This window comes from Pelodiscus sinensis, chromosome 27, assembly GCF_049634645.1.
Source record: "Pelodiscus sinensis isolate JC-2024 chromosome 27, ASM4963464v1, whole genome shotgun sequence".
NCBI lineage: Eukaryota > Metazoa > Chordata > Testudines > Trionychidae > Pelodiscus > Pelodiscus sinensis.
Genome location: NC_134737.1, coordinates 9,759,682 through 10,000,000, shown reverse-complemented (window position 1 = coordinate 10,000,000; position 240,319 = coordinate 9,759,682). Strand labels below are relative to the sequence as shown.

General features: G+C 50.7%; 4 protein-coding genes and 2 long non-coding RNA genes across 30 annotated transcripts in view; 3 read left to right on the top strand and 3 right to left on the bottom strand.

The window, feature by feature from the left end:
- Positions 1 to 26,590, top strand: part of FOXP4 (forkhead box P4) — a 151,977-nt gene extending 125,387 nt beyond the window's left edge. For all 11 annotated transcript variants that reach the window (XM_075910377.1, XM_075910378.1, XM_075910376.1 and 8 more), the window contains 4 exons: positions 11,741 to 11,862; positions 13,427 to 13,493; positions 14,533 to 14,699; positions 15,310 to 26,590. In XM_075910377.1, coding sequence (XP_075766492.1) covers positions 11,741 to 11,862; positions 13,427 to 13,493; positions 14,533 to 14,699; positions 15,310 to 15,454 — 501 coding nt within the window. In that variant the 3' untranslated portion in view covers positions 15,455 to 26,590. The remainder of the gene's footprint in view (positions 1 to 11,740; positions 11,863 to 13,426; positions 13,494 to 14,532; positions 14,700 to 15,309) is intronic.
- Positions 26,591 to 45,359: 18,769 nt separating this feature from the next.
- On the top strand, positions 45,360 to 95,223 carry MDFI (MyoD family inhibitor). 5 transcript variants are annotated; one of them, XM_075909891.1, is made up of 6 exons: positions 45,360 to 45,718; positions 46,087 to 46,191; positions 77,978 to 78,193; positions 88,726 to 88,995; positions 89,920 to 90,182; positions 93,716 to 95,223. In XM_075909891.1, exons 2-5 carry the CDS (start codon positions 46,098 to 46,100, stop codon positions 90,174 to 90,176), a joined length of 837 nt encoding a protein of 278 aa, XP_075766006.1. In that variant the 5' UTR covers positions 45,360 to 45,718; positions 46,087 to 46,097; the 3' UTR covers positions 90,177 to 90,182; positions 93,716 to 95,223. The 5 variants fall into 5 exon arrangements, with proteins under 5 accessions (XP_075766006.1, XP_075766005.1, XP_075766004.1 ...); XM_075909890.1 differs by having other exon boundaries at positions 45,361 to 45,718; positions 89,920 to 90,928; XM_075909889.1 differs by having other exon boundaries at positions 45,361 to 45,718; positions 89,920 to 91,110.
- Positions 95,224 to 96,745: 1,522 nt separating this feature from the next.
- LOC142820866 (uncharacterized) lies at positions 96,746 to 104,940 on the top strand. The gene is made up of 3 exons (XR_012897811.1): positions 96,746 to 97,116; positions 102,057 to 102,217; positions 104,635 to 104,940. It is a non-coding gene; the product is annotated as an uncharacterized LOC142820866 (long non-coding RNA).
- LOC142820867 (uncharacterized) lies at positions 100,341 to 119,105 on the bottom strand. The gene is made up of 2 exons (XR_012897812.1): positions 112,592 to 119,105; positions 100,341 to 100,674 (listed from the first exon to the last, which is right to left on the bottom strand). It is a non-coding gene; the product is annotated as an uncharacterized LOC142820867 (long non-coding RNA).
- A 5,403-nt stretch (positions 119,106 to 124,508) lies between these two features.
- On the bottom strand, positions 124,509 to 216,354 carry TFEB (transcription factor EB). 11 transcript variants are annotated; one of them, XR_012897896.1, is made up of 12 exons: positions 193,323 to 195,359; positions 173,453 to 173,697; positions 173,095 to 173,349; positions 172,301 to 172,381; positions 170,528 to 170,657; positions 170,281 to 170,337; positions 169,069 to 169,144; positions 168,281 to 168,428; positions 137,838 to 137,940; positions 130,144 to 130,277; positions 126,741 to 126,876; positions 124,509 to 124,948 (listed from the first exon to the last, which is right to left on the bottom strand). XR_012897896.1 is itself a non-coding variant. In XM_075910345.1 (9 exons), the coding sequence occupies exons 2-9, from the start codon at positions 173,645 to 173,647 to the stop codon at positions 165,119 to 165,121; spliced, it is 1,380 nt and encodes a 459-aa protein (XP_075766460.1). In that variant the 5' UTR covers positions 173,648 to 173,697; positions 216,216 to 216,354; the 3' UTR covers positions 159,682 to 165,118. The 11 variants fall into 11 exon arrangements, 10 of the variants coding, with proteins under 10 accessions (XP_075766460.1, XP_075766462.1, XP_075766457.1 ...); XM_075910345.1 differs by lacking the exons at positions 124,509 to 124,948; positions 126,741 to 126,876; positions 130,144 to 130,277; positions 137,838 to 137,940; positions 193,323 to 195,359 and adding exons at positions 159,682 to 165,556; positions 216,216 to 216,354; XM_075910347.1 differs by lacking the exons at positions 124,509 to 124,948; positions 126,741 to 126,876; positions 130,144 to 130,277; positions 137,838 to 137,940; positions 193,323 to 195,359 and adding exons at positions 159,682 to 165,556; positions 216,216 to 216,330 and having other exon boundaries at positions 173,453 to 173,694.
- A 4,156-nt stretch (positions 216,355 to 220,510) lies between these two features.
- LOC102463493 (gastricsin-like) lies at positions 220,511 to 231,077 on the bottom strand. Its single transcript, XM_006130412.4, has 9 exons — positions 230,776 to 231,077; positions 230,161 to 230,311; positions 228,976 to 229,093; positions 228,308 to 228,426; positions 227,035 to 227,234; positions 225,442 to 225,564; positions 224,682 to 224,829; positions 223,947 to 224,045; positions 220,511 to 220,811 (listed from the first exon to the last, which is right to left on the bottom strand). The coding sequence occupies exons 1-9, from the start codon at positions 230,901 to 230,903 to the stop codon at positions 220,659 to 220,661; spliced, it is 1,239 nt and encodes a 412-aa protein (XP_006130474.2). The 5' UTR covers positions 230,904 to 231,077; the 3' UTR covers positions 220,511 to 220,658.
- Between the last annotated feature and the right edge of the window lie 9,242 nt (positions 231,078 to 240,319).

The window sequence follows — 240,319 nt, the reverse complement described above, 5'->3', positions numbered from 1 at the left end:
AAAATCTGCGATAAGAGAGAAAAATAACTATTAGGTGACCTCTACTCCATCCACCTGCCACGCTAGGGTTTATTCCCTGATAGGTATTTATAACAGAACAAAACTGAACTTGCTTTAGTTCAAAACAACATGGATCAAAGCATTGAAAGGGAAAAGAAATGCCTTTATCTGTGATTCAAATAACATATTTTAGAGTTGCATTTATATACTAATGGGGCATTCTTGAAAGGTCTGATAAATGATTGGTAGATGCTTTAATCAATTATTATAGATTTCAGCAGCTCAGTAAGTCACTTGTATCCATGGTTTATGACTAGAGTTTATCACAGTGGGGTCCCCTCCCCCCCCGTGGAAAATTTTGATTTCATCAGATTTTTTTTTTAATTCAGTAAGGCTGCCACAGCCTCTCATGGGATCTGTAAGTCAAATGTCTCCTGTCCCCATTCCTCTCTATAAGCCAGGGTCCCTAGTCGAACGGCTTCTCCCATGATGCACTATTGTCTTCCCTCAAGGGCAAAGAAGGCAGTGCATCATGGGAGAGGTGCACAACTGTGAGGTCATTGCTCAGTCAAAATATTTCCGTTTCTAGGCCGTTTGGATTTTTTATATACCAAACTGAATTTTCTGCAGAAAGCAGACACTATACCAGGGTTCCAAACTCCACAGCCCGCACGCACCTGCAGCCCGAGCAGTTCCACTGTCTGGCCTGCACGTGGCGGCTGACCCCTCTGTGGCTTATCCATACCTTTCCCCCAAGTCCAGCTCCTGCTCCGCCCTCTCTCCCTATTGCCCCCTTCCTCCTGAGAGGCACAGCCTTGGGGATTATGCAGCTGCCCCTTCTCTGCTCCGCCACCGTCTCCTGAGCCACCCTGGTCACTCCGCTTCACCACAGCGACGGGCAGCCGAGTGGCTGGCTGGGGAGACAGCAGCGGAGCGGAGCAGGCTGCTGCGTATCTCTGCTTCCCTGCAGCTCCTGTTGCCGCGGTGAGTGCGGGAGGTGGGGGGTGATCCCTGCTGCCAGACCCAGCTCACCCAGGCCCCATACACTAACCTAAGTACGGAGGACCATCCCGTCCATAGGACAGTGTGGGAAGCCACCACAGGGCCCCCCAGACCATGCGGTCTGGTGCAGCCACACCAAACCACCCCATGGCTCTGCACACATCTCCCCCAGACCACAGAGACATGCCCGCAGTGGCACAGAGCTGCAGCCAGAAGCTGCTCTAGTCCCGCTCCGCTGCCGGGGCCCCGGGGTAGGTTTAAATCACCTAGGGGCAGCAGGCGGGACAGAGAAATTCACAGGAGGAAGGACAGAAAGAGTGCAAGCCGGCAGGAGAAGCGTGGAGGGGTAACACACAGGCTTCCTTCCCTCTGGAACCATGAGGTCCCACTTAGCCCACTAGGAGCATCTGAGGACTGTCACTGGCCTGAAGGTACATTGAGTTTGAGACCCTGGCACTACACTCACTCTTGTCAAAACCCCAATCTTCTGCTAGAAAACAGGCTCCAGAGAAAACTTTCAACCTGTCCTGCTTATAACGCCCACTGCTGACATGCTTCTTTAGCTATTTATCGGTGCACCATGAACCTTCCATCTTTCAGACCGTTCAGACTGACAATATTTGAAAAGCATCTCTTCCTTTTAACTACGTGTTCCATTTTACTTTTCCTGCTCTCGGGTGGGATACTGGCGAATAGTTTCGTTCATTTCACTCCCTGTGTATGTGTTGTTTGGTTTATAATCTGTCAAGGAAATCTCCCAGGCACATGTGCACGTTATACTTTTTTAAAAAGCATGAATTGGGGCCAGTTGAACGAATGTCATGTAAGAGAGATTCCCCTCCAGTTTGCCCCAATCTCGGGGACAAAAAGGACTTACCAACAAATGAATAACAATGATCCTGTTGCATTTTAGCCCAGGTCTACATTAGGGAGTTATTTTGGGATTGGTTCTGCCTTGGGCAGGGGGCTGGACTTGATGACCTCCTGAGGTCTCTTCTAGCTCTATGATTCTAAATAACCATGCTTATTTTGAAATAATAAACAGGGCGTCCACATGTCCTGATTATTTTGAAATCTGTACTCCTGATTTCCTTGAGGAATACGCTTATTTCGGAAGTTATTTCAAATTTAGTTATTTTGAAATAATTCCTTAGTGTAGACATGGCCTTGGAGACTAACCAAAAAAATAAGATGCTATCTATATATTTTGTTAGTTCGTCTCTAAGGCGCTAAAGAACCATTCTCATTTTCTAAGGTGTTTTTTTTTTTTTTTTTAAAGAGGCAACCACTCTGAGACTTTTAGACAAATGACTGATACCCAAGTGATGAAACAGAGTCAAAGCCGATTTATTTGATTTTCTGGTCTTAGTTCATCACCAGATCAGTGACCGAGACCAGGGATGTTTGCAGGCCAGAACCATACTGATTTACATCCGGTGAAAATCTGGATCATAGGCTTCAAAGCCAGAAGTGACCATTGTGATTGTCTAATCTGACCTCCCCCGCCAGCAGAGGGTGCAGAATTTTACTGCCAGGCGGGAGGCCTGGAAGCTTTTCACGGTCAGTTTTGTACATCTCTCTCGCACACGCTCGTTTTTTTATTCAAATGAAATCTAAAAGCCAGGTCCCAAACTAGGGTGAGCTGCTGGAATTTAGCGGCTGTGCCCTGGGTGACTGACGGTGAATAAAGGTGGGAGGGTAGGACAGGCGTAGCGAAAGCCACTCAATGTGGTGCTCCTGCAGGGTGGGCATCTGGCAAAGCAAACTTTCAGGGCCCTTCCCGGGGGCTGCAGAGCATGAGCTAAGCTGCCCAGAAATCTTCTGGCTGCTGTTGACTGTTCTAAGCCATAACGGTGCGTCACAAAGAGCTTGTTTCAACCATTACTCCTCTTGGTTTACTGTCATCCGCCCTTCAAGGGGCACAAGGGCTGGTGCTATCCCTAAACTAGGGATTAGAGATCCAAGTCTCCTTTGCTCCGCCATCCTTCTGTCCATCGGCACACCTTGCTCTCTCTTCTCCTTCCTTGCCTTTGCTATCGCTTGAACGTTTCTCCGTTCTCTGCCCCCTTCACCTCACCCCCTGCTCATCAGGATCTGCCAGCCCAGAGAGGCCAGCCTGGTGTGGCAGTGTGAATTTAGAACCAGCCCTGTTGAGAGAAGGTGCGGGAAAGTTAATTGCCTCTGCTCGGGGAGGCCTTGGCGCATGGACAATCCATCTCCGCCGCTGCGCAAGTGTCCTGGGAACGTAGCTCTAGGAGGCTGGAGAAAGGGGCAGCCTTTCCCGCGGAAGGGAGAAAAAGGCATGTGTTTAGTCACTCCTTTAATTCCCCTCCAACGCACCGAGAGTGAGCGGCAGCATTAACCCGCGCTCTGGATAAGGGGTCGGTGAAACAAGTCGGGGAAGGGCTCCCGTTGTCGGGATGGCTTCGTGAGTTCCTCCACCAATCATCGACTCCCCCTGATGGTTTGCGGGCAGCATTGCATTTGCAGGGGACCGGCTCTTTGCCTGCCAGGCCAGCCCTGTGCCTGAGTGCTTCTGCGAAGGCTGCCCTGCGCAGGTCGCATCTGGGGTCTCACGGGCGCGATCGCACCCCACGCAGCTGGCAGACTATTTCTGTCTGGGGGACATGCCATTTTCACCCTCGTCGCACTCATTAAAACCTGGCGCCGTTCACAGCGGGTAAGTCTTGGCTAGAACAAGGCACTGGGAGTTGGGATTTCTGGAGTCTATTCCTAGCTCTGGAAGAGGAGGGATATTGATGGTTTAAAAGACTGGGAGTCGTAACACCTGGGTTCTCTTCCTAACTCTGGAGGTGGAGTAGGGCTACAGGAGAGGATGAGTGTCAGACTCCGAGTTCTATTTCTGGTTCTGTCACTGTTCTACTGCCCCTGTCTGCCTCAGTTTCCCCATCATTAAAGCCAAAATGTTACTATTCAGCAGAACTGGCCAAAATTTTTCATTCGAAAACATCTGAAGATGGAAAAAATGCCTTCTCTCTCCTCCCTCCCCCCTCCTTCATGAACATTTATACAAAAAAAAACCCCAATTTTTTTTATCCTAAATTTTCCATTTTTTTTTTTTTGTATGGGAAGGGGAAACTAACATATTATTTTGAATGGGGCTTTTTCCCCTTTATTTCCTTTTTCATCCCCTTTATCCATGTCTTATTTTTTCCATTTTGCCCCATGAAAGAAGGGGCAGGAAGTGGCGAGGGGGAAGAGATGGAAAAAGTCTTTAAAAGCAAAAAAGAGGAAAATGTCTCCCTCTTCTTCCATCAAAAAACAACCAATCACTGTTCTCAACCAGATCTCATGTTTTGGCTTCTTCCCAGAGTCCTGGGTGAGTGGCAGGTAGGAGGCACTGGGCAAGCCCAAAGCACACGGAGAAGGAAGGGAGAGGAGAGGAAGAGGTAATGGGGGGGTGTTGGGGTGACTGTGTGTGCGGCAGCAACGGCAGAGAAATCTCGAGCACGATGGGATGGAGGCAAGAGTTGGGAGGGGAAGTCGGGCCAGGGCATAAAGCAAACATCATTAGACAAGACAAAGATGAGAGGCAAACAGAGCAGACAAGCCTGGTACTAAATAAATACTCTGCTGAAATGCAAAAGCCATGTTAAAATTTGGCCGGGAGGCCACCTGAAAGCAAAGGAACTGAGACAAGATGGGAGAGACGCCCCTTGATAAATAGCACCCAAACGACAGGTCGGCGAAGCAGGCTGAAGTGTTAAGACTCCAGGCCTTGCGCTTCCAAGGGGTTGCTGCTTTGTGGCGTGCAGTCCTGCATGTTATAGCCGCCGCTGTGGGTCCATCTGTGTTGCAATTGGGCAGTGTCACTGCAGCACAGGCGGGCGTACCCAAGCCAGGTGTGACTGAGCTATTTTAGCGAGCTAGCAGCAAAGCGGCAGCACCACATGGTAGCTCCCCAAGACCGTAGTGGTTGGGCTCGGACCCTGACAGTGGGCGGTGCAGTGAACAGCAGCTTTCTAGGCAAGGGGAAAGACCTTGTGCAGCGGAAGACAAAAAAATTGCTGTGAGCGGCCTCTCGGTCGACGTGGTGGGCTTTCCGATGAGCAAGGATCTCCCAGTTCAGGGGTGGGTCTCATCCTCTCCACCCAGAGGGGGCGTTGCATTAAAATGTATTTGTATGCAAGTCACAGGAGTTACTTCTCTTGGCCAAGGCTAGTCTAATGAGGGCTCATCCCAGCTCCGCTGCTGACCATCTGTGTTTCTGTGGCTCTTCCCCCTCCAGTCCTTAGTCTGCCTCGTCTGATTAGGCCGTGGGCTCTTTGGGGCAGAGGCTGTCTCTCGCTCTGGGTGCATCTCCGCTTAAAAATACAAACCACCCACGGCAGCGAATCTTCAAGCCCAGATCAGCTGATTGAGGCTTGCGCAACACTGTAGATGTGCAAGCGTGGGCTGAAATCTAGTGAAGGGAGAGGAGTGCATTTTGAGAGCCCAGCCCAAACCCCATCCTCTACATTGAGCCTATAAGTGAGAGCCTCAGGAGGCCAAATGAGTTGAGCCAGGTTCTAAGACTCACTGCAGTGGGGATTTTTGCATACTTCGTGCAGCACCTTGCACAACGGGGGCCTAATCACCGGTTGGCTCCTACACCCCATTCGGCTCTCAGCCAATAACCTTGGCGCTCCATTGACATCCGCAGCTTTACCCCCACTTCCCTGAGAGCAGCACTTCCTTTCTGGAAAAGCCCCTCGTGAAACCAGCAGGGATAACGCCGTGATAAAGCTGCTCTGACGTCCCGTTGCACGGAACGGAGGCACGTGGAAGCGGTCTGTCGAATCCCACGGCGGCTGTTCAATTGCACCGACTGGTTTGACACAGCCGAACGGAATCCTTTTTGTTTTCCTTGAAATTCTTCGGCACACTCCCCGAAGCCTGGCCCGCCCAGCGCTTCTGGTTTGAGAGAGAGATCCACACGCACGCCCGTGACAGCCTGCTCAGTAACGGCGGGCTGCTCCTTACAGTCGGGTTACTGAGTCGTTACTGTACAGTGCCGTGGTATTATTTTTTAATAAGGGTTGTGGCCTTGCTGTGCCTCCCTCCTTTAATCAGGTCTTTGTTTGAAGGAGGAATCCCATATACACACAGGAAGGGAGGAGGCAGGAGCTGTCCAAGAGATTTATTCATTCTACTAATGTGCTCAAGGAGGGACTGTGAGCTGTTTGCTAGCCAGAGGGCACGGGTTGAAGGGCGGTGGGATCCAGGGCAGATCCCATCTGCTAGGTGATGCCGTAAGGCAGGGGTGGGGAGCCTCAGGCCGAGGGGCCGGGTACACACACAATCTACGGGCCCCTCTAGGCCCTGGTGTGTGAGGGGAATGTGGGGAGTGTCTCAGTCAGGGGCCTCGTCAGGGCGGGGTTTTTTTGGAGGGGGGAGTCCTCACTTCTGAGTGGCCCTCAATTGATTTTATTTGTGGGTCAGTGGCCCGCCGACCCAAAAAAGGTTCCCCACCCTGCCCTAAGGGAAACAACCCCCCTCCAAGCCTATGAACACCTGAGGCAAGAAACCCAAACTCCTCTTCATCAAAGCCCCCCTCCCCGGTCAAAGCCTATGCACAGAAGAGCTATAGGTGGGAGGTTCCTAAAGAGCAACATCTTGGGGCTATGCCAGGCCCCTGGGCAACGGGGGGTGGGGTGAGGAGGGGGGAGGAAGAGGAGGCGACAACTCCATGCTCTCAGAAGGGGCGGAGCCTCAGGGAAGAGGGGGCGGGGCCAGGACTAGCCAGACCTCTGTACTGCCTGGAGGACGTGCCACACTGCCTGTGTCATCCTCCCCTTCCCCCCCCACGCACGCCCCCTCCGAGCCCATAGCACTGCCTGGAGCTCCTCAGCAGTAATTTAAAGGGCCCAGGGTTCTGAGCGCTGCTGCGGGCCCTTTAGATCTACGGCCCCCTAGATCATCGGACCCCAGTGCAGCTGCCCCCTTTTGCCCTCCTCCCCCATTGACAGCGTTTCTTAGGGCTCCTGCATCAGTAGGGAGACCGTAGCTTGCTGCGGGAGCACAGAGCTGACCACGTCCCTTGCTGGGTATCCGTGGCACAGGCCTCGAGTCTGGGGGAGGAATCCGAAGGAAGGAACCTCTCTTCCCCCCGCCCCCTCAATTTTCGAATGAAAATGGCAGAGCTTTTCTTTGCCCGTGGCTGCCAGCTTATTGCACATTTCTCCCTATTTGTGGGAGCAGCAGTGGGAACCGCCTCCCCCTCCCTCGCAGGGCATTCTGTGCATTAGAAACGAAATGCAGGGCCTGCTCCTCTGTAGAGATAGGTGGGCTGGGGATCTGAGTTTGATTCTTTGCACTGCCACAGACTCCCTTGGGCTAGTGACTTAGGCACTTCTGGGTATTTTACCCAAAGTGACTTAGGAGCCAAAGCTGCACTTTCAAAAGTCACCAAGAAAACTTGCGTCCCACTCACTTTCTCCTCGGGGCCTGAGTCTGATTTTTTCCAAGGGGAGAGGTGAGCGGGACGTCTGTACCGCGCCTTAAAACCCTCAGCGGCAAGTTTCTAAACCTAGGTCGACAGTGTTAAAAAACCACTTTGTAGACTAGGGTTGTAATAGTGTGGTCGATTAACCAATAAGCTTATCGGTTAATGCTGTATATTACGTGCATCCCCTTCCCCCCCCCCCCTCCCTTTGCCAGTACATTTTTTAGCAGGCTGGCCAGCAGCCCGGCTCAGTCCTGGCTTGTGCAGGGTCCAGGGCCTAGCCTCTCTGTGGCTCTGCATTTAAAGTGTATTAGAAGCCAGGCGGGCTGTCAGCCTGGCTCAGTTTCAGCTCGTGCCGTGTCCGAGAGCTCAGACACCCCGCTGTATCAGAGGCAGCAGCATGGGGCAACAGGCAGCTGGTCCGCGAGGGGAGCTGGTTTTTAAACTGGCTCCTAAACCCTCACGGACCAGCTCCCACCTGGCACCCCATGCTGCTGCCTCTGATACAGAGGCAGCAGCATGGAGTGGAAGGGGGATCCTCGGGACGGGTTCTGGCCCTGCCTCTGAGAACAACAGAATAGTCGAGTAACCGATAAGAATTCAAGAGGTTTCTCGACAATTCAATTAAGCGATATTTAACATCCCTAGTGTAGACAAGGCTGCTCCGGGTCTGAAACTCTGCCCCCTTCCTAAGCTTCAGAGGCCACGCCCCACATGCACAGCTGTCTCTAGCACTGTAGCATGAGCCCTGCGAACCCCAGTCTGTAGTCCCAGGTGCTGAAACGTGCGGTCATGGGTTTTTAAAGACCGTGTAGCCATCCCCATTGCTTTTGAAAAGGTTACCCATCATCCCTCTGTTCCCCATCTGTAAATAACCCTTCCTTTGTCGCAGGCGTTATCTGTTGTAAGGCAGGCGCTGTCTCTGTCTGGCTGTGTGTGCAGTGCCTCGCACAAGGAGGCCCTGATCTAGGCCTGGCCTCTAGGCTTGCCAGGTGCTTTCAGCAAAAATCCTGAACATGGCACATGTCCAGTATTTTCTGGGGTTTTTGTGTGTTTTTTTTTTTAACTGAACGGGGGACCCGAATACCGAACTGTCCGGGCGAAAACCGGACGCCTGGCAACCCTACCAGCCACGCTACCAATAAGACTAATGCAGAGAAGCCGCTGCCCTGGCATCCGCATGGGATGTGTCGGGCAACGGCGTTGCGTTAGCAAGAGCAGCTGTGTTTGTGCGGGGCTCTGGGAGGAGCGGCACTTTTTGTTTGATTTTTGGGGGCTTTTTTTTTTTTAATTGGCGAAAAGGAAGACACGGTCCAATTGGATGAGTTTTCGGGAACTGTAACACTTTCCAGTGTGGGGGTTTTAGTCTCTGTCCCCGTCTCTCCTTTTGCCATGTTGTCTTGGCTGGCTCCTTTGTTTATACGGCCCCCGTTCGACCTTTTAAATTGCTGTTAATGTTTTAGCGTAACGAATTAGTCTCTCATCACGAATCAGGACTCGAAATAAAAAAAAAAACCCTCTGAGGCCAACTTCCTGAAATTGGGGTCATTCTCATTTGCAAGGCAGAGAATCTGAGACCCTTAATGCAAGGAAATTTATTCAAAGGCAGAGCCCCGGCGTGATTAGGCCCTTTGTAATTATAGCTCGGAGAGATTCCACTCCAGCCTCCTGCCTCCCTCATGGATTAGCAAGTGAGTCGGAAAAATACACAGGATTTAATTAGAGGCAAATTAAAATTGGTAATGAAATAGGGGCAGTAGCAAATGGCAGGGAGTTGGAAGGGGAGAGGGGGAGCCGGTGTCTCTCGGGGCTGTGCCGTCTGCCTACGTGTGTGTCTCTTTATTTTACATTTAGAAATGTAAAGATGGGCGGCAGAAAGAATAAAGGGAAGGAACAAACTTTGAAAAAAAAAAAAAAAAGCTGCTTTGCCGAGTGTCTCCAAGCTAGGAGTGGTGACGACTGCTGCTCATGTGCCTTGCTGAGGCAGTTCCCCCCTTCCCCGTCTCCGCCTGCCTCTCCTTTCCCTCCACTTCTTCCAGTGGCTCAGGATTCGGCTGAGCCGAGACTTGCCCCCAGCTGAGCACCCTGGGCGCCGGTTGGTGCAAGCAGGGTGCCTGGTACCCTCTGGAAGGGAAGGGGAATTTCTCAGGAATTGGGTTTCTGGACCCTGGGAGGGGAAAGGATGGGGGAGGGGGTCTGCTCATGGCAAGAGGCTGTTTTCTCCTCAGGTGGGTTGGCTGAGAGGGGAGAAGTCGGGCAGGGGTTCCTCCATCTCACCTCCCCCTCTCCCTGGTCGGGATAAGATGCAGCAAACGCTTTGGTTAAGAGGGCTGGCGGCCATCTGCCCCTATACGGGATGTGACTAGAGGGCTGTGCTGAGAAGGGTGGGGCAGGGGTGACCGCGTTTGCCTGGGACGCAGGAGACTCCGGTTCAGTTTAGGGATGTTACATTTTGTTGAAGCAACTAACCGACTAGTCGATGGATTTTCCATCGATTAGTTGAGAAGCAAGGGGGTCGCAGCGGGGTTACCTCCCAGCCCCAGGAGCCAACCCCACTGTGGCTCTGCCTTTTAAATGTATTAAGAGCCTGCCATCTCTTAATACGTTTAAAAGGCTGGAGCACAGCGGGGATCCGGCGCAAGCTGTCCTGGCTCATGCTGGGTCTCCCCATCTGCCTCCCTCCGCTGTGCACCAGCCTTTTAAATGTATTAAGAATTGACAGGCTCTTAATACATTTTAAAAGCAGAGGCGCAGCGTCTGGGACGGGGTGTGAGCTGGAAATCTGTCAGAGGCAGCAAAGGGGGAGGGAAGTGACTAGTCGGCTCATCACTTACATCCCTAGTGTGTGACTCTGGGCAGGTCCCTCGGTGTGTGGTGCCGCTCCCCAAGCACTGATGGGGGGTGCTTGCCCTGCGGGTCTCGGGTGTGGGGAGAAGCGCATTGAAACCTCTACGCTGCATGGCCACGGAGCTGCCTGTTAAGCCCCAAGCAGGGGTTCAGGGCTGCCGGGGGAGATGCCTCTCCCCAACCTCTGGACCTGCTGTGGTGACAAGGATCGGTCCCGGTACTGAACTTCCGTGGTCAAGGGAGAGGTGCCCCTTCCCTGGCCCCCACCCAGCCAGGTGTGCCAGGGCCATGGAGTGGCATCCAGACCCTGCTGGAGTTGCCACCGCCGTGGAAAGGGGCTGCACCACCGCTAAACCCCCCTCCCCCCAATCTGGAGCACTCACTCCCCACTGACCCCCAAACCCACGTCCCTTCCTGCATCTCTGGAAATACCCAGAGCTTAGACTCCCCCCGCCGCCAGAGTGCTCATCCTCCCACCCCCCAGCCTGCTCCCCACCAGCCAACAGCTTTGTCGGGCCCCGGGGCAGGGCTGCCAGCTCTCAGCACCACCTGGAGCATGGCTTCCCCCCGCCCTCAGAGCTACCCAGGGGGCACGGTGCAGCAGTGCCGCACTGATTTAAAGGGCCCAGGAATTTGGGCACTGCCACCGTTGCAGTAGTGGCCCCTTTTGTATGGCTGGGCTCTGGGGCAACTGTCCTCTTTCTACCCCCCTCTTCTCCCCTCCTCCCCCCAATCATGGAAACTGGTCTGCCCCAGCGTGCAGCCCACCCACCGCAATCCCGTTGGCCCAGAGACTCTGTGTCTCAGATGGCTAGCGAAGCGCATGGCGTTCGGCACTCCACGATGGGCTAGGGTGGGGAGGTCATCGGGGACTAGAATTTACCACCCCCCGAGGGCCCTCGCGCAGGTCTCCGGCCAGATGCAGGTGGGGAGCTGCCCCCACACACTGGCAAGGAGCAATATTCCCAGACACCCCACGTGGCCATGAAGACTAAACCCCTTCCCACCTCTGCTTCCGTGGAGGTGATGTCCCATGGGGTGAAATGCAGCCCGGGGGTAGCCCCCGCTGTTGGCCAAGCGGTGCTTGGGGGGCTTCTGTCAGTGCCAAACTATTCACCTGTCCCGCAGAGCCCCCCAGATCAGCAGGCCGAAATAGCAAATGTCCCAGCATTAAGAACCACAGTGGTAGGACGGTCTAGGTCGGGCAATAGGGGGAAGCCGTCTGCCCTACGAGCTGTTTCCAGAGCTGAGCAATCCTTGCTGTTAACGTGCCCGAGAAGCTGCTGAGCTTGCCTGGTCTCAGCGCAAGAGGTGGCTTTAAGGGGTGTGGGTGAGCAGGGCTGATGGGGAAGAGGAGTGGACCACAGCGGCAGCGGGGGCGTGTTGTGTGGGGCCAGGAGGGCTCTGCAGCGCGTCTTTCACCCGCTTCGGTTCTCCCCTCTGTAGAACGCCGTGCGTCACAACCTGAGCCTGCACAAGTGCTTTGTGCGAGTGGAGAACGTCAAGGGAGCCGTCTGGACGGTAGACGAAGTCGAGTACCAAAAGCGAAGGCCACCAAAGATGACCGGGTGGGTGTTTCTTCTTGACCTCCTGCCCCCTCGGACCCTCCTCCGTGCAGAGCTCTGCCAGGAAGGCAGGATCCTCGCTGGCCGGCAGAGAAACCTGGTGCCGCCCACGAGCTCGACCACGCGCCTCACTTAGGGACCCGCCCAAGATGGGCCAGACCTGTCCTGTCTGGATCAGAAACACCCTTGCACTTTTGGGATCTCCAGACCCGAGCTTTGGCATTGACTCTCCCGGCGCTTGCCTCTTTCCCAGGGGTTTTCAAACTAAGGGGGAGGAATGTCAGGCCCGGGGTTGCCTGGCTGTCGGGGGAGCAGGTAACCCCAGAGGGGTGCTACGCAGGCTTCCTCCCTGTCCTGGCACTGTAGACCTTGCTGTGCCCCAGGAGCGGCCAGCAGCTGGTCCAGCTCCTAGGCGGGCCTGCACGGCCTCTACCCTGGGCAGCCCTGCTGCTGGCCTCTTCCAGGCACAGAGCCATCTGCGGTGCCAGGACGGGCAGGAAGCCTGCATTGGCAGCCCTGCTTCTCTAGGAACTGGTAGAGGAAAACCCAGGCCCAACCCCTGCCCCAGACCGGAGCCTCTCCAAACCCCAAGCCGCCTCCTCCACTCCAGACACCTCATCTCCATCCCACCCCAGAGCCTGCACCCCCAGATGGGGCCTGCACCCACCCTGAAAACCAGCCTCACCTCAGCCCAGAGCATCCTACACACCCTGAACCCCTCCGTCCTGCCCCCCAGCCTGGAAACCCCTATTATACACCAAACCCCTCATCCTGCCCCACCTCAGAGCCTGCACCCCCAGATGGAGCCCTCACACACCAATCCCATCCTGGTCCCACCCCACAGCCCTCACTCTAGTCAAATGATATAATTAAGTTGGGTCGCAGGCATCAGCCGTTTCCTTCAGATGGGTCTCAAGGAAAGACGTTTGCAAACCGCTGCTCCAGCCAGGCGCTGGCCTCCAGCTCCCGAGGCTGAACCCCGCACCGTGTTCACAGGCATGCCCGGGCCTGTACACACAACACTCACACTTGCCCATGTGCGACTGGAGCATTCACCAGCGTGGAAGTGTGCTGAGCCCCATCACCAGCGGAAGCCCGTGGGCGTGCCGGCCTGTGCCGCGTGCAGAGATTCTCCACCCGCAGGAGGGCATTGCTGCCGGCACCACGGGCGCACAGCAGCTTAGGCGTGACTGCTAATCTCCTTCCGCCGCTGTCAGCCGCCTGCAGGGTTGAGGGGAGAAAGATAGAGACTGAAGGGAGGAGGAGACAATAAAGAAACAAGAAGGGGGAATGAGAAGTCAGGCATGGAAAAGAGGGATACTGGTAAAGAAAGGGGTTGGAAAGAGACACCTCGGAGGGAGGGCAGGGGACCAAAATGTAGAAGAAATGCTGTTGGTGGCCTGCAGGACGGTCCTTTAAAATGATGGCCCCTTTCCCCTCTGAATGTTGTGGGAGACGGATTTCCCACCCTGCTGTTCCTTTGCCCTCTGCAGTGGAGCCCTGTCTCAGCCCCGACACTGGCAGCCGCGGGATCCAAGGGGCGTTTCTTTTTGTTTCTCGTTTGCAGGAGTCCGACGTTAGTCAAAAACATGATTTCGGGACTCAGCTATGGAGCACTTAATGCCAGTTACCAGGTACGGTCCCTCCACGACCGGCAGCCCAAAGCGAAGCAGGAGAGAGACGCTCGGCAGGCCCTGCAGCCTTGCGTAGCGAGAGACAGTGATGGCGTGCAGCTATTAAATGCACCCGGATCATCTGGGCTTATTAACACGTTGTCCTATAGGCCAAGCATCTGAATCAATGACCCCAGTGGTCTATAGCCCTTCAGCCCCAGAACTCTAACCCCCTTGCTCACCTCGTTCCTTAATGCTGATGGTTTGAGAGCCCTACCTCCCACGGGAACCCCCTGATTGGTTACTCTCTGGTCCAGGGGCACTAGCCTCTATTCTAGGGGTGGGCAGAAATTCTCATGGGGCGAAGGAGGGGCACTTAATGTATTTTGGTAGGTGGTCACCAACCGGCTCCAACCCTGGAAGAGGCGGGGCATGCGCAGAAGGGGCGGGACTGAGGACTAGCCTCCCACCCTTCCCCCAGAGTGGCCTGGGGCCACAGGCTTTGAATTGCAAACACAACAAAGGGCTCACAGCTCCCAGCCTCGCCACTACCGCCTTGCCTGGCAGCCGCCTGGGGTTGCTGCGGCTGTTTAAAGGGCTCACGGCTCTGGCCCCGGCCCGGGTAGTATTGCGACCGTGAGCCATTTAAATAGGATCCGGCTGCCCGAGCCACCGCCAGGAAATTCAGTGGCAGCAGGCTATAAATAGAAAGTAGCCAGATGCCGTCAAAGGGCTGGTTCCGGCCCCCGGGCTGCATCTTGCCCGGCTCTGCCCTATTCCGTGGCTACCAATAAGCTGGATGTGTCTAACCCACCCAGCATCCTGCCCATCAGAGACACTGACCCTCCGGGTCTTGTGCTCCCCTCTCTAGGCTCTTGGTAAGTTGGGGAGCAGTTGTTAATGGACGGCCACCAAGGTGGGGCATGGCCCAGCCAGTCTCCATGTGGCCCCGCCTAGCTGTCCTCCAAACCGCCCCCCAATACCTGCGTCATTGGCCAAGACTGCACTGCCACTGTCGCCCGGGTGCCTCCGTCGTTTGCCATCGGCCCCTCTCTTACAGGCGGCCCTGGCAGAGAGCAACTTCCCCCTCCTGAACAGCCCCACCATGCTCAACACCAGCTCCACCAGTGGCCTGCTGCACATCGGCCATGACGACGTGAGCAGCACCGTGGAACAGGTCAACAGCAACGGGAGCAACAGCCCCCGGCTCTCCCCGCAGCAGTACAGGTAAGGTGCCCCGCCTCCTGCCGCTGTCAGAGCCGTGAGTGCCGAGACTAGGGGCCAAGGGCGGGGGGAATGAAAAGCTGGAGGAAGGGGAGATCTTGGTAGCTTCTAAGCAACCCTGTAAGCCATGAGGACGGGGTAGAGCAGGGAGCCGATCGATAGGGTCCTTGCCGCTGAACGAGGTGTCGGAAAGGCTGCCTCCGGGAGGGGTCCAAGCGTAGGGCTTTGAATTGGGCCCATACGTGCTGTTAATGACCAGAGCCAGTGTCCTGGCATAGAGTTCTGAGTGCAAGTGGGGCTGGTGAAGGGATTGATAGCTCTGCAGGCTGACGGCCCCTGGGTATCCCCCCAGCTCATTCAGCCCTGCTACCGGGTTTTTGCCCCAGCATGGAGGGACGGGGAGCTCTGGCGAATGACAGCAAGGGAGGCAGCTGGAGGAGGAGGGAGGTCAGGATGCTGCCACCTCATTTCATACAGGCCATGGAATAATAGTTGTAAGGTATCCGCTTTTGGTTGCAGCAGGGACTGCCGGAGGCTACGCAGGCCCGATCCCCAAAGCCCTGTGTTCCCTCAGGGCAGGCTTTAAGCGTCAACTCCCCTTGTCTCCCTTCAGCCATCCCATCCACGTGAAGGAAGAACCCGCTGAGGCGGAGGACGACAGCAGGCCCGTATCGCTCATGGCGACCACCAATCAGAATGTGACGATCCCAGAGGACAGGGACCTGGAGGAGGAGCTGCCGGTGGAAGACTTGTCTTAAGGGCTCTCCCTCCTCGTGTAGGGGGCAAGCACTTCGCCCCTGCCCCCCACCCTCAGTCGGAGACCAAGCGACGGCTCCCAACTCCTCAAGGTGACCTTCGGCATTACCCTGACAAAGCAAAAGGGTTTCTTCAGTGCAACCTGTTGCTGAAGGCACGCCGCTCCTCCCCTGGACCACTCCCCCAGCCCTGTCCCAGTGACTCTTAACGGACTCCCACGAAGGGGGGCGTGCAGAGAAACAAACAACAAAATCCCTCCCTCTTTGGTTAGTGATTGGTGAACGAGGATGGTAGGTTGTTTCTGTCCGAAAATTGCTCCTTACGCCTCACTCTGTTTTACAACTCCGTGGCACACGTTTGTTTTCTCAGTATTTTGGGTGGGTTTGGGGCCCTGCTCTGGGCTTTTCTAGCGGTGACGTGACTACTCCGTTCTTACCAAGCAACGTTCTGCACGGCAGAGTCCACGTCAGAGCTACACGCCTCCGTGAATGTCCCCCCTTCCTGGCCTCCCCGCCTCCTTTTTGGAAAAAATCCTCTGCGATGCCAGGAACCCATCGGTCATTCTCCCCTCAGTGGGCTTTGCACTAGGAGAAACTTTTCGCCTCACAGATACCTCCTCCAGGTATTCCATCAGCAGCTGGAAATGAGACCTCCAGGATGGGCCTTGAAGTTCTACTCATCCCCATCTTGGTTCCTTTCCTGGCTATGGAGGGAAAGAACCGGTTGCGTCCATGGGAGCCTGAGCTTGGCTTAATTTTACCAGCCCCATCACGCTGTTGCCTCCACCAAATGCTAAACCACTTGGAAAACAGAACAGCCAGCCTGTGCTCTTCCTCCTTTCTGACTCCTATGCCCTGCTCTCCAGTGGCTGGCACGCACGCTAGCATCATGGTGACGGGTAGTCCACTTCACTCAGTCAAATGCAAATGTTCAACAGCAGGGGTGGATGCTCTGGCCTGGAGCTTGGTTGCCCTTGAAAAAGGAAAAGGACATCTCTCCCACCCCGTTTTGTGTGGTGGAAATGTCGGAAGGACAGCAGCAGAGCCCAGATAGAAGCCAGCGCCTGGGCACTGGAGATTGAAATGAGGACCGAACACCGGTTTGACTTGAGGAGTCCTCCTCTGCCGAACGTTGTATCCAGTTCCTTCTCCTCCCAGCTCCCCTTCCATCCCCGTTCTGGGTTGATGAAAAGTTCTCATGGGATGAAACACTGAACATGGCTTTGGGAAGCCGCCCTCTTCCCTTCCCAGGTGCTGAGCGTTTAAGGAAAGAGTGGTGAATGGAAGACACGTCCACTGGACCATCCTGGCTTAAGTAGTCACGTGTCCTGGATCCTTTTAGTCAAGCTGAGCAGGATGAGACAGCTGAATCAAACGGAGGGGATGTGGGGGATTGGCTCAACTTGATGACCCAAAACAGGAGCTGACCAGGACCATCCTAAAGCAATACGTACTGTAAGCTTGCTGTGGCCAGCCAGAGCTGAGCTAGACCCAGGCACTCGGCTCCAGCTGACTTGGACAGCGTGCAGCGTGGAGTCCCACCCCCCTCGTCACGCCAGAGACTTGGGCCCCGAGTCACAGCGAGCTGGACGCCAGCTGTTTTTTGTCAAGACAGGAAGATACCAAAAGATTTTTAGGGATAGAAGGTCCATAGTTCAGGTGAACAGATGGTATTAATGCCAAAAAAGAAAAAAAAGAAAAAAAAATCCAAACACCAAACCCCTTCTCTCTCCCCTCTTGATTTTTGTTGATTGGTTGTTTGTGTGCGTTACCTCATGTCATGCAGCCCAAGGGCTTTTCTCTTTGCAGAAAGCAGCAAACTTCCAAAGGTTCCTCTGTCCAGCCTCCAGGATGGGTCATTGATACCCCTCCCACAGCACCCACGAGACTTTGGCAGGCTGGGCTGTCTGGTTATCCGATTGGATCCCATTTTGGGAGTGTGGGGAAACTGAGGCAGATGGGTGTGTGAGGGTTTAGTCTTCTGGTGCCTCTCTAGGACAAACATGCTCCACCTCTCCCAGGGCAGTGGGTTCACCCTTCCAAGGAGCACAAGCCCTGTCTGAGTCTCACCTCGCCTCAGCCTTTCTCCCACCCCCATTTTCTCTCCCCCCACCTCTTCTCTCCCCTCCCCTCCATCCCCTAAAGGCAAACTGCAGAAGCCAAGCTGAATGCAGCATTAAGTCCAGCTCCAGCTGCTGGATGGCTCCTAATGATGCAGGCTGCAAAGGGCCATTGGCGTGGCCACACCCGTTTTCATTTGTTCCTCTCGGTGCTGGTTTTCCCCCCACTCTCCTGTGGCCGACACCATGTGCCACTGAGGGATGTCAGAAAATTCTGGGTGGTCAGGGGGCCCCTGCGGCTCACCGTTTGGATCTGGATCCAAGCATGCACAAAATCTCCCCTCAAGACCAATCCCCTCTCCCTCGCCTGTTTGTCTAGAGCTAAAAGCTCTAGCCCGCTCTAGGGGGTATGAAATGGGGACCAAGTCACAGATGGGCCAGGGATTTCTCTGTTGAACCAATCTGCTCTCCCACCCCCCACTCCGGGGGCTTGTGGCAAACAACTCGGCGCTCCTCGTAACTCGGTTTTCATCTCGCTTTGCCGTCTTTCCCCTATAAGATGGAGCTCCGGAGGGAAGGGGCTTCCTCCTGGGGCAAGCGGGGATCAAGGCTGAGAAGAACATTGGGGGATTGAGAGGGATGAGGTGAAGTCAATGGGTTGGGCATAGCTGCATCTACACCCTCCCCCCCCCCCCCCACTCCTTAATGGCATCGGGTGCTTTTAGAGCCCTCCTCCTGTGCCCACATTTAAGCTTTGAGCTGGGCTCCCTCACGGAAATAGACAGTCCGTAGCCAAGAGTGTGCGATGACCTCTCCTCCAGAGCCTGCTTCCAAACTGCCGCCCCTTCTCTGCTGAGGAGGCGGGTTGCTGCTGGCCCGCGGTCCCTCTGCCCAGCCCAGACTGAATTGTTCTAGAAGAGGCCTCCGGGTTAGGTATGTCAGAGCCTTCAGCTGATCTGTCCTCCGCGTTAAATCCCTTTACAGAGTCTCCTTCCACCTACAGCTGGGCCCCGGAGTTCCCTGCTCCCGTGGCTGCCTGCCCCCACCCTACTAGCGCAACAGCTGATCTTCTGATCAAGCCAAAAAGAGGATGAGTCCCTTCCCAGAACCCGTCAGCGCAATGCCGGGATTGGCCGGAGGGGTCGCTGCGGAGTGAAACTAGCAATTCTCTCGCACTGTATTCCCTGCCCATCCATAAGCAAGGGACCACACTAGAATACAGTACTCAGACCCATCCCTTTGCCCCATGCTATCCTGTTTTGCTGCAGCTGCTCTTGGAGATCCCAAAATGAAAAAGTGCAGTAGAACTGCAGTGTTATCTGCTTCACACCGCTGGCCCAGTGTCTGGTGCTTTTTAAAGGCACTCGTTGAGTGCTAACTGGTATATAACCCAGCTTTTTAGTCTGCTCTGCACTCCTGCTCCCAGGTTCTCAACACCTTGGGTGGCTATTTAAGAGCAGAGAGCAACTGGCTTGCCCCCAGTAACGGATGAACGTCATGCACCTCGCACCAAAATTTCCCTTCTCAGTCTGTTAAATTCTGTGCCCCCGAGATCTATGTTCTGCTTGCTTTACAGTGGACATTTATCCAGTCTAGACAAAGTCTGGTGTGGGCGGGGGGGTGGAAGGGAGGGAGAGAGTGAACAACAGTCTCTTATTTTATTCTTGCGGCTGGAGTTCATGAAAGAAAGGCCACGGTTCCAGATCAGATTTGCTACCAGCATTCCCCAGAGCAAACACTAGATGTCTCCACTGAACATGTGAGTTTTCCCAGTTTCACTGCTTGGCAGTCACGTCTCTCTGAAGTTGCAGAGAGATTGGAAAGTTCTGTCTGGGTGGGTTGGAAGGGGAGAAGCTACCTTGCAGACCACTGAGTCCCTTCAGACCTGTAGGGAAATCAATTATGTGGGACAGTCCCAGAAGGGACGTAGCTGATGGAAGAAGGCAGTAGAATTCCTCATACTACTCAGTCTCCAGTTAAATTGGAGTCGGGCAGAGGGATTGGAATAGCCAGGCAAAGCAAGTGTGATCCCTTGTCCCCACCCCTGTAAAAATACAAAGGTGACCAAGTTTGATAGACAACCTGCTGATGAAGCGTAGAAGGGCAGAGTTAAACCTCAGCTGCCTTCTTGAGCTGCTTTGCGTTCTGTCTGGCACGATTCAATTCCAGAGATAGCTAGAAATTCAGGGCCTTTGCGAATCTAACCAGGTTTCCCTCACATGCACACTTGGCCTATCCTTGAGACACACTAAAATCCCTCCTGAGCTCCTTCTACTGACGCTTTTGCAATTAGCTTAACAGTTGACCAAAGACCTTTTCCTAGGCCAGAAGCATAAACCAAAACTTTTTCCTTTTAAACTACTTTTGTGTGTGTGCACATTCACTTTGCTCTTTCCCCCCTGCCAGCCAAAAAAGACAAGCCCGCAGAGGGTTCCCTCCCCTTCCCTCCCCCCCCCCCCCCCCCCGCCCCCCAAGCATCACTTGCTTTCTTTGGACTTTTAAGTTATTGTTTTAAACCAAAGTTTACAGATGCTGTTTGTACGTTTGTATGAAGGTAGCCCGGAATTGTGCATTACTGCTTTATTACTGTGTGTCCTCAACAAAGGGTATGCTAGAAGTATTAGGGAAGGCTTCTATTCCATCCATCTCTGGGGTGCTAGCTCTCGCTTTTGTCTCTGTGACCCTTGTCTGTCACTGATCTTTTTAACCCCCTCGTTTCAACTTCGAATCCCTCAGCAGCTGCGTCGGCTGTATACATCCAGGTTCTCCTGGGGATTTTGTTAAATTTGGGGGGACTGTAACACTTCTTTTATTTCAAAAACAGTTCCCCCATCCCCTTTATTTTGTATTCCCAAAAGTGTTAGGGATCCTTTTTCTCTCTTCCTTAGCTCTCTAGCTGAGAATCCTGCTCACTTTGGGCAGAGTTTGGCTGAAAGCTTCTCTTGAGGATGCTTCAAGCACCATCAGTATTTCAGATACTTCAGACTCGGGGCACGCTGCTGTTCTGCCAGAGCATGTCCTGCACTGGCCAGTTCCTTGGCAGCAGGTGTGAGAGCTTAAACTTTAGCACTGTTACCTTCCAGAGTCTCTGCCACCACGGTTTTAGTATCCTCTCAAGCTGAAACCTTCTTCCTAGAACAGTTGCCTGTGTCTCTACTCATGCTCGCTTTTTTTTTTTTAATGTTCTACCTGGTACAGCCTCCATTCTGTGCACTGAGCATAGAATCATAGCACACTAGAACTGGAAGGGACCTCGAGAGGGCATCAAGTCCAGTCCCCTCCCACCACAGCAGGACCAAGCACTATGTAGATCAGTGTTTCTTTAAGTTTTAAGACCAAGGAACTCCAAACAATAAAAAAAAAGTTTGTGGAACACCAAGGGTTGAGCAAAAGTAAAAACAAAAAAAAGGACTGGGAAAAGTTTTTGAGGAGGGGGGAAAAAAAGCAGGCATTGCCCTTTTAAGGGTGGCCATTTTGAACTCTGTTCTCCGCAGCATACCTCCGACTGCCTCGTGACACACTGGTGTGCCACGGAACACACTTTAACTCTGATCTAGGTCACCCACAGCTGGTTCTGTGGGCCTGAGGCAGGTGTCCTCTGTCTGTGTTCATGTGGTGGTTCTTGGTACTGTCTGGCAGGATGAGAATTTGACCTGGAGCCGTCCATGCTCGAGGAAGTCAGATCTTTTTAGAAGTAGAATTCTCTGTATAAACCAAAGCCTCCTCTGCTATTCTCTGTCTGTTCACCTAGAGCCAGTTAAACCAAAGGGGAAGAGGAAGCATGCGAGTCCTGGGGTGACCCTGCTAACCTCGCAAGCCAGGCAGGAGAGGTTTGGGCAAGAGAAGGGATGGTTGTAGCACTCACAGCCACACTTTGCCCAGCCAAGTAGAGCCACGTTGGCATCTCCGCTGGAGCCTTAGGACCTGATCCAAAGCCCGTTGCAGTTCACAGGAAAACCCCCATTGATTTAAACAGGCTTTGGATGAGACCCTGCAATGTGACTAAAATGGGAGCAGACGCCAATTACTTTCAATATGCAGAGGGATATATGGAGACCAAGGATCCCAGCATGCATTACTGCGTCTCAGCCCACACTGCCTGGCCCCCTTTATAAAAGCATGAAGAGGGGAGCTCTAGCATCCGGACACATCCCATATCTATTCCTTAGGGATCCTAATCCTGCTTTGACATCCCACTGTCTTTAATTAGAGCAGGATCAGACCCGTAATGGGGTTTGTGTTTGGAAATGTTACCCATGCAGGTGTCCCCAGGAAGACCACTATGCGTTGTGAAGGGCCGCAGAGATGTTTCCTAGGATGATTCTTAGCCTCCCCCCCCCCAGTGCCAGAGAAGTGACTCTTCCTTTTTTTACAGCTGACTGTAGCTTGAAAACAGCACATGAAGGGTTAAAAACTAACACAAACTGCCTCAGAGACAGAAGTTGGAGTTTTTGTGCGGGTGTGAGAGAGAGAGAGTAAAATCCCTGAACTCGGGCTCTCCTGAGAATTCAGCTTGCATGGACAGCACACGGTGGGACACGTTTGCGCAGAGTCTGAAAAAGTGGTTGGGTGAAATGGGGAAAGCCTACCCCGAAAGCAGATGAGTTCTGTGAACGTGAGGCATTTTTTCCCAGCTCCGGCAGAACAACCCTTCCTTTCTTTTTTCGTCTTTGTTTGCTTTTCTTGTAAATAACCACATCTCCCCAATGAGTGGCTATCTTGTCTCGTCTCATGGTACTGTCTGAGTCTCACGGCACTCCTTGTAACATTTGGATGTGTCACCAATGCTGCACTGTCCCTGCAGAGCCAAGATGCCCCAGAACAAGCGGGACTTTTGATGTTCCTCCAAGGAGCGGATTTTGCAACTGGGTCTGTGCAAGCAACCTCTGTGTCACAGGGAAATTAACAACATTTCACATGACCTCATGGGTTTGCCTGGACAGATCAAGTGACAAGATCTAGCTTCCAGACAGAGTCTAGTGTTTGTTAAACTGTAGACAAGAGATTTCCTGTCCCTTAGCTCCCCATAGGTGTGGCCTGCTTCACAATATCAAATTGAAGTTTGGTTTTAAAAGCCATGTCTCTTTCATGGGCTAAAGATGTACTCGCTAAGGGTATGTCTACACTACAGAGTTTTGTCAGAAAAACAGCCATTTTTTTCAGAAAAAACTTGAGGAACAACCACACTGCAGTTGCGTTCTTTCACAAGTAAATCAAAAGAACAGAGGGTTTTTTCCCGGCATTGGTAATCCTCATTCTATGAGGAAGAAGCCTTTTTGCGAAAGAGCTCTTTCGGAAAAAGGAGCGTGTGGACGGGAAAGAGGAAAAGCACAGGTTTCCTGGTGACCATTCTGTCCACAGCAATCACAGCTTGCATGCGAGAGAGCATCCATTCAGTCTGGATGCTGTCTTTTGAAAAAGCAGATCGCTTTTTTGATGCACTTCTGCAGTATGGGTGCTCTCTTTTGGAAGAAGTTTTTTCGGAAGATCTCTTCCAAGAAAAGTTTCTTCTGAAAGAAGCCTGCAGTCTAGATGTAACCTAAGAGTTGTGGCTTTCATGCCACCTGCATCGGGACATGAGCATGATTCTTAAAGGGCTGCTGTTGAGAATGATCCCATGTATGGATTCTAATGAGTCTAATTAGTCTGTCCCTTCTCCTCTCCCCTTTGATTAAATTTTGAAAGGGCGCTTCAAAAGCTGGTATACTTTCCTCACCGTTGGTGCTGTTCCTTTGTGTATTTATTTTTTGGCACTTCATTCAGCTTGGAGGGTGAAACTGACCTGATCCCCTTTTTACTTTCTCTTTAGGATCCATTTCACGTTCGCATGCTCCTAGAACTTAAAAAAACCAACAACTGTATGAAACTAGTTCTGATGTTCTGGTTAGTGAAATTCCAAACCTCCCTTGAGAAAAGCACACCTGAAACTGGCTCGTACCCAAACACATGCCAGTTTCCACTTGATCTTTCAGATCTGATGATTTTCAGAGGCATGCAGCACCATGAAATCTCTGTCTGGAGCCAGTAGGAGCTGCAGGGCCTCTGAGAATCTGATCGGCACTTGAACAAAAAGGGGTTCCCTACCTACAATGGCCAGCTGCCCCCTTGACTTGATGCTTCCACCTTAAGGTTTGTCTGCTGTGAGAAACTGCATCATGAGTTAACTAATCTGACTGAGCACTCGGGCAAAGATGGTTGGGTGCCGGGGCTCAGTGGAGCGATGCGGATATGTACCGTCTGAGGATCTGGCCTAATGTCTTTTTGTCTAGACTGCAGATGCTGAGACTGGTGTAAATCCAGAGTGACTCCACTAAAGGGCATAGTTACACCATCATGAATGACAACTAATGTTCCCTCTAGTTTTTTCCATCCGTGTGAGGAATAAATTGTATTCCACCAAGACGTGGAATACACCAGTAGAAACACATGCTACTAGCTTTGGGCACTGTGCTAATTATCTGGGTGGTACCTGAATCTCTTCTGGGTGAGAGATTTGCCTAAGCGCTCAGCTTAAAGGGGACTCTGGTGACAAACCTGTGGGGTTAATCTCGTGGTAGCACTAATGAAATGTGATTTTCCAGTGTACACATGGCTGTCGCGACAATTACTTTGGGGATGGGCAACACTCCTCCTTGCAGACCCATATCAAGCTAGAGAGATGGGGGCCAAACGTGATCCTGGAGCCTTTGACTAAATGACACCCACCCAAAGATGTGTGCACAGAACAGGGAATGCCCCCTGTTCAATGTATCTCAAAAAAACAGGTACCAAAGCAGTCATTTCCTTTCAGAGATCACCACTGCCTAGCTGTGGGCATTATCCTTGCGTGACAGCCTTGCCAAAGCATTAGCCCGATCCCCCAAGTTGATAGGTCCATGGTACGTTGCCACCTCATTCTAGAAAAGCCAAAAAGTTCAATTTCATTATTACTTTAGTAGTTTGCTGATGTTACTTTAAAAAACCCACCTTGTACGCAAAACACACCTACGCAGTCGTCCGCAGGAGGCCCACAAGTGCTGTTGCGACACCACAACTGGCTTGTGTTACCTTTTTCTGCTTGTCAACCATAGTGTGTGTTTTTGTATGTCGTTGTCGTGCCATGATCTGGCTCAGAAGAGCACTATATAAATTATATATAAATATATATAAATATAAAGGGTTTTTTTTAACTGTGTGCAGGTTTGGAATATCATACAGCTCCAAGCGTTCCTGGTTTTTGTTTGCGCCAACGGTTCAAGCAACGTGAAGTGTTTGTGTCACATTAAATGTGTCCAGTTTGATACTCAGGGGTAATTTTATTTCATTCTCTTACCCCCTCATGGCCTGGCCCAGCCTCTTTCCAGAGCTGTATATAATTAAGGTACAATACTATACCAACCTCTAGCAGTTCACCCAAACGACGTACAGTACTTAAGTGGTGGTGGATTATTTTCACCCGTTGAATTTTGAAAATTCTGTGTCTGTTACCTCAAAACATGTTTCATGCAGGGGTGGGAGAGTTAAAGGACCAAACGCTACATGTGGCAGAATTGTGTATGTCTGTATATATTGAGATATATATATACTGGTTTTAAACCTACTACCATGAGTTTTTTTTTTCCTGTTGTTGGTTCCTTTCTCTCTAATGGCATTATTCTCAGCAAGGAATAGCCCAGAAAGTTTAGAACCCCTTTCTGTAATTTAAAGAGCTCTTCTGGTATCACTCATTGACTTTGCTTGGAGATTATTCCATTTTTCCATGTTCTTGGGGGAGGGGAGTTGTTTGTTTTTTTGTGACTAGCTAGTATTGGTAGAGAGGCGAAGGGGCAGAGAAATCAATGCAAGGAAGGAACTGGGCTCCCAAGTCAAACCATTTCCAGTCAGTGTTTACTGGGAATTAGAGGAGGTGGGAGTGAGGACAGAAGTAGCTATAGTTGAATTCAACCAAAGGTTTTTGTTTACATAAATATCCAGCGTCATCGGTTTGTTTTATTCTCTTTTTCCTTGGACGCTTTAAAAAAACAAACAAACTGGGACACGGCTGTGGGATTTTGTGCCCTGGATTCTGACTGGCCCCAGTGTTCCAGGATATTCAAGTCCAGGGTTCATCTTGTGAACGTAGGCACCGTCTGCAAAATATGGTCCACCTCAGGCGCTGAGATTTGGAACACCCCAACGCATGGTTAGCGGTGCGGGGACTGGTCAGGCCTAGCAGAAATGGGGTTACCCTTTGCCTTTACGAGTGAGGAACTGGGATGTGGGGGAGGGACTGGCAGCTCTGCTGTTCCCCCCTCACCTCCAACCGTTTTAGAATGTCTGCCGACCTTACAACCGAAGAACCAATCAGAGCTGGCCCTCTCTGATCTCTACCCCACCCTGGCGATAGTCTTCCAAACCCCTCACTGAATCTCAGGTGGCGGGAACACCCAAGAACCAATGACTAGTGACTTCTGATCCATGTCAGCTTAGCCATTCAGCACAAGCCAGGCCCTGGCAAGGCTTGTGGGTCGCAGTGGGTGGAAGGAAGCAGGAATGCGGGTCGGCTGAGCTGACCTGATCTGGCCTAAGCTTGCACTTGTAGTACCCCCCCGTGGCCACGGCAGGTCCTTGTTCTAAGCACGCTCAGTTGCAAAGGGATTTCGTTCTCCCTGCGTGGTTGCGGGAGGAGAAACCGACCCCACTTTCCGAGTTTCACCCAAACAATAGATCCTGTTGCCTACTCAGCTACTTCCCTGTCTGCCATTCCGACCGGGAAACTTGCATTCCTTGGGTGGGGAGAATCTAAGACCTGCAGTGAGGGTAACTTTATTTTTTCCTCCTCCTCAGCATTGGTCAGTGTGATATGATCCTTCAGGAGGTGGGAAGTGGGAGGGGACGGGTAGGTGGCGGGAGGATGTGCATAAACCCTGACCCTCCCATGCCAACCCCATCACTGCCATATGCCCGTGCTGTATAAAGGAAATCGCATTGCTGTGTATTTGTACTCTGAACTTCCGTGTGTCTGCTTTGGCAGACGGTAAACCCTTGTACAGTAGATCTAGCTGCATGTAATCTGTATGGACAACGGCATTATAAAATGCAATAAAATAAATTACCTATGCTGCTGGCTGTGCTTTTGTGCTGTGTTCTGCTCCTTTTCACTGGGGGGAGGGAGATAGAGAACAACTTCCTGGGCTTGGCGTTTACAGCGGTTTCTGGCTATTTTGGGCTGGATGCTTGTAGCAGTGCTTTTAAAGCGTTCCTCATTGGGAATTGTCTCTGCTGTTTAACACACCACACAATGTGCACAAGATGGACCCGGGCATTCTGCTAAAAATCCCCATGTCCCTAGTCATGTGATAGAACCTGAGAAGTTAGAGGTGGGAAAAGAGCTATTCGATCATCCAGATAATTATTTGTATTATTGCAAGGCCTGGGACACCCTGTTATGTCCCAGGACCTCACGGTACAAGGTGCTGTACAAACACAGAACAGAGTCCAGTCTAGTTTTTGGGCTCACACCATTCCACTTGAACGATTTCTCCTTGGCCTATTGCATCTCCCTGGTAAAGTTCCTCCTAATATTTGTTGTATTACAGTACCAGGGGCCCGTTGTGCCAGATGGCACACAACCATATCACAGAGTTTGGCCATGCCCCAACGAGCTTCCGTCCCAAGCATGAGATGAGAAACAACAGGTACGTATGACAGACGGATGGGGGAAGAGCACGAAGATACGGTTTAGCACTTGAATAGTACCCCGAGTATAGTTTTCCCCATTTTGCAGGTGGGTAAAGAGACAGCAGAGAGGGGAAAACACGGGTGTGTCACAGACCTGAAAATAGAAATCACATCTCCTGGATCTCCAGTGCTTCTAGCTTCCCTTTCTTAATTTTATCCCATTGCTCCATGTATTACATCAAGTAGTTGCAGGCCAGTCCCTGGGGCTTGCACCCTCTGTAACCACAGAAGACAAGCAAACTTCTCTCTCTCCCAGTTCTGCCCTAGCCAAGTGCTATGCATTTAGCAGGGGGCACCTTACTTTGTGAGCCAAACTCTGGCTCTGGGGTGGAGGAGGGATTGCTCAAAGGGGTTTTTAGCATGCATGGGGCAGGCAGCCTTTCCTCCCCTGTAATTCTACTGACCTAGATTTCCAGGAGGGTCTGTTGGGGCGAGATGCTGGACTTGCCCACGGGGATGTCAGCTGGCGTTTTTGTCCTAAGTGGCAGACCCCAGCTGGTCTCTGTGTTCTCTTCAACCTCCCTATTTCTCTCCTTGCTTTTACGTCCTTCCTCTGGTCAAACCCCACCCAGCATGAAAGACCTTCCAACGCCTACCCTACTCTTGTTCCATGGTTCCCCAACAGGATGCTGTTGGATTTAGCCTCCCTGCCACTGAGGCCTGAGGCGCAAGGATGGAGTAGGAGAAATGAATCCCGCTTGCTTCATTCTATGGATCAAAATCCACGGTCTTTAAAAACGGTCAGGCTGGGGGCCCGAGAGTATCCTATAAGCTACCGACAGCGATGACGGTCGCTGCCAGCACTGAGCAGCCTTGGCTTTACTGAGGAAAGAGGGCCCAAGACCACAGTAACGAACCTGACCCCCTCCCCCAACCAGAACTACACCCCAGAGCCCAAAGATATGGGCACTGCTTAGCGGCCATTGATAGCAGTGTAAGTTGAGAGACAATATACCTTGGAGGATTTGGGTCCAAAGCCCATTACAAATTTCCCCACCTTCCACTGTCAGTGCAAGGTGCGCTTCTTTGACCATGGCTGCTCTATGCAAACATAAGAATGTCCATACTAATCTAGCCCAGTATCCCGTCTACCCCACAGTGGCCAATGCCAAGTGCCACAGAGGGAAAGAACAGAACAGGGAATCATCAAATGATCCTTTGTGAGCTTCTGACAAACAGAGGCTAATAGCCATTAATGGACCTAACGTGCATGAATCAATCTAGTTCTTTTTTGAACCCTGTTAAAATACTGGCCTTCACAACATCCTCTGGCGAGGAGTTCCACAGGTTGATTATGCGTTGCATGAAGAAAAACTTCCTTTTGTTTGCCTTAAACTTGCTACCTATTAATTTCATTTAGTAACCCCTAGTTCTTATGTTATGAGAGCAAGTAAATAACTTTTCCTTATTCACTTTTGTCCACACCCGTCATGATTTTATAACACATTGCACATTGTGTGCAATGTTAATGTGTGTTTAACAGCTGTTTTAGTCACATTAGTCAAGGCCTGTGGTGGGCAAACTGTGGCTTGCAGGTTGCATGTGGCCCACGAGAGATTTTGTTTACTGTTGCCCATGCATAGGGTTGCCAGATTCTGCTGGCTTCTGTCCGTGCAGGTTTTTTCCTACCAGTATTTCTAAAATGACACACACGTAAAGCCAGGGCACATGAAGTGAGGGGCGTGCTAATTGCACAAAATATTGACTGTGAGAGCCGTGCATTTGCTCTGCAGCCAATCCAAGCACAGCTGCGGTTCAACCAGCAACTCCCGTAAATTCTAGGTGCATAACCGCAGTGAGCAAAACTACCCGATGCTGGGAGTCCATTTTACTCTTCTAGGCTACATCTAGACTGCAGGCTTCTTTTGAAAGAAGCTTTTCCAGAAGAAATCTTCCAGAAAAACTTCTTTTGAAAGAGAGCATCCACACTGCCAAAGCGCAACGAAAAAGCGATCTGCTTTTTCGAAAGATAGCATTCACACTGATTAGACGCGCTCTCGCATTTCAGTTGTGATTACTGTGGACAGAGTGGCCACCAGGGCACCTGTGCTTTTTTCTGGAGGCCTCTTCTTTCGAAAAAACTCCCTCTTCCATGGAAAAAGGCTTCTTCCTCGTAGAAAGAAGTTTACCGCTGTTGGAAAAGCCCCTCCATTCTTTCGACTTTCTGTGGAAAGAACACATTAGCAGTGTGGAAGTAAGTATCGTTTTTCTGGAAAAATGGCTGTTTTTCCAGATAAACTCTGCCATGTAGACATACCCTCACTAGCCTAGGTTGCCTGGCACCGTGGGAAGTTACTCATACTAGTCTGATAACCTAGGAGCCTCTAGCAGGGGTGGGGAAACTTTTTAGGTTGGGGGCCACGGACCCACAGAAAAATCAGCTGGGGACGGCACACAAGTGAGAAACAAAAAGAAAAAACAACCAAACCCTCACTGATGTGGCTCCTGACTGAGAAGCAGAAAGACACTCCCCACATTCCCCTTGCACACTAGGGCCTAGGGGGGCGCAGGCTAGTAGATTTTGTGTGCTCCAGCCCCAAAAGGGGGGCTGGAGCACCAGTGTGGTCTCCTTGATGCTGGGAAGGGCACCCTGAGCCTCAGGGGCCACATCCGGCCCCTGGACCTTAAGTTCCCCACTCCTGACCTATAGAGACATAAAACAGAGGGGATGCTTTCATCTTAACTACATCAACTCTTGGCAGAAAAGGAGTTAACATGGTGAACAAGAGGAAGCTAGGGTCTCCCTTCCATGGACAGCAGCAACAATGAATAGCATTGGCTGCTAGTCCCGGGAAATATTGAGAAGGGGCTTTAAGAGAAAGATTGAAAAATATCTCCCGGTATGCTAAAATGTGTTGAAAAAATCATTTTAAGCTTCTGGTTTCAAATCCGCAATGTACGTTGGTTACGGGGAAACCTTGCCTGTCATGCCTGAACACCAGAATAGCCCTGTTCTTAAAGCAGCAGCAGCCAGCTTATGCAGCCAGCACTGGTCCATTAGCAGCCCCTGGAAAGCATAACAATAAAAACAAAGGGACTTTTATCCTCTTAACTCACCCTCCTAACATGCCAGAGAACCATTTAGGGGGAGCTGTTCAAAAGGAATCCTAGCATTTGGGTTCCTATTGACTATTAAGAGCTGGGCACTCAATTACAAACATTTCAGAAGTTTGACTGAAAAATGGCAGACACACCCCCAAAAAACCACAAGTCAGTATATTTTCTGCCTTTTTAAGCAGCTCTGCAATTCAAGCATCTTCATCCATTTGGGGGGGGGGGGGGTCATGTCCGTCCCAGAAGACGGAGCCGGTCATGTCTCTGGTAGGTCATGTCTTGGCTCCTAGTCATCTGTTCAATCGAAGGATGTTAAATTGCGGTTAATTTACTACTCGAGTAGTCAATGGAATTTCCCTCAACTAGTCAATAGGCATTTCCGCATTCCTCCATTTCCGCAGGGGCTCTTATACATTTCAAAGGAGGATTTCAGAACACTGCATACAGTCTGGGGCCAACGGGAAGTCCCACTGACTCCGGGCTACATATGGGCATGCCAGCTTTGAAATGTACAAGAGTCCCCAGTGGGGGCTTTTGTACATTTCAAAGGAGGAATGCAGAAATGCCTATCCACTAGCCGAGGGGGCTCTTCTACATTTCAAATTGGCAGTGCAGCATGGAGCCCGGGGTCAGCGGGGGACTCAGAGTCCCCCGCTGACTCCGGGCTCCATGCTGCGCTGCCAATTTGAAATGCCACATGGAGCCGGGGTCAGCTGGGGACTCCCCAGCTGATCCCGGACTCCCCGCAGCATTTCAGTGGAACCGAGATCTGCTGGGGACTCCCCAGCTGACCGTGGGTTCCACGCAGCATTTCCCCAGAACCCGGGGTCCCCAGCTGACCCTGGGCTCCATGTGCGGACTCAGCTGTGTGGTGCTTCCCTTTGTAGTACCCCTTGTTCTCCCCCTTTTTGCTGCCTCTATCTGATAGAGGCAGCAAGGGCAGGGGAATCAACTAGGCGACTAGTCTTTAACATCCTTAGTTCAATCTAGGGGCTAAATTTCCAGTGTCTCAGCATCTTCAAACAAGGATGGGTTTTCAAAAGAGCTCAGCTCCCATTGAGCCTCTGACGTACGGAACAGACCCCAGCACCTAACAGGCTGAGGTTTTTGAAACCCGGTCTGCACATGGAAAAGTCCGAAGCTGTAGGGCTGCCATCAATTCCCATGGGGAACCCATTCCACAGCTTAACATCTGGCTGATGGGACCTTTTGCCTGACATGGAACTGTTTCCTTCTCTTATAAATAAATGGAGATATACCTGTTTCATAGAACTGGAAGGGACCTTGAGAGGTCATTGAGTCCAGTCCCCTGCCCTCACAGCAGAACCAAGCACCATCCCTGACAGATTTGCCCCAGATCCCTAAATGGCCCCTTCAAGGACTGAGCTCACAACCCTGGGTTTAGCAAGCAATGCTCAAACCACTGAGCTTTCCCTCTGAATTTTAGCCTCTATTTTACACTCTACCTATTGCACTATGTTGTGTTTTCCCATCAGTGCTCAGACCCTTCCATTATTAGGACACTCTTAAGACTCCTTCCCTACTCAGTTGTCCCTTAGCCAAGCTGTGTCTATTCAGCTCTTTCTTCCTTCCTCCTAAATGAACCCTGGCAGCCCAATGGTTGTGTGTAGAACTCTTTGAACTCTCTCCAGTTCGTCAATATCATCCTGCTGGTGCCTGAAACTGAACACACTCTTCTAGGTATTGTGACTAGATCCATTCGCCCTGAATCCCTTGATTCAAACATGTATAGTGGAGAGCTTTTCTAAACAAGTGCCCTATGCGGCCACAGGCCTGGTAAATGATTCACACCCAGCACTGCCTCATGTTGGTTCCACATCAGGGTGTCCCATTCAGCACAGGGCTGTGATAGTGCATGTGGTGGGGGTGGGGGACCCTCTCCGTTCCATACAGACTGTCAGCTATTGTGGGCAATGTGTGGCTTGGATGGATTTAACGTGCGGAGAAAAAAAGTTTTAACTGTTAAATCCATAAACCGTTTCCTTGGACATGAAAGGGCTTTTTGTCTGGCTGCTAAACCAGAATCCAGCTCAGGAAGGAGCCGGCTGAACAGTCTCCCTCTACCACCACCTGGGCCAGAATGAACCCAGGGGCTGGTAAAATGTCCCCCCACTCCCGTCTCTCTCTTCTAGACGCTCTTCCGACTCGCGTGATGCTGTGATCAGAGGAGATCCTGAAGACCAAGGTCCTGCCAACCTGGATATTCAAGTATGTTCTGCCCCTTGAGATGGACATTCAGAAACACGCAGCGTTCCTCCAGTCCTGCTCTCGTTGAGCTCAATGGAAGTTTCAAGCAGTGACTTCCATGGAAGCAGAGCCGCGTACTACTGACTGCCTGTGATCATCCCATACGGTCTGTACAAATACGGGCTTTGCCCTGCACTTGAGCCAAAATCCCCTCCCCCACTCCTCATTTTTATCCTCCCGGTTACTCAGATCCTGCCCTGCACCCCCCACCTCCACCCCCGGCTGGCTCAGTCTCAGCACTTGGGGAGGTAAGGCATCCTAGCGGTGAAAACCGGGTTAGATGATTGCTTTGTGACCCTGTGAAAGAAAAATTAGACTCAGGCTCAGCACACAGAAGGGGGCAGGGTTGGTCCTTATTTTAGCTGCGTCAGCGAATTCACTCTTCTGTTGGCATCACCCCAAACTCAGCCTCCTAATACAGGGGTGGGCAACCTGCAGCCCATCAGGGCTCTATGTGTTTCCCGTGAGACATTTTGTCGGCTGTTGTCCATGCGCAGGGTTGCTAGGTTCCACTGGTTTCTGTCTGTATAGGGTTCCCACCACCACCACCGGTATTGCTAAAGTGACACACACATAAAGCAAGGACATGTGATGTGAGGTGGGTGCTGATTGCACACGACATTGGCTGTGGGAGCCGGGCGCTCCCTCTGCATCCAATCAAAGGGCTGCTACGGTTCTATCCACACCCCCTGCAAATTCTATGTGCATAAGTGCAGCTAACAAAACTACCGTATCCCAAGAGACCATCTTGGTTCCGACAATCTGGTGGCCCACTGAGATGGAGGAGGGCCACTCATGTGGCCCACTCACTAGCCTAGGTTGCCCATGGCTGTCCTAAAACATCGCACTGCCAATTGCTCCTGTAAAAGTGCAAGTTGCCACCCATGTTAGTTCCCGTTTCAGGGAAACTCCCTGCTTCTTGAACTTGCAGCGTTGCTTGCTGTACTTCATTGTTTGCAGTCACAAGGTCATTGATTCTACCTCTCTGCTGCTGTATTGATCACCTCTGGCTTTGATACTGCAGTGGTTGGGCTTAAACACCAAATCTCCAAGAGGCACTGAACAAAGACCTGGGGAGTGTCTGGGCAGGGCTGGATTGGCGCAATGAGTTTAATCTGTCAATGAAAGCCGTACCTTAACCCAAGATTTCATCTAGACATAACTTTTTTAATGATTGTCAAAGGACTGCAATGACCATGTCAGAGCAAGGGCATTTACTTCTGATCTGTAGCTATATCAGGCAATATTGCCTTTAATTTTTCCCTCCATGTGCAGAATAAAGTTTGTTCTGTGCACCCAGGCATGTGTGGATGTGCACCACCAATAGAAACACCTGCTGCCGGCTGGGGGCGCTCTGCTAATCCACTGGGCAGCATTTGAATCTCTCCTGGATGACCTCCCAAACACTCAGCTTACAAAGAACACCAATATCAGGGTGAAGTTGGTTAACTTTACGGTGTCACATAGGGGATAGTTTTGAAGTATTTCCTCTCCCTCGATCTGGCTGGGCTGTTAAGAGGCATGAGGTGGGGGATACACGCTGGCTCATGTAAGGAGCAACACTGAAAGCCATGAGACTGTTATGATGGTAAGCACCAGATGGCGCACAAGGTCTGACCAATTTCTTTTTCTTCACCTGCAAGCAGTGTGCAGTCTTTGAAGATGAGCTGTGTTGTTGCTAGTTTTGTGCTGTCACTTCTTGCTGGGGAGCTGTGGCAAACAGCAGGAGGGTTGGTTCTCAGGCTTAATCTTTCTAATTAGTGTCCACTCTCAGGAGCTAGGGAATCAGCATTGTCTGGGCCAAAATTTCAGAAAGAGGGGATTGCCTGCATGCCCTTTATGACCGCCTCTGTTCAAGGACTAGTGTGTACAGTAAAACATAAAGTAAACTACAATAAGAATATACCCATGTGTCTGATATCTCCTCCATTCCAAAACAGAATTGCCATCTCAATTATTGCTACTGCTTGGCAGAGGGTTGATACAGGCTATGCCAACTTATGCCACCTCTGGGTCTGACCAATATTATTTCTATGGACTGATGGAATTACTTTTGTTGGAGTTGGAGGGGCTTAGCATGCCAATGCTGAGGATTTCACCATCAGCTAACCAAGTGAGATATACTCATACAGTGGGAAGGGTATGTGCTTGCTAGGGATATAAAGTATTAACCGGTTACCCGATAAGCATTCACCTTACCACCATGCTTCCCAGGGTAGCTAGCTAACTGGTGTCCAGCTGGAGCAGCCACCCACCCGAGGTGCAGGGGTTTGGCCCAGCCTGGCCAGAGAAGTCTGCAGCGGTGACCGGTCCAGCTGAGGTGCTCCACCCCAGTTGGGCCTCCCGTGCCGTGCCATGGGTGGGGGGCTGTTCCTGCTGGAAGACGTTGGGTTAGCTGTGCACACACCCAGTCATCTTATATCAGTCCTGGACTCTCTGTTAGCTCCGGTCACAGGCAGGGCCTGGCGCAGATGTGAGTGCCCACCCTATGGCGCAATGTTCTGGACCAGATAACCGGTTAACGTTTTAAATCGCGTTTTACTTCCCTACTGCTGGCTGTGCCTGGCTATTTGCATGCAGTGACAGGCATCCTGTGGACAATGGTCTCTGAACTAAATATTCATATCGCTTTGTGCAACAGAGAGAAATGCTGGATTCTTGCATTCGGACCAAATTCAGCTTCCACCTGCACCTAGGGACTCCATGCCATCCCCGTTCACTTGCAGGACAATCCCTTGGTTTGGAGTTATACCAGTGAAGCGGATGGGTACAATTTGGCCCACAACACCATTTCCTCACCCTGAGTAGACTAGAGGGTTAAAGCTATTGCTTGAAGGGTTGGGAGAGAGACTCAGCTCTCTCATGTAATTAGCTCCTTTTTAAAAATGGAAAAATGAAAGTGTATAAATGCTTTTATTTACTACCCCGCCCCCAAATAACAACCACAAAGCCCTTATAAGAAACCTAGAAAATTAACCAGATTCTCAAAGCCTTCTTCTGATGCATGAAGCCCGGAGCTGGGAGAACCAGGAGGTTTCTCGTCTGTGATGCAAACGCGCAGTACTCAGACTAAATAGGCAAGCTCCACCTCCCAGCCAATCAGCCAGACCAGCAGGTTGATGTGCTCCTGTGCACCAGCTCTGGGTGGTGGCGAGGGAGGAGAATGGGGAGGCAGAGAGTAGTTTGCAGAGGTAGTGGCTGGGGACAGGTGGGGGGGGGTTGGTTCATAAGGCACAGTGTGCCAATGGTTGCTCTAGGAAGGATCTGGATTATCACTGGGTGCGAAGAAAGCACCTGACAGACTGCACACCCCACTCTGTTATGTTCCAAAGCAGGACTAGAACCCTTGGCGCTCTAGCTACTAATTCTCCACAGCTGGTGGAAGCAGGGAATAGAGCAGCCAATAGCGGCCTACCCACCTGCTCCTCTTACATCAGTTTCTGATTCTCTGCAGCACCTCCTGCTGGAAGAGGTTGGGACTGAGTTAGCTGAGCGCTCCCCACACACCCAGTCATCTTATATCAGTTCTGGACTCTAGTAGCTCCGGTCACAGGTGGGGCCTGGCACAGATGTGAGCACCCACTCAAAGCCAACACGCAACTTTTGCTCTTTGAGTAAAAGTAGTTGCAGGGAAAATCTAAAGTGTCACAGACTTGATCACAGCCCTCTCTAGCCAAGGGGTATCTGTTTTCAGCAAAAATGGGCTCAGTCTTTTTTTTTTCAGTCTGAAAACTCAACAAATGTCCACATTTTGAAGCTAAATTGTTGCGGTGTGTGTGCACGCACTTATGTATGTATGAAACCATCTGCAGGAAGGGTAAAACCCATTGGAAATCCAACTGCAGGAGCATACAACCCTATCTCCAGTGGTGATTTTGGCTGGGAGGGAAGCCTCACAGAATTCCCACGCACCCAGCTCCACACAGTGCCTCCTGCTGGTATAGGCAAGAGCTGCAGTAGGAAAGTGTTCCCCTTCCCCCACTTGCAGTTGGCTGCCTGCTCATTTTTCCACAGTAACACCAGTTGGTGGGACATTGGGACGGGCGTACGTGGCAAGGGTGGTGACTATACTAGGGTATGTCTACACTACCCCGCTAGTTCGAACTAGCGGGGTAATGTATGCATACCGCACTTGCTAATGAAGCCCGGGATTTGAATTTCCCGGGCTTCATTAGCATAAGCGGGGAGCCGCCATTTTTAAATCCCCGCTGCTTCGAACCCCGTGTAGCGCGGCTACACGGGGCTCGAACTAGGTAGTTCGGACTAGGGTCCTATTCCGAACTACCGTTACTCCTCGTGAAGTGAGACTCAGACCCAGGCTTGGTAACCACACATGGATTTTTAATGCATTTCCCGCATTAAATGGAACAGGTACAAAGAAGGGCCACTGGGATGATCCGAGGAATGGAAACCCTGTCTTATGAAAGGAGACTCAAGGAGCTTGGCTTGTTTACCTTAACCAAAAAAGAAGGCTGAGGGGGGACATGATTGCTCTCTTTAAACATATTAGAGGGATCAATACCAGGGAAGGAGAGGAATTATTTAAGCTTAATACCAATGTGGACACAAGAACAAATGGATATAAGCTGGCTAGTAGGAAGTTTAGACTTGAGATTAGATGAAGGTTTCTAACCATTAGAGGAGTGAGGTTCTGGAACAGCCTTCCAAGAGAAGTAGTGGGGGCAAAAGATCTATCTGGCTTCAAGATTAAACTTGATGGGTTTATGAAGGGGATGGTTTGATGAGATAACATGAACTTGGTAACTAATTGACCATTCATTATCAGTGGGAAATAGGTCAATGGAGGGATGATAGGAGTTACTATAGAGAACTTTCTGGGTGTCTGGCTGGTGAGTCTTGCCCACATGCTCAGGGTTTAGCTGATCGCCATATTTGGGGTCATGAAGGAATTTTCCTCCAGGGTAGATTGGCAGAGGCCCTGGAGATTTTTTGGCCTTCCTCTGTAGCATGGGGTATGGATCACAGCTGGAGGATTCTCTGCATCTTGGGGTCTTAAAACTATTTGAAGGTTTTAATATCTGAGATATAGGTGAGAGGATTATTCTAGGAGGGGGTGGGTGAGATTCTGTGGCCTGCGTTGTGCCAGGGGTCAGACTAGATGATCATAATGGTCCCTTCTGACCTATGAGTCTGAGTCTATGAGCTTTTTGCAGCAGGTGATACTAAAATTTGGTGTGATTTAATTATTAACCCACCGGGATGTTTTTCTTATGTTGTCAACCAACTGTAGACTATTTGGCCAGCCGTGTTGCTGTGGGAGTAATGAAAAAGAGAGAGCGCATGCCAATGAACCAATGAATTCACACGACTGTAGCTCTTTTGGGTAAGGTTGATCATCAATTTGGCAGCTGAACCACTGAGGACTAACATACCAGTCGGGACCACCTGTGTTCATTCTCAGTTCTGCCCTAGGTTTGCTGGTTGAACTGACAAATCACTTAATTTCTCTGTGCCTCAGTTTCCCACCCGTGCAAGGAAATGCTCTTTCTTTTCCTAGCACATCTCTGACTTGTTTATTTAGCCTGTAAGTTCCTTGGGCCAGGGGGTGTCTTTTACCATGTGTTCCTACAGCACCTACCCCAACAGCGGTGCCAGGTCCTAGTATAATACAAATAATAACACTGGATAATGTTCCCCATGGTGATTCTAGCTTGACTCATGCTGGGAAAAACTGAGAGCCATGAGGTGCTTCCTATGTCCCCAGGACCAGTGCTTTGCTCTCTTTCCATCTGGCTCTGTCCTTCCTCTTGAACGATGAAGACCCCACACAAAGCAAAGTATTTTTTTTTTTTAATTTCCAAAGGAAGATTTTTTTAAAAAATAATTGTCCATTTCCCTTTTAAAAATAATTTACACAAACAGCTCGTGACTCATCAAAATATTTTCACTGAAAATATAAAACAATGGAGCCATTCACTCAGCCCCTTGCAAACCGCATTCCCACTCGTCCACCCTGTCCTGCCTTGCACAGTGTAAAATTTCGTTTAGAGAGTTTGTGTGCACGCAAAGAACGGTAATTATGTAGCCCGAGCAGTTATGGCATTGGCCCTACTCAAACACAACTCAGCCTATTACAACACCTCGCTGTATTGAGACGAAGACCGAAATGTACAGCACCATTCATGGGAGGCGAACCGCTTTGCTGCAGTGTGGTTTTTTTAGAGGGCATGGCTTTCTGTTTTGTTTTCTCTGTCCCTTTTTAAACTGAGAAGAATTTGCCTATGGTTAGATTTAGCACATGTTGCAAAACATCCTGTAAAATTAAGTTGAGTCCCATTGCTAAATCCTTGGGAGAAATGGAAGGGTCAGATTTTTCACTAGTGTAAATCTTGACTCATGCATTGACGTTGATGGAATGGCACTGCTAAGGATGTGGTCTGGAGCAGAATATCTTTCGGGGTGCTAAGTTACAAAACATGACCCTGAAACATCATGAAGGTGAAGGAAGGATGGTCTTGTGACTAAGTCACAGATGGGTGCTGGGACAGCTGTGCTGCCACCGACTTCCTGGATAGACTTAGGCAAGTCACTTATGCCAAAATTTGCAGACAAGTATCCATAAAGTAGGCCCCCTTAATTAGAGGCTTAGTTTTCAGAGGTGATAGCACCTGCAGCTTACACTGGCTTCAGCTGGGTTAATGGAGCATGTTTGTGGGCTCTGCCTTCACTGCAGACTTAACTTAGTTCTGACTCAAGTATGGCCACGAGCTTCTCTTCTAATCCACACGTGCAACCCTCTGACCTGAGTTTAGTGATGCTTTCTACCCCATATAGCCCGGCTGGGACTTATAAACCTGCCAGCCAAAGTGATCGCTCACTCAGGCTGGTAACCTGCCCCCTTGGATGAAAACTGAATCACTCAAGTACTCCAAAGGATGGAGAGTTTCTCCCGCAATTCACCAGGAAAGGCTCTCAGACTGGCTCAGCTTCCTACAGCACCAAGGATCGTGCTGTGTGCCTACCAATACACACAGACAGGGATGGGCTATGTGGCAGTTGAGCCCCTGGCTTAGTTAACCCAGGCACTCAGATCTGGAGGCTGGTCACCCCAAGTAAATTCTGCAGTGAAGACACATCCCTGGATAATCCCACTGTTTATTTAAGCAGCCAGATATGGACATAGAGGCTTTGTGTTTCTTTCACATCTTTGCCCTTTAATTTCCCCACCTATAAAATGGGAATAACACTCATGTGCCTCCCTAATAGGGTGGCCAACAGTCCCTTATTACAAGGAACAGCCCTTATGTCTTCATCTCTGTACAACAAGATCGAGAATTACCGAGTGCTGCTGGGCCGTCACTTTGTGTGTTCTTGCTCTAGTCCCTTCTGTGACACTTTGTAGGAGCAATATCTGCCCTGAGCAACACCTTGGTATCTCAGTTCCATTGAACCGGCATCGCTGGAAGGAAATCAGGAGAGAAATCATTTTGAATCAGCGGGAACAATCATTGGAAGGTCAACGAGGAAATCCTTTCAGCCACAGGAAAGAGGGGGAATCCCTTTGAGATCAGTGGAAAAATCACTGGGGAAACTGTGGAGCGGCTTAGCTGTAATGCAGGGTAGAACTGGCCCGTGGTGTGTTTTAAGCTCTAAGAAAACTAAGTTTAGTTCTTTTTCTCATGGCTGGGCAAGCTGCAAAGAATCCAGGCTATCCGCAGAGGCTAGGTCTCTCCTGGGATCATAGCAGACACTTAACAGAGCAGCTTTCAGGATCATTTTGGTTTCATTTTCTCTCAGAGTTTCTTGTTCGGTTTTTGAAGAAAGCATCTTTCAGGTGACTGGGTTTTTTTTTTACTGCTCAAATGACCCCTTTGTAATATTCTTACATTTGTACAGAGCCTTGCACCTTCCAAAGGGTCCAGAAGCACCTGAGTTGATAACCGGCATTCAAGGAGCATGGGGGAAGTCCTGCCAGGATGATAAAAAAATGTGGGTTTCCATTTCAAAGTGTCTCCTGGTTGTCCTGAGGAGCACAGCGTGAGACCCAGCTTTCTGCTGGGAAGGAAGTGCTGCTGTTAAAGAAATGAATGGTCGGCATGGAAGACGTGGTGTCTGGATTCTTGGCGTGTGTAGTCATAGAATCATAGACTCCTAGGGCTGGAAGAGACCTCAGGAGAATATCGAGTCCAGCCCCCTGCCCAAAGCAGGGCCAACCCCAACTAAATCATCCCAGCCAGGGCTGTGTCAAGTCGGGACTTAAAAACCTCCAGAGGTGGAGATTCCACCACCTGCCTAGCGAACCCATCCCAGCGCTTCCCCACCCTCCTAGGGAAATAGTTTTTCCTAATGTCCAGCCTAGACCTCCCGCACTGTAATTTGAGACCATGGCTGCTCGTTCTGTCATCTGCCACCACTGAGAACAGCCTTTCTCCATCCTCTTTGAACCTCCCTTCAGGGAGTTGAAGGCTGCTCTCAAATCCCCCCTCACTCTTCGCTTCTGCAGACTAACCAAGCCCAAATCCCTCAGCCGCTCCTTGTAGGTCATGCGCTCCAGCCTCCTAATCATTTTGGTCGCCCTCCGCTGGACCCTCTCCAATGTGTCCACATCCTTTCTATAGTGGGGGGCCCAGGACTGGACACAGTACTCCAGATGTGGCCTCACCAGAGCCAAAAAAAGGAGAAGAATCACTTCTCTAGATCTGCTGGCAATGCTCCTCCTAATGCACCCTAATATGCCATTAGCCTTCTTGGCTACAAGGGCGCCCTGTTGACTCATCTCCAGCTTCTCATCCACTGCAGTCCCCAGGTCCTTTTCTGCAGAACTGCTACTTAGCCAGTCGGTCCCCAGCCTGTAACAATGCTTGGGATTCTTCCATCTTGTAGTCTTCTAGTTCCAGCAGGGCCACCAGGAATCCGGACTGTTGGGTTCTTTCCCCAACTTTTGGAAAAAAAATGAGGGGATCACTAGTGAAAGCAGAGGCCAGGGAGCTGGAGGTTGTGTTCCCAATAGAGGGAGGGGGATGCTGTTTGGTGTTTGGAGCAAAAGGGTCAGAGTCAGGTCCCCTGTGTCCAATTCCCAGCCCCGCTACTGATCTGCTGCAAGACCTTGGACAGACGGGATCATCTCTTGGCGCTTCAGTGTAACCATGTGCGAAACTGGGATAATAACATTTATCCCCCTCACGGGAAGGCTGGGTGGCTTAATGAAAAGGGCCGGCTCTCAGCAGAGTATCACCCATATCCCTCGTGGCCTGCAGGAAAGACAGTCAGGGTCAAAGAGGGTGGGTGGAGGGGGGACCCAGTGGAATTGCAGGCTTGTCAGCATGACTCTTTCAGCCAAATGAAAGTGCGGCGCTGAGGTTTCATCATCAAAGCATCTGCCTTCGTTCTCATGGACCTGGGCCACATCCCATCTGGAGCAACCAGGAAGCAGGAAGGCGGAGTGAGGGTAGATCCCCACTGGGAATGGGGGGGGTAAAGAGAGAATTCACACTCTGGTGTTGATTGTGAAGCCCTCCCCCCGCCCGGCCTGGTGTAAGCAGGAGCAAAGCAGAGGTGTTAAGATGGGGGGACACAGGAAAACAAACAGGAATGTGCGGGTGCCAAAGCACAAGGCTGACACGTTCCGCGGGTGATTCAGAGACATGCAGCCTCATCGTCAGGAAATCCAGGGCACGCCCAGTGCAACATGCTCATGCCTCCACCTCTCTGGATGTCATGAGCAAAGCCTGTTTGAAATGCACCTCGTGGGAAGCTGGCTGGGCGTTGAAGGCGACTGGGCAGAGGAATAACACGGCCACTGTCTCAAGCCCCGGGCTTCTGAGCTTGGTTTGGTTACCTGCAACCCCGGGAGCCATTTGGCAGGGAAGTCTGCAGCGGTGCCACGGCCGCCACGTCGGAGTCAACCAGATGAGGGTGTCTTTGCAAGCACCACGGCGTGGCTAAAACCCTCCGCAGTGGTGCTATCTCCTAGTGCAGGGAACGTAACTACGGCAACGCCTCGCTGCGCCTCATGCTTACTTCTGCATGGCACACGCTGCTGCATTGGACCTACTGGGCCAGGTTCTCAGCAAGTGTAAATAGGCGTCGCTCCATTGACCTCAGGTGAGAGCGAAGGTGATAGGAGGCCTGGCATTTATTCCCTGCTGCTCTTTTGGACACAGGGTTTATGCTCCCTGGGTGAAATTTTGATCCTCCTGAAATCAATGGCTAGGAAACTTGTAATGCACAGTCGCAGGATCTGCATGGACAGTGAGGGCATAACACGCTGGTGCATGGTAGCAGTACACCCCAGCTTGCTGTGCATTAAACAGGGATAACCAATCCTCTTCTGCCCAGGGTTTGTCTGTTTAGATCAATGTTTCTTAAACTGTGTTCCGTGGCAGGCAGTTGGAGGTGTGCCACGGAGAACAGAGTTCAAAATGGCCGCCCTTAAAGGATTTTTGCTCAATAACTTTCCCCGACCCTTTTTCCTCCTGACTTTTTTTTGGTTTTTTTTGCTTAATAACTTTCCACTTTTTCCCCCAACCTTTTTTTTTTTCTCAACAAAAAATCCTTGGTGCTCCTGATTAAAAAATATTATTGTTTGGTGTTCCTCAGTCTTAAAATGTTTAAGAAACACTGGTTTAGATTGTAACTCTCCAGGGCACTCTGTCTCACTGTGTTTGTACAGTGCCTATGTAATCGAATCAAACCTGGGACCTCTGGACTTAGTGCATGAACCTCTACCGCCTGAACTAAATGCCAGCCGGTGATTAGCTCAGGGCAGGTCTACACTAGTCCCAGAGGCTTGGCTTAAAGTATGCAATTCCAGCTACATAGAATACATAGAATATGTAGTTGGAGTCAGCTTATCTTAAGCCAAGCTTGGTGTCCTCTCCACAGCAGGAAGACCACGAGAGCAAACGCTCTCATCGGCTTCCCTTACTCTTGGCAAGAGCTGGGGAACTGAATGCCGGCGGGGCCGCCCTCTGAGTTCAATTTAACGACTAGTTAAGACTCACTAAGTTGAACTCAGAAGGTGCCCCTGCTGGTGTCGAGTAACCCTGCTCTAGCTTAACTAGATTCGTTAAATTGAACTCCGGAAGATCGATCGTGGCAGCGTCTATTTCTGTGGAGTGAAGACATGGCCTACGGCTGTCGAACAGACTCATTGTTCTCTCTATAAGAGTGCGTCTACACAGCAGGGCTTAACTCGAAATAAGCTACGCAAATTCAGCTACGTCAATTGCGTACCTTATTTCGAAATAGCTTATTTTGAAATAGGGAGTATCTAGCACAGCCTTTATTTTGAAACAGAGCGCTCTTCCTCTGCCTTCCCTTTTTCCTTGTACAATGAGGGTTACAGGAGTCAGAATAAGAAGTCCAGTATTTTGACACTATTTTGAAATAACGGCCTGCTGTGTAGACGAGGACTAAGTTATTTCGGAATAGTGTTGTTGTGTAGGTATACCCTAAGTTCTCTCAGTGCCTCTAGATGGAACAATACTCAACGCCCAGAAGGTGTGTGTGTTACACCTAACACAAGCAGGGCAACCTATTTTGTGTTTTAGGTATTCCTGCAATCCCAGTGATAAAATGTTTCTCTCCAGTTGGGAAAGATCACAAAGAAGTAATGAACTTTTCATAGTTTTTTTTTTTTAATGAACCACCTTGTAGAATTCTATCCCCACGATGGTCAGTTCAACCCCCCCATTTTCCCAAAGGTCTCATTCTCTAGCAGGCCCTTGTTAGATTTTAGAGTAATTTCATACCCACCATACACAAATGACACTCCTGCCTGTTCACACTTGCTGGCACTGTGTCTATTCTGCTCTCTCTCATGCTGGTTTAAATCCAGAGTAACTCCACTGACATCACTGGGCTTACTCCAGATTTACACCAGTGGGGAATCTGACCTATTTAGCATCCTTGGAAATATTACATTGTCAGGCTCTAATAAAAAGCCAGCAGTGTAAAAAGCAGTCTTGAAAAAGAATCTGTCAGTACATATTTAATCTAAAACCATTACAAAGTCAGTTCCATTAAAGCAAGATATAAAGTAATATCACAAGTGACTGTGGAAAGAGTGAATCTAAATGTAAACTGCTCCCATAATTAAAATATTACACTAGGAAAGGGAATTTGGGACTTGACTTCATTCTGTCACTTTAAACAGTGCTACTGACTTCTGTAATCATATTTTGCCCTCCCTCTGAGTATCTCAAAGCTGCTGAGTTAAACCTCAAAACCCACTATTGTCCTAATTTTGCAAAGGGGGAAACTGAGGCAGAAAAAACGGGAAAGTGTCTCATCCAAAGATGGAAAGTGAGTTACTAGCAGATCCATTATGAATACAATGGCTGTGTGTTCTAGTTCCGTGACAATCCTTCACATAATGGAGTACTACGTGTATTGGGCCGCATTCACATCTGGGGTAAATCAGTAATTGAAAGCGTTACCGCCGGAGGATATAGGCTGCTGTTTCCCTTCATGCAATACACAAGAGGTTTTGATGATTTTTCAAGTTAAGTTTGCCATCCCTTTCTGTTCCCTTGCTGCTGTTTGAAAATTGATCTGTACAGAAAAACAAATGATAATTAATTTGGATTTTAAAATGTGAAGATCAAAGACATGAGCATTAAGCTTGTTCCGCATTTCCCTCTTCCCCCCACCATACTACTTAGTTCCAGTCCCCGCCCCATCCATAAAGAAACCAACTTTTAAAAATTATCTTTTTAAAGGGGCTTTGTGGATTTCTGTATGTGTTTGTTTGTTCTTGCTGCTTTTTTTAAACCGGAGTGCCAACCAGCTTATTATAGGTTGCATGAACTCCAAATATCTCCAGCATGAAGGAAACTGGGTAATCAACCCTGAATGCAATTTCCTGCGTGAGAGACGGGGGGCAGAGCATACAGTCTGGAGATACACTGCACAAACTTGTCCAGTTGTAACCTAACACTGCCCTAAAGAAAGAGCTGCAAAGATAAAGAAGTAAAGTGTCCTCTGTATTTGAATCTGCAGGGCATTCTTGGCTGGGATAAGGCACGGGGCAGGACGCTTTTAAGGAATATGAAAAGACAAAGGAAGGAAGAAAGATAAGTTGAAGAAATCTAGTTGCAGAGGACTGGAGGAGAGGGGTGTGTGGAGCAGGCAGCAGCTGCAAAGACCTGAAGGAGACCGTCACATGGAGAGGAGAATAGGATGACACTTCACTTGTGGGAGCACCATTAAAGTGTAAACCAAAGTGAGTTTCTCCAAAGTGTCTCTGTATTCTTGGGGGGGTGGGAATTGGCTGATCACAGGATTCCTCAATGCAGCGGGGACTTAAATGTGTCCGGAGGGAAGCTTGTCCAGAGCAGGAGTTTGCTGCAGCCGAACAATCAAGCGACCTTTTGTGCATGTGGACGCTGCAGTTTGGGGAGAGGTGAGTTCGACGTCCCGGGTGATTAGAGATCTCTTTGTGGGGCTGTGCCGTTTCCTCCTTGTCTCCCCACCTCAAGCCCTCATGCTGATTCATGCCGGGTGAGAGTGCCTTGTAGCCAGGGCTGTTTAGCAATCTTCAGGGAGCTTCTCTCTCATTCTGTCTTGCTCTGCGTGTGGTGTGTCCGGCAGGTCCCAGTCAGATGTCCCAGGTGAGAAGTAATCTCGCAAGCCTTTCTGACTCACTCCATGGAGACCCCGCGCCCGAGCAGACACCCTTCCTGCCCACAAGCCCAGGTAAGCACAGGGAGCTTTTATGCCTGGTTTTAACTATACAGGGACTTCTCTTTCTCGAGCTGTTCGCAGGGGCCGTAGGCTTCCCAGTTCCTCTTCTCTGTTCAGCATAAGTCTTTGTCCAACTTGCTGGATTAGAAAGACAATTGTAGCTCTTTGTGGCTGAGCATACCCTCCGCTGGTGAAAATCCACGAAGCTCCACTGAGCTTAAAGTAGCTGTCTTGCTTTACCCAAGCAAGGGGGCTAACTGTGTCTGCCCGGTGTGTACACCCCCACAATGGGGATCAGAACCCCAGCTGGTGAACCTCTCTGCCCCCCGTAGATCCAGTGAGGCTAATAGAGACACACTGAATGATTTGGGGGAGGGGGACAGAGGGTATCATTAAGTTGGGGTGAAACTTCCCAGCAAAGTTTCTGTAACTTTCCCGTTTCTAGTGGGACTTCACCGAGAGCCAGGCTCGGTGGGAGCAAGGATGTTGGGGATTAAAGGCGCTGGCTGAGCTGTTTCCCTGGTGGAGGGGAAAGGATGCTGGCTCTGCAGGAGCCGAAAGGGTTAAAGAGCAGGCAGACGAAATGTTGCAGAGACTTATTGGCGAGGGGCTCACCTCTAGGCTTAAAGCCCACCACTTCCTTTCCCATTTTCTCGCACGCCAAAGACACTATTGTGCTCTCGCACGCTGGCTGGGTGGGACGTAGCTGCTCCGGAGGGGGAAAGGAGAGCTTGGGTTTCTCCTGCCTGTGTTGCAGACCGTGCAGGGAGCCCTGACGCAGCTGCACCGGAGCTTTGGCTTCTCACAGGAACTTTTGTCTCCCTTCAGCCGTGTTCTTGGGCCTGGGCCAGCTCCTTGTGAGATGCGGCTCCCACCCCCCACCCCGCGCTGGGCCCTGATCCTATTAACTTGAATAACATCCCCTATCCCCTTGTCTCCTTTATTCCTCCCCCACATCTGGCTTCCAGCCCCACAGTCCGCGGGTGGAGGGTTCTGTGTTGCTTTATGTAGGGGCTCCATCTGATACTCATGGGCTGGCCACCAAACAGAGGGGATTGGTGCTCTGCTGGCAAACCGTTGAGAGACCAGCTGAGCCTAATTCTGCCACCCTTGCTATGGCACGTGGTGCTCAGTCCCTGGGACGCCAATAGGGCGGCTCAGTAAATGCTATTCGAAAGATGCCAGGGCTGCAGAATCAGGCTCTAAATAAGTGGGGTGTCCAGGTTCTCTGAGCAACTCCAGCTCCTCCTGCCATATGGAGCAGATCCAGTAAAATTCCACTACCAGCGAGAGCCCGGATCTGTTTCCATGCACCGTGCTGGGTTAGCTGCGGTGCATTGGCTTGGCGAAAGCCTCCTCTTGGAGTGTAGCTATCATGTGTGGGGAGGGGAATCAATTTGACCAGAAGAGGTTTCCAGGCTACTAAGTGATGAGACTCTGCCAGTTGACTCCGAGTGAGCTGCCGTATATGTAATAAGCACTCTTCTAATTTAATATGACCTTCCATGGAACGCTGTCTCTGCTGCGGGTGACGACATGGAAGCCATCCTGCTCTCGTTAATTATGGCCACACCGTAATGCCTTCATTTGCATTGGCTGTAATGAGAACCATAAGTGGGCTGGAGTCTTTGGCTTTTTCTGGGGGAGTCAGACACAGTTGGAAGACCTCCGTGATCAGCGTGATTGGTATCCCCCGATATTCACGTGCAGACGCTGCACTGAAGGGTTGATTGAGAGGAACGAGGCCAGGCCAGAAATCGACAGCTGCAGGTGAAGTGCGGCCTATGGTGGGTGCTGTCCGACTGAGACACTAACATGGCCAAATTCATTCCTGTTGCAACTCCACAGATGGACTTAGTCTGGAACGTGTCAGAACTCAGATTTCAGAGAACATAGTCCCTGGTTCTCTTCCCCCAACATGTCCAACGTTCCCCACTTCCTGTCCCAAACTCTTGTGCGGTGTGGCTGTTTGCTGTTCAACTACTGACCTGTTCTACCACAGAGGTGGCTTCATTTCAGTGGTGGGTGAATAATCCACAGCAACTTCTGTGGGGTTGGCTGGGTTTGTACTCAGGAGATTAGACTGAGCTGATGCTGCAACATCTATACAGCCATGTTTAGCGCGCTGAATCGTAGAATCCTAGAGCTGGAAGAGACATCAGGAGTTCATCAAGTCCAGCCCCCTGCCCAAGGCAGGACCAATCCCAACTAAATCAGCTCAGCCAGGGCTTTGTCAAGCTGAGACTTAAAAACCCACCACCTCCCTAGGTAACCCATTCCAGTGCTTCACCACCCTCCTAGTGAAATAGTTGGACTTGAATTCACTTGAATAATGACCCACACTAGCACCTTGGCCATCCGTTTTATAGCCTGCTTGTGGGGAAAGGTTGCAGGGGACTTTGGCCTAGCTCTAGGATTGACAGGGAGTGGGTGCTCTCTTGCTCTTTGCTGGGGACTGAATGCTGAAAGCTTAGCTCAGAGGTGAGATGTTTGTTGCCTTTTAGCCACAGCGCGGCTGCTCTTTGTGACCTTTCACTTGGCAGGATTTTCATCCTTGTTTGCGCGACACTCTGACAATGACAAATGGTCAGAGTTCAGTCCACCCCGTTTTATGGGCTGACACTTCAGTGCAGAAGCCTTGTTTCTTAGGAGGTCTCCCTAGAGATTCTGTCTCCCTCGTATGACACCTCTGGTTTAGTCAAGGGGATTTGAAGCCCAGTTAAATTGATGAGATTAAGTTAATAAAATAGATGGGGAAAACTGAGGTGCAGGGAGACTCAGGGCTAGCGAACTGGTGGAGAGCTGGGGACAGAAACTAGGTCTCCCCACTCTTAGACCTGACCAAGGAACTGTGAGGTTTCTACCATGTGAAAAATGACAAGGCCTCGATATTTCTTCTGGGGGGTGAGTACCCTCCCTTCGGAGCCTCTCGGGAGATGGATCCCAGGTTATCACAACCATCTTCTCCCCACCAGCAGGGCTGGATTTAGTTCCCCCTCAGTGCCATCAAAGCAACCCCCTTTGAATTAGCAGAGGGCAGCGCTAGAGAAAGACAAGACTCTTCTGTTTTCATGTCCAGCACTGAACAAATGAATTCATGGCAGGCAGCATGTTGACCCATATGGGCCAGTCTTTCTATGACCCTGAATACCCATCAGGCCTCTCTTTCTCCCTCACTTCCCTAGTGCTGGTAGGAAAATAGCCACTATTTTCTCATGTAGCATTTAGAGGCAAAGAAAAATCTGGGGGGAGTTGGGTTTTTTAGAAAATTAAAGAAAAAATCTATTGTTATGCCCAAATCCCTCCAATTTATGATTTTTGTTTTCATTTCCCTCCCCCTCTTCCAGAGTCAAAATCAAACAAAGAGACCGCTGAAACAAAGTTTGGAAGGGGCTGAAGACAAAAAATGTGGAAAAGACACTAATATTGGAGAGGGGTTTTTTTGGGGGGGGGAAGCCAATTTCCATCAAAAAATTGGATTTGATGTAGAATTTTTTCCAAGTTTTCTACTCCTGTTCTCTCTTTCCTCTCAACTTTGCTCCTGTCGTAGGCATGCCTCGTTGCCAGGAGCTCCCCAACAAAACTCGGAGCAGGCCTTGGCCCGCGGCGCTTCACTTCTTGGCTCCCTGTTGACTTCCACTCCACAGCTTGGCTACGGCAGCCAGCAATTCTGCGGCTTCATCAGTCTGAGCGGGGGAAAGGGGGCGTGTACTTGACATATATATATACACACACAGTGGGGTTTTTTGACCATTCACAATGAGTTTGCCCTGAGGTGTAACACGGGGCTGAAAGCAGTTCTGTCTCGAGGCCCCAGCCCAGCTGCTCTGTACCGCAGGCCCTGACAGGCCCCGACAATGCCCCTTTCATAGAGGTTCAGCAGTAGCCTCCTGTGGAGTTCAGCTCATCTGGAGATGGGAGCTCTGCTGAGCTGGTGTGCTGGGGCAAAAGCCACAGGCTGTCCTCCTGTCTGTTACCCTGCATGTGACGCAATCAAGATCAGTGGAGGAGGCAGTAGGCCAGGAAGGCTTGTCCATATGGGGGCGTTTTTCCAGTATATGTTTTCCCAATAAAGCTGGGTATAACTAGTCCAGAAGAGAGCACTCACACCACTTTCTTTACGCCGGCTGAAGCCACTTCCCCTTGTGAATCGTGTCACCTGTGCTTTGTTAAAATAACTGCATTGCCGGCAGATTTCTCTTCACGCCATATTCCATCATTCTATCCTCCTGCCTTTTGGGATTTTTCTTGTGGTGCACTGGGACACCTGGAACCAGCTGGCTTCCTGGGACTTGGGGACAAACTTATAAGCCTCCGTGATTCCTTTCCTGGGCACTCCAGAACCGGAATCATTTGTGTGTAGCAAGCCAGCACCGTTTTCAAACAGCTGTCGGGTCACATGGGGGAAGCACTGCTGCATGGCTGCTGTCTCCCTTCCCTGGAAAGCTGTGTCCACGACTGGGATACCCCAGCTGCACGGGCGGTTGAGAGCAAGGCCTCAGAAATGTTTGCTGTGTGGGAAGTGCCCAGGAGTGGCATCACTGGCCGATCTGTGGGCGCTCTGCCCGTCCCTCGCTGGAGGGGCAGGATCTTTTGTTGTTTCGGTGGGCTCTGTCCTCCCCCCAAAATGGGCTGACGACTTGTCAACACTGGCAAATTCGTATTCAGGACTCATCTCCCAGCAGAGTTGCACTCTAACGCCAGGCGCGCCCTGAAACTGGTTTAGGTTGTGTCTACACGGCAGCTGCTGGTGTAATTTCCAGCTTGGGTAGATTTACCCACATCCCCTCAGACTGAGCTCGCATGCTAAAAATAGCAGCATCGCGACTGCTAGCCAGGCAGCAGGACAGGTAGTGGTGCCGAGTGCGTGAAAAGTTAGGTTCGTCTTGGCATGGCCAACGGCCGCCAAGGAGAGGGGGAGTTAGGGGACCATGGTGAGATGTGTCTCAGGCAGCAGGAGGAACGGAAGGTTTATTAGCTACAGGGAGACACGGACTTGTCAGCACAGTAACCAGAAGTATTTAATCAGGCTCGACAGTGGCGGGAGAGGTGGGAGGTGAAGTGGGCACTTGCCCCGTGACCTGGATAGTCACAGGAGCTGGGAGCTCCTGGCGGCTGCTGCCCGTGCCCCTACTGAAGCAGCCGCCTGAGCCCTGGGCCCATTTGAATTGTTGCCGGAGCAGCGGAGCGCTGATCCACATGGCTCTGAGGGCTGGAGGGAGGGAGCACACACTGGTCTAGACAGACTGACTGCCCTAGGCCCCCCCCTTCTGGGGCATGGATCCACACGCACCCCCCCTTCCTCTCCACACACACACCTTGTCCTGAGGCTTGCGGTGGCTGTCAGCCCTTCTGCATTCACTGCAATCTGTCTTTGGGAGAGAGCCCCCGGGGTTGGGGCTCTGGCTCCCTTCCTGCCCCCCTAGCCAGCCCACACAGCCCCAGCCTGACACATCCTCCAGCCTTTGTCTTGCTCCCTAGGCAAAAAGTGTTACCTGGTCACACCCTCTTCTGGGCTTAGGTTACAAAGAGCATTGGCTGTAGTCTACCTGTGGGAGGTGATCACACCCCAAATTCCCGTCACCCTCCAGGTTAGGGGTGTGGAACCTAAGACCCAGGGGCCCTAACTTGCCTGAATCTGTCCCGAAAGACTCAGGGGCCCCTCTTAGCATTATGGAGCCCACACTGGTACTCCAGCCTCCCCCCAACACACACACACTTCCCCACTGTGGGGCTGGAGGCCACAAAATCTACTAGGCTGCCCCCACCCCTCAGGGTCTGGTGTGCGAGGGGAATGTGGGAAGTGTCTTTCTTATTCTCAGTCCGGGGGCACATCAGTGAGGGTTTGTGGGGTTTTCTTCTCACTTGTGTGCGGCCTCCAACTGATTTTTCTGTGGGTCAGCAGCCCCTGACCCAACAAAGATTCCCCGCACTGTTCTAGGCATAGCCCAGGGAAACTGAGGCACACCCATACAGGGTTACTGTCAAGACAGTAGAACTCATATGCAACATAACAAAGTGAATAAAATCCCCTCTTTGTCTCACTAACCCATCCCACTGGCCATGCAGCCACACCTACAGCGCTATTTATGGTGTGCAGGCTTACTCAGAGCTAGCACCAGCAGAGCCTCATGGAGTCGAGGGCCAGAAGGGGCAATTATGATCATCTTGTCTACCCTCTTGTATGAGACAGGCCAGAGAACTTCCACAAAATCTATCAGAGCGCGGAGCTTTTGGAAAAAAACAACCCGCCTGGATTTAGCAATTGCCAGTGATGGAGCATCACCTAGGACCCTTGGTCTGAATTTGTCTTGCTTCGACTTCGAGCCTTGGGATCATGTTAGGTCTTTTCCCTGCTAGACTGAGGAGCCTATAATTAAATATCTGTTGCCCATGTAGATACTTAAAGTGTAATCAAGCGACCCCTTGACCTAGTCTTTGTTAAGCCAAATAGACTGAGCTCCTTCAGTATATCAGGCAGGTTTTCTAATCCTTTAATCAATCCTTCTGGCTGTTCTCTGAGCCCTCCCCAATGTATCGACATCCTGCTTGAATGACGGGCACCAGAATTGGACATAATATTCCAGCAGAAGTTGCACCAGTGCCAAACACAGAGAGAAAATAACTTCTCTGATCTTACAGGAGATTCCCACTGATACACTGAGTCCATGGGTCAATCCCGGTTCTAGCTCTGATTAAGCTAGTACGCTATAAATTGCTCTTTTGGCCACAGGATTGCACTGGGAACAATCAGACAGTTGATTATCCACCACCACCACCCAAATCTTCTTCAGAGTCACTCCTTCCCAGGAGAGAGCCCCCTACTGTGTAAGTATGATCTTTGTTTCTAGATGTACGCGTTTACATTTAGCTGGATTCAAATGCATGTTATTGGTCTATGCCCAATTTGCCAACCCACCCAGACTGTTTTGAATCAATGAGCTGACCTCTTCATTTATTCCTCCTCCAATGTTAATTCCATCTGCAGACTTCATCAGCAGTGAGCTGGTGTTTTCTTCCAGGTTCTTGATAAAAATGTTAACTAGCGGAGAACCCACAGGGAAACACACCAGCAAGATGGTGATTTCCCCCTTCACAATTCCATTTTGAGACCAAATTTTATGTCACATGAATTGTACATCACTCCAGTTTTCTTTAATCAAAACATTGAGTGATCGCAAGTCACCTCCCGTTCCAGGATAGACCTACCCTTAATTAAACTGGTGCAAATGTTACCCACATACCTGGTGTGGTTCACTGTCCCATGTAGTGGCACTTAGCTTGCAGCAAGAGATAAGAACAAGAGAATGCTACAGCCTAAGCTGAGAGCCACCTGGCTTTATAGCACAAGCAATAGAGGCTCCTACACTAAGCTCTAGAGAGTCCACATTCAAATCCATCTGGTGGTGTATGGGTGGGTGACAGGATGGACCACCCAATGATTTCCTGTTCTGTTCTTTCCCTTTGGGGCATCTGGAATTGGCTATTGTGGGGAAGACTGGATACTGGGCTAGATGGATCTTTGGTCTGACCCAATATGGCTGCTTTTATGTCGTTTAAATTGCATATTTTAGAGGATTATGTAGGACTATATACAGAGACGTCCCTCGGCTATGGTCAAACAGGGCAACTACTCCAAGCCCCGTGTTTTGGGGGGACTCTGCGGGCTAACACAGTTGATCCCAAAAATGTTGATTCAGTTCCCGAAGTGCTGGATTTGTCACTTCCGCCCCAAGCCCCAACACCCCCTTAGAGTTAATCCTGACTATATACAAGGGGTATGTCTAGACTGGCAAGATTTTGCTCAAAAACTTGCCAGCTGTCTACACTGGCCACTTGAATTTGCACAAGATCACTGACTTTGTAATGTACAAAATCAGTGCTTCTTGTGCAAATACTTTCACACTCCCATTCGGGAAAAAGCCTTCTTGCGCACGAATACTTGCGCAAGAGGGCCAGTGTAGACAGGAAGAATTGTTTTGGGCAAAAAAGCCCCGATGGCTAAAATGGCGATCGGGGCTTTCTTGTGCAAATTCGCGTCTAGACTGGCCACAGATGCTTTTGCGCAAAAGCACTTTTTGCGCAAAAGCATCCTTGCCAATCTAGACACTCTTTTGCGGAAATACTTTTAACGGAAAAACTTTTCCGTTAAAAGTATTTCTGCAAAATCATGTCAGTCTAGACATAGCCAAGGAGTTCAGAGAAAGAGGAGCAGATTTCAGGTGGGCCCTAGTTTTGTGTGACACTCGGAGTTTAGGAACGTAAATCAATGGCCAGGCCTCTCAGGATGTAACCTGGGCCTCTCTGCATGTGCAACAAAGATCTCTTTCTCCAACTCCACCTGTTTGCCACATCACTCATTGAACAGATGAGGAATGGGTTAAAACTAAAGGAAAAGGAACTCTTTTTAATTTAAACTGAATTAAGAGAGCCCACTAAAGAGTTGGCACCCGCTTTAAGTAACTTGATTGAAAAATTTGTGTGTAAACGGCCTCTTAAAAAAATTAGAACCAACCAACCCCCCACTACCCAAAAAAACCCACCAAAAATATTTCTGCACCAAAAACCTGACATCTAGATTTTGCTCCTCCGAGTTTCATTGCTATTAGTGAAATTGCTGCATTTGTTTAAATTAAAAACAACCAACAACAAAAGAAGACACTTTCTGGCCTTTTTAAAGATTCCGGTTTCAAAACAAAGCAATCTCCCAACTGGGATCTGCTGCTTGCCGCTAGAGTGTCACATTCCTCCTCTAGCTTCTAATTGAATTTCCTTTGAAATCGCCTGCGTAGATTCTGTGAGTTGCAAAATCTACAAAAATCTAAAAAACCAAAAAAAAACCCACCCCTTTTGCATTTTCTGGAGAGTTTTGTATTTTCCCAGAAATGTAACAAGATGTGCCTGGCAGTTGTGATCTCTCCATCTGGGAGCCCCAGGGCATGATCCGTCCCTGGGGGATTTTGTGTCAGGGCCTAAGTTCAACATGTGCGCTAAAGCCTGGGACTTCATTCGTTTCTTTTGCCTGCTTTGTGTTTGGACTGTCCTCTCCTTGGCTTCTTGACACCAGGCAGCATGGGAGGACAGTGGAGATTCTGTGACCATAGTTTTCTTATTCAAGTAGGGTTGCCAGGTGTCTGGCTTTTGCCCGGACTGTTCGGTATTTTGGCCTTCTGTCCGATAAAGAAAAACAGAGAATACCAGACATGTAAAATATCTGGTATTTTCTGTTTTCCTTGGATGTTGGATGGAAGGCTGTCATTATCTGCGAGGGCAGGGGAAGCAAGGAGTGAAGTAATTTAAAGGCACAGTGACCTTTTTTCTCTTTTTTTGGTCCTTTTTTTTGCTCAACCAATTTTTCCCTGCCTGTTTGGGATTTTTTGCGAAGGTATCTGGTGACCCAATATTCAAGCACTGCTGAACATTTTCAAAGGCGGCTAGTCTTTTGGGGTGCTTCCATTACTGGAGGAGGTCTTATTTGGAAATATCAGAAAGGGGGCTGATTTCCAGACAGGCTGAGCATCGCCCATCTCTTTAAAGGTGTGTCTAGCTAGAGACCCAAAATCGTTTGTCATTTTTGAAAAGTCTTGGGCCTAATTCAGTGTGTCTGTGTGGGAGCTCCCTGTCTGCCGTTACCATGGCAGCAACAACAGGAGCTCCGTGCCCTTTAAATTGCCATTGAAGCCCCTCATAGCACAATCTGCATGGTACTGAGGGCTGGGTGGGGGAGGCTAGTCTCAGCCTTGCCCCTTCTGTTCAAGGCCCTGCCCGGGTCTGAAGTTGAACTCCATCCCACCTTGCCCATGGCCCAGTGAAGTCTTTCGCCAGCCCTGCTTGTGGGGTTTTGGTGTTTTGTGCAGGGTAGAGGCATCCTATGGATCCCGACAGCACAATGGGGCCTTGGTTTTGATTGAGGCAGGTCCAATCCCAAATGATAATGAGAAGAAAAAGAGAAATATCCCCTCACATCTATCGCAGACCTTTGGCCATTGCAACCAAACCTTTGCTGAGGTTCTAAAGTGTTCTGATATTTGCTGGTATTTGTGGCCTTTAAATGTCACTGCTGAGTGCCAGCGAGGTCCTGAAAAAGGCCTCAACCCAAGCCCTTAACTCAGTGCTGGGTAACTTGAGGCCTGCAGGCCGCATGCGACCCATTTGGTTTACCGTTGCTCACGCATAGGATTGCCAGATTCTGATGCTTTCTGTCTGTGTCGGGTCTTTTGTATTGGTGCTACTAAAGTGAAATGCATTTAAACATAGTTGAACTTTCAAACAAGAGGACACTCCAGAGAGAGAGTGTATCAGTATCAGTATCAATCAACTCACATTGTATTAATGCGTTATACTATATACATCTGACGACATAGGGTTTTGCCCACAAAAGCTTATGCTTCAATAAATCTGTTAGTCTATATGGTGCCACAGGACTTCTCGCTGATTATGCAGATTCAGACTAACATGGCTACCCCTCTGATTCCTATATATAACACATGACTACAATGTGAGTTGGTAGATACTGATACAGATACACTCTCCTCTCAGGAGTGTCCTCTTTTTTGAAAGTTCAACTATGGTAAACCTATGTAAATCAAGGGCACGTGAAGTGAGGTGCATGCTGACTGCACAAAACACTTACTGTCAGACAAAGCGTGGCTACAGTTCAATCAGCACACCCCGCAAATTCTAGGTACACAAGTGCAGTGAGCAAAACTACCCTATCCTGGGAGACCATCTGGGTTACAACAATCTTGTGGCCCACTGAGATGGAGGGCCACTCATGCAGCCCAGTCTCTAGCCTAGCTTACCCATCAGTGCCTAAACTCCAGAGCCCATGGCTAGTCAGATCTGTTGTTTGTGTTGGTTCAGAGAGCTAGGGCCAGATTGTCAGCTGAGTTTCTCCCCTCCCTAGGAGGAACAAAGAGATTCAGGGACTTCTACTTGATCTTTCACCAGCGCATTGTAGGTTTCTTCTCATCCCCCAAACTCTGCATATTGCACCTTTCCACCTACAGCATTTTGGAATTTTTATTACCTTCCCTACCCAGATATACACCCTTGTTTTGCACATTCCAGGGTTGGTAGTAATGTCTCCTGCCCTGGATAAGGAGGTTGAAGATTAAAAGAGAAGGCGGTATCAGTACAGGTCACAGGCTGCAGCATCAGATGCAGGACAAGAGTCACTTGGGCTGAGCTTTGGAATTTTGTACTCAGGGGATGCAAGGCGACCACACCAAATTGACCACTCTTGACTCCTGTTTTTGCTGATGGGCATCTTTGACCAATGTGTTGCAATTGGTGTCAGCAGCAGGATAAATAATCTAGCTGAGAAGAATGCAGAGGCCGAGACTGGGTAGATTAGGGCAGTGTTTCTCAAACTGTGGGTCCCGACCCACCAGGGGGTGGCGAGCAACTTAGAGGGGGATCACAAACAAATTAGAGGGGGGTCGCGAGCAACTGAGAGGCTAGTTGCAGCAATGGGGAGTGCGGTCGCGAGCAACTGAGAGGGGGGTCGCGGTATCACAAGTTCGAGAACCCCTGGATTAGGGAATTAACAACAGGCACAGGAACATCTCACCTGCTTGGCTATGGCAGCAAGATGGTATCAAATGATAACTGTTGGTATGTGTATGGCAAGTCTCAGTAGCTATCCCAAATGGTACCGACTGGCATTGCTGGAGACTAAACTGCTCTCTCCTCGCTATGCGTAGCTGCTCCTGTTCAGGAGTGAGGCATGTTGGCAGGGTGGGGAAATTTGGCCCGGCTGCTTCCCATGCTATACCTGTTTTGTGCATAAACAGATGACTTCAGGCTGCCCCGCCGTCAGAGCAGCCTGTCTCGCAACTGATGTAAATTCTGATGCATGGAACAGGAATGTGTTTGCCCCGTTTGGCAACTTTCGGTTCCAAGGCTAAGAACCCAGTTGATGTGTGCTCAGGAGCAGATGCAAGTTTGCACTGACAGCAAGTCAGGCGATGTAAGTGCTCTCTGAGCAATGCCTTGCGCCACCCAAATGGCATAATCGTTGGACTGCCTTGCAGTCATTAGATCAACAGCTCTGCAATCTGTGACCCATAAAGCTTTGTGCTGCCTTTTTAGACGTTTATTTCCATGTCTCCCCGATCCAGCTAAGGCAAGTGTTATGATGCCAGGCCCAGATTAATCTGTCTAGACTCAGTACAACCCTAGAAATTCAGGATTTTTCTCCCTGTTCTAGAAGGGGTGTGGTAGTAGAGCAGAGGGGGAGCTAGGAATCAGGTCTGCAAATTACTATTCTTAGCTCTTCCACTAGGTTGCCTTAGATCAGGGCTACGCAACTTTGGAAGCCCTGGGGACCACAATGATGCTCACAGCACATGCCGAGAGCCACAACTTGTGTGGTTGCACATACATGCAAATATATGCAAATAGCTTCTTTCACACAGTGCTCCTGGCACCTCCTTCCAGAGGGCTTGAAATGCTGACTCCCTGTACCCGTCTGTTCCAGCCAGCCCATCCGCTTGCATCTTTCAGTGCTCTCCCTGCCTGGGGGAACTCTCGCCATTGTGGAGCGTGTTCCCAGTAGAGGCCATATTCAAAGGTTCCCACTTGCGGGCCGAGTGTTGAGCCCTGCATAAACCCAAAGCACACTGTGGGCTGCAAATAAATGGGCTGTGTGTTGAGTAGCCCAGCCTTAGATGGATGCCCCTCTGGCTTCCCTACCCTTTGATGATAACTTTTTGTTTCACAGGGTTGTTGAGATGAGATTAAATGGATGTAAAGAGCACGGAAAATCCTAGGGTTGGAAGAGAATCATCAAGTCCAAGCCCCTGCTAAAAATCCCATTTAAATCATCCCAGCCAGGGCTTTGTCAAGCTAGGACTTAAAAACTTCTAGGGATGGAGATTCCATCACCTCCCTAGGGAACCCATCCCAGTGCTTCCCCACCCTCCGAAGGAAATAGGTTTTTTTTCTGATATCCAACCTAGACCTCTGCCACTTCAACTTGAGACTGTTGCTCCTTGTTCTGCCATCTGTCACAACTGAGAACAGACTTTCTCCATCCGCTTTAGAACCCCCCTTCAGGAAGTTGAAGGCTGCTATCAAATCCCCCCTCACTCTTCTCTCCTGCAGACTAAATAAGCCCAAATCCCTTAGCTGCTCCTAGTAAATCATGTGCTTCAGCCCCCTAATCTAAATTTGTTGCCCTCTGCTGGACTCTCTCCAATGCATCCACTTTCCTTCTGTAATGAGGGCCCCAGAATTGGACATAATACTCCAGATTTGGCTTCACATTGGGCCCTTGTACAAAACCCTAAGAGGGGTTCACCAGATCTTAGAATGAAAGGTGTGCTATCAGTGCAAATTATTGTTCTTGTGAATAATGATGTGTACCCACTCACACTTATCTATTCTTCAGTTAGCTTTTTGTAGCGATTCTTAGATTAAAAAGGCACCATTTTTCCTGGCAGGGCCCATGTTAGTTTGACCCTATATAGATAAATAATTACTGTACCCAGCATGTCAGACTCACCATCACTTGCCCTCACATTGTGGTGTAGTTCTTTGAATGGTAGTTCCCACAATCTCCTTGGATTGTCTAGGCCAGTGTTTCTCAACCTTTTTTTTTTTTTTTTATAAAGTACCCCTTTAAAAATTATAAGTACCCCCAGTACCTACAGTTTCAGACACACACAAAAATTTTCTACCATTGCAACACATTTGTTTAAACAACTTAATTGTAGCTGGGCGGGTGATGAAATTTTTGGGTGTAAAAAGTACCACTGGTTGAGAAACACTGATCTAGGCACTGCATTATCAGCTTTCCAAGCTTCAAGGATAATTGCTGTTTTTAAGGCTATGTGAAATGCCTCAGGGTCTGATCCTGCAGCCTTCCCTCATACAAAAGTCCCAGTGAAGTCAAGCAAGTGCTTGCCTCTTTGTGGAATAATAGAAGGAGGCCAAAATGGCTACATTGGAAGCTCTTAAATGACCTAAAAATCAAAAGAGAATTCTATAATAAAGGGAAAGGGACATACAAAGAAATAAGTTATTCAGATACTTTAGGACCAAGAGAAAGATGCAGGACAGTGCAGGTCCCCTTCTTAGCAGGAAAGGAGAGCTAATAACGGATGATATAAAGAAGGCCGAGTAGATTAATGTCTGTTTTGCTTCATTATTCACTAAAAAAACATTAATGGTGACCAAATGCTCAACACAACACAGGATTCAAATTCAAAATGACCACGACCACTTGGCGAATTTGTTCTGAAATTCAGAAGATGAAATTCAATAAAAACAAGTGCAAAGAACTTCATTTAGAAAGGAAAAAGCAAGTGCACGGCTACAAAATGCAGTGTGATTCTCTGGGGGTAATATTGCTGAAGAGGCTCTGGTGGGTGACAGAGGATCACAAATTTAGGTTTGTTTAGTCTGCAGAAGAGAAGAGTGAGGGGGGATTTGATAGCAGCCTTCAGCTTCCTAAAAGGAGGTTCCAAAGAGGATGGAGAAAGGCTGTTCTCAGTAGTGACGGATGACAGAACAAGGAGCAATGCTCTCAAGTTACAGTGGGGGAGGCCTAGGTTGGAAATTAGGAAAAACGATTTCACTAGGAGGGTGGGGAAGCACTGGGATGGGTTCCCTAGGGAGGGGGTGGAATCTCCATCCCTAGAGGTGTTTAAGTCTTGGCTTGACAAAGCCCTGGCTGAGATGATTTAGTTGGGATTGGTTCTGCCTTGAGCAGGAGGCTGGACTTGATGACCTCCTGAGGTCTCTTCCAGCTCTAGGATTCTATGATTCTATGACATTGAATGAGAGTCAACAATTTGATGCAGCAGTGGCAAAAAAAGGGGGGGGGGCTAATACCATTTGCGGGTGTCGTAAGAGGAGTGCCAAAAGTACCACATAGAAGGTAATTGTTCTGCTTTACTTGGCATTGTTGAGACCTCAGCTGGAATGCAGGGTCCAGTCCTATGGGTGCCACCACTTTGGGACAGATGTGGATAAACTGGAGAAGGTCCAGAAGAGAGCAATTCAAATGATGAAAGGTTTAGAAACCCTTTGATCTTTCAGGAAAGGTTAAAAATACTAGGTGTGTTAATCTTGAGAAAAGAAGTCTGAGACGCGTTCTAATAACAATCTTCCAACCTGTTAAGGGTTGTTCTATGGAGAGCGGTGATCAATTGTTCTCAATGTCCACTAAAAATAGGACAAAAAGTAATGGACTTGCTCGGCAGCAATGGAAAGTTAGGTTAGATATAAGGACAACTTTCTAACTCTAAGGGAAGCTAAGCTCTTGGAGTAATCTTCCAAAGGAGGTTGTGGAATCCCCATCATTGGAGGTTTTTAAGAACAAGTTCGCAAATTCATATCAGAGATGGTCTAGATTTATTTGGACCGTCCTTAGTGTAGGGGGCTGGACTTGATGACCTCTTGAGGTCCTTTCCAGCCTGACATTTCTGTGAATCTGTGATTTTTGGGTCCCTTAGTTTTATTACAATCCTCAGTCTTGCTTGATCCAGCAAGTCCCTTAGGGACCATTCACACACTGGACATGTGCACAAATATTTTACTGGCTCGGACCCTGACTGCATTTCTGCACCTCAAGATGTTCTGTAACTCCAGCTACGTCTAGTCTACTGGCTTCTTGCACAAGAAGCTTTTATCGGAAGAGATCTTCCACAAAAACTTCTTGCACAAGAGCATGTCCACACTGAAAAAGAGCATTTAAAAAATGATGCACTTTTGTGAAAGACAGCATCCAGACTGAGTGGACGCTCTCTCGAAAGTAAGCTCTGATTGCTATGCACAGAATGGCCACCAGGGCACCTGTGCTTTTTCCTCTTTCCTTTTTTTTGTGCAAAACCCCCCTCTTCCCCATCCACACACACCCTTTTTGTGAAAGAGTTCTTTCGCAAAAAGGCATACTTCCTCATATAATGAAGAATACCTACTCCAGAAAAACCCTGTTCTTTCGATTTTTTTTTTGTGCTTGAGGTGTGGATGCTCTGTGAGATTTTCGGAAAAACTGCTATTTTTCTGAAAAAAAAAAACCTCTGCAATGTAGACATAGCCTCCATGGAGAACTCCTCTCTCTTGCTCTCTTATCTGTTTAGATTTTAAAAGGAATTTTCCAGTAAAAGATTCAGCTAACGTCTCTGCTGTTACATCATCTTCTCTAATTCCTCACCAATCCTTCTCCATTTGGGAGCTTGGATCTCTTGTCATGCATAGGAAAATAATTTTACTTCACATGTACATAGGAAAATAATGATTTTTGTTTTTTTCTGGATCACTGTTCATCATCTGGAGTCTTATTTTCATACCAATGGCTGTCTTGGTTGCAAATGAAGGTGGGTTTTTGTTGCACGTGAAGCTAGGTGAGGGAGATATATTTGATTTCAGCTAATCAAGAAAAAAATACCTGTTCCTTGTTGTCACTAGGATTTTACATCAAGACAGCTCTCTCCATGTAAAGACAACCTTAGTTTTTAATGCGAAGACATAGCCACTTACAATGTTGTAAATCAGGAACAATCACACCAAAGTCAAAGCTTTTGTAGACAGATGAAGAATGAAGGGTCTCAGAAGAGTGTTTTTCTTTCCAGTTTTTAACCTTTCTTGAAACCTGTGGTATTGTGTTGTTCAAACAGCCGGGGTTTTAGCCACGGGCGTCTCCATTTAGCCATGCTGGGTTTACTTTCCGCCTCTTTAATTTGAGGAGGGAGGTCTGCTCTGCAGCACACAAACTTCCTCTCCCTCTAATACAGTGGCCTCTCTGTGCTGAGGCTTCTGCCATGTCCTGAACTGTGAAAACTTTGTAAAAGGATTTCCTGGATCCATGCTGGAAGCGGGACATGGTTTAGGCCAAGTCACCTGAATGGTTAACCTTGATCGTTGTTCGTTTGTATCAGGACTCTATGGCTCTGCCCCAAAGAGCATACATTTTAAAGGAGCAAGGTGGTCAGAGCCTATTTTACATTCAGGAGCTCTTGCAGTGATTCTGAAGCAGTTGGGCAGTGACCATTGTCAGAGACTTGCACAGTGGACCATACGTGTGCAGAATAATTTTACATGCACTAGGGCACATATGAATGTGCACCACTGGAAAAAGCCGTGTGGGTGCTCTGCTAATCAGCTGGCAGCACTGGAATCTCTCTTATCTCCACAAGCACACAGCTTACAGGAAACACTGCTGCGGGTTGGCCAATCTGGAATTTCCTCAGCCTTTAGGTCTCTACTCACCAGAGCCCTTTGAACAACAAATAATAATAACCCTGATGTGGTGCTGGTAAATTATTCATGTTGTTGCTACAGAAGTAACTTTTCATAGAAACAAACCTTTGTGACCAAACACCTCATGGTCCAGCAGTGAAAATCTTTGATTAAACCACCACCCAAACGTGCGGCGAGACCCAAGGACAAACACTGCCGGTGGAACCAGCGAGGTATGGACATCTGTGAAAGCAAAGCTGTGCTTGATGCGTCAGGAGCTTGCTGATTAGTTTGAGCTCGGCTGTGGTTTTCTGGGCATTTCTCTCCCCCTCTTTTCGCTGAATATCTTTGACTCTGAAAGGCGTTAGTGCTTTAATTTCAGACTGAATGTAAATAAGCCATTTGGATTTCTCCCAGTTGAGCAAACTTCCAAAACAGAGTTTTTTTTCTCTCTCTCTCTCTCCCTGCCCCCCCACCCCCACTCTGGTTTATGGGATTGGGGGATTTTTCTCCAACACTGTCTCCGACATATTCTAAATTGTTTAATCAAGTTCTAAAATAGCTGTTGGGGGGCGTGGCGGGGAGTCAACAAATCAGCCAAATGGAGTAGGTAGAATATGAGAGGAAACCAAGAGAGACCACTCATTCATTTTATCTGCAAAAGAGCAGATTAGAAAGTTCCCAGTTGTTGCACACTAGTATGGTGATAATGGTAACTGCCTCCACAGAGTATATCTTTATCTCTCCATCCACTATTATCTTTCCTCTGACTAGCCATTCCTGGGAGATTAAAGGAAAGGGAAAGATGAAGACAAAAATGAGAGGCAAATCCAGGCCTTCATTCTTATGCAAAAGGGACTCTAACCATCATAGAATCATAGAGCTGGAAGAGACCTCAGAAGGCCATCAAGTCCAGCCCCCTGCCCAAGGCAGGACTAATCCCAATTAAATCAATCCAACCAGGGCTTTGTCAAGCCAAGACTTAAACTCCTCTAGGGATGGAGACTTCACTACTTCGCTAGGTAACCCATTCCAGTGCTTCACTACCCTCCTAGGGAAATAGTTTTTCCTAATATCCAACCTAGACCTCTCCCACCACAACTTGAGGCCATTGTTCCTTGTTCTGCCATCCATCACTACTATGAACAGCCTTTCTCCAGCCTCTTTGGAACCTCCCTTCAGGAAGTTGAAGGCTGCTATTAAATCCCCCCTCACTCTTCTCTTCTGCAGACTAAATAGACCCAGCTCCCTCAGCCTCTCCTTGTAGGTCATATGCTCTAGCCCCCTAATCATTTTGGTCACCCTCTGCTGGACCCTCTCCAATGCATTCACATCCTTCCTGTAATTGGGGGTCTAGAACTAGACACAATACTCCAGATATGGCCTCAACAGAGGCCACACGTTAGATAGAGATCCTCTTCAAGTTTGGAAGGGTGTAAGTCTGGATCCAAATGTGGCGATTCGCCCACCCCATCATCTTTGGAATGGGTCAAACCAAGCTTCTACATTCAAATAGCCCAAGTTTTTCAAAAAGAAGAGATTTGCTTCAGATAGTGGCAGGCCAAATGCATCTGTTAATAGCAACCGCTAACCTTTTTATCTGCTCTATATTTTAGAAACATTGTCTGTTTGTCTCCCTGTTTGATCAAGAACTGCTCCTAAACGGAAAGAGCTAGGACCACCAAATTCGGTAGGCAGCATCCTTTTATTATAACTTAAACCAAGGTCGGGGTTGATTGTACCAGGGCACTCGGAAATGCCTGGAATGGGACTGCTTCTCCTAAAACCAAACAGAAAAGAGAATCACCAAAGCAAATACAGCCCTTAAAAATGGACATAACGGAATGAATGTTGAAAGAGACTAAACCAAGATGAGCCAGAAGAACCAGATGGACCTAGAATAGCATTGCTTCTGAAGAAACCTTAAGAAAAGAGATAAAAGGGAGAAATTTGGAGTACTGCTCTGTTTGGGCACTGCCAAGGAAAGCTGTTGGTTTTATATAGGTTCTTGAACCACAGTCCTCAGCAAAGCCTGAGCGCATTCCAGTAATTCATAAACAGATATAACAGTAGCCGCCAACATGTCAGGAAGTTATTCTTGAATTGCCCAGTAGGAGGATTCTCACCCCTTCCTTTGTATCACCACTTGCCATTAAATATGGGACACAGCTCCAAAGAAGCTCTGGTCTAAAATGACCATTCCTATCATAGAATCCTAGAACTGGAAGGGACCTCGAGAAATCATCAAGTCCTTCACGGTAGGACCAAACACCATCTAGATCATCCCTGATAGGTGTCTATCTAACCTTCTCTTAAATATCTCCGGTGATGGAGATTCCACAACCTCCCTAGGCAATTTATTCCAGAGCTTAACCACCCTGACAGTTAGGAAGTTTTTTCCTAGTTTCCAACCTAAACTTCCCCTGCTGCAATTTAAGCCCATTGCTTCTTGTCCTATCATCAGATGTCAAGGAGAACAATTTTCCCTCCTCCTGTACCACCCTTTTTGGTTCTTGAAAACTGCTATCATGTCCCCTCTCAGTCTTCTCTTTTTCAAATGAAACACACCCAATTCTTTCAGTCTTCTCTCACAGCTCATGTTTTCTGGACCTTTAACCATTTTTGCTGGTCTTCTCTGGACCTTCTCCAATTTCTCTGTTTTTGTTTGTTTGTTTTATTTGTTTTTGAAATGCGGTTCCCAGAACTGGAGGCAATACTCTAATTGAGGCCTAATCAGTGCAGAGTAGAGCAAAAGAATTACTTCTCATATCTTGCTCACAAGACTCCTGTTAATGCATCCTAGAATGATGTTTGCTTTTTTCCCAACAGTGTCACACTGTTGGCTCATATTTACCTTGCGGTACACTATGGCCCCTAGATCCCTTTCTGCAGTACTCCTTCCTAGACAGTCACTTCCTATTCTTCTTATGTGAAACTGATTGTTCCTTCCTAAGTGGAGCACTTTGCATTTGTCCTTAATAAACTTCATACTATTTACCTCAGACCGTTTCTCTAGTTTGTTCAGAGCGTTTTGAATTATGACCCTATCCTCCAAAGTACTTGCAACCCCTCCCAGCTTGGTACCATCTGCAAACTTAATAAGTGTATTCTCTTTGCCAGTATCTAAATTGTTGATGAAGATATTGAACAGAACCAGTTCCAAAACAGATCCCTGTGGAACCCCACTTGTTATACCCTTTCAGCATGACTGTGAACCTTTAATTACTACTCTCTGAGACCGGTTATCCAGCCAATTATGCACCCACCTAATAGTAACCCCATCTAGGTTGTATTTCCCTAGTTTATTGATAAGAAGGTCATGCGAGACCGTGTCAAATGCCTTACTAAAGTCTAGTATACCACGTCCACTGCTTCTCCCTTATCCATAAGACATATTATCCTATCAAAGATTGGTTTGTTCTTTACAAATCTATGCTGGCTGTTACCTATCACCTTATTATCTTCCAGTTGTTTGCAGATGAATTCCTTAATTACTTGCTCCATTATTTTCCCTGGCACAGAAGTTAAACTGACTGCTCTGCTTATACATTTCTGCAATTCCTCTGACCCTTATCCAAATCTCTCAGCTCTTTCCATTTGGGATGTTGGCACAAGAGTCTTACTTGGATGCTTCCTCTGGTCTGTGTTCCACAAGAACACAAGAGCAAAAGGAAATGAAGAGGAATGAGTGTGTCAGTCATCCTTGGTATCCTTGAAGTACAGGAAATCAGGGAAAAATAATGAGAAGTCCTGAAGCACTTTAGGGTGCATCTACACTGCACCCAGAGCTCAAAATAAGCTACACAATTTGAGCTACACAAATTGCGTAGCTTATTTTGAGCTTATTTTAAAATGGCTTATTTTGAAAATTGATGCTATCTACACAGCACTTATTTCAAAATAAATCGCTATTCCAAAAAGTCCCTTACTCTTCGTGGAATGAGGTTTACAGGGACGTCAGAATAGCAAGCTGGTTATATTTCGAAATAAGGGGCGTGCTATTTCAGGATACCTCCCAAAATACCACTGCAGTGTAAACATAGCCTTCGAGATTAACAGCTTTATTAGGGCATAAGCTTTCATGGGTAAAACCCACTTCATCAGATGAATTGGAGCAGAAGTTATAGAAATAGAAGTATATATATAGAGGAAGAAATTGCCTGTGTTAATAAAGCTAATCAAGTCATCAACATGGGCAACTTCTTCCTTGAATATACTCCTATTTCTGTAATTCTCCAATTCATCTGGTGAAGTGGGTTTTACCCACGAAAACATATGTCCCAATAAAGCGGTTAGTCTCCAAGGGAATGTCTACACAGCCACCCTAGTTCGAACTAGTGTGGCTAATGTAGTCATTCGAACTCATTGCAGGAGGAGTAACGGTAGTTTGAATTAGGAGCTTTGAATTACGGGCAGGGAGTTCGAACTATGGGGCATTTAAAAATGGCGGCGCCCGGGAACATGCAAATAAAGCCCGGGATATTTAAATCCCGGGCTTCATTTGCAAGTTCGAATGACTACATTAGCCACACTAGTTCGAACTAGACATACCCTAAGGTGCCACAGTACTCCTCGCTGTTTTTGCCAGTACAGACTAACACGGCTATCCTTCCCGGAAATCTGGGGCCATTCTGACATCCATCTGAAGTCAGAGCAAAGATTAGTTGAACTAGTCCTGAGAGCAGCTTGTCCTTTGTTTACACTCACAGCTAAACTGTGTTACATCCAGTTCAGCTAAAGCAACTTCTGACCACCAGTTGCCAATATGGTGCAATTTCTAGTTGTTTGCACAGAAGTTTTAAAACATGTTGATTAGATCTTAACAACTAAAAATAGTGTAACACTCCTTCCAATTTCTCTCTCTCTCTCCTCCCCAATCTCTCTCTTACTCACACACACACACACACACACACACACACACACCTCTCTCTTTTTATCCTACTCAAGGCCGTGCCCAAATATTGGCCCATGCTACATTTCCAGTGGAAATAGAGTACCAGAGAAATAAATTCATCAATGAATGGACATGCCCGTCTAATTGTAACAGGTGTTAGTTTTGCATATTTTGTATTGTACAAAGTTCCCAGTGAAATAGGTGAAGATAAACATTATTCAGTGTCACCAGCTCTGTTTTTCCAGCAAATCTTGCAATATTTGGTATGGTTTTGGTCTTAAAGTCCCAGCTTCTGGATTCTAGTGATAACATGAACATTCCAGCTTTTCTTTTTCCCTTAAGTAAGTTTCTAGTCCTTGTGGTTGAAGAGAAAAAGTCTGAAAGTGTGATTCAAGGGCACCCTGAAGGCTCAGAAACCAGCAGGCAATTGAAAAAAACATTTTTTAAATAATCTTTCACTTTTTAAGCCAATACCATGATTGACTGAGGCCTGACTCATGATTTTTGAATGCTTATTGCATCCTATTGTGTCTGTGCTTATAAAAAAAATGTTTTCCTATGCCCAGTTGACATTCGTTTTTTCTCCTCCAACATATTTTTAAAAATATTATTTAGCAGTTATGTTGTGTGCATCATTAATGGTGGACAGCAAGTACTCCATTTTGTTACCTAATAAGGACTCAGGCATGTACTTGTAAAATGGAAGGGGAAATCTATTAACCTGCATAAAACCAGCATGTTATCCTGGTTCAGCAATGGATTCTCTGATCTTGGTCCTGATTATGAGGTGCAGACTGTATCCGCATTTGTATAAAAGTGTAACTGGGGAAGGTGCAGGAATGACATTTTAGTCCGCTGAGTAATCTTGTGAGTAAAGCAAACCTCAGGATTTCTGGGCCCTACCTCAGTTTCCCCATTTGAGGATAAGAAGTCATTCTGTTGGGTGCTGAGGCTTGAGTGAAAGGTGGTGAGATGTCCCGCATTGTAAGGAAAGGCTGGTGAAATGCAGCAGCTATATGACAAGATTAGGATCGGGCAATACCCAATCCAACACTTCATGCATCAACCTCTACTCACTAGACTATAGTCAGTGTCTGCTCACAGCCATTCATCTGGGGTGAGCGATGGCTTTAGAGACAACTGCCGGGGCTCAGCAGCTCGCCAGGAAGATCACTCATAACCCCAGAAGATTTCAGGTCAGCCTAGTGTCTGCTTCCAGTGCCATGAGCAGCTGCGCCTGCAGCTCTCTCTCTCTGCAGGTCCCTGGAACGCCAGCCTTTGCTCAAGAGGAAAACAGCCCGTTCCTGGCCGGGCGGCATTGGGTGAAGGATCATGAGGCCGAGCAGACTGAGCAGTAGGCTGGGAGTCAGAAGGGCTGACTTCTATTCCTCGCTCTGTCACTGACCTGCTGAGTTAGCTTGGGAGAGCCACTCCCACCTCGCTGTGCCTCAGTTTCCCTTTCCAGCCTTTGCCTGTCAGGTCTGTTAGACTGTCAAAGTGGGATATTTAAGGACATTGAGGCTTCTAAAACACATCAATTTCAGTGGAAGTTCGGTGCCTGAATCCTTTAAAAACATCCAGCCCGAAACTCTGTGGGGTGGGGATGGTCTCTGAGCATGTGTACAAACAGCACCCAGCACATCGAGACCCTGAGGCACTGCCAACAGTACGACTGCAAAGAAGTAAAACTCTGTGGATTTCAGGGGTGGTGGAGGGTTGCTCAAACCCTGGCAGGATCTGTCTCCCGGGGTGAGTTGTGCAAGGGGTTATCGAGGAGATCAGAGTCCCGGGGGCTGAACAAGGAGAGGTAGAAAGAAGCCTCTGGCTCATAAGACACTTGGGGTGGGACTGCAAGTGCTGCTAACGTGCAGTGTCTTCTTAGAGCCCCTGAGTGGGCAGGCCTCCCTTGGGCACCAAACCCACAGCTTTACCAGTCATTTTCCACTGCTGTGTTGGGCAACCTGCGGCCCATTGGGGTTCGTCTGCATCCTGTGCGTTGCCTCTCTGTCCCCCTCTCCCACACCTTTTGGGCTCGGGGGGAGGGGGCACTGGAGCCCTGCACTTACCTACTCCACCCCTTCCCTCCCAGCACTTTTGGAGTGCTGTGAATTGGCTGATTCAGGGGAAATCTACACTGCACGGCTATTTCAAAATAAGCTATTCCGGACTAGTTCGCTTATTTCGAAATAGCACATCTACACTGCAGGGAAGCCTCAACATTGGCCCGAGGCAGGCTTCCCTAATGTGGACGTGCTAGATCGATCAGAGCCCCAGGAGGCAGTGGGGAGGAATAACTTAGAATGGCCCTACTGAGGGGCGATTTCGAAATAGCAGCCGTGGAGCATCTACACAGGCCTTTTTCGAAATAGCTATTTTAGAAGAGGCGTTATTGCTCACGGAATGAGGTTTACAGATTTCAGAATAAGCCGCCCGTTATTTCGAAATTATTTTGAAATGGTGGAATGGCTGTGTAGATGCTCGCGTTGTTATTTCGGAATAATGCTAGTTATCTCGGAATAACGGTGCATCCTCAGTGTTCAAGCTCTGGGAGGGAGAGGGAGGAGGGGGGTTGGAGTGGGAATCGGTGCTGGCAGGGAGGGGGAAGGGTAGGGAGTCACTTGTGTGGCTCAATCCCTAGTCTTGGCTGCCTGTCGCTGCTCTATTGGGGGCCTTGTTATGCCAAGTTTCCGTCTGTGATGCAGTGACACTCTTCAGAGCAGAGGCATCAGAGTCCTATGGAGCGTTACACGGGACATGACTGAAATGATATTGAATGCATGGCTTCCTCCGCCCAGAAGGTGTATAGCTCCCGGCGGGGGGGATCTCCCCAAGGGATGGTTAGGAGGCAGGACTCCTGGGTTCTACTCCCAGCTTTGCTGATGGTTTTCCATGCAAATGCGAGGAGGTTACATCACCTACTCCTCACAAGAGGCTAATAAAACCTCCTGTCTGTTTCACAAGTCTTGTTACTAAAGCACTTTAAAATCCTGAGCTGAAAGCTGCTCCACAAGGGTGCGGTGTTTAGCGGATAGTTGTTTTCCCCTGGGCCGGGTCTGGAAAGCACCCAGCAGGGAAGAAGGTGCAGAAGCCAACATCAAAGAAGGGGTTGATCTGCCTCCTTGCAGGGTCCCTCATGCCTGTTTGAAGTGTGAGCATGTTTGGGCTGTTTCCCGGACTGCCTCCCACCGCGACAAGGAAATCTGAGTTCCTGCCCGCGAAGGTGCCCCCGTTCGTGGGGCGCTGAGCGATTCATGGTGACACTCATGCACTGACACTGCATCAGGTCAATCTCAGAACCACAGAGAGCAGGGAACTCTTCTCGCCTCCCTGCCTCAGTGCCAGGAGAGACTTGATGCTGCGTCAACAGCTCAGGAGACCCGTGGAACACTTGGGTATCGCGGCAGCTCGCCTGTGAGCGTGCCTCTAAAGAGGGAGTCAGTGTGCATGCCATAGGGGAGAGCCCACTTGTCCAAATGTTCCCATGTGGAACATTTCTGCCCGTGGTCTGGCCTGTTTGTTCCCATGGAAATGAATCTAATTGCTAATTTCCTCCCTCCACCTCTCTGTTTGTATAGGAGACCGGGTGTATGGTGTAATTAATCATGTATGAAGAGCACTAGCCAGCTCCCCGTCTCTCCAAATTACTCGTGTTGCATTAGTATCGACAGCCGCCATTGTTCTAGGCACTGCAGACACATCGTGAGAGACTGTTCCTGCCCTCACAAGCTTCTGCTCTAAACAAACAAAAGGGGGGTGACGATCCCCATTTTATATTTGAGGCATAGTGACTGGCCCATGCCATGGGGTCTGTGACAGAGTTGGGAATTGAAACCAGCTCTCCAAAGTCCTTGTTTAAGAGCTTAACCGCAAAGTCGTCCTTTCTCTCATCTTTTACTAGCCCCGGCTACGGCTACACTGTGGGTTTTTTACAGAAGAGGAAATGCAAATGGACGCTCATTTGCATATCGCATGCTCTCATTTGCATATCTTCTTCTGATCCTTTTTGTGGAAGAGGTTTTTGCGATAAAAAGCCCTGTGTAGATGGGGCCATTTGTCAGAAAAAAACCCTTTTGCGCAAGAGCCTGTAAACCTCATTTTTTGAGGAATAAGGGATCTTGCACAAAAAGGGGTTTTTCCGACAAACGGCCCGGTCTACAGAGGCCTTTTTATCGCAAAAATCTCTTCCGCAAAAAGAATTGGAAGAAGATATGCAAATGAGAGCGCAAGATACGCAAATGAGCTCTCCATTTGCATTTCCTCTTCTGCAAAAAAACCCACAGTGTAGACGTAGCCTTCCAGGGGTAACCCCTAGTTAGCTGGAAAGCTAATATTTCAGGTGTTGGTTCCCATCCTCTAGTCACTTGGTTTGGGGTAAGCCAGAAATGACCTTACTTAAGTCAGTGCAGTTACAAGGAGAAACATGCGTATGTGACCATCATTGCAGGCTTTTGTGAGTAGCCAATTGTGTCTTTTTCTAATTGTGTCAGTGTTTTGTCTATTCAGGGCACCCTATAAAAGTGTGAATAATAACTGCTGGGCTAGATCCAGCTGTCCGATAGCACTCGAGTAGGACAGGGAAATTCCACTCATATCAGTTCCAGGTTTACACAAAGGCAGTGGAAAATCTGAAATGCAAACTCGGGATCATGTAGTGTGAAGGACTTGCACCAAAACTCATTCAAGTCAATGGAATTTTTGCCATTGGCTTTCGATCTGGCCGATAAGGGCAAACGCTGCAAGCCAAATTCCTGACAGGAGCATGACAGCCCAGACAAATGACTGCAGGATTTCGCTCTGTGTGGCCACTATTTTCTTTACACCCAGGCATGCACCTCTTTTTCTCCCATGGCTGGAGTTTTCAAGGGGTTCACATAAGGGATATTAGCATGTAGCTGTTTACATTATTAACCGATAAGCCTGGGCTCATCAGTTAATCCCACCGACAACACGCACCTCCACCCTTTCTGCCTCTGATACAGAGGCAGCAAAGGCAGGAGCCAGTGCCCACAGGGAGCCGGCTTTAAAGCCAGCTCTCTGCACATGTTCTCCCTTGCTGCATCCCACAGAGGCAGCAGTGCAGGGTGCGGGGGAGGAGGGGAAGGTAGGAGCTGGTCCCCCTTAAAACAGCTCCCCCCGAGCACTGACTCCCACAGAACTGCCTCGCCCTCCCACCATGCTGCTGCCTCTGATACAGAAGCAGCAGTGTGGAGGGGGGGCAGGTGGGAGATGGGTACACCTGGGAAGCCAGCTTTCAAGCCAGCTCACTGTGTGTACCGGCTCCCATGGAGGCACCTCCCCCCCATCCCCTGCACTGCTGTCTCTGTATCAGTGGGGTAGGGAGGTCAGGCGGGAGCCAGGAGCTTAAAACACTGGTTCCCGCCTGCCCCCCGGAATGTAAACGTGTGACCGCTGAAAAATTCAGCAATTATATGTTTACAAAAACCCACATTTGCTAACATCCCTAGTTCACGCCCTCCTACTCACTCTGAGCACAGGACCCAAATTCTCAACACAAACCTTGGCTGAAGTTGCTGAATTTCTCCTGGTTTGGCATCAAAACAGGCAAAAGCACATGCGTGAGGGAAAGCTCTACAGGAGTGAATAGGGGTCCTGTAAAATCCACAGGGGTCTACAGAAATTACAGTAACAACCTAAACAATTGCCTAGAGAATGAAGGCTGTTTGTTGGGGGGTTTTAACGGCCTGCAGAATTCTGCAGCAAGGGAGAGAATTCTCTGTTCCATGCTACAAGGGTTTTTTAAAAACCTCTAGAAAATTGCATCTTTTATTCTGTCGGGCGGTCCCAGAAGGGACTTTAATCTTGATGTTCGTGTGAAGCCATAAACCAGTCCAGCTTTGCTGGTATGTAAAAAAAATAGCTGTGAGCAAAATCCCCTGTATGTTTACATTCAGGGTCTTAAATCCCTCTGAACTTAGGAGGAGGGCTTAGCACGGCTCACATGCCTCTGTTGAGTGTCTGTCTAGGTGCTTATATTACCCCAATCCATATCCAAGCAGGTCAGCATCCGGAATGAATTTTTTCCTCTCCTTTTCCTCCTCTCCCCCTGAGGTAGGGAAGGAGGGGGAGCTGAGGCACTGGATAGATTAAAAGTTAACTATCCAGGAAATCAGTAGCAGAGCTCAGCATCAAATCGCAAGTCTTTCAAGTGCCGAGCTAATGCTCTGTCCATCCTCCCCCAGCCTTTTGGTGGAGCATGCCCTTCTATACCCCTGCTCTTCTCTCTATTAGCCTCTTGGACCTGTTCCAGAGTCCCTTAGCGTGCATGCGAAGATGCCACTGACCCCAGCAGACTTTGGATCAGGCCCTCCTCCCTTGTGTCATTATGGCCACGCTAATTATATGTGTGAGGTCTGCCTCCTTTCCTCCCCGTCTGCCTCCTTCTCCGTCTGCCTGCATGTAGGATCTCTTGTTATATCAAGTATAATGAGGGGTCCAAGGCCTGCCTCTCTCTCCCCGCCCTCTGCCCCTTCCCGCCTGCATGTAAGATCTCTTGCTACAGTCAGTGTAATTATGGGTGCTCGGTCTAGCTTTATCCTCCTGAGGTATAATTTAGCTTTATATAAAGTGCAGTTCCACCCCAATGCTGCTGCACCTCCAGCCCCTGTGGTATAAACGGTTGCTATTCTGAGTGCCAAAAGGGTATGGGGGAGGGGGAGAGGTTGATAGGCGGTCTGGGAGGCCCGCAGAAGACAGTGAGGGGGGCTCGGTAGAAAGGGGACGTTTCTTCACGTTGGCAGTATCTGAAGTAGCTTTGCCTGCACTAGAGGAATAGCCCGAGTTTGATACACCCTGTGTCCAGACATCAAAGCCGGCTCAGGGGTGTGACAAGCCAGCCTGGCTGCTGTAGGGTTCTTGCCCACCCTCAGGACTAACCATGACAGAGCTTGAATTCATGGGGCTGGAAATCCGTGTTGTGTTGTGACAGCAGAGCCAACTGAAGTTACCTGGAGAGGGGGTGGAAACTCCATCCCTGGAGGTTTTTAAGTCTCAGCTTGACAAAGCCCTGGCTGGGATGATTTAGTTGGGATTGGTCCTGCCTTGGGCAGGGGGCTGGACTTGATGACCTCCTGAGGTCTCTTCCAGCTCTATGGTTCTATGAGCAGAGCCAACTGAAGTCGTCCTCAGGCTGTCCCACGGTAGCTCGCCTCACAAGTGTGCAAGGCCTGGATTTTGGGGAATCCTTCTGTCAGCTCCACTGCATTCCTACCAATACCCCTGCCTGCTCTTGTTCCCCCTCCTGCATTGGGGGCACCCTCCTCCGTGCCCACTGCCACGTGCTGAGGGTGGCACATCTGATTTGCCCGTCTCCTGCGGGCCGAACAAAAGCCACGCCAAGGGAACCTGAAGGGCCTGTCAGCTGGCTGTAGCTGAAGCCTGGGTGTGTGGCAACCAGTGGCTCGGTTTGTGAGGGTGAGAAAGAGCTGTACCTTTCTAGCAGGCTTCGGGAGCACGTGGCCTATGCCGGAAGACTTCCTCCTTCTTCTCACTGGTCTCACGGTGCCGCTTGTCAGCTGGTGATGCAGCTGCAGTACCAGCACCCCCACCTTTCTCTTGCGCTCACTGGCCTCTTCCTCCCATCTGGGGTGTTCCTCAGAGCAATGCCCTTCTAATGCCCAGGATTTCGTGGCAGTGCCCTACGTCCATGCCAGCGAAGATTCCCCCAGCACAGGGCTTTGTATTCACCCTGCTGTGAGAAAGCACAGCAATCCGTGTCCTGGACAGACCCCTTAGCAGCGTGAGCTCCCCTCACTAAGCTGGTAGCGTGGGCTTTCTCCCAGCACTGCCCTACCCATGCCCATGTGGGACTCCCAAAGGGGCCGAACGAAAATGCCAAATATTTTTTCCATGGTGGAAGAGACCTCTGTTCCAATTTCATTTCAAGCCACGGTGGAGACGGCTACACAGATCGCGGCCGGGCGCCTCCCTGCCGAGGTTGTCAGATGGATGCTCGTGCTGCTGTGTAGGCATCGTGTTTCGGGTTGGTGCTCAGGTTCAGAAGCTGGGGGTGGGAAATGGGCTTCAGTATGGCTCAAAAAAGATATTTTGGCCTTGGAAAAGGGTTCAGAAAAGGGCAACTAAAATGATTAGGGGTTTGGAACGGGTCTCATATAAAGAGAGGCTAAAGCGACTGGGACTTTTCAGTTTAGAAAAGAGGAGACTGAGGGGGGATAGGATAGAGGTCTATAAAATCATGAGTGGTGTGGAGAGGGTGAATAAAGAAAAGTTATTTATTAGTTCCCATAATAAAAGAACTAGAGGACACCAAATGAAATTAATGGGTAGCAGGTTTAAAACTAATAAAAGAAAGTTCTTCTTCACACAGTGTGTAGTCAACCTGTGGAACTCCTTGCCAGAGGAGGCGGTGAAGGCTAGGACTATAATAGAGTTTAAAAAGAAGCTAGATAATTTCATGGAGGTTAGGTCCATAAAAGGCTATTAGCCAGGGGACAGAAATGGTGTCCCTGGCCTCTGTTTGTCAGAGGCTGGAGAAGGATGGCACGATACAAATAGCTTGATCATTGTCTTCGGTCCACCCTCTCTGGGGCACCTGGCACTGACCACTGTCAGCAGACAGGATACTGGGCTAGATGGACCTTTGGGCTGACCCAGTACGGCCGTTCGTATGTTCTTATGAGCCATATCTTCCGAGCGCTGTCTACATGGCTGATTTGACATTCTCTCGTGTGGGCGCTGCAAGCCCAGGCTGCGGACCAGGCTAGGAGGCTCCCTGCCAGGAACGGCATAAGGGGCAGGGCAGTTTTGCTTTCCACAGGGTACACAATTGGGCCTAAGACCTGGTGACTGTTTTGAATTGCTGCACCTTCCTGGGAGCACGCTGACGTCATGCCCCAGACATTCGAAAATAACCGGGGCTGGGATTTAAACAAAACCAAACAACACACCAGCCTGTTTCGGTGTAAAAACACCCTGAGACACTGTGTGATTTTTAATTGTGAAAACCTGGTGGTTTCAAAATGATGCAAAAGGAAGGCTTTAAATCATGATTGGAGGACTTCAGTAGCTCAGCAAGGGGGGAGTCTATTTCAGGAAGGTGAGGTTCTGTGACCTGCAACATGCAGGAGCTCAGACTAGATTGGTCTTAAAGTCTGAGACGCTTATTTAATTGTTCCTGGTCACAGACTAGGAGCCCACTGTGTTAGGTGCTGTACAAACACAGAGCATGATAGTTCCTTCCCCCAGAGAATTCACAGGTGCTCAGTGCCGGCCCGACTCTGTTCCAGCAAAGTCCAGGGAACTTTTACCTTTAACTGCACAAGGAGCCGTTGGAGTTGGACCATGCTGAACACTTTTGAAGATGCCACCCCAAAAAGGACCAGATCTTCAAGGGGTGTAAATCAACGCAGCTCCCTTGGCTTCACTGCAGCTGTGTCTGTTTGCACTGGCTAAAGATCTGGCCTGAGGCTTCTTAACTTCCTTGTGAATGGTCTGCCTGCTGCCTTTGCACTGCTTAAGGGTTGTGAAGCTGGAACAGCTGATGGAAGAGGTGTCTCATGATTTCCTAGAACTCCTCCCTCAGTCTGTCTGAACCCATTTGTCATCTCTTGTCTTAATGTAAGCTCCTTGGGACAGGAACTGTCTACTTTCTGTGTTCGTACAGCACCTAACGCCATGGGTTCCTGCTCTGTGGTATACTAACACACACAATAATAACTAGAACCCTATTGTCTTTCTCAGATCAGGAGGAGATCTCGTGCCCTTCCTCCACGCAGAATCCAGCGGTAGCAGTGTCTGCTCTGTGCCACACCCCAGCCTCTCCCCCTCAGGCCCCAGCAACGGAGGAGAAAGAGAAACTGCCAGAAGACAAGTCCCCGAACCTCCTGGCGAATGGAACCACACCTCCCCAAAGCGAGGCCACATCAGAGTTCATGGTCATGCCCGAAGCTGTGACACGTAAGTCTCTGCTTCTTTCCCTTGGGTTCTGCAGGGGCGGGATTGGCATCAGGGCCTTGGTTCCCTGAAATCACTATGGTACCTCTCCATCACTTGAGGGTTCAAAGAAACGCATAAATTATTTAGGGCAGGGACTATCTTTCCATTTTCAATATGTACAGCGCCAAGCACAATGCTTGTAGGAACTACTGTAATACATATAAAATAATTTCAGAGGCTCCTAGCAAGAGGGGGCCTATCCCTGTTCTTCCATTATACTCCCACACCCAGATAAAAGCAGGGAGCTGTATTTGTATCCAGTACCCTAGTAGGCGGCACTAGTCTGGGTGGTGAAAGTAAGAGTTGCATCCAGTGAGGGGATTGTGACTGCTGGTATTAGCGTGCCCTGCCAAAGTTAAACATAGGGACATGTGGGAAGAAAAATGAGGGACACACCTTGTGATATGCACCCAGAGGGAAAGAGCTCCGGCTGAAGAGACAGAATGGGGAAATGAAAGGGGGTTTACTAACATTAGAGACTGTCCCTCCTACCCCAGCCTGTAGGTGAGTTAAGCAACTAGGGGTTGGACCCTCGGGGAAAGGAGAATGAAGAAGTAGTAGGACCAATCCACAGGGATTGTGGGTTTAAGGCAGGAGTGGGGAACCTCAGGCCCAGGGGCCGGATGCAGCCCCCGGTTTACCTGGATCCAGCCTTTGAGGCTCAGGATTCCCCCCCAGTATTGGGCAGGGCTGGAGCACACAAAATTTACTAGCTTGGGCCCCTCTAGGTTGTCACACGCCGGTGATGCTGCTTTGTGGGGTGGTTACACTGGAGTGTGTGACAACCAGGCAGGGCAGAGCTTTGGACAGACACTTCCTATTTACCACAGGGGAATGAAATACAATGAAAACGGTTCTACCAGAAGCTACCAGTAAAAAGTCACCATTTCCCACCAGTCACCCTGCTCTGTTGGAGACATCCCTGGCATCCGAGGACAGGGGTGGGCAAAAGGGCCCCTGCGGGTCAGATCCGGCCTGCTAAGCAAGTGGATCTGACCTGCTGCTACCCACCCCCAGGCCTTAATTGGCCTGGGGGGCGGGGGAGCATAGGAAGACTCCTCCCGCCCTGCTAGAAGCAGTGCCGTGCACTGCTTGCAGGGCGCTGGGAGAGCGGAGGAGACTTCTGGCGCTCCCCACCCCCAGGCCTGGGGGCAGGGCAGCTGTGTGAAGCTTCCTTCACCCTGCCTCGGCACTGCGGGGAGGAGGCTTCCCACGCTCCCTCGCCTGCAGGCTCTGATTGGCCTGGGGGTGGGAGAGCCAGCCAAGCCTCTTCCAGGGCATGGGTGCCTAGTGAGAAGGGGGAGCAGAGGGGCTCCCCCATTCCTGTTTAAGCCCCGCCCCTTCCGGGGTGGCCTGGGGCTATGTCAAAATTTTTTGAAGTGGCTCCCGGGCAAAAATTATTGCCCACCCCTGTCCTAAGAATTAATGGTGGTATCTCAGTAGGATGGTGAATGTTGATGAAGGTGGCGTTTTAATGATGACTCCTGCTAATTGGTTCATTGCATTATAACTCCTTAAATTCTCCTTGAACTTGCAGTTGGATAGAAGATCTTTCTTCCTCTCCTGTACTCACCTGCCATATAACGTTTCACTGTGCTGTTAAACAGCTATTGCGTTCCATCCCAAAGACAACTGCATGTTTGGCGGTAGAATAAAGCCACTCATCTATCTCCCTTGGAATGTGTTGGGATCCTTTGAGTTGAAAACCACCCTGGCACTGTAAGGGAACGTCTATACAGCACCACGTAGCTCAAAATAAGCTACGCAATTCCAGCTGCGCAAATCGTGTAGCTTATTCCAAGATAGTCTATTTCAAAATGTGGTGCTGTCTGCACAGCACCAAATTTCGAAATAGATCACTATTCTAACAAGTCCCTTAATCCTCATGGAAGTTTACCAGGGCGTCGGAATAGCAAGCCTGTGATTTTGAGAATATTTCGAAATAACGGGCTTGTTCCTAAGATGCAGAAAACGTTATTTCGGGATACCAGATGTCTCCTGAAATAGCGCCGCTGTCTAGACGTACCCTAAGATATTATTATTAACTCAGAGGGAAAATTCTGGCCCAACGTCTCTGCTCCTCGGTGCTTGTCTGAACCAGGGCATGATTTTGATTTACAAACAATTTAATTCAAGGAATGCAAGGGAACAGAGCAAGCCAAACCATGTACACCAGGCGCTTTTGTGAACTCTGCCATGTTCAGAAACATTTAGTGACTGAAGGCTGTAGAATATTTGTGGGGAGTGGCTGGGGAGGAGGCATGTTTGAAATTCCTGACTCGTGCTTCTGATTTTCTCTCCCTGGACTGCCCCAGGGGGCCTTTCTTGCAGGAGATTGAGCAGCCTAGCATATTGCAATCATACTGGAACTCACTAGTATGAGACTCTGTCTACACCAAACGAAGGCAGGGGACCTGGTTTGGACAGGGCAATAGAGCTTGTTTCCCCATAACTGGGTGAAAAAGACGAGTACTTAAAGGAGGGAGTGTGTTCTAGAGCAGTTCAAACTATTTTTCTCATGATCCAGGTGAAGAAAATTGTTGGAGCCCGTGATCCAACATAATGTGACTGGAGAGTGGGCTCTGGGATGGGGCTGAGGATGAGAGCTTTGGGCTGTAGGAGGGAACTCCAACTTTGAGGCGAGAGGAGCTTATCTTGAGTAGTTCTCGGTCAGGGGTGCAGGAGCTGAATCTGTTGCCGGCTGCTTCTGGGGCGCAGCACAGTCTGCGGTGCCAGGACAGGCAGGGAGCTGCCTTAGCATCCCCACTGGTTACCTGATCCCCCTTCAGCAATAAGACCCAGGGCCCGACATTCCACAGCCCAGTCCTGGGTTGCAACCCATAGTTTGAAAACCCCATGGCTAGTGGATGTGGTACTTAGTTAGGAACTCAGAAGACATGGTTTCAATTCCCAGTTGTGCCTTTAACCTGCAGCCAATTCACTTCCCTTCTCTGTGTCTCCATCTAGACCAATGTTTCCCAAATGCTGTTTCGTGGAACCCTGAGGTTCCGTGAAGTGAAAATAAGGGTTCTGCAAGAAGATTCCATTACAATAAGATTTTATAATTTAAAAAAATTACTTATATTTAAGCATTTATGAGTTTTATTGAAAATGATTTTCATTTGTGTTTGCCACAATAAGTGTCCATGTGAAATGCCAGCTTAGCCAGAGAGTGGGGATGATGATGTCACTACTCAGCCCTGATGTTCATATATTAGACTTTTATTAGGGGTTCTGCAAAATTCTTTTGAGTTTGAAAGGGTCCCGTGGCCAAATAAAACTGGGAAACACTGATTTAGACTGTAAGCTGTTCAGGGCTGGGACTGTCTCGAAGGGTACATCTACACAGCAGTGTTATTTCGGAGTAACTGACGTTATTCCGAAATAACACAGTCTGCGTCTACATTACAAGCAATTGTTTTGACATAATGTCAAAATAATGTTGAGCTGGAGGACTTCTTACTCCGACTCCTGTAACCCTCGTTGTACGAAGAGTAAGGGAAGTCGGATTCTCCCTCGGACTTCCTGCTGTGTAGACAGTGTCAAAAGCCAAAATAAGTTATTTCGACTTAAGCTACGCAGTTGACGTAGCTCGAGTTGCGTAGCTTACTTTGGCTTTAGCCCTGCTGCGTAGACCTGCCCTTACTATGAGCCCATACGCAGGGGTGGCCTGAGGCGGGCTGCGGCAGCTAGCACCCCAGACGGAATGCACGATCGGTGCCCCCGCCTGCACGGCCGTCAATAGCGTGATGTCTTCATTGGGCGCCCCGTTGAAGACGGCGCTCTAGGCGACGGCCGAGTCGGCCTATATTCACGGGCTGCCCCTGCCCGTACGGCACCCATCACAATGGGGGCCGGATTTGGGTTGGAGACTCTCTCTGTGTTTCCATAATATAGATACTAGTTTAGTCCAGTTGCAAAGACACAAAAAGGCCCTGCTGTATTTTATAACACGGTTCAAAGTTGTAACCAGACCAGGGCAACCAGATGATCATTGATTGTAAATGGATTCCCTGACTCTGAGGTGCAGTGGGCTTTTGGCAGGTGGACTGTTTGAGTTCCACTGAAAATGGGGCCTTTTAGAGGGGCTGGGCCCAGAGAAGAGTAAGGGTCTACACGGGGGTGGGCAACAATTTTCACAAGGGGGCCACTTCATGAATTATGGTAAGGAAGGGGCGGGGCCTGGAGTGGAAGGGGGCGGGGCTGGGGACTAGCCTGGAGAGTTGCCTGGGGATGGAGGCTTTGAATTAAAAACACAGCAAAGGGCTCGCGGTTCCCAGCCCTGCCACTGCTGCATTGACTGGCAGCTGCCCAAGGGTGCTACGGCTATTTAAAGGGCTCGCGACTCCGGCCTCCGCCGGGATAGCACCGCAACTGGGAGCTGGGAGCCATTTAAATAGGATCCTTCTGCCTGGAAATGTGTTGGCACAGGCAGCAGGATATAAATAGAAAGCAGCCAGATGCAGTCCGCGGGCTGGATCAAAGTGTCATCTTGCCCAGCCCTGGTCCAGCAGACTGCACCATCTCTGCCTCTTAAACACTAGCCTCATGACAGGCCTGAAACACCCCCACCCCCGCACTCCTGGTTATTGCATCTTCTAGTCCCTTTTACAGTAGACTAGATCCCATTCTAACAGACCACCTGTGAGCAGTGCGCCCGGGGGAAGAACCGTGGGGTTGGCCTTGGCATGGAGAGCATGTTGGGAGACCTGGGAAAATGGTAATAAACAGCTGAGAGCAAAAAACTTATCAGGGCAGGCAGGCCCCACTGGTAATTTTCTGATTAGAAGGACTCACCACTATGTAATTTCACTCCTGCCACTGCAGTTAAGGTTGTGTGGGAGCCAACCCATGTTCTCGGGGGTACATCTAAACTCGGTTATAACGTTCACTTTGAGCTTACAGACACAGTCCGGTTCAGAGGACAGTTGTGTTTGAAAAGCTTATACGTGTATGTCCGTGTGTAGATATTTTATTACTAGGCTGTGCATTCTGTCCCTGTGCTGAGACAGGGGCCCTATTGTACTAGGTCCTGGATAGACACACAGTATACTGCATAGACTGTGTGCCAGAGAGCTTACGGGCTAAATAGAGAAGGCAGAAAGGAAGTGGTATTATCCCTAGTCCGGCCTTCTACAGACAGGGAGAAAGTTCAAGGCCTTGTTATCAGAAGTGCTGAGAAGCCACAGCTTCCGCAGACATCTTTGAATGACACAAGGAACCTGTGGCAGAAATGGTTTTTGAATTCAGCCGGATGCTTTCACCACACGACCATCCTTCCCCTCGACACCGAGGTGATGATCTGGGCTGCCATGATGATGCGGGATAAGCCACACAAGCTGAGAGCTGGATGCAGTGCGGGCGCTTCGGTTGCGTCTTGTATGGATCAGCAGCGGCTCCCACATTAAAGAAGGAGTGTGCGGACTGAGAAGGCTGGGATGATGAGGCTGGCTTCAAGTGCAGCCCCTGATTTTGAGTGGCTGCTGATGGCAAGCAACTTGAGCAGTGACGCAGTGTTGTTCTGTGTTCGTACAGCCCCTTGCACTGGGGAGGCGTCCTGCGCCGAGGACTGGGACTCAGGGATGCTACAATAATACAGACAATAGGTGATCATCATGGAGGGGTTTGACTGTCTGAAGAGCCAAATGTGTTCAGCTCCCAACAACGTCAAGAGGAAATGAGCGTAACCAAGCCTTCTGGAACCTGGAACCCTAAACCTCTTCAAAGTGCCCCCCTTCCTCCCACTTTGGGGCCTGTTCCTGCTTCCACTGATCTCCAATGGGGACAGGATCAGGCCTTTAGGGTGGCAGTGGGAGAACATCCAAAGGTTCCCTGGTTGGAGAAGCAGCTGCAAGTTCAGATCCTGCTCTGCTCCATTGCTGGGCATGTTGAGGTCATCGAGTCCAGCCCCCGCCCAAAGCAAGACCAATCCAACTAAATCATCCCAGCCAAGGCTTTGTCAAGCCAGGACTTAAAAACCTCTAGGGATGGAGATTCTAACCCTCCCTCCCCCACCTGGGAAGCCATCCCAGCGCTTCCCCACCCTCTTAGGGAAATATTTTTTCCTAATATCCAACCTAGACCTCCCCCACTCCAACTTGAGACCATTGCTCCTTGTTCTGCCATCCCTCACAACTGAGAACAGCCTCTGTCCATCCTCTTTGGAACCCCCCTTCAAGGAGTCGAAGGCTGCTCTCAAATCCCCCCCTCACTCTTCTCTTCTGCAGACTAAATAAGCCCAAATCTCTCAGCCACTCCTCATAAGTGATGTGCTCCAGCCCCCTAGTCATTCTGTGTTGCCCTCCGCTGGACTCTCTCCAGTGCGTCCACATCCTTTCTGTAGTGAGAGGGCCCAGTATTAAGCGCAATATTCCAGATGTGGCCTCACCAGTGCCAAATAAAGGGGAATAATCACTTCTCCAGATCTGCTGGCAACACTCCTACTAATGCACCCTAGTATGCCATTAGCCTTCTTGGCTACAAGGGTACACTGTTGACTCATGTCCAGCTTCTCATCCACTGTAATTTCCAGGTCCTTTTCTGCAGAACTGCTGCTTAGCCAGTCGGTGGCCAGCCTGTAACAGTGCTTGGGTGCTCATGTACTTTCAGGAGCTTCTCCTCCTGGCTCGAAATTGACAGTGAAAATCACAGAAGACCTCACAGAGACAAAGGTCCTTTCTTATCCCCCTCGCACTCCTCCTCTATCTATCCCCTTCCTTCTTCTTCACTTTGCCCCCCTCCCCTTTTCTGGGGAGAGCGGAGAAAGACACAACTTGGCAAAACCTGCTTCTTCCTTGCCAAGCATTTCCCCATCTCAGCTAGCAAGTTCAAGAAGGGAAGGAATCAATGCACCCACTCACAAATCCACTTCCTCCAGCCGGGTCTCCTCTCCCCCACCCGCCTTGTTACACCCCGATGAAGGTCCTTACAAATCACCAGGCAAAGCAGATGTGTCTCTCTCCCCCCATACACCAGAATAGGAGGGATGTCCCAGGGAGTCACTAATGCCTGAGGCATGTCCTAGAACATAAAAGAGGCAAGGGGAAAGCGAAAACAAATGGAACCTAAAGGAAGGTGTTTGTGTGGGAAGTTCCACCGCAGAGCATGCTGGGAAAACATGACTGGAAATGGGGGTGAAAACGACCGGCAAAGTGATGCAGAAATCACCAGGCTGCCCCATGCAGAGCTCGCGGCCCTACTAGGAAAACAAGACACCGTTTTCTTGCCTCTGTCGATTTTGTTTTTGCCTGCAAGCGGCCTGGCACCCCGGCCCGCGCGAGACAGAAGCACCTTGTGTGCGGAGGTCTTGCGCGATGCAGGCCCGGCCCTGGCTCGCTGATTCCCCGAACAGAATGTGGCTACTGTTCCCCGGCTTGGCTCTCGAGGCCTTTGCCCTCGAGCCTTTCTGCTGACTCATCGCTTGTTTACTGACGAAAGAGAGAGAGAGACGTTTTACAGTTTGGCACAGACAACAGCCGGCAGAGATTTATGTACTTGGTTATGTGGCGGGCGGGGGAGATGATTGGTTAACCCTTCCTGATCTGGACGCCAAATCCCGTCTGGGGCACAGATCAGGCTGACTAACCATGCGTGAGGGGAAGGTAGGATTAAAATATTCCCCAAATCCCTTTGCTCGGCCAAGGTAAAGTGTAGATATGCAGCCATTTGGCCCCAGCCTGCCTTGTTTCTGCAGAGGACAACAGGGAGTTTGCAGCTAAAGCAGAGGTCTGTTTGCTTCCCCTTTAACCTTCACCCAGGAGTCGTGGATCCCTTTCATGACGACATTGATGTGTCTGGAGAAATCCCCCTCCTGGTTCCTATAGGGCGTCATCTTCTCAAGCTCTCTTCTGACTTTCAGTCTGCTGGGAGCAGAGAAGGGGAGGTAGATGGGATCCCTCTCCCCACCCCCCCAGGCTTTCCAATTGGAACTCGTAACTCCTGATGCTGGCAGTGTCCGGGAGGAATTGCGGATCCCCAGCTGACCACCGCAGGCTGCGGCAGTGCCAGCCTCGTTTGGGAAATGGCTCTGTGGCTGAGCTGAAGATGTCGCGTGGGGGGTTCAGCCCAGAAGAGGTTATATCCAGGTTGTTATTTAGACCCTTTCTGGCCCACCAAGGTCCAGCCATCTTACTGCCAGAAATGGAGCCGAGGCGGGGTGGACAGCACCTCCCGGAAAGGAGTAACTTCCTTACTTGGTAGCAGCAGTAGGCTTTTATCCTTTCTACGGACCTGGTTCTCAGGTGAGCTCAGCCTCTTTGGTGTCGAGCCTGCCTGTTGGACTCTCTTCTTTCCCTTCCTGTTGACATGAATATCTTCTAGGGCCCCGTCACCATAGTAACTGAATGCATTGCCATTTTGGCTGTGTTTATCCCTGCAACCCCCCTCGCAGACACTGAAGCAGAGACACTAAGTGACTTGCCTGAGGTCACACAGAGCAGACCTCCTTCAGCCCAAGACAACTGTCTAACCACTAGGCCATTCTTCCACCCCAGGACTCCACTCCCTCGTCCCTTTGTTTTCCATTCCATCTCCTCTAGCTATGCCCCTTGCTCTACTACATCGGCATCTTCTGCATTTCTCCCAAACCTTTGTCACTATTTGTTTCCGGGAGGGGGAGTACAAGCCCACCCACATCTAAAAGTCCCTCCCCCAGCTTTGCAGAAGGGACCACTGGACCCAGGACTCAACAGATCATGGGGGACAAATGATGAAAAATGTGGTCGGGGTGAGGGGTTCACCACTGAGGTAGAACCTCATGGTCTAGATATGGCCTTTGCTGACTGCCCTCCATAAAAGGTTATGGAGAATATCCAACATGGTTTTGTCAAGTACAAATCATGCCAAACCCGGCTTTTGAAAGGGCCTAGTGGGCGGGGAGGAAGGAATAGGGTGATGTTCCTTGATTTTAGTAAGGCTTTCCCCACAGTTTCACATGACATTTTCATAAGCAAACAAGGGAAATGGAGTCTAGCCGAAATTACCATAAGGTGGGTACGCAGCTGGTTGAAAGACCATGCTCAGAGAGTAGTTCTCAGTGGTTCACGGTCAGACTGGGAGAGGATATCTAGTGAGGTCTCCCATAGGGCCTGGAAGACCCTATTCAGTATTTTCATCAATGACTTGGATAATGGAGTGAAGCACGCGCTTCTAAAATTTGTGGATGACCCCGGCTGCGAGGGCTTGCAGGCGCTTGGGAGGATGGGGTTAGGATGCAGCAGGCGTTCTGGGGGCGGAGAGTGAGCGGGGCCACGGGAACGGGAGAGTGGGTGGGGCCATGGGAAGGCAATGCCTTCCGCTGCCTCTTACTCCCGCTGCCCCATGCGCCTGCCCTGAAAAGCTTACGGCCTTGTCCTGCTCGGTTTCTCTGGCTATCGCTGTTGACTTATTGGGTATTTTCTCGTGTGCAGCAGCACCACTGCCTTATGGGATTATGGGGGATACAAGACTGTTGAGGGCTGCATGTGCATATTGGAGATTGTGAGCTAAACCTCTCTTTCCTGCAGTCCCCCATCCTTCCCACACTGCTTAGTCCAGGTCAGGACATGAGGAGATCAAGGGCATTTCTACACCAGGAGATTATTCCAAAATAACTAAATTCGAAATAATAACTCCTGAAATAACAATAGTGTGTCCCCACTCCAGGGGGGGCCTCGAAATGAGTCCATGGCAGGCTCCATTATTGGGGACGTGCTGCCTTGACTTAGAGCCCCAGGAAACACGGAGGGGTAACTACTTCGAATTACTCTGGGGAGAAGTTATTTCAAAATGCCAGCAGTGGAGCGTCCACACGACCACTATTTCGAACTATTTCAAAATTAGCGTTATTCCCTGAGGAAAGCAGGAGGACAGATTTCGAAATAACCAGCTCCTTATTTCGAAATAACGGGCTTGGTCGTGTGGATGCACCACTTATTATTTCGAAAAAGGGGGGTTATTCTGAAATAACTCCCTAGTGTAGATCCGGGCCCAGTGTGCTGGCAAGGGAATGGGGTGGGAGCCAGTGAGAACCACAGACTGTCTAGGTCTGTCCACACTGCACACTAAACCCAGGCTCTGCCTCAGGGTTGAGCCCAAGGCCCCATCTGTCTACACACAAATCAGTCTGCTGGATCAGCAAGCTCTCAGGGCCTTAAGATGTCAGGAAGGTGACTCGGGTCTGAGCCCTGCCACTTTGCAGTGTGGACACAGCTTGAGCCATAGACCCGCATCAGAAGGTCTGTGTGGTGCAGTGTGAATGTGTTAGTGCTGCTGTGAGACCTGGGGCCAGTTGTCAACCCAGGGCTACAATGCAGTGTGAACACTCCAGCTTGGCTTTGGAAACGCCACAGACACAGGCCTGAGGCCCACACGCCTGGGTTTAGAAAGCAGCCTGGCCACCCGCTCTGTGTCCACCAGCATCGATAAAATCCCCTGCCTGCCATGTGAGCCAAGGCCGGTCTTTTCTCTGCCGATGGGAGCAGCCCCTCTAACCCCCTGCTCTCTTTTGCCCACAGTCCAGCCCCAGGTCCGAACAACCTTGCGGAGTCTCCAGCCGTCCAGCCCCATGGACTGCACCCCTCTGCTGCAGAACGGCGCCGGGCGTGTCCCGGACCCGGGCAGTGCCCACAGAGGCGCGGGGAACGGTGTCCTCGGCACGCTGCCCGGTTCGCAGAAGCCTCCCCGGAAGCTGCAGTCGCATTACTCCATCAACAGCCAGGGCAGCAAGAAGAGCAAAAGCAGCTCCAAGTCAGCCTCCTCCCAGATCCCTGCAGAGGCGCAAGAAGGTATCAGCTGCCCAGCACCCTCAATCCTCCACTCATAGGCACAGGACCTACAACGATCGAGAGAGAGAGATGGGCGCACCTAGGATGAAAGGGAGGGGACCCACAGTTATTGCTTTGTGCAGACTGCCCCCGGGTGCTGTGCAAGCCAGGGAGTTGGGTGGATCCTGGTCTAAATCCTCCCCCACCCACCTGCTTGTCTATTTCCCTGGGCTGGTTTCCCCCTTCGGGTCCTCTGCCCCACCTCCACGAGCCCCGCGCTGGTTCTGTCAGTTCTGGGATCCCCTGCACCATTACCACATAACCTCACACGGTGTTGGAGCATCCCTCTCCCCCCCCGCAGTGTCCCTCCGAGCCCCCCGTAATATCCTTCACGAGGGGAGAACTACCCCACCAGCCCCAAAGATTCCGGATCACCCCTTCGCCTCCTCCTCACTGCCCATTCTGGTGAAGCGCTGTCCGTTTCTCCCTCTTTGGTGAGTTCTTGACTGCCTTCAGGTTTCGGTCAGTCGGTCTGTCTATCGGAGGGGTTTATGGTGCTGCCCATCACCGTTGTATCCGGGCACCTGCCACACAAAATCAACAGCCATCGCCAAGTCCCGAGAGGAGTCCATGGGGTCTCTGAGCTCCCAAGGCAGCTCAGGTTGGCCCTGTCGTGCCATTCACGGGCCTCAGCCTGTGTCTGCCGACACCAAAGGCCCCATAACCAGCCACCGTGGGCACAGCAGCCCGAGCTGGTCTCAGATCTCTGGCTGTGGGTGGTGTTCTTGATGGGAACTGGGATCTATAGGGTTAAACCTGGGGGAAAAAAAACAATGCCTGTTGGGACCGTTACCATCACACCTGGGATGGTGTCCTGCTGGTGTCCATGATTAACAGTCCCCTTCATTTCTGTCCCCTCCCTCTCCTGCGCCTCCCTCTGCTCAGACTGCTGCGTCCACTGCATCCTCTCCTGCCTCTTCTGCGAGTTCCTGACCCTCTGCAACATCGTGCTGGACTGCGCCACCTGCAGCTCCTGCAGCTCCGAGGACTCCTGCATCTGCTGCTGCTGTTGCGGCTCGGGGGAGTGCGCCGACTGCGACCTGCCCTGCGACATGGACTGCGGCATCGTGGACGCCTGCTGCGAGTCGGCCGACTGCCTGGAGATCTGCATGGAGTGCTGCGGCCTGTGCTTCTCCTCCTGAGGGGAGGTGGGCAGAAACTCGAGGGGGCGGTGGAAGAAGGAGGGGGGCCTGGAATTGGGGGGCCCCTCCCCCGGTCCCGCCTCCCCTGTGGCGATCATGCTTCTGGGAACCACTTCGGCCTGCCCCACGTCGTGTGTTCGGAGGGTCCTGCCGCTTTCCTGAGCCAACGTTAGAGAAGGCCACGGGGGAGGCAGGAAAAAGAGCCGTGAGGGAGACCAAAGACAGCCTGAGGCTGGAAAGCGCCCGCAGATAGGAGTCCCCTCCTCACTACCTCCCCCGGTGCTGTCCGGCCTCCAAGACTAGGTGACACCCCACCCCCCGCGCACCTGGCGCAGGGATTGAGACAGCAGCTTCCTGCCATCTGAGCCGAGAGCAGGAGTCAAGTCTTATGCCGCGCCTGGCGGCCACGCAGAAGCCCTGAACTGCCTCGCCGGGCGACGCTCGGACCCGCCCCGAGCCCCTGCCGTCCGAGGACTCCGCAGGTGGTGCTCTCCCAGAGCTGGCTGGCCCAGCGCCCCGCTGGCTGACGGCTGGAGCGGGGTAACGGCGCGAGTGCCCCTTGGCTGGTGCCTGCTGAGGGCAGCTTCATAGGAGCTTCCTTGCTGCTAGTTCCCACCTACAGCAAAGGCTTGGTGCCGCTCGCTAGGGTCCTAGGCAACTCGAAGGAGCAGGCCAGGGTCCCCTGCTCAGCAGCCCGGTATCATGAGCCCACGGAGGCAGGGCGGGGTCGCATCTGGCCTGCCAGCACCCAGGTACACAGACCTGTTTTCACAGAGTCCCCCCGCTCTGGCTAACCTCACACCCCGCAACCTCAGCCAATGGGGCCCAGCGTGTCCGAATGACACAGCCTGCGCCGTGGAAATGGCACAAAACACGCACCGGCCTCAGCATCCCACTCCGGACAGGAAACGGTGGTGCTGGGGAGGTGGGGACGGTGAGCTTGAGGGGGGCGGATGGGGTTAGAGATGGAACGCCTCGGCCTCCCTTTGCTGTTGGAAGCGGCTTCCCCCCGCCCGCCTTCTCGGTGCTGAGGGAGGCAGGCAAGTGCAATAAACTCTGCCAGCCACGCTCTCTTGTAGCCCCAGGACTGAGGCTCTTACATGTGAGCGTGCACACACGTGCGTTCGCGCACACGCTCGTGCACGGAGCCTTTTCCTTAACTTCCCCTGCAAGCGGCTGACAAAGGATCCCCTTCTCCGCAGAGCGGCTGTGTGTCCCTGAGCAGGCTGGTGGGGAGAGGCGATTCCAGACTCCCCGGCTGAGAAACGCCTTCTCTCCCACTGACCGGGGGAGGCCAGCGCTGCCTGGGCGTGACTCAAAGGTGGCTGTTGGATGCTGCATCTGCCAGGAGGTCCTCCACAGCGGCAGTGGCACAGGCAGTGACTTTGGGCTCTCTATCCCCTCTACCCCCGCCCAGCCTGCTTGGCCCGTCCACCACAGAGCGTGACTGCGGGGCAGGGTGTAAACGCGCCTGCCAGGGCGGGGCGCAGTGCGGTTTTCTCTGATTTGTTACTGTAAATAAAGACCTTCCTGCATTTCCGGCCCCGAAGGCTGCTGTGTCGTGTGCTCAGCCTAGGGTGGCCCCAGGGGGCTAGGGCCTGGATCCCGGCAAAGGGCCCCCAGGATGACTTTAGCCCCCACTGGCCTCGGCTTGCCTTTCAGCAGTGGCTCTGTCGGGGCTTCGGATGGGGTCAGGGACCGAGTGAGGCAGGGAGTGTATCCTCCTCGTTCTCTCAGCAGTTAGGGTTGCCAGATGGTCTCCCAAAAAATATTTTTGGTATTTTGTGGTCGAGCAAAGAAAAAAAAAAAAAGGAACATGGGATAAGCGGCGATCGCAACCCCCCCTCCCAGCTGGGACTCTCAGGCTGGGAGGCGGGGTCATGATCACCGCTCTGGGCACTTCAGAAGCCTAGCCGGAGCTGGGGGAGTGGCTGGGAGTCCTAACCACTTCCCCCGTCCCCGGCAGGCTTCTGCGCAATCACAGGCTCCTAACGCTGATTGTGGCCCCGCCTTCCAGCTGCTCTCCCCGCCCACGCCAGGCTTCCATCCGCTGCGCAGCCGGAAAAATCAGAATACTGGACATTGCACATGTCCAGTATTCTCTGATTTTTTTTTACTGGACAAAGAGCGCAAATACTGGACACCTGACAGCCGTATCAGCAATGCCCGCTGGGTGTTCTCCCTCTGGGTATCACGCTAGGGGTAATAAGGGAGAACCGCCAGAGCAAAGAACTGCTGGTCTTTGTCCCCCACTTGAAGACAGGATACTGAGACGGAAGCTGGCTCAGATCTCTTCTAGGGTTCATCCCCATGGGCCTATCCAACACTCCCAGGGTTTGTTCCTTCAGATCTGCCTTCGGTACGGTTCGGAGCTGCCACCCAGAACTGGTTTTACCTCCCCTTTCCACACCATCTCCCCCCACCTCCGCACCCGCAATCCGCTCTGCAGGCTCCGTGCCTCCTCTGCTTTGCTTGCCTCTGAATCTGGAACACAACAGCTGCTCTGTGCTCTGTCCTACAACTGGGTCTTGTTAAGGAGGGGAAGCCAAGAACTGCGGCTGCAACTCCAACAGCTGCAAAGGGAGCTCGGGGAGGCAAGAGAGACCAGGATTGGCCACGCCGAGCGTTCCAAAAGCATCGGCCAGGCCCCAAAATGTCACGAGATCAGCGTAAAACCCGTGAGTTTTCAGTGGCACGTTTGGGGGTTCTTTTGGTCGCCTTCCGGGGTCTGAGGTTTTCCCCCCCTTTTCCAGCTTTTCTCGACAGGCCCAAGGGCTAGAAAGTGTCTTTTAAAGACTGCAAGCTGAACATCTGGTGGAGTCACGGGATTCCAGGACCTGAGGCTTGAAGAAAAGCCGAGAAGGTTGCAAGGCTGCCAGTGACATTGCAAAAGTTGGCAACCTGGAATTGGGTTAACACCCTAAGTTTTCACGGGAAGGCCTGGTGAAGACCACAAGCATGCTGGAAGACTGTCCCTCCAGTACCCCCAGTACCTGGAGAGGAACAGTGGATCATTGAGAGGGGAGAGTTCTCCCGACGGAATCCATCACAGCTTTCCCTGCTTGGATAGCCCTTGGCAATCTCTGCCTATAGGGAAATGCAGTAAGGGTTCCCAAACTGGGGGGTGTGCTCCCCTGGGGGGGCATGAAGAAATTCTGGGGGGGGCTTGAGACGACCAAGCTACCCCCCCCCCCCCGCTTCCCCCCTCATCAATCTCACCAAGGCAAAACAAGTTTTGCTGCTATTTTTGTTTTTCAGCCCCAGGCAGTTTCTTTCTTTCTTTCTTTCTTTCTTTCTTTCTTTTGCTCAACAAGTTTTGCTGCTATTTTTTTGGGGGAGGGAGGGGTCTCAAAAATCGAAAAGGGGGTGTGATGCTGAAAAGTTTGGGAACCACTGCAGTAAAACCTAAGGGGGGGTCTAAGCTCATCTCGGGGCTGGGGTACGGGATCCTAAGCCAAAGGGGCCAGCTGGCCAGCGTGAGACATGCTGCTTTTGCGCTCTGGGGATCAGATCTCACTGAACCAGCTTATTTTTCACAGGGACACCTAATGCAGCACGGAGCCTGGCATAGCGAAAGGCGACAAGCGCACCTTGGGCCTGATCCAAAGCCGACTGACGCCAGTGGCAAGGCGCCTTGTGGCCACAGTGGACTTTGCAGCCGGGCACAGTCTGGGCAGGCTGGCGGTGCGAGCCGTGTGAGCGAACAGCCTGCAACCCAACCCAATCCCCTTTTCCGGTGGTGCAGCCAGAAGCAGGGTACAGTCTGTGGCTGAACAGAACCTGGTTGGGGAGAGGTGGAAAAGGACCCTTCTGAGCCTGTTCCGGGGGGGGGGGGGGGGCTCCTCCAAAGTCCATTAACATAAATGGGAGCCCGTCCATTGGGCCCTGGATCAGGCCTTTAGCCCCCAAACTGTAACCTTGGCAACCAGGAACAGGGTGTTGGGGGGGAGCAGGACAAAGCCCTTTGCCTTCCCCACCTCACGGCCTCACTTGTGGTGCTAATTAGCGACTGCTGGCCGCTCCCGAGCTCCCCCCTTGGCTGGCCGGCGTGCCAGCTGGGGTAATGCACTCTGCCAGGGACACTAATGGGGACCAGATTTCTCCAGCTGCGCCGGGGCCTGCTGTCAGTAGCACAGTGCATGCTTTTGTCCCTCAGGCTGACAAGAGGGGAGTGGGAATGTGCACATACCACGCTCTCCCCGCCTCCCTCCCGTGTCTCTCCCGATCTCAGCACATCTGCATCGCGTGCTTCCCGATGCTGCATGCGGGGAGAGGCATGTACGCGCCGGCCAGCCCTAAGGCGGAGGAGCCGTCGGTTCTCAGACGGGAGCTTCGCCTGACTGCCCTAGTGTCACGACTGTTCCTTCCTGTGCACTGGATGAAACCCCATGAGCCGGGTGGTCAAGTCAGCATAGCCACACATCTCAGCACACATGTTAACAGGAAAGGGGCCAGATTCTCAGAACAGCTCCGCACATTGGGCTCTGTGGCAAATACATCCCCGATTATGGGTGAAGAGCCTTTGAAAACTTGTCCCACTAAACACCGCCGAGTTTACTGTGTTCGTGAGAAAATAGGATCTCCTGGGCCACCTTAATTTATCTGCCCTCATACATAAGTGGCTTAAGATTTGTGGGTTAAGAAAGGGAGTTTGGTTTCTCTGCTTCGTGGGGAACAATGTATTTCTAAATGTATGTGATATTAACTCCTACAGACGACTGCATGAGAAAATGCACATAAAAATCACCACTCACTGGAACTGGGTCTAATCTGAAGAGAGGTTAAATGCTGAAAAGTGACACTGTGAAACTGGCATCAAGAGCACATCTGGGTGAATAATGGGTGGTGGTGGTTGTTGTTTTGTTTTGGGTTCATTGACAAACTGGAAAAGCCAAAGGAAACAAAATCATTTCTGGGCTAACATCGTGTTTTGTTTGGAAACAACTGTTTCATTTTGATTTTTTCCTATTGTTTAACGGTCTCAGCAGGTTCGCTAGCAAATACAAGGATGTTTTGCAACAAAAAAGTTGTTAAAAAACCAAACTCACCCAAGTGTTTCATTTAGTTGTTGTTTTGTTTTGTTGTCCAAATGGATAATTCCGTGAAATTGACATAAAGTTGTGACTTGTTGCAGTATCACAATATCTGCCTTTCAAAAAAAAAGTTTCATGTGAAAGGCGGATTTCTCACAGCTCTGATCAGAAGGCTCCAAATTGTTTGTATCTCTGTGACTGCAGATCAAATCTACTTGGCATACAAGGATAATGCTGCTGTTAGCTTCCTACCAGCCAGCCCTGCAAATTCTGAGAGACAGGCTGGACTCTTTCCTTCTTACTCAGATCCAACAAATAGAGCTACTGAACCATGCTCGACTCCAGCTCACACCCACCCAAAGCAGTATGGCTTCGGTGGAGTTCCCAGGAGCAAAGAGAAGTCAACAAACTGGAGTGTGACTATACAGGTTCACAATTACAGTGCAACCGATCCCGTCGTTTACACGTGTGCAAAGCGAGTGGGGGTGAAATGCTGCTGCTCTCATTTGATGGCATTTAAAACCCACTGGTTTTAATGCTGGCACAATAAAGCCAGAACAATGCTGAATTAACACCACATGGGGCAGCATTTCGGAGGAAGAAGGTGTTATTTTTAGAGAACCACGCTGCAAGCCTCTGGACTCTCCCTGGCTTTTGTGTGCTATTGCAAACTCAGCATGATTTCTCCTCCTTCCTCAAAGTCTCTCCCTCTTGATCTTTGTTATACTCCTTCTGTTGTTTTTTTTTCTTTCTCTCTCCCATCCTTGGTTTCTTCCTCATGTCTTAACGCATTTTCAGCGGCTTCCCTTTCTTCTCCTCCTTCTTTTTAATAACAAGTTGCACTTACCTAGCACTTTGCAGGAGAACATTTCAAATGCCTGGGTGAAAGAAGGTGATGTGATTGTTTTGACAGATCGTCTGAGGAATGGAGCAGGCAAGTAAGTGGGCCGAGGTCTCAGCAGTAGAGCCAGAAAGGCAGACTCCCGGTTCTAACTACCAGACTATATTCCCTCCTTTTCCTTCCTCTTCTCACCACTTCCCTAACTTCTCACCCTTTCTAGGAAGGAGTTGGAGGCAGAATTGCTCCTCCCACTGATGAAGCTGGTTGTCCTTCCTGGTCCTGCGGCATAGCCCTCACATTTCCCATAACCAACGGAAAATGCACTCCCTCTTGGGATGGAGCTGGAGGCTCCAGAGCTCTCAGAGGAAGTTTGGTTTATGAATTTTAAATAAAGCCGCAGGGGCTGCCTCCTTGTGGCTGGGATCAGGTCACTGGCTGGATTCTGGTTAGGGCTGCCATGTGTCCGGTTTTCGCCTGGACAGTTCGGTATTTTGGCTCTCCGTCCAGTAAAAAAAAACCAGTCTGGTATTTTCTGTTTTCCTCAGATGGATGCATCTGCGAGGGCAGGGGGAGCGAGGAGCGCGGTAATTTAAAGGTGCAGCGGCCTTTTTTTTCCCCCCTCAAAAAGATGGCTGGCAGCATCTGTGAGGAGGGGGGAGAGCAAGGAGCAGGGTAATTTAAAGGCACCGCAACCTTTTTTTTTTTTTTTTTCCTCTACCAATTTTTCCCTGCCCGTTCGGGATTTTTTGTGAAGGTATCTGGCAACCCTAGTTCTGAGAGGAACTGTGGGCTGGTCACAGTCCACAGCTTGCAAGGCTCTTCTGGGTAGGTTTCAATATGGAGTCTGCCTCACCTGCGGGTCAGAAGGGCTGCAGCTGGCACTTACCACAGACCTCCCCCCTCACAGCCCTGGGAGCAGCCCCTGAGCCTTGCAACAGCCTCATGGGCTAGAATCCGGGAGCGACGCCGCCGGTCTTGAGCAGAGCGGATGTGGGGACAAATGGGACTCACAGGGTTTGCCCTTCCCCGAGCCACCGCCCGTCGTGGAGTCCCCAAGGGGAGAAATGTGAGTTCAGCCCCAGAGCGGGCCCGCCGGTAAAGCCTCCACCCTCGAGTTCTCTCCCCTGCTCTTTGTGGCCCGGGGCTGGGCGCGGAGGGGCCCGATTCTCGATGCTCAGTGCCCAAACCCGGGGCTCGATTTTCGGAAGAGCCCCACTCTCAGGGCGGGAGGTTGCTTTAAGCACTTCAGAGGGCAGGCTGGCCACCTCCTCGGTGCGTGGGAGGGGGGCACAGTGGAGGGCTGCAAGGGCCTGTTTGCTGAGGGCACTGAGGGTCAATTGCCTTCCTCTGGCAATAATCGGGGGGCTGGGGAGTGGAAAGCCCTGTCTTGGGATCTGAGAAGTAAATTGTAGCCAGGTGGGCTGAGCTGCAGCCAGATCGCAGGAGACTGCCAGCTGCAGGAGGGCGGGCGGGTTGAAATCCCCACGGCTTAGCTAGGCTGCCCAGAGAGTGACAGCTCGCACCACTTTTGAGATCCCACCAGGACAGTTCCAGACAGTCTGGACCAACTCCCCTGTGCAGGTCAGGCTCTGCTCTTGCTCTGACACTCTCCCCCACCCCCATCCCACGTGTGTCCCTCCCTCCTTTCTGAACTAGCTTAGGAGAAGGAAGAGACAAGAATCCTCCATCTCTGTGACTCGGTTCAGCCCAGACCTTCCCCTCCCACCTCCGTGTTGCTTTCCCCAAAAACGCTGCGGTGGGAGCCAAAGGGGCAGTTCTGTCCCCTTTGAGCCTGGCAAAGGGCGCAAGGCTTTGAGATGAGCTGAAGCAGGTGAGGAAGGAGTTAACCCGGCTGCTTGGGAATTAATTAACAACAGATGTGTTCAGTTTCAATTAATTAATCTCCTGCCGACACTTGAGTTTTACAGTTCCCTCGGAAGCCTCTCCAAGTCAAGGAGCTGTCCGGCTGCCAAAGCGATGGCGATTTAAGGGGGTTGTTAGTCTCTCGTTAACCATAGGCTCCAGCTGGCCAGGGCGCCCCCTCCCGCCCGCACCTCTGAGGCTGGCAGCAATGAGCTGTGACGTTTCTTGGGTGGCTTGGAGGCGGAGGACCGCTTCCAGCTGGCAGCGGATACACCTGGCGGCTGACTGGCCTGTGTGCTTAGGGGCAGAGTTAAGGTTGGCGTTGGTGACGCTGGAAGCATCGGTTCAGCGAGCAGTGGGGGCTGGTTCTTCTGCTGTTCTGCTCACTTCTCCTTGCGTTGTTCTCCCATCCTGCGGGCAATGGAATGACTCCCAGGGAGGCGTAGGATCAGTCTCTGGCTGTAGAGGGAAACTGGACACAGGTGCCTTGCCGATAGCAGTTGTCTCGAGGGCACAGCGAGATCACCAGCCCAGGTCGTAAGCCAGCCTGAGTCCCGGGTTCACTAGTTCAGGCCTGGGGCCTAGTGTCTGGAAAGCCAAAGGGCTGGTGGGCTCCCAGGAGGCAGCTAGCCAAGTGGTGTCAGCTGAAGGGACCCTCGTTGCGCCTTTAATTTGTGCCAGGCTCGCTGCCGGCGGTTTGTTAGGGACGAGATGAAGGGCATGTTAATAATGAAAGTTCATCGTCTAATTGCTAATTGACTGTGAGGGAACAACACTTCCAGCTCTTTGGGAGGCATTAAGGCACCATTCATTCGACCAGCCATCTCTGCCTGCGAATTACTCTTCCCAGAGTGCTCCTCTGTACAAACGGCCGCATCCTGACTGGAGAACCAGATGAACCGGTTGTTAGAACAGATGGAGGTTAGGGCCAAGGGTATGGGATGCTCTGGGAAGGAGTGGGGGAAGGAACCTCAATTTACAGAGCACCCACAGCTGCTGGCAGCATGTGTTTCTCCTGGTGGTGCACAGCCGAGGTGCACATAACAAAATGTATTCCACACATGGACGGAAAAAATTAGAAGGACCGTTGAAATAATATTACGTAATCCTGTCATTGCTGATTGTGTACAAGCACCCTCCGGTTATGGAAGTCACTTTTGCAAAGGGGCCTAAGGGTGCTAAATCACTTTGACACTTTTGAAAAATGTACCCTACAAAAATATCCTGCATTCTAACGTGTGCAGTGGTGCAGCTGTAGTGGTCTCCCAGTATGTGAGACACACAGTTGGTGAGGTATAATAACTTTTATTGGACCAACTCCTGTTGGTAAGAAAGACAATCTTTCCTTTCCCAGACTAGAAGAGTGCTGTGTAACTTGAAAGCGTGTTTCTTTTGCCAACAGATGTTAGTCCAATAAAAGATATTACCTCGCCCATCTTGTCTCTCTGTGTTAGAATAGAAAAGACATGAAAATAATCCTGAGTTTTGGAAGGGATGTAATAAATTGAGCTGGTCAGAAAATGGATTTTAAATCCCGTGTGGAAAAAAAAATTAGATTTCCCATTTTTTGTAATGTTTTTGTATCACATATCAGAAGGAAAAAACAACATTTTGCAATTTTTGGCATAGCACGGGAAAAGATTTGTACTGGGTCAACCAAAACATTTCCATATTGATACATTTGGAACATTTCATTTTGATTTCAATCCCTTTTGAGTTTTTACTTTTAATTTTCATTTGTATTTTTCTAATATAAAGTCAGTTTTGAAGCGAAAAATCAGACCCAAGTGACAAAAAAGCAAGATTGTCCATTTGGAAGATGTCAGGGCCTCCATTTAGACATTTTAAAACTGTTTTTCCCCTAAACAATCTCTGTAATTTCAGAAAAAAAATGGACTTAAATTAGAAGGGCATTTTCCAAATGAAAAATGTTTAGTTGAAAATTCTCTGTAGCCCATTTCCGTCAGGGCATCAGCCAACTTCTAACCAAAATTACCCCAGTAAGGCTACATTATCCTGTCACTTCCTTGGGCTACATCTGGGGCTGGTCAGAGATAGGATTCCGTACTAGACGGATCTCAAGTCTGATCAAGCGTAGAAGTTCTGTGCTGTCAACTGTGTGTCCTACTTGCGTCTTTAATCAAAATCAATACAATGCAAGTGAAAGGATTATTTTCCTCCCAACTACAAAGACGATGTTGATCCTGTTTCCTGCCTGGCCCCAAACCAAAGTGGCGCAGGCTCCGAGAAGGATCATGAACCCCATCATCTTTCTTCTGGTTGACAAGCATCACCATTCGTTGAGTCCCACTTGCTCCTGCCTGCCCCTTATTCACAGCCCTGACCCTGCATAATTGGCCTCCTCTTTAATTAGTGGCCATTTTAAAGGGCCAGGGAATGAGGAAATAAACACACGGCACAAAAGTCTTTCAAGCCAAAGAGAAAACAAACCGTTGAAGGCGAGGACGTTAGTTTAATCATTCAGGTTCCGCGAGGCTGCCTCCGCTAAGCGAAGCCAGTGGCAAGATGGGGGCAAGCAGAGAAGCCTGTAGTCTATTAAACTTCCTTTGAGAGCCTGCCAGACTGACAACAGCTGGAACAAATTAACATTTCAGGTCTGTCAGCCAGTAGGCTGGGTTCCCCCACTTCCCCCACCAGAAAACAAACAGCTTGATGGCTGCGGTCTCAGCAGCTTCACCTTCTCCCTCTGAGGTCCCAGGCTCCAGACAGGCAGTGGTTTCATCCAATTTTCTTTTTTAACCTGCAAAGAGAGCAAGTGCCAAACAAAGTGAGGCTGAGGCTCTAGAGCAGAGCTCCCCTCAGAAGGGGACGGCAACGGCAAATTCTTCTGCAGCGTCCTCTGATGGGCATTGACTAATGACAGGCACCCGGGTTCCCTTGAGGCCTGCCCATTTGGTACACCTGCCCTGCACTTTGTCACACCTTGCTGAATAAAGAGTGTGGGAGGTAACACTCTGACCTCCTAGTCCCAGCATTAGCCGTGTGAGATGGGGTGTCCACCCCACATTGACCCTAGATGGTTAATGGAGGCCCGATGGGCCAAGTAACTTATTAGGCTGATGGCTATGAGGAAAGCCATAGTTAGGGGAAGCTCACCTGTGTGGAAACAGGGGGATGTCTACCAAGGGAGGGGGCTGCAGTCACTCCCTGGGAGGAGGAAGATGTGTCTGGCGGCTGGAGAGACAAGCAGCCCATGGTGACTCGCTGGGAAGAAGGAACAGAGAGGCCAGGGTTTCCCTACCCACCACTGGGGAAGCGGCACCAGCAGGCCAGTGAATGGAAGGCAGCCGGCGTCACTGTAGGAGGGTGACAGACACTTTTAAGGATGGTGCCTCAGAAGGTGGGGGGAAGGCTGAGAGACCTGGCCAGAGGGCCAAGTCCCAGAGAAAACACTGTGGTGATGGGAGCGAGAAAGAGGCTGTCGCTCACAAAGCAAGATAGTGATGGAGTGCAACCACAAATCCCCGGAGTGGCCAGCAGGAGGCAGCAGTGAGTGAAGCCACAGACGTGGCGGCCGGGATCCATTTACCACAAGGGGGCTAAAGCGTTCGGTCACTGGAAAGACGTTGCCATGGGAAGGGGATCTTCGCTTCTGCTTGCCACTGGAGCAGGTGTGCCGATGAACTCTTCCAGCAGAATGAATAAAACAACTGGAAGATGCGGTTGCTGGCAAATGAGTTGACATTTGGCCTAGGTTGTGCATAGTGGCTGTGTTTGTGGTCTGGTCCTCTTCCATCATCGGCCAGCAGGAGTCAGTGTTGGGAAAGGCCTAAGTCAGAGGTGGGGAACTTAAGGCTCGGGGGCCGGATGCAGTCACCGACTTGCCTGGATCTGCCCCCCCCCCCCCCCCCCCCCAGAATCAGGGAGTCCATGCTGGCACTCTACCCCACTGGACGATAAATATTGTGCTTACATTTCAATGTATAGTATATAGAGCAGTATAAATACGTCATCTGTATGAAATTTTAGCTGCACTAACTCTGCTAGTGCCTGTTATGTAGCCTAAAATACTACTACTTATGTGGTGAGGTGAGTTGGTGTACCCCCCGGAAAACCCTTAGTTGAGAACCACTGGACTACCCCTTATTTTCCAAGCTTCTGTTGTCTGCATTGTTCCCGCAGGAGTCGCTGGGGGAATGGAGCCGCCATGTCGATCCACCAAAGGCGTTTTCCAAGAGGATGGACAGGAAGAGGTGCCTCATAAATCCAAACAGTGATTTCCTGCTGCAGTCGAGGGGACTTATTTTCTTTAAAAATGCAGCTGAAATCGGAGAGGCGCTGGTGTGAGTTTAAATCCCTCCATGCTGAGACGTTTGCTGTATGATCGAGGCTGGGCCAGCCGCCAATGCGTGCACATACACCCCCATTCGAAAGCCATTAACAGGGATGTTTCTGGAGGAGGAGGAGGCACATACCTTTAGCCCACTTTGAAATGCACTGAATGGGCTCAGGCCTGTTTGAGCGATAGAGTGAAAATAGGGCAAAGATCCTGTTTTAAAACAGAAGGGATGGGGAGAGTTGGCCCACGTTGTGCACATATCCATGTGCAGTACCCACGCGCCCACCTCCGCATACAGCCCCACACCCATTCTCACACAGACACCCAGCCGCGTGTGGCTTCTCGCGCCTTGTACACACGTGCAATGTTGCATGTACATGACCTTCACAGGGTTGTGAGTTCTGTAATTAGAGAAACCACAAGGCCGCATGGAGATCAGGCCCCCAGTTTGCTAGGGGCCTGTACACACGCACATACAACAGCCTGGACCTTGAAAGTTCACAGTCTAGACCAGTGGTTCTCCGAGTGTGGGCTAGTGATTGTGTTGCAGGTGGGCTGCAGGCTCTGGGCTCACCACTCCGGCAGTGGGGTGTCTGCACTTGTGCGCCAGCCCCCCACTTGTGAGTTTGGAGGGCCAGCTTCCCATTGTGTGGGGAGGAGCGTAAGCATCGCGGCTTGTGATCTCCATGTGCTGCTGCTCTCCCTGTTCCTGGCTGGGTAACTGCAGTGCAGGAAACCACTTGCCTGGAGGCTTTTCCCGTGGCTCCCATTGGCTGGAATCATGGCCAATGGGAGCAGCAGGGTGAAAGTGCCTGTGAGCAGCAGGAGGCACAGAGACAGGTAAGGACCCCACCTGCCCATCCCCTTCCTGACCCCCACCCCACTCCTGCACTGTGTCTCCCTCCCAGACCCCCACTTCTGCAACCAACTTCTTGGCCAGAACCTACCCCCACCCCTCTCTGCCCCCATTTTGTCAACATGTGTGACAGGCTGCTGGTCTCATGGAAAGGTCTGCCTTGAGCGGGGTGGGCCACGGGCCAAAAAGTTTGAGAACCACTGGTCTAGACAAGACCAACGCAGGGTGAGGAAAGGGACCAGAGTCACACAAAGCCTAGGTTTTGTATAGTCGCTGTGTGTGGGTGGTCTAGGCCTCTTCCATCACCTCCCAGCAGGAGTCAGTGTTGGAAACGGCCAAAGTGGAGTATTATGGGTGAAACTAATGGCTATTCCTGCAACCCAGCCTGTCCCATGCATGCAGGAGAGGGTGACAATGGCTCCCGGCTCCCTGTGTCTTGACCTACCCCAGCAAAAATAGCTGTAGGGAGTGGAATATTGCTGTGTATTGGTGTCGCACTTAGGAGCAGTGTGCCCTGTAAGTTGAGCACTTGTCCAGCCACCTAGGAGAGATTCAGGGGCTGCCCAGCTGATTAGCAGAGCACCCTCAGCAGGCAGCGTGTGTTTCTATTGGTGGTGCACATCTGTGCATGCCTTGGTGCACATCGCAAAATTTATTCTGCACATGGATGTGAAAATTTAGAAAATCAGGGACCACTGCCTAGGAGTCTTGCACACTTTCATGTGATCTTGTGCACTACCATACTCTCACATGCTATCCAAAGGTCTCATGTAAGCAGACACAGCACCCTGCAGTTACATACACCCAGCCCACTTTCCCTCCCAGCTGCATGCTCCCTAACTTGCATTGCCTTGTACGCACTATCACACTCACACCACAGTCTCACAAGAGACAGACAGCTGTGTATGGTACTTAGCTGAGTCCCATTATCAATACCACTGAGCACATCAGTGTATTTATCCTTACACTCCCCTCCCATGCGGTAGGACAGGGGTGTTATCTCTATCCTACAGATGGGGAAACTGAGGTACATAGAGGCACAGTGATTCACTCAAGGGAGTCTGTGGATAAACAGATGACTGGACCCCAGTCTTCCACATCCCAAGCTGACTCTGACCACTGAGCCAGCCTTCCTCTTAAAACAACATTCCATTCCATTTTTAAAAATAGACGAGGTCTAAATGGTAACAGGGCCAGGCTCTGCAGCCACCGTTGGAGGCAGATTGCTCCAAAAGGACTCTGTTCCCATTCAGCCAGCCTAGATGAGGCCGGATTTTCAGAGGAGCCCAGAGCACTGGCTGTGCTGAGCACTGTTGAAAAATCTGGCTGGTCCGTCGGTGCCTGACTAGGAGTGGCGCTCTTATGAAAATCCATCCAAGATGGTGTCCAATCTGTTTTCTCTTAAAGGCACAATGGTGTGGGGAAGGCCGAGTGGGTGGGGAACTCAGAAACAGACTGGAGCCTGGGACTGAGAGAGTAACTGTTTGCAGCTAAATGGTCTAACTCAGTCTCTTTATGGAGACTGTTTTTTTCTTCTAAGTAATTGATTGCTCTTATTATTGCAGTTAACATGTGTCAGCAGCATGCTTTGGAGAAGATGGATTATTTACAAGCCCCCCTGCTCTGATTTTAAACAGCGCACCAATGCACGCATTATTACAGTGCAACCGCACCGTCAGATTATCTTCACATCCCAGGTAAGCCTGGTCTCTGGTGATCAGTGTTCCCTGTAAGCTGTGTGCGTGTGTGGCTGCTCGAGTGCATTTCAAATGCTGCCCAGCTGATTAGCATAGTGCCCACAGCTTGGTGTTTTGTTTCTACTGGTGGTGCACATCGGCACATAGCTCGATGCACATAAAATTATTCCGCACGTGGACGGGAAAGATTAGAGAGCATTGTTGGTGATGGCTGAGTTTCACTGCTGCAGAAAGATTTAATCTACTAATTTTCTAGCAGGCCTGGTCCTATGCATCACAGCCACGCTATTGGGCCTCATTATCCTAAAATGGTTCGGTTGATGTCAATAGGTGAATTAGCATAAACCGAGTGGCACAAAAGGAGTTGTTTTACCCACCACTCAGCTGCTACCACTTCTGACTGATGCGCAGCATCTGTTTGTTAGTATGAATAACACTTGGCACACTACAGTCATAAAGCTGTTTCCAAAGGGAAGGAAGGAAGTACGGGTAGCTCTGTTTTATAGATGCAGAAACGAAGGCACTGAGAGCTCAAGAGTTGGGGTTTTCAGTGGAAATCAGCGGAAGAGCATCCTAGTTTCCTATCTGCTGCTGTAGTAGGTGTTGTTACCTCTTAATAGTCCACAGCAGAAAGGCTGCAGTAAGTTTTTGGGGGGAATACAGTCAGATTCTCCACTACCTTTGGGTCCACACTGAGCAGCAGGGAACGGAGACCACCAGAATCCCAAGGATCTGTCGAGACAGAGGTTACAGGATCTGCCGAAAAAGGCTTTCTTTCTCGACAGATCCCCTGCTAGACTGCCGCTTTTTGCTGACAAAGTGCCACGTCAGCAAGAAGCACCGGCCATTTTTACGCAAATGAAGCACGGGCTATTTAAATCCCCGCTTCATTCACAATGTCGACCTGCCTAATCTGCATCCCTCTGCCAACAGAGGGATGCAGTCTAGACATACCCCCAGTTACAGCAGTCTGAATCACTGGCCAGTTCAATCCCAGTCCCAGAAATGGTGGAGTGTAGAGGCGTCTGGGGGTCACTAAACTCCACCCGTTCATAAGAATCCAAGTCGGAGACAGCTGATGTACAGAGCGCAATGGCCAACCCTACCCTGTCCCCTGCATCCATTTCAGGAAGGGGAGGAGATGTTGGCAGCAGCCGAGAACACCCATGTACCAGGGGCAGGGAACCTTTTTCGTGTTACTGACCCACAGAAAAACCAGTCGGGAGCCGCACACACGTGAGAAGCAAACACCAAAACCCTTCATTGACATGGTCCCCAACTGAGAACCAACTCTCCACAGAGTGGGAGTGGAGGAGGGGGGCAAGGCTAGTAGATTTTGTGTGCTCCAGCCCTGTGGGGGGGTGGGAGAGATGGAGCTTCAGCGTGGGCTCCCCAATGCTGGGAGTTGGGGTGACCCTGAGCCTTCTGGGGCTGGATCCAGGCAAACTGGGGGCCACACCCAGCCCCTGGGACTTAGTTTCCCCACCCTGTGGTAAAAATCTTAGGGAGGGCTCCCTGGTTTAGCCCCTGAAGTGCAGGCTCTGTGTGCACCGTTAGCTTTTTTGGTGTGTGCTCTTCAGCTTTGAGAGGGTTTGTTTCCTTCCCCTGTGATGGTCCTCAGTGCTGGTTTCAGTGTATCTCAAAGGCCCAGGGCTTAAGCCAGGGAGCTCTCAAGTGCCTCATTGAACCACACTGCCAGCTCCACCCTGCTTCATAAAGAGTCGCTCAAAGAGAACCAGAGACTGAATGTGGCGTGAAGGAGCCTGAGGAGTGTGTATTCAGCTGCCTTTGGGGTTTGGATAGGTGCTGTAATTAGCTAGTACTGTATCTTGCTTATTCAAGGCAGCCAGCCAAAGCTTGCCCTCAATCACACCCCTGCAACCACACCCACTTAAATGGGCTTGCATGAGGGCAGAATTTGGCCGCCTGTGTGATATTTATACCTGGAGTCAGGCTGGTTGGGAGGCTCTTTGAATAATGTTTTCATTTGACGTGCGGGCCCAGCTTTTGATACTGCAGTGAACTAGCTTCTCTGTGTGTATCTACTCTGGTGGGAGAGAGAGACAGGCCTCACTATCCACTGCTGGATGGAATCAGAACTGCTCACTTGTGTGTATCAGAGGCCACAGGCTGTTAATGGAGACTCTCCATTGACTTGCATGCTAGTGATAAGATAATCAGGCTTGTATCTCATGCTTTATAACAGTCAGTAATTAATAATGACACTATTATTACTGATTGATGAATAGAAGACTGTGCTTTCCTTCCATAGCTGGAAGGCCAGAGGTTCTACCCCTTCTGGCTGAGAGTCATATCTGGCTGGGGAACGGAGGTACAGGGGAGGAGGGGGCATCCCTTACCCAGCTTTCCTAATGGGCAGCTACTGCTGGTCCTGGTGAGGCTTCCTGGGTGGGCAGGGTTCAAACCCTGAACTCTAGGGTCCCCAGGCCAATGCCCTAACATCTAGGCCACTCAAGAACTGTATGATTATGGAGATAGAAATGTAGCCGTGTTAGTCTGGTGTAGCTGAAACAAAATACAGGACCATGTAGCACTTTAAAGACTAACAAGATGGTTTATTAGATGATGAGCTTTCGTGGGCCAGACCCACTTCATGTATGATTATGGGGAGTCGTAGATCTGCGGTGGCATCCTTGCTCCTCCATGTTTAAGGGCCTTCGGTGTTATTTAGCTTTTCACCCCAGAGGGTGCGTGACATTATCTGGATGCTGCAGTTACTGGGCTGTGACTCTCTGGCTTTCATTTGCCAGGCATTGCATGTAGTCACGTGGCTATGACGTTGTTCGGTTGTTCTCTTTGCTGAGCGGGACTGAAAAACGTTCCATCTGAGGGATGGAGGCACAGATTCTGCGGTCAGAAAAGACCATGGCAACTTCTACTCTGACCTTGAGGATAGCCCATGCCAGAAACCCGCCCCAGAATATTTCCTGGAGCAGAGCATCTTGATTTTAAAATTGCCAGTGAAGGAGAATCCACCAGGATGCTTGGCAAATTGTCCCAGATTACCCTCATTGTTAAAAAATTCCTCATGGAAAGCAAAGACTGGTGATTTCAGTACTGCCATAGATCTCCTTCAGCTGGTGGGGCTGTATCCAGGCAAATTACCTTGGGTGTTAATTATTTGACAGTGGGACCTCATCCAATGAGGCTAATGGCAACATTTTCAAAGGGAACGGCTACACTGCAACACTATTTCGAAATAACTAGGTCCATGTCCACACCGCAGGCAGTTATTTCAAAATAGTGTCAAATACTGTCAAGCTGGAGGACTTCTTACTCCGACGCCTGTAACCCTCATTGTACGAGGAGTAAAGGAAGTTGGAGGAAGAGGGCTCTATTTCGAAATAAGTGCTGTGTGGACACTCCCTATTTCGAAATAAGATACGCAATTGATGTAGCTCAATTTGTGTAGCTTATTTTGAGTTAAGCCCTGCTGTAGACGCACCCTAAGACCCATTTTCAAATGAGACTTACAACTTGTCTCCACTAAACCCCACTATCAATGTAACCTTCGCAGAGTCTGCGATGCAAAGAACATCGCTAAAGGCGACGTACTTACCACGGCGTCTGTTGCGCGGTAAGGTCGATGGGGGCTGCTATCCCATCAACTCCGTTGTGATAGCGCATTGCCCTTTAAGGGGCTGAGAATGGAGTCAGAGCCTAGCCTGGCTGAGGCAGCTAATGTGGGCCCATCTGGTGGCTATAATGAGGGACTCCTGGAAGGGAAGGGGACCTAGCTGCTGCTCTGGAGGGAAGGCAGTAGAAGCCTGACTGGCAGGGAAGCAGGAAGGGCTAGGGAGGCTTTGGCCTAGCAAACCCAGGTTACCAGGCCTGAGGCTCTAGGGGCTGCAAGAGGTAGCCATGGTAGGCAGGGCTGCTAGAGGCAGAGATGGTAGGCCTGAAGGCAGGGTGGAAGGAGGCAACCTGGTAGGCAGAGGTAACAGGTCCGCACACTTTGCCGGGGAGGAGAGGCCAGATGGCACTGCAGTCTGCCCGGAGACAGGGGCTAGACAGGGGGCCACTGAGGCCTGGAGGGTGCAAGGGAACTGGGTGTTGCTGGAGGGAGCTGGGTGTTCCCTGGCAGAAGAACTGGGGGGTTCTAGGGAGGACCCTGGAGAGTGTAGTGGAGGAAGAACAATAACCCCCCCCCCCCCCGGAAGGGGGTGCAGACCAAGACCAGAGTGGGCATGGCTGGAGGGCGGTGCCCTGAAGACAACGCCGTACCGATGGAGGACATGGGGAGACGCCAGTGGAAAGGGGCGCGTCGGAACAGCCAGCTGATTCCCCAATGTCACCTTGCTGAAGGTGCCATGCTGGTGAGTCGACCCCATTACATCCGGCTACTCTCCTCGTCCTGGTGGAGCACCAGAATCGACGGGAGAGCTCTCGGAGATCAATCAGTCATGCCTAAGCTCTGGATAAACACGATAAATCGACCTTTGGTGGATTGATCGCTGCAGCATCAATCCTCGGTATAATGGAGACAAACCCTTAGGCCTAGATCCTTTAAGGTATTTTGGTCCCTAAATGCTTAATTTTATGATGTGCCTAAGTGAACGCAATGGGCTCCCTTACAGAACTAGTCTAGCCTCTGTACTCATTCACTGTGGCAGTGAATATACCTCATAAATGGCTTCCAGATGTTATCGAATAATCGCTTTCATGCATTACCATGCGGGTTAGAGCATCTCTCCAGTTGTCCGCCAGCATTTAAAAGCCGGCCTGTGTTGCTGCTAATCATTAACTCAATCTTTCTTAAGTTGTAGTGAGAACTACCAGTCCTTGCATTTTAAAAGGGGCATTCAATTGTCCACGATCTCTGCGAAGGTATCACAGCAAGCAGGCAATCTATACCTGGCTCTGTGTGGCAGAACCATGCCTGGATTTGGGGCCAAACTTTCAGCTTCTGTAAAAAGATGCCGCTAGAGAGCTGAGGGTTAGACTCTAGCCCATTGACACCAGCTGACGAGTTGGCCCATTACACACAATCTTTGGCATCTCAATACTGGATTTAGCAGGATTTCTTCCAGGAATCTCATTGCTTAACCAGGCTGCGCAAGCCTTGTAGAATATCCTGTTGGCAACAAACAACACACAACACTGACTCCATGCGATGGACCAGATACCCTCGCAGGTCCAAACTATTCAACCACCTGCGGGCCACACCTCCTTACCGAAAAGGAGCAGCCATGAACCTCACAGGAAAGTTCCTTGTTCTGTGCAGCTCCCAGTGAAGGTGTGGTGGAGGCATTTCCGCTCATCTTAGAGTATTGGGTCCCATTGTGCTGGGCACATGCGTACTCCAAAGTCCCTGCCCCAAGGGGTGCCCAATGGAAAAGAATTCGGTCTGCTCCCGACTGAAGACGGCAGAAGGAATCCCAGGGGGTGGCATTCAGACTACGGGATGCAAATGAAATGCTCCGTAGGACCAGGAGGAGGGTGCAGACTCATGCTAACACCCTCCCCAGAACTGTCCTGGCCATTGGATAATTCAGGGCAGTAGCCCCAGAACCTGCATTTTTGGGGACCCCATGGCAGCCAGCCGATGGATGGGAGAGACCTGTTCTACCCCCTCCCGGCCTGCTGAGCTCGGCGTCTCTCAGGGGGTGGGAAGTGGAGCGCCCCGCCCCCAGGGCACTCTGTTCTCCCATGCTGTAGAGAAGCTGGGAGAGGGCGGTGCGACTGGGCGGAGCAGGCTGACGTGCTGCTTCGGCTCCTGCTGCCCACATGGGGAGGGCGGGAGTGAGCCCTGCTGCCGCCGTACAAGGCCCCGTAATCCCTCAGGGCCGTGTTGCCCCGAGGAAGATGGTAAGGGAGTGGAGCAGGGGTGGGGCTTAGGAAAGGGGTGTGGCAGGGGCGGGGCCTGGGGCAGGGTGGGGGTTGCCCTGTGCCTGGGTCACTGAAGGGGGTTGCTCCATGCCCCACTCGGAACAGCCTTGGCCCTCCCGTCCTGTTCGCTGTCAACGTAGCTGCAGCACCTGCCTGCTGTGCGCATTGTGCAGCAGCGATGGGCAACTAAGACTCACGAGCGGCCCCCCTTCATCTCAGTGAGCCACAAGACTGAAAACCAGTGGTGGGCAGCCTGCGGGCCGCAGATGACCCATTGGGGTTGCACCTGGGGCCAGCGCACCCTCTCTCTGCCTCCTTCCCCTCTGCCTCTCATGCTCTAGGGCAATGGAGCCCTACACTTACCCATGCTGTCCCTCCCTCCCAGCACTTTGCAAGCGCTATGAATTGGCTGAACGGTGCTCTGTCCCTGCTCCTACCAGAGTTTGAATGCCATGAATCAGCCGATTCCCAGCACTCCGAAAGTGCTGGCAGGGAGGGACAGGAGTAGGTAGGTGCGGGACTCCGGCGCATGGGAGGTGTGGAAGAAGCGGCCGTGGGTTGCCCACCATTGTTGTATAGGCTTAAACTCCAGTTTCCATCCAGATTCGGCAGTAGCATCATCTTGCTGTGGCTTTCGCTTTTCCCTCCCAAACATGCAGCCTTCTCCCCACGCCATAGATTTCACGCTGCAGGCGGGTTTTGTTCTTCTCTCTTCTGGTCCCTTCAGCGGTTGTTCCACACAGCTGATATTTGTTTTCAAGCAGCCACAACAGGGATGGTGGGAGGGGATCCAGTCACAATTAATTTCCTTAAAGCACTTGACAGCTCTGCTCTGCCCCTAAATCTTTGGTGCACAAGCGAGATGAACCACAATCCCTGAGGTGCTTCTTTCAATTCCAGCCCAGGGACTGTTTGGTGGAACCGGTTTGATCCCAGGGTGCTTTCTGTGAGAGCTGAGCTTTTCTTGCTTTGGTCTTCTGGCCAGATTCCAGTTTGAACGATTACACTCTGCCGCCGTAAATCCTCCACTGGATACAGCATTCGCCTTGGCATCCTAAACTTTTGTGCAGGGGAGCTGCTATTGGACATTCCCCCAGAGAGGACGTCGTTCCGGGGACAGGTACTTCCTCTGTTCTGACAGGCTGAGCTCTCGAGACCTCAGCCTCTTCTATGTGGGAGCGGAGCCTCTCGGAAAATTCTTTCCTATGTGATTTGCTCAGGCTCCTATTGGGGCTCTATGGTTAAGGCGGGAACTGGTCCCAGAGCTCTAGAGTCCCTGCCTAGTGGCTCACGGCTCTTCAGCCACAGCACAGAGCCTGCTAGAGAGCTGTGTAAAGCCTGGTTACCCTCCACTTTACAGAGAGGGTGAGTGACTTTCCTGAGGTTGCACCATTACGTAGGGGCAGCGCTGGACTTGGAACCAGGAGGCCTGACTCTCTCGGTCCCCTGTAGCAAACTCCTGTTATGCTGCGGAGGCAAGCTAGGTTGATTTTTCAACAGGGGGGGCCAACAGACTTGCCGGGCCCCTGGGCAAAGCGGGGGCAGGCCCAGCTCCATGCTCCCAGAAGGGGTGTGGCCTCAGGTGGAAGGGGTGGGGCCAGGGCAGCCGGCCCTCGGCGTCACCTGGAGTGCATAACGGTGGCCCTCCGCCCAGCTCTCAGCATGTCCTGGAGCACACCCAGCAGCTGCTCCAGAGGAGATTTAAACAGCCCAGGGCTCCAGCTTCTGCAGCTAGGAGCCCCAGTCCCTTTTGGCTCGCCAGGCCTTTATTGCCCCTCCTGCTGGCAGGCCTGCTTTTCACTTCTCTTTCCTTCAGGATGGGTTTTCGTGACAGCACAGTGCAGCAAATCTTGCTTGACTCTTGCCTGTGAACCATGCAAAACAAGACAGAAACCTCCCCTCCCCCCCATATGGAAGACGTTTTCTCAAAAAAAGAAAAAAAAACCAATGGACTGTTATGAGATTTCACGCTCACCTCTCCCGGTCAGCCACTGTTTCAGAACATTGTCCGCCTTGTGTGCGACATTAAGAGGCATCTGGCAGCAGAAATCCCATCATTGTGTACTTGTCTTTCACAAGCAGCTAATGACCAAACTTCAGGAAGCAAGCGGCTGCAATTTCACTTTGGTATGGCGGCCGGCTGACAGGAAACTGTTGAGAAAACCATCTCAGGGCTTGGAAAAGAGGAACGGCCAAGTCCACGGTGCGTGTAAATCAGCACAGCTCCACCAGTTTACACCAGCTGAAGGTCTGTCCCTAAATATGAGCACGTCTCTCCGATCAGTGACCAGGACAACAAGGACAGCTGGCATAAGAGCGGAATGAACTGGGCTGTCTCAGGAAACCCTGTGGTGAAGTGGAGGGGGGGTTGTAGTGTTTTACATCAGGGCTACTCAATACACGGCCTGTGGGTGAGAGCCAAAACAAAAAAGTAGCCAATAGAATGGTCTTCTGTTGATATGTGTTTTAGTTGTTAAATTCCTGGACTGTTATTGCTCATTAAAAGTGTTGGCATATGGGTGGAAATGGGGTAAATATTGCATTTTATTAATATCAGCAGAACTGACTTAAATGGGCCTGTGTGTTGTGTAATCTTGCCTTAATCTTTGTATTCATGCCCGTTAGTGTCAAAGAAGCTATTTGCATATACATTTGCATGTATATGCAACCACACTGAAGTTGCGGCCCTTGACATGTGCTGTGAGTATCACTGTGGCCCCTGGGGCTTCCAAAGTTGAGTAGCCCTGTTTTACATAATTGGGGTGTGCGCACATGACTCAGTATCCCTGTGTAACAAAGTGGTGAAAGAGGGTTTGTTGTGGAGCAGAGGTGTTACCTTGACCAGCAGCTGGGATGGACGGACGGACAGACAGACAGATGGGGACACACACACACACACACACCAGAGATGCGGTCTCTGGCCCATCTTGGAAGACAACCAGTTCTGGTCAGTGGGAGGACAATGGGCTATGGAAAAAAGAGGAGAGACAAGGTGCAGAAGAGTGGTACCCAGGAAACCCTGTTTACCTAGACAAATGACGGGAGGAGGTGCAAAAAAATCTTCCACAAGAGCTTTTGTGCAAGTGTATCCATGGCAGTGTGGACGTTCTCTTCTACAAGTAAGCTCTGATGGCCATTTTAATCATAGGGGCTTCTTGCACAAGAAATTCATGTTGCGCAAGAGGGCTTATTCCTTGTGGGGAGAGGTATTCCTCTTCCGGAAGAAGCCCTGTTTTCCAACGCTGTACTGTAAATGTACTTGCGCAAGAACGCGTGTGCGGTGTAGACAGCCGGCAAGTTTTTGCGCAAGAACACCTGTTCTTGCGAAAGAAGCCTGCAGTGTAGACATAGCCCTAGTGTAGAGACCAGGGCTTACAGAGTTTCAGAAGCACTCAGCACCCAACATGCACCCAGCCAGCAGCCCTGGAAATCCACTCCCAAATGAAGGCTTTGAAAAAAGATTTGGTTTTTAAGGTGTGTGTTCCATGTGGCGTCCTGAACTCTGACCCACTGGGCAACCTCAGCAGAGGAACATAATGCTAAATAAAAGCAGAAGAGCTAGAGCAGTGGCGGGGGGGGGGGGGGGGGGCACACCATCTGTCAAAATTCTTCTTTCGCCAGCATCCCTGAACATAAAAGGAAAAACCCTTGTCCCTTTGTCCCCTTACTCGCCCTCTACAGATGCCCATGCAAAATCTAATTAAAATTTAGCAGAAGAGGGGATAAAATTGACACGGGTTTTTTAGCTTTAAAAAAAAAAAAAATAGCAGAGCGAGGATCTTTAACCAAGGCCATAATATTAACAGGGCTGATTCGTCAGCCGCTACCTGATAATATAGAGTTGAGAGAGCTTTATTAACATTGGAAGCCTGGGCTCTTTGTTAATTACGGGCTTTGCTAATGATTTGGAATATTGGCCGGTTCTGGGGGATGTTGATGAATAGAGACCTCGCCAAGATTTATTCCTAATTATCTCATTTGTCTCCCTCCATTACTTTTTATGGCTGAAATTTATGGAGCTATTACCGGGGTCCTCGCTGCGGCTGCGAGATGATTTGGGGGAAGAGCGATGTTTAATAATAATAACAATAATAATAATAATAAAAAGCCTGATTAATAGGAAACTGATTACCCAGCCAAGGATGGAGGGGTCTTTCCCAGGTGACTGTCCCCCTCCTGCCCCCAGCCTCAATGACTCAGGCTTGTCTTTAAGGCAAAGCCGTGTCCTTGCCAAGAAGCCGGAGGGACAGTTAGGGCTGCTGAAAGAGCTGTTTGGAAATTCCTTCTGGCACCTGGAAAAGTCCCCCTCCTGGTTGTGGAGGAGACGGCAGAAATCCTCCTTGCTTTTCATAGTCTGCCAGCTGCTTTGCACCCCCCTGTACTCACCTCTCCTTTGCAGGCTCGAGGCTCTTGCTCTGCTTCTCCAGGTGCAGCCTAGCCAGAACCTGGGCTGTTTGAAGGTGGAGGGATGCAGGACTGGATCCAATGTAAAGCCTCCCATTGTCCTCAATGGGGCTGAATCAGGCTCTCTACAAACCTCATCTAGTGTAAACCAACTCTATGGGCTGCACTGAAGTCCATTGCGCAACCTCCATTTACCACAGCTGTGGATCTTGCCCACACTGTTAGTCCCCGCGTGTCTAGTTGCCGTAAAGGTGCCAGTAATACTACTAGCATTCATCGTTCCTAGAGTGCAAAGTGCTTTCCAAAGAACAGTGGGGTCATTAACCCTATTTTATAGATAGGAAAACTGAGGCACAGGTGGGGAAAAAATTAGCCAACAGGCTAGAACTAGTCACTGAACCCAGATCTCCTGGTTACTAGTCCAGTGTACTACCGGATACACCAAAAGAACATAAGAACGGCCATACCGTGTCAGACCAAAGGTCCATCGAGCCCAGTATCCTGTCTGCCGACAGTGGCCTATACCAGATGCCCCAGAGGGAGGGATCACAACAGGTAATCCTCACGTGATGTCACTTACCTCCAGAGAAACAGAGGCTAGGGACACCATTCCTACCCATCCTGGCTAATAGCCATTGATGGACCTAACCTCCATGAATTTATGTAGCTCTTTTTTGAACACTGTTAAAGTTCCAGCCTTCACCACATCCTCTGGCAAGGAGTTCCACAGGTTGACTGTGCGCTGAGTGAAGAAAAACTTCCTTCTGTTTGTTTTAAACCTGCTGCCTATTCATTTCATTTGGTGACCCCTAGTTCTTATATTGTGCGAATAAGTCAATAACTTTTCCTTATTCTCTCTTTCCATACCAGTCATGACTTTATAGACCTCTGATCCATGCATCCTCCTGGTAAAAGTAGCTTTACGTTCCTAACCCCAGGTCCCTGACATGGGTCAAAGGCTACAAAAGGTTACTACTGCATGTAACATGGCAGGGGACAGTGTTCACTGCCTCCTGTTACAAAGGACTATGTGGTGTTAATGCAGAAAAGATCTGAGACTCTCCATTTTTCCTTTTTGATTGTTTCACCGTTGCTTAAAAAATCAGGGGAAATATCTCCATACAGGACCTAAATATGGGGACCAGTCCTCAAGGTCTGTTAACCCTTCTCTAATCCCTTTCTCTGTGATTACAGAAAGCTGCAGACAAGGGCAGGTTGTGCATTGGAACCGAGGAACTTGGTTTAATATGAGCAGCTGTTGAGTCAATATAGAGACACTCGTAAACTTCCAAACTCCTCTAGCTTCCAAACTCAGAAGACAAACAAGTTTTGTAAGCAGGACTTGCCTAAAAAGGTTGTTTAGTTGTTTGTTTTTTGGTGGAACCGTCAGAAAAATGTTGGGTTGGTTTCTCAAGTTTGCTGCGAAAATGTTTTAGAAAAGCAGAAAATGGGGCTGGCTTTTGTTTGTTTGGGGGGGTCTTTGTTTTTTTGGTTTTGGTGTTTTGTTGTTTGTTTCTGTTGGATATTTCTGAGGGAAGCTGGTGTTTGCTTTGATTTGTTTCTGGCATTTGCTCGGTTGAAACACAAGTGAAAGTGTTGTTTCGATTGACAAGGCATGTGTCATTTGAAAGAACAAAGCGAACAACCCTAAACTCAGACTGTTGGTTGCAAATGTTTAGACCCATTCCTGCTTTTGAATAAACTGGAGACTGCTTTGTTTTCAACACAAACCCAGCTGGTCTTAAAGGTTGGAATTCCCTGGTCCACCGAGACTCTCTGGTCCAGGAACATCTGTGATCCTGCCGGACCATGGATGTTGCCAGATCAAAGTCCCGGTTTAGGGAGGTGCAACCTGTAGCTGGTATTCACTATGGGGCCAGCAGTTGTTTAAAGCAAACTGTGCACCTTGCAGAACTGAAGTGAACTGAAAACAGCAAATCTCATAGAGTCGCTGATGGGTGTAGTTATTGATCTATTTCTTACGCTCCGTCTCCATGGTGTTTGGATGGGTGTATAAAGGGAGGAAGCCTGGTCTTGTGTAAGTCAAGCCTAGGAAGGGCCCTCCTTCCTCTTAGTGGGCCGCAAGAATGTCGAAACCAAGGTGGTCTCCCGGATAGAGCAGCTTTGCTCACGGCGCTGGCGTACCTAGAATTCGTGGAGGGGTGCCGACTGAACTGTAGCAGCACTATGATTGGATGCAGAGGGAATGCATGGCTCTCACAGTCAGGCTATGTCTAGACTGAGGCTTCTTTCGGAGGAAGCTTCTCCAGAAGAGATCTTCCAAAAACACTTCTCCTGAAAGAGCGTCTGCACTGCCAAAGCGCATCAAGAAAGCCATGTGCTTTTTTGAAAGATAGCATCCACGCTGAATGGACGCTCACATTTAAACTGTGATTACTACGGGCGAAATAGCCACCAGGGCACCTGTGCTTTTTCCTCTTCTTTTGAAAGAACTCCCTCTTCCCCATCCACATACACTTTTCTCTGAAAGAGCTCTTTCAGAAAAAAGGCTTCTTCCTCATCGAATGAGGATTACCAATGTCGGAAAAGCCCCTCGCTTCTTTCGATTTTCTTTTGGAAGAACACGATTGCAGTGTGGGCGTAATTCAAGTTTTTTTGGAAAAAGGCCGTTTTTCCAAAAAAACTCTGCAGACATAGCCTCAGTGTTGTGTGCAACTCGCACACACCTCACTTCACGTGCCCTGCCTTTACGCGCCTGTTGCTTTAGTAACACCAGTAGGGAGAAAACAGTCCATAGACGGAAGCCAGTGGCATCTGGCAACAGTGCTCACACAGATCTGATTGGACACATGCAGCTTGTAAGTCGCAGGTTGCCCACCACTGCACCAGCCTGGCACTTCAGAGCAATTCTGGTCTGCCCCCTTGAGCGAGACACTCAGCTTCATGTTTTCAAATATAGCGACTGATTTGCGGTGTCCTGGGATGGCCTTTCAGGAGTGCAGAATTGCCCCAAAAATTAAAGTATTGAGGTGCCTGGGAGTTGGAACTGCAATGTTCTCGCTACTTTTTCCAGGCACCCAGATCCTGTTTTCCCATTTGTACTTGGAGATAAAACTCTTTGTGCATTTCAGAAAGGTGGGGAAAGGGGCCCGAGGCTTAACTCGTTCCTGTCTGTGACCGTGAGATGAAATATCCAGCATTAAAACCGCTACATGCTGTTCTTAGCATTCCCCAGAACTGCCCTCCCGCTCCTCCGCTGCCCTCTGCTAACAAGCCCCACAGAAGGGATTCTTAATGGGTCCCATCGTGCAGCCTCATCAGCGCCCAGAGTCCAAATGGCAGTAGCTTGATTTAATGGTCTGTGTGTGGCAAACTTTAGACGGGGTCAGCTTAGGGCATCCGGGAAAGGATAGCCACTTGTCCTCACACTGAGGACTCAGCCTAGCAAATCTTTACTCCAACTCACCACAGAGCAACCAAGGCAGGAGATGGGGAACTCAGACAGAGGAAGGCAAAAACTGAAACTGCCACCCTTGAATTATAATTCAAGGCAATTATTTTTCTCAGCTGCACCGGGGACTAATTCCTTTCCAAAGTCTCCCAGTAAATATTTTCCTAGTGCTATCAAATTTGCGACACAAAGGAGAGCCAGGGCTGCATCTTATCTGAGTCGAGTATTATTCCCCTGTCTTCTACTGTGTAAACCTACTCGCCTGCCGATAAGAGGCCTTGCACAAAAGATCAAAGGAAGCAAGACTCTTATGGAGAGTGGGGGTGGGAAGTCTTTTTCTTTTCTTTCTTTTTTTTTTTTTTGGCATTATTATATATTTGCAGTCACAGAAAGAGCCGTTTTTTATCCCTATCATCCAGATTAAAATAATTACCCCAGGCCAGTTTCAATACATCAGTGCTGTAGGCTGGGGAACCCCAAGTCACAGGCATGGCTTAGCGCAGGGGTTCTCAAACTTTTGTGATACGACCCCCTAAATGCTAAATACATTTGTGTGACCCCCCCCCCCACTGCCCTGAGTCACTTCCTCTCCCTTCTCACCAGACGCCTTACCCTCCTGGGGTTCCTTCAAGGCATTTGTGGTCCTTAACGCCCTCCCCACTGCAGGCTCCTTTCCCCCCGTCTTTCTCCTCTGTGCCTCTTTTCTGCTCCGCGTCCCGTTGGTTGGGTCCTTCCTTCCCCTCCTCTTTTCTGCCTCCTCCTCTGACCCCCACGTGCCCTTATTTACCTCTGGGTCCTCTGCCCCGACCCAATCCCCCAGCCTGTTGCCTGAGAGACCCCGCCCTCTCCCAGCTGGGGAAGCGTTCAGTCACCCAGCAACCATGCCCCGGCACCAGCCTTACTCTCCCACCGCCTGCAGCTGAGCCGCGCTCCTGGAGTCCCGCGGCCCCGGCCACGCAGCACGGCTTGTCGGTGGCTGCCTTCCGCCGCCCTGCTGCTCTTCGCAGCCCGGGGGGAAGAGAGGTTGCAAATTAAAAACCAAATCCAGCTGTGACTCCTACCCCCCCCCCCCCAAAGTTGCTCACGATCCCCCTGGGTGGGGCGCAACCCACAGTTTGAGAAACGCCGGCTTAGAGGGACATAACTCCACAGCACTTTAACACTCCCAGCCATTTTTGCCCTCCCTTCATGGGGAGGGATAGCTCAAGACCTGGAAGAGATGGGTAGCAGGCTCGCTAAGAGATGGGCAATACCAGTTTCTCTTGTAGCCCCTGTTCAGATTCCAGGGTAACCTGTGCTAAGGATGGATTTAGGGAGGTACTTCATCATGGGAGAATTTCTATTGCACTGAACAGGAATCAGGTGCCTACATCCCTTTTGAGAATCTGGACCCATGTATTTAAAAGCCAAGAAGGCACTTGAAGGAATTAGGAACCAAGCCGCTATGTGACTTTGTCCTCCTCTAGTGCCTGATCTGTTACTTGCAAGAGGAATTACTCTTTTACAACAGGAAAAACTTTAAAAAAAAACAACCAAGGGTCTGGTAGCTCTTTAAAGACGAACACCACATGCAGATGGGGTCATGAGCGTTCGTGGGCACAGCCCACTTCTTCAGACCAGCTGTGCCCACAAAAGCTCATGCTGCCAGCTCCATGTTTTGTTCGTCTTTACCAGACTATTTGTTGTTTTTTAAGTTTTTCCTGTTACAGACTAACGCTGCTCCCCCTCTGAATCTTTTAGAGCAGCCATGGGCAACCGAGGCTAGCGAGCCTCCTTCACCTCTGGGCCGCAAGATGGTCCAAACCAAGATGGTCTCCTGGGAGAGGGTCGTTTTCCTAACTGTGCTGGCGTACCTAGCATGTGCAGGGTGTGAGGATTGGCTGCAGAGGGAGTGCCCGGCTCATAGCCAATGTTGAGTGCAACCAGCATGTACTTAGAATCATAGAACTGGAAGAGACCTCAGAAGGTCATCAAGTCCAGCCCCCTGCTCTAGGCAGGACCAATTCCAACTAAATCAACCCGGCCAGGGCTTTGTCAAGCCGAGACTTAAACACCTCTAGGGATGGAGACTCCACTACTTCCCTAGGGAACCCATTCCAGTGCTTCACCACCCTCCTAGGGAAATAGTTTTTCCTACTATCCAACCTGGACCTCTCCCACCACAACTTCAGACCATTGCTCCTTGGTCTGCCATCTGTCACTACTGAGAACAGCCTCTCTCCATCCTCTTTGGAACCTCCCTTCAGGAAGTTGAAGGCTGCTCTCAAATCCCCCCTCACTCTTCGCTTCTGCAGACTAAACAGACCCAACTCCCTCAGCCTCTCCTCATAAGTCATATGCTCCAGCCCCCTAATCATTTTGGTTGCCCTCCGCTGGACCCTCTCCAATGCGTCCACATCCTTTTTGTAGTGGGGAGCCCAGAACTGGACACAATACTCCAGATGCGGCCTCACCAAAGCCGAATAAAGGGGAATGATGACATCTCTGGATCTGCTGGCAATGCTCCTCTTAATGCACCCTAATATGCCATTAGCCTTCTTGGCTACAAGGGCACACTGTTGACGCATATCCAGCGTCTCATCCACTGTAACCCCCAGGTCCTTTTCTGCAGAACTACTACTTAACCGGTTGGTCCCCAGCTTGTAACTCTGCTTGGGATTCTTCCGTCCCAAGTGCAGGACTCTACACTTGTCCTTGTTGAACCTCATCAGATTTCTCGTGGCCCAATCCTCCAATTTGTCTAAGTCATTCTGTACCCTATCTCTGCCCTTAAGCATATCTACCTCTCCCCCCAGCTTAGTGTCAAACTTGCTGAGGGTGCAATCCATCCCCTCATCCCGATCATTAATAAAGATATTGAACAAAACCGGTCCTAGAACCGAACCTTGGGGCACTCCGCTAGAAACCGACCGCCATCCTGACATCGAGCCATTGATCACTTCTCATCACGAGCCCTGGCTTTGCGTGCATATCACTTTAACACCAGTGGGGGGAAAAATCCTACATGGATGATATAGGGATGGAATAGTGTAGTTGAATAACCAAAAGCTTATAGGTTAATGCTATAGACAACACGTATTTCTTCCCCCCTCACTCTTCCTTGCCAGTAAATTTTTTAGCAGGCTAGCCAGCAGCTTGGCTGAGTCCTGGCTAGTGCAGGGTCCAGGACCCTCCTGTGCTGCGACTCTGCATTTGAAGTGTATTAGGAGCCAGGAAGGCAGCCCAGCTCAGTTGCTCCAGAACTGGGAGCTCAGCCCTTGTTCCCCCTAGACGGGTTGCTTTCACCTCATGCTGCTGCCTCTGATACAGAGGCAGCAGTGCAGCACGACAGAGGCTTCCTTGGGGCTGGAGTGCACTGGCTGCTGGCCCCACCCCAGGGGACTATAGAATGGTCGAGTAACCAATAAGAATTAATGAGGTTAATTGACTTTCAATTAACAACCCTAGGATGGAAACCAACGCTGTGCATGGGAGCAGTGAACAAAGTGTCTTATCGGCCACATGCTGAATCCCTGAGGAAGCATGTGGAAAAGCCATCAGGTGGATTTTAACCTGGGACCACTGCTGCTTAGTGTAAAAGCCTTGACAGCTTGAGTGACAAAGCCAGCTGCCCTCTGAGCTTAGGCCATAGAGCTCCCTTGTTCTTCTTTCTGGTTGTATGGGGTCTAAGTGCCACTGCATGGGACAGTGAACAACGCCAGGTGCGGGGGTTACATACGCAGCCCAGGGCCTGCCGATTAGAGTAGTAGAGGCTCGTTATGAAGGGCGCAGGTTCCAGCCATCCAGGGATGGGCATTGACGGGGAACCAGCTGTGCCCCAGGAGCTGTCTATTAGCTACAGGCTCCTCTGGCATGAGAGGCTATGAATGGCGCATTGTCTTACCCTGCCGATCGTGCAGCGCAGCACCACCCCCCGCTCCCTGCTGCTGTGTAATGCTGCAGAAACCTGCTGAGGGCAAGGAGGGGGATGGAGCAGTAACATCTGCCACGCTGCTGGCATTGATTTCCCTCGCTCTCTTCCTGTCGGATCCACTCCCCAACAGCTGGTGCCAAGAATGAAGTCACGAGACACGGGGGGAAGGAACGACGTGCAGGAAAGGAAAGGCAATTGATCTGCCGTGCACCAGTGCTAGAAGGCCTGCTTCCCGACTCCACGGGACAGCGTCTGCTGGCTCGCACACCAGTTTTCCCCTGGCAACATTCCACTCCCTTCACAGCTTTTGATTTACGGCAAGGAGAAGCATGCACCAGCTGCAATACTGTGGCATTCACACGTTATAAACCAGACCCAGCGCTGGGGTAAATCTGTCTGGGGGTGTGGGTTAAAGCATGGGTGTTAATTGGACTGGGGCGGGGGACCCACCGGCCATCCCATGTGCACACAGGTTCACTCGCTTGAGGGCTGATCATCTCCAGTATCTTTCCCCTCTTGGACCCAGGAGGACAGAGAGGGTCACTTGCACAGAACCCTAGAACAGCTCCGCTCACCGCAACACACAGAACAGTGTCATGCACCCCTAGCGACAGTCAGTACCGGTGAGCGGACAGTTATTCTGGCACCTCACCTCTGCTAACTCAGCAGTGAGGACAGACCGGCAGGAACTCAGCCACCCACCACTCCTCGCTACACAACTCACCTGCTTGTGCAGACAAACGAATCACACACCCAACTAGCAAACAAAACTCCTCGGCCTGATTCTGGCTCTCACACAGCCCCTGCTGCACTGGTCTGGTCCTACAAGGGGGACTTTAAGGGTGTGTAGCTGGCATCCCAATTAAGTCCGTTATTGGGGTTTTTTTTTTAATACTTTGCTCTTTTAAATGAGACCCAGGCCTCTCACAATGAATCACCTACTTTTTCTTCTGTGACCAGAGTGAGAGCGTGATGATCTTCGCGGTTTCGGTGTAGATGTTGTGGGGCTCAGATCTGACATTGGTACCACACCGGTACACACAAAAGGACATACACACAAAGGTAGATAGATAGTAGAGCAGGGCTGAGCAAGATGCGGGCCTGGGGCCCAATCCAGCCCACCTAACACTTTGATCCGGCCTGCGGACGGTATCTGGCCACTTTCTATTTATAACCTGCTGTCCGAGCCACCAAATTTCCAGACAATGGCTCAGGCAGCAGGATCCTATTTCAGTGGCTCACAGTTGTGGCGCTACCCCAGCAGGGGCCAGAGTCATCAGCCTTTTAAATAGTCACAGAAACTTCGGGTGGCTGCCAGGCAAAGCGGTAGCGGTAGGGCTGGGAGCCACGAGCCCTTTATGGTGCTTTTAATTCAAAGCCTCCGGCCCCAGACAACTCTGGGAGGAGGTTAGTCCTTAGCTCCGCCCCTTCCTGCCCAAGTCCCACCCCACAACCATGTACCAAAATTCATTACATGGCCCCCCTGCAAAAATTATTGCCCACTCCTGTAATAGAGGGTTCCGAACTAGGATTCATCCCCATACCATGGGCACTAGTGCTAGAATTCACATTCCCTGCATCTCAATGCCCTTGCAGTTCCTGTCCTCATGTTCTATCCTAAAACCCCTCCTCCCCATAAATGGCCCCACACTCCACTCCTAGCTCCAGCTTCCCCCCCACCCCAGCCCCCACACACTTTCCCCAGAAATGCCAGTTGGTACAACTTCAAACAGTTCCACCGAGCTGTAGGACTTGCCTGTCAGTTAGACGGTGCCCCCGAGGGAGAGTTCCCCTTTCCATCCTAGCCACGGCCTGTCTGCACAGATGGCAAAACCTAAATGTTATGATAAGGTATTTCTCCCAAATTTCCATCTTAATAGAATTCGGAGCCTGTAATTACCCTACAAGCTTCAAAAACTGCCGGAATCCCAATTAGGAATCTGAGGACATAATTGGCCCCTAATTAGAAAGATTTGTCAAATGTGAACAATTTTCTCAGCTCCTTCCCTCTTCTCTCCCCTCCTCCCCCCCAAACCCAGTGAAAAATCTGAATATTTTCTTTTCTCCACCACCTTTTTCTGCATGAACAGGGAGCGGCATTCCCCCGCCCCATGTTGCAGAGCTACATTCTTTCAGGTTCTCATGAAAGACGAATGCCCCGGCAGGTGTTAAGCCATTTTTATATTTCCTGGAAAACTGTGCTTTAAAAAGAGTGAGCGAGAAAGAGACTCTCAAAACTGTTGCCTTGGGGGTTTGACTTTGCTTCAGCATCAAGGACAGCAGCTGCAAAACCAGTGGCAGGTTGAGGAAATGGAATCCACTTACGGAAAGGTTATTGGAGCAGGGTTTTCAGCAGACAAACGTGGAAGAGGCAAAAATGAGTCTGAAACGGGGCTGCTGCATGGGGGGGAGGGGAGATGAAGGTGTATTCTATCTGCCAGGAGATCCATTTGGGGCACAAAGGTATAACCCATCAGCTACAAGAAGGTCATCGCTGTCACGTGTTAAGTACATATCTGGTCATCAGCACCAGAGTGGCTATCAATGCTGCAAGTGATGCAGCTTTTCTCTGTCACACGTTTTCACGTTACCAGGCATCCAGTCTGAAAAAAAAAATCCAAAAAGGGCCATAACACATAAAAACAATTTAATTTTGACTACCCTTGGCAGAAATTGGCACAACTATGCACTCGAAATAGTACTGGGTTGGAAATTTTGGAACTATTTAGCCCCAGCTGATACATTTTATGCATTTTCCTGGACTTTTTTCCCTTGGGGTAAAGTAAAAGTCTGTAGTCACAGAATCATAGAGCTGGAAGAGACCTCAGGAGGTCATCAAGTCCAGCCCCCTGCTCAAGGCAGGACCAATCCCAACTAAATCAACCCAGCCAGGGCTTTGTCAAGCCGAGACATGACAGCTTCTCGGTATTTATAGTATGGACTCTTTTGAGAAAAGTTTTTCAGTCTGCTTTTTTTAGGCAGTGATGCAGGTAAGATCCCTACTGCCTAAAACATATTTTTAATGTTATCTGCTTGGCCATAACTTTAAGTCTAAAGCAGACACGGTACAGTTGTAATCATCACCTTGCTATCTCTGAATACGACGACAGTACATGTAAACTTCTTATATAACAGCACTGACTCTTAATAGAAGGGCTATAGTAGGGATGTGAAAGACTAGTTGACTATCCGATAAGCAAATGCTTATCGGATAGTTGACATACTAGTCGACTAGTTGCTTCCCCCCGCCCCCTTGTTGCCTCTATCAGAAAGAGGCAGCGGGGGGGGGGGGAGAGGAAAAGAGGGGTACTTCAAAGCGGCAGCACCACTTGAAGCCTGGGGCCAGACTCCTAGCTCCATGCGGTGCTGCTGCTGCTTTGAAACACCACATGCAGCCCGGGGCCAGTTGGGGTGTCCCCAGACTGCACATGGCGTTTCAAAGTGGCAGCGCCACATGGAGCCCAGGATCAGCTGAGGACTCCCCCCGCTGACCCCGAGCTGCACATGTCGCTGCAGCTTTGAAACTCCACAGAGAGCCCAGGGTCAAGCTAAATGTGACGTTTCAAAGCAACAGCCCATGTGGAGTCCAGGATCAGCGGGAGTCCCCATCTGATCCCGGGCTCCACCCGGCGCTTTTGTCTTTGAAGTGTAGCAACAGCACTAGGGCTGTGGCTATACTTCAAAGGCGGAGGCACCCTATCGACTAATCGAATAGTCGATGCAAAATGCAAAGCTAATTAGTCAATATTTAACATCCTTAAGCTATAGAATGTCTTGCATCAATGTATCACATGAATAAGTATAGCCAGGTACTCTTAGAATTACCCCTACCTAGAATTATGAGTGATTGGGTATCTAATGCAACACCACTTTGAGTTACATTGACACACAAAAATAGTAATATGCAGACAGATCAAACATTTATAGTTCCCCTCAGAATCTGTGTCTGGTGTATTCATTACATGTGTGTTACACACGACACTGTCACAGCTTCATGGCTGGGAGCCCCTCTTTGCAGCCTTTATACCTCCTTGTGGCACAGGTATTCCTCATGGCCACGCTGCAGAAAGGCGAGGCTAGCTGTGGAAACATGTGGCCAGGCTGTTGTGGTAGGAACAGGTTCCCCTGTGCTATCTGTCACACTTCCCTCGTTGACAGGGGACACTTGAAGATTCTGAATTGTTGTATGATTTCATATGTACAGCTGATAATTTACACCTTTCCGGCAGTGGCAGAAGAAGACGAGGGTGGGTGGCAGTTTCTTACTCATTTTGTTCTTCTTAACAAACAAGTCACCGTGCTGGTTATCCAGAGATGTTTGCTGCTTAGAGACGAGTCAACCACAGGCTGTGGACTCTGGAAAAGCAGCAATGGGCTTAGATAACAGTTACCTACCTTCCGATCTAGCATTACTGAGCGAGGATTACTTGGTTCCTTGTTAACTCTTGGTCAGGTCAATCCAGGCTCTGAAGTCAGAGGAATGTCCTGATTTATAAAGTCATCCCAGAGGCAGTTGCGACCTTTTTGCAAACTAGGGAATAAAGTCACATTTTAAAAACTAACCAGTTACATATTACCTTTAACTGGAATCCCATGGGTGGAGACCCTAGCCAGGCTGGAGTGGCCCCCCACCCATGGCGCAGTATTGTGGTCCCAGCCTGGCTGGATGTGGGTCAGCGATAACCCTTCTTAAAGATAACAAATCCATGCAAGAGTGTTGGGAGGAGCACTACCCAAAGCTTCTACATCGGGGATCAACTGTGACTGGTGACCCCCATCAACTCCATCCTTCAGCACCCAATCCGGGAAACTCCTGCCAACCCCTGCAAAGCAGTTGAACACATGAAGGATGATCAAGCATCAGGTCTGGGTGGCACATACTAGCTAAAGTACTGAAAGGGGCTGGAGGGGGGACACACTGGCTAACAAGTTCTTTTGCTGCTACTCAAAATCTGGCGCTGACTTACCTAACACTGACATTGTCACCAACCTCAAAAAGGGAGAGAAGGCCGACTGTGGTGTCTATTGAGCCATTGTCCTCCTCTCTGCCACGGGGAAGATTCTGGCTAGTATCTTAGGCCTGGTCTACCCTAGGACCTCAGTCCGAAATAACCCCCCCAAGTTCGAATTCATAAGCGGTGCATCCACACAACAAGCCTGGGGTGGGCAATAACTTTTGAAGGGGGGGGCCACTTCACAAATTTCTGAAGTGGTTGTGGGCTGCCCTGCAAGGGGCGGGGCCTCAAGAAGAAGGAGCTGGGGGACCCTAATTGGTCTGGGGGTGGGGGGAAGCACATGAAGTCTTTAGCCCACCCCCTAGCGCCTAGAGAAAACCACTAGCTCTCCTGTCCCCAGAACTCGATTGGGGTTCTCGTCTCTAAAAACCAGCCAATGGGATTTGTGCTGGGGGGCGGGAGCAGCTATGAAGCACCACTCCTCCCTTCCCTACAGGCTCACAGTTTGTGGAACACAAACGGCCCAGCAGCCGCTTTTCTGAGCGGCACGCGGTGCGGGGGGCAAGCAGGGGAGTCAGCCTGAGACTCCCCACTCATCCATGGGCCATATCCAATGGCTTGGCAGGCCGGATCCGGCCCATGGAGGGTGTTTTCCCCAGGCCTGATTTAAGCAGTAGGTTACAAACTGCAGTTAGTTGTTTTGCAATTTCATATTAGAATTCCTTCAGAACTCTTAGATGAATCCCATCTGGTCCTGGTGATTTCTTACTCTTGTATCATTTTATTCCAAAACCTCCTCTACTGACACTTCAATCTGGGACAGTTCCTCAGATTTATCACCTAAAACAACAGATCAGGCGTGAGAGTCTCCCTATCATTCAGTGTTGCCTCTAATGTTTTCCATCTGTAGGTGGAATAAATTTTATGTACGTATACTGAGGCATGTGTGGATGGGCACCACCAGTAGAAACATACTGCCGGCTGTGGGCACTCTGCTAATTAGCTGGCCAGCACTTGAATCTTTCCTGTGTGGCCACCCACATGCTCAGCTTACAGGGAACACTGCTCACATCCTCTGCAGTGAAAACGGATGGAAAGAATTCATTTAGCTTCTTCACAACTGCTTTGCCTTCCTTGAGTGCTTCTTCGCACCTCAATCGTCCAGCAGCCCCACTGCTTGAATGGCAGGCTTCCTGCTTCTCACGCACTTCAAAAAAAAATTAGTTTGTGTCTTTTGCTAGTTGCTCTTCAAATTCTTTTTCAGCCTGCCGAATTATACTTTACACTTGACTTGCCAGAGTTTGTGCTCCTTTCTATTTTCCTCAATAGACTCCGACATCCAATTTTTACCAGGTGCCTTTTTTGTCTCTAACTGCTTCATTTCACCCCTGGGATGCTTGTAGCTCAATCATTGGCAGAATTTTCTCCAGCCAAGACCGTGTGTTGCTTTTTTGGGTCTGTTTCAGAGATCCATCCAAGCAGAGGAGGGAAACTGGGACAGGTGCCAGACTATACTTCAGCAGACCCTGGATAAGGGTCTGGACAAGGTAGTAACTCAGTTTCCTGAATATCTGGTGGCCAGTAGTTATTGCTGGTGCTGTCTGTGTCTTCTTTTGTTTGGCTGGTTTGTTGAGATTACTTAAGGATTTCAGATTATGCCTTTTTATGGGGTCAGGGAAGTCTAGCTCCCACCCTGTCTTGTAACTCAACTGGTTACAAACTGCTTCATTTCTTATGTGCCATTCTCTCTGATCATACACAGACTTTCTGCAGCTTCAGGTGGGGGCATAGCCGACGCAGCTGTCGGTCGTCTGGACTTGTTCCAGGGTCTGTGCTCAGGGGCATTTGTCATGCGTTCAGTCATGACGTTTATAATATCTTGGACAGCAGTTTTGGCAGCAGCCATAACTTTGCGGGTCGCTTCTTTGCGGCAAATTGCGGCTGAAGGATGCCTTGCGCATGCAACAAAAGCTTTCTGCAGATCCTTGAGTCATTGTCTCTGCAGACCCCGGTAGCTCTGCCGAACAGCGCGAGCAGATCTGTACAGGTCTACACACCATGTCACACGTACTGATGCAAAATATTACAGACCAACTCCTCAGCTGGGGTAAATTGGCAGAGCTTTGGGAACTTCAGTGGAGCGCCACTGACGGATACCTGCGGCGGGCCTGGCATCAGCAGTACAACACATGGTGGCATAAGCGCATGTGGGCAACGCAAGCAGCATGCCGCAAAAAACTCAGAGGCTCACGTGATAATAGCTATGTATCTAGTGGGACCTCCCTGGTCTGGCACCTTTGGGACCTGACTGGTCCCAGATGATGGATTTTTGCCATTCTAGGGGAGATCATTTTTGGACCCCTGCTACCAGCCCCCTGGTTTGGCTGCTGGCCTCCCAGCCGGCTCCCCACTTCCTGCTATCCCCACTGCCCTGCCAACCCGCTGGGCAGCAGCTATTGCTGCCATGGCTTCACCAGGCAGCCTGTCACTAGGGCTCCAAGCAGCTGTGCGCAGTGGGGATTCCTGGGCAGCCCTGCATGCGCTGGGAGTCCCAGCCTCTCTGCGCAGCCACACAGCAGGTCTCCCAGCCCTGTTGGGCAGCCTCACTGCCACGCACTGGACGGCCCCACCGTCAGCTCGCTGCAGGCAGCCCACTGCACTGCCAGCCCCACAGGGATCCTTACTGCTAGCCCTTCACTGGGACACTCTGCTTCTGCAACATCCGTGCCGGACCATGGGTGTTGCTGGACCAGAGAATCCCAGTTAAGAGAGTTTCGACTGTTTCATGCATTAACAGGGTTCCCTAGAACACCGTGTGCACCTGATCGAAGGGCTAAACCAACCTGAATCGCGGCTGAAAAGTCGCAGCCCCGGTGTCTTTTCACACCTCCCAGGCCGCCCCGGTGGAAGGCGGGATAAGGGCGAAGGCATCCAAACAAGACTGACTGCAGCTCTGCAGTGTGAGCCAGCTGGGTCTCTGCAGTGGAAAGAGAATAAAAAATGAAGCAGGAACACCGAGGAGGGGTTATGCAGCCGTGCCCCTCCAAAGTGCCTTGACTGATTTGCATGGAACCTTTTTAGAAAAACTCCCTTTCTGTGGCTGGGCACTAGACGGTTTCAAGCATAAGGCTGTTTTCCAAGGGGAAGGTCTGATGATTTCGTTGGGATTGGTCTTGCAGGGGGTTGGACGCAGGGACCTCCTGAGGTCTCTTCCAGCCCTCGGATTCGATGACCCCCATCTATGACGTTCAATACGGAGTGTGTGCTTTTGTGACTCCCCGCTCGGGCAAGTTACAATGATCGGCACAAAAGGGTGCTGCTTTTACTCCATGTGCACGAGTTCAGCTCCCCAGCTGGGGGCGCTGCCACAGATAACACTACAACCCTCACCCACCACGATGGCCCCCCCTGGCAATTTAAAGGCCATAATCATCAAATGGGTCAACCTCTCCTGGAGGGAGGGGGAAGTGCGGGAGGGACTGAACACTCCTCCCCTCCCCCCGGCAGAGACCAAGTTATGGGCCCTTTGTGACAGCATCGCTGGCTTCTTGCAGGAGTATTAAAATGCCCACCATGGGGCACAGTTATGCAGCCCAGCACAGATAGGGTTAACTGCCTGCTCCGGGAGGGCCCATGCACCGTGGCAGGGTGCAGCGCCACGTGGAAGGTACAGAGGTAGGCCAGGATTGAATGATTCTGCCCAGGAGGCTTTAACTAGCTGGAATTCAAAGGGGTAAGCTGGGCGGGGGGCTTGTTGCCGGATGGAACAGTCTGAACAGAGCGAGAGAAGAGTTCAAAGCTGCAGCAGGTGGGGAGTGGAACCTGCCCCGCGCCAGAGGGGCAAGAGCAGTGCAGGGCCTGGCGGAACTGGAGAGCAGAGATTGGGGTGTGCTGCAGGGTCTGCAAAGGGCGACACGAACTGGGGGTCCACAGGTTCATCCCTAAGCTTTCCAGACAGGAGGTTGCTTTGCTTGGCTGCCTCCGAATAATTAACGAGTTTTCATGAACACTGTGGACGCAGATCCAGCGCACCTTTCACCCTTGGGTCTCATTACACATCCCCCCCCCCGGCCTCTTTTCATGTGGGTGGGGGGTGTCCTTTGCAACCCCCCTCCAGCCCAAACACTCCTCACCTGGAGCCCACCCACCTACAGCCCCTGCGTGCGCAATCAGCAGCTGCTCTCTCGTGGGGAAGCAGAGCTTGCGTAAATCTTTATTGTTCCCATCTCCTCTATATACAAGAGGCTCTTTAGTTAAGAGCGACAAGGAGAGGTGGAGGGGAGGGGGGCTAGCGGGGCTGGTTTTCTTAATTAACAATTAGCGCAGAGTGTGCTGCTAATTATGTGGTTCCATGTAATTAAGAAGCTAATTAGTGCGGTGTCAATTAAGATTTAATTAGTACCCTTGTCAAAAATACTTGAAAGAGCAGTTTATATGCAAGTACTTCAATATTTCAGTGGTCGTGATCTCTCCGGCAAGCTGTGTGCCAGCCTTTCTCTGAACACGCTAACAGCGCGTTGCGGTTTATGGATACTGTCCTTTACAACGCCGCCACGTGTGTCTCCACAATAGACACGTTGACTGATTCTTCGGGAAGTTCTTTCAGAGGTGGCCGATCTCCGTTCCCTCCGGGGGCTTCCCTGAGCATCTGCAGTCCCTCCTCTTCTCCCCCGCCACCAGCAAGTGGAATTAGCAGGCTGGTTGCGACACTCCTCATTATCCCAGGAAGATCTCAGCTTGTTGAATTTAGATCCAGGGGAGGGGAGGGTGTTGCCTGGCCTGGATGTTGCCTGGCCAAGATGTCGCATTGGCAGCTCGCCGAGGGCAGGACTGAATCGGCATAACACAAAGCACAGCGGCCCAGGGATGCTAGCAGCCAGCCAGAGGACATCACATGGGCGATTTAGAGACAAGGAAAGGACAGAGAGAGGATTATGCAAACTTTACCCAGACTTGGGCCATGTTGGCAATTTGCCAGGAGAACAGGTGGGTTCCATATCATCGGTATAAAAGAGATCGCAGCTGCCCGCAGATGTTAGCACCCAAGAGAAGTCAGTCACAGGCACGTGCAAGAGTTTCCACACCTCAATGGAGCTTCCTTACTCCTTGGTAAGGAGGCAAAGCCACTGGTGCTTATGACTCCAGCATGATGGTCCAGCTTGATCTGAGTAGGGTCCATCCTGAACTGGTCGAATTGCAGGTCTCAGTCATGGGCCACCGCAAGGTACAAACTGCACCTTTGCAGCATCACATGGAGGAAGCCTGTGGTACACGGGTGGGCAACTCCTCAGGCAATCTCAAATACGTGTCTGATCCCATCTGCACAGTATCCAGGCCTCCCACTCTCTTCCCTGTAGTTAGCCTCACAACCCCTGTACAGATGAAGAACTGAGGCAAAGAAGCGTGAAATCACGGGGAGCGAAGCCAGAGCAAGTTGCCTGAGGTCACGTGAGCAGCCTGTGGCGCATTTGTAGTGCAGGGGTGGGAAACCTTCTTCGGGTCAGGGGCCACTGAGCCACAGAAAAAATCATTGAGACGCAAAAAAATCTGTGAGAAGCAAGGGAAAACCAAAAGCCTCAATAATGTGGCCTCCAGCTAAGAAGCAGAAAGACACTTCCCATATTTACAACTCTGCTCGATCAGCAGTAATAAGGACTGCAGAAACTTACTTCCGAGCCAAAGGCTGTTCCTTATTCTGTGTGTGTATGCCCTCCTGGTTCCTCCTAAACACTAACACATAACATGGCTCTCTCCATGCAGACCAGAGTTTGGCCGAGAATGGCTTGCCACATGGAAGCGGCACTGGCAGATTCCGGCTCCTGCCGAGGTCACAATCGTCTGCGCTATAGGTCAAGGATTTCTCCCCTCTACCATGGTTGTCTCCCTGAGGAAATTTGCAGTAGCATACCCAGCAAGTCAAGAATCCCAAGGGTACAGTTCGGGCTTTTAGGTTCCCAGGTGTTCAGTTTTCACCTTTGGTAATTGCGTCTTCTGTACGGTAAAAAAACAAAACAAAAACAAAAACAGAAAATATTTTGTTTTTCTCGGACGGTAGGCTGGCAGGGACATTTTTCTCCTGCCACATGTGGCGGAGGTGGGGAGAGCGAGAAGCACGGGAATTTAAAGGCGCAGTGCCTTTTTTTTTCCTCAACAAGTTTGGTCCTCCCTTTTTCTCTTTTTTTTTTTTTTTTTTTTTTTTTTTGCTTTGCTCAACCAATTGTTTCCTTGCCATGTTCCAGATTTTTTGTGAAAGTATCTGGCAACCCTACTTTTCAGGGTTCAGAATTAATCTGGGAGGAACTCGGCCACCCAGCAGCATCAGTTCAGGTGGAGAGAAGGGGAGAACAGGAAAGCAGAGCCCCAGCCGGGGAGAGACGGGGCAAACCATGCTAGACTCAGCTGTGATGAAGCAGGAAACGGGGAGGGGAGGATCTTGTGAAAAAAACCAAACAGATGTTCAGCCAGACTGCCCTTTAGTACAAAAGTTAGGGGATGTTTCTATGCTGCTAACCAAGCCCCCCCCCCCAAACTCTGCTTCGAAGAGACACAAGAACCGAGGGAGGGACCCAGAGAGCAGTGAGAAGCGCTGGGGTCTCTGGGAATTTCTCTCTCTCTCTCTTCCCTTCCCCCTCCTCCCTTATATGTGACTGAGCCGCCTGTTCTCCCACCACGGCTGCCAAAATACAGCGAGACAGGGTATAATTACAGGCACTTACTGCGGCCATTACACCACCAGTGCGGTCTGCGCAAAGTGACACACGACCCGTCAACTCCTTATTCACGCCATTAAGGGGACTCATTAGCATCTTCGCTAAGAAGCAAAATTACCCTCACTGCTCATTTCAAGATGTCATAAATTTTAATTTAGGACCCAAAGATAGCACAATGGGAGCGAGCCGGCTCTCTCCGGCAGAGCCTCGCCAGCTGAGGGAGGTGGAGGAGAAACAAAAGGGCTGGCTGGATACAAGATGGTGGCATTCTGAGGGGCAGCGACGGGGAAAGGGAGAGAGACAGAGATGCCCGGGGGCCTGGAAGCAATTTTTCTGTCATATCCAAGCCCAATGGGAGAGAGAAGCTGCTAAAAACATCGGCACAGTCCTCAGGTTCCTCGCAAGAGGTCACCCGGGAGATATGAGAGACCTTAGTGGTACGGCCTCCCCTTGAATATCAACAGGCCAACGCCTTTGGAGAGGGTTTGGGTCAGCCGAGTGCCTTACTCTCCCTCTCTCTCCCCTCAGAGGTTGCCTGGGACTGTGCCAAGCGCTGCTCCCCAAACATGTTGCGGGGCGGGGAGGGGCAGGATGTTGGTAGCAGCGGGAGATGGAAGGGTGATAAATAAAGGACAAGTTCCCTCTCCAGTACCCTGTGTCACCTCCACAGGTAAGGCCACAGGGCCCCAGCCAAAGGCAGGAAACCCTGAGCCAGGGCTGCACACCAACCACTCCTCATACAGCTGCTGTTCAGAGAAGAAGGGCAAGGGCAGTGTGTTAAGGACGCACCACAGGGCCATGGCTGTGGACTGATGGGGATTCAGCAGGGTCCAGTGTAGGCTTTCTGTATTCACTGTAAATACCCAGTCATTGCAGAGCCTACCTTTGAATGACACGAATGCAGCAGGAGGTAGGCCAGGCAGGAACTTTCCCCCTGGGGGCTCTCAAAGCGCCTCACAAACAGAAAGCAAGAGGCGGGGGAGTGAACTGAGGGCTGGGAGACAGGAGTCCTGAGTCCTCATCCCAGCACCACCCCAACTTGCTGCAGAACCCTCAGCAAATCACTTCCTCAGTGCCTCAGTTTTCCCATCTGTAAAATGGGGATACACATACCCACACACCCTGAGGGTTAATTACAGGCAGCCCCACAGCCCAAAACAGTGGCAACGATTAGCTAGCTACAAATCAGTGGCCACTAGTGAAAATGCCGAGTTAGCGGCTCACCTGTGTCGCTCCATTAATTTCCGTGAAGCGACTCAAGGATCCAGCCCCTCGCCTTGGAGCTCTGTAGTGTGCTGCAAAGGTATGGCCTCTCCAGTACCTTGGGGAGCACTGATGTGGGTTAGCGACCCGAGTGGTCATTAAGGTCCCTCCGAACTTGGGGCTGAACGGGCTGTATTGAGAGCCCTCTAAATTTCTGCCAGCTGAGGGGTGGGCTGGGCAAATCAAACCTAGGCTGTCCACAGAGCTGACGAGCCCCCTTCTTTTTAATAGCTTGGTCCTTTTTTAATGGTCTTTCCCCCAGGACTTCCCAAAGGCACCACCCTCCCGTGGCTAATCTCTCAGCCAGCATTAGGTGTGTTGGGGCCAGATTTTCTCAAGAGCCTGAGCCTGGTTTTCAAGTGCTCAGCAGACGGATCTGGGGCCTGGTTTTTCCAAGGGTGTGGTGCCTGGCACATGGAGCACATGCTGGAAATCCGTCCCATAGTGCACATCAAAGCCAGCTCTGAGCCCAGCCACCTAATCTGCTCCCACAACAGCTCTAGTGCAGCGCCTGCTGTCTTGGTTTCTATGCCCACCAGGCCAGGTGGGTGTAGAAACAGGGACAATTCCTTCGGCTCCAGTTGAGTTACATCTGCTCCGGCCAGGGCTGCATTTGGCCCGGGGTATCTACAAATTATTATACCTCCAATGTGGAATTCCTGCCTCTGCCACCTTTCAACCCAATGGGAATGTCGACAAGGTAGTTCTGAAGCTCCCCCGTCCCAGCCAACACAGTGAAATAATGGGGCAAAGGGTCCTGGAAGCTGCAGACCCACAAATAGTTTCAAGAAGGGCAGGTGGGCTACAGAGTAACCCCTTGGCTGTGGCTTGAAGCCAGAGCAGGAATGGAAGAGAGAAAAAGAGCCAGGGAAGGAGCAAACAGACGTGAAAGGGGGTGTATGAAAAGAAAGGCCTGGAGGCAGGGTGGACTCCGGAGGTGGAAGGGAAGAGAGGGGATGAGAAGGGATAGCAGGATGGGTGGGGGGAGAATCCCCATTTAGGGATCCCCATTTAGAGATCTGGGGCAAATCTGTCAGGGATGGTACTTGATCCTGCCGTGAGGGCAGGGGACTGGACTCAATGACCTCTCAAGGTCCCTTCCAGTTCTATGAGATAGGTATATCTCCATATATATGCAACCATCAAGGTGTAAGACCACAGAACAAAATGCTTCTGATGGGTTTGGGGGCTCATCTCCCTGATGCAATTGACTGCAGCAGCAGCTCCTTGTGTGGACACTCTAAGGCAGGGCTACTCAACTTTGGAAGCCCCAGGCCCACAATGATACTCTCAGCACATTCAGAGGGACGCAACTTACATGCAAATATATATATATGTATGAATATATGCAAATAGCTTCTTTCACACTGACGGGCATGAATACAAAGGTTAAGGCAAGACTGCACAACACACAGGCCCTATTTAAGTCAGTTCTGCTGATATTAATAAAATGCAATATTTCCCCCATTTCCACCCATAGGACAGCTCTTTTAATGAGCAATGACAGTCCAGGAATTTAAGTACTGTACTAAAACGCAGGCCATTATATTGACTACTTTTTTGGTTTGGCTCCCACCCACAGGCCATGTGTTGAGCCCCATGTAAATCCAAATCGCACTGTAGGCCGCAAACAAAGGGTACGTCTACACTAGCCCCCTAGTTCGAACTAGGGAGGGTAATATAGGCATTCAAAGTTGCAAATGAAGCCCGGGATTTAAACATTTGCTTTATTTGCATCTTCCCATCCGGGCACCATTTTTAAATCCCCTTAGTCCGAACTAACTACCCGCAGCTACACGCAGCAGTCGAACGTTAACTCAAACTAAGTCCTTAGTTCGAGTTAACCATTTCACCTCGTGATATCCCGAAATAGCAATCCTGCGTCTTAACAACAAGCCTGTTATTTCGAAATACGATGGGCTCGCTATTGCGACATCCCTGAAAATCCTCATTCCACGAGGAGAAAGGGACGTGTCGGAATAGCGGGTTATTTCGAAATTTGGCACGGTGGAGATCATCGCCAAATGACAAAATAAGCTGTTTCGAAATAAGATCGAAATAAGGTATACAATTTGTGTAGCTCAAACTGCATAGCTTATTTTGACCTATGATGCAGTGCAGATGCACCCGCCATTCCGGAATACAGGTGATTTTATTCCAGAATAGTTACATCGCTTTGCTAGTGCCCTGCATTTTCCAGAAGCATGTCCGCGGGGGAGCTATTTTGGAGTTCCTCTTGCAGAACAGCTTAGTCGGCAATGGCTATTCCAGTCAATTTCCCCCTGTAGACAAGCCCTTAATCACAGGTTCCAAAAACCAAAAAAACCTCTAAGCATTCTCCCAGCCTATACTTTGAGGTCAACCTCCCTCCCCACCCCCCCCAGATGCACATTTGCACGCACGCGCACACACACATTCTGCACCTCATCCATGTCAAGAGGAACTGTGGTTTCCCTTAAGGGAAGGCATATTAATTCCCGACTTCTCACCCCCACCCCTTCCTACTCAGTCCTACTCCCTCCTCATGCCAACTTGAATATTCATGATATATGAGACACACCTACCTTCCCCCCATAGACACCCGCTGCCAGGACAGAACTCAATTACAGGCCTCTTAAACTTTACCAGCCACCAGGATCCGTGATTAATGAGTTGAAATGTCCACATCTTTAAAAAAAAAAAATACAAGAGGGGTAGATTTAGAAAAAAGCAACTCAAATTACAGGCAGCTAAGGGATTTTGCCCCCCTCCCACCCCGCACTATAAGAACATATATCCAGAAAGGTTATGTTAATTTTTAATGTACAAGTCTATAATTAATTTCAGTGGCTGAGTGGATTAGCGGAGAGAGTAAATTTCAGCCTCGGCTTGGACTGCAGATAAACTAACACCGGGGAAGACTGTGGAGCAAGGGACTGAAGCTATTGCTGGGCTTCCAAGGGCTAGGTTAGAGCTAGAAATAATAAAAATCTCTCGTGCACGCGAGCGTGGATGCAAAATGCGTCACAGACGGAAAGGTGCCATCATCCTCACTCTGCGGAAGGGGAAACTGAGGCACAGCAGGGCAACACCATGCCCAATATCACACAGTTCAGGACAGAACCCAGGCGTCCCGAGTGCCAGTCCTAAGGACCCTGCAGCCTGCTCACAGAAAAGACTGAGAGGAAGGCGGGAATGATGTAAGGTAGCTGGGTAGAGAAGGTCTTAAAAAGGATGTTTCATTAACGCCGGTTTACAGATGGGGGAAACTGAGGCACGGAGAGGCGCAGAAACTCCCCTATGGTTGCACAGTGGCAGTGCCAAGAAGTCTGGCATCCCAATTCCCAGACCTACATCCCGTGAACCATGCGACCTACCTGTTGCAGGTAGGGTAAATAGGGTGAACTGAGCTGGGTAGGGGGTTATTTGAAGATACACCCAAGACTGATAAAAGTCCATCTAGAGCTGTGTTTCTTAAACTGTGTTCCGCGAGGCAGTCGGAGGTGTGCTGCAGAGAACGGAATAAAATATGGTCGCCCTTAAAGGGGCAGAGAACCTCTTTTTCCTCTTTTTTTTTTCCTCCCCTCGATAACTTTCTCCCAACCCCTCAACAAAAATTACTTGGTGTGCCTCATAAAAAAGAATTATTGTTTGGTGTTCCTTAGTCTTAAAAAGTTTAAGAAACTTGGCGCACTTCAAGACATTCCTACCAAGGACCCTCCCCACTTTGCCTGAGCACCACTCCCACTTGACAGCCACCTGCTGCTGAGGGGCTCATTGGAAGCCGAGGCCTCCAATGTCACAGATGCCAACGCTTGTCACGGGCAGCGGGAGAAATGCCCCCCCGGAGGAATGTGCCCCTCAGAGAGGCAGTCGCAGGGGTCAGAGAACTAAGTGAGGAGGAGCTAGCTGCCCAGATCCCTTGGCGATGCTCGCAAGCCCAAGGCAGGGAGGATATCCAACACAGATGCCCACCCTGCAGCCTCATGCAGGGCACAATTAATGACTCAAGCCCATGCAACATTTACTCGCTCGTGCCCGTGCCCGGCAGAGGAGAGGAGACACACCTGGCCCGCACCCTTCTGCAGCCAAAGCGGGCTCACCAGGACTCCTGTCCCAACCCAGCACTCTCCCCTCGGCAGACATGCCTGGCCAGGAAGCTCTGGCATGGGGCTGGGGCAGAAGACGAGAAGGGAGGGGGCAAGAGCAGCTAGAGAGCTGTGACTCCAGAGACCTGGACGGATTGTACAACCAACGTGTGGATGAGTCCGAACCACAGGTGCCACGGAGGAGGGGGGGGGGGAACTGGAGCATCAGCTGAGCAGCCATGTCCGGACACAGCAGCCTGTCCCTTCCCCGCTGCCTTTCTGTGCCCAGTAGCCCATGCTGCCCTGCCATGCCCTCCTCAATCCCACCCAGGACTCTGCCCTGGGACACACACAAAGACCCTCCTCCCTCAAGCAGAAGTAAGGAAGTTCAGTCACTCACCCCCTGGGCTGGCTCGGGGGACAGTTCATCAGCCACATGCCACAAGTTGGAGCCCCCCTATGGCAGTTCACAGCCTGCTTGGTGCCTCTGGCTGACTAGTGGGGGGAGCAGTGCTGGAATAGCAGCTCTGCTGGAAGTCGGGGTGGGGCAGGATCAGAGCCAGGGGGTGAGCAGTCAAGAGTCCAGGTGCACTGGTCGAGCTGGAGGTGGGAGGGAGCCAGAACTGGGATAGCTGTGGGAGGGTGCTGCCGGTCAGGACTGGGGGGCACTGATAGAGCTGGGGGCAGGAGTGGAATAGCTAGGGGCAGTGTTCCCTGTAAGCTGAGTGCTTGGGTGGCCATCCAGAAGAGATTCAGCTGGCTAACAAAGCGCTTACAACTGACCATCGCCAGCGGCATGTGTTTCTATTGGTGGTGCACTTCTGCCCACACCTTGGTGCACATAAAATTTATTCTGCACATAGATGAAAAAATGTAGTGGGAACATTGGCTGGGGGTGCAGCGGATTCAGACTGAGGTGCAGGGGCAGGCCAGAGCTCTGTGGCATGGGACAGGTCACATGCCTGGCACCTGCCTCTCTCTCGCCTTTCCCTAGCTGCTGCTTATACATACGCAGATTTTTATTATAGATATAAACCCTCCAGATCCACTTCCTAAAAGATAAAAATAATGATGGTCTCTACCTACTATGGCTTTGGTGAGACTATAATGAAAGGGTCTGAGCCCAGGAAGGCAGGAATGTGCCGGCTTGAAATACAGCAAGTTTTGAAAGGAAAGAAAAGGCTCCATTATTCTTGCATTAAACTCTCTCTCCCTCCTGCTCTTTCTCGCTCCCTCTGTCAGTCTTTCACTCACTTGCTGCCTTCCCCCAGCCTCTCGGAAGACAGATCGGTCCCTTAATCACTCTGGAAAAGAACCCCAAGCCGATATAATATTATAATTAATTAATTCACTAAAAAGGTATTAAATTTCTTTTCCCCCCTGTGGATATTATCTGAATTCATTGACCTTTAGAAAAATCACCCTCTAATTGTAACCAGGTTCAAGTGCATTTCCAGCCTGTCCCTTTTACATTAATAATATCTTCCAGGACTCCGCGATGCTGCTTAAATATTGTATAAATTTCACTGCCCCCTCAAAAAGGAGAAAGGCATGAAATGAAAACTACAGGCTGATTAAACAGGTCCTGGAATGTGGGGGAAGAGAAGGAAAGAAGACCAGTTCAGACTGTGGGACATACAGACACTCCCCTCCCCAAGTCGCTTAGGCCTAGGAATCCACAGGATCCTATGTCCAAAGCCCTCAATTTTCCTAGAATCCCAGACCCATCTGTCCAGTGCAAATTCCAGTCCAAGCTTCCCAAGGATCCTGGAATTCCAGCTTTCTTCTGGGCAAGGATAGTGGCGTCAATGCGGGGGTGGGGAGAACACATATACTGGGATTTCAAGGAATGCCTCTGTTATATTTGTACCGCACCCAGCTCAATGGGGCTCCATTCTTAGTAAGAGCTTCTAGATGCTACAGCTTTTTAGACCCGGTTTCCCCAGAAGCCGAGGATCTTGGGTCTTGAGATCTTAGCTGGCCCATGAGCAGAAGACACCCAGTTCCCATTTTCCAGGACACCAAGCAGAAGTTCAATGTCTGGATTTTCTGGTTAGTGTTTCTGCAATCAGAAAAAAAAGACCATGTAGATGGGACCATGGGGTCCCCCCCAACCCATTCTCTCTCATTCCAGAGCCATTTTGCTCAACTGACAAGCCAACAAGAGATTTCTCCAAAGGCCAGCGCTGTAAACCCCAGCCCAGGCTCCAAAAATCCAGCTGGGTTCTTTCTGCCGATCATCAAACATAATCCCCAGGCCAGATCTTTGCTGGTTTTAATCAGCATAGTTCCACTGAATTTAATGGAGTTGGGTTTGTTTTCAGCAGCTGACAAGCTGGCTGTGTGTCTCTTCTCCTACGCCCATCAGCACAGCCTCCAAGTCCAGCATCGTGAAGCATCACCAGCCCTAAGAGGTCCCTAGTCCGAGTTTAGCTCTGCAGCTCTGAGGCAAGGCAGAGCAAGGCTGGCGGAGGTCGGAAGGTTTGGACACTGCAGGGCCCTTCTCTAATTGTCGCCAGCCTCTGCCCCAAAAGTCCCACAGAGGAGCAGATATAGTAAGAGGGAACATTTTTAATGTTAATACTTAGCAATTACAGAGCTCCTTCTATCGGAGGCACTCCAGGCACTAATCAATCAAATATCAATTAATTTGCCTTCCCTGTCAGTGGTAGTATCAGCCTCACCCTCGTTTTGTGAATGGGGAAACTAAGGCACAGGTTGATTAAGGGACTTGTCCAAGCTCCCACAATGAGTCAGTGGCAGAGATGGGAGGAGGAGAGAGGTGTCCTGATTCCCAAGCTTGTGCCTTTTCCAACAGATCAGCATATTTCTTGGTCGTAACATCTTATGAACTGCCCTGTTGAGCTTGGGACGTCCCAGGTTTGCATGCTGCTCCCCTCTCTTCACTGGAATATACATCGCCATCTCTCCAGTAGGGCAGCATTCCCTCCTTCACTGCTGGCAGACTTTCCAGGGACATCGCTGTAAGGCAGCTGCTCTGGTTCAGAAGGCACCAGGTATGTGGCGAGGGTTGCAACGAAAGGCACAGCCGTGGCTGGTGGACATCGAGCAGGGCAAGGGTTAGCTAGAGACTCGGGGTAGCCGCTGGGCTGCTCACCCTGACTGCGGGTGTCAGGAGAGACTCCGGGACGTCACGGAGTATTGGCTGCGCTTTTCCCCAGCGCTAACTGTCAGGAACCGGTTTGACATCATGGGGGCGGATGGTCCCATTCAGAGTAACCCTCCGGCACTGTAATCCAGAGCGTGGCCACAGGAGACAGTTCACCTCACATCTCCGCAGAAGGCAAGTCCAGGCCTGGAGGGAACGGAGCTGTTCAGAGCCTCAGAACTGGTGAGCTTGGCGGCACGCAAAGGGGGCTTTGCCGCATGGATGGCCTGGCTGCTGGCGGTCAGGTTTTCCCAGGACCATCCCTGTTTGAAGGTAGCTAGCCGGGGAAATCCACCAGGGCGCTCAGTTTTCAGGACTCAGGATGGTTTCTGGTACCTCAGAGGTGGCAACCCTAGGCCTGCTGCTGCTGCAGGCACAGACCGACGCCCGCCATAGAGCTCTGAGTTAGGTCAAAACAATTCCCACCAAGGGACAGCTGGCCAAAGACTGACTGCACTATAGACTATATCCCATCTCGCTAGAAGAGGTGCCCCTAGGTCAAGATTGAGGTGCCTTGGCAGGGCCACAGGCAGGGTGGGGGGAAGCCACCCTGCACTGCTCTGTGGACAGACAGATGCCTACGCTCGCCAGGGCCGTCAAGCTGGCCCCCGCTGCGGCGCTACATTCCCTTACAGCAGGCGGAATTCCAGCACTCCACGGCTCTGCCAGATGTCCCACCGGAAGCTGCCTCGGGGGGGGGGGGGGGGGAAGAGGCAGCGCTTGCCTCGTAAGGCTCACGTGAGCGGCTGTTCCAGTGGGCTGGCAGCCATGGCTGCCTTTCCTGGCCTCCTTACCTGGGCCTCATTTTCTTGTCAGTGCCAATTCTACTGCAGCCTGCACCCCTTCCCAACCCTTCGCCTGAGGAGTCATAATCCTTTTGTCTCTGCCTCGGACCATATCACTGGCTGGTGGCAAGTTGCTACTGGGACGCTGCTTGTTATTCCTATCTCTTCCGTAATCCTGGCTGTAATTAAGCTGCCTACAAGGGCTCAGTGTTCAGTAGCAGAACCCTAATGCCTTAAAAAGCCACAGATGGGAAAACACCGGGCCAAATACTTCTGCGGTGTAACTCAGACTCACCCAGAGAATCAACCTGACTCCTCCTCTTTGGAAGCCATTCTGGACTGAGATCAGATATGTTCTCGTCTCTGTTGCCCACGGAGATTTACACATGAAGAGCTACTTTTGTTTCTTCAAAGCCAGTCCGGCTTTGCTGCCTATTCCCCACCTGAAAACGTAATCCCTTATTTGTGACCGCCTTGCAACCGTTTCCACAACGCCCGGGGATGTCACCAGCAGAGGATTATGACTTCAGGTGGGGAAGGAGCAGCCCAAGTGGATTTACGCAGCAGCTAAAGGGGTTCATCTTTAGCCAGCAAGAAAGGAGGGCAGGCAAACATTGAAATACCACAGAGCCAGAAGCAGAATGGGTTCCCAAGGCATCTCCAGCCCTTAAAGCCCAGGTCCTAAGATCCATCAGCTCTCAGTGAGACAGCACCTTATACAACCCCCGCCCAAACCTGTCACATGTGGGTTGGCCAACTCCCCAGTGACATTCCCTGAGGATAATATTGGTCTTCCCCAAACAGGAGATCGTTGCAGAGCCAGGCATCCCGGGCCTGAGGGCCTGTCCGTGCCGTGCATCTTGGGTCTGAAGGCCTGTCTCTCAGGCCTTACTCCAGCATGACTTCCATTGCCTTCCAAGACCGCAGAGTCTGGCCCACAGGATCTGAGATGGGAAGGACCTCTTAGGTCATCTCCATCTCTCCTGGTTGATTGCCGTCACCACCGAGTGACTACCCTTTGCATTGTGCACTCCAGTTTCCTGGGCATGCCTATTGGGTTTTCAAGGGGCCTGATTTTAGAGGTAAAAAGCTGCCTGGGCCCGATTCGTCTCCTCTGACCCTACTTCACTGAAACCGATGGAGTTCCACGGAGGCAGAACGGAGCGCGGCGATATCAAAATCAGGCCCCTTGTACTGCACTGTCCAGCGTAGCGCGGCACAAGCAGACCCTGGGATCTCAAAAAGAAAAATGGAGGAAACCTTTCTAGCCAACCATCCATTGCCTGTTACAGGAGCGATCCCATCAAACCCAGGGAGAGGGGCTAGAGCAGGGGTGGGCAAAAGAGTCTCCGCGGGCTGGATCCCCTGCTGCTCCCCTGCCCCCAGGCCAATCAGGACCTGGGGGCGGGGAGTGCGCGAAACCTCCTCCCGCCTTGCCAGGAGCACGTGGCGCTTTGAAGTGCTGAGTGCTGCTTGCAGGGGGGGAGGAGGCTTCCCGCACTCCCCCGCCCCCAAGCCCTGATTGGCCTGAGTGTGGGGGAGCATGCCAAGCCTCTTCCAGGGCATGAGTGCCTAGTGGGAAGGGGGGGCAAAGGGGCTCCTCTAGCCCCAGACCAATCATGGTAGCCCCACCCCTTCCTGTTTAGGCCCCACCCTTTCTGGGGTGGCCCTCAGGCAAAAATTATTGCCCACCCCTGGCCTAGAGAAGACAAATAGCTGCAGGCTTTGGACTCTGTCTTCCCCCAGCCATTGGCCAAGATAGTCAGAAATGGAACTCCTTGCTCTGAAGTGTCCCTAGCGTCCGTTTGCCAGAAGCTGGGAATGGGCAACAGAGGTGGATCACTGGATAATTCCCTGTTCTGTTCATTCCCTCCGGGGCACCTTGCATTGGCCATTGTCAGAGACAGGGCACAGGGCTAGATGGACCTTTGGTCTGACCCAGTTGGTTCCTCCTTGAGTTCTTAAAAGCAGATGATGACCCCTTGCATGCCAGGAGGAAGAAGAGGCTCCCCTTAGGTTAAACATGCCGAAAGCAAGCAGCATAGCTTCCCGGCCCAGTAGCATGTAAGGGGGTAATGTGCCAAGTGATTTACACGTGTGTCTTTAAGAGGTGGGGGTGGGATAGGGATTTAGCCATGCCAACGAGCTTAATGCTAGGTGTGCCTCTCCAAGCGGCCTATCGCTTTGGATCGCAGGAGGAATGCCATCTCCTTGGGTGTCCTTCTTGGGCTCCATCTGGTGGAATCACAACTCAGGAAGAGTTACACAAACGAGTCCACGGAGCATTTCATTTCCACCTCTCGTTGCAAGGAATTGTTGGCTTTGCTTCTCCTCCCAGCTCCCCTGGCTCCTGTCCAGCAGCCCCTCTGCTCCCCTCCAGCCTATTTCAAACCCAGGCATCTGTCAATGCTTTCCTCCCCAGGTTTTCTGGCAGTTAACCCAAGTCAGTTTTTAGACTCTCAATAGCCTGATTTTTCAGAGGTGCCAAGTACCCACATTCCAAAGGGAGCTGCAGCTGCGCAGCGCCTCTGGAAAAAAAATTCAGGCTCTTCGTCTCCAGTCAGGTCTATTTTTAACCCTCCCATCGTTGCAAGGGGCGGCTCCCGCCCTGACACCTCCTCTGGCCTTGAGAGGAGAAGGGGGAACACACAGGAAGCAGCTGGATACCACTCCCTCAGAAACCTCTCTGTCTTGGGAGGGGCACTCTTTCCTGGACCCATGTGTCCCTGTCAGACTGTTTCCTGTGTCTAACCCCTGCGCTCCCCACAGCTCTCTGAGAAAGGGCCTGTCCCTTTCTAAATCTTCACCAGCAAGGACCCCCTCTCTCTTCTCCCTGCCTGCACCCCACCACTGCTGTTCCTTCTCTCTTCCACAGTGCCTGCCTGGCTAGGTATGACAGAGCCTTTTTGTCTCAAGCCCTGGGCACTTCTTTGGCCATTGAAGGCTGAGCTGGCTGCTCATAAATCAGAGCTAAACGTGGCAGCAAATCACACCCTGTGTATCCACCCAGAATTGAGACGTCCTTCTTCTTGAAGGACTATGGCCTCATCTCTTTCTCCATGAAAACACACTGTGACATCATAATCCTCCCTAGGGCTACATGTTGTGACATCATAGCTGTCTCCGTGGCAATGGAGCGTTGAGCGTAGTTCAGTGGCCAATGAGAAGGGCTTTTGCTAGGGGCGGGGAGGAGGGGACTCTGTAATGCATGGAACCTACGTGACTGAAGAACACTGGGTACTGGATGGTTTGAAGGACTAGCGAGGCTTATGTCACAGCTGTTCTTTTCACGTGCTGCCCCCTGCCAAACCCAGCCAGAAAAGATGGTGGCACGCAACTGGAGAGAGACTGGAGCCAGTGGCAGCCATCTGCTTTCCACTAAGAAACACAGAATTTGTCTACACGAAGGGATGGAGTTGGAAAATACCCACCATGGACATATGCACCAGTGCAAGACACTTTTTTTGCTAGGAGTTTTGCAAAAGTGCAGCTATTTCCGTTAAGGAGAATTCACGTGCAGTAAAGTCCTTTGACCCAGAGCACATGTGGTGGCATGGCCCAGAGAGATGCCCCATCTTAGGTGCTCCTCATGGACCTCCCAGCATTGGGATGGCCAGCCCAAAATTCAATGGGCCAGATTCATTCCACACCATGCTTTTACCACCTGCACTAGAGCGGTACAGCACTGTCAGAGGAGAGCTAGGCCTAACGAGAGCAGAGGAAGAGGAAATTCAGGAAGAAACATGCCCTGAATTGATCAGCCAGGGTTGGCCTGGCCACTAAGGGGAGGTCAATACTAGGAAACTATTTCAAAATAATTAAAATCGATTTAATAACTCCTGAAATATCAAAATTCAAATAGCACGTCCTCACTATGAGGAAGCCTTGAAATGAGTCCCAGGCAGGCTCCATTAATGTGGACACGCTACCTCGACTTAGAGCCCCAGGAAGCACTGGGGAGTAATTGGTTCAAATGACTCTGAGGTGTCGTTATTTCAAAATAGCATCCACACTGCCGCTATTTCGAAATTAGCGTTATTTCTCGAGGGAAGCAGGGGTACAGATTTCAAAATAAGCCGGCCATTATTTTGAAATAATGGGCTTAGTTGTGTGGATGCTTCACTTATTAATTCTACCTAAGGGGGGTTATTTCAAAATAAAGCCCAAGTGTAGACCAGTGCTAAGAGGTGACTGACCATACAGATCCAGCCAGGATAAGGGCCAAATCCTAACTTCTTTTCTCAGCACTTATTCCCCTTCTGGTCCCCAATGGTTTCCAGTGGGAATTTGCTGCCTCCCTAGGTTACGTTTACACTACAAGCACTATGGCAGCACAGCTGCAACACTGCAGCTCTGCCGCTGGAGGGCTTTCCCTTCACTGCCCCCCGCAAGAAGCAGTAGATATTTTGATGGAAGAATTCTTCCATCACCCTAGCAGCGTCTACACTGGGGTTAAATCAGGGTTTCCCAACCTATGGGCTGCAACCCAAATATGGGTCACCATCACATTTCAAAAGGGTGGCCAAGTGTCTCCCCAGGTGGCTCTGCCCCTTCTCTCCCCGTTTTGGAATTGCCTTGGGTCACCAAGTCTTCCTGAATTGTCAAAATGGGTCCCCATCTGGAAAAGGTTGGGAACCGCTGGGTTAGATCGACATAACTACATCTCTCAGTTATGCCCCAAGTGAGGTAGCTAAGATGATCTTTTGTAGAGCAGGTCTAAGGAGTTTTGCTTTTGTGAGGGCAGCTTAAGAACAGATGCTGAGCCGGTATGCACGTCCCTTGGGCAAAGTTGATACACACTCTCAGACAAATGCCAGGGTCTAGCCTGGCTCTCACTAAGCAATGACATTGTTTTGTCCATGAATTCTCTCAGAGAAGAGGCAGAATCCAGCTCTGCCCCTGCCCTGTGATGCTGGGCAAGTCACTTCTCTTGGTGCCTTTTTCCTCTCCCAGCTTTGTCTCTCATCTTTAACTAGGCCACAAGCTCTGCACCACCGGATGGATTTGAACCTGGGACCTCTAAAGCTTAGTACAAGAGCCTCTATAGCTTGAGTTATAAAGCCAGCGGGCTCTCAGCCCATGCTGTAGAGGTCTCTTTTTCTTATATGTTGCTGTGGTCTAAGTGCCACTGCATGGGACAGTGAACCACACTAGGCGTGCGGAAACAACGAGAAGTCCTGTGGCACCTTTTAGACTCATGGATTTATTGGAGCATAAGCTTTCGTGGGCAAAGATCACATGTGACATGCATCTGGCGAAGTAGTTCTTTGCCCACGAAAGCTTATGCTCCAATAAATCCGTTTGTCTATAAGGAGCCACAGGACTTCTCGTTGTTTATGCCGTTTCAGACTAACACGGCTACCCTTCTGACACTAGGTGTGTGGGTTACACAAGGACCGTCTCTGACTAGTGTACGCACAGTGCCTAGCATAGTGGGACTCTGAGCTTGTCTGAGGCCTCCAGGAGCTATGGCCCTGTTGTTAACATCTCCTTCCTAGATCAAGTGGTCTGAACCCCTAACACACAGCGAGTCCTTTATAGCCACAGGGCTGTGCTCACTCTACGGCCGTGTTTCCCAATTTTATTTGGCCACGGAACCCCTAGAGTTGCCTTAAAAAAAAGGCCCCTGACGTGTTTTGTTGAGCAAAAAAAAAAAAAAAAAAGCCCTCTGCCATGGCTCTGTCTCTTTAACAGGGGGGCCGGGGAGTGCCGGTTCTTCACGGAACCCTTGCTTTCGCTTCATGGATCCCCCAGGGTTCCCCGGAGCACCAATTGGGAAACACTGCTCTATGGCATGCGGCCCAGTGGGTTCCTATGAGTGGCCCACAAGACATTTTGTTTATTGTTGCCCACATGCAGGGTTGCCAGATTCTGCTGGTTTCCATCTGTGTCGTTTTTTCCCCACCGGTGTTACTCAAGTGACACGCACATAAAGCCAGGGCACATGAAGTGAGGTGCGTGCTGACTGCACACAGCATTGTGAGAGCCATGTGCTCCCTTTTGCGTCCAATCACAGTGCTGCTATGGTTCAGTCGGCACCCCCCACAAATTCTAGCTACGCCAGTGCAGTGAGCAACATGGCCCGATCCCAGGAGAACACCTTGGTTACAACAATCTTGTGGCCCACTGAGATGGAGGAGGGCATCTCATGAAGCCCCCTCACTAGCCTCGGTTGCCCCTCTCTACTCTGTGTCCTGCTCTCTTCTGCTGCCTTCATCATGACCCCTTCCATATGGTGGTGGGTGCGATATCACATAACATGTTTCCCAGCTGGAAAGAGGTTGGCCAAAGATGTTGTTAACAAAAAGTCTCCCAACTGCCCTTCAAGACAAGCACAAATAGTCTCATTCTACAGGGAGGGAAACCAAGTCACGGAGCCTTCGAGTAACTTGCCCCAGGTCTCTCAGCGAGCCAGTGGCAAAGCTGGGAATAGAAATGACTCCTCGCCTTTCCTCCAACCACTTGCCTATGCTCTCTGTAGCAGGTAGGAGCTGTGTCCGTTTCCTCTCATGCACAATCAATCACTGCACATCAGTCCAAATCTAAACACCTCTGCTATTCTAGCTCTGTGCCCCTCTTCAGCTCTGCCAATTCTGGCTTGCGCCAGTCAGCCGTGATTCCAGATTTCCCGCCTCATCTCTCTGGGTACCACTGTGGTATCTTTCAGCTGAGCCCATCATTCCAGATCTCGTATTCTGTAAAGTTTTCAGGCTGTATCACCACCCTGATCTGCAGCCCCCCTCTGCGTTAATCAGAACACTTGAACTGGAAGGGACCTCGAGAGGTCATCGAGTCCAGTCCCCTGCCCTCACGGCAGGGTGTTACTGTGATCTGGAGAAACAGCCTCAAGGAGCTCAGGCTGAGCCCGGGAAACTCATTTCATTGGTGACCTTTGCCAAGTTTCAGTCCCTCGATCTCTGGCAACGGAGAAGCTAGCTCTTACAGAACAATGGGAAACACCTGCACAACCAGTCATCTCCCCTCAGGGAACAGGTCCCCTGTCTCTCCCATTCAACACTTCCCTGAACAGCTGGCTCACAAGAGGGGTCTGATTCTTAGACACAATAAAACCCGCATCTACAAAGCGATCTCAGTGGAAACATCCATTGAGAATTCCCCCTGCAACAGAGGTTTTTATTGGCCCATGCGGAGACTGTGTAAGTGCCTCCAGGGTATTGCACTATGACGATTCTTTGCTTCCGAGGCCTCAGCACTGGCTTGGGGCACAGATTAGCGCCGCCTTTGGGCTGCTCTAATTTATACCAGGGTCAAGCAAAACCTTGCATCACCCTAAAACATGAGGAGCACAAAAGGCACCTTTATGCACCCTCCATCCCCCGCCACTACCTCCCTGACCCAGGCACACAAACCAAGTAACTGAGGATGTTATAGATGGCGCTGGGCCCGTCCATGAGGGCAGGGGACTGGAAACTCTCAAGGTTTCTTCCAGTTCTAGTGTGCTATGATGCTATGAATCCAGGCTCAAAGCCTCCAGCCAATTTTTCCCGTAACCATCTGGCTCTCCCTTGTGGCCACTCCTGTCCCATGCAGTTTTCCAGCCCCGCGTGCTGTTGTTTCTAAGAGACGGGTTTGCCATCAGCACGTGGTTCCCCGCTCCTCTCCAGGCAGTCCCCAGCCGAAAGGGAGCAGACCCCTTCTCCGGACCGAGGTCAGAGCAAAGCAATAGGTAACTCGGTCTGCATCCTCTTGCTTCCTTCCCTGCCTTTTTGCCGGGACTTGTGCATTGCACATGAGAAAGGCTGATGCCTCACATTGCCTGCACTGACCTCCCCAGGGCAGAGCAAGATTTGAATCTCTCCAGACCATGCTAATTTCCCCAAGAGTCATACTAATCAAGCTGATCTGTAAATCAAGTCACTGGTGTTTCCGCCAAGGGACGGAGAGAGGCATGCGTGTGGTCTCAGTCGGACTCACCGAGTGGCCACGGATGCCATACACAGTCATCGAATTAATCTCTCTCAAGGTATTTACAGCTTGCTCCTTATGAGAATGACTCACTCCTTGCTGAACATTGGGCTCCTATGTAGCTACACGCAGCATGCAGTGCCTGCCAGTACATGAAGGCCATTAAGCTTTCCCGGCTTGGATTCTTCACTGCCCCAGGCAAAGGCACCACAGAGATGGCTCGTGGGAATTAAGCAGTTCAGTGAATCTCTGTCCCATCTAGAGAGGAGCCAAAACCAGAATCACTTCTCTGAACTCCCTCAACACACACACACATTGCTAAACTGGATCCAACCTGCTTAGGGGTTTGACTTTATAAACAGAACCAAAGTCCGCATTCAGGGGATGGCACGCTGGCCAGGGAGACTCAAAAGATGGGGGCTATTCCTGGGTCTCTCAGTGACCTATTAGGTGACCTCAGGTAAGTCACTTCCCCATTGTGCCTCAGTTTCCTCTCCCACCCTTTGTCAATGTAGACTTTATGTCTTTCCAAGGCAGGAACTCTGTGTGTGTGTGTGTGTGTGTGTGCGCGTGCGCGCGCGCGCACGCACACACACACACACACACACACACACACACACCATATAGCACAACAGGGCTCTAATTTCAGCCGTGGCATGTCACGTGGGACTGGACAGTCCTGTTTTCCCATACTGCACCAGGAACCAAAGGGTAGGACGCAGTGTTCTCTTGAAGCACGATATGTGCAGCCACTCAGGAGAGACGTCAATGCTGCCCAGCTGATTAGCAGAGTGCCCACACTAGGTTTTGTGTTTACACTGGTGGCGCACATACCTTGGTGCACATAAAACATTTATTCCGCACATGGGTGGGAAAAAAATCCACCCATGGATGGAAAAGATTGGAGGAAACATTGCTGTCACGACTTTTGGGAAGTCTGCGATATGATTGGCTGAATTTAGTTTTCCATACCGCTGGGCAGAAGGGGAAGCCTCAGGGTGGGGCCGGGGCTCAAAATTCCTTAATGTAAGGTCCACATGCAGTGTGAAACCCTGGGGCCACACATTCAATTCCCATTGACCCACAGACCAGAAGGCTCTTTCGCAAAGCCCAGACCACCTGGTGTCTGTCCTTAGCAAGAAGCTGCCCCCGTGCACCACTGCCCAGCACAAGGGGCCAAGAAAGCATCAACACGTGTGTCTTTCCTGTCACTGCCGGCTCAGTATCGCAACCGCTTCCACTGCCCTCCGCGAGGACATGGCAGCGTGGATTTCCCAGTGCTCTCCGTGGCAGCCTCAGGATGCTGCTTCACTCTGTGGAAACTGACCTGTTACTCACACGCCTAGGCAGGTTCTTTCGAGACTCTGTCCCTCGTCGTCCAAAGGCTCTGAGCGACCAAGGGGCAGTGACATGCGTCCAAGCAGCAAGGTGACAAGTATCAGAGTCAGAGCTAAGCATCCATTTCCCCAACGTGTCGATCCGGGGTTTGGGCCCCGTTCTCTTTCTATCCATTACTGAACTGTAGCCACTCCCTTCACTTCAATGTGACAAAACACAAGGGAGAAAGGGTTAACATCATTCAAACCACATATGTCCCCAGTCCGGTGCCTTGCACTGGCATTTACCCCCGTGCCCAATGGGGGTAAAAACTCAAATCAGAGCACCCACACTCTACTACTTTACACTGCTGGAAATTAGGGTTGCCAGGTGTCCAGTATTGAACCGGACAGTCCAGTGTTTGGACTTCGTGTCCAGTAAACAAATTGAGAAAATACTGGACATATAAATGTCCAGTATTTTCTAACTAAAGAAGTTTTTCTTTTGTCCCCGGCCTGATGGAAGCCCGCTTGGGACACATGGCAATTAAAGGGTCCGTGACCACATTTCTCCCTGGTGTTGTGGGGTTTTGGGGGTTTTTTTTGCTTGACAAATTTTTGTCTGGTATTTTTTTTAAACCATCTGGCAACTCTCCTGAAAATACGCCATCGGGCAGGATCAAGGAGCCTTATTGGCCATTGCCCTAGCCTTTGTGCAAAAAGTGGCCATTGTGATATTCACATACACTTTGCACCGGTGCAAAGTGCTGGCACCAGGTACAGGCACGACTGTAGATCTGACTGAAAGCTCTCTCGCACGCTCGGACAGCACTGCTTCCCGCCCCCCAGGGAAGAGAACAGCAACATGACTCCTATCCTGCGCACAACACGCATGCTGCTAGCCCTCCAGGGGAGTTGTTAAGAATTGCAAGTCCAGCTAGCACTCTCCTGCCTTTTTATATCTTAAGCCGGAGCCTTGACACCGATTTTTTTTCCTTTGGATGGTTCGTATGCTGTAATTAAGAGCCCTTCTCTCCTGCCTGCCCCCGTTCCCCATCTTTGGCAGCTGTTGTTTAACTGAAGGAAACCCCCTTTCGTCCTCTCTTCCCTCCCTCCCCGTCTGAATGTAAAGGGATGGCAATGCTCCAAGCCAGGGTCTTTTGCATTTCTGAGTTGGTTCTATTAATTGGAAGGAGGGTGAAGAATCTGCAAGGTCGTTTCAATCTACATCTGACCTTCAGAGTAATCCTCTATGCCAACACCAGAGCATGTCATTAAAATGAGGCCCTCTACCATCTCCCGGCATCCCTTTATTCTCTCCTTGTGCACATTAATTGCTCATAAGTTGATTTGATCTCCCTATTCTGCAAGAAGTAAATTGCCCTCTTATTTCGCCATTTTCATCCTGTTTTCTTAATTAGGCCCTTAAAAATCTCTAGGGCCTCAGCCGGGCCGCAGGCCTCATCCTGGGAATAAATTTTGATCTCAGCCTGATAAAGAGTGAGCAAACCCAGAGATTGAACAATGTCATTCACCCCCTCCCTCCCTTCCTCGCTATTCTCTTGACATGAAAAGGCTATCAGTTTTTCTCTGTGTTAATATAGGAAATAATTCACACTTCAGGCGTTGTTCTCTATTTAGTGTTCACACTCCCCAGATAAATCAAATCAGGGTTTTTTTTTTTAAGCATCTGAAACTACTTTCTCTCTCCTCTCCCCCTCCTTCTTTTAACAAAGTTTCCAAGATTAGCCGCTGTGATTTTTCCATCCCGGAAGTCTATTTTAAGGTATCCTTTTTAATTTTTTACTTTTTAAATTCAATCATCTGTGGAGAGTCGAGCCCCAGCCGGAACTTTTCACAGGCGATGGACAAAAACACGGCAGCTCCGTACGAGCGTACAGAAGTACCGTTTTTCCCGAAGTACTTCACTGGCAAAGAACTCAGTTGCATGACGCTTTAGACATGTGAGGAGTTTTGGTGAGTACATGCTCGGCCCCTTGACTGTGTGGGGCAGCAGGTTGCTAGTGAGGGATTTGATTCGGGTTTGATTTGTGGGATAAAATGGTTCCTGTCTCCCTTAGGTGCTTAGCTGCCACCTTTACTGCAGTATCTGAGTGGCTCACCATTTTAAATGGATTTGGCTCTCAGTGCACCCAGGAAAAGTTATCCCCATTTTATAAATAGGCAATTTACGCTCTGTTCCCTAAGTCCCACACCAAGTCTTTAGCAGAACAAGCAATTGTACCTGCATTGAGTTCCTAACCAGAGCCCTAAAGCCTGGATCATCCTCCATCTCTCATTGTGGTGTGGAGAGGGCGAATAAAGAAAAGTTATTTATTAGTTCCCATAATAGAAGAACTAGAGGATGCCAAATGAAGTTAATGGGTAGCAGGGTTAAAACTAATAAAAGAAAGTTCTTCTTCACACAGCATGTAGTCAACCTGTGGAACTCCTTGCCAGAGGAGGCTGTGAAGGCTAGGACTATAACAGTTTAAAGAGAAGCTGGACAATTTTATGGAGGTTAGGTCCATAAAAGGCTATTAGCCAGGGGATAGAAATGGTGTCCCTGGCCTCTGTTTGTCAGAGGCTGGAGAGGGATGGCAGGAGACAAATCGCTTGATCATGGTCTTCGGTCCACCTTCTCTGGGGCACCTGGTGCTGGCCACTGTCGGTAGACAGGCTACTGGGCTAGATGGACCTTTGATCTGACCCAGTACGGCCGTTATTATGTTCCCATCTCAAAAACCAGGGGGTAACTTTTACAAAAGCGATGAAGTGATTTAGCAGCCTAATTCCAGTTTCAAAAGTGATTGAGGAACTCACCTCCTCATTGAGATTTAGGGCTTTGAGGCACCACCACAGTCCAGGCTGGGGGTCTGCGAGTTTTGTGGTGCATGCTATCTGGCTTAGACCCTACGGGAGCAAACAACGAGGTACTTTGTGTGTGTGTTACCACCGTGCTGTTTGAAAGGGGACTACGTCAACGTCTTTGAGTTCACACCAGCAAGGTCTACATGGGACAGTTAGAGCAGTGGAGAAATCAACCCCCAGAATCCGCACCGCACAGACAAACCCTTCAGCCCCTAAATCACTTAGGCTCTTTTGAAAATTTCAAGTAGAAATATGGAAAAGGCCGAATACATCCGCAAGCCCTTCTCCCTGTTTAGGCATCTAGTCACGTAACTAGAGGTGCATTGCTCTCCATTTTAACCAAAAGGCCTTGAGAAAAAGATCCAATACATTAGCGTCCCCCCTTCCCTCCACCTAGCGATGGGCTTACAGCCCACCCACTTTTAGAGCACGTGACAGCTGCCCCCCTATCTAAAATTGTGTAAAAAAACAGTCCCCCTCATTGGAACAGGGTGAAACCACCGCCCAGCTCAGAACCCCTCTTGAGGACTTTAGGGCGATCACATCACCTGATCAGAAGGAGCCTGCTTTATCTCATCTCCGGCAGCCTGGTTTTTTTTTTGGGGGGGGGGGGGTTCCCCAGCTGCAAAGCCAGTTCCCCTAGGTCACAGTCCTGGGAGCTGGGTCAATTCGGTGGAGACTCTTGAATCTTGAGGAGCTTCAGGAGGTTTAAGAGAGCCTGACTGAAGGGAGGTGGCTGGGTGGGGGTTTACCCCTGCTTGGGGAGAGACAAATTTGAACTCTGTGCCCCTGCCCACGGCTAAAAAATACCTGCTCCTCAGAGAGGGGAAGGCAGCTCTCTGTGCAGACTAACTCCTCAGGTAGGATCCGGCTCGTTTGAGAAACAGGCACCCACCTTCCCAGAGGGTTTAATTAGCCAGCTGGACTGCTAATCAGAGGCCTGCAGCTGCAAGGTGTCACCATGGTTACTGGGCCCAGGCACACAGCCCCCCCCCCCCCCCCCCCGGGGGGGGATGTAAAAATGGGCCCAATGTGAATGGCTGGCTGGTGGGAGGGAGACTTGGAGGGGCTGGGGACACACTTTTGCTTTAGGCAAAGCTTTTCTACCCCAAGCTGGGTTTCACACACCCATGAACCAGCCAGAATCGGATCTTCAGCTCGTCTCCCACGGATGAGAGCCATTCGTGCCCAGCGCCTCTGAAAAGCAGGCCATTGGTTCGGAGGCCTACCGTTAGCTACCCTGTACCAAAACCGCTGGTCGCATTCACTGGCCCAGCATCACGCAGTGCCACGGCCGGGCAGAGAACCCACATGCCCTGACTGATAGCCAGCTCCTCACTGTAACGGTGAGACCACGCCAGCCTGGTGCTGCACCCGGGGCCCTGACTCCCAACCCCTCTGCTGTAACCCCTCAAAGTTCTGCCCAGCTCTTCCATAACACATCCCATCAGTAAAGTGAAAAACCCTTGACAAAGGAGGTCACCATCACTAGCCCCATTTTACAGGTGGGGCAAACTGAGGCACACAGCTGGGCAAATGATTTGCCCAAGGTCATTCAGCAGAAGAGCCAGAAATCAAACACGGAGGTCCTGAGGTCCTGGTCAGCCAGCTGTCCACTCAACCACATTCCCTTCCACAGGCAGGCATAAAAATGAGGTATTTCAAGCTCCCGTGAGCCGCAGCGGAGAAGCGCACGGCTAGCTCGCAGGGTAGACACAGCCCGAGGGGCTCAAGGGAAAAATTGGCATCGCTGTCTCCCCCCCTTTATCCTGAATTCTCAGACACCCCCACCATGCCGGGACACCTGACAACACTGCAGGAGGACCCCTCAGTGTATTAGGGAGCTGTGCACTGCACCCCAATGCTCAGACTGAGAGCTGCCTCTAGGATTCCAGTCCCTGTGACGGAGCCAATTACAGCAAGGACAAAGGGAGGGGCCCACACTTCCCTCCCAGATCACTCCCTGCCTCCTGACCTTAGAAAGGGTCCTTTGCTCAACAGCTACTTCAAGTGCTTTAGGTAGAGAGAGGATGACCTTCATCTCTTCATTTCTGGAAGGCTCGCCACAGACCACTGATTCGGGCTCTGCCTACATCACCCCAGATGCTGTTCTTAGCCTCTGTTGGTCAGAAGCTGGAAATGGGTGACAAGGGAGGAATCACTTGATTCCGTATTCTGTTCATTCTCTTGGGGCACGTGGCGTTGGAAGACAGGACGCTGAGCTGGATGGACCTTTGGTCTGACCCAGTATGGCTGCTCTTATGTTCTCAGCAGGGACAGAGGATGGCACATGTCGATTACCCAGAGGGGTGCACAATATGCCGTAGAACCGAGTTCCACCTGTCATCATATTCGCTTTGCCTGATTCTGAATGCACCATGGATCATGGTTCCTTTCTCCATTTACACTTTGACTTCTCCTTCCCCTCTCCCGTTCACCCCAGAGCACAGATCATCCCGAACTGGTGCACTGGGGATGGATGGCAGCCAACACCACACAGCCCCTGCCATGTGTGTTAGAAAGTGCTACATAAGCAACTAGAGGGAGAATGGCAGTGTGGTTAGGATACTAGCCTCAGACATGGGACAAATGCCCCTGCTGCTGATGCCCTGGGTGCATTGAGGGAATTCAGAATGTCCATGTCTCTGTTTCTCCTCTGCACACTGGGTGTACTAGCCCTGACCTGCCTCTCCAGAGGGTTGAGTTTGGTCTGTGTGGCGTGAAAACTTTCCTCTCTTTCTCCAGCAGAAGCTGGTCCAATAAAGAGAGATCAACTCACCCACCTCGCATCGCGTCTCTATCATCCTGGGACCCACACCGTTCCAACTCCGCTGCAAACAACATTCTACACCATTTAAAAATAAGTCACAATAATCTGCCTGTCCCCAAAATGTCACGTGTTTTGGTACATCTTTAAAGGACAGCTGAGTGTCACCACTGAGCACCCACGACGAAGGAAAATAATTTTCTTCCCAGTTCCTCTCTCTGACTTCTTCACAGAAGGCTAGTAAGCTCCAGCTTCAAAACCAAAATCTGCAGAGCCCTACAAAGCTCTGGAACAGCTGTGGCAACAGCACCATCTTGTGCCCCAAAGTCACAAGTGCACTGTGCTTCAAATGCCAAAGTAATCGTGCACCTGTATAAAAAAGGATCTGGCTTTCCCAGCCTCAAGAGGCAAAAAATACACCCTGGAAAATTTGTCCTGGGTGATGGATTTGGACACACACTTCTCTACCACCAGGCATATTTGGATGTCAGGGTTGTAGGAGTGCACCAAAACTGCATTATCCTTAGAGAAGACACATGTGCGGGAGCGGATGTGTGTAAAAAAGCATTTGAAGGCCAAACTGAAGGAGATGATCCCAAGCAGATTGAATTCAAAAGTACCAGTGGCTGACGGCGGTCAGCATTCAAGCACAATCCCAGGCTGGCAGGGGCTCAGAACTTCTTCCTTCGAGCACGGGATCGGACTAAGTGACCTCCCGAGGCCTCTTCCAGCTCTGATCTTTTAGGATTCCCTGACTCATTGTGGGGTGGGCTGGCAGCAGAGCTCAGATCTCGTTTGGACACCCAATGAAAAACCAGATTTTTAGCCTCTGTAGCTCCCCTTTTGTGACCCGGTCACATTTTCAGTAACTCAACACCCAACATGCACAGGGCTCGTCCAAAAACCACGGGCACCTCACTAGTTTCAGAGTACTGCAGAGTTTAAAGGCCAGATTATTTAGTCTGACCCTCCAACACATTCCAGGCCATTCAGGTTAACCCTTAATGCCCCTATGATGAGCCCAATGCCTTCAGATAAACAAGAGCATTTTATTTCTCAGGAGCCAGCTGTCAGGTGCAACAGAGACAAGAGACCAAGTGTCTGCAATGCCTAAGACCCCAGCAAAGGCAGGGAACTGCCACAGTGAAACATGTCCATGTGATCCCAGCAGACCGATCACACCCCATGCCATAGGGCAAGGTGAAAAACCCACTTCCTGCTAATCTGACTTGGGGGAGAAATTCCTTCCTGACCCCAAATCTGGTGACCAGAACTGCCCAGAAAAAGCAGTCCCTGATTATGGGAGAGGAGGCCTTCTGAAAATGCCAGCCCATGTGACCTTGGACTAGTCCCATCCCTGCTCCGTGCCTTTATTTCCCCCTCTGTAAAATGAGGATATGTGATACTGATTTGCTTTCATAAGCTGCTTTGGGATCTCTGGAATGACAGCCACTGTGGAAAAGCGTAGGATCACTTCACCCCACACAAATAAACCCCGACACATGGATAGGCTGTAAATAAATATATTTTAATGATTTTTCCCATTCCAGTTCATTCTTTTGTACATTTATTTATAAAACAGTAGTAAAATTTTTTAATCAGAGCACAGTGCATTAAAAAACAAACACAAAAAAAGAAGAGATAAAAAAAAAACCCACGACTGTTCTCTCATGGCATGGCAAGCACCCACGTCTCACCCTGGCTGGAGTGGTGGATAATGGTGTGGCACGTTCTCCATCCCATCACCATGAGACGAGCGCAGTTATATGCTGCATCAGACAGACACCGACTCCATTCTGCATACAGCACACACTGCGACTCTCAGTCCACGAAGCATGCTGCACAATGGTATATACCAGTGAGGAGGAGCACTTCAAGAAGTCTCTGGCTAAGATGTTCCCAAGTGACTAGTGATTTTGGGTACCCAACTCAAGGCATTTTAAAGAAGGCGAGGTGCCTAGCGCGGTCTGAAAATACAGCGCCAAAAGGCTTCCAAGCAAATTCACATGCTTTTCTGAGCCTGGGGAAGGTGGGGGGACCTCATATCAGAAATCTGATCTCTCCACATAAATCTTGGCTTCGGTCAGATTGCAGATGCTGCAACACACTGGGGAAATCATTTCACTAGATACATCACTTCCTGTCCCAGCTACCCACAGAGAGGAAGCGTCAAGGCATGCCGTCGTTTCAGACCTCAAGGCCAAAAAAAAAAAAAAAAAAAAAAATCGAGTGATTCAAGCTGACATCTTAAGTGAAGGTCACACGTGGGCCCATCCCTAGTACATACCATGTCCTGAAGCCACTCAAGCACACGGCCGAACGCACACGATACACCGCATCCTGTGTCTGCCGAAGCATGCCGCGGATAGTGCACAGTTATAAACACAGAATCAACCTGCTGTGGGTTCAGAGCCAGCTTTGGATTCAAGCCAGTTTATTTTCCTTTCTAAGGGACTCTCTTCACTGAGTAACAAAGCACTTACAGACATTCCTCTCAGGCTATGGCTCCATCAAGATATCCAAGAATGACTCATCCCATCAGGCATGGCTCTTCCTGCTTCACCCCCCCCCCCACACACACACACACCTGGAACCTTACCCTCACTCACTTCATCAACTCGTCCTAGACACCAGAAATCTCTGATTGTGCATCTGTCCCAGTACTGGTTGGATTTTAGCCTACAGGTCTACATGTGCAGGACTCTGAAGACAGGCAGCGCATCCATAGGCACTTAACGTGGATCTGTAGGGTTCTATAGGGTCTGCTGCAGACGATGCATGCTGCCATCCCGCCGGCACTTAGGAGACGTCCACAAGACTCTCCGGGTGAGGGGTCAAGTGTGTACAGGGCTTGTGTTACGTAAAGGAGTCTACAATGGCTGTGCTGGAGGATGGCCACAGGGCATTCATAGGCACTTAAAGGTCTATAGCTGTGTTTCTTAAACTGTGTTCCGGAGGCAGTCTGAGGTGTGCCGCGGAGAACAGAGTTCAAAATGACCACCTTTCTCTCCGCCCCTCACCCCCCCCAACAAAAAAATCCTTGGTGTTCCTCATAAAAAAAAAATATTGTTTGGTGTTCCTCCCTCTTAAAAAGTTTAAGAAACACTGGTCTATAGGGTTCCACAGGCCCTGCTCTGCAGGGTTACTCCTGTTCATAGGCACGTAGCAATGGCACTCAGAGTCAAGCACCTTGGTTCAACATGGCACAAGGGACACTCCTATGGCTCATCCGGCTGGCCCCACTCACTGACAGAGCCGGGGAAAATTCAGTCCGCTGGCCTGCTGAGAAACTTTGCATTGACGCCGCGGAGTCTGCAAGAGCTGCCCTTGCTGGACTGCAGCCTCAGGCAGTGGCTAGTCATTCCCTCGCTTGCTACCAGATCACAAGTACACTGGCAAGGGACCATAAGCGAGGGATGTCCCTTCCCCCTGCTCTGCATGGACTCTCCTGACTGCCAGGGGCTGGGCACTGCTCATCTCGAGAGGTAAAAGAGGTGCTGTTCTCCCCGCTTTCACATTCTCTCTCTCACTCACTTTCTTTGTTATCATATGCCAAAGTCATTTCCTACCTCTGTCAGCTTGGGAGACACCAATGTCCCAGAGATCATCTGCCTCCCATCACAGACCTACGCTTGCCCCAGAGCTGCGCCCACTCAGCACCCGTGGCTCAGTTCACAAGCTCTTTTCTGCTCAGGGAGTCGGCAGGCTGAGTTTTCCTTTGCGCGATAAGTCCGGGCTCAGCACCTAACACCAGGGTGTGAAGTCAAGGGGGCTCTGTGTGCGAGCAGGTTTGGACACGGGGCCCGAACTAGAAAGCCTGGATCCGAGCACGCCTGAACTTTGAGGATTGGGATCACGTTACTCCAGTAATGGCCCCAAACACACCTTCGTGCACAGATTAAGGCAGTTACTGAAGTATAAGGTCCCCCTATCTCCCCCTTACGGTCTTACTATAAAATACTGTTGTGTTTTCTTTTAAATAAAAGTTATTCCCCCTCTCCCATCCCAACTCCCCTCGTGGCTGTGCTGACATCAACAGCACTAAGACGGCAGGAAACGATGCAGCTACAGAGCTGTGCAAAGAAACTCTTCAGCAGTTTGGCTTGTTAGGCCAAAAATTATCTGAGGATATCGGGGGAAGGGAGGATTGGCTCTGAGAAGTCAAAGAGCCTTAGCTAAGATTCGGGCAATTACCACCAGCCTACAATCATCTTCCTGCTTCACTCCAGGGTGACTACCCTGCTAACCTGGTCTCTGCGCATGGGCCCAGACACGGGGCTACGTCAAGGATCCGAAAGACATGGCATAAAGACCGATCTGCCTCCTGCCTGAAGAGCCTCTGCTCAGAATGACGACGATGCAAATGGAGTCAGGAACCAGTCCCAGTCACTTTTGAAGGAGTCTCCAATTCCATTCTCTTAATGGACCAAACCTTGTTTCGGTCAGGGATAGAAAGAGATATCCTCCACTTCCAATCAGCGAGAACACGGCTTGTGTTGCCACAACCATGGAAGTGGACATGGAAGCACCTGGGGGAAGGGGAGAAGAGGCGGGGGAGACAGAGAGCCACAGTAAGGACACAGAAAAGCCTTTTCCCTGAACAGGATAAGTCCTTGATGTTTCCTTTGGAGCTTGGCAGGGCTAATTTCCACAGTTTCTAGGATACCAGACCCAGTGAGAGAGAGCCCAACCTGAACATGAAGACACAGGAAGTTGAAGCCCCCATCTTGTGGGAGGGAAGAGAGTTGTTGTTAACAGTCCCTGGCAGTTTCTTGTCAGGGGGGTATTCTGGGATCAAGCCCTCAGGAGAAGGGAACCTGGGTCAGAGGAGCACCCACATTTAGATCACTAGTTTCCCTACACTGCTGACTGTGTTACAGAGCTCCTCAGTGCGGACGGAGAGCCGAGTCCTTGGTGATCTTCTCCCCAGAGCCAAGCTCACTGAGCATGAAAGCTCAGATTCACCTTCCATGCCCCCCGTCCCCACATCACTTCCCCCAGGTCCTCCACCCGGCTGGGTTTTATGCTCTTTCATAGCAGAAGAATTCCCCTCCCACGGACATTTCACCAGAAAGCATTTGGATCCAGATGACGTGACTTTCCAGGGCCATCTTCCACATGTTAGTGATGACACTGAACACGCTGAGCCAAATCCAGAGGCCCCTCACACAAGCGAAACTTTCCACTCGCCCCAACGGCTGTTTTGCCTGAGTGAAGACTGAGAAAGAAACAGCTCAGTCAGGTCTTTCATTTATTTCATTGGGAGCACAGGGCACTCAAAGGCTGCCTGGATTTGGCCCAATACATGTTATGGAATCCGTTATTTAAGGTGCCTTGCATGAGCTTGGTTTGCTAGGTTCAGACACTGGAGATGCAGGGCGCGAGGGCCCCAACTTGGTGGTTTCAGCCTACAGAGGTGCATGCAAACCCCCTTTCCAGGGGTGGCTCGTCGGGGAGGTTCCCAACATGTCTGTCCCCAGGTTCAGATGCAGTCACACGTCACTCAGGGTACAGCGAGGGTGCAGGTGGGAGTGGCACTTCCCAGCTCTGGCAGACAATCACGCTACTCCAGGTAGCGCGCTAAAAATGCAGTATGAAGGGCACCGCACAGGCAGCACTGCAAGCCAGCTGCCCACCTCCACCCCTGGCTCGTGAAGCAACCATAGGACTGTTCTCCGCCTGGTAGCGTGAGCCCCACTAGCACACGTCTCGCTCACAGCAAGGGTGGGCAGATGGCCTGATTTGATAAGGACACACCCAATATTTGGGGTTTTGGCTTCATACAAGTGCCTACCTCCCCTCCCCGTCTCCATTTTTCACCCTCGCTCTCCTGTCCGCCTACTCCCAGCTGCATCGTGAACACACCACTAGGTGCATTTGAAAATGCCACCCAAGTGCTTAATAGTGCAAAATGGCCAGCACCAGTAAGTGCAGGTGCAAAGCCAGAAGCTGGTGTCCGGAAACGTCAGTGCGGGATTAATTCCAAGCCAGATGGTTTTGACCAAATACCACCTGGAAGTTTCAGGAGGCCACCACACGGACTGAGAGGAAGCAGAGACGGGGCGTCCCAACCTTCTATGCTTTCGAGGGGTGTGAACCCACTTCCGCAGTTGGAGACTCGGTCCCATCGCTCAAGGGGCAGCCGTTGAGTGGGCCTGAACACGTCCACTCCCAAAGCCAGTGCTGTTGCAAATCCCCGTGACAAATCAACAAGGCACTTGCTTCCCACTGCTGCTCCGGGCTTTGAAAACGTCCCTCTTGTGTCTCTAAGGAACTTGTTCGGATGACTCTTCCTCCAGCCTCTTTACCGAACAAGCCTTCAGAAACACACCTTCCCTACACCCTGCTGCCAGGGACATCCCACTCACCCTCAGGAAAGCTGCGTATCCCTGTCTGAAAAGGGAAGGGGAAGCACAGGTAGGAACATGGCACCAGGCAGCCTCCGCTGGCACCCTCAGGGTGATAGCACCGGGGCTTGGGAAGACTTGGAGGGAACATGGGTTCCCGTGGTGAAGCTTGGCTGGACGCACGTATGCCACAAGGAGCAATGTGCGAGAAGCCCTCTGCTAGCCTCCGCTGAGACTTGACCTTGAAGGCTCCTGCTCAGACCTGACAGACTGGCTTCCAGTCCTGCGCTGCATGTTGCCTGTGGGACGCTTAGCTGAAAGGCAAGGCAGCTGGGCTGCAAACCTATGGTCAATTTCAAGGCCGTGGCAAGCCAGGGAACCCTGCTCAGTTAATGGCAAAGCAAGAAAGTTTGCAGATCAAGTTGTAGCAACAAGGGTCCGACTTCCCCAGTGACTGTGACAACGCTTGCATAGAGCAATGTATTTCTAGGTAGGCTCAAGTGCGGGTGGGGGTCCTCTTGGGCCGGGGTGGGATGTGCGTCTTCCCAGACAAGCCTCCCCCCTCGTCCCCTCCCCCAGCCTGCGAGCGGCTCCTCGTCACACCATGTCAGCGTCTTCCATGCTGAAGCTGCTCCTCCGACTGCTGGCCTTGGAGGCCTCGGGGGACATGGCGGAGAACAAGGGGTCAGAAGCCATAGGTAACATGGTGTCCTCCATCAGCATCAAGTCCAGCTCCTTCTTGGATAAGGAGGGGAAAGAGACATTGTGGCTGGGGTCCAGGTGGTCGTGGAAGCCTCCGGAGCCATCGTCAAAGCTCAGGCTGTGGGAAAAGTCCAGTTGGTAGGGAGACGGCGGCGGCAGAGGCAGCGGCTGCTGCGTCTCTGGATCTGCAGGCAGCTGGGGCTGGTGCGGCTCCATAGACCCGTCCTCTCTGCTCATTTCTTGCTTCACGACCTGCTGAACTAGTTCTGCCACGTTCACGCCGGAGGGCGAGGAGGCTGGCAGGCCGTGGAGGTGGGCCTGTCTCTCCAGCTCCTGTAGGACAGAGCACACAAGCCAGGAGTCACCAAAGTCGCCACAGGGAGGCAGGAGGGAGCCGAGAGGGCCTTGCCCCACTGACTGATCTGTGGGGAACCCTCTCCCAGCCTGAGGCCTGAACTGACACCATCTGGCAGGGTGAACGGCGCCATCGTCACATTAAGGACCACGGGGCACACTCGCCAAGCCCCGGTGCAGGTGCTGCAGACTAAGAATGTCCGGAGCGACTAATGATTCTGAGACACCTTGAAGGAGCCTGGTGTTCAGACAGGGCTGAGAGCACCTGCCCTCTGAAAATCAAGACCCTTTAAGATGTCTGAAGACCTCCGTAGGCCTGGCTACCACCCACTCTGCTGGGAGTATAGAAAATAAAACCCAGGGCCATCAGTCCCACTAATAGCATCCCCCCACCCCATTCCCACTGAGCATGGTTCCCTTCAAATCCTCGAGCCGCATTGTGCCCCTTCAGACGCCCCCCTGCAGGGACTGAACTGGTGACCAAGCCAGATGAAAAAGGCAGACAGCTGGGGACCTTGGGAGAGGGGTGAAGAGAGTCCAAGAGAGACAGCAGAAGAGAAAGACAGAAAACTACAGAGAGAGAGAGAGGAGAGGTGGGAGGGGACGCCCAGGGAAAGAAAGAGAGACAAAGGAAGAGGCAAAGAAGAAAACAGCACACACGCGTACGTCCCCAGTCCCTGCCCAGCTGGTTATTTCGCAGTGGGCAGCGATCCAAGGGTAAGGTGAGGCAGACACTGCAGGCTCAGGCTGCTTGCTACCCTACGTCAAGTCCCCTACTAAGGCGAGAGGCAGCATTCCCACCCAGGAAGCACCAGGGTGGCCTAAACCCTAGGTCAACCTTTTCAAACCGGTGGGTCTAGTGAGCTTCCCAGCCCCACCCCCAAGCTCCTTGGAAACCTCTATTCAGGGGCCCCGAGACGGATCTGGAGCCCGCCATTAGCAAACGGGTTTGAAAGCATCAGCCCGAGGGCCACAGCCTGGGAAGCACAGGCCATGGACACAGCAAGCCTGGCTCCTACGCCAATGCCGTGAGCTACCAGTGTTCCTTGTGCCGAGTCCCCATCGCTGGCAGGCACCACTCAGCTGCCAGCTAAGGGCCTGACCCGCCCGAGCAGCCTCTGTACAAGGTTACCCCCGTTCCTGGCACTGGGAACCACCCGCACCAGTAACAGGGTGGGCAGAGCAGGCTGCACTAAATGAGCCGGGCGATCGGTGTTACGCAGGGCCTGATGCAAAGCCCCATGGCGTCAGCAGGCATCCAGCCAGTGACTTCACCAGCTCTGGCTCAACGTGTGCATGGAGCATCTCAAAGGGACAGAAATGTATCTCAGGGGAGGCCAGCGTGAGTGGCTCCGATTTCACGGCCTGAAGGGAGAACAGAATCCAGGCCAGACCCTCTGCCAAGGGGCAGGGACAAGATCTCAGCCCCAAAAGACGTGTTAGCAGGGCCGGACTAAGGGGTGGGCAAGCCAGGCAGCTGCCCAGGGCGCCCACCAATGGGGGGCACCTGATGGCAGCTGTAAGGGGCACGCGGTGTCCCTTATAGTGGCCATCAGGCGCCGCGTGCCCGGCTCCCGCAGCACTGCCCCCCCATCCCCACGGCGCCAGCCAGCAGCGTCCTTCCCCCCACAGCCGCGGGGCCCTGCATGGCCAGGTGCTGCGCGCCAGCAGCGATAGCCAGGCCGGGCTGGGCAGTGCATGCGCTGTGCGCCCCGGGGGCGGCGTCGCACACCCAGGCCCGGGGTGCCAAAATGGCTCGGGCCGGCACAGCGTGTTAGGGCACGTCTGCAAGGGAAAAAAACCTACAGCAGCATCTCAACCTACAGTCAGGCTCCCGGGACTAAAGAGAGCCCTGTATGTCAGGTGGCAGCCTGCCCTCTCCTGCATGGGGTTTCAGAGCCCGGAGTCCAGCCCAGGCCTACATACTGACACTGCAATTTTAAGCACACAGCTCAAGCCCTGAGAGACCAAGCCAACAGACCCAGGTGGCCCTGCGGCCATGCCGAGGGTCTCTATGGGTACATCTACACTGCACACTTTTTTGGAAATAAGCAATCCTGGAAGAAATACTCCCAAATAGCCGATTTCGAAATAGCGCGTCTATACTACAGGGAAGCCTCAAAATGAGTCCAAGGCAGGCTCCCCTAATATAGACGTGCTACCCCAATTTAGAGCCCCAGGAGGAACTGGGGAGTAATTAGTCTAAATGGCCCTGGGGAGGAACTACTCCGAAATAGCAGCAGTGGAGCGTCCACACTAGGGCTATTTTGAAATAGCTATTTGGGAAGAGCGGCGAGGAGTCCTGTGGCACCTTATAGACTAACTGTAGTGTAGGAGCATAAGCTTTCGTGGGCAAAGACCCACTTTGTCAGATGCATCTGAAGAAGTGGGTCTTTGCCCACGAAAGCTTATGCTTATGCTCCAACACTTCGGTTAGTCTATAAGGTGCCACAGGACTCCTCGCCGCTTTTGCAGATTCAGACTAACACGGCTACTCCTCTGATATTTGGGAAGAGGCGTTCTTCCTTGTGGAAGGAGGTTTACTGAAGTCGCAATAAGCCATCCATTATTTCGAATTTATTTTTAAACAACAGAATAGCTGTGTAGGACTGATGTTATATCGAAATAACTGTGCTGTGTAGACACCCTCAGAGAGCGAATGCATCCTCGGGCTGGGTTAGACGGGAGAATATGGGAACTCACCTGGATACGGATCAGTAACTGCTTATTCGTCATTTCCAGACGCCGAGAGTGATTCTCCAGATCCCTCGACTTCTGCAGGTCCTTCTGCATCCTCCTGATGTAATCGACCGAGGCCTTCAGGATCGTCCCTTTGTTCCAGCGTACATCCCTGGGGTACAGCATGGGAGACGGCATTACAGTCTACGCTGTCAGTGCCTTCTCACTAGCTCCACGGCCTGGACAAATCCTGCAGGGGCACTGCACTGAAATGCCTCTCCGCCCATGTAATGCCCTGAATAACATCTCGGACACGTCTAGGTGAGGAATGGCAGTGTCCTGGCCAGTACGCCCAGCCTCGTGAGATCTCTGAAAACACCAAGCACCGGACTCCTAGGGAATCCAATGTGGGAACAGACATGGACACCCGACCAGCCAGGATCAAAGCAACTGCCTAGCTGGAAGATCAGACGAAAAAGAAAATTCTCCATGTGTGAAACAGAACCTAACTCAGCACTGGTACAACCTGTTCCTAGGAAACAGCAGACAATCACCTGCACTTAGTCCATCTCCTAGCCCAGGCAGACTTGATTTCCGTAGTGAATTCTCAGGTGCTTTGTCCAGACAAATTTTACATGCTAAACAAGACTCCCACTGTTCCTCTGGGACAAATACTCAACAGTTGCCATTATGGAGTTTTTGCCTGATCTACCAAATAAGTTTCATTCCCCCAGGGGTATATTGCTTCGATCATCCTTACAATCCCTCTGCCCCTCAACCAGAAACTCCACCTGGGATCTTACTCCACTTACAGATCATTGGCTTTTGGAATCAGCATTCCCAGTTCTTTGATGCGATCATTGATGTTAAACCTTCGTCTTCTCTCAACTAAAGAAAGGGAAGGAGGGGAGGGGGGAAAGAGAGAGGGATGGAAATTGACCCAGGTTAGGAATTTGGAACCAACCTTCATACTCAACAGCCTGTTCACACGCCCAGCCCCCACCGTCCCCAGCCTGGATTAGGGCAATCCCCAAGTGCCCCAGAGAGATTCTCATCCCTTGTTCTCCTCACAGGGCTTTGGAACAAGGGACCTGTAGACTCATTCAGATGTTGGCCTGTCCCTGTCACCCAAACAAGCATCCCTCAGTTCTGGAGGACTGCTGTGTATGTGTGATCGATTCCACAGACACACAGCAAGGGGAGGGAGGGCAGCAAAGGTGGGAAAACATTCAGCGAGCAAGGGGCAGTTTAGAGAGGAGGGTGGCTTGCCGGGGGGGGTTAGGCACGGTGGGGTGGCATAGGGCCACACTGGAGAGATGGTTTAGGGTAGCATGGGTTGCCATAGGAGGTTCTGGGTATGACAAGGGGGCCTGGAGGCTAGAGGGGAGAGATTTCGGATGCTATTTAGCATAGGACGCCTTGGAGTCCACGAGCTTAGCACTATTCCAATAAAGGATGGCGCATTTCTATGGATGAAGGGGACGTGAGCGTTACACTGGGCATGGCAGCAATAGCTACGGGATACAAACCCTCATGCTTCAGGGCACGAGCTAGTTAGTGAAGGCCTGAGAAGGGCTATGAAGAAGTTTCCCCAAGAACGGCCCAAAAGAGCCTGTCTCCTCTTACTGCTATTGTCAGACCTGTGGGGCAAGAACTGTCTATACAGCCCCCAGGCACAATGGCCCACCCACTTCGCATCCAGGCCCACCCAGCTCTCAGCCCTGACTCAGGCACTACCACAGTACAAATAAAATAATCACAGTAATGGGGTTTCTTGCGCCTTCTACTGAAGCATCCGGGACTGGCCACTGTCAGCCAGGGTACTGGCTTAGACGGAGCCTGCTCAGATACACTGTGTGGATCCCTCTACGGCGCATGCAAGAGGTGCTAGGGGGAATGGGCTGTTCAGAGAGATGAGCGGGATGACAGGAGAGGGAAAGGGAAACCAGTGATACAGAGTGTGCTCGGGAAAGGGACTAGGGCAGGAGACCCAGCCATGCAGCTAGAAGCAACCAGCCACTCACTCAGGTTGTGATTGTCCTTTTTCTGTCGCTCTTTAGCCAAGGCTCGGCTCTCAGCATCTGCAAGAAAAGACCAACAAGGTCACCCCACAGCTCCATTGTCACAATCCCCCGGTAGCAAACCAGCATCACTTAGCCTCTGAGGTGGGCAGGGTTCTGTTTGACCCACACCCCACCATCAGCGGCGTGAGTCCTGGTGCCGGCCAGATCTGGCCCCTCGACGCTCCCACGGGCTGCGGTCAGAACTCACGTGTGTTACCTGTCAGTTCTCTCTTCTGAGCGAGGTCGGCGGGGCAGGAGCTGCTGGTGACGGCCACCAGGGAGGGTGTCAGCTGGGGGTCACCGCTATATACATTCATGTGACTGCTGGACATCGGAAGCTGAAAAACAAGGGAGCGTGGTTCTCGTCCAGCAGGAGGAGGGAGAAATGGGATCGGGGAGCTAGAAAGCTGGCTCAGGTCTGGCTGTCCAGTCAATCACAAGGGCCCGCATGAAGAGCATGAAACTGGAAACTCTGCCACTGACTCTCCATGGGACCTCAGTTGAGTAACTTCACCACTCCCTGCCTCAGTTTCCCTATGTGCACAAATGTGGTCTGACATCACACCCTGGCCGTTAAGTACCCTTACCCCTATTTTACACGAGGTGAAGGGACTTGCCCATGGACACACAGAGGCTGAATCAAGAACAGAAACCCAAACTCCCTAGTTCCTCTACTCTAACCACTACCCTGCAATCCTCACAGTCAGCCCAAAAGTTCAAGTGGTTGCAGCCTGTACTGGGGGTTCATGCCTCCAAACCTGCTGAAGTTGCACGATGCTTTAACACAATCTGGGTTTTTTGGGTTAAATCAAGCCCAGAAGTCTTTAAAAAAAAAATCAGGCTCTAGCTTTTGCTCAAGAGACGGTGGCGATAACAGCTGGGAGAGATTCTAGGGCTGATGCCGTAGAGGACATCAGACAAGAGGATCAATCAATAGGGTCTCTTCTGGGCTCAGCATCTGTGATGCTCTCCCAGCCCCTTGGGGTTCGTTTCAAAGCAGGAGTCACGGCACAGCTTTCCCCTCCCCCAGGCCACACACAGCAATGCCAACCTCATGTTTACTGTCTCTAGCTCAGGCTGTAGCCAGCTCAGACTAGCACTTGTTGCTGACTTACTCTGCAATAATAATCACTCCGGCAGCAGGGGCTGAGCTGGGGGAGAGGCGCTCAGGCCGTTTGTACACACAACAATGCATGCCAGGCGCCGGGCCAGGCAAGAGCCAGCGCGGACATACGGACTGTGTGCAGCACACTTCCAGCCTGCGGCCTTGGCTCTCCTCACCAGCAATCGATGCAGGGACGCCACAGTTGGACAGACAGGGCAGATTCTCAGTTTCAGCCCAGCTCTGCTCGGTGCAGGAATCAAGGGGAGAGGGTATAAAGGTGGCTTCATGCCTCTCTCTATTTTGAGGCCAGCCTGTCTGATGCCCAGGGTGAGTTAAAACAACCTCGGTGGCTGCTCTTGGTTACGCTCTGCTCCCCACAGACCCAAGGGGCTGGCCTGGTGGCTGATGCACGAATGCAGCAATGCTTTGGCCATGCCAGTGCACAGTGGTTACCCTGGCTCTCGGCCTCCAAGAGAAGGAAACAGATGGTCCGGCCCAGAGGGTATGGGTAGCATAGTCCGCGCTCTCTTGGAAGGGCCCTCTGCAGCTAGCCTTCAGTTGGAAAAGCTCCATCATCCCTAACCTTAGAGCTCACGTATTCTAATTGTGCCTTAGCCAGGGCATTTCAAATACAGGCTCCTCCCCTTCAACGCTCCCTCACTTGTGCAGGCGCCCAGGAGAGATTCACATGCCGCCCAGCTTATCAGCAGTGTGCCCACAGTACCCAGAGCCAGAAGCATGTGTTTCTACTGGTGGTGCACATCTGCACATGCCTTGGTGCATATGACAACATTTATTCCACGCATGGATGGAAAAGCGTAGAGGGAACATTGCTCCAGAGTCAAGATAAAAAGGCAGAAAATCAGAGACACTCACGGTATTGGGCATGTGCATTTCTGGGTTAATATAGCCCAAAACATCGTCCAGGCGCATGATGTCATCAATGACCTCATCTATCTGGAAGAGAAAGGGGCATTCTGATAGCACACGCGCCCAGGGGTGAAACCAAAGAGACAGCTGAGGGTTTCCTCGGGTCAGTGGATTGCTTTTTGATGCTAAGTCATGCCTTGTCTGTGAAAAGCTAGCTCAGGGCTGGGCAAAATGCGGCCCAGGGGATGGATCCAGCCTGCCTAACACTTTGACCCAGCCTGCAGACTGCATCAGGCCACTTTCTATTCATATCCTGCTGCCCGTGCTACTGAATTTCCAGGTGGTGACTCAGTCAGCAGAATCCTATTTAAATGGCTCATGGTTACAGTGCTACCCTGGCAGGGGCTGGAGCTGCGAGCCCTTTAAATAGCCACAACCCTGCACAGCTGCCAGGCAATGCGAGCCCTTCGCTGTGTTTTTAAATTCAAAGCCTCTAGTCCCCGACAATTCTGGGGGGAGGCTAGTTCCCAGCCCCACCCCTTCCATCCCAAGCCCCGCCCCACAACCATGTACCAAAATTCACTAAGTGGCCCCACCCTAAGAATTATTGCCTTCCCCTGTGCTAGCTGGTGGTATGTCTCATAGTGCCTCCCGCTGGGAAATCCCAACTCTCCTCCGTGTAGCGCTGCCCGCTGAGAGTAGCCAGGACCGAAAAAACCCTGATCACGTGCCATTTTTAAAGCCTTCCCTTCCTCTCCTCCATTCATCCAGTGCTCTATGAACCCCAGCCAGTTCCTTACCTCTCTCTCTGGGTTGGAGCTGATGTTGAGCATAGCCATGGGGCTGTTGGGGGCGCTGTTGCCGGCTGAAGAGGGCATGACATGGCTGGGCCTGACGCCTGGAGAGGCGGCCGGGGGAGGCTTCGGAGAGTGCAGGATGGGGCTGATGTGAGCAGCAAACTTGTTCCCGTAGGTTTCCGAGAGATACTCCTGGACCTTCTTGTCCCGCGACTTCTGCAGATGGTACGTGGTGGGGTTCTCCAAGTACGTCTGAACCTACAAGACCGCCCCATCCCCAGGGGAAAACCGTTAGAGCTCTTCATGCGGCCTAGACTTCCCCACCCGAGGAGAGAAGGAAACAACCAAGTCTGCACGGTACCTTTAAGACCTCTCCCGGCACAGGCGGCGGGGACTGGAACTGGACTGGGGTGTTGATGGCCGGTGTGGGGGCCAGCGGCATCTGCTGCTGATGCATGTAATGCATCACTGCCTGCTGCTGCATCCGCTCCCTCTGCTCCTCCTGCTGCGCTTGCTCCCTCATCAGCTGCATCCGCAGCCCGATGCGCGACGCCATGGCACACGTGTGGGGCAGGTCACAGCTCCTCCTGAGGCACGAAGGAACTGCTGACAGAGAAAGGGGATGGATTGGACCGTTGCAAAGGCGGCAGTGCGATTAAATCAAGCCCCCGGGGCTTGGTTCTAATAGCAGTGCTCTACTTGTGAGTAATGCCTGTCAGCCAAACATCTCAAACTGTGTCATATGGCAAGGTCCCCATTTTATAGGTGGGGAAACTGAGGCACACGGCGGCAAAGGCGTTTGCCCATGGCCACACAGAGTATTTCTCTCTGGCAGCTGCATCCACCGCCAAGCGACTTCCCAGCCAAAATCAGAACCCCACAGCATTCAATAAGGACCGCAAGACTAGTCCTACTAACACAACATCATCCTGTTATTTCTTGGGGGATTGTTCTGAAAAGTGTACTTATAAGGGTTAACTAAAAGGGTGTTAGCTTCTGTGCCTGCCCAGAAGAGTTTACAATCTGAACACACAAGGCAAGGGAAGGATCGTTATCCCTCTTCATACCTAGGGACCTGCGGCACAGAAAGGCTGAGCAACCTACAGGCAGCCCAGGGTAGCGCAGGGAACGGAAGTGCAGGATGTCAGTTCTTTAACAACCCTCTCCAAGTCAGGAAGAGACGCGCTGAATCCCAAACACCACCAAGCAGAACGGGGCCACGATCTCTGGGCTCCCCCCAGTCACAGCAATAAGCCCGACTCCAAAAAGAGAGAGACACAAAAAAGCCGCCCACAGCTTCAAAAACAGCCCTCCAGCCTGTAACATCCTGGGGCTTTAGCAAACACTCCACTCGAGGCCAGAAGCATCATCTTCCGGCCTTTGGCCTCTGCTCTGGAATGACCCAACGAAGGCGCTCAGACTAAATCATAATCCCCAGCTCTTTGCTGGTGCGTTTCATCACAGGAGCTCAAAGCACTTGACAAAGGACGTCCGTATCCTGGCCCCCGTGGAAACGACGGGGAAACTGAGGCACGGGACAAGGACGAGACTTTGGGCAAACTCACCCGGCCTGCCAGTGGTAAAGCTGGAAACAGAACCAAAACTCCTGAATCCCAGTCCAGGGCTCTATCCACTAGGCTATGCTACTCACTCCCCTTTCACTGACACAAGCCTCTTTCCCAAGGGACCAACGGCACCGCCTCTGTTTCCAGTGCTGACCACCCCATGGAACACCATTCTATTCTAAGGCGGCCATCTTCTGCAGCAGGATTGGAAATTCAGCCATGACTTTCAACAATAGGGCTCTAAAATGAGGTGTCCTGATCGATACCCCAGCACCTCCGGATAAGCAAGGCCTGATTTCCAGATGTGCCAGGCACCAGAGGACCCTGTGGGTAGAGCAGCTGCACAGAGCCTCAGTGCCAGGCCCTCTGTTTCTTTTCAACCTTGGGCCTTCGTCTCTCTAGTCCCACAGTGTTTGAACTTGCTGTTGTCCCTGCTCTGGGAGAGGATTGGTTCAGGCCTGGACTCCGGCGTGTTCTCCCAGGCCAGGCTCTTTCAGGATAAAGTCACTCCGCCTTGCTGTCAACCAGCTGGCAGAAGGCAGAGCCGACAGGCGGGAGAGAAAGCAGGTGGGTGAAGAAAGCCAGCAGTGCGTGGAAATCCAAACCCCAGCGCTCACTGGATGTTGTGTGATGGTTTCTCCCAGAAGGTTGAAATCGATACCCTTGATTGGGGCACTTCCCAGCTCCGAGACAAGGGACCGGTCAGGGCTCCAAACATTCATCCCATGTCTCCTCCTGCCCAGACCTAAGACTGCTTCTTACTCCCGTGGAAAGGAGCATTTCCAGCTGACGTCTCTTGTTACTGGAGAAACCCACGGGTTAGGAATCCAGCTGTGGATTGCAGGGGAACCACAAAGGGAAAGTTGAGAGGGAGAAGAAAGAGGGTATGCAGCCCGTGAATTATTTCTGGATTTCAAGGGAAATCCCATTCATGTGCTGCTGGTGGACCCAAAAGAGAAGAAGAAAGGGAGAGAGTGCGAGGGAGAGAAACAGGACGAAAAGAGCCAGGCACAGGAAGGGGAATGACGCAGTTTAACCGTGCCCCATCTCTTAGCTTATCTAACATGAGCCTCATCCGGCTCCCTTCACCCCTAGCCCCAGAGGTGCTCCCCATCGGACGGCGGTGGGGACAGCGTCAGGCATAATTAAAACCCAAGCCAGAGTGAAACCTTTCGCCCTCGAACAATGCAAACAATGCCCCTTCTGTCCCACCAGCCTGCACACCAGGGTCTGGAGGCGAGAGAGGCAGCGCAAGGCGACGGAGAGCAACGCAGCCCGACACAGACAGGGCTCTTGTTTGTCCATACAAAGGGGATGCGAGCCCATTGAGGTGCAGTGAAGCAGTGCTAAAGAAGCCTGCAGAAACCAGGGGGTTCCAGGGGGAGCCACCCCACCTGGGCCATGCTGTTTCTAAAACACGGGGGCATCACTGCCTCCTCCGTGTTGCGAGGCAGGTACAGCTCAGCGGGATCATCCCCATTTTACAGGATGGGGATGGAGTCAACGAAAGAGCCAGGAGTCCTATGTTGTGAGCATCTGCTCTACCCACTGGACAAGTGTGACCCAAACGGTGGGTTGCGGGAAGGTTCAAAGTGGGTTGCGGTGTCTGGGCAGAGGGTGCGTGTGTAACGGTGAGTCACCTACAAAGACAGAATGAAGTTGGTGGATCTCCTCAGGGAAAGGTTTGGGAACCAAAGCCCTAACCACACCCCCATGCAGGCTGTGGAACTGAACCCAAGTCCCATTCCACTCCACATAGGACACCCATCACCCGCCCCCTGGGAAAGACGGTGGGTAGGTCAAAGGAAGGATGTAAAATCCTGTTTCATCGGTTAACCAGTTAAACGTTATGTTTAACCTGTTAACCACTTAAATGGGGCCTGGGCAAGGGTTGTTCCAGCCAGACTTGAGCACCTCCTGCCTGTGTCAGGCGGGGCGGGGCGGGGGGGCTGTTCCAGCCCCCGCATGTTAGCTGGTCTGCATCACCAGGTAAGGGTGATGCTAACCAGTTAACTATTCACCTCCCTAGTTCAAAGCAGAATTTTTCCTCCAGACTGCAGTGGCTGAAGGCAGGTAGCAGGGATGGGAGGAGGAGAGATGTTAGCAGCGATACATAAGGCAGGCGGTGCCCAATACAGCAGCAGGAGCAGTGCGTCTGACAACTCAGGGAAGGGACGTTTCCTTGTATACTTCTGAATGGACTTTTAAGGAGCTGAGAATGGTCATGGAGAAGGGGCTCTCGTTCCCATGCAGTCAAGACGTGTCGTTGCCATGAACTGTGACACTATCAAGTGCCCCATGGAGGGCGCTTTCATTCGGTTCTGAGCTTTGCCTCTCTCTCCTCCAAGGGATCCGCTGCTGATAAAGGAGGCTTGAGCCAGGATGGTGCTGTTAAGGCACACCCCTCAGAACTAAGGGTGTTAAATAGCGGTGCTCTGGCTAATGGTAGAGTCGATACAATTAGTACTGACTACGCAAACAGTCGATAAGGGGGCCCACTGCAGAGCCACAGTGGGAGCATGGCTGCGGCTCTGCATTTTAAAAGGTAGAAAGAGCTCGCTGGGCTCTAAAATGCAGAGGCACAGCGTCCCAGACCGGCGCAAGCAGAGACTGCTCAGTCCTGGCTCACACAAGGTCCAGCAGCCCCTGCCTGCGGACAGCTGGGGCCACATGAACAGGGGTGCTTGGCGGCAGCAGCAGCCTCAGTCCACGCGGGGAGCCCAGCTCCCTGCTGGGACCCCCACAGACAGGAGCTGCTGCTGGAACAGCCTTGGCCCGCTAAGGGCAGGGCGGCTTCACAGCAGCCTCCTGTATCCACACTCCGCGCTGCCTCTGATCGTCCTGGTTCCGAGAAAGAGCGTAAATGGATTACTCGACTACTTACTCCCCCTCCCCGCTGCCTCTGCATGAGAAGGAGGAAGGAGGCAGCGGCATGGCAGAGATGGCACTGGGAGGAAACCGGCTTTTAAGCCTGCTCCCCCCAGCGCCAGCTCCTGTTTTGCTCCCCCTCCCTGCTGCCTCTCCTACAGAGGCAGCGGGGGGTGGGGGAAGGGGATGAGTAATCCATTTGCATCCTTACTCGGAACCAGGACTCCTGGGCTCCCTCAGTGGCTTTCTGACCACAACAAGGCCCCTCAATTCTCTGCGCCTCATACTCCCCCTTTGCAAAGCAAGGCTAATGCTATGTATCTGGAAGGTGTGGGGTACATGGAGACGCAGTCTGAACAGGTGTATCGGTTTTAAGTACCACATCTTTACTCCCCTATATGGAAACATACCCAAACAAATCAACAGCTCTGGATAATAAACCCAGCCCAGATGCCCAGATAATGGCTTAAATTTCAGAAGGGTCCCAAAGCACTTTAATGTTCTAGGGGGTGGGGACATGTCAAAACTAGGCAGAATGGAAACACTTCCATCCCCTTACTGCAGAATTACTGCTGTGTTAGCAACCAATGCACCCACTACTACCATGCAACCACCTCTGAAGCAAAATGCAGGCAGCTGTTAAAGAATGTGCTACAACAGCACTGCATTTTGGAGAAAGCAGGTACAGTGGAAACTGTAAAGGGTACTCGAGGTGGCAGGGTGCAATTAAACCAATGGGAATTCGTCCAGGACACCTGGGTTAACATCACAAAAGAGACCCACATGATCCGGGGGAGGGGAGGAGGATTGGACACTGGACTACTAATCAAAAGACAAGGGGAGTGATTCTCAGCTATGTAAAGGCCCTGTCGTGCGTAAAGGGGGCCCTAAAGAGTGTGGAAGAGGCCCCCTAGGAAAAGACATTGCATGCCCAAATGCAAGCTGGTGAAAGGGCTCCTTATGACCTCATCCCTGGCATGGGGAGGGAGGGTCAAAGAGGCATAGGCAGAATGTACTGCGTTATAGTTAAGTGACTTGCCCCAGCTCTCACAGGAAGTCTGTGGCAGAGCAGGAAACTGACCCCAGGTCTCCCAAATCCTTGAGTAGTTTCCTTACCCCGGGACATCCTTGGTCTCTAACAACCTACAGAAAGGCAAGGCTTGTGTTTTACATCTGCAGGCCAAAAGTTTGAGGTTCCCAACCTGAGACCCTGCAGAGGGGGCTGATTATCAGGCAATGCTAAGTTCCTCTGTCCCTTTACAGTATCTCTTACCAGGCATCCAAAAGCACTAGTCACTTAAAAGAGGGAACAAAGAACAATCAGGCTAGTGCCCCTCTTTGCCAGTTAACTCACAACCTCTGCCAAAAGGAATGAGGAAATATTTAAAGGGGAAACATAAGACGCCAAACAACCCGGGGTTTACTTAGGAATAAATGTAGCCAGACAAATCTGAAGGGGTTTTCTATTTAAACAAAATACATAAATGTCAGACAAAGAGGACATGGTGGATATAATATATCTGGATTTCAATGAGGCATCTGATACACAGTGCCACGCGATATCCTAAGGGGGAAATTAAATCAAGCTGGCTTGGACAGAAATACGATTACATGGATCAAAAGCTGGCTACTGAACGGGGAGAGGAAGGTAATTAATTATACGTGGTGGTTCATTTCGCGGAGGATGAGGAGGGGGGCGAGAGGAGGGAAGAGAGTGCTCATGGACTCCGGTTGGGAGGGGTATTAAGTGTCATCTTAGTTAGATGACTTTTGCAAACTATCTAGAAGACAGAGCAGAGGACATGGTGAAATTTGCATGACGCTGCTATAAGCTTGGAGGGTTAGCAGAGTCAAGGGAAGAGCAGAAATACATGCCCCAGGGATGGAGAAATAATAGCAAAGTGGCCTGCAACTAATAAAATGAGGTGGAGTGTGGATACGTCCCGGGTAACGCAAGTGAGAAACAATAATCCTGAACAAGCGCCCAGTGGAAGGAAAAGCCTTACAAAGCAGCAACAAATCAAACGTTCCCACCTTGGGGGAACCCAACAGCACTTTGTGTCTACATTGCTTCCCTGTTAAACAGCAAAAGCCACACCACCACTCTAGACAGCCAGGAGAGCAAGTGAACATGAAACCCTCCCCTGGAGGAGCATGTCCCAGGAACAGGCCGGCTAAGTCTACACTGGCATGATTTTCCGAAAATGCTTTTAACGGAAAAGTTTTCCATTAAAAGCATTTTCGGAAAAATCGCGTCTAGATTGGCAGGACGCTTTTCCGCAAAAGCACTTTTTGCAGAAAAGCGTCCGTGGCCAATCTAGATGCAGTTTTCCGCAAAAAAGCCCCAATCGCCATTTTTGCGATCGGGACTTTTTTGCAGAAAACAGTACTATGCTGTTTACACTGGCCCTCTTGCGCAAATGATTTGCGCAAGAGGGCTTTTGCCCGAACGGGAGCAGCACAGTATTTCCACAAGAACACTGACGATCTTACATGAGATCGTCAGTGAAGCAAAATGCAGGACAATGTAGCACTTTAAAGACTAACAAGATGGTTTATTAGATGATGAGCTTTCGTGGGCCAGACCCACTTCCTCAGATCAAATAGTGGAAGAAAATAGTCACAACCATATATACCAAAGGATACAATTAAAAAAAATGAACACACATGAAATCGTCAGTGTTCTTGCGGAAATTCAAACGGCCAGTGTAGACAGCTGGCAAGTTTTTCCGCAAAATCAGATGATTTTGCGGAAAAACTTGCCAGTCTAGACACAGCCGCCCAGTACGCGTGTTGGCAACAAAGCAGTTAACAGTCCCTTCCACTAAGGACAGGGTGGCCTAGGAAGACTGATTTCAAATCCTGGTCAACTCTGTGATGAGAATGAGTCTCAGTCCACCCATAACCACAGCACAGAACCCACCAGCACTAGCTAAGAGCCACCAGGCCAAGGCCGGACTGGAACAGAGATGCCCAATTCCTCTCTCACATGCACAGATGCGTCCTCTTGGGTCAGGGCTGAGGCACAATAGGAGGGGGCAGCAGGGTGGGGTGGCGAGGAAGGAAACAAGAGGAGTTGCTGCTGCCATTGGAGGCTCTGAATTTGCATCCCCAGCTCAGCAGGTGCTGGAAGCACCCAAAGAGGGGGAAGCTTCTTTGAGCCAAAGGCCAAGTCGACACTGGCAACAGAAGGACAAAACTTCTGTGGTTCAGGGTTGCTAACCCCGGCCCCACAAAAGACAAAAGTTTTGCCACAGTGAGGGCCAGTGCAAACAGCGCGTTGTCGGCAGGAGCCCTCTTGCGGGCAAAAGAGCCAACCAAAAGCAGCTACACTGCCTGATGTTTAGCAACACGGCCGTGTCACTAAAAGCTGTGCCGCCAGGCCCGCCATCGGGAAGGGGACAACTGCCCTGGGGCCCGGCAATTCAAAGCGGCCCAGGGCTCCCACCGCTACCACCATGGAGCCTCCGTCTCTTTAAATTACCTCCAGAGTCCCACATAGCGCAGGCCAGATGGTGCTGGTTGGCGGGAGGCGGGGGGGGGAGTACGATCTGGGCTGCTCTAGCCCCCCCCCCCGCTACCTGAGGGCCCACCCCTTCCAGAAGTGCAAAGCTGTGCCCACCCCACCTTGCCTAAGGGCCTGGCGAGACTGTCAGCTCACCTGTGTGTAGTGTAGACAAAGCCTCAGTTAGGATAAGCCTAGCAGCAGGCAGGATGGGAGAGGGAAGAGCAGGAAATGAAAGCCCAGAATGGCTCTCACCCTAGGGCATTGGGGAAACCCTGCTTATCTCCAGGATGAGTCTGCCGCTGTCTGCAGAAACAGAGACAGGGTCCGACAGGATGCCAGCAGCCCACTTTGGGCCCTTCAGAGACAAAACAGGCTGCATTATAAATTTCGGGGAGGGGAGTCATGTGATGTGTGCAGAGCCGTGACCACCCACCTCAAATGATAGAACGCAGGCGTGTCTCAGATAATTGCAGTAGGCCAGAACCTGCCTCCCTTCCTGCCCCGGGCAGAGACTGTACATCGCTGTAGCCCAAAGCCCATTCTCCTCCGGGCACGGATCCAGGCAGCGCAGACAGAATGATGGCATCTATCCCCAACACTAGGGATGTTAATTAACGATTAATTGGTTAGTCAAGTAGTCAATGGAATTTCCATCAACTACTCGATTAGTCGACGGGCACTTCCGCCTTCGAAATGTACAAGAACCCCAGTGGGGACTCTTGTGCGTTTCAAAATTGGAATGCGGCGTGGAGCCCGGGGTCAGGTGGGGAGTGCTGATCCTGGGCTCCACAAGGCACTGCCGCTTTGAAATGCCATGCGGAGCCCAGGCACTCCTCAGCTGACCCTGGGCTCTGTGCGGCACGGCTGCTTTTAAGTACCCCCCCCTTGCCTCGCCCCTTGCTGCCTCTATCTGATAGAGGCAGCAAGGGAGGTGGGGGAGCGACTAGTCGACTATCTTGTCGACTATCCAATAAGCATGCGCTTATTGGATAGTCGACTTGTCCTTTACATCCCTACTCAACACCCAGCAACACGCCCAGTCCAGACCCTACTTCCAGCGACAATGACATGAACACGGATCAGCTGTGCTGATTTCCATGGGGTTTCTCCAGATCCATGGCATTGCAACAGAGCGCAGTATCAATCCGGACGTTCCCACGGTCCCTTCATCACCACAGGATCAGAGCCCCCAGTGACGTGTGCCTCCACACCCCTAAGGGACTCTGCTCCTCCTGACCCCAGGATTCTCGCCAGGTTTGCATTTCTCCCTCCTTGCTGTAGCAAGCAGGAGATGGAAGAGAGAGAAAAGGTGAAGCAGGAGAGGTGCGAATTCTGTGAGGAGCTGAATGCTTTCACTTCCCACTGGGGCACGGAGGATACTCTGTGCTTTCCCAGATCCAGCCTGGGATGGCTATGAAAGCATCTGAAATAGCAACAGAACAAAGACCACAGGAACGTGCACCAGCACCGAGGACGGATGCAGATTAGCAGGTGGCAAGGAGGTTACCTTGCACAGGTGTGAAACAGGTCAGGGGCAGGAAAACCATCTATGGGAAATCTTGACCAAGGACCTTATTTACATGCCGAAGTAGTCCTGAGTCAGCCATCAATGCTTCGCGGCCGGTGTCGCTGACCCTCACGCTTAGGCAAGTCCTTCCTTGAATGCTGGTGGTTAGAATGGGGTGGGTCAGCTTCACCCGATCGCATACGCCAAACAAACAAACGGAAGCCACCACCAGGTCTTCTAGTCACATCTCCGACCACCAATACCAGGCACCGGCAAGGACACACTGGGGTTTGCGGCTAGTGAGCTAACCAGAGATAGATCGATCCCGATCGGCTCAGCCGGCGCAAACTCTTTGCACAGCTTTCTTGATACTTCGGGGCCACCAGCATTGCTCATAATTTCTAATCACAGTACAGGTTGTACCTCCCTAAACCGGAACTCTCTGGTCCGGCAGGACCACGGATGTTGCTGGACCACAGAGCCCAGGGACAGGGAGGTCTGGTGGCAAAGCTAGGAGTGCAGCAGGAAGATCTGGCAGCTCAGTGGAGTGCTCCAGCTGCAGCTGCACAGCGGGGAGCTCCAGCTCCAGGGAGCCCAAGCTGGGCCGGGAGCGGCGGGCTGGTGCCGGAGGCCAGCAACAGTGGATCCAGGGCCAGAGTTCGAGCCTGGGGGTACCCAGCAGTAGGGAGGGGCAGGGAGCCAATGACAGGGGACCTCCCCTGGTCCAACAAATCCCCTCGTTCGGGACCAATCAGGTCCCAAGGGTGCCAGACCAGGGAGGTCCAACACCTAGAGGCTGTAGCACCTAGAGCAGGGCTACTCAACTTTGGAAGACCCGAGGGCCACAATGATACTCCCAGCATATGTCGAGGGCCACAACTTAAGTGTCGTTGCATATACATGCACAAGGCTCGACAAATCATGTAATCTACTCGCCCGTGGCGAGTAGATTACAAGTCGGCACAGCCAGCGCAGCGCGATCTACACATGCGCAGCTCGCAGAACCGCATGGCTGGCGAGCGGGGCTCGCCGCCGCTTGGCGAGTCCTGTACATGCAAATAGCTTATTTCACACTGATGGGGGGGATAAATACAAAGCACTGCCCACAATGCCCCAGTGCTCCCGGCACCTCTTCCCTGGGGGCTAATAAAATAAAAAATATTTATGGAGATATACATATCCCATAGAGCTGGAAGGGACCTTAAGAGGTCACCAAGTCCAGTCCCCTGCCCTCACAGATTTGCCCCAGATCCCTAAATGGGCCCCTCAAGGATTGAACTCACAACTCTGAGTTTAGCAGGCCAATGCTCAAACCATTGAGCTATCCCTCCCGCTAGAAATGCTGACATCCTGTACCTGTCTGTTCTAGCCAGATTGCCCGCTTGCATCTTTCAATGTTCACCCCACCTGGAGACACCTCGCCACTGTGGAGCGTGTTCCCAGTAGAGGCCATATTCAAAGGATCCCACCTGCGGGCCGTGTGTTGAGCCCTGCATAAACCCAAACTGCCCCGCAGGCCGCAAACAAATGGGTCACAGGCCGCATGCAGCCCACAGGCCACGTGTTGAGTAGCCCTGACCTAGAGGCTCTAGTCCCATGGCGCCCAAAAAGTTTTGAAACAGTAGCCATTACAGTGGCTACTGCTATAGCAAACTAGCCACATTATTCTGAAAACGTACATAATTTTGGGAGCCAACTAGCCACACTCAACTAGCCAAATAGCCACATGCGGCTAACGGCTAGTGTGTTGGACACCAAGGCCTAGACTAAGGCCAGAGCCGCACTGTGCTGAGCACTGGATGTGCACAGAACAGAGTTCCTGCCCTGAAGAACTTGCACTTGACGTACAAGACAGGAGAGATCTGGCAAGAGTCTAACGACGGTGATTGCTGGTCACTGGTGGAAGGGAGCTACGTGAGCACAGACCAGGAATCCACACCACTCACTGCATCCCTCCTTCCCCTCACCGTGAGCTTGCTTTACAAGAAAGAGGGGGTGGGGTGAGCAGAGAATTCTGCCATTTCCCCTTAGGAAATTCCTGAGCCCATCACCTGAGGAGCGGGAGAGGTGAGGGCAGGGGAAAAGGGAAGCCGAAGTGGGGCCAGGCCCCTCATGTGAAATGGGGAGGGGGAAATTTGGGCCAGTTTTAAAATAGCCCAGCCGGTTCTGCTTGGCTTCACCCTCTGTAGCGCTCAGCAGCTTCTGCTTTTGCTCTGACTCACCCGCAGCCCGGGGCGGGGGGAGGCCCACAGATCTGAGAGAAGGAGAATGAAAACCACCGGAGTCACAAGGGCCGTGAAAACCGGAAAAGACACCCAACTCAAGTCTGGAGTTCGGCCACCACAGAATGGGGTCTCATGAGCCCGCTTGGCCTCAGCTGGGGGGTGCCCTCTTTGCTTGGAGGAGAGCACCCCCTCTCCCTCCTCGGAAAATCCAGAGTGCAGCAGGACATGATGCTGGTGAGTCACTAGGAGGCGCTCTTCCCTCCGAGGGCAAACCAAACCACCAGCTCAAAGCAGTGCGGCCTTATAGGCCAGGCCCACAAGCGAGGTCCCAGCGAGCTGTGGGCCTTTAAAGATCCTATTTATTCTTTGCAAGATGAGAGGCATTAGCCTCGGCATCCTGACCAACACAATCCAGGCCAGGCACCCCACCTCCGTACATTCTAACAAAGAGACCTGCACATCCAGCACAAAAGCAGTCTATGTAGCCTCTGCTACACGCATCTGGTACCACCCTAGATCCGGGATCTCAGCCCCTTAGGGTCACAGATCAGTGCTAGGGAACCTCAGTGGCCCTGACCTTCCCGTGAAGCTAAACGGGAACAGGTTTCTTCAGGGAAAAAGCCGAGAACCTTAAAACAGAAGGGCCCCCAGCAAGACGCTTTATGCACATAGCACCCAGCACAATGGGGCCCTGAGCACGGTTTCCTATAAGCCGAGTGCTTGGCCGGCCACCCAGGAGATTGAAATGCTGCCCAGCTGAGTAGCAGAGCGCTCAAAGCCTGCAGCATGTGTTTCTACTAGGTATGTAAATAGGTAACTTTACCGGCATGCTTACCTGGGTAACTGGTAAACCAGCGCTGGCTGCACTGTGCCACAGGCAGGGGGCTGCTCCAGCCTAGCCCAACCCAAGCAGCCACCCTGGCCCTGGCACAGTGAGCCCGTTAAATGTGATGTTTAACCAGGTAACTTTTTAACCATAAGTTTACATCCCTATTTTCTACTGGTGGTACGCATCCACATGTGGCTTGGCACACACATTTATTCCGCATTTAGATGGGAAAAATTATTGGTCCTGATCCTGACTGGGGCCTTGGAGTATTATTGGTGAGATCCACTGATGGGGTCAGCTGGCACAGTCCCATTGCCTTTGCCATTTATGCCAGCTGGGGGCCTGGCCCAGACAGAGCGATCTAGAACCAGCCAGCTACAGACAAACTAGATCTAAGGACGGACAGACATAGGTGAGGTGGATTACAGCTCAGATCATTTTCAGGTTCCAGCTCTCATCCCGTCACCTTGCCTCATTCAATCCACCACTCCAGCCATGTTCCCTGCTTTTGTAACCCCTTCCCCATCTCTGTTAGCTCCCTGCCTTCCTGCAGCTGCAATCTGATACCGGAGGGCAGAGCCCATGCACACCTGAGCAACTGGCCTTTCCACCAGAGCAGGACAAAAGTGGCTCGCAGAGGGCGGACCTCTGGAAAGAGGCAGAGAAAAAAGTTCCCTTCATTGTGGAAGGTCTTACCGGGCATAGCGCAATCACAATGGAGTCTAAACCCAGATTAAGCCTGGGTGAGGGCAGGCAGAGGGCCCATCTGGGTTAGGCAGGGCCTGACATGAATCTAGGTAATCATGCCTCCCAATGAAATGACACCTGCTAGCTGCTCTGTGGTCAGCAGCCCGGAGGCCTGCCTCTGCGCTTGTAGGGTGCATCAGCGGTCAGCCAGCAAGGCGGCAGCCCTGCCAATGGGATTGGGTTTCCTTTCAGCCCTGCTGCCCAAGCACCTGTTCCCACTGGCCACGTCTGAGCAGTGCCTCCTGTCAGTCACCGAGAAGTAAGGGCAGAGGACTTGCAAAAGAAAAGAGGGGAAGGGGATCAGGGAGACACGTGTAGGGAAGGAAACAAACAACGGAGAAAGGAAAGGATAAGAATGCAGACAAGGGAGAGAGAGGAAGAGGGGACAAAAGAGAAGGGAGTGGAGAAGCAGAGAAAGGAAGAGAAAAAGGAGGAAAATAGAATAGAACTTCTTTGCCCTCTGCCCAGAATCTGGGGAGGGGGAACATCTGAAACAGAGATCTGGGGGGACACTTCCAGGAGCCACCTTCGGGCTGGAAGCTCAGGGTCGGCGCTCCAGCAAGCGGAACTAGGATCACGTTCTCAGATGACGCCAGGTCCCACAAACCCCTGTCTGGTGCTGCTGACCTGGGGCTGAGAAACAGAGGAAGGAACTCAGAGGGGTGAGCCTCTGGAAGGCATGTGCCAGCCCTAGGGCAGGAAGCTCTGAAGGCCACTGGCTCTACAGACAGAAGAGAAAGTGGAGAAGAGTGGGGGACCCAGCATGCTTTTGGGAATGAGACTCTCCCCCTGAAGCAGCATCTGGGGTCATAGGTGAGGCAGGGGAGGGCACAATGGGCTGTGCTCCCAAGAGCCACGGCCAGGAGGAGCAAGGGGCAGGCAGCAGCCAGCGGGGGGATATGGCCAGGGGAGCAAAGCTGGCTGGAGCCACGTTGCTCCACTTGCCCCGCCAGTGCCAGCGAGTGCAGGAGAGGAGGGAAGACAGCAGCTACCAGCGGCAGACCCTCAGCCCCACTAGTCCCCTGGGGGAAGAGGAGGAGCAGGGGCGGGGACAGCAGAGCAGGGGCAGAACAGGGCTGTCCTTACATCACTTCGATCAGGCTGTGTCCCTGGGTGACCCTCCCCTGGATTCTAAGCTTCTATATAGTCAGGAAGACACTGAATCTCATGTTGACAGCGGGGAGAGACAGAGGCATCCTAGGCTGGACAGATGTCAGAGAGGGTCCCAAGAACACACACCCCCACAGGGGTTGGGTCAATCAGTATCACTCCCCTCCCCATTAGCAGGTACCTCCAGCCCCAGGATAGGAAAGGGTCGCTTCCGGGGCCAACAATGCTGCTTAGAGGGAAACTTTCTTCCTGGTGCCTTTGACTCATTGCCAATCGCATTTTTGGCTGCACAGCAGGCACTAAGGGGTTAACACCAGCATTCCCTGTAAGCTGTGAACTTGTGCGGCCACTCAGAAATTCAAATGCCACCCTACTGATCAGCAGAGCGCCCACAGCTAGGATTTATATTTATCATGGTAGTGTGCAGCCTCACATGCCTCGGTGCACACCAAAAAAATTATTCCACACATGGATAGAAAAGATTAGAGGGAACATTCGGTTAACACCCTATTCTAGCCCTGTTAAGGTCACTAGCTGCTCTGTCCCATGCTGTCAGAGCACCCATACCCATGCTGTGTGTGAACTTCTCTAGATAGCATGTGTTGCTATGTCTGGTCTGACCCCAAGCCAGCCGTAGGATAACTTCCCCTTTCCCCTAGCTGCACTGCATCTCCTGCATCATGGCCAATTATTTAGCATGTGCAGCACCACAGCACCTAGGAGCCTCGGTCACGGGCCAGAATCCCATCGGGCAGGTGCACGGTCCGTGTTTCTCAGAAGACCAGATTCTTAGCTTCAAGTCAACAGAGCGATGCCTATTGACACTCGATGAAGAGACAGCACAAACAGCTTTCGATGGGGGTGGGGATTTGAAGTAGATACTGCAAATTACCTCACAGCTGTCCCAGCCAGCCTGCTTTCGAGATGTTTCAGAGGGCTCGGCCTCGCGTGATTCAGACGAAGTCCCGAGCCTGGGAAAATACGGGTGGCTGGCAGCCCCTGCCTCAGGGAAACCTGGGGTCGGGCAGAAGGCAAGCAGAAGGGACAAGGAGATGGGTCTGGTCAGCTGTGGGGCAAGAATACATGTTCAGGAGTCCTGTTGGGATTTCTGGGGCCTGTTTATCCCCTCGTCCCGATGGACACTACAGCCCGGAATGGTGAGACAAGGGTGGATCCTAAACTCAGGAAGCAGGTGCAGAACAGTAAGGGAGACGGAGAAAGGAAAAAAGTCCTGACCGGCATGAGCAGGGCCCAATGTGCATTAGGAACTGGATACCTAGGGCCTGGCCCCCGGCTACTCTGGCCCCTAGCATCAGGGTGCTAGGTGTGCCTGCGGTGACGGGCTGCTCACCCTTCTACACAGCCCATGACTTTGCTCCCAGCCTGGGGGACGGCGGGGCCCACTCAGAAGCAGCGATACTCAGCAGCTGACGTGCTCCGCGTTCCGACCCCGCTGAGGCTAACAAAGACACAGTGTGTTCAGCCTTGAGCCACAAAGGGGAGCCTTGCAGAGCCGCGGCTGAGGGTCAGGCCAGGAATTCGGCAGTGCAGAAAGCTGCTTCTCCTCGGCTGGCAGGGGCACATCACGGTGGGGACCAGCTAATTCATACGGTGGGGAAGGAGGGCAGCATGTGGAGTCTTCCTGGGCTCTAAGGAGGGAGGGCAGCCCCTCACTCCCTGTCCCTGGAGCACAGGAAGGGCAGGCGCTGGGGGCAGCAACACTATGCCCCCATATGCCTACAGCAGATTTCTGGGGATGGAGTGTGGGTGGAGCCAGGCTGGCAGTTTAGGAAGGCAACGCCTTCCGCCGCCTAGCATGCCGGCCACCCATGGGAACCCCTATATCACTCCCTGGGTACTAATGCAGCCACTCCAGATTTACACAGGAATAAAGAACAATCCGATTCACACTCATCAATCCTAAAGGATCCCAGGGAGCATTAGAAGTTGATCTTCAAATTCTACAGGTGGAGCACTTCCATACCACTCAAATGCAACTATATCTGGGGTGGAATGCTGCTGCTCTTAACAGCGCACAGCAACGCTGCCCAACAGTCATCTACCGGAGGGTTCTGAATTTGGATCCAATTTGGATTTATATAGAATGGACCACAGCTGGAGATCAGCTACGCTAAAGAGCTGTGCTCCCATTTCGGTAGCATAATAAATGGCCGAATTTTTCAAAGCACGGTTAGGTGCTCAGTCCTTTGGAAAACCTGACCCCACTCCTGGGTGCTAAGCACTTGAAAATCTGGCCTGGAGCTCTTTGGAAAAAGCTGGCGGATATTTATGCTAGAAATGCTACAGCATAGATATTTACTGCAGCGACAGAAGGGGTTCTTCCATCGATGCAGTAAATCCACGTCTCTTAGCAAGGGTCACAGCCTTGAGCCATGTAGCTAAGCCAACCTAATTTTGTGCTATAGACTAGCCCCTATTGTCTTATAGGTTTGCAGGATCATGCCTTAAGTTTGTGAAGTGATTTGGGATCCTTTGGGGCAAAGCTGCTGTGTAAACAAATTAAATTAATGGACTAAAATACAAAGGGTGATGCCAGTATAAAAAATTACTCTTCCTTAAAACTCTCAGTTATTTACTGACACACGTTTTGCTGATGGATCTTTTCCAATGTTCACAGGGCTTGTAGTTTTATAAGTTCTCTCATTTGCACGAGAGTCCTTCTGGAATAATTTCCACCAAAGAACAGAGCTGATGTAACCAAGAACACAACTGGCCACTACTCTCTAGGACTGGTTTTATATAGCACCTGCCACCAGGGGATGAAAGCCCCAGGGTCTGATTCCCTACTGCAATGCTGAGATGGCATTTGCACCCCTGCAACATGAGCACAAAGTAGGTACAAAGCCATTACCGGCCGTGGGAGCGGAGGGGTTTTGCACTCCAGATGCAAAACGACACCTGTTGGGAAGATCCGAGAATCCGACCCCCGTGAGTCGTTTTCACTGACTGTTTGCGAATCTCCCAACAGACAGCAACTCCTGTTGCTTGGCAACAGGCTGAATTTTCCAAAGTTGCGCACAGCCACCACTTGGCAACTGACCAGGTTTGTGGAACTGCCTTGTTCCCGAGCTCTGCTGCCCTTGATCTGCAGCTCATTATCGCTCCGTTGTCTCCAAAATATGCCCCGTCTTTACTTAGGCAGCAGGAACGGCAGCCTACCGCCCAGGCTGCCAATGGCCCAGCTTCTCCTCCACACAGCAAGGTGCTGCCACCCTGAACATGCCCCCCAAACGCCTACCATCCCGGTCTCCCAAGCAACGGGCCCTTCCTGGCCACCGAAGGAGCAGGGGGAAGTCTGAGCCAACCAGTGGAACTGAACAAAATAAAACCCAGGGTTAAAAATAAACCGTGCAACGAGCCCGTGTCCAGATATAGCCCATGCACAGCACACGGGACGGCTCAGGTTACTGGCCCTTACCCTCGCCAAGGGGAGCCCGCTGCCAGCCTTATTGTGGCACTCGCTCCGGGAGGCTGCCAACGAGGTATGCAGTGCAGACTTTAGCGGCCCTTCGTGGCGCCTCCACTCTGAATTCCACGCGGTGGACACAGCGTGTTCCATGTGGGGGTGGGAGAGAGGGAGGCGCTGCCGCCTCTCCAAGCAAGCTCTGCAGCAGCGCTGGTGAGGGGCTGACAGACGCAGGGTGGCAGGAACGCCGCCCTACGCAGCAGAGGAGAAGCTGGGCCACACGGGGGAAGCCACATTTAATGCACGGTCCACAGATTATCCCCACACAGCCCACAACCAAAAGCTATAAGGCAGAGGGGCCGAGCAGTCTCTTGGTTGCAATATACTTAGCATGGTTCTCTGCTATGAATACCCTCCATCCGGCATAGGCCAGCCCCATCTTTTCAGGGTACAGTCTGAGTGCTCAAAGCAGAGCGGCTGTGCAGCTACAGGGAGGTGAGGCTGTATAATCTGGTGTCACCAAAACATCAGGTTTGCAAAGAGTTACATCCCTGGGCACCAGGCCCTGGAGGCTACGCACAGGCGGACAGGATCACTAATGGAGGAACAGATAGCCCTGCCCTAGAGTCTAATCCACAGAGCTACGCGCAGCAGGGCAAGCTTCCTGCCCCACAACCCTGCCCTCAGAGGACCTCTAGGGGGCAGAAGGAACCCTTTCTGCTGAGACACCTGACCCACGGAATTAACAGTGGTGCCTTCGACACCCTTCAGTCAGAAACTGAACGACAAGCCACCACACTGATTCCACACGGGTCAGCTAAACAGAGACAAATTGCAGGCTGAGAAAGGGGGAGGCCCCGTAGCCCATTGCCAGTCCCCTGAGTCACCCAGCTATGACTGATCACGGTGTTTTATGAATGGAAAGATCAATTGAATATTGACTCTCAGGCAGTGGGGTGGTTGCACCAGGGAGCTACAGGGGAAAGCCGGGGGAGGAGAAAGGGGGGGGAGATCTGACCTTTGATTCTAAGTTTGTGCTGCTTCATTGATAAACACAAGTGTTTAGGAAAGGAAACAGTAAAGAAAGAAGTGAAAATAACTGTTTCTTTATACAAAAAAAAGCCATCTTCCTTCCTTGTTTCTCTTTTCTGAATGCCACTAAGAATCAGGGAAGGAAAGGGCAGTGCCCACCCATGGGTGGGCCGGGCGGCACCAAAACCCCTGCGCGAAGCCCAGGAAGCAGACTCAAGAGATATACAGACACCCTTAAAAAACAGGAGCACCCAAACTCAGCCCAGCCAAGCAGCTGCTATGGGCTCAGAGCCCCACCCAGTTTAAAGGAAGAGTCGCCACCATCCTCAGGGTTAAAACGTAGAGGCGGCCCACGGCGGCTCCAAGGCCCAGTGGTGCAGGTCTCGGCTGGTGCTTTCAACACTGAGGGGTAGGGTCACACCACAAGCTGACAGGGAGGGAAGGGCATGCCGGGTGTCCCGGCTCTAGATCTGCGCCAGCAGCAAGGGGCGTTCGGGATGCCAGAGCCAGGAGGGTTCAGAGAGGGGGACGTACTCGCAGCTGGCACGGAGGCCACTTCACCGCTGCACCTCTCAGCCGGCTATTCTAGATTGGGCTCACTGCCCTCCCTCCCCCGCACACAGCTGTCACAATAGGCACTGCACACACACACCCCAGCTGGCATCCTCCAGCCAGCGAAAAGCAAGCACCTTAGCTAGCACGGCGGGTTCTACCCCGCGGTTGTCATTCTGCGCTCGGCGCACTGCAAAGGCTGCGCTGCACGGCCGGTGCTGGCAGGGCTGGTGCCCATAGGGCACTGCGTGATGCTGGGAGTGACGACAAGGGAGGCACACAAACATGGGGGGGGATGAAATTACCCCAACCTCCTCCTAAACTTCTGACCACCTTCCTGTCTGGTTCACAACACAGAGCCGCCAAGGCCCAGCAACTGAGGAAGGGCACAGAGCTGAGACTCGGTGCATCGAGAGGCCTTTCCTACCCTCAGCCCTTCGTGACCAGCGGGTCTGGTTTGTTCTTGTTTTCCCACTATGAAACTGTAAGGACAACAGCCAGCCAAAAGCTCAGACACCCAGCTTCCTCCGGACAGGTCCCCCTGCCTTCCTGAACAGTCCCACAATCACAGTGCTCTCTGGAGGCACCATGAAGTTGCAGAGCCTTTCTCTCCTCCCCACCCAGAGCTGGCTACAAGGCGCCCCACCAACCGAGGCCCCGGCACTTAAACATAGCCCTGGAAACCACACCCGCTTTCAAACCCCGCTTCCAGCACGAGGGACCCAGAACGCCCTGTATCGCACAGTCCCTCTGCACCCGCACCCCCCTCTACGACAGCAGGGCGTGCTGCTCCATCTGCCACCCATGGGGTGCGGGGATGGAGGAACGTGCCACATGCTCACTGCTCACAGCGTTCATTACCTGAATGCCGAGCGTGGCTCCCAGCAGCCAGGAAGAGTGGAGAAATGAGCTCAGATCCCTGCCAGGACGGGGACACCCAGTCGTATCCCCCCGTCACCGTCCGGGGCGATCTGGCTGACTCTTCCCCGGGACCTGCATTTCCTCATTTTTCAGGGCCCTGCTTCTAATTTAGCGCCCGGCAGCAGCGGGAAGAGGAAGTTGCAAAAGGCCCCAGAGCTGGTTGTCTCATTCGCTTAGCGTGACGAAGAAATTACTCAGCCAGCTAAAGGAAATAAATATATAGAGCCAAGGGCCACGAGGCGTCACCACATCTCCAGCCCTCCTACCGCACGGTCTGTGACCTCTCCGAAGAGAGAGGCGCATATCCCCGCACCTCCCGCCTGCGGCCCACTCGCTGCAGGGAATCAGAGCTGTGATTTGCGGGAAGGGACAGTGATTTTGCAGTCACACAGGTATGGTGGCGGGAGGTTGAGGGTGTGGGTCTATGATTCCTCACTGGCTACAGCAGCTCTGTTTAGCCCAGGCACAGTCTCATCATGGCCTGCATAACATCCAGGACACTATATTATCCCAGGATCATACAATATCTTACAGCCATAAAAATCAATAAAGCTTCACCACCCGCCCTTCAAGACAGGTCATTAGCCTCCTTTTACAGATAAGCAAAACTAGGTATGAAACAAAACCACAGAAATGGACCAAGGCCAAACAAGCAGTCACTGGCAGAAGCACAAACAGAACCAAAGAGGCCTGAGTCCACTCCTCTTCTCTGATCACTAGGCACGCACACCTCCCATAGAGACTAACGAGCCGGCAGTAAATACTACTCCCCCTTTCCTTTGCAACGTCTGACCACTGATAGCAAAGCGCTGCACAGACATTTATCAACCAAGCCATGCAACTTCCTGGCATGGCAGGAATTATCCACTACATTTTACTAACCGAGAAATTGAGGCAAAGACAGGTGATGTGACATATCCAAGGACAGGGAGAGTCTGTGGGACACTGACCCCGCAACACCGGTGCTTTCGGTACTATACTTGCCCTTTGTCCAAAAGGCTCTCAAAGCGCTTTAAGAACTTAAGAGCACTCCCAGCTCCTACAGGTGAAATGCAGAGAAGCACAGAGTTGTTTAACAGCTGCATAGCAATTCCAAGCAGCAGCAGGAAGAATCATGGACCTACCTGAAACTGCAGGGGGAGAAGGAGGAATTTTAATAGGAAGGACCCAGTAACCCACACTGGAATTTTCCCAGGACTCTGAGACTAACATCTGTATTCTTGCCAAATAAAGGGCATGTGATGTTTATTGACCACAAGGGTCAGTGCCTTGATTTCACACCTCACCCCTAAGTTTGTGGATGATACTAAGCTAGGAGAAGAGGTAGATTGGAGGGCAGGGATAGAGTCCAGAGTGACCTAGGATTGGAGGATTGGGCCAAAAGAAATCTGATGAGGTTCAACAAGGACAAGTGCAGAGTCCAGCACTTGGGACGGAAGAATCCCAAGCATTGTTACAGGATGGGGACCAAGTGGCTAAGTAGCAGTTCAGCAGAAAAGGACCTGGGGACTGCAGTGGATGAGAAGCTGGACATGAGTCAACAGGGCACCTTTGTAGCCAAGAAGGCTAATGGCATATTAGGGTGCATTAGGAGGAACATTGCCAGCAGATCCAGAGAAGTGATTATTCCCCTTTATTCAGCTCTGGTGAGACCACATCTGGCCCCATCTCCCCCACTATAGAAAGGATGTAGACGCTTTGGAGAGGGTCCAGCGGAGGGAAACCAAAATGATTAGGGGGCTGGAGCACTTGACCTATGAGGAGAGGCTGAGGGATCTGGGCTTATTTAGTCTGCAGAAGAGAAGAGTGAGGGGGGATTTGATAACAGCCTTCAACTTCCTGAAGGAGGGTTCCAAAGAGGATGAAGAGAGGCTGTTCAAAGGGGTAGCAGATGGCAGAACAAGGAGCAATGGTCTCAAGTTGTAGTGGGGAAGGTCTAGGTTAAATATTAGGAAAAACTATTTCCCTAGGAGGGTGGGGAAGCACTGGGATGGGTTCCCTAGGGAGGGGGTGGAACCTCCATCCCTGGAGGTTTTTAAGTCCCGGCTTGACAAAGCCCTGGCTGGGATGATTTAGTTGGGGTTGGTCCTGCTTTGGGCAAGAGGCTGGATTCGACTCCTGAGGTCTCTTCCAGCCCTAGGAGTCTATGATTCAAAGATGGCACTTCCGGCACCAGAGAAACCACCAAGACATTGCAACCGAGCACTGTTGCCCTGGGCAGCACACCTTAGTGACAGAGTTAACGAAACAGAGGACGCTAGTTTCAAGTCCCACAGCCACAACTAGTGAAAAGTCACAGGACCAAATCCTCTCTCACGCCGACCTTGCCTACGCTACCTTCTCCCGTAAAACTCCCCTGATTTCCCCCCAGAACTCCCCGCTGCTGTCTCTAGCGGGACTCTGTCATCAGAGCCCTATATTAGGCAAAGTGACAGCATTTTAATGCCCCTGTCACTTAGACCCATTCTGAGCAGGACCAGACATTCCAATGGCCAGACCCTCAAGCATGTTCCCAGTGGGAACAATGAGAAGGCTACAGCAGGGAAAACAGCGACTGTGCCCACAGTCATTGCAAAGTCCCTGGGGACCCAAGGTGCACTTCAGAGATGAGTGGGCTATGTTATTTGCATTTGCCCTTGCAAATGAATCACATCCTAGCCCAGTGGCTGGGCCTGTTTGGTCAGATCCTGATCCTGACCTGAGAATAAGGACACGTGCTTGGTCCCCAGCCAGGCTGTCGGTTTAGCTCTCCGTTCACCTCGCAGCTTGCGGACACGTTGCCACCTCATAGAGCTGGAAGAGACCTCAAGAGTCATCAAGTCCAGCCCCTGCCCAAGGCAGAACCAATCCCAACTAAATCAACCCAGCCAGGGCTGTGTCAAGCCGAGACTTAAACACCTCTAGGGATGGAGATTCCACCCCCTCCCTAGGGAACCCATCCCAGTGCTTCCCCACCCGCATAAGGAAATAGTTTTTCCTAATATCCAACCTGTACCTGTGTGGAAAGGACTCAATGTTGCTCTGAGTGCGAGCAAGGGGAGAGGGCTGACATACTAGAGTTTTACACCCACCTTGCACAAGTATCGGTGAGCTGATTCTGCCTGCACCTTGGGGAGTTCCTTGCCACGGGGGCAGCGTAGGTACAAAGCACTCCCATTCAGTAGTGTTTCACGCTCATTTTTGCACCGGAGTGACTGACTGCACAAGGGGCTGGGATCACGGAGAAGCAGACTGTAGAATATCCAGTGGCACGGGACATGGCCATCCGCTCCCAACCTGAGAGATGGAAAGCCCGGATTCACATCCAAACTGGCCCACAAATTCAAGATGTCTCAATGGGGGGGGGGGGCTGCATTGGCTTGGCCTCCTCTTTGTTCCTAACAATCCAAGCCAATGTCCATTCTGACTATACAAACTAGGAATGTAAGAGGTTAAACCATTAACCAGTTACCTGGTAAGCAGTAGGCTTATTTGACTACTTACCCAGTAACAGGTTAACCGACCCGGCTGGAGCAGACTCCTACCTGCAACTGGGGCGAGCCTGGCCAGAGCAGCCCCCTGCCCACAGCCACAGCAGAACCTCATGGCTGGCCCCCTCCCCAGGACCTTGATGGGCTGAAGCAGCCCCCTCCTTGCAGCCGGCACAGCTGGCTGGACCCCACTTGCAGCACAGCAGACCAGAGCACCCTCACCCGCAGCATAGCGGTAAACCAGTTAAACAAATCATGTAACAGGTTAACTCTTTTTTTGGGTTTTTACATCCTTTCTACACACCTGTATGTTGGGTCTCATTTTTTGGTTTCCTTGGGCCTGCTCTTCTCCCCTCCCCCCTTGCCCACGAGAGGGTTGCACAGGCTGGGGGGAGAGGAGAGAAGCACAACTAATGCAGCTTTTGCCCCCGCAGACGGGCACCCCACATGTAACAGTGCTGGCCTGTCAGGTAGCTGACGAGCAGGCCAAACGGCTGCATTCACAAAGACGATGCATGCAGCAAAGCGGGGTGAGCCAAAGGGGAGCAGCTGTGGCTACAAACTGAAACCCCATTGCAGCATTTCCCCTGCCCCTCTGTGGCTGGCACTGGCCAGGTAATGGTGCAGAATATTCACAGTTGGTTCCCACCCCCAGGGGGAAGGATGCGGGCTCTTGCACACGCCCGGCCAGCTACACCCCCCCGTCGATGCCTTCGGAATCTCCCCCCTCGCACAACCGTAGCTCAGGCAGACAGCGAATTCCCGGCACAGACGTGGCATTGGCACCAGGAGGCTCACACGCCGAGCTGGCACCGGCAGGAACACCCAGAGCGTGACTCCGATTCAGAGGGCGACCGTGACAAGGAGGCTATGTGACAGCTCGCACAGCTGACACTGCCACCCAGGGAATCCAGTACACACCCTCCCTTGTGGCAACTCTATTGACTGCCTCCCCTCTTTGTGTTTGGGGTCAGAGAGGCCCCAAGGCAGGGCTCCCACTGCCAGGATTCCCAGGCCAGCTGAGCTGAAGGGCCTATCTTTAGCTTTTCGCTTGCCAGGGGATTTAAATAGCTAGGAAGGACACCGAAGGCCTCTGTTTATTTACCAGTTTATGCATACAGACCTCGGCTGCACATTGCTAGATTGGCGGGGGGGAGGGGTGCTGAGCACCCTTCTCACAAGCAAACTCCCCCTCGGTGCCGCTGACGCAGATCAGAATCAGGCGTCTACAACTGCAAGACGGGCTGGTCCTGCCCCCGTGCGTACGGGAACGGGGCACAGATATCTCCTGAGCATCCTAAGCCCTCCTAACGTTCAGGGCTGGGGAACGGAGCTGGACTGGCAAGCCTAGAGACTGGAATTCTCCGCTTTGCACCCAGAGCCAGGCTGGCTCTAGAAGTCACAAGGCAAGCTTCCTCCTCTGCCCCAGCCTCCCCCAGAGGGACCCTGCCAGGTGAATGGGGAGTTCAGTGTCCACAGACCTTGCTCCTCCGGTTAGACGGACACAAGGGGCAGGACTTTGCCCCAGCCACCGGACAGCATCCTACGCCACCGTGGCACCTGTCTGCTCCCCAACTGAGTGAGCCCCATCTCGAGCCCACTGAACCGCCAGACGGGAACAGTTCTGACCCTCCAGTGAGAACCGAGGCCAGGCTCCCATGCCCTTCCCACGCCCCACGCTCGTCAGTTTGCCGCAACACGGCCACGAAGGGGCTGGTCCCTCTCATCCTGACACTGCTCTCCGAAGTCCTGCGGTACAGACCGATTCCAATCAGTCATGCCCCGCCATTCCCAGGAGTGGGGATGTTAAATTTCAGTTCATCAGCTAATTGAGTAGTCAATGGAATTGCCATCGACTACTCGGTTAGTCGATCAGGAGGGAGGGGGGCACTCGCTAGCCCCACGGCGCCTCTGCCTTTGAAATATAGCAAAAGCTGCCCGCGGCTCTTGCTACATTTCAAAGGCAGAAGCACAGCAGGGAACCCGACAGGGGAAGCAGAGGCGCAGCGGGGAACCCAGAGCAAGCAGGAACCGCTTTAGTCCCTGCTCTCACCAGGTCCCGACTGCTGCGCCTCTCCCTTTGGAATACAGATTTTAAGCTGGCTCCCCCAGCACAGGCTCCTGCTCTCCCCCTTGCTACTCTGATAGAGGCAGCAAGGGGAGGGAAGCAACTAGTCGCTTACATCCGTACCCAAGATCAGGCCCAGACCGAGAGGAGAGGCCAAAAGCTGCCAAAAGCCTCCTCACCCAAGCCCTCCAAAACAGACAGCTCCGAGCAGGCAGCTCTGCAACCTATTGCTCAAGGTGAGATAAGTCAGGGGTCTGCCCCACCTTAGCCAGGCACATCTCCAAAGGACCGGAAGTCTTGGTTTTTATGGGGAGCAGCATAGGGCAAACCTGAGAGATGTATCCCATTGGCCCATACTGAGACGAAGGCTGGTCAGTGATGCTCAGGTTATTTTAAGCACTTGGCAAGTCCTGAGAAACTGTATCATTGGAAAACAATCCCTGTGGCTCAGGCAGCTTCTCGCAAGGCTTCGGCCGAGGTGGCCAAGTCTCTTCACATACTGAACACTGAAGGGAGGGCTGGCTGGAGATACACAGGTGAGATTAGAGGATCTAATGGTCTCTTCTGGCCTTAAACTCTGAGGCCACGTCTATACTTACACCGAGATCGACGCTGCAGCAATTGATCTTCCAGCGTCTGATTTAGTGGGTCTCATAAAGACCCACTAAATCCAACACTGAGGGTGCCCCCATCGATGCCAGTACCCCTCGAATCACAAGTATTTGCTCCTGTTGATGTCTCGCTGTGGAGATGGCACCAAAGTTTGAATTAAGATACGTCGACTCCAGCTACATAATTAACACAGCTGGAGTTGCGTATCTTAATTCAAACCTCCGGGTAAGTAAAGGCACGGCCTAGGACTAATCCTTAGTACCTCCTCGATAGCATCTGCCATCTTTGTAGTGCTTCTCATTTATGGGAAAGCTTTCCACAGCCCCAGAAAAGCTAACGGAAATAGAGGCTTGCACTTGCATATTGGTAGGTAACTCGCATAAGTGGGGGGGCATGTGGGAGCGCCAGCCGTGTGGTTTGGGGGTACAGTGAAACAACTGACTGCTGGTGTGCTGGAGGAACAGTCATGGCACATTTCTGGAGTACTGGCTGTGAACTGGCAGGGTAGCCTTGGGATGCTCTTGATGTACAGCAGTACCTCCGAATTCTCAATGTCCCGGGAAGGCAGGTTGTTTGTAACTCTGAATTGTTCGCACGAATTGTGCCTGTACCTGAATTGTTCGTACCAGTTGTTCTTTCAGAAGTCTGTAACTGAACACTGACTTAATACGAGTTTTAAACTTTTTATGCGGAAAAAGAATGCTTCTTTCCCCTCCGTTTTTCACTAGTTTCCGTTTCACACAGTACCAATCTTTTCGGGAGGTCTCTACTGCTGCCTGACTGCGTACTTCTGGTTCCAAACAAGGTGTGTGATACACTGAGGTTCTACTGTATCACCAGTTCACTATTAGCATACTGGTCATGCACCACTGATGTCTTATTCGTGCCCCGCTGGCGTACTAGTTGTGCACCAGAAGTACACCACTGGCATACCTGTTGTGCACTGGTGCTTATCCATGGTGTCCAAGCACTGCACTACTCACACGCTCATTGCACATTAAGGGATTACTGCCCACATGCTGCTATCATCTCATTAGTGATGCTTTGTGGCAAGCACTACCATGCCGTTCACCCGACTCACTCTCCAATCCAATCCCATCTAGCACATGTCCCAAGGCAAAGCAGCGTGAGCACAACACAGGCAACACTCCTATGTGGAAACCCGGTCCTACTGCTCACCAGCAGCTGAAACAGAAACAAAACCTGTCCAATGTTCACTTGGCTTTGGAAAGGGGCCGAGACACAGGGGGACAAGGACCCCGGGGGACAAGGACTCCAAGGGAAAAGTGAATTGAGGTTGCGGTTTCCAAACATCCTTAGCACCTGGCTGCATAAGCCTGGTGGCAAACTGTGAAATTCTGTCCCAGCTACTTCACGGCTGAAGCAAGCAGGGGTGGAGAGATTGATGAGGCAGATGGACAGAAGGCAACCGCCCACAGCCCCAAGGGCAGCATCCTGGGCGGGGCTCCCTTCATCTCACCAGGGACACGCAACCTTGAAAGGGAAAAGCAGCCCTTTACTAGGCACTGCCGCCCCCCTGGAGTCTCCCAGGAGGGGGGACCTGGGCAAATAAGGGCAGGAAGCCAATGAGCGACTGACTCACAGGGCCTGTTTTTAGCTCCGGCATCTCAGCAACGTGGACCGCTGTGTTGTTAACAGGCACTTGGGTCAGAGGCCAAATGTTTTCCCTTCCTTACTTTAAATACCACAGTCAGAAGCAGCCCAGACATTTAGCACAGTGAAAACATTACCACTCCGGGGCGGGGAGCAAAACCTGCGTAACAGCAGAACGAGGGCTAGCGGTGTCCCCTGTGGGAGGGGGACCGGCAAGCTCCATCTACCTCAGGTTCCCAGAGTGCCCACAGCCACCTTAACTGGACAGGTGCTGTCCCCGGCACACGGCAGAATCTGGTTCTGACCCAATGTGCCAGACACCTCCATCTCCTAGGACACACCACCATGCCCCTGGCTGCCGTTTGGGGCAGCAGTGACAGGATAAATAAAAGCAGCTCGCTTACCCTCTTTCTGCCACTGCCCTCACCCTCAGGGAGCAAAAGCAAACCCCAGGCAGAGAGATCAATGACCAGCCACACTTCGAAGCATGGCCCTCAACCCAGCACCATGCTACGTGGGAAGAGAAAGGAACAGGACCAGCCTGATTCCATGCCGGTCCCTAGCAGCCAGTCTTCCTCAAATACCAGGTGCCTTTGCACTTATTCCCTTCACTCTCGACAAGGAACCAGGTAATTGCTGCAAAGGACTCTGGGTATGCACCCGAGGCAAGTTGCTGGAAGTGGGAAGAAGCTGGTATGGAAACAACAGACAGGGATCACCATCGCTGTGCTCCACTCTGCCCGGGGACCTGGCCGCCAACAGACGATGCACAGAGAGAACAACTCTGTAGTGCATCTGGCCAGCTGTGCACTCACGAGGAGGGGCAGCAATCCAGAATGACTTTCCCCCACCAGAATGAAGCATCACAAGCCCAGCAGTGAGGAGAAGGGGGGAAAAGTAAGTGGGTTATGTCAAGTGAGCAAAGCTCACCAAAGTCTGTCCTAACAGAGTCACAAGACCACACATCATGGCGACACAGCAGATCAATCCCCCATTTAAGGCAAATCAATATGTGCTCAGTAGCCTAGGAAATGAGGCGAGGGGAACCCACAACACCCAGGGACTGGATGATTAAAACGCCCCCTTGCATCTGTTTTACCCTTGAGCAGAGCTGTCCTTACCCATATGCAGAATATGCAGTTGCGTAGGGCAACTGAAAATTTGGGGCACCACTGGGTCTTAGTGTCCACCCACCCGCCTCTTCCTATCCTTGGTTTGTGGCTCTGCTTCCTCCAAAGAGGATCTGCTTAACTAAAAAGAGAAAAAGCCTAACAGACCTATTAGCAGAACAAGTGAAAGAGCCATTCAAGTGGTAATTTGACAGCCATTTGCCAACCTGAGGCATATACTGTCACTTTCTGAATTTTGTCCACAGAATCTTGGTTTAAAATTTGCTTTAAAAAAATTTCTAAAGCGTGTTGCTGAAGATTATAAAAATCACATCTCTAAAAAAATAAAATGCCCCTCCAGACTGCCATCTGGCACATGGGTACCGGTTTAATAGTGTTGCCAAAAATCCTAAGACAACAGGCAAAAGAAAAAAAAATCAAAATAACCTTGCCCAAAGCCTCCACGGGGGGAAATGGCAGCTCTTCAGATTAATTTCAGCAAAAGCCGCACTTTTTAATGGCTGCCTCTGTGCCCCTTATGGGTGTGGGTGGGGCAACTTAAAAAAAAAAGGCTCAGGGTCCAGTAATTTGCACATAAGACCAGTACACAAGAAAAATCTGAGTCTGCCCTGACTCAGACAGGTGTAAATCTGGAGTAATTCCAAACCAGTTAAAGGAGATACAGAGGCGCAAATTAGGCGGTAACAGAAATCAGAAAGAGATCAGTACTCTGCTTTTAGCGTGCTAACTCTGAGCTTGCATGACGACTTCTTGAGCTGGGACAGCTCCATCTCGAATGTAGATATACCTGCAAGCTTCTGGCAAGCTCCAACAAAAGGGACAAGTCATTCAGTAGTTAAAGGAACCTTGCACTTTTCCCCTAAGGGAGATGGGCCCACATGAAACCTCTATCCACCCCCCTCCCTCACTTCAGTTGTTTGGGAGGATGCACCGCAGTGCTAGGAAGCAGGTAGTATTTATAAATGTGCACCAGCCAGGCCCCGTGGGCTGCCGGGAGGCTTAACAGAAGGTGGATTGCATGTAATTGTACCGTGCCTGCACCGCCCTATGAGTTCTCAGCCTCTCTGGACACAGGAGCTGCAGCTGTTGCTCAAACCCAATAATAAACAAGTCAAAGAACAGAGTGTGACGACTTCCCAAATAGCCCTCAACTGTCCCTGCTTTCACATCCAGATCTACCTTTGTCCCAGCCCCCAGCCCTCTCCTCTGAGCTGTAAAAATGTAACTGACAGCGGAGAAATCGGTGATGCCAGCTTTGCTCCATCCCCCTCCCTTCCACTCGGCATGAGCCCTGCATTTTAGAGTTTACTGAGTCGGATTTGTTTCCCCAGAGTAATTCCATTGAAAACTATGGAGTGACCAAAGATCTGGCAACCAAAGGTCCGGATCCAGCCCTACTGGTGCACGCCTCTATCCTGCATTCCCAATGGCGCGACTGAAAGCTGCCCCAATGCTCAGACCACCAGACCGTGATTGGTGCCAACTCGACCGCAGGCGAGCTGAGAGATCCTGGCCAAAGCAGCACTTGCTGATTATCAGCACTGCGGCTCAGCTTCCTCAAAGGAGGAGAGGTTTGGGGCATGAAGGGATGGAGCCTAGGAAAGGGGCAATCCACAGGAGCAGAAAGGCACAAGTCTGAGTCCTGAGAGAAAGGAATAGGGCCTGAGCCCTGAGGACTTGGATTCAGCTCCTGCCCCGGACCTGTTTCAGATGAGGAAAGAGGTGAGGTGACCAAGCCGTACTTCCCACATTGGTGACTTTAAATATAGCGAGTGGCTTGGAGAAGTAACTGGCAATTTGACTGACTGACTTGCATCGCTCTCCCCTCGCCTGAGCTCTGCAGGGCAATGGCGTGGAACAGCTCCCTCCGCACTAGATTATACAAGTCTGCCGTTCCAATTCATCTGGCATCCTCTGACACCTTGTCCCCATGGACGGGGCATGGCAGACAGGGCGTGGGTCTGGTCTCACCGGCCCCTCAATCACTCCATGCTTACACCAAACTGCCCCCTTCTCTTCTCCAAAAGGACCAGGGAAAGTAGCCGTCATGCCCAGGGCCTAAGTCCCCGGCCTGTCTGGATCCAGCCTCCAAGGCTCCGGACTTCACACGCCGCCACCCCCGCCAGCACTGGGGAGCGTGTGCTGGCACTCCAGCCCTTACTCCCTCCTCCCTTCTCCACTGTGGGGCCGGAGCACACAAAATCTACTTGCCTAGCCCCTCCCAGGCTCTGATGTGCAAGAAGAATGTCAGGAGTGCTTTCTCCTCAGTCAAGGGCCACGTCAATGAGGGGTTGTTTGCTGTTGTGGGTCTTTATTCGCTCCTCTATTGTGTGCAGCCCTCCCCCCCCCATGATTTTTCTGTGGGTCAGTGGCCTCCAACCCAAAAAAGGTTCCTTGCGCCCTGAAGCTAGTGCTGTTCTCAATAATTCATGACGCTAGAGCGGGGGTGGCCAACCTGTGGCTCCAGAGCCACATGCGGCTCTTCGGAAGTTAATACGCAGCTCCTTGCATAGGTTCCAAATCCAGGGCTGGAGCTACCAGTGCCAACTTTCCACTGGGCCGGAGGGTGCTCACTGCCCTAGGCGCTGTCCCTCTAGGCTCCTGCCACTTCCTACCCTCTCCACTGAGCCGGTCACACCCATGCTTCCCTCCTCCAGTGTCTCCCACGGAAAAAGAGCTGATCCCAGTGGGCAGGAGGAAAAGGAGAAGGAGGCACTGACCAGAGGGGGCTGCGAGGGCTGGTGAGATAGAACGGTTGCTCTTTGGCAACGTGCATTGGTAAACTCTAGCTCCTTCGCAGCTTTAGGTTGGCCACCCCTAAGCTAGAGGAATCTTTTCCCATTCCCTCCAAAAAGTCCCCCCTCTGTTCCCTGCCTATAAACATGTCTTGCCAGCCAGGGAAGCATCTCTCTTCCTCTTCCCTCCCTCCCTCCCTCCTCCCCCCCGCCCACCCTCTGGCTTGCCTGTGGTTTGCATTATCATCTGCTAATATTACAACACACTGTTTACTTCAGTTTTGCTGCAGCTTTGAGGCTTTTGAGAGTTCCCACCAGGCTGCGAGGGAGTCTGACAAATCAGTCATGTGACTAGCTGCTCTGATCCCAGCCCGAATAAAAAAAAAAAAGCACCCTGCTCTCAGAAATACAAAGGATGAATCAGCAGTTCCCTTCCTCCACCCCCAAGCGAAAACTCGCCCATCTTAAAAACACCCGATTGGCTTCGTTTTCACCACTGATGGCACAAGAGAGGGCAGCACCGTCTATGGAGTTAGCCTCGCATACCATGGTGAAGCAGGCCTGATCTGTTTCACTTTCTGTTTCTACTAAGCCACCCTTCCTGGTTCTCATGAAACTAACTGCACCATTGTGCTTAGCTTTCAACACTCTCGGGGGTTACTGCAATCCAAAACAGAACTACCCACATATGCCAGTGATGGGGTGGAGGAAGGATGGATAGCACATGGCAAGTAATAAACCGTCATGTAAAAAGAAATTGTAAATGTTCTGCTATTCCTTCCCTTAGTACAAATGACTACCTATAACTTTGGTTTCAAGAATTCTTATTTCTGAAGTAAACAATTTTCAAACAGTAAAAGTGGGGGACCCTTACTCTGTGGGAAACATCAATGACCCTTGGTCTGGGGGTTTATCTATGCAAAAAATTGCAGCAATTTAACTGAACTTTAAACGGATCAGACTGTAAGCTCTTTGGGGCAGGGGCTGTCTTTTCGCTCCAGGTCTATGTAGTGCCTAGCACAATAACAGCTGGATCCCAGAGACTCAGGTTCCCAGATGCTTCCTCAATAAAAAAAAAAAAAAGAATTTAGTTCAACTTGTATAGATCCCTGCATAGCTACTCTTATACCAATAAAAAGTGACATTTTCCAAGTTTTGCTTACAACAGGTTTCATATAAATCAGAATACGCCACTTTTAAACTAAAACAAGACCATCAACAGTGGCGTTCACACCAGTTTAATTGGATTATTTTTAAAACGGATTTAAATGAAATCAGTGGAGTGTTTCCATGTAGAGAAGACCCACGACAAGGGACATTTGAGAGGCACGGATAGAGAGATGCAGAGAAAAAGCAATACAATCTATTTCATTAACATTTCCATTAGGTTTGAGCCCACTTTTTATCTTCTTTTTATCTTCTTTTGGACATGCTACCCAGGTCTCTTTAAATCCCAGGCATTCACATTAGAACCACGTGACGCCAGCAATGTCTGTGGAAACTGCGCCAGTAATGCCATTGGCCCAAAGTCTGTATTTTAAACAAAAACTAACACTTCATTATTAAACCAGGTGTTTTGCTTCTAAAGTTAACACAAAATAAAAATAAAACCAGTGCAAAGTCTACACAGTTGCATGCCAAGTTTACCATACCATTTAAGTCCCTAAAAATAAGGCTGTATACTACATAACCTGAGTTAGACCATATATATATCTCCCCACTAATCCCAAAAAAACTGCTGGATTTTACCCTTGATATTGTATGAAGAAAATGTATAATAAATAATCAACACCAACACCACTTTTAGGATTCTATGAGTCTGTGAATTCTATAACTGGAAGGGACCTTGAGAGGTCATCAAGTCCAGGCCCCTGCCCTCATGGCAGGACCAAGCACCATCTAGATCATCCCTGATAGATGTCTAGACAACCTGCTCTTAAATATCTCCAGGGACGGAGATTCCACAACCGCCCTAGACAATTTATTCCAGTGTTTAAACACCCTGACAGTTAGGAAGTTTGCAGATCACACTTTGAGAACCTCTGATCTAATCCAACTTCCAGTATAACACAGGCCACAGAGTTATATTTCTGCATTGCATATTCACAGACTTTAAAGTAAGAGCAGGAACCAGTGTGATCATCAAATCTGACCTCTTGCATGTTGCAGACCATGGAACCTCACCCCCTCACTCCAGTAATAACCTCTGGCTGACTTCGAGAACTTGTGTCTGACTAAAGCGTATCTTCCAGGAAGGCATCCAGTCTGGATGTGAACACACCAACCAACGGAGAATCACCACTCGGTTATTCCAACAATGAATCACCATTGCTGTTAAAAACATATGCCTTATTTCTAATGTGCAAGAAGTTAGAAACCGAGCACGTTAATGACAGAATCTGGAAAAGAACGCAGGAGTCAATTCAGCTCGCGTGGCCAATGCTAAATTCACTCAGACTTTTCTGAAGTTACATTTCAGTGACTCGTGGTAGCACCTGGGTTCACCCAGTTGGCCCCCTACCAAAATTTTGATTGCTAAATGAGGTGCTCCCTCTTGTCCCCTACCTGTTCCTCTGCATGGCCCTCCCTACACCACCCACCCCTCACAGGCTCCAGTCGCCTATCTACTGAGTTTTTACACTGCCTTCGACACCATGGTACGAGCACTTCCCAGATGTGCACTGAGCAATATGACTAACATTGGTCACATGTGGTTCTCTCGTTCTCTCTCTTCCTCTATTCACAGGGAAATTGTGTGGCATTCTTCTTTCTTTATAATGTACTATCTATAGCTACATTACTTGTTTACATCAGCAAAAGCAACACTGAAGTGCAGAAAAATCAAAGAAGTTAGTGAAACGCTTTGGCATTTTGGGAGATCATTGCTGTGGGGCAGCCACCAGGTGGCACTGAGTGTAGGAGCAGCGGTTTTGAAAATACCCTGCATTTGCACTAGCCCAGACTAGTAGATTTTGTGTGCTCCAGCCCCCCGGGTGTTGGGGGGAGTCCCGAACCTTGAGGGCCAGGAGCACCCCACGCCTTTGGGTCTCCACCCCTGCTGTAAATAAACAAGTCAAATTATGAAAGTGTCCGGTCTCTTTCTCAGTGATTTCTTCTCCAACAGGAAACCCACACAAACTCAAAATGCACTGTCATGAGGCAGAGGCATGACATTATTATAAGTCACTTGAGGACCTTCCAGAGCTCTTTCTAAAGAAGATACGCAGAGAAAGAGAGTTACTTTTTATTTCTGTGATGCATCTGGGAAAAAAATGCCTTTGTCTTCCAGTGCACATTAGCCCAAACTTCTCTTTCTGCACCTCGGAAAGTATTTCCTGCTTTTCAGAAAAGAATGGCAGAAGTGGACTCTCTAACAGGCCCCCTCTAACTTTCATCTTCCTCTCAGTCACGACGTGGCTCACCAGGAACGTTTCCCGGGAAACTGCCACCAGCCAACGTGGAAGCAGGACGAGGCGGTGGGAACGGCCTGCTAGCAATTTCCCAAAGTGGCTAGGAAGTGCTAACAAGCTTCTCCATGCCGATGCATCACAGCGTGAACCCAGAAGGCGCTGATACAGTGTGGCTGGGGTACCACGGTTTCCCGTGCAAGCCTAGAGTTCTCCAGGCTGCAGTTGTCTTCTGGAGGCTGGTGCACCATTCCCATAGCCTCAGCCTCAAGAGATGGTAATCGAGTCATCGCCGCACTCCTGGAAAGGGCAGGGCCTTGGGTGGAAAGGGCGGGACCTCGGGTGGAAAGGGCAGGGCCAGGGCAGCCAGTCCTCCTCACCAAATGCGGGCCCCCACAGGCTTTAGAGCCACACCAAGCATGCGGCAGCAATTTAAAGGGCCCAGGGGCACAGTACCAGCAGCCAGCATCCCCAGGCCCTTGGAATCCGCCCCACCTGTTTACAGGCCTGAAGACCTGAGCAGACTGCCCATACCTGGTGCAAGAAGAATCTGTTGCTTCAGCAATCCCAGGTTCTCCCCACCCCCTGCTATGCTTTGCCAACGTGACTACAGGAACCACTGTTGCCTAGTCATGCCAGACCTGCTCCGAGCTTCAAACCATGCACTCTTTTACGATACTGTAGAACACTGAGTGTACCAGCTTCCACAACTCTGAAATTCCTTGTAACATTTCCTGAAACAAACAGGGCATCATGGCAGGCCCTGCCCAGAAACGGTCACCATGAGGCAGCATGAATCAGACCCAGGAAAGCACAATGCCATGCTTTCTTCAGTGGGCCTTGTCTTTTTCGACTGGGGTGTCGTCCAAAGAGAGGTGTCCTGCCCTGGAAAAATCACAGTTCCTGACATCTTGCCAAACTTAGAATAATGGAGTCACCAGTATCATTGAGAGGCATCATGGGCTAGTGGCTAAAGTACCAAACTGGGACTCAAATGGGCTAATTCTATTCCCAGCTCTGCCACTAACCTGCTGTCCAGTCTCCGGCCAGCCACTTCCCCTTTGTTTCCTCTCCCACCCTTTTCCCTCTCCCTGCTGCCACAATAAATATGTGTAACAATAACAAACACGACACTGGATCTCTACCCCCTGGATACAGCTGGATCAGCCAGCCCAGAGAGAACTTAACCATGGGGCTCACATGCACAAGGGAAAGGAAACATCTGCATTAACGAAAGTCTTTACTCCCACTGCCATGGCTTCCAATCACCCACATTCTCTTCCACCAGTATAACCCAGATACCCCCGAGATCAGAAAGTTCCCATCACAGAACTCCTCCTACCAGCTGGGGCTGCCTCCTTCCCTGAGGATGAGAAAGCATTAGTGGATGGATGCTAAAGAATGTGAAAGGTTAACCGGTGAAACTGATAAGCATCACCCTAAACGGGAGACAAGAAGGAAGACTTCTATCTATAAATATACTTGGCGAGTGCTCAGATGCTATACAAAAGTTGGCTATATAAGTACCTACATAAACCAAAATCTGGATTGTCAATTAGAGATGTAAAAGCCACTTTAACCAGCTAACCAGTTAATCCAATAAGGGTGATGCTTACCAGTTAACCGGTTAAGCATTGACACCCTATTGTTAATGTTGCAGAAGGATATTAATATGAAGAACAAAGTCAGGCTCATGCTAATTTACTGTATTTAACAGAAGCTTTTGCCCTGCAGCTAATCTCGGGGGGGGGGGGGGGGATTTACAAATACTCCATATCTAGGGACAGAAACAGGGAGAGAGTGACCAAGAACCAGCTACATAGGCAAAGGGAGAGCTCGATAGGCCTGAGATGGAACAAGGTTGATGGGTATCAATTCAGTGCCTCACAGACCGCAGTGCAATTCTATTCCAAAAAGGTTCCTTTTATCACCTTCATCACTGTGTTTGCACGTCTTTCAGCAGTGCATTAAATGACAGGACTTGCCGGCATGGTTCGCACATGCTCTCATCCTTCCCAAAAGGGGAAAAACGTGCAGAGAGCAGAGTGTTTTGTTTTGGGGAGGCGGTGGTGTTTTATTAAACGTCCACATTGCTCTGTGTTTATGGCAGAGAAGGCAGAGTGAAGACACGTACCCGTGTGGTGGGCGTGGAAGATGGTGAAGTCTGTGACGGTTCTTTGTTCTGATGGGAGTTTGTTCCACCTGTGTAGCTGACCTCCTAAGCAAAGAAAACCAAATAGGCCATAGAGAACTACTCTCCAGGGACCCTCTTAAAAACTAGTCGATGCATCATGGTGGGGCAGCTTGCCACAGCCCGCACTGTTCCCTGAACTAGAAGCTCTTATTCTCCAGGGCTGACATTCTAGCCACTTTCACTAGACCTAAATTAGAGTACAAGAACATCACAGCCTGCAGCTCACCCCCATGCGCCTCTCCTGAGCCTCCCTGTCAGATACAGGTGCTGAACCAATCTATAAACCTCAGCTCATCATGTTGTTCAAGCAATAACCAAACTCATGGGAAAGCCATGCTGAGTCAGCGCCCTGCAGACCAGCAAAGCCCCAAAGGCATCCTAACCACCAGAGCACCGTCAGCACCACACACAACCCCCAGCTGGTATCCCACCACGACTCCACAAGCCCAGCCAGGGCATCACAACACAGTACAGCGCTTCCCAGCACTCTGCACAGAGTCATGCCACAAGACAAGAGGCCAGGTCAGGCAACCAACATGTGTTACAGCCATGACAGGAGAGGCCCAGGTTTCCCACCTGAGCTCCTGTGGGTGGGGAAAAGTTGCAAGAAGCAGAAGGGTATTTTCAGGTGCTGTCCTTCAACCCCTTTTCACTACCGTGGTACTGGGGAAGCCCCTTGTGTTGTCTGTCTGTGTTAAATTATACAACAGATTTTACTGCAGCTGAAGGTCCGGCTTTACTATTACATCCTCCAAGCTCTGTGGCTGATCTCCACCCCCCAACACACACACACTGATTAATCACGTCAGTTGCTAGGAAATGCAGGGCTCTCTTCCCTTTCCAGACAGCAGAGAGTTTGCGGTTTCCACCGGCCAGTTTTGCAAACCTCAGCACAAGGTGGGAGTCAGGGTCCTATTTCAAACATTGGGATGTGTATGCAATGGACTAGCTGCTCCGGACCGAAAAACACAGCCTTCAAACAAAGCACACGGAAATTGGACTCACGCTGTCCCACCCAAACACACCCTGGTGCCGTTTCCTACTGATAAAGGCAAACCCTGGAATCAGGCAAGCTCAGTGCCCCTTTGAAAACATCCTTGACCTCCTCTGCAAATACCTGTACATTAGAGTGTGTACTTTGTGGTTATAGGTCTATAGACACACAAGCTGACCTGCTGAGCTTTTTTGCTCACCCCATCTCCACAAGGTGACTGGCCCAGGATACACACACTGATCACTAATACACCAGGAGCTTCTACAGAAAAATCTCAAGCAGCAATAACAACATTCAGATACCACAGCGATCATCAGGGGATACACAGAGAGGCAGAGCATGACTACTGTGGGACGACAATCAATTAAATAATAGTAGAGTAGAACAGGGACAGGTATAAACGTACTGGAGTTGGGCGAGTCGCTTGTAGCGAACAACCCCACACACAAATGGACCCACTACGTTGGGAAGGAGTCAACATGGCTTTTGTAAAGGGAAATCGTGCCTCACAGATCTATCAGAATTCTTTGAAGGGGTCAACAAGCATGACCCCTATATAGAAAGGATGTGGACGCATTGGAAAGGGTCCAGAGGAGGCTGGCCAAAATGATTAGGGAGCTGGAGCTCATGACCTATGAGGAGAGACTGAGGGATTTGGGTTTGTTTAGTCTGCAGAAGAGAAGAGTGAGGGGGGATTTGAGAGCAGCCTTCAACTTCCTGAAGGGAGGTTCCAAAGAGGATGGAAAGAGGCTGTTCTCAGTAGTGACGGATGGCAGAACAAGGAGCAATGGTCTCAAGTTTCAGTGGGAGAGGTCTAGGTTGGATATTAGGAAAACTATTTCACTAGGAGGGTGGTGAAGCACTAGAATGGGTTACCTAGGGAGGGGGTGGACTCTCCATCCCTAGAGGTTTTTAAGTCCCGGCTTGACAAAGCCCTGGCTGGGTTGATTTAGTTGGGATTGGTCCTGCCTTGGGCAGGGGGCTGAACTTGATGACCTCCTGAGGTCTCTTCCAACTCTATGATTCTATGAGGACCAGAGTGATGAATTGGATCTAGTGTACTTGGACTTTCAGAAAGCCTTGGACAAGGTCCCTCCAACAAAGTCTCCTAAGGGATAAGAAGGAAGTTCCCTGAATATAGGAAACAAAGGGTAGGAACAAACAGTCAGTTCTCCCAAGGGAGCAAGATAAATAGCAGGGTCCACCATGGAACTGCACTGGGACCAGTGCTGTTCAACATAATCCATAAATTATCTGGAAAAGGGGGCAAACAGTGAGATGAGAAAGTATGCAGATAATACACAATTACTTAAGATACTTAAGTCCAAAGCAGACTGTGAAGAGTTACAAAACTGAGTGACTAGGCAACAAAATGACACATGAAATTCAATGTTGATGAAAAAGCGATGCACAATGGGAAACATAATTCCAACTATCTCTAGAAAATGCTGAGGTCGAAATGAACTGTTATCACTCAAGACAGAGATCTCGAAGTCATCATGGTGGCTAGTTCTCTGAAAACATCCACTCTATGTGTAGCAGCAATCAAAAAAGTTTTAAAAGGACCAGGACTAGTTCATCTTACAAGAGAGACAACTAAAGGGGGACATGATGGAGATGTGTAAAATCACGATTGGCATGGAGCAAACTCCTTCACATAATGAAGTTATGAAGTTAATAGGCAGCAGAATAAAGCTGCTTTATACTTTACATGACTGTGGGGTCTGCAATTTAACTGCTAGAATTTTTAATGGTTGCATTTTTAATGTATTGTTTTTCATCCCTACCAGTAAACATATCACCAAGCCTCTCATGAAGGATGGCACCTTGACTATTGATTCAAATACTTAGGATTCGTTTGCTTTTGCTGCTGCATCATTGGTCACATAAGTCACATGGTTTCTGCTGTCCAACTGGCTTACTCCCAAAGAGCTTTCAAAGGTGCCCATTCCATAGCCCTACAACAAGTATAGGGTACCACTTTCTTTCTGCCTGCTCTGTGATTAACTGCAGGGCTGTCAATCCAGCTCCTTTTACCACTATGAATGAGTAGGCAACTGATTATGTGTATGTAGGCAAAGTTCCTGATCCTGTAGTTGGATCCTTGCAGCCACAGCCCAAAGCATGGAAGTCCAGCACACACAGACCTGAAAGCAAGATCAGGGCCTTAGTGGTCCTGTTGTAATTGTCTTTTAGTCTGAGAGGAAAATGCTCTGGAAATACAGCAAGCCACAGCTGCCATATACTAGATCTGGCTACGTGACAGAGAGGGTGTGTCATGTTTAGGTGTTGATCCAGCATCCATAAACAGAAGCTCAAGGCAGGGATCCTTCCACACAGCCTCAGTCCAAGCCTCCATGCACAGGAGCACTGTGGCATGAAGTCAAATAACATGGTAGAAGAAATCGAGAGGTAAACAAAAAACCTAACCATCTGTTCAACTCTCTTCACGAAAGACACCAGGCCCACAAAGAAGCAAGAAGCAACCCATAACTGCTGCATCCAATACCAGGAGAAAGCCCCCTAATCACATGAAGAATGTGTTGCACTGAAAAAGAAACAATAATAAACATTTTTTTAAAGGGAAATTTCCCCATCATCTGACTTGCTGAGGTTCAGTGGAATCAGGAAACGTGCTAGAGGGCTGTTGCAATCCTTCCTGCTTTGCAATTAATTAATCAGAGAATGTAGTTGCGCCCAAACTGAATTTGGCACAATGTGTTCTGACTGCTAAGCGTGCAAGACTGGAAGCCAGTCATCCCTGCATTTTACCCCCAGACACGAACACAATGAATTGCTTATTGAGTGACCCGCGTCCATGGGCCCAACACCCAGCTGATCTGTACTTTGTGGAGTCATTTACATTCAGTGCATCGCAGATGTAAAAACCACACCGAATCAGAAAGGCAGCATTTTACATCCACACGTCCTGGCATAAATGGTAAGAGGCAGAGCAACTGCAAATAGAGTCCGTGCCTTAGTTTCCCCATCAATAAAATGGGAATTAACACCACTTGGAGCCAATGGGATTCAGTACAAGCAAAGGGGGCTCACACTAATGGATCCCAAAGCAGGACTGGAGCTTTCTATTTCAGAAGGGGCTGGTGAATACTAGTTAGTTAAGGTTTGCAAAATGTTGTGAAAACATGTGAAAGCTGCACACAGGTTAACACTGAAAATGTATCTTCCCTTGTATCCAGGAAGTGCTGGCAGCTACCACAATCTGAACAACACCGCTGCTATTCCAGTACTGTTAAGTTTTGTTGTTGTTGTTGTTTGTTTGTTTGTTTGTTAAGTAGCTCTAATACAGCTCCTTCCCCTGCATCTGATTGTTTTTGTATATTACAGAGTCTAAGCCTGAGACTCGATTTGCACAGACACCACTCAACTCCTAGATACAACTGCAGGATCAGGGCCTCGGATTATAAACACATCACATAGCATGCAGCACCAAACATAAAACCCAGACCAACATTTGTAGAGTCCTTTAAAAGCAAAAAGCCCTCTTGCATCCATACTGTGCCCACTGCCAACCGAACTGGATGAGCACTAAGCATCTACACATTACTCCATCTAAACATCTCACCGCAATGGCACACCAACCACCCAGGGAGTTTGCCACCCAAGGGTTCCCAAACACTTGTCCATCTCAGTAACAGCAGCAAACGCCTTCCTGCAGGACTTGACCTGCTGTTTGCCAAGCCAGGGGAAGGCCTTGCCAAACTTGATTTCATTTTTAAAGAAAACCCTGACCAGTTATTTCCAGAAGGTGAAGGGAGCAAGGACACAACTCCGCTGCTTGGAGTGGAACAGCCCTGCCTAACGCTCACACAAGCTCTGGCTTCTCTCATCGTAACAAGTTACATAAGAGCCCGGAGACTGGCTTTTAATCTGCTTTCTGCGCTGTTGAGAAGGCACGGATCCCGCACAGGCGCGCACTCCGGCTTTCCCACTTCCCTCGGCCATGGGGTCTGCGGGGCAAAGGGGCATCTCCCGCCTCCGCTTTGCGGCGCTCAGCTCCGAGCCCCTAGATGCTGGTCCCGGGTCCGGCTTCCCACTCGCCCCCCCACGCCCACGCGTGCCGGCCCCTCCCCCGTGCTGGTCCCGGGTCCGGCGTGTGCCTCCCACGCGCCTTCCACCCACGCGTGTCTGCCCCTCCCCCCTGTTGGTCCGGCGTGTGCCTCCCACGCGCCCCCCTCCCACGCGTGTCTGCCCCTCCCCCCTGTTGGTCCGGCGTGTGCCTCCCACGCGTGTCTGCCCCCCCAGTACCGGGTCCAGCCTCCCCCTGAGCGGCTACAGACGCATCCCCCGGCTCCCCGCTGCACGGAGCCCCCCTGCCCGCTGGCCGGTGCCGGGCCCGCTCCTGGCCCCGCTCCGCGACCCCCCCACCCCGGGCTGGGCTGCAGCCCCCCGCCCGCCGCACTCACCCTCCCGTGAAGGTCAGCGCCTGCCGCCGCCGCCTGGGCCGCGCTCGCTCCCGGCCCCGCGTCCGGCTGCTGCTCCGCCCCCCCCCGCTCCCGGGGCGCTGCAGCCCGCCCGGCCCCCGCCGCGCGCCTCGACCCCCGGGACCCCGGCCGGGCAGCGCTCCCCCCCGCCCGCTGTCAGTCACCTTCTCGCCAGCCTCCGCGCGGCGCCCGACAGGGGGCAGCACGCCGGCTCCGCGCGCTGCATGCCGGGGCTCGTAGTTCCCGGCGCCGCGGGGCATGCCGGGGCTTGTCGTTCCGCGCAAGCGCCCAGCCGGGAGGGAGCGTGTCTCCCGAGGCAGGATGGGGGTTTCCGCGTCCCACAGCCGCCCAGCTCCCACTGCATGCTGGGACTTGTAGTTTTGTGCTTGTTCCCTTGCATTTTTTTTTCCCTCCCACCAGCACTTGTTTCTTTATTTTATTTAAAGTATTTTTACCCCGCCCAATTTTTTTAAACACAATAAATAAATGTATATAAAGTAAAATACAAGACTCCCAAGGGGGGGGGGATATAAAACCTGCTAAAACACCTCAAGAGGGGGGATAAGGACACACACACACACATTTTTACTACATTTTTTATTTTCACCTCCACAATTTTAAGAGGCGTCTTTTTGTTCAGGGTTTGTACTGCCCCAAGCACAGGGGTCGGGGACTGGATGTGAGACGGGGGCTCCTGCATGCTACTGCAACACGAAATAAAATATGAATCATGAATCGTAGTCCATGGAGATGAGACGAAGAGGGAAATGCTTCTGAGACATTTCTTCACGCTGGGTTCTGGACTACACTACAGACCTGTTTTGGTATAACTATGAGTGACATAGTTATTCCAACCCAATTGCCATGTAGTCAGCGCTATGTCAGTGGGAGAACTTCACCTGTCGCCAGAGGTGGATTAAGATTTACTGGGGCCCCCGGAACAAAGAACAATATGGACACCCATTGGAACCACAACCAGGGAGACTGGGGGGGTTCCTGGTGCGTTTTTTAACATGGGTGCAGTAGCCTCTTGCAGGTATAGAGCTGTGGCTCTCCTTCTGAAGTTTGCAGAGGGCAAGGGGGTGTTGCCCTGCCACACATGATAAGGCTTCAGGCCACACATGATAAGTGGTGCCACCTGTGAGTGCTGCCTTGGGCATTGGAACACCGCGGTTCTGCCTGTGTAACATAATAGCTTAGTTTCCTGTGGTTTAATTTCAGCTTCTGTGATGAGGTAACTGGCTTGGTGGACATGGGAAAGTCAGTGGATGTGATATACCTTGACTTTAGCAAGGCTTTTGATACAGTCTCCCACAATATTCTTGCCAGCAAGTTAAGGGAATGTGGATTGGATAAATGGACAGTAAGATGGATAGAAAGATGGCTAGAAGGCCGGGCCCAGCGGGTAGTGATTAACGGCTCAATATCAGGATGGCGGTCGGTTTCTAGCGGAGTGCCCCAAGGTTCGGTTCTAGGACCGGTTTTGTTCACTATCTTTATTAATGACCTGGATGAGGGGATGGATTGCACCCTCAGCAAGTTTGCGGATGACACTAAGCTGGGGGGAGAGGTAGATACGCTTAAGGGCAGAGATAGGGTCCAGAGTGACTTAGACAAATTGGAGGATTGGGCCACAAGGAATCTGATGAGGTTCAACAAGGACAAGTGTAGAGTCCTGCACTTGGGACGGAAGAATCCCAAGCATAGTTACAAGCTGGGGACCAACCAATTAAGTAGTAGTTCTGCAGAAAAGGACCTGGGGGTTACAGTGGATGAGCTGGATATGAGGGTGCATTAAGAGGAGCATTGCCAGCAGATCCAGAGATGTCATTATTCCCCTTTATTCGGCTTTGGTGAGGCCACATCTGGAGTATTGTGTCCAGTTCTGGGCCCTCCACTACAAAAAGGATGTGGACGCATTGGAGAGGGTCCAGCGGAGGGCAACCAAAATGATTAGGGGGCTGGAGCATATGACTTATGAGGAGAGGCTGAGAGACTTGGGTCTGTTTACTCTGCAGAAGCGAAGAGTGAGGGGGGATTTGAGAGAAGCCTTCAACTTCCTGAAGGGAGGTTCCAAAGAGGATGGAGAGAGGCTATTCTCAGCAGTGACAGATGGCAGACCAAGGAGCAATGGTCTGAAGTTGTGCTGGGAGAGGTCCAGGTTGGATATTAGGAAAAACTATTTCACTAGGAGGGTGGTGAAGCACTGGAATGGGTTACCTAAGGAAGTAGTGGAGTCTCCATCCCTAGAGGTGTTTAAGTCTCGGCTTGACAAAGCCCTGGACGGGTTGATTTAGTTGGAATTGGTCCTGCCTAGAGCAGGGGGCTGGACTTGATGACCTTCTGAGGTCTCTTCCAGTTCTATGGTTCTATGATTCACTGGTTGGATTTAATGCAGGAGTAGGCAATTACTGACCAGCAGGCTGGATGAGGCTTGCTGCTGGCAAGCCTCCAGACACGTTATTTACTGTCTCATCCACAAGTATAGCCGCTCGTAGCTCCCATTGGCCGCAGTTCTCCTTTCCCAGCCAATGGGTGCTGTGGGAAGCAGTGTGGGCTGGGGTACCATTTGCCACAGCTCACATTGGCTGGGAAGAGTGAACCACAGCCCACAAGAGCTGCGAGTGGCTATACCTGTAGATGCTCAGGTAAATAAAGTATCTGGCAGCCTGCCAGCAGTGAACCCTGGTTTAATGTGTGGTTGTTGGGTTGTGTTAGTGGCCTAGGGTGACTGGATAGCATGTGTGAAAAACTGGGATAGGGGAGCAATGGGGTTGGGTAATAGGGCCCTATATAAGACAAAGCCATTAATATTGGGATGTCTGATTACCCTGTGGTGGCCTATGCTATATAAGTAGTCAAACTAGATGATCTGGAGGTTCCTTCCCAGCCTTCTGAGTCTATGATGATAAAATCTGGTCTATAGCTTGTGGATGGCCTGTGGAACTCCATGCCACAGGATATCATAGAGTCAAATACCAGGGGTTAGATTTTTTGTAAAGGGCAGGATATTTTTATGGCCCGTATGAATGTGTGTCATTATGCAGCTAACAGCCCATGTAATCTGATCACTGCAGGGAGCAGGAAGGAAATTCCTCCTCCCACGTGTAACCCTGGCCTAGAACAGTGTGGGAGAGTTCCCCCATCCTGTGACCCATCAGATGCTGGATTCCACAGAAAAGAGGAGACTGGGTTTCACGGACTGGTCACCTGATGCAGTTTGTGCATATGCCAGTGAAATTAAAGGAGCTTTTGTGTCATCTTGCCCCTAACTAGTTTTACGATGATAGGACCAGATTTCACTCCGCAGCTGTTTGCAGCTCTCCGTCTGCTTCCCCAAACTGGTATTGTAATCTTTGCTGTGTGGATTGCGTCTGGTCAGCCAGCCAGATTTATCAGTCTTACCACTAGGTTGAATGCAGAGTTGTTGCAACCCTGTTGGTCCCAGGATATTAGACAAGATGGGTGGGTGATATTCGCTACTCTCTCACAACAGAAGTTGGTCCAATAAAAGGTATTACCTCACCCGCCTTGTCTCTCTCACTGTTAGCTTATCTGTTAGCCGGCTAGATGGCAACAGAGCAGCATTCATATCACCATGAATGTAAGGTATCTTTTTACATCAGCTCCTACCTTCTCCACTTCTCCTATAGGACAAAGTTAAGACATGGCAACATCTAGATAGTAGATTGCGTATCAGAATCAATCCAATACCTCCAGACTTTGGGGAACTTAAACTCTGTCTCCATGCTCTGCTCCCCAGTTATTTGCGAATCTACATGAATGAGTCATGAAAACTCATCCACACCATCGAATACTTGTGCACGCTTAGTGAAATGTTCACAAACAGCTTGTGAAAATTCCTCAGCACTAGTGAAGAAAGCACGAACACCCCCACCAGCTGGTGAGCAATCAGCGAAGGCTCAGGCGGGCGAGAATGCTGTGGCAAGGCCGTTTGCAGAACGATTCTGCATCGAGGCCCCGATTCTGCTAGGTAGCTAAGCACGGGCTTGAACATGAACCTCAATAGGGCTTCAGCATGTGCTGAAATGCTTTGCTGTCAGGGGAAGAGGGAAGATCTTATAGCAGTTCTGTGGATTTTACCGCTGCCTCCACAAAGAGTTCTCTGATCCATGAGGCCCATAGATCAGTGATGGCAGAGCAAAGGGTGTTGTATGCTCCACTGGCCTCCTGATGGAAACTGACAGCAGTCTCCCTTCTTCAGACATCAGGGTGGCAAATATCTATGCTGAGGCAGGGCATGAAAGGCTTCAAGCATGAAGAGACTAAAGCTATCAACCTCCCCCAACAAACCCTTTGTGGACTGCTGGGATTGCTGTTAGCTGCCCTTGCAGGGCCATTACAAGGAAGACCCTGAGCACTGTAGCAAGACATGTTGCTCTCTCGCATGACAGACTTTGAGGCCTACATAGATTTGAACAATTTATTGCAGCAAAGGTTCATTGTTACCCATGGAAAGGCAGGAAAAAAGAGAGCCCAGAGGCAGGTTAGCCCAGAAGGATCAGTCCGCAGGCCCTGAAAGGATCAGAAGCATATGAAAAAACAAGACACGCTGCCCAGCCCCGCTCCAGTGCTGGTTAGGAGCTCTAGGCAACGGTGGCAAAACCGATCCTGTTGTTGCCCATGTCGTAGACAGAGTAGTACTGCCGGAGGAAGACGTCTCCCAGGATCCAGAGGGGCTGCCCGTTCTGGGAGGGCAAATAGGTGGGCTCCACCCCAACGGAGCAGTAGCCGTTGTTCTGTGAAACAAGAAGGTAGGACGTGATGAGTGAAGCTTAGAAGGGTAGGGACAGCATGAGCACAAGGTAGCTCTGTAGGGGAAACTGAGGAAATTGCATCCAACCGTGCAAACACCCGCCTCTGTGGGGATTGTGAGAATGCCAGAGACAGGCTGGGCCATTACACAATGGGTAAGGAGAAGAAAACAAAGGGCCGCAGCATCCCTCGGCCCACACAGCTCCCCTGCCACCCTCTTCATTGCAGGAGCCAGGTCAGAGTGGCCACCCTCATCTGTAAGATGCTTCGCAGGCTTGTTCCAGGCAGTCCTGTCTTTTATCTGTTTGTTAAATTGCTTCAGCGCCTGCAAGGGCCTAGGCCTCCTCCAAACACACAAGCAGAGATGATCTCAAATGCCTGCCATCTCTCTACACTCCGTGTGTGGAGCTCCGGCCTCCCTCCTGGCTGTTCATACAACCTGGCCACTCTTATCCAGCCTCCCATCCAGCGGTGCCCACTCTCATGATACTATCACCACTCTCTCAGTATTGGCTGGGTTTATGTAAAGCCCCCGCTGGTGGAATCTGGAGAAAGCACGAGAGTCTAAGCTTTTATTTATCAAATACATTTCTAGTTCCCATGGTGGCAAAGAAAAGCTTGAAAACAGGAAGCATTTCACAGAATCATAGAACTGGAAGGAACCTCGAAAGTCCAGTCCCCTGCCCTCACAGCAGGATCATGCACCTGACAGACGTTTATCCAGCTTGCTTTTAAATATCTCCGGTGATGGAGATTCCACAACCTCCCTAGGTCATTTATTCCACCCTGACAATTAAGAAGTTCTACCTAATGTCCAATCAAAATCTTGCTTGCTGCAATTTAAGCCCATTGCTTCTTGTCCTGTCATCAGAGGTTAAGGAGAATAATTTTTCTCCCTCCTTTTTATAACAATCTTTTAGATACTGGAAAGCTGCTATCACGTCCCCTTTCTTTTCCAGACTAAACAATCCCAATTCTTTCAATCTTTCTTCATAAATCATGTTTTCTACACCTTTAATCTTTTTTTTTTCCTCTTCTCTGGACCTTCTTATTTTCTTATATTCTCCCATTTGTCCACATCTTTCCTGAAATGTGGCACCCAGGATTGGACAAAATACTCCAGCGGAGACCCAGTCAGCACTGAGTACAGCGGAATAATTACTTCTTGTGTCTTATTTACAACACTCCTGTTAAGACATCCTAGAATGATGCTTGGTTTTTTTGTTTGCAACAGTGTCACACTGTTAACTCATCTTTAGCTTGTGGGCCACTGTGACCCCTAGATCCCTTTCTGCAGTGCTGCTTCCTAAACAGTCGATTCCCATTTTGTATGTGTGAAACGGATTGTTCCTTCCTAAGTGGAATAATTTGCATTGTCTTTATTGAAATTCATCCTATTTACCTCAGACCATTTCTCTCTAGATCATTTTGTATCATAACCCTATCCTCTAAATCACTTGCAATCCCATCCCAGCATGGTGGTGTCCGCAAAATTCACAAGTGTACTCTCTGTGCTATTATCTGCCACAAATATGTGTCTTAACAGCTCAGAAATGCAACAGCAAATAAGAAGCAAATGTACTGTTTTAAGGCTCTCCGGATTGTAAATCAATTTCATGATATTTACAGCTTAACAAATGATTTTTTTATGTTTGCAGGGAGCAATACTACCCACCCTCTCTCAATGATGGTATTTACACTTACTTGCCGCTGATTTATACAAATGTCTCATTCATATAAGTAGAGTCAGATTCACCACTGTATTCTATGCATCTGCACTAGTTTACACCAATTGAGGATCCAGTGCAAAAAAATCTATTCTGCTGTTTCACCGATTCTTTGCAGCACCAAATCTTGTAATCTGGAACTAACTGCTTGTACCTGCTCCTCATTGATTCTCTCTCTCACACCCAGTCTCTTTTGCCTCTGTCTGCTATTTTTTTTTCTCACTCTCTCATGAATTATTTGTTTAAAATGATTCTGAATGCAATTCTTGTGTGAGGAAGGCTATGCTTAACAAAGTTATGCTGCACTGCATACAGCTTATTCCACTGCTGTATTATACCGCTTCACTGTTCTGTACTGTGTTGCGTTGCTTTAGCCCAGTGATTTTCAAACTACGGGTCATGACCCAGCACTGGGGGTGGAATGTCGGGCACTGGGTCTCATTGCTGCAGGGGGATCAGGTGAGCAGGGAGGGTGCAAAGGCAGCTCCCTGCCTGTCCTGCACCACAGACTGTGCTGCACCCCTGAAGCAGCAGGCCCGGCTCCTAGGTGTAGGAGAACGCAGAGGGCTCCATGCACTACCTCTGGCTGAGTATTAATTGATCACTCCCATTGGCTGGGATGCTGCTGGCTGCTTCTGGTCTGCAGTGCAACCTGGTCTGCGGTGCCAGGAGAGGCAGAAATCTGCCTTAGCTCCCCTGCTACACTGCTGACTGGGAACCGCTCAAGGTAAGCACCTCCTGCCCCAGTCCTGACCCTCCACAACACCAGAGCCCAAAGTTCCTCCTCAGCCCCAACCCAGAACCCACACTCTAGTCACATTATGTTGGGTCGTGGACATTAACGATTTTGGTCATGAGAAAAAAAGTTTGGAAACCCGCAGTGCTAGCCCAGTGTTTCTCAACCTTTTTTTATAAAGTGCTCCTTTAAAAAAAATGGTAAGTACCCCTAGTACCTACAATTTTCAGACACGTTACATTTCTTTTCTACCGTTGCAACACATTTGTTTAAACAACTTAATCATCGCCGGGCAGGCGATGAAATTTGTGGGTGTAAAAAGTATAAAAATAATAAAACGCTGTAAAACTTAAAACCAAAAGTCAGTTTCTCCAAATTTCAGTTGTATTGACATGCCCCCCAGATGTCTCTCGAGTACCATACCACAGGTTGAGAAACAGCCTATTCTGCTGTGCGTTGTGCTGGAAGGCATAGCGTTATACTGCACGGCAATGCTTGGGATTGCTTTGCATTCTGCTATGTGGCACTGCATTGCACGGCATAGTGTATCATCAGAAACGTTTCCACCCAATCCCTCTATTGACTAAGCATCCCGGCTCTCCTCTTTGCAGAGAGATGTCAGAAGAGCTCGCCCCATGCCCTCCCCTGATACGTACGTTGAGGATGTAGGCAGAGGGAGGCAGGGGAAATGACACTCCGTTGATGGTGAAGGAGATGGTGGGCAAGCTCTGGATACTGCTGCAGTCAACCACATACTGCGGAAGAAATGGTAAGTTCACATTAGCGTCCTGCGCCAGCAAAGAGCTGGGACTCTGGGAGGGAGGCTGTCGCACTGACCGTGAGGGGGTCCTGTGCGGTGCACTGAGCATTTGCAGCAGATAGAAATTCTGATTAACAGCCTCTTTCCTCCAGGCATTGTGGGGCCCTACCCAGCCTCACTGGGCCCAGTGTGCCACGCTTCTCGATTCCTTGCATTAGCAGTGGCTCTCAACCTCTCTACCATTATCGGCCCCATAGGCTGCTCTCTGTGTGCTCTCATTCGCACAATATATATACTACCTGTATGGCCCGGAGGAGGCCACATGGTCCACAGCTGTGTGCAGATTGAATTGCAAGCAACATTCCCTCTAATTTTTTTACATCTGGTGCAGAATAAATTTTGTTATATGCACCAAGGCATGTGCACCACAAATAAAAACATGCTGCTAGCTGTGGGTGCTCTACTAATCAGCTGGGTGGCATTTCAATCTCTCCTGGGTGGCCACCCACATGCTCAGCTTACAGGTAACACAAGCAGCCTTCTGCTCCACACACACCCCGCCACCTTCCATTGAGATCCACAGGCACAGAGATACCATCAGAGACTCTCTTTGTTTATCTGCTCCACTTACCTCGCCGTATTCATTCTGCTGAGCACCTACATCCTGCAGGAAGGAGCTCATGAGCTGCTGTGGGACGGTGAGGAGGGAGGTTCCAGTGTCCACGATGGCTTGGCAGCCCTGGCTGCACCAGCCTGTTGCCTGTCCACCGATAGCAAACCTAAGGAGGAGATAAGTGCAGCAGGGCTCAGGGTGTGAAGGTGTGATGCACTATCTCTGCTGCACATCAAGGCATATGTGAGCGGCTTAATGCACTAATGGCTTAAGGATCCTTATTCAGCATTGCCTACCTGCTAGGAATCCTGCAATGTTCCCTCTAATTGGTCCCATCCATGTGTGGAATAAATTGTATTATATGCACTGCGGCATGTGCAGATGTGCACCACCAATAGAAACACAGTGCTGCTGGCTGTGGGCACTCTGCTAACGACCTGGGGAGCATCTGAATTGCTCCTGGGCAGCTGCCCAAGTACTCAACTTCCAAGGAACACTGCTCTTAGGGCAAGTTATGCCTTGTGCCATACACCCCTGCAATCCTACTGATCTGAGTGGAGGAAGTTTGAGTCAAAACAAGGACAGAATTCAGCCGTTAGAGCCAGGAGTTTTCCATGCACAGGGGGGCATCCATGTGTTTTATACTGAGGATGAAAAAAACCCCTCCTGAGCTGCCTGCCCGGGTCAGACCCAGCAATGTGGCCCCATGTGTTCCATTGCAAAGGCCCACTACAGACAATGAACGATTTAGAAATCAGGGATCAAACACTCAACTCACTCATCAATGCCGATCTGCCAGTACAGCTGTTGGGTGACGGGCGCCCAGTAGATCTGCCCTGAATAAAGGCTGCTGTCTACTCCTCCAAAAACGACCTCCCCTCCATACTGAGAGCTTGGCTGGCTGCGAACACAAAAGCAAAAGGTCAGCGACACACAGTGATCTCCAAAGGATCTACCAGCAACATTGGGATCAGAGACTTTCCGGATTTAAAAGGACAAGAACATCTCTCCCTGCCTGGAGACCAGGATTTGTCAGCATATGGAAAAACCCCTTCTCATGTGTCTGGTTTCTCAGGAAAGCACATGGGTCTGAGACAGATCCACCGTTAACACTCGGGGGTTTTGTTTCCATTTCAAGATCAATGAAATATAAACACACAAGGAAAGGCAGCATGTCCCTCTTGCTCTTGACACTAACTCACGGGCGGTGGGTGAAAGCCAGCTGGGGAAGGCAAGTCCCAGCCCCCCTCGCCCCATACCTTCCACCCAAGGCCTATCCCTGGAGCCATGCCCCATCCATCCCCAACCCAATCCTTCCTGGCCACGTGGGGCACGTCTACACAGCAGGGCAAAAGTCGACGCAACTTCAGTTATGTCAAGTGCGCAGCTGACGTCGACATAGCTCCACTCGGCTTTTGGCGCTGTCTACACAGCAGGAAGTTGAAGGAAGAGCGCTCTTCCTTCGACTTCCCTTACTCCTCGTGGAATGAGGGTTCCAGGAGTTGGGATAAGAAGTCCTCCAGTATTTCAAAATAGTGGCTTGCAGTGTAGACGCGCTCTCTGTTATTTCGGAATAACTTCAATTATTCTGAAATAACGCTGCTGTGTAGACATACCCCTGGAGGGCCGGGGCTGTTGTGCTGCAGCACTGGCCCAGCCCTCCCTGGCGACCAAGGAGCAGGACTGCTGTGCCGTGCCTCCATTCCTCCCAGATGGATGGGGAAGCCGGTCTGTCATGCCACGGTCCTAGCCTTCCCCGGCAACAGCCCCAGCCTTCAGCAGTAGGGTGTATACGCAGTTTTGGGAAGGCTGGGCCTTCCCTTGCCTACATTACTGTCTGCCCTTGCGCTACCTACATTCGTAATGCAATACAGCCAGCGATAGCAGCAGCCAGCAGAGGCATGCAGGCTAACACAACCCACCGTGGTTACATCCAGAAGTGAAAGCAAGGGAGTGCGTCCCAGTGTGCAGCTCTGGCAAGAGCTGACTGAGCTGTGCCAAAGCCAGCAGATATTGAAAGAGCTGGCAGAGACCCGGCTTGCAATTGAACAGGACCAGTAAGAAATTTAAGTTCCTTTCACCCCTGGTTACATCCAAGGGGAAGACCTCCTCATCTAACATTTCTACCGCTGATTGTGTTACCCATCAGAAGAGAAAGGAGACCAAGAGAGAGAGAAAGTGAATAGTGGAGACAGAGAGAAACAGAGGAGGAAAGAAAGATAAACAAAAGCAGAGACAAACCGGGGGGGGGATGGTGAGAAAGGTGAGAAAACATGGAGAGGCAGAGCCAGCGTGAGCTCTTTGAGGCACGGACTGCCTATTTCTTGGCACTAACATAATAATAGGGTGGATGGATGGATCGCTCTGTTACCTGCTCAGATAGAAACTGAAGATCGGCTGAGAAAGCAGGTTTTCCTGCAGCATCCCTTGCAAAGCAGTGGTAGCGCCTCCTACTGCCAGGCTAGGGTAAGCCATGCCCAGAATGCCGTCAAACTGAGCATAAAGGAAGTTGGTGCCGGGCTCATTTTCGCTCAGGCCGAACTCCTGGCTGGTGACGGAGATGTTCTCGAGCTAGAAAGCGGGTGGGAAACGTGTCACTAAGGTGTAGCCGTGCCAGGATATGAGAGAGACGAGTGGGTGAAGTGATCTTGACTGGACCAACTTCTGCCGGTGAACAAGACCAGCCTTCGAGCCACACAAGAACTTTGGGTGGCAGAAGGCTTGTCCTGTTCACCAAGAGGAGCGGATATAATACAAGATAATACCTGTCACCAATGTGGGGGGGAGTCCCTGAGTCCTGCACCCCCCCCCCCCCCCATCCACAGTCAGATGGGACTCCCAGCCAGCAGGTAGAAAGAAGGTCTATTAGTCGACCGGGACACAGCATAGAACAGACTTGTCAGCACTGAAACCGGAAGCAGTCAGAACACTCCATCTTTGGAAAGGAGGGGAGCCCAGAGCCAGAGCCCTCCCCCAGCCTCCTAAGCCATCTGAGACTGACCCACTCGCAGCTCCTGGTCCCAGGCTCCCCCTCCAGTCTTTGTCCCGCTTCCCAGGGGGTAAAGGTGTCACCTGGTTGCACACCTTCCTGGGCTCAGGTTATGGAGGCATCTGCCATTGTGTACATGCCAGAGGCTACCAAAATTCCCATCACCTGCTAGGAATTGGTACAGTGCCCAGGGAAGCTGAGGCACGCACACCGGGTTACTATAGGACAGTAGAACTCACATGCAACATCACAACATTCAAATCCCCACTTTGTCGCAACACCTTGCCCATCTTGTCTCACTAATGCAACCTGTGAAGTGTGGCAAGGTGAAGGCTTCAGAGCTGTTGTAGGGCCAAGTGGCCTCACTGCTGCCATTTAAGGGTCTCCCTGTCACCCTTTCCCTAGGGAGGGAAAGCTTCAAACCAGCACCAAGCGGCTGTGAAAGGCCTCTGGTGAGTCGCCACAATGAGTCCCGGTGCCTCTTCAGCTCTCGCTCACACCAGAATAACTTCACTGGGAGAGGGTAGGCAGACCGTAGGGATTTGGGTGCCCCCGGGGCTCTGTGTCAGTAGGTTTTTGCCCAAAAGAGCCTACGGATAGTCATCGCTAGACAGACTCGGTTGACATAGCGTTGTATCGTCGAAATAACACTTACGGTCACGGTGTCGTAGCCGAAAAACCCGCTGAGACTGCCACTGCCGTACTGCAAGGAGAAGGTCTGCCCGTTGGTTGAGTAGGTGGAGGACTGGCTGGGGTTGAATTTGGCATGGTTGCCTAGAAACAGAATGCAATTTCACCACTAGCTGTCCTAGAACCAGGCTGGCCTATTATATATGGAAGCATGCCCCCTCCCCTCCAGATTTATCCATGTAAACATGTATTCATATATCCCGTGGTGTCAGAGTTAGAGGCCGGGAGTGGGAAACCTGAGGCCTGGGTTTGAGTCCCAGCCCTGAGGGGTCAAGGTGAGAGCCCTAATTCCTGCAGTCTATTTCAGGCTCCTGCTCTCTAGTTACCCATCTGTAGATTGGAGAGAGTAACACTTCCTTACCTCCCAGGGAGTTCTGAGCCTAATTGGTACCTGGAATCATCTGGGGGGAAAAGAGTCAACAGAAAGGCCAGTTATCATGATTCCTTAGAGGAGCTATTATATAGAGATCAGACTTCCGAATCCAGTTGGCTGTGGCTATTTGGTTGATGAAAATTCTGCATGAATTCAGTTTCTCGGGACTTGAGCTATCCTGAGGAGGAGTCTTTGTGCATTAAGGGCACAAATCAACTACAAACAAATTCTTTAATGGGCATCCGGGGTGGATTACTCACTGCAGGATTGGCTCTGGCAGTACACAGATGGCACCCACAGGTTGGAGGAGCCGGTGTCGAAGAGAACCAGGAAGTTCTGCGGCGGGGTTCCAATGCTGATCTCCCCATAGTAGGCTGCCTAGAGAGGGCACATTGCAATGTGAATTTCAACAGAGGTTCTCCCCGCGAGGAGAGTGAGCCAGACAGAGCTTTGGTGTAACTCAGAGAGCTACTCCACTCTTGGGGTATGTACGGGTTAAATAACAACCTGGGGAACTGTTACCATGCTATAGGGAAGAATAGCAAAGACAACCCTATTTCTTCTGCTTGATAGACAAAGTTCTACCCTTTCCCTTCCCCCTTGTGAGGGTAGCTAAGAGTGCACCACTGCTCCAAGGACGTAACTGCTAATGAATGTCACTGTGTATAACTCCATGTTATCTTCCTTTTCTCCCATCCTTTCCCACTCACTCTGAAATACATTCATTGTCACATCTCACCCCCACCCCTCACCCCCTGTAAACTGCTGAATCAGGGAATTTGTGATGTCAGAACAGCATTCTTCAGCTAAAAAGGCTGTAAACAATAAAAAAGGATGGATATAATTATATTAATCACATGGTTATTACTATGCATTATATGGGTGTTCACATTACTAAATAAGGGGCTAAGGGGAGTAGTAATAGATAAGTGTATTTACATACTAACTTGGATAAAAGAGTATACCTGTGTTTAATTTGCTACACACTTGGACCAATCTTTTGGGGGTCTGCAATAATGAAGCCCATTTCCTCCATCTCTCTGGCTCACCTGTTCTTTTCTAACAATCAGGAATATTTCTGGTCCCTAGTGCACTCAAACCAAACAGTAATCCCCAAATCAGATCAATTTCCTGTTTCTTTAGGATAGTCAATGATGGCTGGGTGCTCATAAAGGAAAATGTGTGCTCCAGATGCACCCGTTGTGCAAAGGAATATGAAATGTAAATGAGAAGCCTGTCAAAGATCTTGCAATTTGGGGGCATCTTCTTTGGAAAACATGCCACAAGCCATGTCCATTAAAGACTGTGGTGATAGGGCTTAAGAAAGAAAGAAAGAAAGAAAGAAAGAAAGAAAGAAAGAAAGAAAGAAAGAAAGAAAGAAAGAAAGAAAGAAAGAAAGAAAGAAAGAAAGAAAGAAAGAAAGAAAGAAAGACCACACTACTCACATCCATGTACGCCATTGGTTCATAAGCAACATTGTACTGATTGAAGTGATATTTGAGGGCTGGGTCTGCTTTGTGGTTCTTCAGATATTCCACCAGGACTCCCTTCTCCTTCATTGCCTCTCGGATAGTCTTGCCTTTCTTGAGCTTCAATCTGCACAGAAGGAAGAGGCCAAGGACTTAGCAGGGAAATTGCTTGTCCGTCAAACATCTGTACATCTGGGGACCCTGAACGTGCCCCACAGGTAATGATATTGCCACCTACAAGGCTAGTTTTTATTAGCAAATTAGGGCTTGAGAAGATGCGACAATTAAAGGTTAGCTATGACCTTAGCACCCAGTATGGAACGGGATTGTTGTGTTTAGCGTCATATCAGTGGCCGGTGGTTAATTTAGTGTTAGTCCTAGGGTTGAACATGACTAGCTGGTTGTCTTCACCGAGAGTTTAACAAGAGTTTTAGTTACTGTGACTCTTTAAGGGTGAGCTCTAACACAACTGCTAGTGATAAAGCCAAGTGTGGCGTTGCTGCATACACATGCATTGCTCTAGCAATCTGCCTGACTAATGACATACTCTGACCACAATCACCACTGTAGCCTCTGAACGGAGATACTCACCTTACTACCCCTTCGGAGAGCTGGAGGCAAACCAGAGCCAGGATAAGCCACTTCATCGTGCTTCGTTTCTCCACCAACCAGCTCCTACACGTTGGGCACTGCAGCAAAAGTGATTGGAAATCCAGCATCCCAACTTTTATACCTGAGGCACTGCCCCAGTATGACCTACCTGTTTACCCTTCCATTTCCCTTATCAGTGCTCTCACCCAAGGTCAAAACTTTCTGTGTGTTTTCTTGCCTTAAGTGTGCTAAGAAAGTCCTTACAGCTCCACTGACCTTTCAGTAAAAGTGAGCATTGTCAATTACACTAGTACGAGGCCATTGGGATCTGATAAGAGGGAACAATTAGAAAGAAAATCAGGGTGATCAAGAAGTCAAAAAATCCATTTATTTTTATTCACCTCAGTCCAACGTTTCTTTCAGACCACAAAACTTCTATTAGATGATGTGTTTGTAATATTAAGCAAAATTGAGTTTATTTAGGAGACACTTCACCACAGTCTTAAATAGTTTAGTCCATGTCCATGCTTTGGGCTGAATTCTGTTCTCATTTACACCAGAGTGAGTCTGGCATAATGCTACTGAAGTCAATGGAGTTGCAGCCAGATTTACACTCTGAATCATAGCATTTAGCTCCTGCAGTTTTTAAACTGTCTAAAGGAAAAGAACGTGTTTTTTAAAGCGGTAATGTACTTTTATTGGGAAAATGCGTGTTGTGTCTGTCTTGATTTACATATAGGATAACAGCCTACTTCTGTCATTTGCTGAGGGAGTTAGTTCAAGTAGTGGTGGAGGTGTGTATTTTGGTGTTTAAGTTTCCAGAATCAAAATGCAATAGAAGAAGCATCTTTGACCTCTGCTGGCTGTGACCTTGATTTGTCTGAACAAGATGTGAAATAGGTTAGAAGCAACATGGTCCATGCTTTCCAGGACTGTATTAGTCCTCCAAGGCAATCCCATGATGCCCTATAGAGTATGCCTTCCCAAACAGGGATTCAATTTGGTTGTATTTGGGTGCATTGGGTATATTTGGGTGACCTCCTATATATGAAGGTCAGGAATAATACCTTGTCTACTGTTTTCCTGCATTGTTAATCCCATCCGGACTGTTTCAGAGGGGTAGCCGTGTTAGTCTGTAACTGGAAAAACTTAAAAAACAATGAATAGTCCTATAGCATCTTAGGGTATGTCTACACTACCACCCTAGTTCGAACTAGGGTGGTAATGTAGGCAACCGGAGTTGAAAATCAAGCCCCGGATTTGAATTTCCTGGGCTTAATTTGCATAAAGCCGGGCGCCGCCATTTTTAAATGTCCGCTAGTGCGGACTCCGTGCCGCGCGGCTACACGCGGCACGGACTAGGTAGTTCGAACTAGGCTTCCTAGTCCGAACTACCGTTACTCCTCGTTTCACATGAAACGAGAAGTAACAGTAGTTCGGACTAGGAAGCCTAGTCTGAACTACCTAGTTCGTGCCGCGTGTAGCCGCGCGGCACGGAGTCCGCACTAGCGGACATTTAAAAATGGCGGCGCCCGGCTTTATGCAAATGAAGCCCAGGAAATTCAAATCCGGGGCTTCATTTGCAACTCCGGTTGCCTACATTACCACCCTAGTTCGAACTAGGGTGGTAGTGTAGACATACCCTTAGAGACTAACAAAACATGTAGATGGTATCAGGAGCTTTCATGGGCACAACCGTCAGCAAACTCAAATACACTATCTGGATTGGTGTACTTGAGTTTGCAGGCTCTCAGCATGAAGAAGGGTTAACGTAACACATTTTAATCCACGTGAAGTTATTAAAGGCAGTTTTGGAAATTGTTCTTATCAATCCCCCGCTATTCAGCAGGAGCAGACAGATAAGATTTGCCAACATATTCACTCAAAGGAGAGTAATCAGTCACTAACTGAATAAACAGTGGCAAAGGTTCACCTCAACTTTCCAGGTATGGGTTGCTTAAGAAAAATCCAAGGTTTTTTGAAAGCTTACGAATCAGAAAATACCAGGTATGGAGTCTATAGGGTCCAACAAACCACCTCACCCTGAGCCCCAGCAAAGCCTAATTTCATCTCAGCCTCCCCCCATATTTTTTCATATCCCCTTTCATTCCCCCTTTCAATCTGCCTATCTACATGCTTAACTACTTACATGGTCAGATTTTTAAGCCAGAAGGGTTCACTACGAGCATCTAGTTTGACTTCTGCCATAACGCAAGCCATAGACTGTCTCCCAGAAATTCCTGCATGAAGTCCGTAACTTTTGTTTGAGCTATGGTATATGTCTATTAGAAAGACAGCCTGTCTTGATGAAAATTTTTGAGCATGGAGAGCTCACTACATCCCTAGATCTAGCATTAGTCTCGATGGCTGTGTCTACATTGGCACCCTTTTCCAGAAAAGGGATGCTAATGAGACACTTCGGAATTGCAAATGCTGCGGGGGATTTAAATATCCCTCGTGGCATTTGCATGAACATGGCTGCCGCTTTTTTCCGGCTCGGGGTTTTGCCGGAGAAAAGCGCCAGTCTAGACGGGATCTTGTGGAAAATAAACCCTTTTCCGGAAGATCCCTTATTCCTACTTGAAAGGAAACCCCGAGCCAGAAAAAAGCGGCAGCCATGTTCATGCAAATGCTGCGGGGGATATTTAAATCCCCCACGGCATTTGCAATTCCAAAGTGTCTCATTAGCATCCCTTTTCCGGAAAAGGGTGCCAATGTAGACACAGCCATTATGTTTATGTTAAAGAGCTGGCTTGATTCTCTTCCTCAACATGGTCTCCATCACTAGAGTACCTGAGCACTCTCCAAATATTAAAAAACACAAATGGCTTGAATTATTTTCATGGGCCTGTGACTACAGAGATTTCACCCCAAACTATGGACTATGTTGAGGATGATTCAGTAGTCTATGATCTTTGCCACAGGCTGCGTGAAGGGTCATGGAGGGCCTCCGAGACAAACATTAATCACCAGGAAGCATTAATCACTGAGGCCTGGCCAGAGCTTTGCCATAGGTGTATACGAAGGTGTTTCCTCTCTGCTGGAGTACTTCACCAAATTAGCCTACAAGCTCCTTACCACTGATGTGCCAGGTCTGACAGGGATTGTGAAGTGCCCTATAATAGAGACAGAACATGAGGACTGAAGGCCAGGCATAGAGCGATCAGTTCAGAACAAAAGCCAATTTCTCCCAAAATTTGGGTGGCCTAGAACGTTCCTCTCTACACTAGTTCCCTCGGTTCAAGTTCATTTTAGACTGAGAGCAACCATTCCGGATGAAGTTTTTCAAAAGACCTTCGGAGAACTCCTGAAGCCGTATGCATGCGTTTTTCACCTCCACGTTTTTGTGTGTGCGCACATTGCATTCAAGCATGAAAATCAAACAGTGTGGTGGATAGCACCGGGATCGGGCTGTCACACCGTAACAGCTGACATTTTTTCAGCAGCTTTCCAGCTGATAATCTCAATGCACTCTGCAAACATTAATTGAAGTCTCTTAATTCCCCCATGAGGCCAGCCAGTATCACTGGTTCACAGTAGGCAAAACAAAGCCCTGATAAGCAAAGGGTCAAATCCTCAAAGATGCTGAGCACTTGCAACTCTCATTGACTTCAAGACAAATGCAAGGTACTCGGCCGGTTTAAGATGTGCTCTCAAGTGGTTTCCTAAAGGTCACACATGGAGTCTAGTATCAGAGGGGTAGCCGTGTTAGTCTGACTCTGCAAAAACGAAGTCCTGTGGCACTTATAGACCAATGTTTCTCAACCTTTTTTATAAAGTACTGCTCCCCCTCCATTTTTTTAAATTATAAGTACCCTTAAGTACCTACAGTTTTCAGACACACAATTTTTTTTCTACCATTCCAACACAGTCATTTAAACAACGTAATTGTAGCTGGGTGGGCGATGAAATGTTTGGGTGTAAAAAGGACAAAAATAATAGAGCGCTGTAAAACTTAAACCTAAAATTCAGTTTTTTCCAAATTTCAGTTGTGTTGACATACCCCCCAGACTTCTCTTGAGTACTCTTAATTGGTACTCGTACCAGTGGTTGAGAAACACTGTTATAGGTTAACAGATTTATTGAAGCATAAGCTTTCATGGGCAAAGACCCACTTCGTCAGATCAGGAAACTACAGCCCAATTGTCCTGAACCCCAATCCTGAGCCCCATAACGTTTCTCCTTCCCCAGTCTAGTTTGTGTGCAGATACTATGGCCAGACTCTCAGCTGGTGTAAAGTGGCACAGCTCCATGGAAGACAATGCAGTGAGGTTGAGTTACACTAGCTGAAGCTCCAACCTCATATCTGTGCAGATAGAAACCTAGACTGGGATGTGACGGGTTGGATCACAGAAATCCCCTTGGAGTTGTCCCCCAGTGTGCTAATCAAAGCATTGACACTCACCTTCCTGCCTTCTGGGGCTCTCCACCACCCTGTCCTGTGGGGCCAGGCACTCTGGTCTCCTCCAGCCAAAGCAGAATTGGGGTTATCACCCCCCTTCAGAGCAAAACAGACTCAAACCAGCCCATCTCTGGGAGGGTTCAGCCAGAAGGGCTCAGTGCCCAGGAAACCAACCCCCAAAAGGGACCAAAACCCCAAATAAATCCATTTGACTCTGTGTAAAAGTTTTACACAGAGAAAGCTCATAAGGAAAGAGAGATGCATGGTGGTTGCTCCTCCCTCCTCCACCCCGGTAACAATTGTTTACATGGGACTGGATAATAAACAAGTGTTTGTATCAAATATTAAAAGTCAGATTTAAGTGACTACAAGTGAAAACACACAGATCAAAGTAAATTACTAAGCCAAAATAAAACACACCAGCTAATTTTAATCCACTAAGAAACTTGTCACATGTAAAGATTTACCCTAGACGGTTGTTCCTAACTTAGCCCTGAGTTTATTTTTTTCTGACCTGGACCCAGCAGCTTTGCCTTCATTCTTTTGCTACAGTTCCTTGTTCCTTTATATGTATCCTCTTAGGGTGGGTGAGATAGTTTCAAAGGCCATCTGAAGACATAGTCCTGATTGCTTTCCACTCCTTAAGTAGAATTTCCCCTGGGGTGGGAATCCTTTGTTTGGTCTCCCCATCAACATGGAAAAGTACTAGATTCAAGGTGGATTCTAATACCAGGTGACATGCCTTTCTAGGACCAACCACAGTTGGGGCTTACAGGGAAAATAAAACCATTCATGGGTTGTTTGTTTGAGTACTGAGCCATTAAGTTCCTAAGATATCACTAATGGCCCTCATTAGCACATTGAGAATTAAAAGCAGATTCACACTTCATATTTCTAATTTCATATACAAGAATGAAACGAACAAAAAAAGGATAAACAGATCCAGCATGTTGTAACTATAAAAATGATATATTGAATGGTCTGTTTTCCATAAAGCATTTTCAAGTTACTGTATATGTATTCATATCTATAAATCAATTTTCATAAAGCATGGCAGGGGCATAGGAAATCTACTAGTGCCATGATAGAGGCTGTTTTGGAGTGGCCCTTACAGTTAGAAGTGACTGGGAAGGACCATCTTTTCCATAAAGCCCAGTTCCCATTTAAGCATCTAAATGAAATGGAGTTTTACCAGTGCTCAGCTCAGAGCAGTACCCAATATTCCCCCTGGGCACATAATGATGATTTTCATACAATCATAGGACTGGAAGGAACCTCAAGAGGCCATCAAGTCCAGTCCCCAGACTAACATGGCTACCCCTCTGTGACTTTTTCTATATAGGTTCTTGTTGCACACCCATCACTATAATATCTAAGCACCTTCTAGTAATGCAATAAGCAATAACATGCTTTGACACAGACTGAACCATGTTGTGTACTGTGGTATCTAATCTCACCCGTGCTCTCTACCTCAGATCCCCTTTCCACCTGCACCCAAAGGCCAATTAGGTAACACAGCTGATGGAGTTTTCTCATCCATCCACTGGGAAATGATGGGGTTTCAGTAGCCAACTCCCCACCATCAACTTCAGCATGAGACAGAACCTTCATCTATCCTGACTCCTCAGCCAACTATGGCAATTCATCTGTGCTCTCTACTTCTGCCTGTCGGTGCTGCACCTCCGAATCTCAAGTGTGAGGAAGTCAATGGCAGCAGGGTTCGCACATTTGTTGTCGGGTTTTTTCTAATCCATCACCTCTTTTAGGCTGAGATTGGTGTTTCTGTGTTAGGTTCTCCATTGGTAACATGTGAAATGGGAACAAGTCTCAAGCTGAACTACATTAAACATAGGTAAGTCAATAGGAAGCCAGAGACCACTCCATGGGGTCCTCTTGTCTAGCTACAGAACCAGAGCCTCAGGATAACCATGCAGTGGTACAGCAAGTAAATACAAAAGAAGTAAGGGACACAGTAGGTCATTCCCTTCTTCTCCACAACCACATTTTGTCCTGTTACACCCTTTCCTGTGCAAGAATCTCAAAACATATTACCAACATCGGTGAATGAAGCTCCCCAACCTCTGTGTAAGCTCAGCATCTCCCTCACAGCGGTGCAAAGAAAGAGAATTTCCTTTGGAGATTTGGTTTCCCATAGGAATATAGATGGAATTCTCCATTGCTCTCAACAGGTGCCTCTAAGGGCATGTCTACAGTGCAATGTAAGCCCAAGGTTAGTGGGAATCAAGTCAGGCCTGGAGCATCTATACTGATGGTTAACGTTTCTAGAAGAACTTTCTAACCTGGGTGCAACCTTGGGGCTTTGGCATCCACACTGCAGCATGCCACCCTAAATCAAACCAACCATTCCCCAGACTCCCCACTCCCTTCTGAAATACAGCTCCTCTAGCCCTTTGACCCTGATGCACCGTGGGAAATCTTGCCTGGCTGCCCAGCCTGAGAGACGAAGTTTGAACAGCCCACCAGCACAGCCTGCCAAGCAGCCATGGTGGTTTGGGCGCTCTCAGCCACCAACGCCAGTAACGTGGAAGAGGTGCTTTTGGAAGAGTTTCAGTCACTGGCACTTTCACCCCGGGTCAGGAAACAGGCAGAGCTTCCATGACTCACTGGTGGGCATTTTGATGGTGTTTCCTGACTCACTAAAGGCTTCAGGCAGACTTTGTGGAGGGGTCAGGAGGAGGCAGACACAGACACAGCAGAGGCAAACTGGCAGATGCTGCCTCTATATAAACCGTTGTTTCTGGGGCAGGGCTTCTGGTGGGATCCCATTGTCATGCTGACCTCAGACGACCAGAAATGGGGCCTGTCACTTTCTTGGATTTTAAGGGAGCAGACAGATCACTGCTGCACCCATGGTGGGGTGTTTGCCCCAAAGTCTGTACAACGGGGGCCATGTGAGGCGTCAAATGAAAGCTTATGTTCTACTGATTCTGTGTGTGCCATTCATGTACTTGTGTGATGTCTGTATGTGAAGTTATGAATATGGACTCTGTGCTTATACTGGGAATGTACTCTGCCTGAGACAGAGCAAGGGGCTCCAGCCTGCCTGTTGTAAAGAGCAATTGTTCAGTCAATGACTATGCTAATTAGCCAGGCTCCAGGAACAATGGCTCTCAAGGTGCCCAATACACACCTGAGGGATGCGTCTGGAGACCTACAAACCGGCCAATATCATGGCTGCTGACAAGGGACACAGGAATAGGTCGCATGTGACCCGCTCCAGCCTGGAAGGTACCACGGATGGATATAAAGTGCCACGAGGCAGACTCCATCTTGTCTTCAGTTCTGCCACTGATCCCAGATGCAGCCTTGCGAGAGACAGAGAGCCGGGAAGGATTGTTGGCCCATCCTGACATAGGATGTACCCCGGAGACTTTTAAGCTAGCAGTTTGTAACATCTCTGCTGAGAGCCTGCATCAAGAACTTAGTGACTGGTGTATGTAATGTATTTTCCTTAACAATCTTACTCTAAACCTATTCTTTTTTCATTAATAAACTCTTAGATTTTAGATTCTAAAGGATTGGCCCAGTGTAATCTTGTGGGTAAGATCCAAAGTGTAAACTGACCAGGGATCTATGGCTGGTTCTTTGGGACTGGGAGGACCCATTCGGGGTAGGTGAGTTTGGGTTCTATAACCCCTCACCTGTGTGCAGGCCCGGGGCTGATTGCGGCACAGGGAGAGCTGGGGTGTCTGCTCGTGAGGCTTCCTGCTAGCCAGCTTGGCAGCTTGAAGCGCTCTGTGTGACTGGTTTGTGACCTGTTTGGGAAAGGTCTCCAGTTGAGGGCTGAAAGCAGCCCTGGTTTTGAGCAATTCGCCCTGGGCAGACACTCTCAGCTGTGCCCAGACCTGGCCCAGTCTGTCACAGGGCCAGAACTTGCATATGAAGAAATCTACATTTCTGGAACTTTGTAAGCAGCTGGGTCTAACCCTCCGGATGCATGCAAGGAGAAGGGCTTGCCAATTCAGAAGCAGGTTGCTCTAACTGTCTGGAAATAGACCTTCATAGACCACATAGGTGAATTTATTATAGGAACGTGCATAAGAGGACTCTAGGGCTCAATCTGGATCTGAGGAATTTGTGTGTAGGCAGAAGGGAATTTGAGCTCAAATCTGAGTCAGAGCCTGGGCTTACATTGCAGTGTAGACATACGCCAAGTAGCCAACTTTTTTGGAAGTCTGGCCCAAGTGGATAACAGAGGCTGAGTTTACACTGCAACAAAAACTCCTCTGGCCTGGCCACAGTTGGCCTGGCTCAGTTGATTCAGGCTGGCAGGGTTCAAACTGTGGAGCTAAAAATCGCAGTGTAGACGTTCAGCCTCAAACAAGGGCTGAGAGCCCAGAATCCAGTTCAAGCCTAAAACCCTTCAGTGCAGTTTGTAACTCTGCAGCCTCAGCCAAATCAGTGGAGCTGGGCTCTGAGACTTGAGATGTTAAACGGTTAACTGGGAAGCATGAGGCTGTTAACCCGTATGATTACCAGTTAACCATTTTAACATCCCTGGTGCTGTAAGGTTTTACTGCAGCGTACATGGACCAAAAGAGGTAAACTTGCTGCATTATACCTAGTGTGATGGAGTCGGGCCAGAGGGCTACAGGACTGTGGTGAAGGGGAAACATATTAGCCCCAGATTAAATAGGTCCCTGTCCCAGGGTAGACTAACAAGGGATAACCCAGAACCAGCCAGAACCTGCTAGAATCAATCAGGGCAATGGAAGCATCTGGAGCCAATGAGGAAGTTTCCAGAAGCAAGTGAATCAGATTAATCAACACTCCACGGGCCAATTACGAACCAGTGGAGACAGGTTAAGAAGAGCTCCTCTTCACTGAGCCCAGAGAACGCAAGGCGTTTGAGGAGCTGTGGAGAGTCTGAGAGGAGAAAGTGAAAGCAGGTCCCAGGAGGAATAAAGGTGCTGGGGAAGGCTGTGGGGAAGGCGGTCCAGGGATGCGTCGTGGTCACACAGCTCTTAGCAGAGACATTATAGGCAGCTGCTATCCCACAGTCCCTGGGCCGGGACCTGGAGGAGAGGGTGGGCCCAGGCTCCCTCCCCCACACCATCAACTCTGCATTTCAGCACTAGAAAGAGACTGGCTTTGGTACAGGAGTTTCTATCACTGGAGGGG

Bases quoted from the DNA above. Each gene is read 5' to 3' on its own strand.
- LOC102463493 (XM_006130412.4), bottom strand. From the start codon at position 230,903: ATGCTGGATTTCCAATCACTTTTGCTGCAGTGCCCAACGTGTAGGAGC. The intron at 230,312-230,775 runs GTGAGTATCTCC...CCTTCTGTGCAG, and splicing joins CTCTCCGAAGGGGTAGTAAG to ATTGAAGCTCAAGAAAGGCA. The intron at 220,812-223,946 runs GTACGTATCAGG...CTTGTTTCACAG, and splicing joins CCTCTGCCTACATCCTCAAC to AACAACGGCTACTGCTCCGT.
- TFEB (XM_075910345.1), bottom strand. From the start codon at position 173,647: ATGGCGTCGCGCATCGGGCTGCGGATGCAGCTGATGAGGGAGCAAGCG. The intron at 170,658-172,300 runs GTGAGTGTCTCT...CTTGTTTTTCAG, and splicing joins AAATGCACATGCCCAATACC to CTTCCGATGTCCAGCAGTCA. The intron at 168,429-169,068 runs GTAAGTGGAGTA...GCTGTACCCCAG, and splicing joins ATTCCAAAAGCCAATGATCT to GGATGTACGCTGGAACAAAG.
- MDFI (XM_075909891.1), top strand. From the start codon at position 46,098: ATGTCCCAGGTGAGAAGTAATCTCGCAAGCCTTTCTGACTCACTCCAT. The intron at 46,192-77,977 runs GTAAGCACAGGG...TGTCTTTCTCAG, and splicing joins CTTCCTGCCCACAAGCCCAG to ATCAGGAGGAGATCTCGTGC. The intron at 78,194-88,725 runs GTAAGTCTCTGC...TTTTGCCCACAG, and splicing joins CATGCCCGAAGCTGTGACAC to TCCAGCCCCAGGTCCGAACA.